The following is a 288,358-nucleotide window of genomic DNA, read 5'->3' as shown; positions in this document are numbered from 1 at the left end:
TTGGTGACAAATGCAGACTTTAAGTGGATAGAATGTGCTTGGCGCACAATACAGCGATCCTTCCTTGTGGGGGGGGGGGGGGGGGGTCAGAGGTGCTCAACCTTAACCTTGGAGACGCGTATGTCAACCCTCAGAAGCCCATGCAATGCAATATGTCACAGTTACATTTATGTTTAAGCAAGTCTACTTTATGACTGAATACTTTAATGACTGTAATTTATTAACAAAAAGCTATCACGCTTGCCTTCCCCGCCATTCCAACCCCACTCCTCTAGGCCGACTGGGCTATGTGGCATTATCCTATTGGCTTAATTCATATAATTTATGACCCAAGCAATGTCATCTGACACTTTAATATTACAGTGTACATGGTAAATTGGAAGAGGTGTTATGCTGTTGGCTGAGTTCTCTTAATTTACCATGCAGAAATGACTGCTGACACTTTGACACTTTGGTGGTAGTGTGAAATTGAAAATCAATAACCTCCTCTAGGCCACATACGTGATGGGGAATTATTCTTTTGATGGAATTACTATTATTTAATGACATCAGACACTTTGACATTATAGTGGATCTGTGAAATTCAAATTATGTAGCGTACATTTATCAGAAAGCACAACAACACAATCCTGATGCACAATGTTGGGAACTTGTTCTCGCATTAATAGTGTCTTAAAATATCTCACATTCCACTTATTGATGTGTTTCACTCCTATGGAACATATACTCTTGCTATTTACGGTTTTACAGCAATTTTTTTACAAATTTGTGGCACTTTGTTTTGCAATTTTTGTGACAAACCTTACAAATGTTCTTCCAGTATTGCAAATATCTACTTTCAACTTTTTTCATAATCATCCAAAAACAAATGTAGATTATCATAAATGCAAGATAACGTTTAAAATTTACGACAATTTGTTATTTTAACAGTCACACTGATATCCCATAGTTTAATATTTAACAATTATCTCATTACATTATGTACACAAATACACTATTGATGCACAAACCACTGATATTACACGTTTAAACAATTTCCACTATTTACTTGTGCTGTTACTGACCAGTGGGATAGGGCAGCATGACTAACAACAAATTTACTGTAAACAAACAAAATGCACGAAGGATTCTCTCACCATCCGGATAACATCATGTTGGAGGGCCACAGCCAACAGCTTCCACACAGTGCCAATGCCTGACACATAGCCATCACTTGTCACAGGGTCAGACCACCACTGCATGTAGCCAGTCGCGCCTGCTGCTGATTAGCACCTGAGGGATGAAGCCATCAGCCACCGCCTCTGATGTGTAGAGTGGGACAATGTTAACAGGGTGGGGCAAGACCAGCCAAGCTATACCAGCAGACATGCCCATAAACAAGAAGTGTCAGAAAGACAGGAACACAAAGGCCTCTGTTCTAGTCAAGGTACCAACTGAACAGAGAATAGTATTAAACGAATGCTAATACCAACGTTATCACTACGTTAGCGATCGCCGATACATTGTGTACCTTATAGTAGTCGTCAGATACATTTTCCCAGGTGTTTTGCTATGTATTTGCAACTTCGTTTATGCAATTTGTAGCTGGATTCAGCACAAACTAGGTTCACCACTGTTAATCTAAAACATTGCTTCATTTTCCGTCACGAACGAAATTATTTCCAAGCGGAATTTTACATTGTTATTTGATAGAAAGACCCCAATTACTCTAGTGTGGTATTCCTTTACTCGATATGTATTAACAGGGAAGTCAAAACATGAAGAATCAGGCATACTCAATAAAAAATGGCTCCGAGCACTATGGGACTTAACTTCTTAGGTCATTAGTCCCCTAGAACTTAGAACTACTTAAACCTAACGAACCTAAGGACATCACACACACCCATGCCCGAGGCAAGATTCGAGCCTGCGACCGTAGCGGTCGCGCGGTTCCGGACTGAAGCGCCTAGAACAGCTCGACAACCGCTGCCGGCCATCGGACGAGAATGTCAATGCAATCAAGGAGGAGCAACGGCAGTTTTTTTTTTCGACGATGTGGACGTTTCCGCAGCTGTCCTCGAATAGCACCATGATCAGAAAGCACATTTATAATTTCAAGAACTGAACGGATGGTGGAACATTCCAACAGTTGTACCGAGCGAGGTAGCGCAGTGGTTAGACACTGGACTCGTATTCGGGAGGACGACGGTTCAATCCCGCGTCCGGCCATCCTGATTTAGGTTTTCCGTGATTTCCCTAAATCGCTCGAGGCAAATGCCGGGATGGTTCCTCTGAAAGGGCACGGCCGACTTCCTTCCCCGTCCTTCCCTAATCCGATGAGACCGATGACCTCGCTGTCTGGTCTCCTTCCCCAAAACAACCCAACCCCAAGCCACAGTTGTTTGCAGAGACTTGGTGAGTAGTGTCATGTATCTGTGTCGCCTTGAAGTGTAGTGCGGGATTCAAAAAATGTTACTTGGCCTGGCACGACAATATGTAACTTACCTTGGGCGGTAACCGTCTTTTCGTACGTGCTTCTCTGTGCTGCCTACTTGTTTGGCTCTCATTCACTGGTATGGCACTGTGTTTTTAATCTTTATTTCTCCCGACACACACACACACACACACACACACACACACACACACACAGAGAGAGAGAGAGAGAGAGAGAGAGAGAGAGAGAGAGAGAGAAAGAGAGAGAGAGAGAGAACCAACGCATTCAGTAATGGGGGCGCTAATCGCTAGCATTATTCAGACCCACGCACATATTCCTTCTGGGTTATCAGGAGGGGTACAGGCTAATTTATTTGGCAACATTTAGTAAAGTAATAACGGCATTCTTACTCTTTTATAATTATGAATTTAAGCTTGATAATAATCAACTGACATACGAGAGGTAGTTGTCTGCAAATTCCAACATTGACATTACGTGACTGCAATTTTATTACAAATTAAGGTGGAGTAATTGAACAGTGTGGAATCATTGGTCTATATTATCATTGATGCTGACAAGTACTGTAGTCTCTAACTGGTCTCGTACCATTAACCTATTAACTGTCACGCTATAGGGAGGCCGAAGGGAATTCTTTAACACACTCTAGGGCACAACCTTTCTGTGCGGCGACACGGTGAGCGCGATCCCACAGACCTGGGAAGCTACCAACAGAGATGCCTGAGCACACAATATTCAAATACGCTCGTGAGATGAGCCAAAGAGTGGACGTTGGTTCGCTAACTGTATCTACGATGATGTACTGCACTTTACTACACCTTACCACTTTCCAGACGAAGCGCCTCCCCACTGCATCGTGCAGAAGCAACTCTACCCACCGGCCACCCCGGGTGTTATTCGAATTGTCACGTTCCTATTGACTGAAGGTCAACCTCCGCCCTCTACACTCATCAGAACTGATTTTTCTGAAGTCTCTCTAACAACTCTTGTGTGTAGGTTCCCTAGTTTCTCTTTTGAAAAGCCTGCTGCATCTACCGACAATCTTTGAAGTCACTCTTCACTTTTCTAAACCCAAGACATCCACAGAAAATGCATCTTACTTACAGGAAAGGTACCGAGAGGATGAGGAAGAGTGACACATTGAAAAAGTAATCGAAATAAAACACTAAGTTACCTTTCTCCATGTCCATCAGTCGGTTCACTGACATACCAAGTAAGGAAAGACTCATGTCAGCATCATATGGCAATGTAGTAATCAGGTAATTAACTTCTGATGTCCCTCAAATGAGATTTTTTCAACTGAGGCGTGATTTGCGTCCATGAAGCGTACTCACATCACCGCTTTAACTTTTTCAAGGCCTCTCGTCATTTTTATTTCAATGCATTCTTAGATGTTCAGGGAATTATTTAAAGCGGATGTTCTTTCAAGTGTGCGTCTGCAAAACCACAGTGTCAAATTCATTTCTGCGTTTCCTGCAGCAGTATCAGTGTTGCAATATTAAACTTAATGAAGTATTAACATACATTGTTAAAATGGTAGTATCTTGAGCATAATATAAGGTAGCATTCTTCTTATAGTTTCTGGAACAGTAAGATAGAAGTTCCTAAACCTCACACAATAAGGTGACTTTGGTGTCTGTTGGCATTTTCAACTGACCGCTACGTCCAGAGATTTGAAATCCTTATTTGAAACCTGTCTTGCTAACATCTGTTTCCGTAAGTTATTGAGTACCGCAGTCCACTGTTTACTGCTCAGTCATCTGCAGAAGGCGTGTGCGGAATTATTATTATTCTCGTGTCGGAAACATGCAGGTATGTACGTGCATTTTACACAGTCATGATTAAATTACTTTTGAACAAAACTTGTCCACTTCCAGAGCATTTTCTGTTGCTTGTTGAAGATTGACACACTGTTATGAGATATCCCACGACTTTTGTCACCACAGTATACAATATTCTCTCGAAATAGGTAACTTATTTCACTTTAGTACGACGCACCATCCCTGTTTTGTGCTCACAATAGATGACTGCACTATTCTTTTTTGTACAGGGTGTTTCAGAAGTTATGGTCAGTATTCAGGGATATGACAGGAATGATTATTCGAAACAAAAGAGTCAAGTAAACATAGGCTCAAACTCATACCTCATTCTTCATCTTCGATGCTCTGAAACAAATCTCTTTTACCTCAATGTCTTTCCTTCCCATATTTTTGGAAGGGGTAGTACGGACAAAACAAGAAAATATGTCCAGTAATCATGTGCTCTAAAATGCATAACTTAAGAGCTATGAGCACTTGTTCATCTTCGCTACTTTGAATTACAACTGCTCTAATGAACAAGTGCTCATAATTTTTAAGGTATGCATTTTAAAGCACATGTTTACTTGACATTTTTTTCTTTTTTGTTTTCGTGTCCGCCTGCTTAGCTGGGTGCTACCGTGATCACCTCCCATGCAAGTGGTCCCGGGTTCGATTTGCGGCCGGGTTGGAGATTTTCTCCGCTCGGGACTGAGTGTTGTGTTCTCCTCCTCATCATTTCATCCTCATCGCCCAATGTGGCGTCGAATGAATTAAGACTTACACTTGGTGGCGGAACTTCCCCGAATAGGGGCCTCCCGTCCAACGATGCCATACGTTTATTTCCATTTTTTTTTTTTACTTGGTTTGGTCCATAATACCACTTTCAAAAACAAGGAAAGCAAAGAGCTTGCTGTAGAAGAGATTTGTTTCACAGTATCGAAGATCAAGAATTGCTCATAGCTATTAAGGTATGCGTTTCAGAGTCCATGTTGACTTTTTTGTTTCGAATGATCATTCCTGTCAGACCCCTGAATACTGACCATCACTTCTGAAACACCCTGTTCAGTTACATTGACCTTTGAAATCGGTTACCTCCTGCTCACAAACTGACTCACACACACCGCACAGTATGTGTAATTGTAATCATACTGATATAGCTTGGAGATATCATATCTTCGTGAAGGACATGCGAAAGTTTCGCCAATCAGCCTCTTATGCCACGAGCAGCTGCATATTTGTTCGAGCGGTGTCAGCCCCCCCCCCCCCCCCCCCCCCCCCCCCCTCGTAAGATGTGGACTCTGAGTTTCCGACCAGCCCAAGTCTTGCCTACCTGAGCGATAAGAATTAAAACTTGAGCCGTGGCGCGCCTTCCTTTCTCGTCTTCCTTTTTGCGTTCCCCTCCCACCGGCCGCCTGCCACCGCTGTGGTTAAGTCGCGCGGCGATAAGCGGCCACATTCATTGCCGGCGTGCAGCGGGCCCATCTCGACCGCTCCTCCAGGGGCAGAACGCGAGACGCGCAAGACGCTTTTTTCCCCTTCCGTCCCCCTTTCTTCTTTCTCTCTCTCTCCCCACTCTGCTCCTTCCTCCCTGCGGCACCCTTATCTTAAGCAACGTGCGAAGCCCGCGACTCATAATTTTCGTCTTGTCTCTGCGTCGGGTACTGATATCGGGTCACGTGGAATACTAAATCGACATGTCGACCGCACGTGCAGTAGCTGCCTTAAGGAAGAGGCGCTAGTGGTCGCAGGTCGTCTCCATCGTTCTCTTCCTCAACGCACCGTAACTTGTTCAAATGGCTCTGAGCATTATGGGACTTAACATCTGGGGTCATCAGTCCCCTAGAACTTAGAACTACTTAAACCTAACTAACCTAAGGACATCACACACATCCGTGCCCGAGGCAGGATTCGAACCTGCGACCGTAGCGGCCACGCGGTTCCAGACTGAAGCGCGTAGAACCGCTCGGCCATTTTGGCCGGCTCGCCGTAAGTAATCTTGCAGAGTATCACTAAGATTCAAAAGCCGTAGTGAGTTTCACTCGACACACAGGCGGCGTAGGTTAACGTGAACTGTACCAATGGTACAAGGTGCCCCAAAGGTGCGGTGAAAACATGAAACTCCAGTTATTATAAGCCACTTTTCGGTTTTCTGAAGCTGTACTCAACTTTCTGAGTAAAATCTATGAGACTCAAGAAATTTTGTTAAGAATATCATCCAAGTAATCCTGATTAAGGGGAGGGGAGTATAAAGGCTGTAACTATGGTGAAATCAACTCAGACATTCATTTTGATTTTATCCATACTGGATGAGAGGTCGTGGTTGTGAGTGTCAATGTTAAAAAATATATCGGCTCAACCACTTATTTATAGTGTAAAAGACTAAGATTCACGTGTTTCGGAAGTCAAGATTCCGTCATCAGAATAATAAAAACTGATAGAATTCGTTCTGAAATATAATTATTTTTCTTTTAACAATAAATTTTATATGAAAAAAGATGGACTGGCTATGGGTTCCAGTATATCTGGAACCATAGCAGACACCTTTATAAATCATTTGGAAAAAAGACTCCTCGTTAACCCGCAACATCTCGTGGATAAAGTTGTATATTACAAACGCTATGCAGATGATAAGCTGCTTCTTATCGATGGACAAGAAAAAGAAGTTGCAGAAATAGTAATTAAATTTAACGAGTTACACGATAAAATTGAATTCACTGTGGAAGAAGAGAAAAATGGTGAACTGCAGTTCCTCGATCTAAGTATTAGGAAACAAAATGGTAGGCATGTTTTTAAAATATTTAGGAGACCAACCACAACTGATGTGTTGATATAAAATAATTCCTGCCATCCTAATAACTAGAAACTTTCCGCTTTTAGATCTTTGATAGATAGAGGCTATAGAGCCCCTATGGATGAAGAAGACAGAATGACTGAGCTGAACATCGTGAAACAATTGGCCAGAGCTGACGGATATCACCAAAACGTTGTCAATAAATTAATACGACAGAAACAGCGCGAATGAAAGGAAGAATTCCGCAAATAATATAATGAGAGTCACAATACAATACTTCGGTGATATTTCGCAGAAAGTGGCTAACATTTTCAAACCTTTTTAAGTTGATAACGCTTTTCAGACCAATAACACGCTGCGGTTTAAACTAAGAAATAATTTGCAGCAGGAAAGCGATAAATATGAGAGAGATGGGGCCTATAAAATTCAGTGTAACGCGTGCAAGGCAAGCTATGTAGGCCAAACTGGTAGGTCATTTAAAGTACGTTAGAAATAACATAGCGATGCTTTCCGGCTTAATAATTTGGAAAAGTCAGCTGTAGCCACGCATATCTGGGAAACGGGACACTCCATGTTGGCAATAGATCGGGATCTCGTTATTTTACATAGACAGGACAAAGGCAAAAAACTGGATCTACTAGAACAGCTGGAAATTATGATACATGGCGTGGATAATCAGAACACACTGAATGAACAGCTAACTGATGATACAAATAACTTTTTCAAACATTTCACTGGTTTCTTTTTGTAACTACATTTTTAGCAATTGGCAGTACACCATCATTTCATGAGGTCCTTGGAATATGTATACGTTATCTGTTTGTATAGACATCTCTGTGACTTCCTTGTTTACTTGAGCGTTAGCTCACTCGCGTGTCAGTGTCGTCTTTGGCTACGTGGTGTGTGGTCTCAAACGAAGACGCACGGGCGGTTTACGACGATAGAGGAGAGTGCCATGTGGTTAGATGTTGAATACCATAGGCGACACCATTTTAGAGTTCTTTTTATATTTTGACGACTATGTGCAGATGGACCTTGGAAGACACGACTGCAACATCGGAAGTAGCCACGATGTTTTAATTTTAGTATCAATTTTATTGTGCCTGGTGCATGTTCCATCTTAGCGAGTTTTAACAGGTTATTTTACTTTTTATTAGTCTGATGATGGAAGCTTGACTTCCGAAACGCGTCAATAAATAACTGGTTCAGCCGATATATTTTTTAACATCAGATATCCATTTTTTCTGAATAGTATACAGAAGAACGGACAAGAAAATCCCGGATCTGTCAGGTCATTAGTTTGGCTTTAGGAAACGTGAAGGTACCAGAGACGTAGTTCTGCTGTTATGCTTGATAATTAAGGCAAGACTTACGAAAAATTAAAATGGGTTCGTAGGACTGGTCGTGCTGTAAAGAGCATCAGTGTGAAGTGTTTGAAAATACTTCCCGCCTCCCCAAAAAAGAAAAGGGAGTACACTATAACGAAGACGGGGAATACACAGTATACGATAAAGAAGAAGGTGTACAAAGGTAAAAAGGAGAAAGAACAAGAGAGGTGTGATCTGTTTAAATATAGCGATGGGGGGGGGGGGGGGGGGCGGGGGGGGGGGGGGGGGGAAGGGGGTGTAGTCCTTCTGCTAAACTGCTGAACCTGCATATCGATGATGTAATGAGCGAAATAGAAGAAAAGTTCAGAAGTGGTATTAAAATGGAGTGAAAACAAGAGCATAGAATTGAACTGCGAATAATCAGAGAAAGTCTAAAGTATTCAGGTGCTCAAGAAATCAGATTAGCGATTGAATTAATATCCTAATTTCGTTCCACGTAGTAGATGAAGTGAATATGTTCTGCTTCATTGGTAGCAAAATAGTGCACGAGACAAGGAGGATATAAAGAGTAGACCAGCACAGGCGAAGAAAACATACTTCGCCAAATACAATCTGCTAGTATCAAACAAAGCCAATTTGAGAAACAAATTTCTTGTAATGTATAGCATTCTATGAAAGTGTCCGCAGCTCGTGCTCTTGCGGTAGCGTTCTCGCTTCCCTCGCACTGGATGCCGGGTTCGATTCCCGGCGGGGTCAGGGATTTTCTCTGCCTCGTGATGACTGGATGTTGTGTGTTCTTCATCATTTCATCATCATCGACTCGCAAATCGGCGAAGTGGCGTCAACTAAACAGGACTTGCAATACGGCGACCGAACTTCCCCGCGTGGGGCCTCTCGGCAAACAATGCCATACGAGCATTTCATTTCATTTGTATGAAAGTGAATTGTGGACTGTAGAATAATTAAAAAAACGGAGAAACGAAACGTTTGTAATGTGGGTTTTCGGCAGAATGCGGAGAACGAGGAGAACGAGCAGGTGATTCACAGAATCGGCGAGGGAAAGAGTAGAATGAATTGATAACATTAAATAGAAGATGGTATAAGTACAGCTGTGGACCTTGCCGTTGGTGATTTGGCTTGGCTTGCGTGCCTCAGCGATACAGATAACCGTACCGTAGGTACAAACACAATGAAGGGATGTCTGTTGAGAGGCCAGACAAACATGTGGTTCCTAAAGAGGAGAAGCAGGTTTGTCAGTAGGTACTGGGGCAACAGTCTGTATGGTTGACTAACCTGGCCTTGTAACATCAACCAAAGTGGCGTTACTGTGCTGGTTCTACGAGCGGATAACAGCTAGGGGAAACTACAGCCGTAATTTTTCCCGAGGGCATTCAGCTCTGTTGTACGGTTAAATGATGATGGCGTCCTCTTGGGTAAAATATTCCGCAGGTAAAACAGTCTCCCATTCGGATATCCGGGCGGGGACTACTCAGGAGAATGTTGTCATTATGAGAGACAAAACTTGCATTCTACGGATCGGAGCGTGGAATGTCAGTTTCTTTAATGTGGCAGGTAGGTTAGAAAATTTAAAACGGGAAGTGGATAGGTTAAAGTTAGATATAGAAGGAATTAGTGAAGTTCGGTGGCAGGAGGTACAGGACTTCTGGTCAGCTGAATACAGGGTTATAAATATGATATCAAATAGGAGTAATGCCGAAGTATGTTTATCAATGAATAAGAAAATCTCGTAGAAAGAATAGAGACGAAACCAACGCCTACCTCATTGGTGCGAGTTTACATACCAACTAGTTCAGCAGATGATGAAGAGGTTAAAGAAATGTATGATGAAAGAAAAGAAATTATTCATATAGTTAAAGGAGACGAAAAGAAGGAAAAATACTAGGTCAATATGAACTGGGGGCAAGGAATGAAAGACGAAACCACCTCGTAGAATTTTGTACAGAGCATAATTTAATCGTCGCTAACTATTGGTTTAAGAATCATAGAAAAATATATACTTGGAAGAGACTTAGAGACACCGGAAGTTTTCAGACTGATTATTTAATGGTAAGACAGATATTTTGGAACCAAATTTCAAATTGTAAGAAATTTCAGGTAAAGATATAAACCCACGTCGGAGGTTCGAGCCCTTCCTGGGCATGGCTGTGTGTGTTGTCCTTGGCGTAAGTTAGTTTAAGGTAGATTAAGTAGGGCGTAACCTCAAGGACCGATGACCTCATCAGTTTGGTCCGATAAGACCTTAGCACAAATCCAAAAATCCGAGGGTAATAGAGCGGTCAGTTCGTGCACAAAATACTGCGCCGCAACACCTTCGCAATTATGGACGGCTATAGAGGCAGCATGGCTCAATAATTTTGCAGGAGTTTTCTGACGACTTGTCCAGCCAACGCCACATCGAGTTGCCACTCTAAGCTGGGAAAAAGGAGGTCCGACATGATATTAGGAGGTCATGTCAGTGTATAATAAAGCGATAGAGGCATCGTCAAAAGATACACAAAAAGTCGGCATAGCATCGTCGCACATATTTAAAATATGATATATACCTACCCACAGTGTCGGCACTATCATCTTGTTAAAGCTACTGTTCGCATAACGAAGTGGCACTACAGTAGACACAAAACGTAAAAACGTTTGTGTGGTAAGCTCTTTAGATGTCGCTACTATAAGCCTCCACATATGCGTCAATCGTAAAACTGTGCGAACTACAATAAGAATACTGTGGCTAAAACCTATGGCTGGCTTCCAAGTCTGTCAGTTATTACACAGATAAAATACAATAAATTAAAAACACGACATAAGTTAAATTTAGAAATTTTTTTAGGGAATGGTGACGATACGCAATTCTTAAACGCTTTTATCAGGATTTTAGATAAAAATGTGATGACATACATAATATCAAGCGTACGGAGTTAACAGAACAATATAAAAACGAGGAAGTAATTAGGAAAATAAGCCAAATGTACGAAAGAGCAGACAGTAGTAAATAATCAGCACCCTCTGTTGGCGCTTGAGGCCAGAATGTCGCGTAGGCGAGAGTCAAAGGAGCTTAAACGCCACAGGACCGGTCGTACACTGCGACACGTCTTTCCAAGAAAGAATGTCAAAACACCGTACCAGTCAACTAATAAGATTGTCTAGTTAATGAAAAGCAAATTGGGCATTGGGTACAAACACGCTCTGCCCGTTGAGCAGTCTTTCTGGCTGTTGTTCTTCGCTTTGTAAATTTCAAGCTCTTCCAACAAGTTGAGAGCGCGGACTCTTTGCAGCCCTGTGGCGAATACAGATACTTTTGCAGATGCTCCCTGTAGTGTGACCATTTTCTGATGAACTCAACCCCAAATCAGTTTTGTTACTCGGCTGAGAATGCTCCTTACACTTTACGTCAAAAGAATGGCCAGTTTGGCCGGTACAGTATTTACGACGGCTATTACGCTCAGTCTTGTATAATCCAAAGCTATCAAATATGTCATATACACTTTTAAAATTATACTTTATTCGACGTTTTAGTATGCTGTTAACTTGAAACCCACATCTAACATTAGAATTTCTGAAATGTTTTTCTATTTGCAAGGAGATATTGCCGTGAAATTTCGTTGGTATGGTTTTCATTTTTTTGAACACGTGAGGCAATACTGACCCTAAGACTTATCTTAGAAGAAAGATTAAGGAAAGGCAAATCTACGTTTCTAGCATTTGTAGACTTAGAGTAAGCTTTTGACAATTTTGATTGGAATACTCTCTTTCAAATTCTGAAGGTGGCAGGGGTAAAATACAGGGAGCGAAAGGCTATTTACAATTTGTAAAGAAACCAAATGGCAGTCATACGAATCGAGGGGTATGAAAGGGAAGCAGTGGTTGAGAAGGGAGTGAGACAGAGTTGTAGTCCATCCCCGATGTTATTCAATCTGTATATTGACCAAGCAACAAAGGAAACAAAAAAAAAGTTCGGAGTAGGTATTAAAATCCATGGAGAAGAAATAAAAACTTTAAGGTTCGCCGATGACATTGTAATTCTGTGAGAGACAGCAAAGGACTTGGAAGAGCAGTTGAACGAAAGGGACAGTGTCTTAAAAGGAGGGTATAAGATGAACATCAACAAAAGCAAAACGAGGATAATGGTTCAAATGGCTCTGAGCACTATGGGACTGAACTGTTGTGGTCATCAGTCCCCTAGAACTCAGAACTACTGAAACCAAACTAACCTAAGGACATCACACACATCCATGCCCGAGGCAGGATTCGAACCTGCGACCGTAGCAGTCTAACGGTTTCGGACTGCACGCCTAGAACCGCGAGACCACCACGGCCGGCAACGAGAGTAATGGAAGTCGGGTGATGCTGAGGAAATTAGATCAGGAAATGAGACACTTAAAGTAGTAAAGGAGTTTTGCTATCTGGGGAGCAAAATAACTAATGATGGTCGAAGTAGAGAGGATATAAAATGTAGATTGGCAATGGCAAGGAAAGCGTTTCTAAAGAAGAAAAATTTGTTAACATCGAGTATAGATTTAAATGTAAGGAAGTCGTTTCTGAAAGTATTTGTATGGAGTGTAGCCATGTATGAAAGTGAAACGTAGACGATAAATAGTTTAGACAAGAAGAGAATAGAAGCTTTAGAAATGTGGTGCTACAGAAAAATGCTAAAGATTAAATGGGTAGATCACATAACTAATGAGGAGGTAAAGAATAGAATTGGGGAGAATAGGAGTTTGTGGCACAACTTGATTAGAAGAAAGGATTGGTCGGTAGGACATGTTCTGAGGCATCAACTGATCACCAATATAGTATTGGAGGGCAGCGTGGAGGGTAAAAATCGTAGAGGGAAACCAAGAGATGAATATACTAAGCAGATTCGCCGGCCGCGGTGGTCTAGCGGTTCTAGGCGTGCAGTTCGGAACCGCGAGACTACTACGGTCGCAGGTTCGAATCCTGCCTCGGGCATGGATGTTTGTGATGTTCTTAGGCTAGTTAGGTTTAAGTAGTTCTAAGTTCTAGAGGACTGATGATCACAGATGTTAAGTCCCATAGTGCTCAGAGCTATTTGAACCACTAAGCAGATTCAGAAGGATGTAGGCTGCAGTAGGTACTGGTAGATGAAGAAGCTTACACAGGATAGAGTAGCATGGAGAGATGCATCAAACCAGTTTTAGGACTGAAGACCACAACAACAACAACAACAACAACAACAATCTCTTGAGCGAGCCGCTTTTTTCTCCTGTTTCTTTTTCGTTACTTTACTCTATTGAAAGGGGGAATGACATAATTTACGGAAAAACCAGTAGGTGGTTCATTGAGCCCTCTGCCAAGCACTTTATTGTGAATAGCAGAGTAATCACGTAGATGTAGATATAGATGTAGATTATGCTAACCTGACATTGTGTTTAACTTTTGGCGATGACACTATGGCTTCATTATATTAGAACATGTTTTAAAACAAGCACGACTCGTCATACACTCATGGAAATTGAAATAAGAACACCGTGAATTCATTGTCCCAGGAAGGGGAAACTTTATTGACACATTCCTGGGGTCAGATACATCACATGATCACACTGACAGAACCACAGGCACATAGACACAGGCAACAGAGCATGCACAATGAAGGCACTAGTACAGTGTATATCCACCTTTCGCAGCAATGCTGGCTGCTATTGTCCCATGGAGACGATCGTAGAGATGCTGGGTGTAGTCCTGTGGAACGGCTTGCCATGCCATTTCCACCTGGCGCCTCAGTTGGACCAGCGTTCATGCTGCACGTGCAGACCGCGTGAGACGACGCTTCATCCAGTCCCAAACATGCTTAATGGGGGACAGATCCGGAGATCTTGCTGGCCAGGGTAGTTGACTTACACCTTCTAGAGCACGTTGGGTGGCACGGGATACTTGCGGACGTGCATTGTCCTGTTGGAACAGCAAGTTCCCTTGCCGGTCTAGGAATGGTAGAACGATGGGTTCGATGACGGTTTGGATGTACCGTGCACTATTCAGTGTCCCCTCGACGATCACCAGAGATGTACGGCCAGTGTAGGAGATCGCTCCCCACACCATGATGCCGGGTGTTGGCCCTGTGTGCCTCGGTCGTATGCAGTCCTGATTGTGGCGCTCACCTGCACGGCGCCAAACACGCATACGACCAATATTGGTACCAAGGCAGAAGCGACTCTTATCGCTGAAGACGACACGTCTCCATTCGTCCCTCCATTCACGCCTTTCGCGACACCACTGGAGGCGGGCTGCACGATGTTGGGGCGTGAGCGGAAGAAGGCCTAACGGTGTGCGTGACCGTAGCCCAGCTTCATGGAGACGGTTGCGAATGGTCCTCGCCGATACCCCAGGAGCAACAGTGTCCCTAATTTGCTGGGAAGTGGCGGTGCGGTCCATTACGGCACTGCGTAGGATCCTACGGTCTTGGCGTGCATCCGTGCGTTGCTGCGGTCCGGTCCCAGGTCGACGGGCACGTGCACCTTCCGCCGACCACTGGCGACAACATCGATGTACTGTGGAGACCTCACGCCCCACGTGTTGAGCAATTCGGCGGTACGTCCACCTAGCCTCCCGCATGCCCACTATACGCCCTCGCTCAAAGTCCGTCTACTGCACATACGATTCACGTCCACGCTGTCGCGGCATGCTACCAGTGTGAAAGACTGCGATGGAGCTCCGTATGCCACGGCAAACTGGCTGAGACTGACGGCGGCGGTGCACAAATGCTGCGCAGCTAGTGCCTTTCGACGGCCAACACCGCGGTTCCTGGTGTGTCCGCTGTGCCGTGCGTGTGATCATTGGTTGTACAGCCCTCTCGCAGTGTCCGTAGCAAGTATGGTGGGTCTGACACACCGGTGTCAGTGTGTTCTTTTTTCCATTTCCAGGAGTGTATTTTAAGCGCATGTTTTACACTCGCGTGTTGGCTATACTATGGTCACTCTGACCTCACGGCAATGGCGTCCAGCTTTCAGTGAGCGTTTGATAGGAGACCTGTGGCAATGCTGTCCCACAGTTTCAGTTGTTTCCGCCGTGTTATTAATACGTTGTGCTACTCGTCCGTAGGTTGTGCAGAGCATTATAAATCTGGTATGAAAGATATGACGAGGCACTGAGAAACAAGTTTACCTCTTTCGTTACTGTTATTATCCTAACATTGAGGTTTCCTGTCCGCAGACCGCACTGATGTGTTCCAGTCAGCAGCGAGAGAACTGGTTGTTTGCCACTCTTTGTGGTACACATTTCCGGGTGCAGGCCAAGTTCCACTTCGTACTCCTACTATCACTCAGCTCGTTCACGTCATTGAAATCTTCTCCATCGTCTTCCTGCCACAGTCGTAGGCTGTCTTTCATAAACAGTGACGTTTCCGTACAGTGGTAAGGACCAGTTTGAATTGGTTGCCACTTTGTAAGGCTTAGACCATAAGATAAATCACGCACAGGCTATCAGAGTCATGCCGAAGTCATGTTGAGGTTTGAAACCAACATGTAGGTAAAATTTAGAAACCTCCATTATCTTTTCCTGTGATCAAGAATCTGTTCAGTGCATATCTTTTAACTGTCAGAATGTTTCGTGACTGCGTAATACTCTGCAGAAAAACAGAAGCTCTATTTTCTAGTGTCAACTCACGGAGAATTTATGGCAACTAAACCTGATAAAAACTTTTTTTTTACTGTTAACAGAATCGTAAGATAATGAAATGTAATCGAAAGAAACATCGTTCAGTCACTCAGTTTATTAAATGTGAGAATAAAAATATAACGCTCGAGATGTGGTAACCTTACTGTTGTCTCAGACTGCTTCGAAATTTGGAAATTTGTGGTAAGGTCTTATGGGACCAAACTGCTGAGGTCATCGGTCCTTAAGCTTACACATTACTTAATCTAACTTAAACTAACTTACGCTAAGGACAATTCACATACCCATGCCCGAGGGAGGACACGAACCTCCAACGGGGAGAGCCCCGCGGACCGTGACAATGCGCCTTGGACCACTCAGCTACCCCGCGCGGCCAGACTTCTTCGAATACAGATATTTGTGAGAGAGAACAGAAAAGAGTTGTGAGAAACGTCATCCGGCTCTGATATCAGAGTATATCATCTGTACTAAATGTGTAAGACGCCAGAACAAAGACAATAACAAGACTTGGCTCAAATGGCTCTGAGCACTACGGGACTTAACATCTGACGTCATTAGTTCCCTATAACTTAGAACTACTTAAACCTAGCTAACCTAAGGACTTCACACACATCCATGCCCGAGGCAGGATTCGAACCTGTGACCGTAGCGGTCGTGCGGTTCCAGACTGTAGCGCCTAGAACCGCTCGGCCACTCAGGCCGGCAATAGCAAGACTATTATTACTTATTATAGTAATTATTGTTATAATAACATAGAGGTTGGTAACGCTAACGGTAAGCTTCATGCTGATCACCACGTATGGTAACAGCATTACAAGTAATATTCAGTAATAGCTTAGCTATTTTGTTTGATGGAAATGAATTTACAAATAACAGTCAGTGCTGTATGTAAATTACTGTACCGTTTGTGAATATCAATCTCTCATTTGCAAATATTGGAGTATAGTAATTATTCTCATAAAAATAAATTTTAGCCGTACAAAATAAATTCTGCATTCGTTATTTGCGAGCGCATTTTATCTTCTCTTAATGAGGTCGCTCTCTTTCATGTAGTATTTTCTGCTACGTACCTTTCCCACTTCTCAGTCCTAACTTGAAAAGCTGTGGCTTAAGCTTCTACATGATTTTCTACACAGGTGCTTCGTATCGATTTACTTCCTTTGTTTCTGATACTAGTAACGTGGAATTTGTTTTGCGTAAACGTTTACTTTTATGTTTCAACGTTGGTGTTGCGATTCTTAGCAGCACAGTTTTTAAGTGCAAAAGTAAGGCAGTAACTCTTCCAGTTTGTAGGCAGTACTATCATATGCAGTATGTATGGACATACTTTGTGGTAGCTCCACCCCTAAAAAGAAAGAAAATGTTGCGTAATCGCAGCACCAGAAACACCTCGCTCTTTGGTTAGCAATGGAAGGATATTTCACGTGGCGTTAACGGTAAAAATTGGCTTGATGAACACACCCATGTATTCTATAGATTGTGGTACTAGCAACAAGAGTAACTAATAGTTTATGCAACGTTTCATTACCAACCTTTAAAATCTTCCGACTGAGGCGTCTTTGGAAACGTGCAAAAGTTCGAAAATCAGATAATTCCACTGGCGTATAGAAGCATGAGTACGTCATTTTGATTAATGTCACTATTTTTTTTTTTTGAAATGACATTAAGAAATGAAAATTGCAAACAGATGATGTGCCCTTGTTCAAAACTGTTCGAATGACTCAAAATCAACACCTTGCCAAACATATGTTTACATGATTATTTTTGATACTTCCTATTTAACTATTAGTTTATAGCTGCTGCAGTAATTTAGAATAAATTGTACATAACTGATATAACAATTGTATAATGTATTCTCCCTTGTTTCTAGAGTGTCTCTGGCAGCACAAGTAGCGATACAATACCGCTACATGTTTGTAGACACGTATTGCACACAACCAACCCACCCACCCACCCACCCACCCACCCACACACACACACACACACACACACACACACACACACACACACACACACATCAGATGGTGCAGTTTTCAAGCAAGTCCGCTCTTGGTAAGAACGAGCATAGGAAAAATCACGTTACAGACGCCAAAAATGAAATGGGTAGATAAGGATGAGAAATGATCTTCTTTCTGAGCTACCTGGACATAACCCATGGGCAGATCTATAGGGTCAAGCAACCATTATCTCACTTCTTCGGACAATCTGGCCACAAAACATTGGCTATAGGTAACGGTGAAAGCTTTGGAAGTTTTTCTTGTCATGTCATTGTTCTTCAACTGAAAGCTTGGACTAGTTGCAGAGAACACGCTTTATTTAAAATTCAAGACGACTCAAATAATATTCTTCATGTAGTCCCTGGAAGCTGTTCCCTTTCATATTTACTCTTTACATGTCTTTCGAGCCTTCTTGGAAAAGAATGACGATAACTTGCAAACCTGACACACAGTTTACCGACAGGTTGAATTTCTTGAGTTTCTAGCTTTATCCTAGCCACAAGCTATTTTTAGGTTTTATGAATTATTGACTGTCAGTGGTTATTTCGTCAGTCTTAGCACATCTTCCCAGTTTTCTCAAATTTTGAAGATAATACTCAGTCATCTGTCGAAATGATCGATGTACTGATCCGTCCCAGTAATACAATGGTGTGCAAAACTTAATGACGAAAGTAACTATCACATCATGTGTCACTGTCAAGTACCATACGCCACTGGACCATACATAGAACTACTAGGCTACAGTACAGTATGTAATTGAAAGAAACGCAACTCTTATTCAAAAACAATAATTACATTGGAGTCACCACGATTTATGATGGTCCTCTTGGCACCAAAAAACGCGGGAAATAGTTCTTAATGGAATGTGAACGATCACGTTCGACAATGTTTCTTGGTGCAGCATGTGTTCCCATCTCTTGCCAAGTGAGGGTAGGTCCATCACAGGCGAACACGATCATTTTTATCGACCAGGTATCTTGGTGTGTGGAGCCATAACACTGCATGGGCGTACTGATCTCCAGATGTGTGAACACGATGCACTCACCAGTTAACGATATTGTGACACTTCAGTCCTTCCCTGTGTGCGTCTTTTCAGGGGTGCGTTCGACCATGACTTCATTCAAGGGATGATAATGAGTGACCGCATCGATCAGCGCAGGTGGAGGAGCTCTTGGAAGGGGAGGATATTCGGCGAATGCGCTGGCCTATCCGTTTCCTTGACATAAATTCCATTTAGCACGTGTATAATGCAATCAGATTACCTACACCACGGTGACTCTGTTATTCCGCTCCCTCGACAGCGTCTTCCGTGCTGTGTTATGTGATAACTGCTGGGAGCATCCCGACGGTACATCCGATATCAGCAGGTAGTCTCTGATGTAACTTCGCCTGGCCAACCCAAACTGATGTGCTTTAGCGGCCTTTTGCATTGGATGAGGAGCGTGTCTCAGTTTAACTCAGTCGTGTTGCAACGCAACCTTCCAGTACTGGCGGTGGTAAAAGTCTACCTAAGTAGGTAGGTTACCGTCGCTTTGACCTGTCCTACCGCTCCTGCAAGCTACCGTCTGTAGTACATGGTTTCAAAAACTCGTGTGGTTCACGAAATTACTGGCCCCTGCGAGTTATTGCTGGGTATTAATAATTTCTAGCGGAAGGTTTTAACGAACCGGTAGAAATTTGAACGCAACGGATAACGCAGGTTTTTCAACCCCTACAGAAGGCACCTATACAGGGCTTAATAGGCATTATATAGCTTTTATTTGCTTTCATGACCCAGAATTCGACTGTGGTACTGACTGCCATCTATTCTTTATAATGGAAGGAGTAAACAATCAGTCGAGGGTAGAGATTAATTAATATTTATTCAGTACCGATTGTGTATCCACAACTAGTCGTGTTTCTCTTGTAATGTACATTATCAGAACCGGTCTCTAGTTAACATGGTTCAGTTTCGCCACGTAATTATGGAATGGGACAGAGGAGCCCAGACCTGGCTTCAATGTAATTTTATACAACCGCACAATTATACCTAAACCCTCGGTTATTACATTCAGTTGCTATAGATTACTCAGAACAAGTTCCGCAAAGACACTACAAGACAAACTAGGTCAGGGTGGAAGAGTATTTCGCAGATCTTTATCAAATCAGTGGGCATTAAAATCCGATACTTTTCTTAGTGGCACGAGTATTTTACTTAACGCAAAACGCACAACATCGCCAACAAATCAAATCGTTATAGGGGTCCATAAGAAACATCACATGCTGTTCAACCCACATGGCCAAGTTTCAGCAGCCAACAGAAGCCCAGAAAAATATGGACACACACGATTATTCCTTCCCTATTTTACACTCGCTCACTGTCGTATGATTATTCATCGTATACAATATATTTTCAGATCGAAACTACAATTTATCAATGCGGCGGTTGCTCCAAACGACCACGTGGCGAGAAAGCAAGTTCACAAGGAAAACACATGGAAAATAAATAAAAATCCCCAAAATATTTCAGTAAAAGGAAGAGCACATTAAAATACATTGCATGAGTGAATTTCCGTTAAGCACAGAGCAATAACGTGACTGTGAGCTTAAGGCACATGGTGCGTTGCCTGAACAAGGCACTAGCGCAAGGTCTACAGAAATTCGAGTAAATTAATAAAATCAGTTCCCTTATGGGGTTCAGTGGTTAATTTCGCACCTGATTTCAACATCTGGACTTCATTACAGAGCAGATTTCAGACAATATAATACCTATGTTAAAATTAGCAAAACGAGAGCTGCGTCTCCATATCTGTCCAGCATCACGACCCAGGAACAAGTGCTCTTCCAACCGAATTCGCCTAACCGTTCCGCTTACAAACGTGGTGGGGGTGGCGCGCCAACCTGACAGAGTCAATACGCGCGCCTGCGTGTCATCTTTGCCCTGACCTGCAAACTTTGTCTCTGCTAAACTGGTTCACGCTTGGGGGGTTGGTACTACCCAACCCCAGAGCGACCATTCATGCAGTGTTACAATCTGCGCCCAAAGCCTTCTGCTAGTTCACACACTCACTCGTTCATACCGTCCAGGCCGCACAAGGGAAAGGAAAATGGGAAACGTGGCACACAACAGAAAAAATTCAATAAATAACACTGTTTAGTCCATTCTCTCCTTTTGGACACCAGCTGAGGTATTGCCTGCAAGAGAAGAATCTCTTGCTAATAATTTCTGCGTGCTAGCAATTTAATAAAACATTGGAACGGTACAACAAGTTCCGTTTCAGTGTACAGTAAATTATTTGCTGCCAGTTCAAGTATGATGAGAGTTATGTGAGGCGTGCAATGGAATATGTAAGATAACGGAGGTCCGTTATTTAATCACTGCTGTCCCGTGCGTGCTCCTGTCGATCTTGTTTCCCAACAGGAGTTTCGACAATGAGCTACGCCGGGAGAGATACAGAACATTTGTGGAGGGAGCGAGTGGTGTAAGCGAAAAGGTGTTCAGACCTAAAAGTTTTCTGAGTATCGTACACTGTCATCAAGTTAAATACAAAATAAAAATAAATCCTATACTGAAGAAAACAACATTTGGGCCAATGATACGATGGCCTTCTTCTAGGCCTGCCCATGTGCTTCAGCTGTGGGGAATAACTTACGTTTTGTCATTGCCGCTCGTTGAGTATGACGTTAGGTTATAATTCTGAAAGGTTGTAGTTGTGATTGGTCACTTGAGGAGGAAGAAAACGGGAACTTTGTTATAATAGGTTGCTACGGTGGACGGAGTGGGGATCCGCTGTTGTATACCGCTTCTTGTATAGGTGTTAACCAGTGCTGAGGAAGCTCGGTAGTTAGCTGTACCCCGCACGCTGCAGGCTCAAGAAAACGATCGCCGAAGGTATGATGCGAGCCACCGCCCTGTTGTCTACCAGCCTGGTGACCTCGTCTGGATCTCCACTCCTGTTCGGAAAGTTGGTCTCTCTGAGAAGCTTCTCAGGCGCTGATTTGGACCTTACAAAGTAGTAAGATAGTTGTCTGATGTTACTTAAGTAGTTGAAGATTTCGACCCCGACACAAGACGACGAAAGATCAGAGATACGGTCCACGTCCTTCAAATGAAGCCCTATAAGAATCCTGCAAACCAGGGTAAATTCAAAGCCCAAGCGATAGGCAAAAAGCGGAAAGGTACCGAAGGTCGTAGCGGCAAGGGAAGTTCTAAGAAGATCACCGCCAGGGCGAACATCAGTCATCTGGAGTCGGAGTGTGCAGGCCCGATGACTCGTTCCCGGACTAGGACAACGTAACACGGAGGCGCTGTCCTCTTAAGGAGGGAGCAATGTCCCAGCAGAAGTCCAGAGCGCAGTCGCCATAGTACAGTGGTTATCATGCGGGATTGTAGTAGGGAGGGTCGTGAGTTCAAAAGTCCCTGAAATGAAACATTTTAATGTCTATAGTCGGTTCCACATCCCACCATGAACCATAGACCCTGCAGTTGGTGGGGAGGCTTGCGTGCCTCAGCGATACAGATAGCCGTACCGTAGGTGCAACCACAACGGAGGGGTATTTGTTGAGAGGCCAGACAAACGTATGGTTCCTGAAGAGGGCAGCAGCCTTTCCAGTAGTTGCAGGGACAACAGTCTGGATGAGTGACTGACCTGGCCTTGTAACAATAACCAAAACGGCTTTGCTGTGCTGGTACTGCGAACGGCTGAAAGCAAGGGGAAACTACGGCCGTAATTTTTTCCCGAGGGAATGCAGCTTTACTGTATGTATAAATGATGATGCGCCCTCTTGGGTAAAATATTCCGCAGGTAAAACAGTCCCCCATTCGGATAATCGGGCGCGGACTAATCAGGAAGACGTCGTTATCAGGAGAAATAAAACTGGCGTTCTACGGATCGGAGCGTGGAATGTCAGATTCCTTAATCGGGCAGGTAGGTTAGAAAATTTAATAAGGGAACTGGATAGGTTAAAATTGGATATAGTGGGATTTAGTGAAGTTCTGTGGCAGCAGGAACAAGACTTTCGGTCAGGTGAATACAGGGTTATAAATACAAAATCAAATAGGGGTAATGCAGGAGTAGGTTTAATAATGAATAAAACAATAGGAATGCGGGTAAGATGCTACAAACAGCACAGCGAGTGCATTGTTGTGGCTAAGATAGACACGATGCCCACGCCTACGACAGTAGTACAAGTCTATATGACAACTAGCTCTGCAGATGACGAACAAATTGAAGAAATGTATGATGGAAAAAAAGATATTATGCAGATAGTGAAGAGAGACGAAAATTTAGTATCCCTGGGTGACTGGAATTCGATAGTAGGAAAAGGAAGAGAAGTATCGTAGTAGGTGATTATGGAGATTGGACGTGGATAAACTGTCTAAACCAGAGGTTGTACAGACTTTCAGGGAGAGCACAAGGGAACAATTGATAGGAATGGGGGAAAGAAATATATGAGAAGAAGAATGGCTAGCTTTGAGGGCTGAAGTAGTGAAGGCAGCAGAGGATCAAGTAGGTAAAAAGATGAGGGCTAGTAGAAATCCATGGGTGACAGAAGAAATATTGAATTTAATTGACTAAAGGAGAAGATAATGCAGTAAATGAAGCAGGCAGAAAGGAATACAAACGTCTCAAAAATGAGCTCGGCAGGAAGTGCAAATTGACTAAGCAGGCATGGCTTGAGGACAAATGTAAGGATGTAGAGGCTTATCTCACTAGGAGTAAGATAGATACTGCCTACAGGAAAATTATAGAGACCTTTGCAGAAAAGAGAACCACTTGTATGAATATCAAGAGCGCAGATGGAAACCCAGTTCTAAGCAAAGAAGGGAAAGCAGAAAGGTGGACGGAGTATATAGAGGGTCTATACAAGGGCGATGTACTTGAGGGCAATGTTACAGAAATGGAAGAGGATGTAGATGAAGATGAAATGGGAGATATGATACTGCCTGAAGAGTTTGATAGAGCATTGAAAGACCTAAGTCGAAACAAGGCCCCGGGAGTAGACAACATTCCATTAGAACTACTGACAGCCTTTGGAGAGTTAATCCTGACAAAAATCTACCATTTGGTGAGCAAAATGTATGAGACAGGCGAAATACCATCCGACTCGAAGAAGAATATAATAATTCATTTCCAAAGAAAGCAGGCGTTGACAGATGTGAAAATTACCGAACTATCAGTTTAATAAGTCACGGCTACAAAATACTAACGCGAATTCTTCGCAGACGAATGGAAAAACCGGCTGAAGCCGACCTCGGTGAAGATCAGTTTGGATTCCATAGAAATATGGAAACACGTGAGGCAATACTGACCCTATGACTTATTTTAGAAGCTAGATTAAGAAAAGGCAAACCTACGTTTCTAGAATTTGAAGACTTAGAGGAAGCTTTTGACAATGTTGACTGGAATAATCTCTTTCAATTTCTGTAGGTGGCAGGGGTAAAATACAGGGAGCGAAAGGATATTAACAATTTGTACAGAAACCAGGTGGCAGTTGTAAGAGTCGAGGGACATGAAAGGGAAGCAGAGGTTGGGAAGGGAGTGAGACGGGGCTATAGCCTATCCCCGATGTTATTCAATCTGTATACTGAGCAAGCAGTTAAGGAGACAAAAGTAAAATTCGGAGTGGGTATAAAAATCTATGGAGAAGAAATAAAAACTTTGAGGTTCGCCAATGGCATTGTAATTCTGTCACAAACAGCAAAGGACTTGGAAGAGCAGTTGAACGGAATGGACAGTCTCTTGAAAGAAGGATATAAGATGAACATCAATAAAAGCAAAACGATGATAATGGAATGTAGTCGAATTAAGTCGGGTAATGCCGAGGGAATTAGATTAGGAAATGAGACACTTAAAGTAGTAAAGGAGTTTTGTTATTTGGGGAGCAAAATAACTGATGGCGGTTTAAGTGGAGAGGATATAAAATGTAGACTGGCAATGGCAAGGAAAGCGTTTCTGAAGAAGAGAAATTTGTTAACATCGAGTATACATTTAAGTCTCAGGAAGTCGTTTCTGAAAGTATTTGTATGGAGTGTAGCCATGTATTGAAGTGAAACATGGATGAAACGTGGACGATAAATAGTTTAGACAAGAAGAGAATAGAAGCTTTCGAAAAGTGGTGCTACTGAAGAATGCTGAAGATTAGATGGATAGATCACATAACTAATGAGGAGGTAATGAACGGGATTGGGGAGAGTAGGATTTTGTGGCGCAACTTGACTGGAAGAAGGGGTCGGATCACCAGTTTAGTATTGGAGGGCAGCGTGGAGGGTAAAAATCGTAAAGGGAGACCAAGAGATGAATACACTAAGGACATTCAGAAGGATGTAGGCTGCATTAGGTACTGGGAGATGAAGAAGCTTGCACAGGATAGAGTAGCAAGGAGAGTCTCAGGACTGAAGACCACAACAACAACAGTCGGTTCGAGTATTTCTAGAAGTATCCATAAGTGGCAAGAACCATTGTTTTGGAATGTTCTGTAGCTGTATATATACCGTATGTGTTCTGGTCGAAGGCAGTTCGCTCCGTGCTCTTGTATGAACAAGTGCTGAATAAACCTTCGTTAAGTGAAGTTAGTGTTCGTCATTCATCTACGTACACCTCTCTCTACGTGACATTATTTATAAGAGAATCATAAAACTACTTCACAAAAGTAATCTAGTGCCCAAGAAATGGTTTTGTAAATGATTTTGTGAAATAAATTGTGAAAAATGAGAAATGTTACATCATGAAGCATCAGTTAACCATTTGTGAAACGCTATGGATATATTCACCACATAATGGATGGAAAATTATTAAAATTTCATTCCATTAGGAACTTATGCCCATGTGAACGTCAGTATGAGGGGTAACCTCAAGGAACACGATTACACTGTTGTATTCCTTGTGGCATGGAAGCAAACTGCCTCCTCACATAACTTTGAGGAATTTCTCAGGTATGAAAGAGTACGTATTACCGACTCATTCCTGGCGCGCTCATCAAGGTGACAAATCGATGAACTGAGATGGACAATCAAGGACCTGTACATTCCCAAGCCACTTGTGCTTCGAACTGCGAAGTGAACCCTTCTCTTATCCTGCTAGAATATGCCACTGCGTACCATGGTCATCAAGCATAAGGAAACAGGATTTATAATTTTTGACACATATTGCAAGCATCCAACCTTTCTTCTACTGTTACCACACCAGTCCTGTTGTCATAGCCAGTAGCTCCGTGCATTATGGTTTCAGGGCATGCAAGAATCGCTGATTCCCATGATTTTCCACCAGGTTGTCTACATACACGTTCACGTCAACCAGCCCGCCACAAACACGATCAAGCGTTGTCGCCGAACTCCACAGAACGGCACTCAGTGTTCAAGTTGACTCTGGCTCTGCACTGTGCAAAGCCCTGTTGTCTGTGGCACGGTGTCAGCGGTTAACCGTGTGAGACTACTCGAGATTCCGACGCAGCTTCCAGTAATCTGTTCCCTATGTCTCGTGGTTCAAAATGGTTCAAATGGCTCTGAGCACTATGGGACTTAACATCTGATGTCATCAGTCCCCTAGACTTAGAACTACTTAAAACTACCTAACCTAAGGACATCACACACATCCATGCCCGAGGCAGGATTCGAACCTGTCGCCTAGAACCACTCGGCCACTACGGTCGGCAATAACAGGACTAATATTGCTTATTATAGTAATGATTGTTATAATAACATAGGGTTGGTAACGCTAACGGTACGCTTCATACTGATCCCCACGTATGGTAACAGCATTACACATAATATTCAGTAATAGCTTAGCTATTTTGTTTTGTTTGCCTTTTAGTCAGGATGTCCGTGGTTTAACACTTTCCATTTCCGTCTATGTATATTTGACGACGATCTTGTACAGATACAGGTGTACATTTTTTTTCATTCTATCTTTGCTCGAAGCTATCGACTAATCCTGAGTAGATGACTCGTTAAACTGGAGGTTCTGTAAATCGTCTTTCCCAATATCTGAAAATCTTTTGCTGTTAAGTACAAATATTACGTAATTGCCCCTTTGGCTTACATCTGTATACTCTTCATTTTATAGTGTAATGAAGTAACTACTTAGTTATCTGATAATCTCCTTATTCTGAAGTATTCCTCCTGTCTTACGATTCTGTTCCTTTCTAGCTTTCTGTTTAGCTGTTCTCCGATTGTTACAAGTCTTTGATCACTTGGCATTCGAAAGTGTTGTAGAAGTGTAAAATGTTGCTCTTTTCCGTTTATTGTTCCATAAAAAGTAATCTGTTTCATTTCCATACAGTCCTCCTACAATATATTTTCTATTAATTATATTCTGAAAAATTTATCACAACGAAATGCCTCATCTACTAACGATCCCTGTGATTCCTTGTACTCTATCCGAAGTTTCCCGACGAAGAATCGTTCTTTAATTTTTGTGAGAAATTAAGTTAAAAATATTAATCATACAACACAATACTGACTACATAGTTCTAGCATCAAACATCCAAATACTGGTTTCTGTATCCCAACCCGATTATGAATTAATTCGTTTCCATATCTCGAGCAGTTTATGCATTACTGTTCGAGCTGCAAAAGGTGAGTATCGAGAACAGACGCGCTATTACTTATTACACCTTAGTGAGAATTCCCAGGAACCCTGTGTCCAATGCTGATGTACACACCACAAACCTATTACAACCAGTTAGGTAACAATCTCTATGGAGCCCAATATGGGGAATATACAGGGTGGTCCATTGACAGTGGACGGGCCAAATATCTCACGAAATAAGCATCAAACGAAAAAACTACAAAGAGCGAAACTCTTCTAGATTGAAGGGGGAAACCAGATGGAGCTATGGATGGCCCGCTAGATGGCGCTTCCATAGGTCAAACGGATATCAACTGCGTTTTTTTAAACAGGAACTCCCATATTTTATTGCATATTCATGTAGTACGTAAAGAAATATGAATCTTTTAGTTGGACCTTTTTTTTCGCTTTGTGATAGATGGCGCTGTAATAGTCACAAACGTATAAGTACGTGGTATCATGTAACATTCAGCAAGTGCGGACGGTATTTGCTTCGTGATACATTACCCGTGTTAAAAAGGACCGTTTACCAATTGCGGAAAAGGTCGATATCGTGTTGATGTACAGCTATTGTGATTAAAATGCCCAACAGGCGTGTGCTATGTAAACTGCTCGGTATCCTGGACGATATCATCCAAGTGTCCGGACCATTCGCCGGATAGTTACGTTATTTAAGAAAACAGGAAGTGTTGAACCACATGTGAAACGTCAACAACAACCTGCAACAAATGATGATGCCCAGGTAGGTATTTTAGCTGCTGTCGCGGCTAATCCGCACATCAGTAGCAGACAAATTGCGAGAAAATCGGGAATCTCAAAAACGTCGGCGTTGGGAATGCTACATCAACATCGATTGCACCCGTACCATATTTCTATGCACCAGGAACTGCATGGCGACGACTTTGAACGTCGTGTACAGTTGTGCCACTAGGAAAAAGAGAAATTACGGGACGTTGACAGATTTCTGCACGCGTTCTATTTAGCGACGAAGCATTAATCACCAACAGCGGTAACGTAAACCGGCATAATATGCATTATCGGGCAACGGAAAATCCACGATGGCTGCGAAAAGTGGTACATCAGCGACCTTGGCGGTTAATGTGTGGTGCGGCATTATGGGAGGAAGGATAATTGGCCCCCATTTTATCAATGGCAATCTAAATGGTGCAATATATGCTGATCTCCTACGTAATGTTCTACCGATGTTATTACAAGATGTTTCACTGCATGACAGAATGGCGATGTACTTCCAACATGATGGACGTCCGGCACATAGCTCGCGTGCCGTTGAAGCGGTATTGAATAGCATATTTCATGACAGGTGGATTGGACGTCGATGTACCTTACCGTGGCCCGCACGTTCACCGGATCTGACGTTCCCGGATTCCTTTCTGTGGGTAAAATTGAAGGATATTAGCTATCGCAATCCACCGACAACGCCTGACAACATGCGTCAGCGCATTGTCAATGCCTGCCCGAACATTACGGAAGGCGAACTACTCGCTGTTGAGAGGAATGTTGTTACACGTATTGCCAAATGCATTTAGGTTGACGGACATCATTTTGAGCATTTATTGCATTAATGTCGCATTTACAGGTAATCACGCTGTAACAGCATGCGTTCTCAGAAATGATAAGTTCACAAAGGTACATGTATCACATTGGAACAACCGAAATAAAATGTTCAAACGTACCTACGTTCTGTATTTTAATTTAAGAAACCTACCTATTACCAACTGTTCGTCTAAAATTGTGAGCCATATGTTTGCGACTATTACAGTGCCATCCATCGCAAAGCGAAAAAAGTGGTCCAACTAAAACATTCATATTTCTTTACGTAGTACACCAATATGTAACCAAAAATAAGGGGTTCCTATTTTAAAAGACGCAGTTGATATCCATTTGACCTATGTCAGAGCCATCTAGCGGGCCAACCATAGCTCCATCTGGTTTCCCCCTTCAAGCTAGACAAGTTTCGTTCTTTGTAGTTTTTCCGTTTGACGCTTATTTCGCGAGATATTTGGCCCGGTCACGATTAATAGACCACCCTGTATACGTGTTACAACTAAGCTCTCAAGGCTGTGTCAAAATCTGAAATCCACTCCACAAAATGTTTTATAGATGATACATCGACTGTGATTGAATGAGAATTCAGGATAAACTTTAAGACTATGATTGGAAGGACAGGAAGAGAAAAATACGGTATTGTAAAAATTAACTGAATTTTTTTTTTGGAAAATTATATAAGGCATTCCTAAATGTCAGAAAAGGAAAGTTCACAATCTGTGCATGTTAGAAGTTCTGACATACGTTTGCGAGACAAAGACATTTAATGCGGCCTGCATTCAAAAACTGAGGGTTAGGAAAGTATTCCTGAAGAAGATAAATTTGTTAACATAGAGTATAGATTTAAGTGTAAGTATTTGTATGGAGTGTAGCCGTGTATGGCAGTGAAACATGGACGATAAATAGTTTGAACAAGAAGAGAATAGAAGTTTTCGAAATGTGGTGCTACAGAAGAATGCTGATGATTAGATGGATAGATCACGTAACTAATGAGGAGGTATTGGATAAAATTGAGGAGGAGTTTGTGGCACAACTTGACTAGAAGAACGGGTCGGTTGGTAGGACATGTTCTGAGGCGTCAAGGGATCGCCAGTTTAGCTTTGTAGGGCAGCGTGGAGGGTAAAAACCGTAGAGGGAGGTCAAGAGATGTATTCACTAAGCAGATTCAGAAGGGTGTAGGTTGCAGTAGGTACTAGGAGATGAAGAAGCTTGCACAGGATAGAGTAGCATGGAGAGCTGCATCAAACCAGTCTTAGGACTGAAGACAACAACAGCAACAGTTCAGAGAGCAATGAAGATATGCATTTTGGGAATTACTTGCAGAGACGAGAAAACAAATATATCGAGGAATAGAATGCACTGCAAGATATAATTATAGTCGAGAGCAAAACGAAATGGAGATCAGCGGAACGTGCAGCCAGACGAATGGATGTTGTATCTACAATTCAGACAAATGCATTCCTCTACCGGAATAGTAGCTGAGTACTGCCTCCACTCTTTACCAAATTCACTCCTTCAAAAGTTCTGAAACTGTGCAGGTCAGCAAATGATAAAACGTGGAACATGATGGTAAGATGTTTGCTCCAGTCTTCATGGCAAACAACGTCGTGCGACCAAGTGCACACAGAGCTGGAAGTAGCGTGAGAAATTCCATATATGGCATCCGACGTCTTTATGGTTGGCTCTGTAAAATAATTAGATAAGCGTTTCGAAAATGCTGAAATTATTATTGGCATCAATGTATTGAGCAGCTGGTATTTAAAGTATGACCTGGGTTGAAGAATTCCAAGCAAAGAGAACACAGCATATCTTCCTCAAGACAGAGAAAATTTCAGACTTAAAAGTAACTTCAGTCGTGCCGCAAGTTAATATTACAAGACAATTACTTTTCACAATACATGCAAACGAGTGGATAATGTCGAAGGTTCATCGAGGCTCTTTGCAGATGATTCTGTTATGCAGTGTGACTCCGTCATCACATTACCAACTTTCAGGGATGATGGAGAAGTGGAAATGTACCACTTTGAAATAAGGGTCCTTGGTTCGGAAAGCCGGCCGCGGTGGCGAAGGGTTCTGGGCGCTATAGTCCAGAACCGAGCGACTGCTACAGTCGCAGGTTCGAATCCTGCCTCGGCCATCGATGTGTGTGATGTCCTTAGGTTCGTTAGGTTCAAGTAGTTCTAAATTCTAGGGAACTGATGACCATCGATGCTAAGTCCCGTAGTGCTCAGAGCCATTTGAACCATTTTTTGGATCTTAATCATGCAAATATATTTGACGAAATATTTGCTCACATCTTTGATCAAATCTGTGACATTTGGTAATGTAATACCGGCCTTAGGGGCACTCGTCATAGCGTTGCCGCCCTGCACTTCCCTGGAGGTGTGACTGCTGCCACGGAGCGCGAGACGCCGGCAGGCCGGGTGTAACTGAGACTGAATGGACCGGAGTGCTGCCACTATCGGACGCACCACGCCACCCCGGCGACGACACCTGATCAGAGGTGCGCCGCGTTTGCAGTGAGAGGCTTGTCGGCTGTGCTGTGCTTTGCGCGACGCGGTAAGCGATATGTTTGCAGAAGCGGCCGGCAGGAATCGATGCCACGCCTCCTACCCCCACCAAGCCCTCCCCCCGCCGTGCCCCGGTAAACGGTCCGGGACTCATCGGCGCCGCCGGCGTTCGCCACTAATCCCCGCTGGCCAAACAGTGCGTGTCCCACTCTGCATACGTGGGACACGGCGAGGCCAGTTCATTTCATTCGCCACAACCATGAAAACAGTCCCTCCCCCCCTCTCTCCTCACTCACTCCCTCTCTCTCTCTCTCTCTCTCTCTCTCTCTCCGGTTTGCAGAGCGGGGAGAGGCAGTAATTAGTACACTCGACCCCTATTTAGAAGGGCGCTGGATCGGGTCCGCGACAACAGTTCCAGCTTTTGGCTGCACGTGGTGTCAGTCCATCCTTTGAGGCAACCTCTGGGATGGCTCCAAGCAAAAAGACAGAACTGTCTGAAGCAAAGCAAGCGCTGTATCATGTATAAGATACAGAGGCGAGCGAGTGCACGGGACTTACCCTAGTTCACTGCTAGTAGCGTCACGTCATCGTAACGCGCCTGCATATAGTATTGCACCACATTTAACATAAAAGTAAAAATTAAGATTTGTGTGTAAAACTTTGTTAAAGTATAGTTCTATGTAATAATGTTTCAGGTAACAAATCTTAATGTTATAAAATTAGTAGTTTACGTAAAATTCACGTTTTGAAAGAAAAATAGGAGGCGCTAAATAATGACGCTAGGAAGCCAAAATTTGGTGAGAAGGTGCAGTAAGAAGTCATTAATGAGTGGTGCTGGTTTCCAAAACCATAAAACTAAAATTGACTCCAGAATCCGCGTTTTTCGGAAAAATCAGAGGCGCGAAATAATAGAGCTACAATATTGAAAATTGGTAGGATGCTTCAGTTCACCCTAATAATAATAATGGAAATACCACAATCAGTTACCTCTTCTAGTTTTTTAGTAATTTAGTAAAAACTACTTTTGTGAGTAAAATGTACATAAGCATTATAGATTAAGTACTTTAAATTTTAATGATAAAACAATTTCTTTAAGACCAATGATCAGATAGGACAATTAACAAAGCTACACCAAGTTTTAGTCTTGTAGCATAATTAAGAGCTGATACAAGTCTTGATAAAGCTATGGTTCAGAGGTAACAATCTACCGTTAGTTCCATTGTAAAAATTCTAGAGAGTAAAGTTTTAATTTTAGCGGGCTGAGATTTTCTACGTGCTTCTGTACTGCTCAGATGTATGTATACAAAAATTGAGAAGTTTGTAAAGCTATTATTAAATGTGATATTTAAGATTATGTGCCTGAGATAGCGATCATTTGGAGGCTGCAGGCAACTGCATAGGAATGGAAAGAACAGATGCTCTCTTGGCGGTACGCGCCGCAGCTATATAAAAAGAGCGGCAGAGGCAGTAGGAAGCTCACTCCGCATTAGACCAACGCCTAGTCCACGCGAGCTTAACGTCCGATCGCGCCTCGCCTCGGGTGACGTCATAGCGGGCTGTGACATGCGCGTACTTAGCAATATAAACGGACATTGAAAATCGCGAGGACTGTACACCGTCCTGGATCGTTTAGACTTCGGTAACAAACTGTTATTGTGCCGTCCGTGTGAAGTATAATTCCGCGTGGCAAGTGGTGACTAACTCCACTTTTAAGGCGAGCATTAATTTTTTTTTAACATTATTGCGAACTATTAATAGAGCACCGTTAGTTAGAGTAATGAACTATTCGGGAGGAACTTGCTGTAGAAGTCGCCTCTGAACTATTAAACGATTGGCTGAATTAACAATATTTAATGTCTTTAGCATTTTCAGAAGTTTCGAGTAATTTGTGTGAGCCTTTAAGATAATAAAATCTTGTTTGGAACTTTAAATTTTATTGAAGCAGCCCTAATCCCGTGAAGAACTATGGATATTTTTCGTTTAGCTGGGCTGTACAGGAATGTGGCCGTGCAGACTGGGAACTAAGGTCAGTAAGTTTCCCTTCGCTTTCTGACTGGCCACCAAATTAGTTGCCAGGCTCGCGTGATTTAAGGTGGCAATGTTCAACTTTCATTCAACATTAAACAACGACTTCTTCGCCGTCCCACATATGTTGCATCGGCAATAGTCTGTTACGTGAAGCGAACATTCAAACAACTCATACGACAACTTCTTCGCCGCCCCACATGTCCTATTCACCCAAATCGAGCTTAATCTCCAGTTTCAATGAGCGCTCCATATACAAGGTTGTTTCATCGTCTTTGCGATGTGTACGGGTTAAAGATCGCGTCATGAGGAACATGTCTTGTTAGAGATGCAATGTCTGCTGTCGCCGGCGACGCCAAGCTGGCTCTGAGAGCTATGGGACTTAACTGCTGAGGTCATCAGTGCCCTAGAACTTAGAACTACTTAAACCTAACCAACCTAAGGACATCACACACATCCATGGCCGAGACAGGATTCGAATCAGCGACCATAGCGCTGGCGCGGTTCCAGACTGTAGCCCGTAGAACCGCCCGGCCGCTCCGGCCGGCAAACGCCAGGTATCGTTTAAAACTGATTAAGCCCCTGAGAGGCGCCAGGATGCATCCACACGGTGGCGCTCGTATGCAGTCTGAATTGCCTATAATCCAGTCATTTGCTCTGAGACGGTAATATGTGCAAAATAGATCTTCATTCGTACGGAATGATTGTTTGATGATGTTGCGAACTTTCAAGGATCTTGCAGGAGGGTAAATGTATCACTTTCGTGTAAGGGATCTGGGGCTCTATTCTGTATCGTTCATACCGAACGGTGTCGTAGCTTAGCCTCAGTAGTGACGTCATTTTCAGTTCTTTATCCGAAGTTCCTATTCAGTAAGCTTTGAGACCTGTTACCGATAAGCCCACTTGCCGATTTTTCGAAAACTGTACCGAGAGGTTTTGAATTTCGGTATGGCCCTCTAGTTCAGCTAGGTGAGGTTTATTTACACCTAAAATTTGTTATTTTAAACATATTGAGCGGTTTTAGCTTCGGATATAGTGATTGGGTTACTGAAGAATCATCAGGACGCATCTGGGTAAAATTGAGTTCATAATAGACTATTTTCCTTTGTTAGATGTATGGTTTGTATTGCTGTTGCTGTGAATGATTACAAAATAAAAAAAAACTGTTTCAGTCAATATTCTCACAAAATACCCGTTACTTTTACGGAATTAAGAGTTTGTAAAATCATTAAACTTCAAAAGGTCGGCTCTGCTTACGTATATCACATGAGTGTTAGCTGAAATTACTAGTGACTTCGCATACTTGTTTACTTACTGATTATCGAAATGCGATTAATACTTGTATATAACAGTGCAAAGCAGTTTTGACCATCGGGCGCCGTAGCTCGGCGTGTTCGGTGAGAGGGTTTAGCTACCCTCTGTAATAAAAAGAACGGAGTAAACGGATCAACGAACAACCTGAACGAGTGTCATCTGACGTCCGCCACGAACCGATGCAACACACGCTATATTATAGAACAAAATTGAGATAAAACAAGATGGGTACCAATATTTTTCCCTCTTTGTGTTTGTAATACATTCTGAGACTTTGTTAATCGTCAAGGTCCACCATTTTTCTGATATATTCGATGTCATTTACACGCAAGAGCGCGCTTTCTCAGTAATGAGTATCGTCGATTTCGCGACTTTCATATGTTTAAGAAATGAATGATGAAACTGTTGTGCGTGAAACAACTGACAGTGACATTTATACTTTGTCTTGCCACAATTAATTCACCGTTTCTTTCTGAATACGTAGTGATTTCCGAGTGTGTGGTCAGACAGGAATCTAAGAGCACAACTTACATTACTGCGAATGAAACTAGGCGCAGTCGTCTGTACACTCTTGCTTATCTCATGTATTTATCTGAGATCGAATCCTTAACAACAGTAGACAGAGATGAAAGATTCCTACCACAATATTTTAGCTATAACACCATAAATCAAAAATTGTGATTCATCAGATACATGTCATAAACTACAACGAACTTCTGCTGCTGCACTCGCCACACGCTCTCGAAAATATGTTTTTTTTTTTAATTGTTTTTATGAAGAAAATCGTTGACGTATCATGTAGGGAAGTAGGCTACTTCATCATTTGAATCTCTAGGAGCGAGTTACACACCACGTTCTATGCATGTTCTTATTCTTTGGCACTCTCTTAAACAATTTTTCGGGTTCCTGGAGATGTGTTCCGTCTATGCAAGGCAGTTTGTTTATTGCCTTCAAATTAGCTGCTTAGAATGTACAGTTGCTTCAAAATTCATGGAGGTACATTCTAAGCAGTTAATTTGTACAATGTGGTAGTACACTCCACCCTAACTCATGTTCAGAAATGTAAAATCCAAAACAACAGATCGATGTGAATGAGAATAAAATGACGTAAAGTGACATTTATGACAGTTTCGCTAGAACCATTCGGCATCGCTTCCGATATGCTTACAGAATAATGTTGGGGCTCTCCTTTAAAAACAAGACGGCTTGGTGTGCTAGAATACCGAACCGATCGCCAAAATGGCGGAAGGATAGAGATAAGGGCCCCTGGCGTAGAAACGCCCCAGTCGAAAATCATAAACGAAAATCGTTCTGATACCTCTGACGATGGAATACAAGGGCTGGTGAATCCTAAGATTGTAGGGTAGGCAAATTTTAAAGGTTGTAGATCGCCCAAACCAAGAAAAAAGTCTAGTAAATGTGAATTTTAAAATGGATATCTTAACGGCTGTGAGCACTTATTCATCTACAATTCTGTGTAACACCTCTCTTCCACTGAACAAGTGACGAAAACACTTAAGGTATGCACTGTACAGCTCATGTTTACTGGGCAATTTTTTATTGTTTTAGTCCATACTACCACCACTGAAAGTTGCCTACCCTACACTCTTAACAAGAACAGTACTGCCATTACATGTATTCCAGTGTCAGAGGTATGAGAACCATTTCAACTTGTAAAGTTCGACTCGGTAGTTTCTGAACCAAAAAATGGTTCAAATGGCTCTGAGCGCTATGGGACTTAACATCATGCTAGAAGGGGTATTACACTGTCATATTTTTCGTCAAAGTTCAAGATGGCTGACAACAACAACTTGTTATTAACGGCAGCAGTTGAATGTACCCCAATTGCACTGTGTGCATATGCGGAAGAGAATCGGGGAAAGAAAAGGAAACATACCTGGGTGAAGCCGTGGGTTTTACGACGACACGATAAAAGTATTCAACAAAACTTGTTACGTGAGCTTATAGTGGAGGACGTCAAGTCGTACATCAATTATTTAAGAACTGATGGGCATACATTTCTGTATGTGCTCGTTGGAGTGTATCCTCATATCACAAAGCACAATATTCACTTAAGAACTGCTACATCTGCAGAGGACAGGCTCACTGTAACACTCCGATTCCTTGCTACAGGAGAGGGTTAGGTTAGGTCAGGTCAGGTCTCCAATCTTCGTAATCTATTGTTATATTCAGCGTGGCTCACGTTGTAAAGCGTCTCATCAGCTTCATACATCTCTATTAATTTTCTATTTGTCGGCACACACCAATTGTATCTACCCGCAATGTTTATAAAAACACTACAGAAGACAGAACGCAGCGATGCTAGCGCTCCATGTGTGAACATGTCACACTGCAGTGAACAGAAGACAAGCAACTTCTTTGATCAAATCTGCAGCGAGGCCTTAGATTTGATCAAATATTGGACGACATTTGATAAAGTTCCCTATTACACCATCAAATATCTTTGACAAAGATACTGGACAAAGATATTTGACAAAGAAATTTGATAGTGTAATACCGGCCTAACACACAAGTGTTGCACACTGAAGTGACAAAGCTCATGAGATGGCGATATCCACACATATGGCATAAAAGCGCAGGGTCTTGTCGGGATTCCATTTATACTAAGGTGACTGATGTGAAAATGTTTTCGACGCGTTATGGCCGCACGAGAATTAACAGATTTCATCACGGCTTGGAGCTAGACGCATGGGACATTCCATTTCGGAAATCGCTAGGGAATTCAATAGTCCGGTATCCACAGTGCCAAGATTTTACCGAGGATACCAAATTTCGGGCGTTACTTCTCACCACGAACAAAGCAAAGGCCAACGGCTCTCACGCAACGACCGAGAGCAGCAGCGTTTGTGTATAGTTGTCAGCTCTAACAGACAAGTAACATGAGCCGTGGCGGCTGGCGCTAGGGTGTTCTACTTGCATCGCTGATATCGCTATTCGGCTGTCTCGCTATCTTTGACTGCTCCTCCCGGCGGGTGTACCGGGTGAACGTGTGACAGAAGAGTCTCCGGTCGGCGTTCATCGAGCCAACTCGTGTTGAAAACAAGCCGGCGTCCCTAACCGTGGTGCATGGGCCTCGCCGTGCTCGATTTCCTTGTCTTTTGTCGCCGATCATTTGGCGTCTTGACGTGCAAAATTGTGGTGAGACCGTCGTCTCACGCTGAACAGGTTCCCAGATCGTAATCTGGAAGCTCAAAGTTATTCTGTGTTTAACTAAGAAGATTGTTGAAACTTATTGTGGCATGGGTAGGTGCCGGAGATGATTCTGAACTTGTTTCCACAGTGGCTATTTTAAGGAGGCTCATCATTTGTGGAGTGTGTGTTTTAAGTGGTTTTCATGCAAGTTTTAACTTGTTTTAGGACATATTGAGCGCTTGGGGACTGGTTGCCGTTGTGTACGCGCCCTGCAGCCGTAGAGTTAATCATTTGTCACGGCATTTGTCATGTTTATTTAATGTGAAAGTGCCTTAAGGCACCTGCAAGAGATCTCTAAGTTTCCTGGGAGACGGGTACTGTTAGAGTATTGCTCCATAAGAATTTGGGGGCATGGTTATTATAAATTCCAGTGTGGCCGTGATTTGACCTTGTTTTCATTGCAATCTATTTGTGCTGTGGGCCATTTGTTAAGTCTGCTCGTTTCCTGGCGTCGGTGCGGTTATGGATCCTTGTCAGGGCCACTCATTGTGAGGCCGGTCGGACTATATATAAATATATACCGCCTGCTTGTGAGCCTGTGCACAAGCCGTGGGGAGTGAAGGCTCGTACTGCCTGCCGGCCGTAGCGTTGTTGCTTCCAAATACTGCTGTGGCCCTTAACGCTGTTGTCTAAAGTTAAGTGAGGCCACTTTTTTAAACTACTGGTTATTACTGGTGATTCTAATTCAACACTTCTGTTAATTATTTGTGTATCTTCAACGAATGCGCAACTTATTATTTTTCGTGTGTGCCAGTTTTGCGACCTTGGTTGGCCCACATTTGTTTTTTAGTATAAGCATGTTTCACTACGTTTATGTGAGCAGTTCAGTTTTATTAAGCTTTAAGGTCATTGTTTCTTTTAATGCAGTTGTGGTATTATGTGGCTGTGTAACTTTGGGTTGGAAGTGTATAGTGTTAGTAGTCTTTTGTGATATGGTTAAACAAGAACCATTGTTTAAGATTGACTACTCACCGTGCCTACTATCTATGTTTTTGGTTGCGGATGCAAAATATGATCCTTATTCGTGTTTATGTAATTTAATTAAAGTGAAAATTTGTATGTAGCATCAGTAAGAGGGCAAATGTCCGAATTGAAGTTTACAATAAAGTCTGTTTTGAGCCAAATTAAAACTGTGAAACAACCCAAGCTTGTCCATCACCAGTGATCCCGGGTTTTCAATTTTCTTTATATAACTGTAGTGAGGTTGTAATTTTGATTTTTTTAAAGGACTGAGTAGTACCACGGCTCACAACACTGCATAAAATAACTGGAGACATCAATGTGCGACATACGGTGAACGTATCAGTTAGAACAGTGCGGGTAAATTTGGCGGTAACGGGTTATGTCAGCAGACGATGAAGCGAGTGCCTTTGCTAACAGCACTACACCGCCTGCAGCGTCTCTCCTGGGCTCATGACCGTATCTGTTGGACCCTTGACGACTGGAAAACCGTAGTCTGGTCAGATGAGTACCGATTTCAGTTGGCAAGAGCTGATGCTAAGGTCCGAATCTGATGCAGATCCCATGAAGCCAAAGACCTACGTCGTCAACAAGGCAATGTGCAAGCTGATGGTGGCTGCAAAACAGTGTGGGCTGTCTTTACATGGGACTCACTGGGTCCCATGATCCAATGGTCAACCGAATCGACCACTGAGTGTAAATGGCTATGTTCGTCTACTTGGAGACCATTTAAAGCCATTAACGGGCCTCGTGTTCCCAGACATGCCACCGGGCCTCAATCGTTCGCGGTTCGTCGGAGGAACATTCTGGACACACAGATCGCTCGAAATGAATCCCATCTAACATTTATGAGACGTAGTCAGTTGGTGCACAATTCCGCAATTACGGAAGACCATAGAGGCGGCACGGCTCAATATGTCTGCAGGAGACTTCCAACGACTTGTTGAATCCAATCCACGTCCAGATACTGCACTACGCCCTGCAAGAGGAGGTCAGGCACGACACTTGGAGATATCACAAGGCGTTCGTCGCCTCAGTGTAGCTTTGGTTCAAGAAGCTCAAAGTTTGGTTCATGTGTTTTATTTTGCGCACTGTGTATGATAATGATCACAGTTCTCAGAACAAAATAATATCTAGGGTACAGTGGAGAGACCTGCTTGCCTCTGGCGGGTGAGTGATATCGACGAAACGACTGCCACACTTCCTATTGCAGTCGTACTGGTTTCTTTCTGAACAGAACACGGCGATGTGCGGAGCGGCTGTATCATACACTCTTAATGAAAGTGTCGCCACAGGATCTTAATCGTCCGCAGCTCGTGGTCGTGCAGTAGCGTTCTCGCTTCCCGCGCCCGGGTTCCTGGGTTCTATTCTCGGCGGGGTCAGGGATTTTCTCTGCCTCGTGATCACTGGGTGTTGTGTGATGTCCTTAGGTTAGTTAGGTTTAAGTAGTTCTAAGTTCTAGGGGACTGATGACCATAGATGTTCAGTCCCATAGTGCTCGGAGCCATTTGAACTATTTTTTGGATGTTAATCATGCAGATTACACAACAAAAGTTGTTTAAAAGCTTACTGTTAATTTCGCACTTATCTGCTGTTTATTTCACTAACTATATATTTTTATGGCACTCATTTTGGGTATCATCCCATTAACATGATAAACGGTGACGTAATAACCCAAAACACAGGTTCCAAAAACAATTAATTGAAGCCATGACTTCCCGAACATTACAGTTCCACCTACTTCGCCTTTGAGAACACCACTTACTTTGTGTATCGCTTAAACTTTATTATACTATTACTTCCTGTGCAGCTATCTAGTACATTTATACATAACATTGTTTCTTATCAGTGAAATCCAATGAATGGTTTAAGTGTGAAAAAAGGGTTAAAAAATACTTGGTTTTCGGCTATTTGCGATATCATTATATTCCAGGCTGTGCAACACTAAAAGAGAACCCATATTAAGTTAACAAACAGTATTTATTTTGTCTTCCGTACGTCTATGGTCGCGTAAATAAATTCGCACTTCCAATCTGACTCCTAGTCTTCATTTTCTGAGACAGCATATGTCACCTTCTGCGATCAGAATTTCTGCATCAGTTCTTCAAATTATCGGTTATGATGGGGATCAGTGGATGCTATATATTTCCCAAAGTCCATTGCCTTAGAGGCAAAATCTCGGTCACAACGCAGGTACGACAGACCTACTTCCGGAACCTGTGCTCTTGTATTACTACCGCTATGAAAAAACCTACCTGAAACAGCTCTGACATCCGACAAGGAGGTCGGTGCCTCGCGATATCCGTTCTCAACGACTCCTCCACCAAACGGTAAAGGGCGCCAGCCACCGACGTCAAGCCGAAGAGAAAACCCCGTCGCTGGGCCGCTGCGAGACAGCTCGAACTGTGTTTTGCTGAAGTCTCTACCTCACATACAATGTACTTTCTTGATCTTTCTGTTCGCTGTATTTGAACTGTACCACGTTTTGGATTGCTGTTCTACGAATTCTTACGGCTTGGCTCTAGACTACCTGGATTTTCTTTTGGTGTGCTCTGCAGTTTACCACGCTCCAATCTGGACTGGAACTGTGAAGTTGTCACAGTGTATCCATATTTATGCATGGTAAGGAGTGGGTTGTGGCGCCAGAGCACTCGTTCCGTCGAACATTGGGTGTCAGAAACAGCTCCTCGCAATGCCGCCCCTCAGGCTAGACTTGCCCGCATGGCAGGTGACCGCAGAGCTGCGCCTTCAGAAGCACAAGCAGCCTTCTTGAAAAGGAGATCGACACGGTGCAACTTGTGTTCACAACTACGCAGCAGGTTTCACAGCTTATGTAAATGCATATCGACTATTGCACCCCTAATTGTCTTTAATAGTTCGAAACCGATACTCGCCAGGCTCACATAAGATGGCACATGGCAAATGAAACTATATGATTTTAGAGATCTTTTCAAGTCTCAAACATCTATGATGTATAGACACAGACTAAAGCGATGATTAAAAATTTTTACCAAGTTCGGGATTCGAACCCTGTTTTCTTGCTCACTAGACAGACGCACTAACCACTACGGCAGCCTCGCGCAGTGGACCTGCACAGCTACAAGGTCTAGCGTAGCACGCATCCCTGCTCTGTCCAAATTCCCATTCACGACTCAGCCCATCTGGTACGCACCCTGAGTCAAACAGCATTGCAGAGAGTCCTCAACTGCATTGGAACAGCACCTCAGCATCGAACGAAACGGTGGAGCCAACCTGGAGCCCAAGTGTAGGTGCTTCAATCATATGAAACTATATGCTACGCGATACCGTATGTAGCCAGCCGCGTTGGTCTAACGGTTCAGGCGCTCAGTCCGGAAGCGCTCGACTGCTACGGTCGGAAGTTCGAATCCTGCCTCGGGCATGGATGTGTGTGATGTCCTTAGGTTAGTTAGGTTTAAGTAGTTCTAAGTTCTAGGGGACTGGTGACCTTAGATGTGAAGTCCCATAGTGCTCAGAGCCATTTGAACCCATTTGAGCCATACCGTATGGAAAGCAGCTGAAAGGCAGTGAAACCACGAATAGGCGACAAACCGCTGAACATCCACACACCTAATCACATTCACAGGCTTGCCCACTCTGTGAAGCAGCATAGGCAGAGATCAGAAGCAAATCTGATAACTACAGTTCCGGTGCAGGCACAGGTGTTTCAGAGCACATTGTTCAGCTCACGTTGTTGAGCATGGGGGTCCCACAGTGGACGATCCTTTCATGTCCCCGTGTTGAATCTACAACACCGGCATTCCACTGCATTGTAGTGGTCACAGGATCATCGATACTGGATCGTGAACCAATGGAAAGGTGTCGCCTGGTGAGATGATACACATTTCTTCTTACACTAGGTCGATAGTCGTGTCTGCAGACCCATGTTCGAAACATGTATTGCGCCACGGACGCATGTCGCTGAGGGCAGTATTATAGTGTGGGGGTATCGGCCTGAGCAGCCGAGAATGATAGCAATCAAAGGCATCATGGCAGCGGTGGACTCCGTCAACACTACTGCGGACTAGAGTGCTGCAACGCCGGCTGTTCACGTGGGAACCGAGCCGCTAGTGTCTGGCCCCGTACGACTCGGTTCGGTCACGTACTCGCCCCATGTCTGTTGTCCGGATCCCGGACACGCGGATAACCGAGCATGAACGGTCACCGCTGACGTCTCACCTCGCCTCGCTGCATTGGACTGTACAAATCCAACGCCTCTCTCTCTCTCTCTCTCTCTCTCTCTCTCTCTCTCTCTCTCTCTCTCTCTCACACACACACACACACACACACACAATGTATTTATCTCTGTCTCTCTCTCTCTTTTAATACAAAAGTAATGTTTCCAAGAATGGCTACGTGACGCAGCTAAATTCATAAAGCACTTGGAATGTAAAATTATATTTCAGTACAGTCGCAGATAGAAGACGAGTCTCATTTCCAAACAGAAGATATATTTTTCTTTTCATTAATAGGAGACATTAAATAAGTGCTGTTCCTGTATTGTAGAAGACAACCATCTTCATAAAGAAAGCATAAAAAGAACATTAAACATTTACAGACGTAACTTGTCATACTTTTCACTTGTTTGCAACAGAAACAAAACTATAATTATTGTTGATGAGCAGTAAATCACTAACGCGTTCCGGATTTAATTGGCTACGGCAATTTGTTACTAACAAGCCGGCTTAACTAAAGCATCATTCACTAGGTGCGCTTGTTGCTGCGATACATGAAATAATTCTTGCAACTGCAGCCAGGCCTGGCAGATCTGTTTCTGCTCCACCACTCTAAGATGTCATCATCATCTCCCGGGTGAATTAAAATGTAGAGATATATTTCATCTGCTGCGGATTATCTGTTGTTCCTCCATTCCTTGAAACGATCTCTCTCTCTCTCTGGGTGGTGACATCACAGTACTTGGACGATCAAAAATAGCTCTGAGCACTATGCGATTTAACTTCTGAGGTCATCAGTCGCCTAGAACTTAGAACTAATTAAACCTAACTAACCTAAGGACATCACAAACATCCATGCCCGAGGTAGGATTCGAACCTGCGACCGTAGCGGTCGCTCCGCTACAGACTGTAGCGCCTAGAACCGCACGGCCACTTCGGCTGGCACTTGGAGGATCTATGATAATAAACAAAACAGACAAGTAATACAGAAGGGATGTGTAAACCATCGATACGTTCCAGTAAAAATGAGGTGTTTTACGTTAATGAAATATTATACGAATTATAACATTCCCGTTTCTCTATAACACACTATCCACTAACTATGCAAAACGATTATGTTAATGATTGCATGTTGTACCTGAGTAAGTAGCACACATCGATTTTTAATTCATTGTACCTCCTGTTAAAAAATACATACGTTAGTACACATCAGTTACGCTAGTTAATTATAAATCTATCGCGTATCATAATGAAACAGTGCATTTAACTGCAGTAATTACTCACCTGACAGTCAGTGTCATTGACACTGCAAATTTGTTGAAGTCTGTGAAACCAAAGAAGAACTAACTGGATTGTCGGTTCTTTTTCGCCTTCTAATTCATCTGTGGCCTCTTTAAATGGTCTTAGAAAATGCGCAATTTTTCCTGCAAGATCATTATCATATCATTGCAATCTGTAAGCGGAGTCCTTTTCCGTCAGCAAAGCAGCAGCTTCGTTACACTGAGTGTGTAAGGATTCCAGCAAAGTGTACAAGCTGTTCCAGCAGACCTCGTGTTTCAACGATGATTTCAAAGACTTTTCTTAATGTACCTTACAATGCATTTTGCAATATTTATTGCTGATGCGTTTTTTGGGGCATGATTTAACAAAAAGTTATCTTCATCGAAAGTATGGCTAAGTGCTGTGTTTATACAACGAGCAGCACAAGGAATCCTTTCGTGATTTTCCAAAGCCTTTATTACATTGGCACCCTGGTAGGAGACAAAAACAAAACTGTACAACGTGTCCGGTGAAATGTTCCAATCAGCCATCCGCTCTTCAATTTCATTCATAATATTTACTCCCGTCTTCTTAACGTCAGGGAATTTTGTTGTAAATAAACCACTGTTCACAAGAGACAAATTTGTGTTAATGTAATGTGTTGTAAAACTCATATAGTGCACCTGATTATGCGAATCAGTCCACATATCAACTGTCGCAGCACATGTTTTATTAATAACGTCCTCGGTAACAGAAGGCATTATGCTGTTTCGTATTGCATCAGCTTGTTCTTTGACATGTCTGCCTGTAGTAGAGGAATGTGGCACGACATCTACCACGTTAACTTCTCCATAATGCGCACCTAGATGCATTAATTATTGGCCTAGTTCTCTCAAACCTTAACCGTAAACAGCATTAAAAGGTCTCCTATCTTTAGTACACATTGCAACACACTTTGTTGTAATACTATTTTCTATTAATGCCGGTATCCCTGAAAGAGCTGTACTTTGTGAGGTTTCTTGCATCTGTGTTTCTTGAAATGAGTGGTTCCCGAGTGGAAGCAATAATGTGGAGCAGTTTATGCACGATACGTACCCAGTACACGCACTGTTTTCGTCTACAACCAACAGAAAAATACTCCATACATGGCTTTTTAGACCTTCCCCTTTCTTCAATGTGTAAACATTCGTTTCAATCTAACGTCTTACTGCATTGGCTTCCTCGCGCTGCATGATTACAGAGACAGACACACCTCACGCGGATAATGACACGTGAATGGATCTGAAGTTACGTGCTGGCCAGTGTGGCCGAGCGGTTCTAGGCGCTTCAGTCTGGGTCCGAGCGACCGCTACGGTCGCAGGTTCGAATCCTGCTTCGGGCATGGGTGTGTGTGATGTCCTTAGGTTAGTTAGGTTTAAGTAGTTCTACGTTTTAGGGGACTGATGACCTCCAATGTTAAGTCCCATACTGCTCAGAGCCATTTGAACCATTTTTTGAAGTTGCGTGCTACGTGTTCGGTCACGGCTTCTATGCTCGGTCACAAGAACTACTGCGGGTAGCCTATGCAGTTAGGGTGCGCTCGTACCATATAGTATTTTGTGCTCGCTTACTCGGTCATGCAGGACGCTACTACGGACCATTGCATCCTATCACGGATGACGTTTTCCCCCTCAGGTGATGACTTTTTTTTTTTTTGAGTCATTAGTCTTCTCACAAGTTTGATATGGCTCGTAACGAATTCCTTACATTATATGTTACAGAACAGCACCAGCCCGTTTCACAAGGAACGATAGTTTACACCACTTCCAGGTAACTTTCATTAGCTGTCTTTGTCACAGACAGTTTTTCATTACATTAGAAAGTTTAAGGAGGTGGGGCCATAATAAAAGATGAAAAGTACACTGTTACATACACGCTAATTACAACTGTTTTGTAGGTAATTCAGGCATATACACTACCCGAAGAAAAAGTAAAGATTCTAAAGAGGAGGAGAGAACTAAATAAAGTTTTATTGTGTGGGAGGGTATCTCGTGTAGTTTCAGTGGTTACAGTATCGAGTCATATTTACAAAGAACGTGGCAGTATGCAATATGTGCTCACTTATGAGTATGATGTTGCTCATCTTCTGGCTTGTATGTATGCACTTATTCTGTTGAGAAGGGTGCTATGAAGCCTTTGCATGCTCACCCCAGGAAAGGTAGCCGAGATTGTTGTAAATGCTCTGAGTTGACGTCCACGCTGGTCCCACATAATTTGTGTAGGGGCCAGATATGTGTGTCTTGCTGTCCACATCTATAGCTCTACATCACGTAGACAACTAGTAGGGACACATTCCACGTGTGCAGGAGCCCCTTTATCCCTCCTGGGAAAGTCAATGTCCTGAATGAGTAACTGACCCATCATCGCCCACGTCAAACCGCTAAGGATAGAAACTTGAAATCTGGAGGTGTGGAGCTTATACAATGCCGTTGTTTAAGAAGGGACTTTTCGAAAATCCAACTCTAAAGGGGGGAAACACATGCTGAAGGGTTTTTTGAAAACTGTCGCTATTAAGGCAATTTTGAAGCGAGACACACGAAAATTGGTATTTGGTTTCTGGGTCAGAAATGAAGAAATTCGTGTTTCTGCATTTTTTAACCCTACTGGGGTAAAATAATGGATGGAAGCTGTTTTTCTTTAAAATATATTATTATTAAAGAAGTATCAAAGTATTTTTAAAGTTATATCTATGAACACTGATATTTAACCTTAAATTTTCCCTGAGACATTTAAGTCTCTAATTTATCTGCGATAACGTTGGAAGCTGAAGAAGTGAATTAAAATTTGTGCTGCGGCCTGGACTCTAACCCAGATCTTCTTCATACTAGGCGGATATGCTGACCATTACACCACCACATAATTATGGTCAACATAGCTGCACTAGCTACCCACGTCGAATATCCTCCCCAACACAATCTTCAATTCACATCTCCCCTTATATTGACACTACTACCAGGGCTCTCTGCACCCGAGCATTGGACGTAATGGGGAAGTGCTGTACTACATGTGATCGTATAGACCTTAAATTAAATTTTCCCTGAGACATCTAAGTCTATAATTTATCTACGATAACGTTGGAATCTGAAGAAATGATTCAATATTTGTACTGCGGCAAACGCAGGTCTTCTTGCTTAGTAGTCAGATATGCTGACCATGACGTCACCACAGCATTATGGTCTACATAGCTGCACGAAGTACCAAAGTTGAATACCCTCCCCAACAAAAGCTCCAATTCACATCTCCCTTTTATTGTCACTACTACCGTATATAAATTAGAGACTGAAATGTCTCAGGGAAAATTTTATTTAAGATGTATACGATCACATTTAATACAGCACTTCCCCCTTACGTCCAATGCTGGGGTGCTATTCCAATGTCGAAGAGCCCTGATAGTAGTGACAAAAGAAGAGAAGATGTGGAGTTTGTGTTGGGGAGGGTATTAGACTTGTATAGTTCTTGCAGTTGTGTTAACCGTAATGATGTAGTGGTCAGCATACGTGCCTAGTAAGGAAAAGGCATGGGTTCGAGTCCCGCGCGCAGCAAAAATCTTAATTCACTACTTCAGCTTCCAACGTCATCACTGATATTTGAGTTCTCTGTTAAAAATAAAAATAAAAGTCCATAAATTTGGACGCCATAGTCTACGGAGAGCAGCGACCTGATTCTATATTTAAAAATTAACAGTCGAGATCGCAATAATATTTCTTTATTAACCGGTTTCGGCTTGTCTAGAAGCCATCTTCAGAATTTTTGGCCCCCTGTGGCTGGTGTTGGCGATTCCTCAGATTTTTCGTGATACTACGTTGGTGTACGATAATGGTATCAAGAAAATTCCGAGGAGCCGCCAGCACCAGCTATAGGGGTCCAAAAAATATTGAAGATGGCTTCTAGGCAAGACGAAACCGGTTAACAAAGGAATATTATTGCCATCTCGACTGTTCATTTTTAAATATAAACAAATCTGGGTTTCAGTGTTCTTGGAAATTGAAACCCTAAGGGAGTGCAATGGGAGATTACAACTTTCAAGAAAATATTTCGTTACATTAAAAAACATAAAAAGGTAATTTATGAAAATCGGCATTTCATTTCTGGGTTAGACGTAAAGAAATGTTTATTAGGGGATGAAAGGTATTATGGAAATATCTCCAAAAGAATGCAAAAAGCATAATTAACAAAAACTTTGGACTCCAGCTACTAGAATCGCTTTTTCCTCAGAAGTAGATTAGAAAAAGACCACGCTTATATGGCCTTATTTAGCGTGAAAATATTAGAAGGTGTTGCAAGTTGTGAACAAGATAAAAATTCGATTAAATAAACACAAAAAAACTCTGCAGGCCATACAGTCCACGCGAGCGAACCAGCTGGCGCTAAGTTTATATATATATATATATATATATATATATATATATATATATATATATATATATATATATATATATATATATATGCGCGTGGAAACAAGGCTGAACACGAGAGAGTGAAATACGTCTTTAAGAGTGGAATAAAAAAACAGATAATACTATAACTTCTATAAGTTATTAAAAATTAAAAAGAATTTCACGCGATGAGTACAAGACTTTTCCCAATTTCTAATTTCTTGTTCAATAGAAGAGACGTGTTTCACAGTACCGAAGACGAACAAGTGCTTATAGTTCTTAGGTATACACTTTAGAGCTGATTTGTGAGTTTGTGTGCCGTCCACGCTATACTGAGTATCGTCGTCCTGATGAGTGATCGGAGATACCTATAAAAGAATAATTTTATTAGCAAAACCAAAAGTCAGTTGTAATGTCCTTGGTCGAGTATCCAAACAATTTCACACAAGAGGAATGTGTCTCCCATGAGGTTGTCCATGATGTGTCTACACGAATTACCCTAGAGTCGTCGTAACGGCGGCATGGAGACCTGGAACGTCACTGGGCCAACACCGCCGTGCGGCGGCTGATGTGCTGCTGCTGCAGACCAGGACGAGACGGGCCGGGTCTACCTGCGTGGAGCCCTTAGCCGAAACTACTACTGGTACGGCCGACTGGTAGCACTGCTGTTACTGGCGACATGAGGCAGAGAGCGTAAGCGACTGCGCGAGGAGCACCAGGGGCCTAAAATGTAGGGAGCGGACGGATATCTGCGAGGCTTTGCGATCGCACGTCACCTGGCGTGGCAAAATATTGCCCTATCGCCAGTGCTCTATGCTGCGCCGGTCAGCGACGGTGTGGAGGTGACCCTTAATTCCGTGCGAAACAGCCCAGGTCATACAAGGAAAATATACCTGATTTCATGAGAGCTTGCCGGCCGCCGTGGTCTCGCGGTTCTAGGTGCGAAGTCCGGAACCGTGCGACTGCTACGGTCGCAGGTTCGAATCCTGCCTCGAGCATGGATGTGTGTGATGTCCTTAGGTTAGTTACGTTTAAGTTGTGCTACGTTCTAGGGGACTGATGAGAACAGCAGTTGAGTCCCATAGTGCTCAGAGCCATTTGAACAATTTTTTTTTCATGAGAGCTGTTTACGCACCTCATCCTGGCAAGACGGCTGCCCACACGACTTACGTGGTGTGAGGAGGAATCGACTAACAGGCGAATACATATATTGTGTGTGTGTGCCGTCCAGTGCTTTTCAGCGCTTTGTAAATTGAGTTCAAGCAAAGGCACTCCTCATTGTGAGACATTCTCCAAAACATAAAGGTGCTGTTTATAAATGTAGTGTTTCGGTATGAAAGGTGTGTCCATTTTAAATCCTGACTGGCAGCTGAGGGACGCTGCTAAGTTCCCGAGGACGAAACGTAAAACAATTGATTGCGGGGTTGGGGGGGGGGGGGGGCTCTTACGAAACACGGACCTGCTGTTAAGCTGCACTTTTCTTGGCTATTCAGGAATACAGAAAGAGGACGTGGGTGCAGTTACAGTAGTTTATTTCGGGGTATATTACGAGTAAACCGCAAGGGAATCAGCCACAGGCACTGGCTGGCACCACCACTTGAGGAAGTGTGAAGCTTACCTGGGAATGAGACCTGCGTTGACATGGTCTGCGCTAAGCAATGTCCAGGCATTTTTCAAAGCAAAATCGAAAATGTTGGCGGCCTGCGTCCAAGACAGACAACTTAGAGTTACCCGGCTTCCATCGTTCAATGAGGACATTGCAAACTGAACCCCCAAATTGAAAGGCAGTAAGATGGAAAATTCAGTGGTCTAAAGTTCAAGAGGGGGACAAGAACAACAGGAACCTTCATTGGAGGACTCGGAGGATGGATTCAGTTGACTGTAGGAGTGAACTTGTGAGAATCATTCTGGAGGGATTTTTTTTTTTTAGTTTCATATTGAGGGTCTACCTAAGTTAAAATTCAGTAAAACAATCAGAATCGCACCAGATGTTTATTTTGGTGGAAACCTCTTTAGGTCTATAATTTAGATCATCTGCAGGCCGGAAGTAGTTTGATGGCCATTGGTGGCGATGGACGGAACAGGCTCCATAAGACCGCAGACATCAACGGCCTTCTTAATGTTTAGCTCAATGGTTCACATGCTTCTTCGTGCAGAGTTTCTGTATTCACCCAAATGTATATACAGTCGTTTCGCGACATGCTCAGTTTCTATCCCGTGTCGCATAGTCTCCCCCTCGGTTCTATTTTCAGATCCACGAACATTCGACTGTGCTCTCGTTACCTGAGCTCTACCTCGAATTACAACTTGGATGCCACCACAGCAGTCTACTTACTGCAAACAAACGATGTCGAATGAGCAGCGCGAAAATGTGAGTGGCCAGCGCGGCTACGATATTTGTACTTCACCTGGAAAACGACTGAGGCAGCAAGCGGTGGACAGGACACGAGCTTAAGTCCTTGCTCTTAGCGTTGCCCATAACGCCGTGGTTAGTCGAATGTGGGAGGATAAAAGGTGCTAGTTTTCAATCTACAGCTACGGAACAAGACGCTGGTCGCCTGGAGATAGAGGCGTCGTTCTTACGTCATGCCATGCCATGCCAACTGCCATGTTCATGTCTGGGGAATTTGGTGACCAGCGAAAGTGTTTAAACTCAGAAGAGTGTTCCTGAAACCACTGTGTAGCAATTCTGGAAATATAGGGTGTCGCATTGTCATGCTGGAATTGTCCAAGACCGTCGGAATGAACAATGGACATGAATAGATGCAGGTGATCAGACAGGATTCTTGCTTACGTGTCACACACTGGAGGCGTATCTAGAGGTACCAAAGGTCTTGGTAGCATGTAGGGTCCATGGATTCATGAGGTTGTCTCTATATCCGTACACGTCCATCCACTCGATACACTCTGAAACGAGACTCGTTCGACCAGCCAATATGTTTCGAGTCAACAACAATCCAATGTCGCTGTTGACAGGCCCAGACAAGGCATAAAGCTTTGTGTCGTGCAGTCATCAAGGGTACGCGAGTGGACCTGCGGCACCGAAAGCCCATATCGATTACGTTTTCGTTGAATGGTTAGCACACTGACACTTGCTGTTGGGCCAGAATTGGAATCTGCAGCAATTTGAGGAATGGTTGTTCTTCTGTCTCGTTGAACGGCTCTTTTCACTCTTAGTTGGTCCCGTTTGTGCAAGACCTTTTTCCGGCCGCAGCAATGTGGGAGATTTGATGTTTTACCGGGTCTCTATGATCTTTTGTTCAAGTGACGTGATCTATAGCATAAAGTTTATCGTGAATATAGTATAATGCAACATGGAGGTAGCTAAAAACACTCTGTCTCTGTCTCTCTCGTACAGTGGACTACGTGGGTATTCCATCAGTAATAACAAAGTCGTGTTTCGGAAATGAAAAGGGAAATCATTTGTGATGCACTCTAGAAATATAATCTGTTAATCTCATGCTGATCATCTGGTTTCCGGTTATAGCGATATCGATAAGTGCAAGCACGATAAGGCACTTTATACTTCACCATCGTGGCACTCAACTGCTTTAACCACTTGGACAATAAGAAGCGATGTCTCAAAATTCCAAACGAGAATGCTCAAAAAATAGCTGGCCCGCCAGTTTCATACCTGAACCCACGAACGCGAATGCAGAAGGAAGAGGAGAGACGACGTGAGAGCGGCTTTATCGGCCAGCGTGGACCGACGCCGGGCACGCGACAGCTGGTACGTGTCCTCCAGCGGCAGGTGTCCGGGCCTTTCAGTGCGCAGGCGCACCAGCGGCTGCAATCTGAGTGGCGCGGAGCACGCCGGCCCGCGCTCAAAAGGCCGCGGTGGGCGCCGTGAAAGGAGGCCCTCCCGTCATTCAGTCCGCCGGCGCGCCGCCAATTTCCGGCGCCCGCGCACGCCCCCGCACTCTTCCGCTCATCTCAGCCAGCGGGCGCCTCCAGTGCGGTACACGGGCCTCTTATACTCTGCTCCGTTCACACGAGAATCCAGTAGGTCCTACTTTTTTCTCTACCTTTCTCCTGGAAACGAATCTGTTGGGGCAATCTGTCTCTTTCCTGTTGTTTCACATGAACAGTTATAAGGCCTAAAGGACTTCAGCTGTCAGTACTTCTTCTTTTTCTTCATCTACTTGTACATCTACAATACTACCACGCACAAAAAGCACTTACATGCAGTTAACAGCGACTCAATGAGCAAATAAACATTGGAAGCCACAACCTATACAAAATAGTAGGATATATTATATAAAAATTTCACTTTATGTCTCTGTCTCTGTCTCTCTCTCTCTCTCTCTCTCTCTCTCTCTCTCTCTCTCTCTCTCACCAGCCTTCCTTTGATTTCACTTCCCCTCTCCTTTTCTTCATCTCATTACAAATTCAACTCTCCCTAACAATAAGTTACTTTCATTGAGTACTACCTTTACTCACCTTTGTCCTCCGCTCCTCTACCCCTATCAACTATCCATTTAAATCTTTACCTCTCACTCAACTCTTTTATTCCTATCGCATATTCCATAAATGCACAAAAACATAATTAATACGATATGATACACAGATGACGTACCAAATATGAAGAGAACATTTTTAGATCAAGTAAAAACCGAAGGAAGTGGTTAAGTTTCCAATGTTACACACATAAAAATCTCACAGTGACATGTTACCAGGACCTTGAAAACAAACACTAATGGTACTATATTGTGTCGTGTTTCACGTCAGAAGATAGGCAGTAACGCATAGCAACGTAAAATTAGGTAAACATCATCCCTGCCAAACGAAGGACTACCTCAAAAATGTGCAAGCACATGACACTTGCTGATGTAAGAGAATATCGGAGCTGAAATGCTGTAAGTGAAACTCTCCCTTCAATATCTTCTGTAGTGAACTGTTTTTATACCAATGAAACAAACAAAATATGCAAATATTTTCACGTTTCAAACCAATGACGACGTTTTATAACAAGAAAATGAAAATCACATGTCGATACAAATACTTATTTTGTACACACATCAAAAAAAGTTTTGCAGCACCTCGGTTCCCAGAACTTCTGAAGAAAGACGCTGACTGTGGATATTGTATCACAGACACAGTCCCTTTGACTGTTCAGAGATGTCAGTAAACCCGCCCAAAGATGTGAACAACCATGCATGAGCAGCGCCTATTATACGAAGGAGATCTGACAGCCGATCAGTTGCAGTGATTCCACCAGGAAGGAGGTACACGGATCCTGTTCTGGGTAGTTTAACCATGCCTAGACGGTCAATACCGCATTGTTACTTTGTGCCAGGAAGGGCACTCAACAAGAGAAGTGAACAGGCGTCTCGGAGTGAAGCAAAGCGATATTGTTCGGACATACACAGAGACAGAAACTGTACATGACATGCCTCGCTCAGGACGCCAAAGTGCGTGGATGACCGCTTCCTACGGATTATGACTCGAAGAAACCCTGACAGCAACGCCACCATGTTTAAGAATACTTTTCTTGCAGCCACAGGACGTCGTATTATGATTCAAACTGTGCGCAATAGGCTGCATGATGCGCAAATTCAATTCCGACGTCCATGGCGAGGTCCATCCTTGCAACCACGACACCATGCCGAAGGGACGGCTCAGGATTAGCTTCACCGATGAGTGTCGCATATTCATTCAACCAGACAATCGTCAGAGACGTGTTTGGAGGCAACCCAGTTAGGCTGAACTCCTTAGACACACTGTACAGAGAGTGCAGCAAGGTGGAGGTTCCCTAGTGTTTTGTGGTGGCATCATGTGGGGCCGACGTACGCTACTGGTGGTCACGTAAGGCGCCGTAACGGCATTACAATACGTGAATGCCATCCTCCGACCGATAGCGCAACCATATCGGCAGCATATTGGCGAGGCCTTCGCCTTCATGGACGCCAATTCGCGACATCGTGCACACCTTGTGAATGACTTCCTTCAGGACAACGACATCGCTCGACAAGAGTGGCCAGCATGTTTTCCAGATATTAATTCTATCGCACATGCCTGGGATAGATTGAGAAGGGCTGTTTACGTTCAGACGGCCGTTGTGACCGAGTGGTTCTAGGCGCTGCAGTCCGGAACCACGCTGATGCTACGGTCGCAATTTCGAATCCTGCCTCGGGCATGGATGTGTGTGATGCCCTTAGGTTGGTTAGGTTTAAGTGGTTCTAAGTTCTAGGGGACTCATGACCTCCGATTTAAGTCCCATAGTGCTTAGAGCCGTTTGAATCTTTTATTTTTTATTTTTTTTATGGACGACGTGACCATCAACCACTCTGAGGGATCTACAACGAATCGCCGTTGAGGAGTGGGACAATTTGGACCAACAGTGCCTTAGTGAACTTGTGGATAGTATGCCACGACGAATACAGGCATGCATCAATGCGAGAGGACGTGCTACTGGGCATCAGAGGTACCGGTGTGTACAGCAATCTGGACTACTACATGTGAAGGTCTCGCTGTATCGTGGTGAAACATGAACTGTGTGGTTTTCATGAGTAATAAACAGAGCGGAAATGATGCTTATGTTGATCTCTATTCCAATTTTCTTTACAGGTTCCGGAACTCTCGGAACCGAGGTGATGCAAAACGGGTTTTTTTTTGTGTAATACATTTCGTAGACCTACGCTGGCATCTACATACGCGAAACAACCTTACCGTGCTTCTTTGAGGGTACTCGGCATGAGACGGAATTTCACCGATTTTCTCGTCTTCACTTTACGAGATGTCTGTGCGATCAAGTGATTACCTGTGTTACTTATCTTGAAACATTACAACGAAAACACAAAATAATGTTCCGTCGACATCGAAGTCATTAGAGACAGAGCACAAGCTTCGACTGTTTCAAGGATGGGGAAGGAAATCGGCCGTGGCCTTTCAAAGAAACCATCCCGGTATTTGCCTGGAGCGATTTAGACAAATCACGAAAACCTAAATTTGGATGGCCGGTAGCGGAATTGAACCGACGTCCTCCCCAGTACCAGTCGAGTGTAATAACCGCTTTGACAAACCACACTGTGGGGAAATAGCTTTGAAACAGTCCACATATTCATATTGGGTTGTTAGCAACGTCGTCATCGGGAAACATTAAATAATGAAAACATTCTGAAAACAGTCACTTTTATTATTGAGATACCCACTAAATAACCATCTTCTGCCTCAAAACAGGACAAGTAATTTTACAATGGAACATATGACACTTGCACGTCAACTGACTTTCTTTATACCGTAACAGTCTTACCAGTCGGGAAAATGGAAATTTGCGTTAGTTTCTAATGGCTTCAATTTCAAAATGTATTTAAATTGTAATTGGTTTTGATACTTCCGCTTAAACTCATTTCTCTGACTGGTTATTGATGTCTAATAGAGCAATAACGTAACCGACACGCAATTAATACACTATTCATAAGATTTTCTCGATTGCAACGCTTTTAAATTTCAATAGAATACTTGTTCCTAAGTGCGCGACCATGTTGTTCCACAGACCATGTTTTCACGCCTGGAAAAAATTTTCCAGAGTAAATTCCGTGATTTCAGAAAAAGACTGACTCCGTTCGAGCAGACTTCGGAAGGGCCAACGGTAGCGTCCGACCGCCGTGTCAACCTCAGCCGATAAGCGTCACTGGACGCGAGTACAGAGAGGCATGTGGTCAGCACACCATCCTCCGGAGCCGCTACTTCTCAGTCAAGTAGCTCCTCAATTGTTCTCACAAGATTTGAGTGCCAACAGCGCTCGGCAGACCCAGACGGTCACTCGTCTAAGTGTTAGCCAAGCCCAACATTGGCTAACCTCGGTGATCTGACGGTGTTATGACTGCAGCGAGACCGTTGTCTTCAGAAAAAGAATGCATCACATAAAAAGTGAATATCGTTGTTTTTACAAATAGACTAGTGAAATATACTCGATTTCTATTACAGGGCTGGCTAGAGGCGAAAGAAGCGAAAGTGTGAAAAGTGTTGCACGGTATAACAATCTTCCCTGCTTTGCGCCTTCGTCCTCAGGTTTGAAACTCTTCCTTTTCCATCCAGAGCAACGAGCGAAGTGACCGTTCCTGGCGTTCGAGAAGCTCCTTCTCTATCTCCCACGAAACGCGGCACCAACTGGCCAGTCACGAGGCCTCATTCCCCTCACCATGCTACCTTCCCATCCTTAATTTCTTAATTATTCCAAATGTTACGATTAAATCGACATACTTGCGGTAACTTACGACTTCAAAATGTAGGGTAACTACTCTACGTCTTCTCCCAATCACATTTAGTCGGTTTAATTAATCCGGCATAACTTTTAGTCGTATGCACACCTTAGTGACAGTGTACCGAGGCCACTGGTATCTTAAGCAGTTGGGTAACATTGCTGGAACAGGAGGGCACACCTTCGTCAAGCTTTTCTTACAAATGTGAATGCGAGCACCGACCTCGCCCCAACTTCTGTGACAGCAGCTGTCGCTTCCTCTGTGAAATCTACCAAATTCGTCCTCCACCACGACAGAAGGAACTCTCCAATGCTTTGAATATGCCTTATTTTATTCTTATTTGTGATACGTCAAAACACCAACTCTCCTAATTTTTAGAGTAATACTTTTCATAAACTCCTCGCTTCTCTTGTACTCTGTGCCACTGGGGTTGGGTGAGCGCCTGCTTATCGCTCTCGCGCCTGCAATACGAACTCCGTCTCTAATGACCTCCTTGTCGACGGGACGTTAAACACTAATCTCCTCCTCCTCCTCCTGCAATACGAACTTATGAAACTCGCTCCTCTTTAGATTTTCTCAATCTCCCCTATGGCAAGAGTCCCAGGCCGATGAACAGTACTCAACAGATGACCGGATAAGTATCTTGTAGCCCTCTTCTTTCGTGGATGAATTAAATTCCCTTAGCACCAGAGAGGCAATTCTGACGTAGCGGTTGATAATGGAAGCAAGACCATAGAAAAATCGAGGCACGTTCATCGGATTTATCGACTTCGAAAAAGCGTTCGACAATGTAAAGTGGTGCGAAATGTTCTAAATTCTGAGAAAAACAGGAGTAAGCTGTAGCGAAAGACGTGTAATATGCAATATGTACGAGAGTCAAGAGGGAATAATAAGAGTGGACGACCAAGAACGATGTGGAAAGCAATGACAAATAACACAAATAAGTGCAGCGAGAAACTTAACAATAGGACTGATGGTCACGTAGTAGATGAAGTTAAAGGAATACTACTGCTTAGGCAGCGGAATAACCAGTGACAGACGGAGCAATGAGAACATAAAAAGCAGACTAAACTGCCACCAGAACAATCCATGGAGGCTCACGGGGTACTGCAGACTAGCACCGCAAAAAGGGCATTCCTGCCCAAAATAAATCTACTAGTCTGTAAAGTACGCCTTGATTGGAGAAAGAAATTTCTGAGAATGTTCGTCTGGAATACAGCATTGTACGGTAGTGAAACATGGACTATGGGAAAACCGGAACAGAAGAGAATCGAAGCATTTGAGATGTGGTGCCACAGACGAATGCTGAAAATTAGGTGGACTGTTAAGGTAATAAATGAGGAGGCTCCTCGCAGAATCGGAGAGGAAAGGAATATGTCGAAAACACTGACAAGGAGAAGGGACAGGATGATAGGACATAAGACATCAGGGAGTGGCTTCTATGGTACTAGAGGAAGCTATAGAGGGCAAAAACTGTAGAGGAAGGTAGAGACTGGAATACATCTCGCAAGTAATTGAGAACGTAGGTTGCAAGTGCTACTCTGAGATGAAGAGGTTGGCACAGGAGAGACATTCGTGGCGGGCTGCACCAAACAAGTCAGAAGACTGACGACTCAAAAAAAAAAAAAAAAAAAAAAAAAAAAAAAAAAAAAAAAAAAAAACACTCTTTCATGAATCTCGAACTTACATCACGTGACCGTTACATTTTTGGCCACGACAGACACATTCTCCTACGTATTTCAAGGTTTTAACTGTTTCCAGTTGCTTATTACCAATAGCGTAATCGAACAATAATGGATATTCGCCTATTTATGTGTAATGCGTTACATTTATAGGTGTTGAACAAAACTATGAAAACATCAGCTGCGTGAGATTAGCCGAGCGGTCTAGGGCGCTGAAGTCGTGGACTGTGCGGCAGGTCCCGACGGAGGTTCGAGTCCTCCCTCGGGCATGGGTGTGTGTGTTTGTCCTTAGGATAATGTAGGTTAAGTAGTGTGTAAGCTTAGGGACTGATGACCTTAGCAGCTAAGTCCCATAAGACTTCACACAAAAAAACATCAAAAACAAAACACATTATCATACCTAATATTATGTAGAATAGCCATTGGCATACGAAACAGCTTCCAGCCGTCTCGGAATGGATAAAATACAGGTCTGTATGGTTTTCAAGGGAACCTTATACCTTTATCCCTGTACCTAGTTGACGTAACAACGATTGAGGTAGATTACAAAGGCCGATCTGCTGACTGTGGTGACCAAGAGACATGCGATAATTCGTCTTCACGCTCACAAAACCAGTTCTACACGACACGGTCTGTGCGAACAGAAGCTCTGTCGTTTTGGAAAACAGCACCACCATTGGTGAGAAAGCATTGTACCAAGAGATGGACCTGATCAGCCAAAACTCTCACATAATCCTTGGAAATAATGAGAACCTGCAGAGTAACAATGAGGAACATGGAACATCATGATATTGCTGCCGAAATCATCACCGAACCCACACCATGATTCGCCCTTGAGACGCAGACTCTGCCAGAAGTGAAAATAGTGTGAACCAAGACACTTGCGACCAGACGGCTCCCTTCTATTGCTCCACTGTGTAGGTTTTATAGCTACGGCACCACGTTTTCCTATTACAGGAGTTTGAATCACAGATGAGAGTTGATGAAATCCAGCTCGCCCCGTAGTTTCCTGCATCGGGGCTCCCATCGTGCCAACAGGGTTCGCTAGTATGCCATTCAGTTCTGCAATGACTTTTTTAATGGTTTTCGTTTTATTTTTCCTCAAAATCCTGTTCAATGACCGTCTGCCACGATCACTCAACACACACTTTCGTCCACGTTGTGACTTATTGGATGATGTTATTCCGCTTTCGCTGTGTGCTGTATAAATCTTCGATACGTTGCTGTTGAAACATTAAACACTTGGGGTTCCTTTGGCTACAGAAGCATCCAACATATGAGCACCAACAATTTTCTCACATTCGAATTGATTTAGCTACGACATAATCGGCCTAAAACTGCACAGAACACTGTTCTGACCAATACTGTCACTTTCCGGGCCCCGTTCGTGATCATATACAACAGCGTAACCTGCAGACATGGCTAGCATCTGTATTAAAGTTCAATCATGCATTTCTGCTCTTATGTTGACAGTCAAATGCCTGTTCCTGCACTAATAGTCGACCTTTTCACTGTAATTTTCTACTATTGCAACTTTCCTATCTACCAAAGCATCAACAGCAAACAGTCTCACTAAGCATCCTACGTTATCCAGTAGATCATTTGGTAAATGTCAGACAAAAGAAGATACTGTTGCATTCAAGGTAACTTTGTACACGTGTACACCGTCGGCAGATACCTTAGTGGTTCGACCTGAAACGCTTTGTGACAGGTAGAACGGCAAGCAGCGTACATTAGTGTCGTTCTTGTTTATTGACATTTTCAGGTCTGACAGGGTATATGAAGAGCGTGAACACCGTTAGATGCTGAATGGTCACTGTGATGGCCCCGTACTCATTTCAGACTGCGTCATCAGCACCTGACAGACATTGTAACGGGCTTCGCTGTGAGTCTCCATTTGGCCGGGTGGTCTAATCGTGCAACATCCAGATTTGTTCAGGGATTCGGATGTGACAGTCGCCCTGTGTTGGACTGCATTCCGAGGTAAGAGTAGTCATACCTGTCATTAAGTTTCACCACACATCTGCACTACACATCCGAGATCCCCTGCACAGTCTGTGTTCTCCCGCACTGTGGTTAGAGGCAAGCAACAGATGGAGTAGAAAATTACAGTCCTGTGTGTGGGCCACCACAACACAGACGGCTACTTTAGAGTAGTTTCGTGACCACATATCATGGACTCTTTATGAATGGCGTCTCACTGAGTACCGCAACGAACTGCGGCTCTTTCCTATCCCAGACGACCATCATTGGCGAGAACGGCAGCGCCTTGGGGAGAGGTGTCGTTTCTCAAGCGTTTTAGAGAGGCAAGGCGGTGTTAGTCCTGGTATCACGATCTCGGGGAAGACAGTGTACTATTTCAGGTCACCGCTGATAGTAACTGAGGGAAGGCTGATGGCACGACGGTACGTCATGGACATGCTATGCCCTCTTGTGTTTTGCCTCACGAGACGGTATCGATATGCCATTATTCAACAGGACAATGATCGTCTGCACATGGCATGATGCTCAGTTACTCGTGTGACCAGCAAGATCTCCAGAACTGTACCCGACAGAACACGTCAACTCCTTCCCAGTGTCAGTATCCAGGATATTAAAATGCATTTTCACAGCTGTGTGCCAGCTTGCTTAGGGAGAGGCCACAACGATCTTATAACACCATTCCCAACTCAGTCAGCGCATGGATCCAGGTCAGGAGAAGGTGCAACGTCATACTGATATGTAACAGCATACTGCCGAATTATCTGTAATTTTCCCTCAAATTTGTAATCAGTGCCTCTTAACCCATGAAGTTTCATTTCGTTGATGATCCTGTCAAAGTACTTTCACACTAAACAATTTCGCTACGTTGACAGAGCTGTAATAAGTTCTGGCTGCTCTAACGTTCTGAATACGGTCACGAAGCCGTCCTGATATTCCGTAACCTCGCCTTATGTTCACTAAGCGAATGCGCGGGATTGTATCGAATGTCTTTCGGTAGTGAAGCATCACTGCATCGGTCTGGGCATCCTTTTTAGGGCCTTCTGTAATCCATGAACGAATAAAGGGAGCATGTTGATTCCTATAGAGGAGTTTTCGAAAAACATTAAACACGAGATCAAAAAACCTCATGTTACCAATACAAGCCTAATAACGTGGTGGCCTGTCATGAAAACGAGTACGACGCTTAGTTTCTTTTCCAAAGAAATGGGACTCTTTTGTTCCTACAGCTATCTACGTTGAACTGCTGCCACAAATGCATCAAGTTCTTTGGCGTATGTCTACAATCTTCTTCAGTTCAGGTTCAAAATGGTTCAAATGGCTCTGACCACTATGGGGCTTAACTTCTGAGGTCATCAGTCCCGTAGAACTTAGAACTACTTAAACCTAACTAACCTAAGGACAGCACACACATCCATGCCCGAGGCAGGATTCGAACCTGCGACCGCAGCGGTCGCGCGGGTCCTGACTGTAGCGCCTAGAACCGCTCGGTCACCCAGGCCGGCTCTTAACTTCAGGGATTAGTTGACTGCCTCTACCGGGTTCAGACTTCGATCCATCTGTCTCTTGTTATCTTTATGTTCTTTGTGTTCACAGGACGGGGTTGATCATTTGTTTACTTAGCCAGTGGTTACCCATTGGCTCCAAATAATTTTACATTTCCTGTTTACACTGCTACAGCTCACCATTTAAGACCCGGATACCTACTTCTTGTATTTTTCCACTTCATTCCACTATCTTTATCAATGTATAACTTTTCACTTTACGCACGAGCTTCATTTCAACGGCCATCTTATTTGACGTTTCTTTTGCGAGGGGACCGACCCTTCACAACCCAGCATTGTTGTGTATTGTAGTTTCATAGTTTTCTTATGTAGTTCCTTCCTAGCACTATTCTGTAGTATTATCTATATAGTATCACAAATATATTGAGACGTATGTATGTTATTTTGATGTTATACTCCCAGTAATAAAATTACGCCATTATTGGTGTGAGACAACTATAAATTTTTGTTCTGATAACACACACTCATGTATCACACAGTTCATTCAATTAATGAGGTGCCTTTCGGTGCTCGTAATGCATGCGAAACGGATAGAGAGAAAAAGAGAGAGAGAGATGTCAGTAAGGTAAGAAAACGATGAGTTTAAATGCACTGGTGAGCAAAACTTAAGGACGAAAGTAACTTTTGCTTGAGGTGTCACTGTCAAGCGAAATAGTTCGATGGAACTTAGATGATTAAACGTAAGATCCGAAAACTAAAGTAAACGTATTAACGTATGAGAAACAAATTGAAAGTCCTGCTGAATGCTGGATAAAGTGCAGATAAATAGCAGGAGAATGTCGAAGAACATCATAATGGAGAAGAAATCTCCAAAACTGCGACAGGAGGAAGTTGACTTGGAACAAACATATGGTACCCTAAGACAGTCAATGTGTGACATACTGCTAAATGACCTATCTCCAGCAAGTCAGTAGTAGTCGATGACACACTTTCAGACACAGTGAAACTTATATGTGGTTTGGCAAATGGGTTATCTGAGCTGGTGTAAGAAATCTATGAAATTATTATCTCCCCATCTGCTTGCCAGAACATTATCATCAACACATTATCGAAAGCTGAACAGCATGATAAATTAATAACCCATCAATCTGGCATGTGATGTCTGCAGACTTCTGACCGAAGTAACACTCTCAAGGATAGAATGACAGTTTGAAGAAGAAGAAGAAGGAAGGAATATTACCAATTAACGTCCCGTCCATGCCGAGATCATTACAGGCAGTTTACAAATTCGAAGTGGAGTAGAATGGTGAAGGGAATCTGTCGTGTCCTTCCAATGCAACCACTGCAGCAGTTGACTTAAATGGCTCAGGGACAGATGGTCGGAAGAGGATCTGAACCACCGCTCTCCCGTGCACGACTCCAGTATCTGTCTTACCGCTACACTACCTCGCTCAGTAGGTTAAGGGGGTGCAGTGGAAAGATAAGTATAATCACAGTAGAGAAAAATGTCCGAGAGAATCAGTTATGAGTTTGAGTTTAGTAGAAAGAAGGATTACTAAAATAAGGAGCGCTTCGTAGCATTTGTGTGTTTTCGGACGAGGAAAAAATCTTAAGAGGCTGTGAGGTAGAGTAAGACGTTCGCAATGTTGGAACATGTACAGAGAAAGCATATAAAAGTTACATTTGATCATGCGTCAGCAGTAAGGTCATTTAACAAGGAGCTCAATGTCAGAGAGAATAAAGACACAAAGGAAATTGAATGCGTTCCTTTCAGTAGAACTAACCCGGCATTCGCCGCAATCTATTTATAAAAATTTAAATTTGGAGGGCAATATAGTAGTACAACGTACCATTACGCCCTCTTCCTCAGTTAATATGCAATGACTGATGTGTGTGTGTGTGTGTGTGTGTGTGTGTGTGTGTGTGTGCACTCATGCGCGCACGTGCGCGAAAAGATGAATCCGCGCAGCTGTATAGCTTCGAAAGAAGCTCCCACCACCGAACTTCCTACTCAGACCATGCCTAGCGCATCGAATTATTCTATAACTGCAGGTGTTACTCGCCATTGTAATCAGAATCACAGTGAGTAGATCACAAATAAGAATGTAAGGGGATGAAACAAGTATACTGAAGTAAGAATCGACCACAGACTCTGTGGAATATGTATATTTCCATAAAGACTCACAACGATACTGACAACGAATCTTATAGATCTGAAACGGTAAACAAAGATATTAACACAATCTCGTAGATCTGAAAGGGTAAAAATGCACTTGTGTTCAGTCCGATGATTGATTTGGTGCAGCTCTCTATGCTACACTACCCTACTAGCTACTGCAACCTACATCCTTCTGAATCTGCTTACTGTATTCATCTCTCGGTCTCCGATTTTTACCCTCCACATCTCCCTCCAACACTACATTGCTGATCCCTTGATGTCTCAGAATGTGTTCTGTCTACCGATCCCTTCTTCTAACCAGACTGTGACATACATTTCTTCTCTCCCCAACTCTATTCAGTACTTCCTCATTACTTACGCTATTCACACACAAAAAGTTCAGCTTTCTTCTGTAGCACCACACTTCAAAACCTTCTTTTCTCTTCCTGTCTAAACTGTTTATCGTCCGTGTTTCACTTTCATACGTGGCTACACTCTATACCAATATGTTCAGAAAATACTTCCTAACACTTACATCTACATTCGATTTAAACAAATTTCTCTTTTTCAGAAACGCTTTTATTGTCATTGCCAATTTACACTTTATATCCTCTCTACCCCGGCTATCATCAGTTACTGGCCGGCCAGAGTGGCCGAGCAGTTCTAGACGCTACAGTCTAGAACCACAAGACCGCTACGGTCGCAGGTTCGAATCCTGCCTCGGTCATGGATGTGTGTGATGTCCTTAGGTTAGTTAGGTTTAAGTAGTTCTAAGTTCTAGTGGACTGATGACTTCAGATGTTGAGTCCCACAGGGCTCAGAGCTATTTGAACCATGTTTTTGACACAAAATGAAGAAAGGAAACAATCATGACGGTGAGCGAGAGAGAAATACCAATGACGCCACATGGGATTAGGACGTGGCAGATTACCTTAGCCGCGACATTCAGCAGTCGGTGGTCGGAGGGTTGTGATCGTAATTACGAGCTACTTTCATGATCTCGGATGATATGGCGTCGCAATTAGCGAACGATCAGATCATTAGTTGTTTCTCCTACCTACTGGCACTCTTTTATGGACTCTTCTGTGGCAGTGAAACTGCGTCAGCTTGGCGCCTAGATGCCTACGGACTAACTGCTACAGCTACGCCTCCTGACGACATAAAACTCAGGTCCCAATGCTGTGGGGTTAATACAACGCTACGGGTTTCGCACCAAAGCGAGCGATTGTGTAGGGGGCGCTCCTTCTCATAGCTAACGTATCGGTGCTCTCTGGAACAGTTTTCGGCAGGCTGTCTGATTGCGTTAGTTTCGAACTTATAAAAATCGGCCCCCTAATCCAAAAAAAACATATGGCTGAAAATTATTGATTTTTTAATTAACTACAATTACGACCAGGCGGGGACTACTCAGGAGGACGTCGTTATCAGGAGAAATAAAACTGGTGTTCTACGGATCTGAGCGTGGAATGTCAAATCCCTTAATCAAGCAGGTAGGTTAGAAAATTTAAAAAGAGAAATGGATAGGTTAAAGTTAGATATAGTAGGAATTAGTGAAGTTCAGTGGCAGGAGGAACAAGACTTTTGGTCAGGCGAATACAGGGTTATAAATACAAAATCAAATACAGGTAATGCAGGAGTCGGTTTAATAATGAATAGGAAAATAGGAGTGCGAGTAAGCTACTATAAACAGCATAGTGAACGCCTTATTGTGGCCAAGATAGACACGAAACCCACGCCTACTACAGTAGTACAAGTTTCTATGCCAACTAGCTCTGCAGATGACGAAGAAATTGAAGAAATGTACGATGAAATAACAGAAATTATTCACGTAGTGAAGGGAGGCGAAAATCTAATAGTTATGGGTGACTGGAATTCGGTAGTAGGAAAAGGGAGAGAAGGAAACGTAGTAGGTGAATATGGATTGGGACTAAGAAATGAACAAGGAAGCCGCCTGGTAGAATTTTGCACAGAACACAACTTAATCATAGCTAACACTTGTTTCAGGACTCATTAAAGAAGGTTTTATACATAGAAGAAGCCTGAAGATAGAGACAGGTTTCAGATAGATTATATAATGGTAAGACAGAGATTTAGGAACCCGGTTTTAAATTGTAAGACATTTCCAGAGACAGATGTGGACTCTGACCACAATCTATTGGTTAAATTAAAACTGAAGAAACTGCAAAAAGGTGAGAATTTAAGGAGATGGGACCTGGATAAACTGACTAAACCAGAGGTTGTACAGAGTTTCAGGGACAGCATAAGGGAACAATTGATAGGAATGGGGGAAAGAAATACAGTAGAAGAAGAATGGGTAGCTTAGAGAGATGAAGTAGTGAAGGCAGCAGAGGATCAAGTAGGTAAAAAGACGAAGGCTAGTAGAAATCCTTGGGTAACAGAAGAAATATTGAATTTAATTGATGAAAGGAGAAAATATAAAAATACAGTAAATGAAGCAGGCAAAAAGGAATACAAACGTCTCAAAAATGAGATCGACAGGAAGTGCAAAATGGCTAAGCAGGAATGGCTAGAGGACAAATGTAAGGATGTAGAGGCTTATCAAACTAGGGGTAAGATAGATACTGCCTAAAGAAAAATTACAGAGACCTTTGGGGAAAAGAGAACCACTTGTGTGAATATCAAGAGCTCAAATGGAAACCCAGTTCTCGGCAAAGGAGGGATAGCAGAAAGGTGGAGGGAGTATATAGAGGGTCCATACAAGGGCGATGTACTTGAGGACAATATTACGGAAGTGGAAGAGGGTGTAGATAAAAATGAAATGAGAGATACGATACTGCTTGAGGAGTTTGACAGAGCACTGAAAGACCTGAGTCGGGCCCTGGGAGTAGATATCATTCCATTAGAACTACTGACGGCCTTGGGAGAGCTAGTCCTGACAAAACTCTACCATCTGATGAGCAAGATGTATGAAACAGGCGAAATACCCCCAGACTTCAAGAAGAATATAATAATTCCAATCCCAAAGAAAGCAGGTGTTGACTGATGTGAAAATTACCGAACAATCAGTTTAATAAGCCACAGCTGCAAAATACTAACACGAATACTTTACAGACGAATAGAAAAACTAGTAGAGGCCGACCTGGGGGAAGATCAGTTTGGATTCCGTAGAAATACTTGAACAAGTGAGGCAGTACTGACCTTACGACTTATCTTAGAAGCTAGATTAAGGAAAGGTAAACTAACCTTTCTAGCATTTGTAGACTTAGAGTAAGCTTTTGACAATGTTGACTGGAATACTCTCTATCAAATTCTGAAGGTGGCAGGGGTAAAATACAGGGAGCGAAAGGCTATTTACAATTTGTACAGAAACCAGATGGCAGTTACAAGACTCGAGAGGCATGAAAGGAAAGTAATGGTTGGGAAGGGAGTGAGACAGGGTTGTAGCCTCTCTCCAATGTTATTCAATCTGTATATTCAGCAAGCACTAAAGGAAACAAAACAACAATTAGGAGTAGGTATTAAAATCCATGGAGAAGAAATAAAAACTTTGAGGTTCGCCGATGACATTGTAATTCTGTCAGCGACTTGGAAGAGCAGTTGAACGGTATGGACAGTGTCTTGAAAGGAGGGTATAAGATGAACATCAACAAAAGCGAAACGAGGATAATGGAATGTAGTCGAATTGAGTCGGGTGATGCTGTGGGAATTAGATTAGGAAATGAGTCACTTAAAGTAGTAAAGGAGTTTTGCTATTTTGGGAGCAAAATAACTGATTATGGTCGAAGTAGAAAGGATATAAAATTTAGACTGGCAATGGCAAGGAAAGGGTTTCTGACGAAGAGAGATTTGTTAACATCTAGTATAGATTTAAGTGTCAGGAAGTCGTTTCTGAAAGTATTTGTATTGAGTGCAGCCATGTATGGAAGTGAAACGTGGACGATAACTAGTTTGGGCAAGAAGAGAATAGAAGCTTTCGAAATGTGGTGCTACAGAAGAATTCTGAAGATTAGATGGGTAGATCATATAACTAATGAGGAGGTATTGAATAGGATTGGGGAGAAGAGAATTTTGTGGCACGACTAGAAGTAGGGATCGGTTGGTAGGACATGTTCTGAGGCATCAAGGGATCACCAATTTAGTATTGGAGGGCAGCGTGGAGGGAGACCAAGAGCTAACTAACCTAAACATATACAGAAGGATGTAGGTTGCAGTAGGTTCTGGGATATGAAGAAGCTTGCACAGGATAGAGTAGCATAGAGAGCTGCATCAAACCAGTCTCTGGACTGACGACCACAACAACAACAACAACGACGACCAGAGAAACGTACGAGACACATAATACAACGGATAAGAGTACAGAAAAAATTAATTAATGTCAATGCTAGCCTCAAAGCCTTGTTAACTGTGATGTAGCGATAAATAGAGTGTCATCGCTCGATAATGTGCGATTGCAAGTCATCAAAAAAAATTTACAAAAATAAAATATGATTCCTGAAGAGAAAGATCAAGGAAAAGAGGGTTGTAAGGATGCATTGCAGCTTAACCATCACTGTTGTTTAACTCTCGCATGGAAGACGCAATGAAGGAAAGGGAAGAAATTTTCAAAAGGCTAAAAAAACACTTTAATGGACTCATCCTCATACTTTGCGCTTAATACGGTTTCAAAGGAAACTAATCTCAGACGAAAATGATGCTGTGCAATGAAAACAGACCAATAAGTCATACTTACACAGGGAATCTGAAGAAAGAAATACATAACTAATGAGACAGATAAACAAAAAAAAGGCTCTCTGGTGGAAAATACAGAAAACGAAGTGAGAAATAGATTCATGAAAGAGAATGTATAGAGTGTATCTGAAATGAAGGTAGAAAATATTTCACATGGCAGCCCATGTGCGCATCCCTTAGCGTACGGCGCTAGGCGTCGTTGAACAACGTCGCGGGTAGGCACACAGCATGCCATCCGAGCCGTCACGATAGCAGACCTGCAGGGCAACGATTTCAATGTACTTGTGGCATCAAGATAAATGACAAGTCGGGGTGAAGCTTTATAACTTTTATTTGGAAACAGTTACAAAAAGTGCTCGAAATTACGCCCTACTGCTTGAATGCAGACCATCCAATGACGCTGGAGTGACTGTTGCATTCTTTCAAACAGTCCTGGTAAAGTGGAAATTGGATCGGAGGTTGCCATAATGCCCGCTATCCGCTCTTCATCAGTCTCGATGGGTGTTTCGTAGACAACAGACTTCAGGTGGACCCAGAAGAAAAGATCAATGGGCCTCATTCGGGGGTGGGTGGAGGGGGGGGGGGGAGTGTAAGTACAAGTACAGGCCATGTCACGGACCCTCCGTGCTCTGTCCAGTTCTCACCAATAGTTTCACCCAAATCCATCCGCACTGTGTGTGTGAAGTGCACAGGTACACCACTGTGTTGGCACCACATTTGCTGTCGAACATTGAGTGGAACATTTTCCAACAACTCTGGCAGAGTTTCACGAAAAAGATTAAGTATCTGTTCGCATACAGTGGCCAAATGAACAAGTATGGAGAGACTAAATTATCGCCTACCAAGCCGGCCCAGATGTTGACAGCGAAGCAATCTTGGTGACCACGAACAAAGACGCCGCGCCCAATTTCCAGTCCCCACAAGTGTTGACTGTTGCTGTTGAACATACCCTTTCGTGAATGGATACCTCATCCGTAAAAAGTAACTGGTTCGGAAACCCCAGCTGAATGGCACATCCTTCCAAAAATCACTGGCAGAGTTCAATTCGACATGGAAAATCGCCTGGGCTGAGGCCGTGTACCTTCTCAAGGCCGTAAAGGTGCAAATCATCTTCATGCCACACAAATTCTTCAAATTGTCGAACGGCTTAACAACCATTTCGCGTGCAACAAGCATCGAGCTTGTTGCTAGCGCTTCCTCTTCAAGCCCTGGTGTACGCACGGTACGTTGACGACCGCGTCCGTCAGGCCTTCGCATCGCTAACACAAAATGAATACACAGGGCTTCGAAGTAGGTCTGAAATGCATATTTGCCAACGGAAAACGCGCCTCAAATGAATCTGTCTCTCGTAGGGACCTGTGGATGGCAGTAAATGTCAGTGGATCTGGCACTCGACTATTCGAAAACCTTCCAACGTCAAACGTTGGGCAGCGTGAGGATTCAGTCCGCCGCTCCTTAAGCTTAAGCACATTGCATGTCTGCCCTTTTCTCCTGAGAATAGTGCTCCATTTCCTGTCCGCTCCACACAGTAACAAATACTGCCCGCGTTTGATGACAAACTGACATAGGGCGGGCCAGACTCGGCAGTGTGCACACGAGCTGCCTTCTATGCAACACCTATCAAACAGGCATTTTCACTGGCAAAAGCAATACGTTCACGGAATATCCGCAACTATGTGGACTACAGCGTTTGCAAATAAAGGTCACAAACCTTCAACCAAACGTCTCCCTTATCTTGATGCCCTGCAGACCTGTCACCTTGCTGACTGCCGGCCGCGATGGTCTCGCGGTTCTAGGCGCGCAGTCAGGAACCGTGCGACTGCTACGGTCGCAGGTTCGAATCCTGCCTCGGGCATGGATGTGTGTGATGTCCTTAGGTTAGTTAGGTTTAAGTAGTTCTAAGTTCTAGGGGACTAATGACCACAGCAGTTGAGTCCCATAGTGCTCAGAGCCATTTGAACCATTTGAACCTTGCTGACTCGGGTGGCATGTTGTGTGCCTACCGTCTTGATGGCGCTCGACGCTGTGCAACGACGCCTATCGCCGTACGCCAAGGGATGCGGACATGGCTTACTATGTGAAATACGCTTGTTGTGATCCACCCTACCAGCCATCTCATTTTCTACATTCATTTCAGTTACACCCTGTACATAAAGAACAATTACATGAATGTCAAATTGTAGAAAACGGTACATGAAGAGAAGAAGAACTTCACGCAAGTGGAACCTGGTTCTATTAAATTAAGTGTGCAGACAAAGTATGAAACAAAGAGATACTAAAAAAGGGGAAAGGAGATGAAACACGGCGATTGAAATGTCATACCGCAAGAAGAGACAAACTCGTGGACCGTACGTGGCGGCAGCCACCAAAATGAGAAGCAGATAAGATAAGACGTAGGCTACAAGATAATGTTGGAGTATGTTGTTTTGAGTAAAGTAGACACTAATATCTTAGCAGAAGACATGAAGAAGCTATAAAAGGCACAACAACCAACCAATGGAAAGGTGCATGACTTCAGTAGAATGAATGAATTGGTGCGAGCACATACCTCGGTTCTAAAGTAAGCAGATGGAAGACTGCGATTTATTTGGAGAATCTGGACATTCATAGCGGTTCTGTAGAAATTACCATGCGTAGCACAATTATAAGACTCATTCTTGGATAATCCTGGAGATTTTTGTGTTTTGGGCAAGCCAAAAACACGTCAAGAGACGAATGAAATTAAGAAGAGCCTTACAACATTCACAACTAACTCGCCAGTCTGTCTGGGTGTGTCCCACAGATTCTCAGATATATCGCGCGACTGTCTTTGATAGAAACGCGACGTTCTTTACCCGATTCACAGTTGACGAAATTACGATAACCAAATTCGATACATTGTGCTGTCTCTCGCGGATTATATGAGAAATTATTGCAAACACCCTGTAATTCCACCGACTCCGTACACGTGAGCGGGTGAAACCAGGGAGTGACCAATAACGGAACTGTGGTTCCTCTACCGTGCCCTCCACTATGACATCTAAGTAAACACATGTCATCCAGCGTTATCAGAACATTCATGACGTATTCGTTGAGTCTTCATACACCTGATAGCCCTCACTACAATCGAATACGAAGGGCCCATCACAAAACGAAGAAAGAGTTCCCCTCGCTTTAGCTGCTGTACTCTCACATCACCCTCTGTATCGGTTTTCAATGCTGGTTCTTAGACGCTTCCAGGTAAATTTTTCGTGAAACCGCAGATAACAACTCGCTCTCGGAAAACATACTTTACGTGCAAACCAGCGAAACAGAGAGAAACTCCATGCTACAGCATTCGTAGTTTCATTTCCCTTAATTAATATTAACGGACGATATCAGTTTCCTACGTTACTCATTTATAGATTTGGCTTTCTAGATGGATTGTTAAATAATGTCAGGAAGAAGTTGTCACAAAAGTTAAGGCGCTACGCTTGTTTATTGCGCTGATAAAACCGTCCTTCAATTGTACGGACATATTTCAACATAATACTAAACAATTTTGAGTCCAGAATTAGCTCATTATGGATTATTTAATAGGTTCTTTATTGGCACTCGGAATGTTAATCATACTGTCATGTTCGGCATACTTATATACATAAAACCCTATAGAGCATAACGTATTATTATTGTTATTCACAAAAATTACGTGAATGACAAGGAAGCCACCTTTACATTGTCAAATAAAAACGTAATGCGCACTTTAGGTTATTCTAGTCCTCCCATCAGTATTACATTAAAAGCAAAATATTTGTGTTATCTGAATTAAACGTCTTGTACAAAATGTATTTCTGTACTAATAAATGTATTAAACAAATCAGTTAGCATCAACGAGTATTTCAAATGAGTTCTTAAGTTGGAAAGAGGACTTACAACCGACATTCCTAGCAAACAACTTGCATGCATAACTTTTGCAAAGAAATTTTTATACTTTGTATTCTCATTTAATACTTCGTCTATTTTCAAATACCGGTATTTGATAAGGAACTCCCCTAAAAAAATAAATTATTTTTGTTAAAATATTTTGTTGCTAGGTTATAATGGCATTTCAGGATGCTAAGAGATAACCAGTGGACACGATGTTTTATTCTTGTAGTACATTCTTAATTACGTTTTCTTGTTGAATTCCTAATACAGGACAAGTTAAGAATGAGTGTTTCAAATCGGCAACTGCTGTATTTTCACACTCATATTAAGATGTCTCACAAAGCCGTTGCCCTTGCATATTACTTAGAAAAGAATCGCGGTTTAATGCCGTCCTTTTAAAATTTTGGAATTTTTTTCTCTTGTACTAAATTTTGAAGGACCAAGTAGTCGATGGCATTGAATTGCTACGAATTAATTGTCTTTTGACAGTCTACTTGTAGCCACACAGACTTGTGGTCACTGACGCTTTAGTGCTGTCTGAATGACTTAAATATAGCAATATCAGAAGCCGTTTCATCATATCTATGCAGCTTCCCCGGACGTGGTACAATTTGTCTTTTCCTTGTCAGAACGTGACAGTTTTAGCGTATTATCAGGGTAGCGAAGTATCCCTCTTATTTTTAAGTAAGCAGCAAGTCACAATCCCCCGAACTATCCTTCTAGCCTCTGTGATCCAACACATTCTCCTTGAAGATAACTTTAGTAGTGCCCTTTGGATTATTTACGTTTTGTAAAGCGCGTGGGAGTTGTTATCTGTGAAGTCTTGCAAAATTAACGTCACTGGAGTACATTCGTTATGTTTTCCAGAATAATGTGTAAAGCAGGAACGAACCAACAGATACTAAGTAATGCAACTAAATCGATCTCATAATTTGAATAATTCTGGCTACATTCAGTACTTACATGCTTTTTTTATCATCTTGCTACAGCTACACGACCCCCCACTATTCTGCAAACACGCAATAAATGCGTACCAACAGGAGAAGAATCTCTAGGCAATTAGAAACCGGTATCGGAAAACACAAATTGAAGAATAAGGCGAAAGACGAGTAGTTGCAGTAAATTCTGGAAACCTTTTTAATAGTTCATTTGAACATTGACAAAGATGATAATTTTGCGTTATTCATGGCTGAATATGACTGTGTAGGTGAATGTGAGTGAAACAGGAGAGAATAATTGTCATTTTAAGTGGAACCGTATTCTACGCATTTTAAACGACGTTCCTCTTGGACTGTTTTATCAAAAGCGTAAATATGCTATTGAGGGCCCTATATCCGCAAACATACACATACACACAATTCGTACAATTGGTGCAGCAATTGTTATTAGGGAGTTCTTGAGACACGGGCAAATAAAGCAACCAAGCATTTTCCTTAGTGTCCCTATTCGGGAAAGTTACACCCTGGGAAGGTATTTAGAAATTACTAAAACAGTTATGACTCAACTTTGACGTGCTATACAGGGTGTTAAACAACAACCTGATAATACTGTCAGACCAGAGTAGGAGGTGTCGAATCCAACGACACTTCCCAAATGACCATAGGTCAGACGTGCACTGTTGAGGAGTTTCGGCGATAAAAAGACAGCCAACCAGCGGTAAATTCAGGGTAGCGTGTGGATTTAAACTAACTTGTTGCAACTTGTTTCTACTGTAGTAAAGAGCACAGTCAGTAATTATCTGAGTGCAGTGGTTTGAGGCGAACAGCTAAACCAAGGAAACTTTTAAATTGCTATCCATGGCTGGATCCTTTACAGGAGAATTTTACGTGACGCTTTGGGCACGACTTCTTAACCACCTACGCAGAATGTACCGTAATGACACTGATATGCAGAGCGCCACAGTAGAGCAGCAGCTTAGGTGGACAAAACTGTTGTGCTACACGCATGCAAAAACGTTCGATTAGGGGATAAAGTTCCGTGCTCCCGTCGCTGTTTAGCTATAATTTTACGACCGTAGCTCCGACGTGCAGGTATTTGGAAAAGCTTGCTCGATCCGACATTCTCTTCCATACTTTGACACAATTAGCAGGCTATTCTATACCACCCCCTACGTAGGTGAAGGAGCAAGTTCTCACAAGACATTCACCATCACCAACGGCAGCATCCTCAGGTTAAGCCTACGCTATAGTCCGATCCACGAACGATGGAAGTCCGCTCGTGTCAAGGCACGGATGCGGATTGCATTGTAGACGATTCCAAGGGACACTTGCTGTGTGCGCATGCGCGTGCTTTCCGTTCGAAGAAAGCATATATCCTGAAAATTATGTCTCTCGCTTGTTTATGCAGAATTTTTCACGTACCACCACAATCGGCGATGACAGTTTGCAACAAATGGAATCGAAATTCACTAAAAAAAACTCACTACCATCGCGTTTAATGCTCATGTTAGCTACGGAATTCACAGCAGAGCCCTCAGAATATGCCGAACGCTCATTGCCTGTCGGAGAATGCGTGGCGTAGCTGCACAGAACAAGCTTAAACTCGACCGACATCGTTTTTGAGTCGAACTATAGTTACAGCTTGAAATCTTCGGAGCTCCTAGCACCCCTGTTCAATGGAAGTTGTCTCGCATGATCGTTTTAGCAGGTGTGGGCAGAGTAATGTACTACTGAAAGAGTAAAGATACAAACAAATGCAGAGGAATAAGCGTGATCGTGAAGTCATAGCGGCTCTTTCTGTAGTTCGCTCCTTGCTTTGTAGACGAAACTAATATATATATTTTTTTTTTTCCTTGAGGTTATAACACTTCTGTCCGCTACTGTTATACCATAACCTTAAGTTGGAGTCGGGTCGTGAAATAAAACTATCTTGTTAAAGCAATTATGGTATAAAGTAACAGAGCAGTGTTACCCTCTGAGAGGAATTTTGTTATGTTGACCGTGTTGTACCTAACGGAGAAGGCTTATCGGAAGTGAAAGTAAGAATTACGTAATTATTTAAACAGTAACAAACAATATTTTACCTGTCTAAACTGTTCAAAGAATAAAGAAAACGGTCGCCAGCCTAATCAGGCACGAGAGTTATTGACATTCTTGTTCAAGAAAATAGGTATGAGTAACTTTAATGGACAGACACAGCTTATACTTTGCACACGCGAGTGCAATGAACTCTGGCGCCTGAATACAGTATGTATACGTTAAGGTTGGAGCTACCAGGTCAGAACAAACTATTTGCATAAATATAACAGATAACAAAACACACTATTACTTTGAGGACTTAGTCAAACTGAATGGTCTCAATAACGTTACTGTTAATATTCACAGTAGAATCGTAAATTGGACATAGGTTTAGTATTACTTTTCAAACAAATTCCTATCTGACATGAAGTATGGATATGGTTCACAGCAAATTTAGTTACTGCACATAAATTAATTCTCTCACTACCAAACACCTTTCTACTTAGAATGAAAATTAAATGGAGTTCACTAACAAATTACTTTTCACTGTCCTTTTAATAAAGAAGTTACTGTTTTCATAGATAGTGGTTTTTCTGTTACTTGTTACCTAGCATAAGCACAATAGGCAAACTGTTGGCCCTGTTACAACATTAATATGCACTTTTAATACACAAGAGGAACCCAATATTGAACAGAATTTGACTTGAATAGGAAGAGTAATTGAAACTTTCTATAATTAAGTAACTTTGTGCATTTGAACTACTTTCAATGGAGGGGGGCCCTTAATCTCGACCACTGTAGCAGAGCAAATTAAACACACTTTCAATACACTAGAGAAACAAGTACTTAGCAAGCATGAACATATAACTCTCAACAGTTGCAGCTCTGAACTTTTACTGTAATGAAACACAAAATTGAGATATTTGTAAGATCCTTTCCACAAACAATATTAATTTTAGCACACTCTTTCCCCATATTAATTTTAATATGCCTTCAATAAAGGTCACTCGGCAAACATTTTAACGTGGGAAGGGCCCTAACTGGATATGTGACTAAGGATAAATCACGGTAGGTACAAGAGTTCAGTCAAATTTTACCTTATATTTGGGTACACTGTAACATCCTATGAGCTGATCCTTTACTGTACATTACTATAGTTCTTCTGTTCCATTACAGTGAATGCGCAATGTGGTGGCGATTGCATGTTGGTAGGTGGATTTACACGTAGAGTTGCTGGACTCCGTCATTTCTTGGTGGTGATGATAGATACCAATTCCAGAATAGTTCCAGCTCTTTATCCATCCATCCGAGACATTGGAAAGCGTCAGGAAAAGCCTCTCACGGAACCAGCACAATACACCACTTTTACATGAGCAGTTGATAGTTTGGTAGTGTAATTTTTCCACCTATCTATGTAATTATGTAGTTCTCAATTCGTCCGAGCAATCAATCATTCATAATAGAAAACACTGTCATAGCTCAGTCACTGAAAATGATTCAGAAATTTTACTTGTTAGAACGAAATCAGGCGATGATTCTTCTTGTCTGCAGGCTCGTGCTTTGCGGCAGTCTGGTATTCTGTACAAATAAAATGCCTCGTAATTTTGGGAGCGTTGTATATCAGTCTGGGAACCTCAGATCAAGCGGATATTTGGCTTTGATAAAGTTTAACCTTCCGAAGAAATAATGGAGCTCTTGGATTATTAAATGCAGGTTCGTATCCAGTCTTTCGGCAGTTCCCTTCTGATTAACAACTACGCAATATATCGATGAATATCATTAACTCTCAAATGTCAAATACACACCTATTGTATGAAGGATATATATATATATATATATATATATATATATATATATATATATATATATATATATATATTTCCTTTTTAATCGTACAATTTTCGTATCAGTTATCTTTTGTCATAAATCTCAATATTCAGATTACAATTCTTCAAACAAAGCTCAGGCTAATCGGCACGAAGACAATCTCGGAACCTTTTTTTTATTTTTTTTAACAACCACTAGAGAGAGTACTACAAAGAATAATTATGCGCTCATGGCATAGCTATTGTATGAAACTGCTTTGCGCATGGATTCTGCGAGTAAGAAGATAGAAAATTAGTAAACGTCATTCAAGGGTAGAATTGTATCAGAATAATTCATCGAATATAAAGAGACATTACAGTAGCTTGCCCCCAACTGACTATTGGTTCCGCCTTTCTATCCATACCAACCACATTTTGCGCGCCCTACAAAGTTCCGTTCCGGAGGGGAACCACAAAATTTTTTACATACAAAATAACTAAGAATCCTAAGTGAAGACCAGCAGTTTACATAACAGCAACCAAACATATTAAATAAAACTGAACATTTGTGCATAGTGGTAGTTCTACACAAAATTATTTAAATAAAATTGTTTAATTTTAAAGATAACTAAAGAGATTATATGACAAAGACAAAACATATAGTTCGCTCATATTGTACATATTACAGAGATTACACTTCCTACACTCTAAAAGACATCAAAGTTTTTACAAAGAAAGGAGTATGCAATTTTGTGTTATCGATTCAATCAAACACATTTACAGAAGCTCAAAACAAAAGGGCAAAATAAATCACTAAAGCATTAGAGCTTTTGGAAGTATACACACGAGTTACTTTGCATTTTCTCTGTGTCTAACTGTCCTGGACTCTAATATAAGCCGAATCACGTTCCTGAAGATCTCCACGAGCTTTTCGAGTGACCGCATCGGCTGCGAGCAAACACGCTGGCGCCAGTGGACGCCGCCGCGTCCCCTGTTTGCGTACGCCGGCCCTCGAATGGGCTCCCGTCGGCTGCTGACAGTCACAAAATTCCGATTCGTCCTTCAATTTCCGGCGGCGGCTCCTCTGTCGCGCCCGGCTGTGGCAGGAGACAGCCGGTGGCAGCCCGCCAACGTGTCGCCCGCGCTGGAGAAGAAGGTAGTCGCGCGGCCGAGCGGAAGGGCTGAAGGGATTGGGCGTGACGAAGGCGAGGGCGGCCGCGCAGAAGGCCCAGACGTAGACGCCGCGCTTCCGGCGAGGTGCGACGTGTTCGTGAAGGCCTGCCGCCGCAATCAGCACTGCAGAGAGCGCGCGGGGGGGAGGGGGTGCGCTGTGGCTCCCAGACGCTGCAGGATCACCGCGGCGGCCCCCGTGTTGACGTCACCACCCAGGTCCCGCCAGGGCAGGTGGAGCACTGAGTGGGCGCTACGGCTGGCTGGTGACGGCGTAGCCAGACAACGCTGAAACATGACACAGGCATTGGGCAGTAAGACGAATGGCCACCTAGAAAGCGACATCCGAGTTACATTTTAATGTCTTCTTACGTTGATACATACACTACTGGCCATTAAAATTTCTACACCAAGAAGAAATGCAGTTGATAAGCGGGTATTCATTGGACAAATATATTATACTAGAAGTGACATGTGATTACAGTTTCACGCAATTTGGGTACATAGATCCTGAGAAATCAGTGCCCAGAACAACCACCTCTAGCTGTAATAACGGCCTTGATACGCCTGGGCATTGAGTCAAACTGAGCTTGGCTGGTGTGTACAGGTACAGCTGTCCATGCAGCTTAAACACGATACCACAGTTCATCAAGAGTAGTGACTGGCGTATTGTGACGAGCCAGTTGCTTGACCAGACGTTTTCAGTTGGTGAGAGATCTGGAGAATGTGCTGGCCAGGACATCTGGAGAACATTTTCTGCATCCAGAAAGGCGCGTACAGGACCTGCAACATGTGGTCGTGCATTATTCTGCTGAAATATAGTGTTTCGCAGGGATCGAATGAAGGATAGATGGCTCTGAGCACTATGTGACTTAACATCTATGGCCGTCAGTCCCCTAGAACTTAGAACTACTTAAACCTTACTAATTTAAGGACATCACACAACACCCAGCCATCACGAGACAGAAAAATCCCTGACCCCGCAGGGAATCGAACAAGGGAACCCGGGCGTGGGAAGCAAGAACGCTACCGCACGACCACGAGATGCGGGCAATGAAGGATAGAGCCACGGGTTATAACACATCTGAAATGTAATGTAAACTGTTCAAAGTGCCGTCACTGCGAACAAGAGGTGACCGAGACGTGTAACCAATGGCACCCCATGCCATCACGCCGGGTGATACGCCAGTATGGCAATGATGAATACGCGCTTCCAATGTGCGTTCACCGCGATTTCGCCAAACACGGGTGCCACCATCATGATGCTGTAAACAGAACCTGGATTCATCCGAAAAAAATGACGTTTTGCCATTCGTGCACCCAGGTTAGTCGTTGAGTACCCCATCGCAGGCGCTCCTGTCTGTGATGCAGCGTCAAGGGTAACCGCAGCGATGGTCTCGGAGCTGATAGTCCTTGCTGCTACAAACGTTGTGGAACTGTTCGTGCTGATGGTTGTTGTCTTGCAAACGTCCCCATCTGTTGACTCAGGGATCAAGATGTGGCTGCACGATCCCTTACAGCCAGATAAGATGCCTGTCATCTCGACTGCTAGTGATACGAGGCCGTTGGGATTCAGCACGGCGTTCCGTATTACCCCCGTGAACGTACCGATCCCATATTCTGCTAACAGTCATTGGATCTCGACCAACGCGAGCAGCAATGTCGCGATACGATTAACCGCAATCGCGATAGGCTACAATCAGACCTCTAAAAGTCGGAAACGTGATGGTACGCATTTCTCCCCCTTACACGAGGCATCACAGCAATGTTTAGCCAGGCAACGCCGGTCAACCGCTGTTTGTGTATGAGAAATCGGTTAGAAACTTTCCTCATGTCAGCACGTCGTAGGTTTCGCCACCGGCGTCAAACTTGTGGGAATGCTCTGAAAAGCTAATCATTTGCATATCACAGCATCTTCTTCCTGTCGGTTAAATTTCGCGTCTGTAGCACGTCATCTTCGTGGTGTAGCAATCTTAATGGCCAGTAGTGTGTTTCTTCCGGTCACCATAATCCCACAAGGCCTTTCATTAGAAATTCTGATGATACATAGACACCACATATAGGGGAAAGGCAAAATAATGTGACCATCTGTACTTACTTGGGAATGGTTTATTAATAAGGGGTTGGACCCCATTTGCCGTAATACAGCTATGATTCTTCTTGGAATACTGGCATATAATGATTGTGGAATGTCATGACACTTATCGATCAGAACCTCTTCTAAGTCCTGTAGTGGCGAGTGAAGCTGAAATGTACTCCGGAGTCTGCGCTCCAATACCGCCCACAAGGGTTCGATAATGTTCCAGTCCGGAGACAGTGGTGGCCAGAGAAGACGCTGCAGTTGCATGCTCCCAATACCACGATTGTACTGTCCTGGCTGTGTGAATGGCTGCATTATCGTTCTGATATGTGGCATCATTGTTGGGGAACAACATTTGAATAATGGGGTGCACCTGATCACCTAAAATGTTTACATAATCGTTGGCTGTAACACGGCTTTTGAGAGTAATGATAGGACCAGAGAATACCATGATATTGTTGCCCACACCATCACATTTCCAACTCCATGCGTAACCGTTGGAATCAAGCAATCATGATTGTAGGCTTCCGTGGTCCTTCTCCATACGTAAACCCGGCCCGAAGTTGGAAATAACGAAATCGTTGGCTAGTTGGACCAAATGAAGTGTTTCTACTGATCAGCCGTACAGGATTTATGCTCCTGACATCATGTTTTCGCTTCTTTGCGTTGGTCGTCGGCACTGATTGTTTCGGTACAGCAGCTCGTCCACGAATATTGGCTTTATGGAGTTCTCGGCGGTCAGTGTCGATACATACTCTCTCCAGTCACTTTAGCCGCCGTAGTTTTGTGTTGTTGCGACACAATTCTTGTTAGTGTACGATGAACTCTTGTCATTTAGATATGATTTGCACCCACTGTTACGTTTACACGATGATGTCTTTCCATATTTTGTGTGGGCTGTCATGACTGTTGAAACAGCTGCTCCTAAAACGTTCAGTATATTGGCTATTTTGGTTACTGATGCTCCAGATAATCTGAACTCTTTGGAACTCTGTTAGATCTCACGTCGACCTCGGCCTCTGAATGCAAACACGAAATGTGCACTGCTCGAAAACAACCTGCACTGATGCCTAGTCCGTGCTGAACACGCACAGTCCAAAGCAGCCCGAGCCTTACCTCCGTTGTCGACCGTCAAACACAACCATTCCATTACTACCACTGTTCACATTATTTTGCCTACCCCCTGACACTGCTGGCCATCCAAAATGGAGGGCCAAGAAGGACTGGAGATATCACTGCCAAGTTGATTTGGGAGGTAACACGCTTTACAACTATCATATGATTGCAAATACAGCCCCACGCGAAGTGAGGAAGGTGATGAAATCAGCACTGAGTGTAGCCGCCATTACTGGCTATAGCAGCTGCTGCACGGTTCGGATTGCATCAAAGAAGCTCAGGATGTATTGTTGAGGTACAGCAGTCCATGCTGCTTCCCCAAATTGCCAAAGCTGACCTGATATAATGGTAGGTGCTGTAACCTGGGCCAGTTGTTCCGCAATTATCGACCAGAGGTTTTCGACAGGCGAGAGATCAGGAGAAAAGGGAGGCGAGGGCAGCAGTGCAATCCAATGGGCGACGCAGAAGTCTTGAACGCTGCGTACCATCGTGTAGTCGCAGTCGCGCTTTATCCTTTTGCAATATGGCTTTCGGAAAATCCAAAGGTATCAGAGGACAACAGGCTAAAACAGTACTGAGGTGTAACACTACCTGGTTAGTGGACCAGCAATGCGTACCACAAGAGTGGAACCCAGTACCACCCCAAATCATACTACCGGCTGCAGCACCAACAGACCAATATGGCGATGTATAAGGCAGCAGTTCAACAGTGTCTTCATACACTAATCCAACCATCGTGGTGGTGCAGGTACAATCGGGATTCTCAGGTAAAAACAATGTGGTTCCATTCGCCTGTCCAGTTCCGTCGTTCATCGTACCACTGTCGTGGCTAACGTCTGTGAGTGACGTTGACTAAGTGGTAAACGAAACAAGGGACGCCTTGCGGCCAGTCCACTCTTGCTGCAGACGACGTTGAATGGTACGCGCGGACACTGCTTGTTGCGCAAAAAACCGAAATTTTTGCGATGTGGTTCGTTATGTATAAGAGCGATAGATCGCTGCCACGATCACAGCATGCCTGTCATTACCTGTAGTGGTGCAACGAGGTGGGTGCAATCGCTCATGTCGGAAGATCGTTCCCTACTATTACAGATCCGAATCACAGCTGCTTAGTTCCATCCGACACGGTCATCACTTTCTCTAAAGGATAGTCCGCAGTCCTTGTATAAAGGTAGCTATTCTTCCTCGGTCGAAGTCCGTTACCTCATCAAAAGACGCTCGCTGTCTTCTGCGAGGCATACTGAATCCGTAAAATAATCACACGAAAGAACAGTTCTAAAACGTCCACACGTCCGTCTGTCCCGGTTTTTTTTAGCGCTTGCGGGAGGTGCTACTGGCACGCATAGTGAGCGCATGCGCCGATATTCTAAGCATGCGCTGCTCTCGTCGCCGCAAACACATGCTGTAAATTTAACCTGATCTGGTGGCTTCCTTCAGAGCGTGGCTATCAGTGTATATTCTTGTGTGTTACACCTGCAACACGGGTCTTCATAGACCCACCTAGGTTGCTTGGTTGGTTCGGGAGAGGGGACCAGACAAGGAGGTCATCCGATTAGGGAAGGATGTGGTAGGAAGTCGGCCGTGTCCTGTCAAACGAACCCTCCTGATATTTGCCTGAAGTGATTTAGGGAAATCACGGAAAACCTAAATCAGAATGGCCAGATGCGGATTTGAACTGTCGTCCTCTCGAATGCGAGTCCAGTGTGATAACCACTGCGCCACCTCGCTCAGTATAGACCCATCTAGGATAGATGCGGCCTGACAACCTACGTGACTACCATGTGGCATGTTTATTTCATCGACTCGTGTACTTGTACCCCCAATACTCTGCACCGCAGATTAACGATCTGTCATCCCATCATAATCAAAACACAAGGTCTCGTTCATCTAGTACTATAGCTGCGCCCACTCAGACAAACTCATTGTTTGCCGCTGCCATCCGTCATGTAACAAACTACCCCGCACTCGGCGCTTTTACGAAGAACTCAAATTATGCCCTTCTCCTACATTCATAATATTTCACCTAAAAATTAACGTATGCGGCTAGTATTCCCTCCGTCAAACAGTAAAGCAGATACATCCATCTTCTCCAATTTATGTTTATTTCTCTTTTCATCTCTGACTCACTCACGTCACTTTCATCCCTCTTAGCTTCATTAACTGCATTTTATCGCAATCCTCTCTGTCTCCCTCTACCTGCTACCCGTTGTACTTGTTTGAAATCAAACTCAAGTTGTCTTTGAACCTTTCACTAACTATAGCATCTGAACTGGGAGCTTGGTAAAAGAATCCATATATTATTTTATTCCGGTTGCCAACAATGACCTCTGCCTATACTAGCTCACAGTACGTATCTACTTCAATTTCGCGACAAGTTAAACTACTTTTAACAACAACAAAAACGCCACCGCCAACCGAGTTTAACCTATCCTTTCGGAACACCGTTAGAAAACACTAATGATCAAATCGTAATAGGCATTGAAAGATGGCTAAAGCTGGAGATAACCTCAGCCTAAATTTTTGCAAAGAACCTATTAGCGCTTGTAGCTCTGGTACTTTCCGAACACAGCTACGACAATTTACAACTGTTATACCAATGATTCCTGTATCTACATTCTTCCTGTGTTCGGCTGCGACTGAAGCCCTTTTTGAGCTTTCCCGGGGCCCTCTAACCTAAAAAATCGTCCAGTACACGCCACACAGACCCATCTACCAGTGTAGCCGTCCCCTGCGTATAGTGGTCACCTGGTCTAATCAGCGGAACCAGAAACCTAACCACCCTTTCGCGCAAGTCGCGGAATCTGTAGCCTACACGGTCGCAGAACCGTCTGGGCCTCTTATTCAGAACCTCCACTTGGCTCTGTATCAGAGGTCCGCAATCGGTCCTGTCGACTGTGCTGCAAATGGTCAGCTCTGCTTTCGTCTTGCAAGCAAGACTGGCAGCCTTTACCACTTCTGTAGCCGGCCGCGGTGGTCTCGCGTTTCTAGGTGCGCAGTCCGGAACCGTGCGACTGGTACGGTCGCAGGTTCGAATCCTGCCTCGGACATGGATGTGTGTGATGTCCATAGGTTAGTTAGGTTTAAGTAGTTCTAAGTTCTAGGGGACTGATGACCACAGCAATTGAGTCCCATAGTGCTCAGAGCCATTTGAACCATTTTGAACCACTTCTGTTAGCCGCTCGAAACCAGAGAGAATCTCTTGTGATCCAAAGTGACACACATCATTGGTACCGACGTGAGCCACCACCTGCAGTTGCCTGCACCCTGTGCTCTTCAGGGCAACCCAGAGGATCCATTCCACGTCTGGAATGACCATGTCCCTAAGGGGTCCCATAACGGGCCTAACGTTGGAGCTCCCTACTGTAAATAATCACACCTTCTGTGATTGTCCGGATCTTGCGCGCTGAGAGGTTTCCTCTGAAACAGGACAGGCAGCGGCATCTGGCTGAGCGGCAGTGTCAGCCACAGATAGCACCTGGAACCTGTTTGTCAGACAAACTGGGGAGACCTCACGTGTTGCCGCGTGGGAAGTCTTTCGCCGCCTTCAAAGCCGCGGGGCGACCTCCCATTCGACCACAGATGAGGGGTCAGTCTTAGTGGGAGCAGTAACTGGACTAGCCACCGGTGAGGACCGATCGGAGGACTCTGACGTGCTCGACTTCCGTTGGATCCCCACAGCCAGCCCACAACAGTGGTGCCCATCCACTGCAGCCTCAAGCTGTAGAACCGACGTCATCACAGTCTGGAGCTGAAAGCAAAATGTCACCGACTCGACTCGCATCCGCACAGAGCAATCGCAGTCACTGTTTATACTAAAGACCGTGGAACACTAAACTATACAGATAAACGGACTATCGGCTCGTACTGCGCAACTCTACTGAGGACCCTGGCGAAAACGCAGGAACTGTGTCTAATAAATTAGATTAACATGCAGAGATTCAAAAACTTAACTATTGGAGCACACAGTAGAAACTAAATAATTCGCCCCTGATTAGGAACTTGGAAAGGAAGGAACTGGGTAAGGGTAAGGAAGTCGGCGGTGTCCTTTCCAAAGAAACACCCCAGCGTTTGCCTGAAGCGATTTAGGGAAATCTCGGAAGACCTAAATCATGATGGCTGGACGCGGGTTTGAACTGTCGTCCTCCCGAATGCGAGTCCAGTGTGTTAAGTATTGCGTCAACTCGCTCGGTATTAATAGGTGTACGGATACTATTGATGAAGCAGAGTACTTACTACCAGTGGCATGGTTTTCGAATAATCTGAGAAACCTGGTTTATGTACGAAGTCTGTTCAAAAACCGTTCGACCTTTTTTATTTTTGAAACCAGTAATGGTATTGGTCATATTTGTAGGTACACATATTGTGCATCCGTGATGTTTTTCACAACTGTGAAAACACCAGTCGCTGACCAGCAGTTGGCAAGTGAATGGCCAGCAGTTGGCAAGTGAACACATGTAAGTGGTAGGATGACGGAAGAAGTGGAATACGTTGTTGCATCAAATTTTGTTTTAAGCTTGGCGAGTCTCAATTTGAAACAATCTACAAGATACGACAAGTGTTTAGGGACGAACAATAGGTGCGACACTGACAAAGAAGTTGTCAAGGTGCTTGAGAGATGGTCGCTCAGAGAGTGAAGCCCGCTCAGATTGGCCCTCAGCATGCACAAATGAGGTGGTTATCGATCACTTAAGTACCCTGGTGAGGTATGATAACGCTATCACGATTAGAGAAGTTGCAGGCGAGGTTAAAATTATTATTGATTCCATTTTTATGAAACATTTGGACTTCAGGATGATCTCAGCCAAATTTCCATCGAAGTTGCCAAAAACGGAGCAGAAGCAACTTCGTTCAGAGATCACACCGGACGTAAAGTAATGCCAACTTTTTTAACACAGTGATCACTGGCGATGAGGCCTCGGTCTAGAGTACAAAGTACAAAGTTCCAGTCATTTCAATAGCAACATTAACCATCCCTGAGACACGAAAAAGGGAGGCAGGTCTGAAGCAATGTGAATGTCAAACTGACGGCCGTTTTGACTCCAATGGTGTTGTGAGACGCAAACGGCGGACTTGTGGGCGGCGGGCAGTTGGCATCTTTACCGACATAACGCACCCGCCCATCGTTCTCAGTTAATTCAGTGTTTTTTGGCAAACCATAACACGGCTGTGGTCTGTCACCCTCCGAATTACCCTGACCAAGCACCGAGTGACTGTCTTCTCTGTAAACTGTAAAAGACTCTGAAAGGGACCAAATTTAACAATAGGGAAGATATTACGCAGAATACCGAAGGAGGCTTTCCAGTGATGTTTCCAGCTGTGGCAATGCCGCTGCGAGAGATGTGTAGTAGGCGAGGAGGTATATTTCGAAGCTGACTAGTGTCAAACAATTGCATCTGAATAAGGACTTTTTTTATAACTAGGGATACTTTTTGAACAGCCCTCGCGTAGTGAGAATACTAAAAGCACTCCTTCTTCAGGCCACAAGTAGCCCATCGGGACCATCCGACCGCCGTGTCATCCTCAGCTAAGGATGCGGACAGGAGGGGCGTGAGGTCAGCTCACCGCTCTCCCGGACGTTGCGATGGGTTTCTTCAACCGGAGCCGCTGCTATTCGGTCGAGTAAGTCCTCAACTGCCATCACGAGATAACAGCGCATGGCGGCCTGGATGGTCACCCAGCCAAGTGCCGGCAACGCCAGACAGCGCTTAACTTCGGTGATCTGACGGGAATCGGTGTATCCCCTGCGGCAAGGCCGTTGCCTTAGTGAGAATACTAAGTGTCCTGTTTAATATCCCTGTCATCGATTAGATATTTAGCCGTAACATTGCAAATCAACACGAAATGGGATGAGCATGTAAGGATTGTAGTAGGGAAGATGAATGGTCGACTGCAGCTTATTGGGAGATTTCTTGGAAAGTGTGGTTCATCTGTAAACGAAACAGCATATAGGACACTATTGCGGCCCATTGCTGTTTGTGATCTGCACCAGGTGGGACTTCAGGAGGCCGTCGAAGCAGTTCAGAGGCGCGCTGTTGGATTTGTTAACGGTAAGTTCGAACCAAACGCAAGTATTACGAAGATGATTCGAGAATTCAGATGGGAATCATTGGAGGGAAGGTGACGTTCTTTTAATGGAACTCTATTGAGAATTTGGAAACCAACATTTGAGATTGATTGCACAACGATCCTACTGCCGCCCTTGTACATTTCGCTTAAGGACCACGAATATTTGAGCCAGGAAACTTGGACTCATACGGAGGCATACAGACAATCGTTTATCGTTCTCTCTATTTACGAGTGGGACAGGAAAGCAAATGGCTCGTAGTGGTACAGGGTAGATGTACAGTAAATGTACATGTAGATTTACAAGGATCGTTCCGAAAGTAATGCCTCAAAAACTTTTTGTGGTGACTTTGGATGTCCGCACCACATGTCGCTGATGCAGTGCTAATGCGTTAACCTTTCTCTTTCATTTGCAGGCGATTCCGTTGTTCTGCGGCAGTTGGCACCAGCAGAGGAGTGTTCCAAAATAGAGTCTGATAATGGACGCATGTATAAAACAGCGACGGGTGATTGAATTCCTCACTGCTTAAGAAACTGCAAAGGTGTATGGAGACGATAAAATAGATGTGAGCAGTGTGACGGATGGGCACGGCAGTTTCAAGGTGGCGAAAAGAGTGTGCATGACAGGCCACGGTCGACCCTGCACAGCTATTATCCCTCGCAGTGAAGAGCGTCTTGACCAACTCATCCCTACTGATCGGCGGATAACGACCAGAGAATTGTGTGCAAAGCTGAATGTCGGCTGTCATGCCTTGGAAACAATGTTAGAACATCATCTGTCTGTGCGAGATGGGTCCCGCGAATGCTTACAGAAGAACAAAAAACTCATCAAATGGAAATTTGTCGGCACCTGCTGCACCAATATGAACCTGAAGTGAAAATTTTCTGAGTAACATGGTCACCGGAGATGAGACATAGTGTCACAACTACTAGCTATAAAAAAGGAGAAAAAAAGTCCGTGGAATGGCAACATGTGAATTCTCTGCCAAAGACGTCTTGTCCGAAAACTACCTTGAGCAGGTAGTTACAAAACCAACTCAGTTAGAGAACCAACAAACAGAGGACGGTATCAGTGATCATAAGGCTGTGACAGCATCTATGACGACGGGTCCTACAACGAATGTTACGAAAGGTAGGAAGATACATTTTCTTAGCAAGAGTGACAGAATACAAATTTCAGAATATGTCAGCAGTCAGCATCAAATATTCGGTGATGATGAGAAGTGGAGAACAAATGGAAAAAATTCCAAGGCATCGTTCAATATGCCCTAGACAAGTACGTTCCCAGTAAGATTTTAAGGGATGGGAAAGATCCATCATGGTTTAATAGCCATGTTAGAAAAGCGCTACATAAACAAAGAGCATTTCATCTCAGACTGAAGAGAAGTAAAAACATAGCTGACAAACAAAAGCTGAACGAATCGAAGATGAGTGTAAGGAGAGCAATGAGAGAAGCGTTCAATGATTTCGAAAGTGAGACGTTGTCAGCCGACCTGAGTAAAAACCTTAAGAGAGTTTGGTCGCATGTAAAATCAGTAAGTGGCTCAAAATCATATATTCATTCTCTCAGCGACCACACCACCGGCACCGAAACGGAAGATAACAGAGACCAGGCCGAAATACATAATTCGGTCTTCCAAAGTTGTTGGAAGATCATAACACTGTCCCTCCTTTCAATCGTCGTGCGAACGTCAAAATGGCAGATATTGAGATAACCGATCGCGGAATTGAAAAGCAGATACAGTCGCTTAGTAATGGAAAGGCTTCAGGACCAGATGAGATATTTAGAAGATTCTGTAAATAAACTCCTGGAAATGGAAAAAAGAACACATTGACACCGGTGTGTCAGACCCACCATACTTCCTCCGGACACTGCGAGAGGGCTGTACAAGCAATGATCACACGCACGGCACAGCGGACACACCAGGAACTGCGGTGTTGGCCGTCGAATGGCGCTAGCTGCGCAGCATTTGTGCACCGCCGCCGTCAGTGTCAGCCAGTTTGCCGTGGCATACGGAGCTCCATCGCAGTCTTTAAACACTGGTAGCATGCCGCGACAGCGTGGACGTGAACCGTGTGTGCAGTTGACGGACTTTGAGCGAGGGCGTATAGTGGGCATGCGGGAGGCCGGGTGGAGAATTGCTTAACACGTGGGGCGTGATGTCTCCACAGTACATCGATGTTGTCGCCAGTGGTCGGCGGAAGGTGCACGTGCCCGTCGACTTGGGACCGGACCGCAGCGACGCACGGATGCACACCAAGACCGTAGGATCCTACGCAGTGCCGTAGGGGACCGCACCGCCACTTCCCAGCAAATTAGGGACACTGTTGCTCCTGGGGTATCGGCGAGGACCATTCGCAACCGCCTCCATGAAGCTGGGCTACGGTCCCACACACTGTTAGGCCGTCTTCCGCTCACGCCCCAACATCGTGCAGCCCGCCTCCAGTGGTGTCGCGACAGGCGTGAATGGAGGGACGAATGGAGACGTGTCGTCTTCAGCGATGAGAGTCGCTTCTGCCTTGGTGCCAATGATGGTCGTATGCGTGTATGGCGCCGTGCAGGTGAGCGCCACAATCAGGACTGCATACGACCGAGGCACACAGGGCCAACACCCGGCATCATGGTGTGGGGAGCGATCTCGTACACTGGCCGTACACCTCTGGTGATAGTCGAGGGGACACTGAATAGTGCACGGTACATCCAAACCGTCATCGAACCCATCGTTCTACCATTCCTAGACCGGCAAGGGAACTTGCTGTTCCAACAGGACAATGCACGTCCGCATGTATCCCGTACCACCCAACGTGCTCTATAAGGTGTAAGTCAACTACCCTGGCCAGCAAGATCTCCGGATCTGTCCCCCATTGAGCATGTTTGGGACTGGATGAAGCGTCGTCTCACGCGGTCTGCACGTCCAGCACGAACGCTGGTCCAACGGAGGCGCCAGGTGGAAATGGCATGGCAAGCCGTTCCACAAGACTACATCCAGCATCTCTACGATCGTCTCCATGGGAGAATAGCAGCCTGCATTGCTGCGAAAGGTGGATATACACTGTACTAGTGCCGACATCGTGCATTCTCTGTTGCCTGTGTCTATGTGCCTGTGGTTCTGTCAGTGTGATCATGTGATGTATCTGACCCGAGGAATGTGTCAATAAAGTTTCCCCTTCCTGGGACAATGAATTCACGGTGTTCTTATTTCAATTTCCAGGAGTGTATTATGCGAATGAATTCTAACAGTAATCTTTCGTAGATCGCTTGAGCAACGAAAGGTACCTAACGACTGGAACAAAGTGCAGGTCATAACCGTTTTTAAGAAAGACCGTAAGACAGATCCACACAATTATATACCTATATCGTTGACGTCAATCTGTTGTAGAATTATGGAACATGTTTTATGCTCAATAATTATGACGTCCTTGGAAAATGAACAGCTGCTCTATAAAAATCAACATGGATTCCGCAAACATAGATTCTGTGAGACTCAGCTCGCTCTGTTCCTGCGTGACATCCACAGCGCAGTAGACAACGGCGTTCAGGCTGATGCCGCGTTCCGTGATTTCAGTAAGGCATTTGACACCGTCCCGCATTTCCGTTTAATGAAAAAATACGAGCTTACGGAGTATCGCAGCAGACCTGGGATTGAATTCAAGACTTTCGTGGAGATAGAACTCCAAACGTCGCTCTTAACGGAACTAAAACGACAGAGGTAAAGTAATATCCGGAGTACCACAGGGAAGTGTGATAGGTCCATTGCTGTTCACAATATACATAGATGACCAAGTGGAAAGCGTCGGCTGCTCTTTAAGGCTATTCGTCGATGATGCAGTTGCTTATACCAAAGTAGCAACGCCATAAGATAGTAAGAATTGGCAGAACGACCTGCAGAGAATTGATGAATGGTGCAGACTATGGCAGTTGACCCGGAACGTAAATAAATGTAACATATTGCGCATACATATGAAAAGAAATCGACTATTGTACACTTACACTTTTGATGAGAAACAGCTGGAGCCAGCGTCTGCCGTAAAATATCTTGGCGTAACTATCCAGAGCGACCTTAAGTGGAATGACCACATAAAACAGATACTGGGAAAAGCAGACACCAGACAGATTCGTCGGAAGAATCTTAAGGAAATGTAGCTCATCCACTAAAGAAGTGGCTTATAAGGTGCTTGTTCGCCCGATTCTTGAGTATTGTTTATCTATCTGGGATCCCCGTCAGATACGACTGATAGAGGACATAGATAAGATCCAACTAAGAGTAGCGCGTTTCGTCACGGGATCGTTTAGCTTGCGAAAGAGCGTTACTGAGATGTTAAACAAACTGTACTGGCTGGCGTTAGAAGAGACACGTTGTGGATCACGGACAGACGTACTACTGAAATTTTGGGACCGTACTTTTCAGGAGGAGTCAGACAATATATTACTTCCCCCACATTCATCTCGTGTATTGACCACGAGAAGAAAATTCGAGAAATTATAGCCAATGCAGTGGCTTACCGCCAATAATTCTTCCCACGGACCACTGGCGAGTGGAACAGGGTTGGAGGGATCATATAGTAGTACCGAAAGTACCGTCCGCCACACACCATCAGGTGGCTTGCAGAGTATGACGTATATTCCGATGAAAGACGAAATTCAAGACGCACCCGTCTGCAGGCAAAGTGGTGTAGACAGTCTTCTGGGAAAGCCAAGGTGTGGTTCTTTTGGATGTCCTGGAGCATGGAGAAACTGTCAGTTCAGCACACTACAAGGCCACACTGACTCAGCTGAAAGCCCGGATTTCCAGTCCAAGGCCAGAGCAGAAGACCAACTTTCACCTTCAACACGATAACGCCAGGATCCAAACCAGTTTTGCGACCATACAATTCATTGTGAAATTCCACTGGACTGTCTTACCAGATCCACTGTACATTCCCGATTCAGCGCCTTCAGACTACCATCTCTTTGGGCCTCTGAAAGATGGACTACATGGAGAACATTTTCAAGACTCGGATGCTGTTGTCGGAACTGCAAGGACGTTGTTAGCCTCAGCTCGTTCCGATTTTTAGAAGCGTGTCGTGCACGCTCTGGTACATCGTTGACAAAAGTGCATAACGAATGGTGATGACTACGTGCAAAAATGACGGTCTGTAGATGAAATGTTGCTCTATTCAGTTTTCCTGTTGTGATTTATATATTCCCAGTAGTTTCCACGAATAAAAATAGGAGGTATTTGCTTTCGGAACGACCCTCTTAGATGTACAAGCGATGTTACTTTCTCTTCACCATGTGTCGTACAGTTTATCGTACTCAGGTCAGTCAATCAAAATATCTTTGAGCCAATAAAATATTATTTCAGGCGATCCTCCGTATGATCTTATCTCGGTTAAGATTTCGCAGCGTATCTTATTGTGGTCATAATTCAGGTTGTTCGGAGTCGCGTGGTAAGAAGGCAGGGGCTGGTCTGGGTGATCTGCCATGCCGCTGCAGCCACGCCTCTGGAACTCGCCATCAGTCTCCGGAGGGCAGGGTGGGGCAGGGCAGACGGCTGGAGACTGGAGACTGGAGACGCGCGGCTCCTTGCGGGCGCCGCGGCGCTAATATCGCTGATTTATGCCGGCGAGTCTCTTGTTCTGGGCCGCAGTGGGTCCCGCGACGCGCCGATACAGAGCGCTGCCTGCCTGGCAGCCTAGCTGGTGGCTGCCGGCCGCGAAATAATTAATTTCAGGAGGCGCGTCGCGAGTTATTGTATTAATTAGTGGCAGCGCGAGGCGAGCGTCTGATTTATGGGGGCGGAGCCGGGAGGCGGGTGGCGGGTGGCGGTGGCGGGTGGCCGCTTCGCTACGACTCAGCCGCGGCGGCGCTCTGCCCGCCCCCGTCTATCTGGCTAAGTGGGCGATCGCCGGCCCGAAGCCGGCTGCACAGTGGACAGGCAGTGGTGGCCGCGTGGTGAGTACGCGTGAGTGGCGCTCGCCTACGTCACTCGATACGCACGCGGAAGACAGTTCACTCACTCACTCGGTATCACGCGGCGCTCACTCACGGAGTGACGGGCAACAGCAGCGTGGCCTTCCCACGTGAGGAAGGAAACGTAACACACTTCCTCTGCCAGCAAGGACACAACGTAGCGTCACTAATGGAATCAGCATGCGTTCGATTGCATTTAGAATTAGAAAATATTTTAAACTGTCGATTTCCCATATGTTTCCTATTCAGAAGGTGTGTGTTGTATACCTAAACTTCACCAATTGTTACCACAGAATAAAGAAAATTAAAGTGATAACCGATGATTGATTGTTACTGAAGGTAATTGTTTCAGATGTGGAACGGTATATTTACGCTACATACGAGGGCGAGTCAAATGAAGACCTTAAATTTGTAATGACAAATCGAAATTTCGATCCGTTATCCTGTAAGTTGGTAAGCGTGCTGCAAACAGCGTGCAGAATGGCCTGTAGGTGGCAGCATAGTGCAGATGCGCCCATACCGTGGGTGTATCAGTATAAAGATGGCCGCCCCACTTGCGACTTGCCCCAGGGAAGAATAGCGTTCTGTTATTTGGTTTTTTAGTAGTGAAGGTGTAAAGCCTATTGAAATTCATCGACGAATGAAGGTTCAGTGCGGTGATGCATGTTTGTCACAGCAGTTAATCTACGAATGGAGTACGACGTTCGCAAATGGTATCACTTCAGCGGAAGATGCTTCCTCGTCCAGGTCAGGCACAACGAGTTGTGACTCCACAGAACATAGCAGCAGTTGAAGCCATAGTGAAGTAAAACCACCAAGTGATACTGAATGACATGGCAGCATGTTTACAGAATAGTCATGGGTCAGGACACCACATTGTACATGATGTGCTCCAGTTTCACAAAGTGTCTGTAAGATGGGTGCCACGGCAGCTAACTCCTGAAATGAGAGAACGACGTGTTGAGGCTTGTGAAGGACTTCTTCGGGGCTTTGAACGAGAAGGTGATGGCTTCCGTGCAAGAATCGTTACTGGGGACGAAACTCGGGTTCACTTCCGCCAATCGGAAACGAAGAGAGTGAGCAAGGAATGGCGCCATTCATCATCACCAAAACCAAAGAAGTTTCTAACAGAACCATCAGCAGGGAAGGTTATGATGACTGTCATTCCGGACGAAATAGGAGTAATTTTGGAGCATTACATGCCTAGATGGACCACTATCAGCAGTGCATCATACACAGATCTCTTAAAAAAAGCATCTGCGGCCTGCAATCAAATCAAAGCGACGTGGATTGCTGTCAGCAAGTGTCCTTTTGCAACATGGCAATTCAAGGCCCCACACTGCCCGTACAACAGTTGCAATAATCACAGACCTGCATTTTTAGTGTCTTTCTCATCCACCATGCTCACCAGACCTTGGCCCAAGTGATTTCCAGATGTTGGGACCACTCAAAGACGCAATGGGAGGAAAGAAATTCCGTTCTGATGAAGAGGTACACCATGTGGTGCATGAGTGGTTGCGCGGACTACCAAAAGAATTTCTCTCTAAAGGAATTTATGCACTTCGCAAGAGCTGGAGGACTTGCATTGAGCATGGGGGAATTGTGTTGAAAAGTGATACAGCTTTGTACCACTTCTGCACAATTAATAATATTTTTAAAAATATTTAAGGTTTTCATTTGACTCACCCTCGTAATAGCTAACGGACTAACACTCGCTTTCAGTCACCTGCTAAAGTCACACTAACATTTAGACCTATTTTGAAGAGAACAAATTAAAAGGATTCACGTTGAGGAATAAGACAACACACGATAACTGAAAAATTTTCTTCATTATTAACAACAACAAAAATCCAATCCAGCTACACTGTAGGATTGTATGATTAAAAAAACATATCAAACAAAGGAGTTCTGATACCATGCTTCAATGTTGGAGACGAGACAGTTGGTATATTTGTAAATTATAGTGTAAATTAGGGAGGAAGGAGTTTCACAAACAATAAAAGAAGATTTAAATTCTGACTGCCTCGGACTAGGTAGTTTCTAGAAAGCGCTTTTGGTACTCTGGCTAATATATCTACATTTACATCTACATACACTACTGGCCATTAAAATTGCTACACCAAAAAGAAATGCAGATGATAAACAGGTATCCATTGGACGAATATATTATAGTAGAACTGACATGTGATTACATTTTCACGCAATTTGGGTGCATAGATTCTGAGAAATCAGTAACCAGAACAACCACCTCTGGCCGTAATAACGGCCTTGATACGCCTGGCCATTGAGTCAAACAGAGCTTGGATGGCGTGTACAGGTACAGCTACCCATGCAGCTTCAACACGATACCACAGTTCATCAAGAGTAGTGACTGCCGTATTGTGACGAGCCAGTTGCTTGACCAGACGTTTTCAGTTGGTGAGAGATCTGGAGAATGTGCTGGCCAGGGCAGCAGTCGAACATTTTCTGTATCCATAAAGGCCCGTACAGGAACTGCAACATGCGGTCGTGCATTATCCTGCTGAAATGTAGGGATTCGCTGGGATCGAATGAAGGCTAGAGCCACGGGTCGTAACACATCTGAAATATAACGTCCACTGTTCAAAATGCCGTCAATGCCAACAAGAGGTGACTGAGACGTGTAACCCATGGCACCCCATACCATCACGCCAGGGGATACGCCAGTATGGCGATGACGAATACACGCTTCCAATGTGCGTTCACCGCAATGTCGCCAAACACGGATACGACCATCATGATGCTGTAAACAGAACCTGGATTCATCCGAAAATATGACGTTTTGCCATTCGTGCACCCAGGTTCGTCGGTGAGTACACCATCGCAGGCGCTCTTGTCTGTGATGCAGCGTCAAGGGTAACCGCAGTCATGGTATCCGAGCTGATAGTCCATGCTGCTTCAAATGCCATCGAGCTGTTCGTGCAGATGATGTTGTCTTGCAAACATCCCCATCTGTTGACGGAGGGATCGAGACGTGGCTACATGATCCGTTACAGCCATGCGGATAAGATGCCTGTCATCTCGACTGCTAGTGATACGAGGCCGTTGGGATCCAGCGCGGCACTGAAATAGTTATAATACCTTTCACAGCTACATTCGGACGAATACTTTGTGGAGTCACTGTATGTTCTCCAAGAGACAGGCTGCTCACAATTGACAGTGTAGAGCCAGCTAACTGTCGCGTCGGCCCAGTATGCAGGCTGCAATGCATGTCTTTTTTTATTGGCTGGAACAGTACTCATAAGCGTTCCGGGATAAGCAGGCCTTCTACGAATCCAGGTGGGAGGGGAAGGTCAGGGTTCAGGGTTCATCAGTTCTTTGTAAATCGCAGTCCAGAGTGAGCCCGCGATGTCGTGGAATGTGCGGTAAAACTCCAGCGGAAACCCGTCAGGCCCTGTGGCTTTGTTCGCCGCACCCTTATGAAGAGCATGAGTGACGTCATCAGCCGTAATTGAAGCTGAGAGCTTCCGTGCAGCAGTCCCGTAGGGGGTACCTGACAGGGAACGGACTTGAGTCGTTACCGCCGTGTTCTGGTCTTCCGCTGCATAGAACTAGTTATAGTGTCCACAAACGCTTTTACGATGTCATTCTGGGACGGCAATCGACGACCATCTGGCATGTCGAGGGCGTTGACCAGCTTTCTTCGACACCGCGGCTTCTCTCGGATAATATGATACATGGACTGTGGCTCTCCTAGTACACAATCGTGGCATCTTGCACGTACTATTGTGCCTTCAAGGACGTGACGCACAAGAGAAATTATCTTCGCCTTAATCCGTTGATTTTCAACCTGTCGTTCAACAGAGGGGGCATGGTTTGGGAGTTCCCGGAGAATTGTGAAGTAGTATTGGCTCTGAGCACTATGGGACTTAACATCTGAGGTCATCAGTCCCTTAGAACTTAGAACTACTTGAACCTAACTAACCTAAGGACATCACACACATCCATGCCCGAGGCAGGATTCAGACGTGCGACCTAGCGGTCGCGCGGTTCCAGACTGTAGCGCCTAGAACCGCTCGGCCACTCCGGCCTGCTGTGAAGCAGTATTCAATGGTATGTCGCTGCCACGGCATTTTGTCTCGACCGTAATTCATCATCGAAGACGTAAAGCAGGATTGGTGCAGTCGATCCACCACCGGAGTGTTGAAGGATACGCTGGACGGCGTCTCACACAGTTGTTCCACGTCGTTTCTACGATCTGCCTGCACTCTGCATCCTTGAGATGGGTGACATTCAGCTTCCGCAGGCCTCAGCCGTGCCACACCTTGTGCCTCTGGAGCGAAACAGTGCAAATGTAGGCGATATGGTCGGAGATGGCGGTAGACCATAACTCAGCCTCAAGCGTGGCAGTTACGATTCCTTGGGGAACGTAGACACGGTCAAGACGATTTGCTGAATGGTTGGCTTGCGGAATGGTGGATCCAGGTCGGTCACCACGCATGTGGGCCCAAGTATCGGTGAGATTCAGTTCATGCATGAGCACCTTGAGGTGAAATCTAGATGTTGGTCCGTCTGGGATAACAAACAATTGAAGTCGCCGCCAAGAATAATATGGTCGTAGCGGCCTACAAACAAGGGGGTGACCTGTTCTGAATAGAATCGCAACCGTTGCCGCCGCTTGGCCGTGCCTAAGAGATCATAAACATTGATGAATTGGACACCGTGAAAAGTCACAGCAAGACTGATGGTAGGTATATCACGTCGTCTACGTCAATGCCTTCCTTTAAAAGAATGGCTGTCCGACTGCCTCCGTCAGCACACGGCGAGACGTAGGACACATAGCCATAGACATTAGGAAACGTCGCCAGGTGAACTTCCAGCAGAAGGGCAACATCGAGGTCCGACGCCCTCAGCATTTCACGGAGCAATTGAAGTTTGACAGGGGTGGCAATGGTGTTGACATTGATGGAGCCAATCCGGTAAACTTGTCGTGGAATTGGGACTACTGGGACGCTCATGGAGGCAGGAAGAGCAGCAGCGAACAGGAACGTTGTCCCAGCAGGCTCCACATCACCATCCAGTAACCCTGTCGATTAGCAGTAGTTAGTTGGAGCAGCAGCATTGGTTGCTGTCTCAACGGTGGGTGTTTCGTCGTCTACATCGTCAGACAACGCAAAGGTGCGTGGACGGTGTGCGTCCGATGGAGTGCCTGTGGAGTCTGAAGGCGGCGTCACGTCCATTGCGGTAGAGTGGTGCTGGCTCAGCTGCTGTTCAACGTCCATAGGTACAGCGTCTGGTGCATGCAAAGTCGGTTGTACCTCCGATGGGGTGCTGACCGGTGCTTCCATCACGGAATCGTCCATCGGGGCAACATCTTGATAGGTCTGATCCTCATCGTCTTGAGAGTGCGTCCTGCAGGTGTCAGACGGGGCGATCCGCCGTTTCCGACGTCTCTTCGGCCACCGTTGCTTGCGCAATTGATCTTCGGTGTCCTAAGACGCCTGGGGATCCGGATGTTCGGGCACAAAAGCATCGGTAGGCACAACCATGGAGTCAAGGGCCATTCCCTGCCCTGAAAATTGCTCACCACTCCACATGTCGGTAGGAGGGGACGAGGGCGTTGGTCCGTCCACAACAGCCTGAGGCATTACCAGAAACGAAGATGAGGCAGTAGTAGGAGCCAGTGGCGATCGCAGTCGGGGTTCGTTAATGGAGAACTTCGTTAAACGTCAGCGCTAGCGTCGTCGGAGCGGTCGTGGCCGGCAGCTCCCCAGGCAGTAACTGTGTGATTCTGAGTTGCAGACAGCTGGAACGAAGGTGTCCTTCTTTGCTACATCCCGAGCATGTCTTCGGCTGGGTGTCATAAATTATAATTGCACGACAGCCATCAATATATAAGTAGGACGGCATATGTTTGGTTAGCTTTGTGCGGATCTGTCGTACCTCATTGAGAACCGGGTATGTAGTGAACTGAACTCACTTTTCAGTTGTATGACTAATCACCTTTCCATATGGGCGGAATGCAGATACCACTAACTCCGAAGGCACCTCGAAAGGGAGTTCAAATACACGTATCGTCCGCAGTCCCGCATTTTCCTCAGTTAGGTCACCGATGTGTTCGTCACAGTGACGGAACTTATGACTAATTCGAGTTGCACTTAGAATATTGTTAAATATTCCTTCGTTAACCAATTTTACGTATACCAGTCTACTCACTATAGACAGGTGGATGCCAACAAGAACGTTGCAATCAGTCTTGACTTCATCTCTGATAAACTGTTCGATATCAAGTGCTTTTGGTCGGGCATATTCAGGTGCAGAGCTAATCTTTAGTGTCGATTTTCTGTGGGCATAAACCATTCTCTTCCAAGGGATAGATACCGCAGTAAGACGGCAGAATCACGTAAACAAACCCGCGAGCGAGCTCGGCGGCGAGGACTCAAAGAAGACGTCAGCGCCGCTAGTGTGCCGAAAGGCGACTGCGACCTCGGCTATGGAGACGAGATGAACGGCAAAACAGGTAGACGTTGCCTGCATTACGTAGTGTTGTAACGTTCTTTATAATTTATTGAAATAGTTAAATGAATGTCTGAACTGGGAATGCATACAAAACTGGAGTTATCGTGTAGCGTGTTGTAATTGCAAGTGGTGTGCTTACTCTGTGTTACTGTTAGCAAAACTCCATGCGAACTGACTGGCCAATGCAACTCACAATACCAATAAAGAAATACAGTCACTGTTGTGATTTGGGTGAATTACTGACACTGACTTTTTTAGTAGTGAAGTTGCATTCGAAGTTAACTTTGTCTTTTCAAAACATCTAAAAATCAAAATTACATTACTAAGAAAATCACTTCCTTTATACTAAAGGAAAATCTTTGGTTCAAATTGCTCTGAGCACTATGGGACTTAACTACTGAGGTCATCAGTCCCCTAGAACTTGGAATTACGTGAACCTAACTAACCTAAGGACATCACACACATCCATGCCCGAGGCAGGATTCGAACCTGCGACCGTAGCGGTCGCGCGGTTCCAGGCTGTAGCGCCTAGAACCGCTCGGCCACTTAGGCCGCCAGGAAAATCTTTCTTTGCTGACGTAGTCACAAACAGTGAGAATTTCACAGAAGGTATTATCTAACATGACTAAAAATCATAAAGACAAATATTAAACTTACGCATACCTGTGTTAACAAATCTTAGAAACATTACGAAAGAGAAATATCTAACTAGCCTATACATAGAATAAGGGGTTACTCAACATAGAGCTCACTATTGGCAGTTACCAGCCAACTCATTTACACTAACACCCTGGGAAAAGGAAAGTAATAAAAAATTAACTTCTTCACCTTACCTGCGAGAACACTTCTGCTTCCACATCTATGTTTCCAGTAATACATGTACTCGTAAAGCTTCTTTGTAATCTCATTCCAGTATCCTTTTAGGTCACAACTGTATTTACATTTCATCATTTCACTTTACATTCCATTATAAAATCACTCATCATTTTTAATTACCTATTTTACGTGCGGCATAACAAACAATATTGGTATGAGAAAATTTCTACACTATAATCTAATACTTGCTGGCTTTAGGAGCAAACCACAAAAACTGCCTACTGCACCTTCTTTCGCTCACAGGCAGATACATACTCAATGTTGTGCGCCAATCACTCTCTTAATCCAACAGTTCGAGCTAAGGTACGCTAAACACTGTTGGCGGTGGCGTGTTTGTTGCTGTTAGAAGTAGCATAACTTGTCGCGAAATTGAAGTAGATACTTTTTGTGAGTTAGGATGGGCAGAGGTTATTGTTGGCAACCAGAATAACATAATAATTGGATCCTTTTACCGACCTCCCAGTTCAGATGATACAATTGCTGAAAGGTTCAAAGAAAACTTGAATTTGATTTCAAACAAGTATCCGACTCATACGATAATAGTTGGTGGTGACTTTAATTTACCCTCGATATGTTGGCGATAGTACATGTTTAATTCCGGAGGTACGCATAAAATATCATCCGAAATTGTGCTAAACTCATTCTCTGAAAATTATTTCTAGTAGTTACTTCACGAGCCCACGCGTATAGTAAACAGTTGTGAAAGCACACTTGACTTCATACCAAGAAATAATCCTGAGTAAATAACGAGCATCAAAACCGATTCAGTGATTAGTGAACACAGGGTTGTAGTAGCGAGATTGAGTACTGTAATCCCCAAATCCTCGAAAAATAAGCGAAAAATATACCTATTCAAAAAAGCAGATAAAAATTCACTTGACGCCTTCCTGAGAGACAATCTCCACTCACTCCAAATGAATGATATAAGTGTATACCAGATGTGGCTTAAATTCAAAGAAATAGAACATCTACATCTACATTTATACTCCGCAAGCCACCCAACGGTGTGTGGCGGAGGGCACTTTACATGACACTGTCATTACCTCTCTTTCCTGTTCCAGTCTCGTATGGTTCGCGGGTAGAACGAATGTCTGAGAGCCTCCGTGTGCACTCGAATCTCTCTAATTTTACATTCGTGATCTCCTCGGGAGGTATAAGTAGGGGGAAGCAATATATTCGATATCTCATCCAGAAACGCACCCTCTCGAAACCTGGCGAGCAAGCTACACCGCGATGCAGAGTGCCTCTCTTGCAGAGTTTGCCACTTGAGTTTGTTAAACATCTCCGTAACGCTATCAAGGATACCAAATAACCCTGTGACAAAACGCGCCGCTCTTCTTTGGATCTTCTCTATCTCCTCCGTCAACCCGATCTGGTACGGATCCCACACTGATGAGCGATACTCAAGTATAGGTCGAACGAGTGTTTTGTAAGCCACCTCCTTTGTTGATGGACTACATTTTCTAAGGACTCTCCCAATGAATCTCAACCTGGTACCTGCCCTACCAACAATTAATTTTATTTGATCATTCAACTTCAAATCGTTCCGTACGCATACTCCCAGATATTTTACAGAAGTAACTGCTACCAGTGTTTGTTCCGCTATCATATTATCATACAATAAAGGATCCTTCTTTCTATGTATTCGCAATACATTACATTTGTCTATGTTAAGGGTCAGTTGCCACTCCCTGCACCAAGTGCCTATCCGCTGCAGATCTTCCTGCATTTCGCTACAATTTTCTAATGCTGCAACTTCTCTGTATACTACAGCATCATCCGCGAAAAGCCGCATGGAACTTCCGACACTATCTACTAGGTCATTTATATATATTGTGAAAAGAAATGGTCCCATAACACTCCCCTGTGGCACACCACAGGTTACTTTAACGTCTGTAGACGTCACTCCATTGATAACAACATAATGTGTTCTGTTTGCTACAAACTCTTCAATCCAGCCACACATTTGGTCTGATATTCCGTAGGCTCTTACTTTGTTTATCACGCGACAGTGCGGAACTGTATCGAACGCCTTCCGGAAGTCAAGCAAAATAGCATCTACCTGGGAGCCTGTATCTAATATTTTCTGGGTCTCATGCACAAATAAAGCGAGTTGGGTCTCACACGCTCACTGTTTCCGGAATTCATGTTGATTCCTACAGAGTAGATTCTGGGTTTCCAAAAACGACATGATACTCGAGCAAAAAACATGTTCTAAAATTCTACAACAGATCGACGTCAGAGATATGGGTCTATAGTTTTGCGCATCTGCTCGACGACCCTTCTTGAAGACTGGGACTACCTGTGCTCTTTTCCAATCATTTGGAACCTTCCGTTCCTCTAGATACTTGCGGTACACGGCTGTTAGAAGGGGGGCCAGTTCTTTCACGTACTCTGTGTAGTATCGGCAGCAATTGAGAGATTTATACCAAATAAACTCACAAATGACGGAGCTGATCCTCCTTGGTACACAAAACGGGTTAGCACACTGTTGCAGAAACAACGAAACAAACATGCCAAATTTTAGACGCGAAACCCCAAGAATGGCGATCCTTTACAGAAGCTCGAAACTTAGCACGGAGTTCAGTGCGAGACGCCTATAACAGTTTCCACAACGAAACTTTGTCTTGAAACCTGGTAGAAAATCCAAATTGATTCTTTTCGTATGGGAAGTATGTTAGCGGCAAGAAACAATCAATGCCTTCTCTGCGCGATAACAATGGAGATACCATCGAAGACAGTGCTACCAAAGCAGAGCTACTAAACACAGCACCTCAAATCACTTAATAAAAGCAAGTCTTCTGGCCCAGACTGTATACCAATTAGGTTCAAGTGGTTCAAATGGCTCTGAGCACTATGGGACTTAACATCTCAGGTCATCAGTCTTCTAGAACTTAGAACTACTTAAACCTAACTAACCTAAGGACATCACATACATCCATGCCCGAGGCAGGATTTGAACCTGCGCCATAGCAGTCGCGCTGTTCCGGACTGAAGAGCCTAGAGCCGCTCGGCCAGCTCGGCCGGCACCAATTAGGTTGCTTTCGGAGTATGCCGATGCATTAGCTAAATACTTGACAATCATATACAACCGTTCGCTCGACGAAAGCTCCGTAACCAAAGATTGGAAAGTTGCACAGGTCACACCAATATTCAAGAAAGGTAGTAGGAGTGATCCACTAAATTACTTGCCCATATCGTTAACGTCGATATGCAGCAGCATTTTGGAACATACGAGTATATTGTGTTCGAACATTATGCATTACCGTGAAGGAAACGGTTTATTGACACACAGTCAACATTGGATTATAAACATCGTCCCTGTGAAACACAACTAGTCTTTATTCACATGAAGTGCTAAGTGCTATTGACAAGGGATTTCACATCGATTCCATATTCCTGGATTTTCGGAAGGCTTTTGACACTGTACCACACAAGCAGCTCGTAGTGAAATTGCGTGCTTATGGAATATCGTCTCAGTTATGTGACTGGATTTGCGATTTCATGTCAGAGATGTCACAGTTCTTAGTAATTGACGGAGAGTCATCGAGTAAAACAGAAGTGATTTCTGGCGTCCCCCATGGTAGTGTTACAGGCTCTTTGCTGATCCTTATCTGTATAAACGATTTGGGAGACAATCTGAGCTTCCGTCTTCGGTTGTTTGCATATGACGCTGTCGTTTATCGACTAATAAAGTCATCACAAGATCAAAACAAATTGCAAAACGATTTATAAGAAATATCTGAATCGTGAAAAAAGTGGCAGTTGACCCTAAATAACGAAAAGTGTGAGGTCATCCACATGAGTGCTAAAAGGAAGTCGTTTAACTTCGGTTACACGATAAATCAGTGTAATCTAAAGCCGTAAATTCAACTAAATACCTAGGTAGTACAATTACGAACAACTTAAATTGGAAAGAAAACATATAAAATGTTGTGAGGGACGCCAATCAAAGACTGCGTTTTATTGGCAGGACACATAGAAAATGTAACAGACCTACTAAAGAGACTGCCCACACTACGCTTGTCCGTCCTCTTCTAGAATACTGCTGCGCGATGTGGGATCCTCACCAGATAGCACTGACGGAGTTCATCGAAAAAGTTCAGAGAAATGCAGCACGTTTTGTATTATCGCGAAATATGGTAGAGACTGTCACAGAAATGATACAGGATTTGGGCTGGAAATCATTAAATGAAAGGCGTTTTTCATTGCGACGGAATCTTGTCACGAAATTCCAATCACCAACTTTCTCCTCCGAATGCGAAAAATATTTTGTAGACACCGACCTACATAGGGAGAAACCATCACCACGATAAAATAAGGGAAATCAGAGCTCGTACGGAAAGATATAGGTGTTCATTCTTCCCGTGCGCGTTACGAAATTGGAATAACAGAGAATTGTAAGGTGGTTCATTGAACCCTCTGCAAGGCACTTACATCTACATCTACATCCATACTCCGCAAGCCACCTGACGGTGTGTGGCGGAGGGTACCATGAGTACCTCTATCGGTTCTCCCTTCTATTCCAGTCTCGTATTGTACGTGGAAAGAAGGATTGTCGGTATGCTTCTGTGTGGGCTCTAATCTCTCTGATTTTATCCTCATGGTCTCTTCGCGAGATATACGTAGGAGGGAGCAATATACTGCTTGACTCTTCGGTGAAGGTATGTTCTCGAAACTTTAACAAAAGCCCGTACCGAGCTACTGAGCGTCTCTCCTGCAGAGTCTTCCACTTGAGTTTATCTATCATCTCCGTAACGCTTTCGCAATTACTAAATGATCCTGTAACGAAGCGCGCTGCTCTCCGTTGGATCTTCTCTATCTCTTCTATCAACCCTACCTGGTGCGGATCCCACACTGCTGAGCAGTATTCAAGCATTGGACGAACAAGCGTACTGTAACCTACTTCCTTTGTTGTCGGATGGCATTTCCTTAGGATTCTTCCAATGAATCTCAGTCTGGCATCTGCTTTACCGACGATCAACTTTATATGATCATTCCATTTTAAATCACTCCTAATGAGTACTCCCAGATAATTTATGGAATTAACTGCTTCCAGTTGCTGACCTGCTATTTTGTAGCTAAATGATAAGGGACCTATCTTTCTATGTATTCGCATCACATTACACTTGTCTACATTGAGATTCAATTGCCATTCCGTGCACCATGCGTCAATTCGCTGCAGATCCTCCTGCATTTCAGTACAATTTTCCATTGTTGCAACCTCTCGATACACCACAGCATCATCTGCAAAAAGCCTCAGTGAACTTCCGATGTGCCCCAGTAGACTCCTTTCAGTGTCCTTACCCTTCTTCTGGCGGCTCCTGGCACTTGCCAGCGCTCCGCATTCTTTCCAGTAAGTTACTTACGATGCCACGGGATGAGGTAGCTCTACGAGCACAGTTAGGAACCTGGGCAGGGCAGTTCACAATCATCCTCGTGATTCATGCCGGCAGACCATTTTGTTAGTGCGATGCTCTCTGTACTGTTCCCCTCTGTAGTAAATGGTTGCTTATCTCGGATGTGCCACTGGACACCACGTCCAATTTGTTAAGATACCAGAAGAGCACGTGAGGGCTGTTCTGTTCCAGACCTGAGTTTATTGGCAGTTCCAAATCTGCTGTATACATCAGTGTGCACTCACAGGATGTTTAAGGATGTAGGAAGAGCATGAGATGCCATTCGATGTAACATACAACGTTAATCTTACATCTGTTTTGTTAATTTAGGAAAAATCATATTACAAAGTTGTCTGATGTATTCTCTTGAATCTATTTGAAGGACATTGCTGAAGTCTGCAAGAACAGAAATCTCACAAAGAAACTTTACAAACACCAAAGATAGCAATAAGGATTCGCGAGAGGGACACAGATGAGACGAGTAGTGAATAAGGTATTAGAGAAGGCAGCTCATTGTCGCCAAAGCTTTTCTGTATTTACGATGAGAAGCACAATAGACTGCGCGGCCTCTCCCGCCGGAGGTACGCGTTTTCCCTCGGGTATGGGTGTGTGTGTTGTTCTTAGCATAAATTAGTTTAAGTAGTGTGCAAGTCTAGGAACCGATGACCTTAGCAGTTCGGTCCCTTAGGAATGCACACACACACACACACACACACACACACACACACACACACACATATATATATATATATATATATATATATATATATATATATATATATATATATATTACAACTATTGATCAAGTATTGCTGACATTATTGTAAGAATAACCACAATCGTATATAGATGGAACTGTAATATTCGAAAGGGGATGAAGATACATTCTAAAATGACCCTCTTTCCAAAATTGCGTGAAAAACAGCTTTTGCTGTTTTTGCATCGAGATTATATGCTCTTTAAACATCACGAACTGTCAGTGCAGCACACTTTTAAAGTTCAAGAAAGGAGAAATCATTTACTAAAAAGTTCGATGAATAATACTGTAGAGAAAGATGTATTGATGTTCCTCTTCGTCCTTCAAACAGTGCTCCTCGTTTTGTTAGGAGATGAATTCATGCTTCCGGTTTTTGCTGACGAAGTTAAGAGACATTTTCACGATATCACAGCACATGTTTTACTTCCGAATTTAATTTGTCACAGCAGTAAAAATACGCCATTCAGCTTTTTTAGGATTAAACAGAGCTTTTTACTCCCACCTTTATGCGACAAAAGACGTGTACGAGCCGCGATAAACAAACAGTAATGGACATACTGACTGCCATCTACTGTGTTATTAAAACATGAGCTTCTACTATGTTCTAGAAGTTTGTCAGGTGTCAGGCAAATCCAACACCTTCCATGAAAACCCTGACATGATAAGCAAATCCAGTAGTATGTCACATAGCTCCGAATAAATCGTGACATTAAATTAACCAAAGTAATTCGAGTAACGAGTGAGCAAATGGAATACCACAGACTAACACAAGAATGACTAAATGCATGTCGTACCTTACCACCGTGAGACCGACGCAGTTCAGAGGGGAGAAACGAGAACTGAAGCCGAGAGCAGAACCGTGTTAAGCTAGAAGGCCCTATGATAAGGGACGGACTGGACACCCACGTCGGCAGCCTACCGCTAAGACTACCAACCGCACGTTTTAGCGTGAGACTTTTTCGCGTCTCTGTTACGTCAAGAACCACCCCCCACCCCATGTTAAAAGCTAGAGCCCTTCAGAAAAACAGTATAGATCTTACGATAACACAAAAAGGGCCACTACCACCCGCAAATTTTAGCGTGAGCCTTTTCGCGTGTCTGTTACATTAGGACCACTCCCCAGCCCATGTTAAAAGATAGAGCCCTGCAGAAGAACAGTATAGATCTTACGATAACGCTAAAAGGACCACATCAGCTGCAGATTTTAGCGTGAGAGTTTTTCGCGTCTCTGTTACGTTGCAAAACTTTAAAAACATTGCCCCCCCACGAAAAGTATAACGTTTCTCATTGGATAGACAGAATGTTTGTAGGCCGAGCTTAAGGTTAACACTGAGACCCTGATTGGTCAGATGAAGACACAGACAGATAGGTTTTTTAAAACCAACTTCGGTAAATTGTAGTAAGGAGAGAGTTGCTGCCGAGATGGTGAGGTGAGCGGAGCTGTGCTGCCCGCCGCTGCCCTGACGCTGCCTAAACACCGACAAGGTAATGAACACACGCGATGCCGCATCTTTGAGCGCATAAGGCTTCACTCAGAACTGCAGAAATGTCATCTGTTACACCCCCTTTTTGCGTAATACTAGTGTCGATCATTAATTAAAACTCATAGTGTTCACATTTGCCACTTGAAGAACAGATCTGAAACGCGATGATTTTTCTTTTATATAGTTATTGAGAAGCCACACCAGCCACTGTAATTTACGACAAGTTAGATAAGTAATTAAAGATAATTGAGGGTCACTGTAGACCATTTTGATAGTTTCCTCTTTTGTGAAACTTAAATTAAACCTAGATTATAGATGTGATATAGCATAGGTCATCCTTCGATCGATTGTAGAACTTGGAAACCCATTCAGGGAATATTCGTTCACATTTTTTTGAACGCAGTTGGTTTTTACCATCCTGTATTAAAACATTTCCTTTTATCAATAGTGCAATTTATAAACGATGTTTTGTGAGTAGAATAAAATTTCCAATGGTAAACTTAACTGCTTTTTAGACATTATTTTACCAGCTAACTAAAAATAGGAAAGCCTTGAACCCTTTCCACTATATTTAGTTAGAATTAAGATTCTTTTAAGGGAGTGCAGTGGAGCTAACGCTGAGATCATTTAGTATTTGGTTATATCATCGCTAGTCTCACTGAACTCTTGTGAATTCTATATGTCATGTGTGGTCTGGCGTCTCCTTACCAGCAACAGGTCCCAAGTTCAAACTAGTCAATTCCGTAAAAAACACACTCAGAGCGTCGTTGCGCGATAGTGGTAGGGAGACATGATGTAGAACAATAGACACCACCATGAATGTTTAGAAAATGGCGACCCTGCCAGGATAGTAAAATACCATGATTGAAGGTCGACCACATGCCTAACTAGGTCAGAAAAATACCTGCAGAAAAATTTTCGTAGTAAAAATTTATTTCTTGAAGTTATACATAGTCGTAAACAGTAGGTGTGGCGATAGATAGTAAAAGTATTCAACAAATAGTGAGACAGTGTAACAGAGGCAATATCATAATTAAGTTATGAATTTTAATATTGTTAGAATTAAGTTTTCCCTCCAATGCAAGCGCGCAGGTGGTGGATACATCGTTGACAAGTTGGTTCTGACCCAGCAAGTAAGGGAATGGATTGTCAGTCTTGATAGTGTCAAGTCGTGTGAACAAAAAGTTTATGAAACGCGTGAGATCGTATGAGCGCATGTTGACGCGAAGTAGGGCGCGTGAATTACTTTTAAAAACAGAAAATAAGGGATCTGGAAAGATTACCAATGGCAGATCGAGACCTTGACCGAATTGAGGTAGAGACCCAGTATGAAAATGGACAGAGAATACAGGTCAGTACAACAGACGATGCAGTATCGCGAGAAATAGGACAGATAACGCACCATAACGAGGATAATGTACGCGAAGGCACAGAAAACCAAAGTCAGCGTACGACAGAGGAGCAGGAAAGTAGAGAGACAGGCGATGAGGACTCTAACTTGCGTCTTGAATACGTAGAACCCATAGTACAAGTAATCAGAGCTCCCTCACCACAGAGTACAAGGAATGCGAGCAGAAACGTGTCACAGCAGAGGTCAATGCAATCGGTTGCGAACCAACACTTGGCCGAAAACACAGAGCGTAGGACGTCGGAAGAAAACGCAATAGAACCCACCAATCTGTCAGAATTATTACAACAAATTAGGGAAACCATGACAAGGCAAAATAATGACATAGCGGATCAAATTCAAATTCACAATGCACAAACTACGAGACAAAGGCATGAGATTAAAGAAAAAAACAAAAAAAATCAGTTACACCTAAGTCGTATTGAAGACGAGGCAAAAGAATCTCGAAAAGTGATAGGACACTTAATAACAGGTCACAATCAATTGAGAACAGACATTGACAAGGTACAAGCGGACGTACAAACATTGCGTAATGACACTCAGGACGAGATCAAAACATTACGTAACAACACCCAGGGAGAAGTCAAGAAACTAAAGAAACAGATAAACGAAATTACTAGACAAGCAGCAGGAACAGCGCGTGAAATTGTTGAAAACAGTGTGTTACACAAACGTATCACAAAAGCAGCACTGAAAAGATATGATAACCGCATAGTCAAAATAGAAGCGCAAACGAAGTGACAATTTCAGAAATTGCGAACAGAGCTGTTGCAAACCATTGAAGAGCGTAGTGAACAGGATCGAACAAGCACAGAGTCTGCAACCACATCCGTATCTGTAACAGCACCGGAAAAACAAGCAATTAACGAAGATATTACGCATTTGCGATTCCAATCACAGGCGGAAAATAGCATATGTGAAATCAGACAGCCTGCACCGCGGGTACGCGAAAGTTGCAGTGGACAATATCCAATGGATCTACCACAACCGGAAAGAACGACGGGAGAAATGATCAGAAACAAAAGTGGCGAAGAATCGCGAAATTCATATGGAACTATGACGAAGTACGACAACGATCATTTCCTCACAGTCAGAAAATTTCAACACTTTCGAGAAGAAAACTCACTACATCCACGAACTTTTATTGATCAATTCCGAGTAGGATTACCAGAACACTGGACGCTAGCACACAAATTAGATGTTATATGTGCATACATGTCAGGAACAGTCGCAGAAACCATGCAGAATGTTGCAGCGACATTCCGATCGTACGAAGATTTCAGAGAGAAGTTTCTCTCACGATATTGGTCCAGCGAAGCACAGAATAGAGTGAAGTACGAATTATTACAGAACCCATATTTTCAAAATTCAGGAGAGAAGAGTCCCGTGAAATTTTTCGAAGTAATGGCAAACAAAAATCAATGCTTAGATGTACCATACAGTGACGGAGAGTTGATTAAATTATGGGCGATGAAGCTACCATTGAAATACCAGCAATCATTACTAGGTCGCGGAGGCAATGACGTTGAAGCACTTAAAGGTATTCTAAGGGAACTAGAGTTCATATTTTCGGAAGATGGCTCAAGAAAAAGACGAAGCGCACGTGAAAACAAAAGCAAAAAGCAGTGGAATCCATAGGACACAGTACAAAGAAACAATAATTACGAACCATGTGATAACTTCGCAGCAAGAAACGACAATAGATTTCAACAAAGAACCGGTTATGGATTTAGAAGAGAATATGGCAATAACTATAATTCACGCAGGAACGGCAACAACTATTACAGAGGGAATAACGACAACCGGAACGGGTACTGGAGAACCAATAGACCGACAAATAATGAACAAAGAAACCACTATCAACAAGCTGAACAAGAAAAGCGAATACAGATAGAAAAGGTTGAGGTAAGACCACCAAAACCCGATAAACGTTCGAATTGACAACTTAGCGCCCTTGCCAAAGAGAATGACGCACCGACCCAGGACAATTGCAGCACCTTGAACAGAGAAGCAAAAATCTTATCACGAGAAGAGAAGAAGGAAGAAACAAATCCGCAGGGACCAGATGAAAACGAAGACAGGAAAATAACAATATCGTGTTGGGACGAAATTAATTGGGAGAATACTGACGATGAAGATGAATTACCAGAGGCATGCACAACTAATGTAGGAGGAAAGGACGAAGTAATGAGTGTTGTAAAGCTATTTGAGATGGAAACCAGAGAAAGCGAATTCAGTGAGGATAATGGGTAGTCGACAGAAGTTGAAAATAAGTTACGAGTGGGCACACAACCCAACGTATATAATGAAGGAAGTTACGAAGCGATAATTAGAGCATTAAGATGCGATTATGTGGAAGTAGCGACGAAGAAGGAGAAGATAGACGAGGATGAGGAAAAAGTAGAGAATGTAGAAGGAAGCGTAAATGAAGGAAGAAATAGGGAAGAGGAAATAAAAGAGAGAGAAGTAGCAGCCGAAGCTTATCCTACAGAAAGTTCGAATTCACAAGGGAAATTCCTAAAAAGACTCATGCATAATTCAGTGGAGGATTCGTTGATGCAAGAAGAAGAAGAATGGAACCAACCCTTTCAAATTCAACCAATTGTGAAGGCCATGGTAAACCATATCCCAGTCAAAATTGTAATTGATAGCGGAAGTGAACTGACTGCGATCTCAGAAAATTTATTTTATGCAGTGTAATGCCAATGAGGAATTGCCAGTTCTGAAAACACGTAAGATTAAAGTAAGAGGTCCTATTAGAAACAATTCTGCGGAAGTTACGAGACAAACAAGGTTAACTCTTTCGTGCCAAGGTCAAAAGATCGAAGCCAACTTCGTTATTATACCTAAACTAACTGTAGATTTGATTATAGGTGCAGATTTTTTAAAATGAGAGACGAGCGATAATAGATATGGGGACAGGAAGCGTAACATTCGGGAATGTCATACTTCTCTTTGAGCAAAAGCTAAAATTAGAAGAAATACCAGTTATAAACAAACAATTAAGAATGACGCGAGATAAAGAGGATCAAGAATTAGAATGGTATGCACAAAAGAGGGAACCGCCTCAACTCATGTCAGAAGTCCATAAAGAAATCGACGAAAAATTGCAAGAAGTTCAAGGTATTTCGGAACACAGTAAAAGAGAATTAGAGGGTATTTTACGAGATAAAGCAGAAGAATTTTTACCTAAGACTGGCAGCATTAAACACTTTCAGTACAAGTTTGAAGTAAAACAGCACAAATCATTTAGAGTGCCACCCTCTACAATCCCATTAAGCTACAGGAATAAAGTACTCCAGGAGATATCTAAAATGTTAGATGACGATATTATTGAACCAGCTACCTCCACATATAACAGCCCGCTCCATATTGTACAAAAACGAGATGGGAGCATCAGGTTAGTGCTTGTTCCAGACAGATCAACACAATCATAATCACTGAGACAGATCGCCCAGAAAAATTAGAGGAATTGATACAAAACTTCCACGGTGCTAAGATATTTTCATCAATTGATTTACGGAGTAGCTTCTGGCAAACAGAATTGGCCCCAGAATGTAGAAAATTTACAGCATTTATCGTATTTGGTAGATGTTACCAGTTTAAAAGATTGCCATTTGGTTTAAACATATCATCAGCAGCGTTTATTAGGGGATTTAATACTATACTCAGTCCTGAAATTTTACAAAAAATTACTTCTTATGTTGATGATGTGATTATAGCAGAACCCTCTTGGGAACATCAGAACGACACATTAAATCAGTTTTTACAGATCATGAAAGAGCATGGGGTTGAAGTAAAAATAACAAAATCCAAATTTGGAAGGCGAGAGGTCAGATTTCTAGGACACATAATTTCCGAGAAAGGGGTAATGCCCGACCCAGAAAAACTAACGGCAATCAAAGAATTCTGTACGCCATATAATAAGAAAACTCTCAGAGGATTTCTAGATCTCACCGGATTCTATAAAAAATTTGTTTGGATCGACTCTCTTGCAACACCACGCCTATGTGCATTGACTGGAAAAAACACGCCATGGGTATGGGATCAACAAGCTAATGAAGAATTCTTAAAAGTGAAAAACGCACTAACAACAGCACCGATTTTAGCACATCCTGATCTAACACAAAATTTTTGTATGGACACTGACAGCGCGAAAACAGGTTTAGGACTTGTGTTATTCCAAGAATAAGAACAGGCAGGGCTAAGATTATATAGAACAATTGCCTTTGCCAGTCGGGTACTCACAAAAAGGGAGAAAAATTATTCAGTCACGGAGCTGGAAGCATTGGCCATTGAATGGGGCTTCCAACGTTTTCGATACTTCCCATTCGGAAGAAAAACAAAAGTATATACTGACCACAAAGCATTAGAATTTCTGTTATCCGCCAAACTAACTCATAGGAGGTTAGCCAGATGGATGTTAATACTACAAGAATTTGACTTCACTATTACACACATACCAGGACTAGCGAATGTATTAGCAGATGCTTTATCACGATGTCCACAGGGTGCATCCAATAACATTGGTTTGGAAGCAGCGAAAGACCTGTTTACCATGTACTATATGAACAAGTACCTTTCGAAAACTACATTACGACAGCATTGAAAAACATAGGCAAAGAACAGGACAAGAATCCCGAAATACTAGGAATCAAACACAAGTGGAGAAGTAAGGATTTTCCAGACATTCGACAGCACTATCTCGTAAAAAACAATGTTTTATTTTTTAGACGAAATGTTGCAACGAATGAATGGTTGATTTATATCCCAGATGAACTAATTAATAAGTACATATGGTATACACATTTAAGTAATGGCCACTTTGGACCAAAGAAATGCTTTTTAAAAATAAAACAAAAAAGCCATTTACCTAATATAGAAAGACGAATTAGAACAGTATTAGTCAAATGCAAAAAATGTATGAGGGCTAAACACGTCACTTTCCAAACCAAACCACCTATGTTTCCAATAATACCTAAAAATTTAAAACAAATAGCTGCAACAGATTTGATGGGGCCCCTCCCACACACAAAAATGGGTAAATTTTCATGTTTGTCATTTTGGAACTTACTTCTAAATATGTTACCTTGACACCATTAAAACGAGCAACAGGACTTGCTATAAGTAAAGCATTTAGACAAGATTTTCTCAGACATGTAGGTCAAGTGGAACGAATAATTTCTGATAATGGCCCACAATACAAATCAGTGCAACGGTAGAACACGTTAAAACAACACAAAATAAAACCCATCTACATATCTAAGTACAAACCTAGCGTAAATCCAGCAGAACGATCTATGAAGGACATAGGCACTTTATGCCGATTATATCCAGGCAAAAGACACAACACTTGGGATATATACCTTAAAGATTTTCAAGACGTAATTAATGAAATGCCACATAGCACTATACTACTACCTCCAGTTACTGTACTTAAAAATATTGAACCGCCAAACATAACCAGAGAGAATGTTAGATTTCCTATTGTACCACGTAGACAGCACAAACAAATCATAGCAACAGCACTCTCCAACATCAGAAAGGCAGCCATTAAAAGAAAAGAAAGAGGAGATAGAACAGCAATTAAAAGAACATTCTCAGTAGGCCAGAAAGTATTTGTAAAGACACACCATCTCTCCAGCAAACAGAAACACAAAATACATAAGTTTTATGCTGCATACAAAGGACCTGTCATAATTAGCCAAATTGCTCATGATATTGCTGTGGGTGATGCTGAGGGAATTAGATTAGGAAATGAGACACTTAAAGTAGTAAAGGAGTTTTGCTATTTAGGAAGTAAAATAACTGATGATGGTCGAAGTAGAGAGGATATAAAATGTAGACTGGCAATGGCAAGGAAAGCGTTTCTGAAGAAGAGAAATTTGTTAACATCGAATATAGATCTATGTATCAGGAAGTCGTTTCTGAAAGTATTTGTTTGGAGTGTAGCCATGTATGGAAGTGAAACATGGACGATAACTAGTTTGGACAAGAAGAGAATAGAAGCTTTCGAAATGTGGTGCTACAGAAGAATACTGAAGATAAGGTGGATAGATCACGTAACTAATGAGGAGGTATTGAATAGGATTGGGGAGAAGAGAAGTTTGTGGCACAACTTGACTAGAAGAAGGGATCGGTTGGTAGGACATGTTTTGAGGCATCAAGGGATCACAAATTTAGCATTGGAGGGCAGCGTGGAGGGTAAAAATCGTAGAGGGAGACCGAGAGATGAGTACACTAAGCAGATTCAGAAGGATGTAGGTTGCAGTAGGTACTGGGAGATGAAGCAGCTTGCACAGGATAGAGTAGCATGGAGAGCTGCATCAAACCAGTCTCAGGACTGAAGACAACAACAACAACAACATTGCTGTGGAACTAATGAAGCCAAAAACAGGCAAAACCTTAGGACTTCACCATGTGAGCCACATCAAAAAGTTTGAAGATTAATTTTATTACTGGTAAATAATCAGCACAATATTTGAAGATTATGTTGCAGATAAGATCGTCAGGAGAAAGAAGAATGAGAAGAGAGGAAGGTGGGAAAAAGAAAGTAGTTTCAATAATAACACCATTAGTACCATAGATTAAGGTGAAGGGATAAAGTGTAGATAGTCTAACAGCATGAAATACTAAAATGCTATACACCACGACACTACACAAAAATAAAAAAAACGAATTTGAGGATTCTTGAGTAGACGTTAAGACTCCAAATATCTTAGAATTGTACCATGGAAAGGGCGCCGAAATTTGTAAAGCTTTTTAAGAAGGCATAAAACAAGTAGATACTAGACATATGTTAGATGATTATAAGTAAAACTTTTTGTAAGAACCATTGTAAAAACTCCAACAAAGACCAGATGCAACGACCCACAAGTTTACAACGTGAGAAGTATCAAGAAAAAAAAGGACGTAATTAGCAAGACACGATTCCTACATAGCAGGAGCGTCGAGAGATGGGAAAGGACAGTGAAACCAACAGAAGGCCCTTGTATAGAAAGTGAGCAATAAATTTGCCCGCTAGGTGGAACCCTGCTGTGATGGACAGTGACAGAGCCCTGCAGAGATGCGACGGGATAGGGGGATAGGGGCTGGTTGCACGGACAGGCGTGCAGACACCGGATTTTCACCGCTCGTAAACCCCCGAGCGCCCACATTCAGCGGACCGAGCAAAAAAACGGCCGGACGAGAAGACCGCTTGGGCAAGCCACAACTGGCAAAAAATATGCGTAAAAGTCACACTACTGCTATTAAACAGCACACTGATGCACGAAACTGAAGAAGAACTTCCACAAAGTAAAAATGACGAGCCCAAACAATTTATCAAACTGTTACTAGGAGGAGAACTTCAAAGCGACTAGTTGTCAATAAATATTTCCATATCCTGCCCAGAGAAGAACCAAGAAGCAAGTAAGAAGCAGAGAAAAAGCAGGAAGAACAGAAGTTGAAGATTCGCAAATTGAGACCAAGAAAGAAGATGGGTGAAGAATAGACGACATACCTTCCCAAATCCCTATCCTATTGTAAACTAGTCGTCTGCGAAGTATTACAACGAAAAACGACTGCATTCAGCGACACATAACGATGACTTTCATGCATACAAACCCAGTAAATCACGAGATTCAGCACTCACAGCTCCATTCCATTATGGGACCTCCACAACAGCAACACACACTTGCAAAGCCAACAAAGAATGACGAACGAAGCTGTGCATCAAATACTTGCCCACATCCATCTCGCTCAAGTCCATCACCTTCGTGCAAAAACATTCGCCAACCTCATGCTTAAACATTCATAGGATTGTGTGAATGTGTGAAATCAAATTATGTGATGTAGGAATTGTGCAAAAGAAATGTGTGAAAAACTAAATAAGTTAAGCACACCAGACAGCTAATAAACTACAAAATAACAGTCATTGACTATGGACTTAGGTAAAAAAATAGACTATCGATAAAAATTAGTCATTAGTTCTGAAATACACAGTATATAAAGAATCTATATACCACTTACTTTCTCCTCATAAAAATAAAAGAATAACTATATTTTACTTATTTTCTCCTTATAAAAACAAATAATAAAAAATTATCTTGTTGGATGTTTTCTGTTTTTTTTTAAACATTTGTACCATTTGTTAGGATATATCTAAATACTTGTGTATGAATATTTCTTTGTCAAAGCAATTCTTGGAAATAATTCTTATTTGTTAGTGTAACAATGTTGAAATGAGTGTCTAAGACAAAAACATTTTACTTGCACATGACATTTAGAAAATGTGTTAGGAATAGATTTTACTTAATTACTTCATTTATAAAAACAATATTTCTAAGAAAATCAATGTGATAGACTCCTCACTATCGATAACAAACGTCTTAAAAAACAAACTACACACTTAAATAAAGAAAGAAAAAAATTAAAAATTAATAATAGTATAAAAATATTCTTCTCTTGTCATTTTTAATTATAATGTGGAAGAATATAAAAACATAAATTAGTAATACAAACTAGCATAGAAGAGAATAACGTGGCTGAACAGTACACAACAAAATTTAGATAAATTAGAAAATTTTTGCTGACTTAGACAACGATTCAATCGTTGAATAAATTCAGTGCAAAAATTAAGTTCGAAGGGTTGTGATATGTAAGGTGTCAGGCAAATCCAACACCTTCCATGAAAACCCTGACATGATAAGCAAATCCAGTAGTACGTCACATAGCTCCGAATAAATCGTGACATTAAATTAACCAAAGTAATAAGAGTAACGAGTGAGCAAATGGAATGCCATAGACTAACACAAGAATGACTAAATGCATGTCGTACCTTCCCACCGTGAGACAGACGCAGTTCAGAGGGGAGAAACGAGAACAGAAGCCGAGAGCAGAACCGTGTTAAGCTAGAAGGCCCTACGATAAGGGACGGACTCGACACCTACGTCGGCAGCCTACCGCTAAGACTACCAACCGCACGTTTTAGCATGAGACTTTTTCGCGTCTCTGTTACGTCAAGAACCACCCCCCACCCCATGTTAAAAGCTAGAGCCCTTCAGAAAAACAGTATAGATCTTACGATAACACAAAAAGGGCCACTACCACCCGCAAGCTTTAGCGTGAGCCTTTTCGAGTGTCTGTTACATTAGGACCACTCCCCAGCCCATGTTAAAAGATAGAGCCCTGCAGAAGAACAGTATAGATCTTACGATAACGCTAAAAGGACCACATCAGCTGCAGGTTCTAGCGTGAGAGTTTTTCGCGTCTCTGTTACGTTGCAAAACTTTAAAAACATTGCCCCCCCCCACGAAAAGTATAAGGTTTCTCATTGGATAGACAGAATGTTTGTAGGCGGAGCTTAAGGTTAACATTGAGACCCTGATTGGTCAGATGAAAACAGAGACAGATAGGTTTTTTTAAACCAACTTCGGTAATTTGTAGTAAGGAGAAGTATGGAGAGAGTTGCTTCCGAGATGGCGAGGTGAGCGGAGCTGTGCTGCTCGCCGCTGCCCTGACGCTGCCTAAACACCGACAAGGTAATGAACACACGCGATGCCAAATCTTTGAGTGCATAAGGCTTCACTCAGAACTGCAGAAATGTCATCTGTTACACCCCCTTTTTGCGTAATACTAGTGTCGATCGTTAATTAAAACTCATGGTGTTCACATTTGTCACTTGAAGAACAGATCTGAAACGCGATGATTTTTCTTTTATATAGTTATTGAGAAGCCACATCAGCCACTGTAATTTACGACAAATTAGATAAGTAATTAAAGATAATTGAGGGTCACTGTAGACCATTTTGATAGTTTTCTCTTTTGTGAAACTTAAATTAAATCTAGATTATACAGGTAGATTTGATATGGCATAGGTCATCCTTCGATCGATTGCAGAACTTGGAAACCCATTCAGGGAATATTCGTTCACATTTTTTTGAACGCAGTTGGTTTTTACCATCCTGTATTAAAACATTTCCTTTTATCAATAGTGCAACTTATAAACGATGTTTTGTGAGTAGAATAAAATTTCCAATGGTAAACTTAACTGCTTTTTTGACGTTATTTTACCAGCTAACTAAAAATTGGAAAGCCTTGAACCCTTTCCACTATATTTAGTTAGTATTAAGATTCTTTTAAGGGAGTGCAGTGGAGCTAACGCTGAGATCATTTAGTATTTGGTTATATCATCGCTAGTCTCACTGAACTCTTGTGAATTCTACATGTCATGTGTGGTCTGGCGTCTCCTTACCAGCAACAGGTCCCAGGTTCAAAGTAGTCAATTCCCTAAAAAACACGTTCAGAGCGTTGTTGCGCGAAAATGGTAGGGAGATATGATATAGAACAATAGACACCACAATGAATGTTTAGAAGTTATATTGTTCCGATTAATGATTATAATCGCATACATTTTTTTATTATTAACAATTTTATGTAAACTTATCCCTTCTTGTTCTTCCAAAATTCAAAGAAATAAAATAATGGTTAAAGTTATTTCTTGAAGTTCCAAACATAAATTTTGGGATAGTGTGTAAAGGATAGTTTTACTTTAGTCTTTACGAAAGGTTAAATTTTTTTTACGATAAAGTTAAATGTACTCTTATAACGTAATAAGAGTTTACTGTTTAGTGAAGAACTAATTTCCTTGAAATATTACGTAAATTACATTCGGAAAAATATTCGAAGTATGTGGCATTTATTTCATATAAAGAGAAATCTAGAGGATAACTAATTTTTGACCAAAAACTTTTACAGCGAAATAATGTTAAAACAAGTTGCGATAAAATTCGGAAAAGTATACAATCGCCTTAAATACTCTAGTGTGATGTGTTAATCCAACAGACATAAATCTTGTACTTTGTAACTGTAATTACTCTGGACATTGTCGAAAAAAGAGACAGGGTTGCATTTTTCGATAAACTGACGGCAGTGTCGCTAACTATTTTTGACGTGAGTCCCATAATAATTGTAAGAATTAACGAAGTTGAAATTTCTGTCGAGAGACTATTGGCACAATGGCCTTGAATTAAATAAGTTTTCCTGGGTACCTTGGATATTTCACCATCATCTTTTTTCTCTTCTTGTAGCTTTGACTACTCTTCTCTATTTTGTGCTGTCCTCATTTCTTCACAATTCTGACACTTTCTTATCTCCAATAGATTGAATATTTCCTTTCTTGATGTCTCCTTTGTTTCCTTTTGCAGAAATTTTCTTTCTAGTTGTCCGTTAAAGAGTTACTTGTAAGTAAGAAAGTTAGTTCGTGTGTTGCACTTTTTTTCCATTTTCCATGGTGTACTGTTTTCTCCTCTAACTGAGGCACATAAGTAGAAAACACATAAGTTTGTTCCTATTTTATTTCCTTCGATTCTGATGTTAGATTCCTACTTAATTATTTATTTGCTTACTATCATAAACTTAGATTTCTTAGCCTTACTCTCAAGTTCCAACTTTTCATAATTAGTGAACATTTGGAAACTACATTCTGCAGATGTTTTTCACTATCAGGTATTGAGACAACATCACTGCAAACTTGAAGCAGTGAAAGAGAATCCTGTTCACTTTAAATTTAGATTATTTTCCTGTAGGTGCTTCTCATGGCTGTTTTAATGAAAAATTTAAGCAAATGGAGTTGCGATGAGCACACTTGTCTTAACTCTATTCTGATTGTAGGTTTAGGTTGTTCTTTGTTAATATTTATCCTCGCCCTTTGGTTTCTGTAAGTGTTTATTATTGTTCGTCTATTTCTCCAGGCTCTGAAGAGTTATTTCCAGTAAAAGATGTTCAATGCATTTTCTAGAACAATAAAGGCTATGCAAGTAACCCTACCTAAGGCCAGCCTTCTCTCGCAAGCCCTTGAGTTCTATGATTATTTCTCTAGTACTTACATTAAAAAAAACTCTACAGGTTCTAGTACAATTTTGCCTTTTATTCTACTTTTATTGTGAGCACTATTTTGCAAGTAAAGTTAAGTTTATCGCTCTGTTATTGTAGTAGTGTGTTGTATCTTTCTGTTAATGTATGATTAATGTCTTACTTTACACAACATCATCTGGAAGAGACCCAAAATCATAAAATCAGGCTAAAGCTTTGAAATATACACGGTTGTGACAGAACTGAGCCGGCAGCTCGTCTGTACTTGGAACTGTCTTTGGTCTCAGTTCTTTCAGTGTTGTTCGGATCTTTTCCGGAGACGCGGACAGATGTACTATTCCAATATTAGTATGAAGAGACACGTGCAATAGAGACTGACCAATAGAAAGTGTGCTCATAATTAGTTCTCATGAAATCTATAAACTGTTTCACCGTTCACCGCGAAACATCTACATCTACATGACTACTCTGCAATTCACATTTAAGTGCTTGGCAGAGGGTTCATCGAACCACAATCATACTATCTCTCTACTATTCCACTCCCGAACAGCGAGCGGGAAAAACGAACACCTAAACCTTTCTGTTCGAGCTCTGATTTCTCTTATTTTATTTTGATGATCATTCCTACCTATGTAGGTTGGGCTCAAGAAAATATTTTCGCATTCGGAAGAGAAAGTTGGTGACTGAAATTTCGTAAAAAGCTCTCGCCGCGACGAAAAACGTCTATGCTGTAATGACTTCCATCCCAACTCGTGTATCATATCTGCCACACTCTCTCCTCTATAACGTGATAATACAAAACGAGCTGCCCTTCTTTGCACCCTCTCGATGTCCTCCGTCAATCCCACCTGGTAAGGATCCCATACCGCGCAGCAATATTCTAACAGAGGACGAACGAGTGTAGTGTAAGCTGTCTCTTTAGTGGACTTGTTGCATCTTCTAAGTGTCCTGCCAATGAAACGCAACCTTTGGCTCGCCTTCCCGACAATATTATCTATGTGGTCCTTCCAACTGAAGTTGTTCATAATTTTAACACCCAGGTACTTAGTTGAATTGACAGCCTTGAGAATTGTACTATTTATCGAGTAATCGAATTCCAACGGAATTCTTTTGGAACTCATGTGGATCATCTCACACTTTTCGTTATTTAGCGTCAACTGCCACCTGACACACCATACAGCAATCTTTTCTAAATCGCTTTGCAGCTGATACTGGTCTTCGGATGACCTTACTAGACGGTAAATTACAGCATCATCTGCGAACAGTCTAAGAGAACTGCTCAGATTGTCACCCATGTCATTTATATAGATCAGGAACAGTAGAGGCCCCAGGACGCTTCCCTGGGGAACACCTGATATCACTTCAGTTTTACTCGATGATTTGCCGTCTATTACTACGAACTGCGACCTTCCTGACAGGAAATCACGAATCCAGTCGCACAACTGAGACGATACCCCATAGCTCCGCAGCTTGATTAGAAGTCGCTTGTGAGGAACGGTGTCAAAAGCTTTCTGGAAATCTAGAAATACGGAATCAACTTGAGATCCCCCGTCGATAGCGGCCATTACTTCGTGCGAATAAAGAGCTAGCTGCGTTGCACAAGAGCGATGTTTTCTGAAGCCATGCTGATTACGTGTCAATAGATCGTTCTCTTCGAGGTGATTCATAATGTTTGAATACAGTATATGCTCCAAAACCCTACTGCAAACCGACGTCAATGATATAGGTCTGTAGTTAAATGGATTACTCCTACTACCCTTCTTGAACACTGGTGCGACCTGCGCAATTTTCCAATCTGTAGGTACAGATCTATCCGTGAGCGAGCGGTTGTATATGAGTGCTAAGTAGGGAGCTATAGTATCAGCGTAATCTGAAAGGAACCTAATCGGTATACAATCTGGACCTGAAGACTTGCCCGTATCAAGCGATTTGAGTTGCTTCGCAACCCCTAAGGTATCTACTTCTAAGAAACTCATGCTAGCAGATGTTCGTGTTTCAAATTCTGGAATATTCCATTCGTCTTCCCTGGTGAAGGAATTTCGGAAAACTGCGTTCAATAACTCCGCTTTAGCGGCACAGTCGTCGATAACAGTACCATCGGCACTGCGCAGCGAAGGTATTGACTGCGTCTTGCCGCTTGTGTACTTTACATACGACCAGAATTTCTTCGGATTTTCTACCAAATTTCGAGACAATGTTTCGTTGTGGAACCTATTAAAGGCATCTCGCATCGAAGTACGTGCCAAATTTCGCGCGTCTGTAAATTTTAGCCCATCTTCAGGATTTCGCGTTCTTCTGAACTTCGCATGCTTTTTCCGTTGCCTCTGCAACAGCGTTCGGACCTTTTTTGTGTACCACGGGGGATCCGTTCCATCTCTTACCAATTTATGAGGTATGAATATCTCAATTGCTGTTGCTACTATATCTTTGAATTTGAGCCACATCTCGTCTACATTCGCATAGTCAGTTCGGAAGGAAACAAACACGCGTTCCTTCCCCCACACTTAGTTGAGATCGTGGGTACGTCCTTGCATAAAGAAAATATTCTTCTCTCTTATTTATTGCGAGAAGAAACGCTGCTGGAAGCTGCTGTTTAACTGTGTGTTTCTCATTACGATGCAGTGGACATTGATAACTAAATAGAAAATACGCCATTAAATTAAGTACTGCAGAGACAGCCCCCCGTGAAGGAAAGATGGAAAATATCCCCGCCCGTGGAGGGCTTTCAAAGTGTGACGCCACCGATATTATCAGCATCGGCGATTTCACTGATGCGAGAAAAAACTTGGCCGCACTAATACTAATAAACAAGCGCGGCTATCGGAAAAGCCGCTACCGCCAGCCTACGCTTTGCGCTCGTCATTAAACGTCAGCCGCCTCTGGCGCGCGACGCCTGCCTGCATCAGCACCACCTGGCGGCGGACGCGCCAACTAAATGCGGCGGCCGCTTGCGCGAGCACGTCCGACTATAACTTATTCAGTTTGCTTTTAATTCCACAGCGAAAGCTATTCTGTAATCGTGATATTTTGCGGCCTCCGAGCGCGCAAGGCAGCCGACGCAACCGCGTGAACGGTTTTATGCGGTTGCCCGTGCGGTATCTGGCTTGCGCCGCTTGGCGGCAGTAGGGGGAAAGAGTAAAAAAGCAAAAAAAAAAAAAAAGAAGGTGCAAACTCTACCCACGTCCGCGTGAGTGCACGCTGGCGCTGTTATGTCTGTTTAGCAACTAAATGAGTTAAGTTCCTTCGCACGGCCGTGATGTTACGTGTTGAGCACGCCGCAGGAAGGGAAACCGAAAAAAAAGAATGCAGAGGAGCTGCGACTGCATAACCGTAAGTTACAAAGTAACGCGTTTTCCGAAAGGGTAAACTTTTATAGGTAGACATTTAAATTACAGCCTGGGCGTATACTCAGGTGCTCATCAGCTTACATACACACACACACACACACACACACACATACACGCTACTTAGGCTTTTTTACGATTTCACTGGCGTTCTGGTATAAAATCTCGCTTGGATGTCGTTCATGGTACTACCTAAAAAGGTGACGGAAATACTAAAGCGAACATTTGCCGGTGCTTCTATGTGGAATTCTTTCTCAGGCAGAAAGACTGCCACAACACGGATGTTACTTTCAACGGCTGCCGATGTAGGAAATACTGTACTACGGACCAACACTAGACGTTCGTGAAGGAAAACATTTTATTTTTCCCTCTGATCTCACTTTAAACTTCGCTACGCTTGACATTTGGTTAAAAATTTTTACGTTCATAATTTCAGGTTTTATAGATATAATTCAGCTTTTAAAGATATAACCCTGTCAGAAGATGCTAAAGATTCCTCATGCATTCAGATTTGTGAACGATGCTTATCAGTAGACTTCCCATCGGACGATGCGACTGCTGAACAACGGCTTTTTACATCTCACACTCCTGGTCTGGAGTTTGAATAGGACTAGAGCGGGTCATACAGAGACGACACGGTAGTCTATTGGAGAGCACATTAGAAGTTTCTGTAGATGTTCAGACTGTAAGAGACCTTAAACGAAAGACCCTGACCAAATTAATGAAGGATTGGTTTATCGCACATACATCGAGTAGAAAAAAATGGTGCAGATGGTGCAGTATAGAAGAGAATGAGAAAGAAAACATTGCTGTAATCAACTGAAAGCTAGGGATGAAGTAACATGAACAGAATAATCACCATATAACAAACCATAAGCCCGGGGAAACTGGATCAATGAAGCGCACGATACCAGTCTTACTAGATTTCTAATAACGAACTCGATCAAAGGAGAACTATCAAATTACGTAAGTTCCAGGTTTGTTTATCAAGTCCGACAATCAAACATAAAGTCACAAGATAAGAACAATGCTATTAATCATACGCTCAAACAAACCGAAAACATAGTTTTAAACAACATTAGCAAGTCAAAAACAGGTAATTTATTTCTAAATCATAATGTTTAGTTTCAAATAAAACAAGTAAACTTACGAAATGTCAAAATCTATTCCATTTCCAGGGGCAGATGTGGACTATGACCACAATCTATTGGTTATGACCTGCAGATTAAAACTGAAGAAACTGCAAAAAGGTGGGAATTTAAGGAGATGGGACCTGGATAAACTGAAAGAACCAGAGGTTGTATAGAGTTTCAGGGAGAGCATAAGGGAACAATTGACAGGAATGGGGGAAAGAAATACAGCAGAAGAAGAATGGGTAGCTTTGAGGGATGAAGTAGTGAAGGCAGCAGAGGATCAAGTAGGCAAAAAGACAAGGGCTAGTAGAAATCCTTGGGTAAGAAAAGAAATATTGAATTTAATTGATGAAAGGAGAAAATATAAAAATGCAGTAAATGAAGCAGGCAAAAAGGAATACAAACGTCTCAAAAATGGGATCGACAGGAAGTGCAAAATGGCTAAGCAGGGATGGCTAGAGGACAAATGTAGGGATGTAGATGCTTATCTCATTAGGGGTAAGATAGATACTGCCTACAGAATAATTAAAGAGACCTTTGGAGATAAGAGAACCACTTGTATGAACATTAAGAGCTCAGATGGAAACCCAGTTCTAAGCAAAGAAGGAAAAGCAGAAAGGTGGAAGGAGTATATAGAGGGTCTATACAAGGGTGATGTACTTGAGGACAATATTATGGAAACGGAAGAGGATGTAGATGAAGATGAAATGGGAGATACGATACTGCGTGAAGAGTTTGACAGAGCACTCAAAGACCTGAGTCGAAACAAGGCCCCCGGAGTAGACAACATTCCATTGGAACTACTGACGGCCTTGGGAGAGCCAGTCCGGGCAAAACTCTACCATCTGGTGAGCAAGATGTATGAGACAGGCGAAATACCCTCAGACTTCAAGAAGAATATAATAATTCCAATCCCAAAGAAAGCAGGTGTTGACAGGTGTGAAAATTATCGAACAATCAGTTTAATAAGCCACAGCTGCAAAATACTAACACGAATATTTTACAGACGAGAGGCCGACCTCGGGGAAGATCAGTTTGGATTCCGTAGAAATACTTGAACTAGTGAGGCAATACTGTCCTTACGACTTATCTTAGAAGAAAGATTAGAGTAAGCTTTTGACAATGTTGACTGGAATACTCTCTTTCAAATTCTAAAGGTGGCAGGGGTAAAATACAGGGAGCGAAAGGTTATTTACAATTTGTACAGAAACCAGATGGCAGTTATAAGAGTCGAGGGGCATGAAAGGGAAGCTGTGGTTGGGAAGGGAGTGAGACAGGGTTGTAGCCTCTCTCCGATGTTATTCAATCTGTATATTGAGCAAGCACTAAAGGAAACAAAACAAAAATTAGGAGTAGGTATTAAAATCCATGGAGAAGAAATAAAAACTTTGAGGTTCGCCGATGACATTGTAATTCTGTCAGAGACAGCAAAGGACTTGGAAGAGCAGTTGAATGGAATGGACAGTGTCTTGAAAGGAGGATATAAGATGAACATCAACAAAAGCAAAACGAGGATAATGGAATGTAGTCGAATTAAGTCTGGTGATGCTGAGGGAATTAGATTAGGAAATGAGACTCTTAAAGTAGTAAAGGAGTTTTGCTATTTGAGGAGCAAAATAACTGATGATGATCGAAGTAGAGAGGATATAAAATGTAGACTGGCAATGGGAAGGAAAGCGTTTCTGAAGAAGAGAAATTTGTTAACATCGAGTATAGATTTAAGTGTCAGGAAGTCGTTTCTCAAAGTATTTGTATGGAGTGTAACCATGTATGGAAGTGAAACATGGACGATAAATAGTTTGGACAAGAAGAGAATAGAAGCTTTCTAAATGTGGTGCTACAGAAGAATGCTGAAGATTAGATGGGTAGATCACATAACTAATGAGGAAGTATTGAATAGGATTGGGGAGAAGAGACGTTTGTGGCACAACTTGACAAGAAGAAGGGATCGGTTGATAGGACATGTTCTGAGGCATCAAGGGATCACCAATTTAGTATTGGAGGGCAGCGTGGAGGGTAAAAAGCGTAGAGGGAGATCAAGAGATGACTACACTAAACATATACAGAAGGATGTAGGTTGCAGTAGGCACTGGGAGATGAAGAAGCTTGCACAGGATAGAGTAGCATTAAGAGCTGCATCAAACCAGTCTCAGGAATGAAGACCACAATAACAACAACAATGTCTCCAGCTATATTTCATTATTCAGTTGTTAACATTTGATCCCCTGATTGTAAAAATATATACAGGGTGTCACAAAAAGGTACGGCCAAACTTTCAGGAAACATTCCTCACGCACATATAAAGAAAAGATGTTATGTGGACATTTGTCCGGAAACGCTTAATTTCCGTGTTAGAGCTCATTTTAGTTTCGTCAGTATGTACTGTACCTTCTCGATTTAACTTGATCAAATTGTAAATTTTCACAATAAAACATGTGTGGGCTGACGAGAATCCGCACGCAGTTGTGCAATCACGTCATCAACACAGATTTTCTGTGAACGTTTGGGCAGGCATTGTTGGTGATGTCTTGATTGGGCCCCATGTTCTTCCACCTACGCTCAATGCAGCACGTTATCATTATTTCATACTGGATACTCTACCTGTGCTGCTAGAACATGTGCCTTTACAAGTACGACACAACATGTGATTCATGCACGATGGAGATCCTGCACATTCCAGTCAAAGTGTTCGTACGCTTCTCAACAACAGATTCGGTGACCGATGGATCGGTAGAGGCGGACCAATTCCATGGCCTCCACGCTCTCCTGACCTCAACGCTCTTGACTTTCATTTATGGGGGCATTTGAAAGCTCTTGTCTACGCAAACCCGGAACCAAATGTAGAGACTCTTCGTGCTCGTATTGTGGACGGCTGTGATACAATACGCCATTCTCCAGGGCTGCATCAGCGCATCAGGGATTCCAAGTAACAGAGGGTGGATGCATGTATCCTCACTAACGGAGGACATTTTGAACATTTCCCGTAACAAAGTGAAGTCACGCTGGTACGTTCTGTTGCTGTGTGTTTCCATTCCATGATTAATGTGATTTGAAGAGAAGTAATAAAATGAGATTTTCACTCTGCAGCGGAGTGTGCGCTGATATGAAACTTCCTGGCAGATTAAAACTGTGTGCCCGACCGAGACTCGAACTCGGGACCTTTGCCTTTCGCGGGCAAGTGCTCTACCAACTGAGCTACCGAAGCACGACTCACGTCCGGTACTCTCGGTCGGGCACACAGTTTTAATCTGCCAGGAAGTTTCATATCAGTGCACACTCCGCTGCAGAGTGAAAATCTCATTCTGGAAACATCCCCCAGGCTGTGGCTAAGCCATGTCTCCGCAGTATCCTTTCTTTCAGGAGTGCTAGTTCTGCAAGGTTCGCAGAAGAGCTTCTGTAAAGTTTGGAAGGTAGGAGACGGATACTGGCAGAAGTACAGCTGTAAGTACCAGACGTGAGTCGTGCTTCGGTAGCTCAGTTGGTAGAGCACTTGCCTGCGAAAGGCAAAGGTCTCGAGTTCGAGTCTCGGTCGGGCACACAGTTTTAATCTGCCAGGAAGTTTCAATAAAATGAGCTCTAACATGGGAAGTAAGCGTTTCCGGACACATGCTCACGTAACATATTTTCTTTCTTTGGGTGTGAGGAGTGTTTCCTGAAAGTTTGGCCATACCTTTTTGTAACACCCTGTGTAACTTCACTCAAAACATTGCCATGTGCATAAAATCTGAAATTTTGCAACATGTGAACAAAACTTCCGAGTCAAACACTTTAAATCTTTTATTGTTATTCCGGCGTTACATAAATTCTCTCTTTGTTCACTTATTATTCACTGTTTGTAAATTCCGGACATTAAATATGTAGATTAACTTGACAGCATTATTCGACAGTGTTCTAGAATAACTCAGTTTATGATATATACTCTGGCGCTAAAAAAGGCAGTTCACTTTCAGTTGTAATCATAGACACTCATGACGCAGATCTGTGGTATACTGACTTGGTGTACGCTCTTTGTCAGACAATTTTTTGTGCATCGAAAGGCTGTGGAAGTGCTTTGGAAATGAGGTTATGTAAAACGGCGGGAGGTATACTGTTGGCACTACGTTTACATTTCCATTTGTGAATAAATTCTCAAATCGGCCAACTGTTAGTTTACTCAGTATTGCTATCTGTACCACCCGAGGACTTCATGAATCACCCTGAAGACAATAATAGCCACAAACGGATTCTAACAAGATGAGTATTTAATTTTCTAAATTTGAATGGTACTCTTTACCTTATTAATAGAGGTACAAGATCATACTTCACGTACTGAGGACCTGCCTGAAAAACACCGAATTGAAAAGTGAATTTTCCGTATATAAGCAACAGGTAAACCACCTCACCCACCACACACGGTGAGCACTTTTTACTTCTTCATGGTTTTCGTAGTTACTATAATTGCTGTTACTATATTGAGATACACTATGTGATCAAAAGTATCCGGACACCTGGCTGAAAATGACTTACAACTTCGTGGCGGCTTCCATCGGTAACGTTGGAATTCAATATGGTGTTAGCCCACCCTTAGCCTTCATGACAGCTTCCACTCTCGCAGGCATACGTTCAATGAGGTGATGGAAAGTTTCTTGAGGAATGGCACCCCATTCTTCACGGAGTGCTACACTGGCGAAAGGTATCGATGTCGGTCGGTGAAGCTAGGCACGAAGCCGGCGTTCCAAACCATCCAAAAGGTATTCAATAGGATTCAGGTCAGGACTCCGTGCAGGCCAGTCCATTACAGCAATGTTATTGTCGTGTAACCACTCCGCCACAGGCCGTGCATTATGAACAGATGCTCGATCGTGTTGAAAGAAGCAATCGCCATCCTCGAATTGGTCTTCAACAGCGGGGAGCAAGAACGTGCCTAAAAGATCAATGTAGGCCTGTATTGTGATAGTACCACTCTAAACAACGAGGGGTGCAACAACCCTCCTTGAAAAACACGACCGATATCATAACACCACCGCCGCCGAATTTTGGCTCTGAGCACTGTGGGACTTTCTGAAGTTATCAGTCCCCTAGAACTTAGAACTACTTAAACTTAACTAACCTAAGGTCATCACATACATCCATGCCCTAGGGAGGATTCTAACCTGCGCCAAATTTTGGCTCTGAGCACTGTGGGACTTTCTGAAGTTATCAGTCCCCTAGAACTTAGAACTACTTAAACTTAACTAACCTAAGGTCATCACATACATCCATGCCCTAGGGAGGATTCTAACCTGCGACCGTAGCGGTCGCACGGTTCCAGACTGAAGCGCCTAGAACCGTTAGGCCACTCCGGCCGGCCCTCCCAATTTTACTTCGCACCCTGCAGCTGACGCTTATCGGGCATTCACCAAACCCACACCCTGCCATCTGATCGCCACATTGTGTACCGTGATTCGTCACTCCACACAACGTTTTTCCCCTGTTCAATCGTCCAATGTTTAAGCTCCTTACACCAAGCGAGGCGTCGTTTGGCATTTACCGGCGTGATGTGTGGCTATGAGCAGCCGCTCGACGATGAAATCCAAGTTTTATCACCTCCCGCCTAACTTTCATAGTGCTTGCAGTGGATCCTGATGAAGTTTGGAATTCCTGTGTCATGGTCTGTATAGATATCTGCGTATTACACATTACGACCCTCTTCTACGTTCTTAGATCTCTGTCAGTCAACAGACGAGGTCGGCCTGTACGTGTCCCTTCACATTTCGACTTCACTATCACATCGGATACAGTGGACCTAGGGATGTTTAGGAGTGCTGAAATCTCGCGTACATGCATATGACACAAGTGACACCGAATCACCTGACCACGTTCGAAGTGCGTGAGTTCCACGGAGCGCCCCAGTCAGCTCTCTCACGATGTCTAATGACTACTGAAGTCGCTGATATGGATTACCTGGCAGTAGTTGGCAGCACAATGGGCTTTATATGAAAAATTTATGTTTTTGGAGGTGTGCGGATACGTTTGATCTCATAGTGTATGTTGCAGAACAGTCATACCTCATTTTACGATGTGTGAGACGAAGAAACAGATACCTCTGAGATGGTAAGGGAACAGTTCGAGAGAGGTGGTAACAAGGTTGTATGTCCATTTTCTGTCTACGGCTTATGTTGCGTAAGTGTCCGCAGGAATTCGAATAAAAATCAGGACAGATAGCTTGCTGATGTTCCAGTAGGTACAATAGTAGCCGAATCAGCCCACTATTACAAAAATCCCACAATAGAGGGCATCCAAACTAGGGGATCGCCAGGGCGTAAGTCAAGGCTGATGTCTTCAAAGATTTGCAAACAACGAGGACACTAATCCAGTCATAGGAGATTCGCCGTCATCACACCATCATCGTCATCCAGTCTCATGAGATTCGCCGTCATCACCATCATCAACGTCATCAGTGGTGCGTACAGGCCTATTCCAAACTTTCTAAGACAACCACTCTTTTTGTCTATTGTTCTGAGTGCTTATGTTTCAGAACGAAAAGAATTATTGGCATCAATGAATACCTAAGTGAATTTTATGATCACACCTTAATTCCAGTGATTCCATAACCTTATTTCAAGTGCTTATATACACTGCCGAAAACAAAAATAGTACAACTGAAAAGAAGACGTCGATCTTCATCTGATGAAGGCGTACACCACCTGGAGGATAGTAGATGTACTGATAATAGTCTCAATGCAATCCGCCTAGAGATAGCGTAGTTGCATAGGTACCAGAGCCCCATCTGCGTCTACATCTACATCACATGGTTACTATGCGATTCACACCTGAGTGCCAGGCAGATGGTTCATCGAACCATTTTCATACTACTTCTCTACCATTCCATTCTCGAATGGTGCGTGGGAAAAAGGAACAACTAAATCATTCCGTTCGAGCTCTGATTTCTCTTATTTTATTGTGATGGTCATTTCTCCCTACGTATGTGGATGTCAACAAAATATTTTCGCATTCGGAAGAGAAAGTTGGTGATTGAGATTTCATAAACAGATCTCGCCTCATAGAAAACCGCCTTTGTTTCAGTGACTGCCTCCCAAACTCGCGTACAATATCAGTGACACTCTCACCCTTGTTGCGCGATAACACGAAACTAGCTGCCCTTCTTTGCACTTTTTCGATGTCCTCCGTCAATCCTACCTGGTAAGGATCCCATACCGCGCAGCAGTATTCCAGCAGGGGACGGACAAGTGTAATGTAGGCTGTGTCTTTAGACGGTTTGCCGCATCTTCTAAGTGTTCTGCCAACAAAGCGCAGTCTTTGTTTCGCCTTCCCCACGATATTGTCTATGTGGTCTATCCAGTTTAAGTTTCTCGTAATTGTAATTCCTAGGTATTTAGTCGAATTGACAGGACTTAGATTGGTGCGACTTATCGTATACCCAAAATTTATCGGATTTCTTTTAGTACCATGTGGATGACCTCGCACTTTTCTTTGTTTAGTGTTCGTTACCTCTTTTCGCACCATACAGAAATTCTCTCTATACCATTTTGTAATTGGAATTGATCGTCTGATGATATTACTAGACGGCAAATTACAGCGTCATCTGCAAACATTCCAAGGGGACTGCTCAGATTATCACGTAGATCATTTATATAAATCGGGAACAGCAGAGGCCCTATGACACTACCTTGAGGAATGCCAGATATCACTTCCTTTCTACTCGATGATTTACCGTCTATCACTACGAACTGTGGCCTCTCTGAGAGGAAATCACGAATCCAGTTACACAACTGAGACGATACTCCATATGCACACAATTTGATTAATAGTCGCTTGTCTAGAACGGTAGCAAAAGCCTTCTGGAAATCTAGGAATATGGAACCGATCTGAGATCCCTTGCCGCCAGCACTAATTACTTCATGGGAATGAAGAGCTAGCTGTGTTGCACAAGAACGATATTTTCTAAATCAGTGTTGGTTATGTATCACTAAGTCATTTTGTGCAAGGTGATTCATAATGTTCGAATATAGTATATGCTCCAAAATCCTACTGCAAATTGAGGTCAGTGAAAAGGGTCTGTAATTCAATGGGTTACTGCTATTTCCTTTCTTGAATATTGGTGTGACCTGGCTACTTTCCAGTCTTTAGGAACAGACCTTTCGTCAACTGAGCGGTTGTATATGACTGGTAAAAAAGGCGCTATTGTGTCTGCCTACTCTGAAAGGAACCTGATTGGTATACCATCTAGACCGGAAGACTTGCCTTTCTTAAGTGATTTGAGTTGTTTCGCAACACCTAAGATATCTACTTTCATATCACTCATGCTAAAAGCTGTTCTGGTTTCGAATTCTGGAATATTTTCTTTGTCTTCTTTCATGAAGGAATTACGGTGGCATCATCATCGGTAACATATCCATTGCTATCGCGCAGTGACGGTATTGACTGTTTTTGCCACTGGTGTACTTTACATACGACCAGAATCTCTTTGGGTTTTGTTCCATATTTTGAGACAATATTTCATTGTGGAAACAATTAAGAGCATCTCGCATTGACGTCTGCACTAAATTTCGAGCTTCCGTGAAACTTAGCCAGTCTTGGGGATTTTGCGTTCTTCTGAATTTGGCATGCTTTTTTCGTTGCGTCTGCAAAAGTGTTCTGAGGTGTTTTGTGTACCCTTTTTTTAGGAATTTCTTACAGCCGAAGGCTTGGTGATGCAAACGTGTAAAGCATGGAGGCAATCATGCCATAGAAAAACACTCGTGCTTCCTGCAGTCAACTGAGTGAGCTTGAAAAGGGTCAAATTCTGGCCCTCCGAGTGTAGGGATGCTCCTTTCGGAGTATTGCCACATAAGTTGGATGAGCTGCGTCAGTTGTGCAACAGTGCTGGTATTAGTGGTCACGTGAACGTTCTCACACACGAAGTGTCGGAAGTTCCATGAGGCTTTTCGCGGATGATGCTGTAGTACACAGAGAAGTTGCAGCATTAGAAAATTGCAGCGAAATGAAGGAAGATCTGCAGCGGATAGGCACTTGGTGCAGGGAGTGGCAACTGACCCTTAACATAGACAAATGTAATGTATTGCGAATACATAGAAAGAAGGATCCTTTATTGTATGATTATATGATAGCAAAACAAACACTGGTAACAGTAACTTCTGTAAAATATATGGGAGTATGCGTGCAGAACGAATTGAAGTGGAATGATCATATAAAATTAATTGTTGGTAAGGTGGGTAGCAGGTTGAGATTCATTGGGAGAGTCCTTAGTAAATATAGTCCATCAACAAAGAAGGTGGCTTGCAAGACACTCGCTCGATCTATACTTGAGTATTGCTCATTAGTGTGGGATCTGCACCAGGTCGGGTTGACAGAGGAGATAGAAAAGATCCAAAGAAGAGCGGCGCGTTTCGTCACAGGGTTATTTGGTAAGCGTGATAGCGTTAAGGAGATGTTTGGCAAACTCAAGTGGCAGACTCTGCAAGAGAGGCGCTCTGCATCGCGGTGTAGCTTGCTCGCCAGGTTTCGAGAGGGTGCGTTTCTGGATGAGGTATCGAATATATTGCTTCCCCCTAATTATACCTCCCGAGGAGATCACGAATGTAAAATTAGAGAGATTCGAGCGCGCAAGGAGGCTTTCCGGCAGTCGTTCTTCCCGCGAACCATATGCGACTGGAACAGGAAAAGGAGGTAATGACAGTGGCACGTCAAGTGCACTCCGCCACACGCCGTTGGATGGCTTGTGGAGAATAAATGTAGATGTAGATGAGTTTCTGGACGTACACGCAATACTGGTGCTAGCCAGGATCGCCGTACTGCGAAGGCAGCAGTAGCAGATCGCACAGATGCCACAGCACAGGCAAGAGGACTTGTGATCCTAGACGTATCAAAGCGATTGTTTGCGAACCGGTTATTAGCAGTGAGACTACGGGCACGCACACCTCCAGCCCGTCTTCCACTCATGCCGCAGCATCAACGTGCATGGCTGGTGCCGTCAGAGGATCACTTGGGAGATGGAATGGTGGGCCACGCTCTTAGCGATGACAACAGATTCTGCCTGCACGCAAGTAATGGTCGTCTGCAACGATTTAGACCTGCTGAGCACTGCCTCTTAGAGAGCATTCGTCCAAGACACACTGGCGGCACCTCAGGCCGTATGGTCTGGGGTGCGATAAGTCACAACTCTCGTTCACTTTAGGTGTTTGTGGAGGGAACGCTAACCAGCGCTCGGTACGTGCAGAATATTGTTAGACCCGTTTATTTGCCGTCTTCGCAACAGGCAGATGATGTGTTGTTCCAACAGGATGATGCTCGTCCACACATTGCTCGTGAAACTCAACGTGGTCTGTAATGCATACAGTAACTTCCGATCTCCGGACGTCTACATCTACATCTTCATCTACATCTACATGGATACTCTGCAAATCACATTTAAATGCCTGGTAGGGGGTTCACTGAACCACCTTCATAATTCTCTATTGTTCCAATCTCGTATAGCGCGCGGAAAGAATGAAGACCTGTATCTTTCCATACGAGCTCTGATTTCCCTTATATTATCGTGGTGATCGTCCCGTCCTATGTAGGTCGGTGTCAACAAAATATTTTCGCATTCGAAGGAGAAAGTTGGTGATTGAAATTTCGTGAGAATATTCCGAAAAACGCCTTTCTTTTAATGATTTCCAGCCCAAATCCTGTATCATTTCTGTGACACTATCTCCCACATTTCGCGATAATACAAAACGTGTTGCCTTTCTTTGAACTTTTTCTACGTACTCCGTCAGTCCTATCTGGTAAGGATCCCACACCGCGCAGCAGTATTCTAAAAGAGGACGGACAAGCGTAGTGTAGGCAGTCTCCTTAGTAGGTCTGTTATCTTCTGTAAATGTCCTGCGAATAAAACGCAGCCTTTGGTTTGCCTTCCCCACAACATTTTCTATGTGTTCTTTCCAATTTAAGTTGTTCGTAATTGTACTACCTACGCATTTAGTTGAATTTACGTCTTTTAGATTAGACTGATTTATCGTGTAACCGAAGTTTAACGACTTCCTTTTAGCACTCATGTGGATGACCTCACACTTTTCGTTATTTAGGGTCAACTGCCACTTTTCGCACAATTCACATATTTTTTCTAAATTGTTTTACAGTTTGTTTTGATCTTCTGGTGACTTTATTAGTCGATAAACAACAGCGTCATCTGCAAATAACCGAAGACGGCTGCTCAGATTGTCTCCTAAATCGTTTATATAGATAAGGAACAGCAAAGGTCCTGTAACACTACCTTTGGGGCACGCCTGAAAACACTTCTGTTTTACTCGATGACTTTCCGTCAGTTACTACGAACTGTGACCTCTCTGACAGGAAATCGCACATCCAGTCACATAACTGAGACGATATTCCATAAGCACGCAATTTCACTACGAGCCGCTTGTGTGGCACAGTGTCAAAAGCCTTCCGGAAATCCAGGAATATGGAATCGATGTGAAATCCCTTGTCAATAGCACTCAGCACTTCATGTGAATAAAGACTAGGTGTGTTTCATAGGAACGATCTTTTCTAAACCCATGCTGACTGTGTGTCAAAGACCGTTTCCTTCAAGGTAATTCATAATGTTAGAACACAATATATGTTCTAAAATCAATTAAAATCAACTTGTCTACAACTGAGCGCCTGTGGGATATCATGGGACAACAAATGACTCATGCGATTAGTCAGACAACAGCACTTACAGAACCATGTTAACAGGTACAGTAAGCGTTGCATCACGTATCTCAGGGCAGCATTCCCCATCTGAACGATCGTACGATCGCCTGGATGCTGATGTCAGCGCCAGCATAGCCACCTGTGGAGGCTACCTCATGTGTCAATATGGCTGTTTCAGCACGGGTCGATACCTGGTACCTCACAACCGCTTGTGCTATTGATCTGTAAATGCCATCATTTTATTTGGTACTCCATCTGCACTGCTGCAACAATAACTCTTGAGTGGTTTGGATAACTCTAAAATAGTGTACTTTTTTCGGCACTGTATGATACATCTTGTAAGTAAAACATGTGCAGTGAGCATGCTTGGGACCGACTAACAACCTAACTTCTTTCCGCCCAAAACCTTAAACATTAAGATCTAATCATGTCTTATAGAGTCCTGCCTCGGGCATGGGCGTGTGTGATGTCCTTAGGTTAGTTAGGTTTAAGTAGTTCTAAGTTCCAGGGAACTGATGACCTGAGATGTTAAGTCCCATGGTTCTCAGAGCCATTTAAACCATTTTTTTCTAAATCTCCTTGCCGTCACTTACAGTCCAAACTGAAAAACATATAAAGAGTAGCCACAGGTTTCTTCTGATAGAAATTCTAACAAAAGGCTGTACTGTTTGCAGTAGTCTCTCGTAGTGAGTATCCTTCCTGCTTAAGGCAGAAGAACAATGAATGTTCATACTCAAAGTTAAGAACAGAGTGCAAAATGCATGCAATGCCACGTATAAGTGTATCTTTAAACTTGAATTTAAACGTGGCATGGGAATGTAAATCAGTGAAGCTTAAGTTCAGTGTATAATTACTACAGATCAAAATATAAATACGAGGGCTGACTGAAAAGTAAATGCTTCGACCTTCGTAACTCTTCAACAGTTGGCAGCGTTGGTCTGCGGCAGGTACTGGCTTGTTCCGTAGCCTCTTCTTTACAGCTCCAGTTGGCGGGAAGCCTTAGCATTGAACGGTTGTGTTATTACAGTGTAAAGTTTTGACCCCCTGCGCAGACGGTCGGTCAATGCTATTTAAGCAACGTGCAATCACTGAATTCTTGACAGCACAAGGTGTCACCCGAAAGTAGATTCAAAACAGAATGAAAACAGTTTGTGGTGATAGTGTTTATGTAACGCGAGAGGAGTTCCTGGCAAATTTCAAGTCTGTGCGCTTTCACTTCAGGAGTCAGATTCCGGGGTACCCATCGTGCACACACCTTCCGATAGCCAAGCAAAGAAATAATGTGGCACACACTTTCTTGTGAAATGCCGATTGTGCTTGCAGTTTCTCTCTGAGTGATACGACGATCGTCCTGAATCAATCTGTCAACATTTTGCCTGTGAAACTCAGTGGTTGCTGTTACAGAACGTCCATCTCTTTGTCACACAGGCCAGATGTTCCCGCCTCAACATCTTTAAACTTCCTCGCCCAACGAAGCACAGTACTCACATCAACACAATCACCATAAACTGCATCCATTCTCTGATGAATCTCCTTTGGGGTGACACCTTCTGCTGTCAGGAATTCAATGATTGAACGTTGCTTAAAAAACACTGACCGACCGTACTCGCAGCGTTCCATACTTTACACTGTAACTAGACAACCCTTCAATGCTAAGGTTTCCTGCCAACTGTAGCTGTAGAGAATAGGCTACGGAACAATTCAGGACCTGCCACATACCAGTGCTGCCAACTGTTCGAGAGTTACTAAGGTCGAGGCATTACTTTTCAGTCAACCCTCGTATAAATAAAGGAAAGGGAAGAGTTGTCCACACAATTTCAGCTTGACATACAAGGCCACCGCATAAGAACGAAATTGAAGGAAGGAGAATTCTAGACACATTAAAAATGACGGAAATGATGTATTCAACACGCCTACTATTCGGTTGGATTAATGAATACCCGATTCTGTTCCATACTCATCGAAAATTGACTACCTCACTGAACAAAGTACGTTATGTTTGGACATAAGTAAAAGCTTATTAAAGATGCCAAAATGCAATCTCACCATCCAACGTGTTGCATGAGAATAACCGCCATAAAGATAGTTCAAAGCAAGTTACTACATCAGTCGTCCGTATCAAAAACGTGTGACAGCCAGAGCCACTCACGGAAGACCGCCCAGAAACGCAATCAGGAACGGACTCTACTGCTTTCATTGAGACCACGCCACCGCGCTGGCTTGCTATTAGCTCCCGGAAGATGTGCCTTTACACAGCTAGTCAAAGACTGTGATACCTTGAGTAATCGATCACTTGGTACAGAACGTCTTTGCAACATGCTTGTGACTCAGAATATGTGGAAGACAGGATAATTTTGAAAGCTGATATTGTGGCAAGGAACTTCCAGTCTCCTAATACATTACGATATTCAGCTTTTCGCATCCCAGTCCGTCATGCGTATTTCTTCTGTTCGGCAACCGAACTTCCACTACTTAGACTTCTTGGTGTTTTCTTGTCAAGAGAAACCAAAAATAGAATATCACTAAATGTTTCTTGAAATTAGTCTATGTCCCAGCATTTCGTCTCGCTATACGTCCAGCCAATATCCATCCCAGTTTCGAATAGTCACTACCAAGTCCTCAGTTACTGTGCTTTTTTATCCATTTTTTGCCTCTCTGTCCCTTCTCGTTATGCCCAGTATGCAGCTTTCCGTTGCTTGAGCATCCTGACGGAGATGGTAACGATGTCTGCCTGATCGATTTTTTGGGTTCTTCGGGTGTATCACTTATAACCCTAATCTTATACCTTATAATCTTGTCATTATGTTTTCTGAGAATTTCTCGTAAACATTTTACTGTTTTGGCACAGGTAGTTCTTTCTAACTTTGTTTATCCCTTTTTTCACTTTTTTCCCCTTCATCAGCTGTATTGTACCTTCTTAAATCTTGTTTCTTTTCTTTCATTCCTGCGACATCTTAAGCCGTTTATAGTCTAAATTTGTGAAAGTATCATTACTTACATTTAAATCTGCAGTTCCTTCAATCTACAGAGCCTTACTTTCAGTGTCCACTCCCATTCTACACTATCCAGCAATATTAATGTGACCACCTGTCAAAAACCTGAGCAACCACCTATTGCAGTTTATAGCGCTGCTATACGTGCAGAAACAGAGTCGATGAGGTTCTGAAATATACCGATAGGGTTGTGGGGCAATACCGACATCAGCTCCGTGGCCAGGTGAGATAGTATTTTCGGTTATGGCGCGAACGTCTCGATCGAGGTGGTCTCACAGATTCTCGACCTGGTTTAAACCAGGGGAGGGGGGGGGAGATTTGTGGCCAGGGGAGTACGGTAAATTCATCCTGGTGCTCTACAGATCACACACACACGTACACTGCGAGCTGTATGACACGTTGCGTTGTCCTGATGATAGATGCCATTCTGCCGAAGAAAAACAAAAGCCATGTAGGGGTCGACGTGGCACCCAAGGATGGACGTATACTTGTGCCTTCCAGCATGACGAGCTCATTCAGGGAACGAAATGAAATCGTTCCCTAGACTAAACACATGCAGAGTGTTTCCTTTCACACGTTTCACACCGTACATGCCAATGGCCATCTTTCCAATGATGCATAACATGTGATTCATCTGTAAAGGCCACCTGTTGCCACTCAGTGGAAGTACAAGTGGGTACTGGCGTGTGAATTCTAGCCTTCGTCGCTTATGGATTAGATTACATTAGATTAGTTTTTCGTTGCACAGATCCGTGCTGAGGAGATCCTCGTGGATGTGGAACATGTAAATTTTTTTAAAGCTGAAATAACAATACTAATAGTATGAATACATACAGTACATCATTTGTTTCTATTAAAAAATTCGTCAATGGAGTAGAAGGAGTTGGCCACTAGTAAGTCTTTCAGGCTCCTTTTAAACTGATCTTTATTTGTAACTAAATTTTTTATGTTTGCTGGCAAATTATTGAAGATGAGTGTTCCTGAGTAGTGGACCCCTTTTTCAACTAAAGTAAGTGCTTTTAAATCCTTCTGCAGATCATTTTTGTTCCTGGTATTGAATGTATGAACTGAGCTGTTTGTTGGAAAAAGAGATATATTATTTAGGACAAATTTGATTAAGGAGTAAATATACTGAGAGGCAGTAGTTAGTATACCCAGTTCTTTGAAGAGGTTTCTACAGAACGTCCGTGAATTTATTCCACAAATAACATCTATTACACGCTTTTGCACTCTGAAAACTTTTGTTTGACTTGAACAGTTACCCCAAAATATTATACTATATGACATTATGGAATGAAAGTAGGCAAAGTATGCAAGCTTTTTCATTTTTATGACGCCTATGTCTGCTAACACTCGAATTGCAAATACAGATTTGTTAAGGCATTTCTGCAGTTCTGTGGTGTGCTCCTCCCAACTGAATTTATTATCAAGTTGTAATCCCAGGAACTTAAGACTTTCAACCTCTTCTATCTGTTCTTCTTCATACTTTATGCATATGCTGGGTGGAAACCTCTTACAGGTTCTGAACTGTATATAGTGAGTCTTTTCTAAGTTTAATGTCAGTGAGTTGGCTTTAAACCATTTATTAATACCTATGAAAATATCATTAGCAGATCTTACTAGAACTGCACTTGACATACTATTTATTGCAATACTTGTGTCATCTGCAAACAAAACGAACTCTGCTTCTGGCAGCGTAATTGATGAGAGATCATTAATGTACACCAGAAAAAGCAATGGCCCTAAGATGGATCTTTGTGGGACACTACATGTAATTTCTTCCCATTCTGATGATGACTGATGACTTAATTCAATAGTCCCTTGCACTGACACCCTTTGTTTCCTGTTGGCGAGGTGTGACTTGAACTATTTTGCAGCACTGCCTGTGACACCATAGAAATCTAATTTATTTAAAAGGATGTTCTGGTTCACACTATCAAATGCCTTTGACAAATCACAGAAAATACCTGCTGCTTGTAATTTGTTATTTAAGGAATTAAGTAAATTTTCACTGTAGTACAAATAGCCTTCTCGATATCAGAAACCTTCAGAACTCCAAACTATGTTCTTGATAATATATTATTTGTGGTCAGATGGTTGAGAAGCTGCCTGTAAATTACTTTTTCTATAATTTTTTAGAATGCTGGCAAAAGTGATGTTTGATGGTATCACTTTATCCCCTTTCTTGAATAGAGGCTTAATATCTGAATATTATAGCCAGTCAGGAAATGTCCCAGTTATAAATGACTGGTTACACAAGTAACTTAGAATTGTACTAAAGTCACAAGAACATGCCTTAATTAACTTTGTTGATATTTCATTGTAACCACTAGAATGCTTCGTTTTTAAAGATTTTATTATGGAAGTTATTTTGGTGAAGTGAGTGACATATTCATGTACTTGAAGCTATTTGTAAAGGCTAGTTTCAGATATTCAGGGGTATTATTTACTGATCCTGACAATCCCATTCTATCAGTAACGAATATAAAGTACTTGTTAAATAGATTTGCCACACTATGCCCATCGTTTACTGATGTGTCACCTATCCTTAATGCTATTTGCTCCTGTTCCTTTCTAGTTCTACCAGTCTCCTCTTTCACTACATCCCATATTGTTTTTATTTTGTTCCCTGACATTGCTATCTTCTTCTTGTAATGCATTTGTTTAGATGTCTGAATTACTTTTTTTCAATATTTTACAGTGTTCCTTGTATTTAGCTAAATCATCAGCACGTGAGCTATTCTTGGTCAACAGATACATTTTCCTTTTGGTCTTACAGGAAATCTTTATTCCTTGTGTAATCCATGGTTTATTACCGACTTCTGTTTAATTTGAGTACCTTTTAGAGGAAAAAGGTTTTCAATCATGCTACTGACATTGTTCATGAATGTGATATATTTTTCATTCATGTCATGAGCACTATAAACATCTTTCCAGTTCATATCATTGAGCAGTTTTCTAAAACCCTCAATTTTTGGTTGATTGTCAACTCTCTTGTACTCAAAGTTAGCAGTCTTGATAATCTGCTTAGAATTTACATCTAAAACAAAGAGCTGCATGCCATGATGTGATAGTCCATTTATTACAGGTTTTATGATATGATTTTGTTCCTTTGATTTGTCTATAAAAATGTTATCAATAGCTATCCTTGAGAATTTAGTGAGCCTAGTTAGAAAGTTGACAGTGACAGTTAGATAGAAGGACAACATTACTAACTGCAGTAAATGTTTACTGGAAGATAGCATTAGAAAATCTGTATTAAAGTCACCAGCGATCAAAATTTCTTTGTTTCTTCCTGTTAAATAACCCAAAAGAGCTTCTAGATGATTTATGAATAGATTATAATTTCCTGCAGGTGCTCGGTAAATAGTAACTATTATTTGGGATCCGTTATGGAACTCTGCTTCTGTTGCATATGCTTCTAGGTGCTGCTCTAAACAGATTTTATTAATGTCAGTGTTCTTGAAATTATGGAAGTTTTTAACAAATGTGGCAACTCCTCCATCCATATCTACTCTGCAGAAGTAGGAAGCTAGCTTAAATCCAGAAATGTCTTACATATATATACCAGGGGTCACTTGATGTTCAGAGAGGGACATTATGTCAATTAGGTTAGATGAATTCATTTCATCAATACAAATGAGTAGTTCATCAACTTTATTTCTGCGTCCCGGAATCGTCTGGTGTAATGAAGACAACTGGTACTGCATACTAATGGGATTATAACTGCTTTGGCGAAGATGAACTGGCGGTTTCTGATTACTTTCTGTTAAACATTGTTTAAATGGAAGCTGTATGCTAAAATCTGACTCCTGTTCATCTGTTTTCTCAAACTGAGTGTGTCTGCCAATCTCTCTAAAAACTCGTTTTCTTTCCCCCCTTCCCTATCCTAAAAAAGGCATCCCTCTGACACCTGTGACCACTGGTATTTTACCACTTGTGACAGTGTCCCTCCTTAAGTTTTCTGCAATCAACCCAGAGTTTTCCCTTCCCTTTCCTATTGAGGTGAAGGTCAAGCCACTGTAGCCGCACCTATCGATAGCATCCACAGGAATTGAACCAATATGGGACTCTATATCCATCCTAAGCAGCCACTCCAAGTTCACCCTCCCAAAAGAAGAGTTCAAAGGAGGCCGATCATGGCGTCTGAACACAGGCAAAAATCGCTCATTCGTATGCATCGTTGCTGATGCTATCTTCACCAGGTCACTCTCCATGGAATATTCAGAGGCTCTGTCAATGCTATTTCTCGGACCACCCACTATAACCAAGGCATCCTCCTTTGTGAAATCCTTGCATAAAGAACCTGTATCCTCTGTTACCTGACCCAGATCTGCACTAGGCTTGAAAAAGTTTGTGGCCTGGTACTCTGGACCTTGATTTTTCTGCAGTAGTTGGCCAACACCTCTACCATGGGAACTATCTAACAACAGAACTTTCTTTCTCTTTGCAAATTTCTATACTTTTTTCAAGTCCTTGAAAGCTTGTTGTGCCCTTTCTACAGCTTCAGCTACATGAGGCTCATCCAATTCTGACTGAGGCAATAGGTCAAATCTATTTTCAAGATTTATGACCAAGCTGTCTCATGCTCTCCTTTGCCTGTTCCCCCTATTACCTGTTGGCACTTCCCACCTCTGTTCACCCTTCTCCCTCTTTAACCTGTCCAGATCCTCCCTGCCTTGTCTAAGTCAGCTTGAAGAGCTACTAGTTTCCCTTCCTGTTCCAGTATTTTACTGTCTCTACTGTAGATCCTACAATACCACTGGTGAGCCTCATTTATGTCCCCATTTCCCACACCACTACATTCGCCTCACCCCGGAACTAACGATCCTACGGCATGTCACACGCTTCTCACTCATGGTAAAAACAGAAATCGTATAAACTGCTTTAATTACTGACTAAAACGTAAAAAAAGGGACTCTAGAAACTATTGAGGCAGATGTAAATAAACTGAAAGACTACTGAATAAAAAAACTGGTGATTACATATAAGTTCAAGTCACTGTTTACTTACGATACTCGCGCGTGAAATTAAGCCTAAAATCTGTGCTATAGGCGCGAGATGGAAATAAACTTCTTATCCCGTTTAATCTTCTTTAACACTTCACTAACACTTCCACTAATGTAACAACACGTATACTATATTTATAGCAACTGGAAACGTTTACCTATAAGTTTAATTTACTGCTTAGTTACGATTCGCACACGTGAAATTAGATCTAGGATTCGAGCTACAGGCGCGAGAAGAAAAATACGCTTCTTACCCCGTTTAATCTTATTGTATACTTCACTAACACTTCCACTAATTTAACAACACTTAGATTATATTTGTAACAACTGTAAACGTTTGAAAACAGCTTAATAACAACGCTTTTTATAATTATTTATTGCAGGAAATACTCGAAGAGTACGCGTCGGCGCAGTGTGGGTGCATGAACCAACCTGCTGCGGACTGGCTGACTGTGTACACCCAGAAGAAGGCCACAGTATCAGTATTCTAAACGTTTTTCTTCAATATGCAGTGTTTCAAAACGGACTTTAAAATTTTAAAAATTCATATAAATTTACTGAAAGAAGATATAGAGCTGGGTTTAGTCTTATTTTGTACGGAAACACTTCATGTTTTTTTACTTTAAGCGAAAGATGTTGTATGTGGCTTGCGTTGGTTATCCTGCGTACATCCCACCGAAAGTCAATTTCTTCCCAAACTCACTGTAGCGTTGCAGGTGTAACTTGCTCAGTGGCAGGGTAAATTCTTTCTCTAAGTTCAGGCAGAGAAGACGGCAGAGGAAGTACAAACACGATATCCTTGATGAGTATCCGTAAAAATATCTTGTGGTGTCAAGTTTGGGGAACTTGGGGGTCATGCAATTGGCACATCACGGACAATCCATTGACCTGGAAAGCGGTCACTGAGAAAATCCCGGACGTCAGCCAGGTAGTGGCGTGGTGCACCATCTTACATGAAGTAAACATTTCATTCTAGGTCATCCACATCGATCTGTAGTATCAAAAATTGTTGTAACATATCCTCACAGAAAAAGGTGCTGTAGACTTTGTTCTTGCCCATTGCACAAAAAAGTTCAGTTTAGGGCTATCACGAAAATGGTTCAAATGGCTCTGAGCACTATGGGACTCAACTGCTGTGGTCATTAGTCCCCTAGAACTTAGAACTACTTAAACCTAACTAACCTAAGGACATCACACACATCCATGCCCGAGGCAGGATTCGAACCTGCGACCGTAGCAGTCGCACGGTTCCGGACTGCGCGCCTAGAACCGCGCGACCACCGCGGCCGGCCAGCTATCACGAGCATGTATGAATGCTTGATATGAATTTTCACTGCCTCTTAAGTGCAAAGTCGACTTGTCAGAAAGATGATTTTCTCCAAGAAATGTACATCCTCATGCAAACGATTTAACAATACTGAACAACTTCATCAGTGTCTTTTATTCCTTGTACGATCATCAATCTGTTCGGTTTCAAATGCAAACTGTTTCTTAACACATGCCAAAGAATAGTATGTGGGATTTGCAGTTCGTGAGATGCACGCCGGTCCCATTTCGTAGGGCTGTTAACAAAATGTTTTCTCATTCGCTCGACGTCGTCGTCAGATGCGCTTGGACGACGCGACGATTTCCCATGTTTTACCGAGCACCCTGTTTCCACAAAAATGGTTCAAATAGCTCTGAGCACTACGGGATTTAACATGTGAGGTCATCAGTCCCCTAGACTTAGAACTACTTAAACCTAACTAACCTAAGGACATCAAACACATCCATGCCCGAGGCAGGATTCGAACCTGCGACCGTAGCAGCAGCGCGGTTCCGGACTGAAGCGCCTAGAACCGCTCGGCCACAGCGGCCGGCTTCCATGTTTCTACAAAACATTAAATGCCACCCATGAATTGTACGCCTACTAGGAAGCTCTTTAGCGTACTTGGTATGGAAATTAGGCTGAATTGTTGTCGCCAACTTCGATTCTTCAAACCAAAACACACAGCTAGTACGCTCGGGTACACTGAAGGCAGCCATCTTTAACGGAACTGCCACTAGCACTCCTTAGGGCGCGATTCGGCACTACCGAACTACGCGAGACAAAACTTGATGTATTTCCCTAGAAATTGACTCTAAAATCACCTCCGTAGGTACTATGATTTAATTTATATGAATTTTCAAAGTTTAAAGTCCTTTTTGACACAGCGGTAGATAATCTGAAAACTTTTGTGTCAGTTGCACGCCTTTTCGCCCTACACATCTGCGCAGCCGTTGTTTGCTCCTCTCATATATGGCTCTTGGTGCACTGAAGTCGCCTCGGCGTCAGTTTTAGACTGCGCCATTTTGCCATGCACGGTGTGCCTTAACCACGGCGGCACACGAATAGGTTACGAACTGAGCTGTTTTCGAAAAGTTTCTACCTTTGGCCCGAGAGTCAATAATCATGCCCCTTCGAACGTCAGTTAAATCGCTCCGTTTCCGCATTGCCAAGTCTGATGAAATCATTAAGTCGTTATATTGAATTGATCTGGGGACCTAGAAACCATGGAGAGGCTTCGTCTCTACCATACTCCTCAATTGTTCACCCCCCACAACAGGCTGCAGCAGTCCACTCACCCCACCGCCAACCCACACAGAACCCAGGGTTATTGAGTGGTTCGGCTCCCAGTGCGCCCCCCCCCCCCCCCTCCCCGGGGCGAACGTCTCACACCAGCCGAGCGTAACCCCAATTATTGGATGGTAGAATAATTATGGTGTACGCGTACGTGGAGATAATAGTGTTTGCGCAGCAATCGCCGTCATAGCGTAACTGAGGCGGAATAAGGGGAACCACCCCGCATTCGCGAGGCAGATGGAAATCCGCCTTAACAAACATCCCCAGACGGGCCGACACACCGGACCTCGACACTAATCCACGGGGCGCATTCGTGCCGCTAACCGGCACGCCTTCCCGCCCGGGAAGCAGTGCGTTAGACCGAACGGCTAACCGAGCGGGTGAGGTGTTATAACTGATCTTACCATTGAATTGTTTTAAATTCTAAGATGAGATACAATCACAACCAGATGGTATTGCAGTGGGCAGTTGTATTGGTAGCACTCAGGCAGATGTTTTCATAAATCATCTAGAGAGACAATTCTTTGAAAACTTCACCAAGTTTTACTAGTAATATTTATATTACAAGAGATTTGTGGATGATACTGGCGGAAGTAAAGCTGTGAGAACCGGGCGTGAGTCGTGCTTTGGTAGCTCAGATAGTAGAGCACTTGCCCACGAAAGGCAAAGGTCCCGAGTTCGAGTCTCGGTCGGGCACACAGTTTTAACCTGCCAGGAAGTTTCGATGATACTCTTGTTTTCTTCCATGGCGAAACTGCTGATGTCTAAGACATGCTTACACAATTTAACGATCTACACCCACAAATTGTTTTTACTGTGAATCTAGAAAAGCAACAGTCCATTAACTTTTTAAATCTGATTATAAAGAATGGCACCCACAAATTCGGAATATTTGGGAAATCGACCTATAGACTGTACTGATAACACAGACCACAGTAGTTCGTACCACGTAGGAAATACATCAGAAAGTCTGTTTCACCGCATCGCCAACAGAATCACTAACTTCCCATTAGAAAGGCAAAAATTACCAAAGTTCTGTATAGTAAAACATATAGCAATGAACAACGGCTACAATACTGATATCGTACGCGAAATGTATACTGCAAAATTACCCAAAAAAGCAACAATACAAAATAAGAAATCACAGTACCAAGGAAGGAAAATTAGAAAAAAAACTAACTACATTTTTTACCTTATTATGGTGCCATATCAGACAGAACAGCCGACAATTTTCGTAAAAAAAAGTGTACGAATCGGATTCCACACAAACAATGGTCGGACACAACACCCACAAAACAAAACGATTTACACAACGAGGGGTTTATAAAATCGGATGTGATGAATTCGAAAGTTTTTATGTGGGGCAAACAGGTGATGTTTCTCCACCACATTCAGGGAGGACACAGACAGAGCGTGAACTTTCATTCTTCAATTATTGCACATCTACAAAACTACAATCACAATGCAAGGGGCGTAGAGGAATCTTTAACGGTACTTCGTCGGACAGAAAAAGGAAGATTAATGAACGCTCTAGAAGAAATAGAAACTTATAGTGACTTCAAAGAAGAAACATAAAACATACTCAATGAACAAATAGTCCAAGAAATAAAAATGTTCTCGATTGTTTTAGACATTTACTCTAAGATATTGTAAGTGCGAACTATTAGTGCCAATCTTTGATGATATGTACAAATCGCTGAAGTACATAAAATGAAATATTGACTAGTATCGCTGACTACTTGTTATTTGATACGCATATTGAGGTGTTATTTTTGCCTAACGTAAAACTGTATGTCAAAATCTTGTAAATATATGAATGTCAACAAACTGCAGAACTGTTACTACATACTTGACTGGGCAAAAAGTTCTGAGGTATTCTCGTACAGGAATAGATGTAATAATAAGGAAAGGAATAGCAGACTGTAGTCAAAATAGCTGAGATTCCTATAATAGGCAGGAGAAGCCTACGTTTTCACTCAATCCTGGCTATACCAAGGCATTTTCCATAACGCGCGTTATCAAGGGAGGAGGCATATGCACACCCTAAAAAAGTTTTTTTAAATTCATTAATTCTTGTGGAACTATATCAACAACATAAATTATGAGGAGTTTCTGATGTGTAAGTAGGTTCTACCTTCCAGCACACTCTTAGTAGTATCATCTCACTTTCAATAACGTCTACTAGCGACTTTATGACCATCACAAAAAAATCTTGATTTCGTTCACTGTCATCGACTGTTACTCTAAATATACTTTTTAAAGAGATTTTGGTTGTTGAGAAGCTGAACATGGGTAAATCAATAAAAAATTCAACGGGAAAAGTAAACTACACTTAATTTTTTTAATAAGTTTAATTCAGAAATTTTAGAAGTAATTGGAATCTAGCAGAAGAATTAATTAAAAGCAGAAAATATTTATTTCAAAATCTTAAAATATAAAGAAACCGACTAGATTACAATATTTTTAAAAGTTGGGCATAAAACACCCTGCCCTTAGTGCTGAGAGTGTTAAATACGATTCCAGTGTTGAGGCAGTGTTCTTAAGATGGCAAAATCTTGTAAAGTTGAGCTGTCCTCCACCCGAAGTTTGGTTTTGACATGGCATTGCTTTACCTGGCGTGGTCCTACGGTATGTGGTTTTGCCCTTGTCTTCCTCCCACCAAGCAATTGGATTATTCAGACAATTATAGGCAGACGTACAGTTTAACGTAGACTCCGAATCACAGTGCGCTTGGTACTGCGGAAGGGCAAGGGCGGATTCGAGTCCTGGTCTAACACGAAGTTTTAATACGACAAGAAGTTATGTTACAGCGTACACAAAACGTAGAGTGAAAGTTTCATTAAAGAAAGTCACTAGCCTGTGGGAAAGTCGTCATTTAAATACGCATGCCTATACCAGCTTCTTTGGCGCTTTAGTGTATGTTTTTCGTTATCATCCAGTTTCACTTTTAAGGAGTAAAGCACACCCCGAAAAGTAATTTGGCTTATTAGGTTTAGAGGGAATGTCTACCAACCAATCATATATAAAAAATTTGCTTCATAAGGAAGTTAAGATGTAATTAACGTTCTTGAAAGTTGTAGACTCAAATTTGGAATTTTTCAAATTATACGACCACCATCATTATTTAATTTTGAAAAAAGAAAACTTGTTTGTACATAAATGAAATACGACAAGAAGTTATGCTGCAGCGTACACAAAACGCAGAGGGAAAGTCGTTACTTGCAGTACCCTCTCTCAGAAGAGAGCTGGTGCGAAAAAGTATGCCACAGAGCTACAGAGAATTTTGGAGGGTGAGGATTTGTCTTTTCTATGTTTAATTTTGTCTTGCGAACTGAACCTGGACTGGACTGGACTGCTATTCTTTATAACTCGTGTATTTGTGTTGTTATGCAGGTGGTGTGGTTATCTGATAAATGAGTAGTCAAAACTGACTCTGTACAACTTGTAACATTACAGGACATATTGGGACATATTGAAGTATTCGATACTGTAGACTTTTAGGGGATGTCGATATAGATATGCAAAATGTAAAGGGAAGCTTTGGTGATGTTTAAATATTGTACTGTGTCAATATTAGGACATTTTGCGCAGAAGGAACAAAGGTAGAATTAATGTAAATATATATAAGTGTTAGTGGCCTATTTTCATTCAATTTTGTAATTATGTTTCGTTTTGTAAAAGAAAGACTCACTGTTTGCTGTAGCTCTGATTGATTGTGTGAATTATCAGTTTTGAGCTAAATTATTTCGTATAATATGGACAAGATACTTTTGAGGACTCACCAGCTAAAGAGAAAGTCTGCGAATGAGCGTTTGATGCACACTTCTGGAGCTTTCTATGGAGAAATTCTATATTATGATCGCAAAAATACGAAAATTTGTGAAAACTGTTTCATAACCTAATTTCGAAAGACGATTTGTATCAAGAAATTTTGCTAAAAAGATTTATTTACGTTTTGAAACACGATTTAAATCATTTTACATATAGATAGTTGTTCTAAATCACTCAAGAAATATCCAGAATCAAATGTCAAGATATTTCTGGAAACATCGGTACAAATCTGGTGAAGGTTATCCAGAAGCTGGTAGAAAAATGTTATAAAATCTATTTGGAAATTATGCTTGTAAGAATTTATATGTACTGATCCTTTTACTTACTCTAATCTGTACTAAAATTCTGTAATGTCTAATTTAGTTTTAAGTCGTGAATTGCTATCGTATTGTAAACAAAACATTGTCAAAGACTCTCATTGTTTGGAAAGATATTAATACACCTAGGAGTTGTCAGTGGTCAGTTCAGTTCGGATATGCAGTGCGGTTAGCTCTGAGAGTCAGTTGTTGAGTCTGTGAAGTCTGTCAGTTCTGTTTGTAAATAAACGTCTGTAATGAAGAATTACTTGTTGTCGTCAATATGAACTCAAGACCTTTTGCACGAAGCAGACACCTCCTAATGCAACGTTTTAATTTGGTGTTGAGGAGCTGAAATGTTATAATTTGGTGCAGAAAGTCCTGGGACGTTATAATTTGGTTGAGGAAGCTGGGATGTTATAATTTGGTGGAGGCGCCGGAGCTGGGATGTTATAAACTGTATTTTAGTTCATTAGAATGCCAACCTGCAAAGTAAATAAGTTGTGTTGTGAGGTAATGTGAACAGTGCTGCAATGCGTGACGTCACAGGTGACTTGCAGTTCCAACACAAAACCTTGCTGAACAAAACTTCCCTATAAAATTACCAATCAAATTTTGTAGGAATAAATCACCAAAATGTGTCTATAAAAATGCCCTGTGAATTTACCTACACGACATGACTAAATGATTAAATTCCAAACACTCAGCAATACACACCCAAATGTAACAGTGCACTGTGAAAATAAAACTGGTTGCGTAATAAATTAAATCTGAATAGAACTTCGCTTGAACTGACCAGCTAATGAATTTTGAGAAGCCACACCTATCCCTGAATGGTCCTATTACGTTCTGACTGTACTGTAACCGGGCCTAACAAATTGTTGTGGAGTACCTGTGGCAACGGGAACTTGGTCCTCCTCGTCATGGTGAACATAAAATACCCAACACAGCAGCAAGCAGGGTGAAAAGGAAATAAAAAGCCTTGCACACTGCTATGCAGGGACACGCAGCTGTTCTAAGCATCTCATGTCAATCACTGTGTTGCACAAATGATCAGAAACTATGAAATTCTTTCCCGGGAGGACGGTGGTGAAATCTGAACTTGCAACATGATTGAAGGAACATTGACCTTTTCAGAAACTGTATTGCAAAAACTGAGTCTCATTAGCAAATTATTACAATCAAGCTTACAAAATTATCTTTTATAACAAATATTTCTCTGCCACGTGACTAATTACTGAAAATGATAAAGGGGTGGTAAAATCTGTAACTTCTGAAAGCATGCCATGAGGACAGAAAACTGTACTTATTCTCGTCTGAACAGTGAAGTGAACTAACTCAAAGTGATGAAAAAACAATTCTGCTAAAACCTTTCGTTATTCAAACATGTGTTAAACTACGCGCAAGCAAGCAATGCAGTAACAACAGTACTGGGAGCCTTCATTTTTTAAACTAATCTTTACCAAATCGTATTTCATAGTTCAACTTGTACTCTACACTTCTCCCTGTACTCTGCAAGATATTTAAATCCGCAAAGTAAAATTTCCAACACCCGATTCTCTCACTAGCTCAGTTTATAATGCCTGCTGCAACTGCAATGGTACTGAGAACCAAAGATCACCGTACTTGTACGCAAAACCTCTGCGGCGTCACATACCGACTATCGAAAGCTACTGTTGGGATATTGTTTAGCGTGCAAATAAGAAATATGACACAACCAACAAAAATATAAAGCTCTTATCACTTTCCATGAATAGCAAAAACGAACTAGAAACCTTACAAGAGGTGCAGGAAAATCGAATTTCTAAGTTGGATCCAGAGGCGTAACTAGATACTTCACGTAGTGAGAGCATTTTTTCCGAGAACAAAAGGTAGAAGTTCGGTAACTGGCACAGGACTTTAATTTGTCAGGAAGTTTCATCTGTGGAACATTTCGACTTTATTCGCGCGATACAGCAGGAAATATCCACGATGGATAGACACGAAATAATAGTAATACAAGCACTCACAATCGTAGCAGCTGGGTGGAGACCTTTGCTTTCAAACAAACATTTACATAGTACCACCGGGAACAGCATTCAGATATCAGTTCGAAAACCTCTATTTCAACATTATAGTTTTACGAAAATTTGCTTCGGTACAAGCAATGCAGATTTCATTGTTTACGTTAAACTTATTGGCCGTACTTTGTACATTTGTAGTCCGCCTGCTTAGCTGAGTTGTAACGTGCTTGCATTCCACGCATCGCGCCCGGACGGGTTGGAGATTTTCTCCGCTCATGGACTCGTTGTTGTGTTGTTCTCATCATCATTTCATCACCGACCCGTCGACACGTGAGTCGCCCACTGTGGCGTCGACTGAAATTAGTCTCGCACTCGGCGGACGAACTTCTCTGGATGGGGCCTCCCGGCCAGCAATGCCACACGTTCATTCCTTTTTGTACATTCGTGTACCGATTACTCCTCGATACCGAGATACTTCAGCAGTAAGATGTGCATTTCTCTTTCCCAAGCTGAAATATTTCAAGTCATTTCGTCTGTTCTCATAGTGATCACTTTTTGTCGAGGAAGCGATAGTGACTAGGAAGGTTCTCAACTTTGATCGCTCAGCCGCGGTTCTAGAACCTACCGATAGTGGCAGTCTCAGAAAGCGTATTGCAATCTATTGAAAACACATCACTGTAAAATACACGTAGAGGTATGAGAATCTCATTTCTGTGCGCCTTCACACATCATCGATTGGTTTGCAATGACGAGATCGATCAGTTGTCGAAGGGGGCCAGTGTTTCTGCCCTGTCAGTCTACCAACTCCCGATTGCACGTTATGTATGCGGAAACTGGCCGAAGAACAATGGACAGAGGACTGGCGCCTTTGAATCTGCCGTAAATGGCTATACTGCGCTGCTATCCACCCACTAACTAGAAACCATCCCTAGTTTCGGAAAATTCAGGACTACAGAAAGCTCATAACTGCCTTGGTACCTATGTGTACCAATCATGGTTCAACTCTTTCCCACTTACGTCAGGCATATATCAGGGGTAAATCTTTCTACGACTGTCAGAAGAAAGAAGAGGGAGGTCTAAAATTACAATGAAATGAACACCCTGAGCTGCTTATAGGCGTTGACATACGTCAACGGGGACAGATGAAAGTGTGTGCCCCGACCGGGACTCGAAGTATGGATCTCCTGCTTACATGGCAGACGCTCTGTCCATCTTTTTTTTTTTTTTTTCGTTGTTGATCGTTGTGTTTGATCGTTGCGGACGTCACATGACATCCGGTCAAGTGCGTTTGTTGATCTTTCCACTCAGTTTTTTTTTTTTTTTATTACATAGGCCCATCAGCTCTCTGACCGAACACGCTGAGTTACCGTGTCGGCTGTCCATCTGAGCCACCGAGGACACAGAGGATAGCGCGACTGCAGGGATTTATCTCTGGCACGCCTCCTGCGAAACCCACATTCTTAACGTATTGTCCCGCACTACATTCATAGTGCCCCAGCCCATTATACTCATTACTCTCGGCGCGTTGCCAATTCCCGTAAGAGTTCAGGCCACGTTTGTGCATTCGCACAGAAGAAGAAGATGGTCAAGTGGCCGGTGAGCCTTAACTATATATATAATAAGATGGTATCTGTTCTTTCGCACATGTCCGAAAGAACAGATACCATATTAGTATACATAGGGAGGTCTAAGCCACTTGCTGTTATCTTACCGTTTCTTCGAAGGGCAGTAAAACCGTTTACTGCAAAATCTTGTGAAACCAAATATGCAGGTCTGCTGAGGTCAGAACACTTGAAGAAAGTGATACGGACCTGCGAATAGGCAAACCATGCCACTCACGCCATGTCCTTATTCTCCACAACCTCGGCATTGGTATCTATTCTGTGGGCACGAGTAGTGTCGTCCATGGAAATAATATCAAAATCAATCAACTCACGGAAATGCAGCGGGCACTGCTTTACTAATTCCACACATCTGGGAAATATCCATGTAATTGATGCTGCTGCAAGAGATGCAGCGTCTTTCATTGCGAATGCATGTCATCCACTTTCGACTCGTTGACGCGTTTTCTGCTGCGTAAACCCATCTCTCGCACTCTTCACCTATTGTGGCAGCCACAACGTTCCTCACACGGAACTGTGATTCGCCCTCCCTCATAGCCACTGCACCCAACGCCAGAGACCAATACACGGTTAATATCTTGCATGGCGATGGACGGGGCCCACGAGGGAACATTTTTATGTGTAACTAAACGATTTTGATGAAACGCTGTGGATGTGAAGAGGGGACCAAATAACACAACACGCACACTGGCATGCCTGCCTAACATCGTGCAGGGGCCCCGCGATCACGGAGAAGTGCCGCAACGCGTCGTGGTATGGACTCGACTAATGTCTGAAGTAGTGCGGAAGGGAATTGATACCACGAATCCTGAAGGGACGTCCAAAAATTCGTAAGAGTGCGAGGGGGTGGAGATCTCTTCTGAACAGCACGTTGCAAGGCATCTCAGATATGCTCAATAATGTTCATTTCTGGGGAGTTTGGTGGCCAGCGGAAGTGTTTAAATTGAGAAGAGTGTTCCTGGAGCCACTTGTAGCAATTCTGGACGTGTGGGGTGTCGCATGTCGCATTGTCCTGCTGGAATTGCCCAAGTTAGTCGGAATGCGCAATGGACTTTGTAACGCCGGAAAGGCATATCTTCCTATTTCCATCTATTGTACTATAAACTTTTTCCTTATTTGTTACCTGAAGATATGACATGTCCGTGCCTTTATATATTGTAATTGTTTTACAATATATACACACACATTTATGTCGATGTGTAATTGGTTTGTTTTGTAAATACTATTTGTATTTTTACGCTAGGTTTTGCCTAGGGAAAACTATGCTATCGAACGATTACATCGAAAGGTCGTGTGGAGAACCAAAGTGTTTAGGATCTTGGGTATTGTTAACTCTGCAGCGCAGAGCGCGGGCAGAGAGAGTCTGGCTGGAGTAGGGCGGTGGAGTGACGCTCCCGCAAGTTTCCACGCTTTCAGGGTTTGGCACCATGTAATTGCTCTCGACTTGCTATAATAGTTTCTGGCAAGGTGTCGCGGATGGGAAACATTAGCTGGCACACATCAAGAGCCCGTTTCGCCTGGTGACTGTCGAGAAGAAGGCGCGCCAACATCCAGCTTCTGCAACAGCGACGGCCGACGATAAGTGATTGTCGCCACTTCCTCGATCGACGACTTCAAACCTTCAATCAACCAACAAGGAAGACTGAAAGCACTTAAAGTGTTAGAACTAAGTGGCAGATGTCAGCTTTTCACACTGTTCCATTTGCATCACTAAAATATAGCAACTTAGCATGAACCTTTTTTGCTTTTTTTCCTAATTGCATTACCAAGCATGGTCCCTTCGTTTTCCAAAATGAAATCGAGTGTCATTGAAATTCAAAAGCCAGCATTAAAGTAATATCATTCCATTTCACTGCTTTAATTTCAAAGTTTAGTTAAAGTATTCATAGCTGCCTACAATATTTAGATTACACATGCACAAATTAAGAGTGCGAGTTTTGTTACCATATTTTAGCTTACCTGTGACTGCAGCTCAGCTTGGTACGTACTAAATTTTACTATTGTTAATTGTTTAAAATCATTTAATTCAAGTTCAAAGTTAAATCTCTTATTTCTAAATTGCGTAGGTTCAAGTAGCTTTTGGGATAATTGTTGAGGTAGCCCAAGATTAACCTTATTTTATTTAATTTCGTAGTGCTTCAGAAGCAAAGTTAACTATTAATTTCAGTCACTAAATTAACTTTCAATTTTACGGTTTAATTATTTCTGTTGCTAAATTAAGTCAGTGTAGCGAAATTTATTACTTCTGCCAAACATTCAGTTTTCACACAACATGTGTCAACCTTCAGTTTCCACGCCTTTAGTGCTAATTATATGTGCATTAACCTTTCTTTTTCAGTTGTTTATAGTAGTTGTCCATAGGACTGGCGACCGTAAATTTCCCCAAATCTCAAATATCTAATTAACGCCTGTTAATTGTTAACGTAACGACCGCACATTTACTTTCTTCGTTAACTTTACCCTTTTTCAAAGTTGATTTCCATCAGTTTCATTTGCATTTTTCCTTTCATTTAGATGTAACCCTTTCCTCCCTCTTTACCAACAGATTAACCTCGGTGACGATTGCTTTTCCCAAATTTCCATTAGGTACACGCGGTTTAATTTTTCACTGTCTTTAAGGTCGCTAAGCGAGGGAGAGATTACAACATGAATGGATTCAGGTTATCAGACAGAATGCCTACGTACGTGTCACCTGTCAACAGCCGTATTTGGCCTATCAGGGGTCCCATATCACTCCAACTGCACACTCCCCACATCATTATAGAGCCTCCACCAGCTTGAACCGTCAGCTGTTGACATGCAGATCTATGGATTCATGAGGTTGTCTCCATTCCCGTACGCGTCAATTCGCCTTATACAATTTGAAACGAGACTCGTCCGACCAGTCAACATGTTTCCAGTCATCAACAGTCCAATGTCAGTGTTGACGGGCCCAGGATAGGCGTAAAGCTTTGTGTCGTGCAGTCATCAAGGGTACAGGAGTGGGCCTTCGGCTCCGAAAGACCATATCGATGATATTTCGTAGAATGGTTCGCACGCTGACACTTGTTGATGGCCCAGTATTAAAATCTGCAGCAGTTTGCGGAAGGGTTGCACTTCCGTCACGTTGTACGATTCTCTTCAGTTGCTTTGGTCCTGTTCTTACAGGGTCATTTTCCGGCTGCTGCGATGTCGAAGATTTCATGTTTTACAGGATTCCTAATATTCACAGTACACACGTAAAATGGTCGTACGCGAAAATCCTCACTTCATCGATACCTCGGAGATGCTGTGTCTCATCACTCGTGCGCCAACTGCAACAGCACATTCAACCCCACTTATATCTTGATAAGCTGCCGTTGTAGCAGCCGTTACTAATCTAACAGCTGCGCCATACATACATGGTGTAAGCGAAACGTTATGTTTTAAGCATTTATTTACGGATTGTCATTATTGTAATGATTTGTGTCATAATAATACGCCACTTATTATTTTCATTGAAAAAATACACATAAGTGAATCGGTAAACCAAAAAACAAAAGAAAAAAGGAGATTAATTCGAAACGTATAATAACTTAAAATTTAAAACTAAAACAAGTAAAATAAATAATTATAATAATAATGAATCCTCAGATATTTTAATTAGGTGCACACTTCAAAAAAAGTTTCGCATCACTCCGATTCCCAGAGCTCCTGAAGATATTCTGTCACAGACACAGTCCTTTGACTGTACAGAGATGTCACTGAACCCGCCCAAAGATGTAAAAAAAAAACATGCATGAGCAGTGCCTATTACACGAAGGGGGTCCGACAACCGATCAGTTCCAGTCATTCAACAGGAAGGTGGTACACAGCTCATGTTGTCTGTAGTTCAACCATGCTTAGACGGTCAATACTGCGGTTCGATGGCGCCCGCATTGTTCCTTTGTGTCAGGAAGGACTCTCAACAAGGGAAGTGTCCAGGCGTCTCTAAGTGAACATAAGCGATGTTGTTCGGATATGGAGGAGATACAGAGAGACAGGAACTGTCGATGATATGTCTCGCTCAGGCCGCCCAAGGGCTACTACTTCAGTGTATGACCAGTACCTACGGATATTGCTCGGAGGAACCCTGACAGCAACGCACCATATTGAAGAATGCTTTTCGTGCAACCACAGGACGTCTTGTTATGACTCAAACTGTGCTTAATAGGCTGCAAGATGCACAACTTCACTCCCGACGTCCATGGTGAGATCCACCTTTGCAATCACGACATCATGCAGCGCGGTACAGATGGGTGCAACAACATGCTGAATGGCCTCTCAGGAATGGAGTCACGTTCTCTTCACCGATGAGTGTCGCATATGCCTTCAACCAGACAATCGTCAGAGACGTGTTTGGAGGCAAGCCGGTCAGGTTGAGCGCCTTAGACAAACTGTCCATCGAGTGCAGCAAGGTGGAGGTCCCTGCTGTTTCGGGTTGGTATTATTTGGGGCCGACGTACGCCGCTGCTGGTCATGGAAGGCGCCATAACGGCAGTACGATACGTGAATGCCATCCTCCGACCGATAGTGCAACCACATCGGCAGCATATCGGCGAGGCATTCGTCTTCATGGACGACAATTTGTGCTTCCGTCGTGCACGTCTTGTGAATGACTTCCTTCACGATAATGACATCGCTCGAGTAGAGTGGTCAGTATATTCTCCAGACACGAACCCTATCGGACATGCCTGTGATAGATTGAAAAGGGCTGTTTATGGACAACGTTACCCACCAATCACTCTGAGGGATCTACACCGAATCGCCATTGAGGAGTGCGACAATTTGAACTTACAGTGCCTTGATGAACTTGTGGATAGTATGGCACGACGAATACAGGCATGCATCAATGCAAGAGAACGTGCTACTGGGTATTAGAGGTACCGGTGTGTACAGCAATCTGGACCACCACCTCTGACAGTCTCGCTGTATGGTGGTACAATGTGCTGTGTGTGGTTTTCACGAGCAATAAGAAGGGCGGAAATGACGTTTACGTCGATCTCTATTCCAATTTTCTGTATAGGTTCTGGAACTCTCGGAACCGAGGTGATCCAAAACTTTTTTTGATGTCTTTTCAGAATACTCCAACAGCACATTGCATACAGGCTACTTTCCAAAAATGGTATTTCATAAACTAGCTAATTGCACAAGGAAGCATGTAGCTTGAAAGGTTGTTTATTTATGTTGTAAAAAAAGTTATTTTTTTCTAAACTACTTAAAAGTGGTGGGATATTTTGCAAAATTTTGAAATTATTAAAAAACTTGATTACACCGTTTTCAGGAACGCTAATTACATTTAGATTGTTATATGAAACACGTTTTTTAAGTTCTATGGTTTAGAACATGTTCCCTCTAAACCTAAAATGCGAAATTATCTTTTTTGTTGTTTTAAACCCCGTAATAGTGAAATTGGGTGAAAGCGAAACAATACGGATTGCATTACTTTGACCCCTCTACACACCTACAAATTTTCATCAAGATCTGTTATGTTCACCTGGGAATGTCCTCTTGTCAGTTAATTGCTTTGCACGGACCGCCGATCGAACAGACCAACACTGTTCAGTCGTCTTCAAATGCATTTTTCACAGCAGGAACTACAGACATATGAAGTACACTATCGTATACGGTGACAGAGGACGACAATCTGGCGGCCGTAAATTTGGTTGCGTCTAAGTTCTAATGAATCGATATTCCAGACAGTTGATAGGTAAGTTTTTAGTAATAATGAATGGTTTATAGATGAGAATAACAGTATTACTAATTTTTCTCAGTGCTTCGCTCATCTGCCTCGTAGGATTCTTTGAGTTTAACGTAATTACGGTGTATATAAGTGGGAACAACGCAACAAAATTGAAATTAAAATTGAACGCGAGCTCTGTAAACCTCCGCGCGGGCGACTTGTTCCACGAGCCCCCCTCCTCCTCCGCCGTACTAATGTTAGCCTATTAAAAACTCCGGTTAAAAGTTCGGCGTAAATCAGTTTACAGTCTGTCACGACCGCTACTGCGTCAAGTAACGCTACGTTTTCTCTCAGTTAATTAAGCGCAAATTTGCATATTTTTATGGGAGTTCCTAAAATGTCCGCTAACTCTGAGAGCCCTTCAAAATCGCCTAGTCAATATATTAACTCCAATTTGCATTAGTTAACTGATCCGGACAACTTAGTAGCTGTCCGATGCCGGGAAAATGCAAATTTCCATACTGCGCGCTCCGAGAAGTGACGTAAACTGTAAACAAACGATAATTGTGCTCACTTGTGCTGGAGAAAGGATAAGCAAAACTCGACATAGAACATGAAGTACTCCCATGGCAGAATCAAATTTCTGCTTCACAGATTATCGTGGATAAATATTCTGCTCTGCAACCCAGTGCAGCGCATAATCACGTAATAAGCAGCTATACTATAGGAAACGGCTTGTAACACTCAGTCAGTTACATAACTTTCCATTTAGAAGCATCCCGGTGGTATGCGTGTCAAGTTCAGTACTTAGGTCAATACGAAGCTTTGCATTTGGTATTTCGAGACTGTGTGAACCCTTTTTTCAAACCATTCGATCACAGAAATACCACCGAGGGTCTAAACCGGAACATCGGAGTTGGTAGACACGCTAGGTGATAGAAGCGAGTTAATGTTCGAATGGTTCGAATGGCTGTGAACTTCTTAAACCTATCTAACCTAAGGACATCACACACATCCATACCCGAGGCAGGACTCGATCCTGCGACCGTAGCGGTCGCTTTGTTCTAGAATGAAGCACCTAGAATCGCTTGGCCACAATGGCCGGTGAAGGGAGTTAAGGAATCGAAAGAAATTTAATGGGCCAAAGTAAAAAATAACCATTCTAACAATTGAGCTCCTGATGAGCTAGAAAAACGAGATCGAAATTCTCAGAGGCTATTGTCAGCGACGAAGCATTACCACGAAAGGCAGTTAAAAATACAAAAAAATAAGCACAATTGAAAAGGAAATGAACGTATCACAATATGTAGAAGGAAAACAGAAGCAATATATGCATGAACAAGAGTAAAAATACCTTAGTAACATCAATTAAAAATGGAAATGCAGCAGTGGGCAAGTTTGCGAAGGAGCGGCATTATTTTTCATAAGGAGGTGTACTTCTGCTTTCAGCAACCGCAGTTGCTCTTGTTTTAATACCCAAACATCCGCAGAAGTTTCTCCATCTTCAGTGGGTTCATTTATTCTCTGTTAAATAACACGTAAAGAATTTATGCATTATGCATTTATGCATTAGCATCCACATTAACAAAAGTACTGGCACAAATATGAACAGAAAAAAATTATCTTAGTATTACATATTGATGCTCACGTGGGTATCTGATTTTGCAGCATAGCTATAAATAATGCCTTTCAGTGTGTCATTTGTTGTTAATAAGCTATTACCAATGTTTCCTTACGTAATTTGCCTACGTTTAGGGTAAATATGAAATTATCGACTATTCCCTAGCACCAACGTCATTATGTTGTGCTGTAAACAAAGTTGGTAACTCTGCACTTTGACTAGCTTTTTTAGGTTATAGTACTAGTTTTCGACAAATGTGTTGTAATAGATGCAGACTGTGAATAGGTCTTGTAAAATGATGAGTGGAGAGGTGGGCAGCGTATTTCGTATGTAAATTTATGTACGAATTTTTCTAAATCTCGCGTTTTTGTGCTGCTACAAGTTGGCTGGATAGAGCTTCTTAACACACGCTGTGTCATTATTCGTGTGGTGTTCACTTGTTTCATCAGTTTCTTCTGTCTGTTCTAGGAGGGAGTTCTGAATTTTGCAATGACACTGAGAATTGAGACTACGTGCCTTTGTTTGCTTGCCTTTGTGTGTGTGTGTGTGTGTGTGTGTGTGTGTGTGTGTGTGTGTGTGTGTGTGTGTATGTTACGTGTCTTTATCTACTGATAACTCTTTTAGAGATGAGAACAGGGTTCCATTGCATAGAGATGTGTATTCATTCATTACTTCTTCTCCTACTACTACGGTTTTTTGTATATGGTCATTTCCTTTTATTACAAGTTTCTGTGGAGGGCTGTATTTAAGAATTTTGAAGTCTGTGTTTATGTCAGTTCCAATGGTTGAAATGGCTCTGAGCACTATGGCACTTAACATCTGAGGTCATCAGTCCCCTAGAACTCAGAACTACTTGACCTGACTAACGTAAGGACAACACACACATCCACGCCCGAGGCAGGATTCGAACCTGCGACCGTAGCGGTCGAGCGTTTCCAGACTGAAGCGCCTAGAACCGCTCGCCCACACCGGCCGGCTTTATGTCAGTTGGTCTGTGTTTCTTCCCCAGGTGATGATCTGCAAATGTGAAATGACTACTGTTACTCTTTACTGCCCTAGCGAGTACATTGTATCTGATGCTGAAGGTTCTGCTTGCTTGTCCAATATAAATCGTTTCTCCTTTCCTGGTTATAAGGGTAAGTTTCTCTGTGGGTGAACTTGTTTATACCATTGTGGAGTTGCTGTACAGATTCAGGTGTTTCATCTACTAGGCATATGGTGTCATCAACATAGCCATACCAATATATTATTTTGTATTGTTTGAGCATCATTATGGCTTCAAATATTTTGAGCTCAGTACTAAATTTGTTAGACATCACAACAGACAGACGCAATAACCACCAACAAGTTTCCATATTCAGAAAACCTACAAGCACCAGCTCAACCTTACATAAAATATCTAACCATTCCCTTTCCGACAAGGAAACTGCTTTCACAGATTAAATAGAACTTGCCTCATTGAGATCAACTTCAAAAATAGTTAATAATAATCAAACAATCAGCTGTTGCAAATGCATACAAAACAATTATGATGAACGAACTAAACCAAAAAATAAAAACAAAAATGAAAATCGCACCCAACAAGCAGCAACAAACAGATCAACACGATCACACAAACACAGGAACGCAGATCATAAAAACACAGAACACAAGCACACACAACACATATGGGATGTATCAACTCATGCGTCACTACTGCAACTCAATTTATTTTGGGCAAACAAGCAAAAATTTGAACATCAAATACAATGTACTCAGAACGGCATTTAAGAGTAACAGTAGTCATTTCACATTTGCTGATCATCTCATGGAGAGAAACCAAAGACCAACAGACGTAAACACTGACTTCAAAATTCTTAACTGCAGTAACAGTCCTCCATAGAAACTTGTAATAAAAGAAAATGACCATATACAAAAAGCCATAGTGAGAGGAAAAGAAGTAATGAATGAACACACACACCCCTATGCATTGCGCTGTTCCCTCTCTAAAAGAATGATCAGTAGATTAAGAGGCATAATACACACACGAGCGCACGCGCTCAGGCAAGGAAACAAACAAACAAAGCAAACAATCAAATGAGAACGACGTTCCCATCTCTGAAAGAACTATCACTAGATCAGGACACACAAACACACACACACACACACACAATTCCGCAAAGCACAGTGTCACTGCAAAATTCAGATCTCCCGCCCAGAACTGACAGAACAAGCTATGTTACATTTTTCATTGACACCAAGTGTGTTACGTACAACTGTCTCGTCAGTATCCAGAAAATACTTCTTCAAGTCCTTAATTGTTCTGTTTAGTAATCTGTTCGTTTAACTACAAGTATTTACGTAGTCGTTTTGAAATCTCGGTGTGTATATAGAGATATTATCAAATTCGGCTCTGCAGGCTTCCAAAACTCTTGTTGCAAGTTGTGTGGAGAATCCTTAGGTTATACGAGGGCTGGAACTTTAATAACGGTGGCTACTATTTATTAAAAGCTTGTACAAAACAGATATGTGTTTCAAAGTTTTACTGACCTTAAAAGTAGTCACCAGCATTATGTATAACCCGTTGCCAGCGATGTGGAAGTTTTAGCAGTGCCAGGTGTGTTGACAGTTCGAGCGGCGCGGTCTATGGTCCAACGAATTTGTAGCAGTTCTGAACCTGGTCGTAGGTTGTGTTCCAAAAATGAACAGCATAGAGCAGAGGTGATGACACTTTCTGCAGGACTTGACCATCATTTTGCAGGACAATGCTCAAGTACGTACAGTGCAAGCTGTTACTGATTTATTTGACTGGTGGGGCTGCTAAGTGCTGCACCTCCTACTGCACGCCCCTGACTTAAGCCTCCGTGAGTTCAGCTCGATTTCTAAACTGAAGCAAACACTTCACGGCATTCGCTTGAGAACTATTACAAAGTCGTCGGGCAATAGACCGCGCCGCTCGAACTGTCAACACAACTGGCACTGCTAAGACAATCCTGCGACTTCCACATCGCTGACAACGGGTTATACACAATGTCGGTGACTACTCTGGATGTCAGTAAAACTTTGAAATAGGTGTCTATTTTGTACGACTTGTAAATAAATAGTTTTCATTATTGAAGTTCCAACCCTCGTATGTAGGCAATGAACTTAAATATCAGCAGCTGTAGAATTGCTTTGCCCTAAGCATTTCAATTAAGTCGTGCACTTCCGATTACTTCATTCTATTTAGGAGTTAAAAACTTTAATAAAGCCTGTAATTTCATAAGTAACTCAAAATCTTCTGTATGTAGTGGCTATTGTTATGAACTTCTCATAAATTTCTATCTCTAGAACTCATGCTTCAAAATGTTCATCACGGGCAGTGATTTCATATTTTTATTAATATAAGTGAAAAGTAACTTTTCAACTACAGTTTTCAGATCGGTTCCTGTTCTCTGAAGGAGTATAGATTCTAACCTAAGGTTCCTCCTCCACGCGGACGCAGTGAAATCAAACCGAAACTTTACATGACCCTTAATATCCAGACAAACGACTCAGAGCGAGGAAGCCGTGTATTTCCACACGTCGCTTGCGATTCATAAGACTGCATGAGCATTCCGAGCGATCTGAGATCGATCAACCGCTGTGATCTGAGATTTGCCCACACAAGTGCGACCTGCGGACAGATCGCGTGGCCTGGCGACGAATTGTCGCAACCCGTCGCTTGTGTTGGGGTCTTTGGAGACACACAGCGAAGCCAGCATAGCTGTTGCGCTGACGACCTCGAATTCAGTTTATCTAAATTTACCCATCAGGATTCTGCGCGTACAAAGTCGCCATCGTTGGGTACATTCTCAAACAGGTGATATCAGCGTCTACGATACAAATTCTTGTGAGCTATGCATATGTGTAGTCACTAGTGCTCGGATGTTGGATTATTACGTCTCTATAAAATGAATTTTAGACTTTATATTCTGTCATACCTGTCTTTAATATTTAAACAAACTGTTTTAGCATTTTGGAGTCTTTACACTATGTGATCAAAAGTATCCGGACACCTGGCTGAAAATTACTTACAAGTTCGTTTCGCTCGCCATCGGCAATGCTGGAACTCAATATCGTGCTGGCCAACCCTAAGCCTTGATGACAGCTTCCACTCTCCAGGGCACACGTTCAATCAGGTGTTGGAAGGTTTCTTGGGGAATGGCAGCCCATTCTTCACTGAGTGCTGCACTGAGGAGAGGTATTGATGTCGGTCGGTAATGCCTGGCACAAAGTCGGCTTTCCAAAATTTCCCAAAGGTGTTTTATAGGATTCAGGTTGGGATTCTGTGCAGGCCAGTCCATTACAGGGATGTTATTGTAGTGTAACCACAGGCCGTAAATTATGAACAGGTGCTCGATCGTGTTGAAAGATACAATCGCCATCCCCGAATTGCTCTTCAACAGTGGGAAGAAGAACATGCTTAAAACATCAGTGTAGGCCTGTGCTGTGACGGTGTCACCCAAAACAATAAGGGGTGTAAGCCCCCTCCATGAAAAACACGACCCACATCATAACACCACCTCCTCCGAATTTTACTGTAGGCACTACACACATTAGCAGATGACGTTCACCGGACATTCGCCTTATTCACATGCGCCATACTCACACCATGCCATTGGATCGCCACATTTTCTATCGTGAATCCTCGCTCCAATCAACGTGCTTCCACTGTTCAATCGTCCAATGTATAAGCTGCTAACACCAAGCGAGGCGTCGTTTGCCATTTACCGGCGTGACGTGTGGCTTACGAGCAGCCACTCGACCATGAAATTCAAAATTTCTCACCTCCCACCTAACTATCATAGTGCTTGCAGTGGACCCTGTTGCAGTTTGGAATTTGTGAATGATGGCGTGGATAGATGTCTGCCTATTACACATTACAAACGTCTTCTACTGTCGGCGGTCTCTGTCAGTCAGCAGACGATGTCGGCCTGTACGCTTTTGTGCTATACGTGTCCTTTCACGTTTCCACTTTACTATCACATCGGAAACAGTGGACCTAGGGATGTTTAGGAGTGTGGAACTCTCGCGTACAGACGTATGAGAGAAGTGACACCCAATCATGTGACCACTTGCGATGTCCTTGAGTTCCTCCGAGGGCCCCAGTCTGCTCTCTCAGAATGTCTACTGAATACTGAGGTCGCTGACTTCGAGTACCTGGCAGTAGGTGGCAGCACAATGTTCCTGATATGAAAAAAGTATGTTTCTGGGGATATGCGGATAGTTTCGTTCACATAGTGTAAAAATTCAGCATGCACATGTTTGTGCTCGCAAAACTCGAAAAGTTGCTGGCCAATTAACTTGAAATTTTCACACAACGTTGCGTTCGATTACGCGCTTGTTTTTATAAATCTACTGGAGCGTCATATGGTATTTAAATTTCTATATAATATGTAAATAATGATACTGGTAATGACTAATAATGAATAAAAAATAGATGCATGGGTAAACAACTACAAACAGGGTAGTGAACTCATTATTGTAGCAAAGATAGACACGAAGCCCACGTCTACAACAGTAGTACAAGATTATACGCCAACTAGCTCCGCAGATGACGAAGAGATTGATGAAATGTATGATGAGATAAAAGAAATTATTCAGATAGTGAAGGGAGACGAATATTTAATAGTCATGGGTGACTGGAATTATATAATAGGAAAAGGAAGAGAAGGAAAAGTAGTAGGTGAATATGGACTGAGGGTAAGGAATGAAAGAGGAAGCCGCCTGGTAGAATTTTGCACAGAGCATAACTTAATCATAGCTAACACTTGGTTTAAGAATCATGAAAGAAGGTTGTATATGTGGAAGAGGCCTGGAGACACTAGAACGTTTCAGATGGATTATATAATGGTAAGACAGAGATTTAGGAACCAAGGCTTAAATTGTAAGACATTTCCAGGGGCAGATGTGGACTCTGACCACAATCTGTTGGTTATGAACTGTGTATTAAAACTGAATAAACTAAAAAAAAGGTGGGAACTTAAGGAGATGGGACTTGGATTAAATGAAAGGCCCAGAGGTAGTAGAAAGTTTTAGAGAGAAGGCTAGGGAACGACTGACAAGAACGAGGGAAATAAATACAGTAGAAGAAGAATGGGTAGTTTTAAGGGACGAAATAGTGAAGACAGCAGAGGTTCAAGTAGGTTAAAAAGGCGAGGGCTAGTAGAAATCCTTGGGTAACAGAAGATACATTGATAATTTGCAGTTGTTTCAAAGAAAATGCCTTTTTTGCATGATGCGCATCAACATTTTTATTTTTGTTTATGCACCCAGCCGCGTTTCGCCTTTTTTACAAGGCATCTTCAGTGCAGCAGGCAAAAAAGGCATTTTCTTTCAAACAACTAATTTATATACAGCTTCTGCGAAAATGGCCACTACAAAAAACCTGTCAAGATACACTGAATTTAACTGATGAAAAGAGAAAATATAAAAATGCAGTAAATGAAGCAGACGAAAAGGAATACAAACGTCTGAAAAGTGAGATTGACTGGAAGCGCAAAATTGCAAAGAAGGGAAGGCTAGAAAACAAATGTAAGTATGTAGAGTCATATATCACTAGCGGTAAGATAGATACTGCATACAGGATAATTAAAGAGACATTTGGAGAAAAGAGAACCACTTGTTTGAATATCAAAAGCTTCTAAGCAAAGAAGGGAAAGCAAAAAGGTGGGAGGAGTGTATAGAGGACCTATACAAGGACGATGTTCGTGAAAACAGTATTATGGAAATAGAAGAGGATGTAGATGATTTGAAATGGGAGATATGATACTGCGCGAAGAGTTTGACAGAGGCCTTTTATTTCGACTCAGGTCTTTCAATGCTCTGTCCTTGAAGTAACCGATTTTTAACAGTTCGTTGTGTCACTGCTGTACCAACTGCTGCTCACATTGCTGCTGTAAATGCAGTACGATGCGCCATAGACGCCATTAGCAATACCTCACTGAGTTTGAACTAGGTCGTGTAATAGGGCTACGGGAAGCAGGATTTCCCTTACATGATATTGCAGATGGCGCTATGGTTGATCCGCTAGAAGGCGCTGCCATAGGTCAAACGGATATCAACTGCTTTTTTTTTGCCATAGGAATCCCCATTTTTATTACATATTCGTGTAGTACGTAAAGAAATATGAATGTTTTAGTTGGACCGCTTTTTTCGCTTTGTGATAGATGGCGCTGTAATAGAGACAAACGTATAAGGACGTGGTCTCACGTAACATTCCGCCAGTGCGGACGGTATTTGCTTAATGTTACATTACGCGTGTTAAAGTGGACCATTTACCAATTGCGGAAGAGGTCGATATCGTGTTGATGTATGGCTATTGTGATCAAAATGCCCAACGGGCGTGTGCTATGTATGCTGCTCGGTATTCTGGACGACATCATCCAAGTGTCCGGACCGTTCGCCCGATAGTTACGTTCTCTAAGGAAACAGGAAGTGTTCAGCCACATGTTAAACGTCATCACGACCTGCAACAAATGATCTGGAATCTCAAAAACGTTGGTGTTGAGAATGCTACATCAACATCGATTGCACCCGTACCGTATTTCTATGCACCAGGAATTTCATGGTGACGGCTTTGAACGTAGTGTACAGTTGTGCCACTGGCCACAAGATAAATTAAGGGACAATGACAGATTGTCTGCACTCGTTCTATTTAGCGACGAAGCGTCATTCACTAACAGCAGTAACGTAAACCGGCATCATATGCACTGCTCGCCAACGTAAAATCCACGATGGCTGCGACAATTGGAATATCAGCGACCTTGGGAGTTAATGTATGGTGCGGCATTATGGGAGGAAGGATAATTCGCCCACATTTTATCGATGGCAGTCTAAATGGTGCAATGTATGCTGATTTCCTACGTAATGTTCTACCGATGTTACTACAAGATGTTTCACTGCATGACAGAATGCGATTTACTTCCAACATGATCCATGTCCGACACGTAGCTCGCGTGCGGTTGAAGCAGTATTGAATAACATATTTCTAGACAGGTGGATTGGTCGTCGAACCAGCATACCATAGCCCGCACGTTCACCGAATCTGACGTCCCCGGATTTCTTTCTGTGGGGAAAGTTGAAGGATATTTGCTGTCGTGATCCACCGAAAACGCCTGACAACATGCGTCAGCGCATTGTCAATGCATATGCGAAAACTACGAAGGCGAGCCACTCTCTGTTGAGAGGAATGTCGATACACGTATTGCCAAATGCATTGAGGTTGACGGACATCATTTTGAGCAATTATTGCATTAATGTGGTATTTACAGGAAATCACGCTTCACAAAGGTACATGTATCACAGTTGGAACAACCGAAATAAAATGTTCAAACGTACCTACGTTCTGTATTTTAATTTAAAAAAACCTACCTGTTACCAATTGTTTGTCTAAAATTACGAGCCATACATTTGTGACTATTACAGCGCCATCTATCACAAAGCGAAAAAAGTGGTCCAAATAAAACATTCACATTTATTTAGGTACTACACCAATATGTAATAAAAAAAATGGGGCTCATATTTAAAAAACGCTTCTGATATCCGTTTGACCTATGGCAGCGCCATCTAGCGGGCCAACCATAGCGCCATCTGGTTTCCCCCTTTAAGCTAGACAAGTTTCGTTCTTTGTAGTTTAGTCGTTTGACACTTATTCCTGAGATATGTGGCCCGGTCATGATCAATGGACCACTATATATATATAAGTGTGAGATACATTAGTAGAGCGTTGTTTGCAAAACTCTCTAACAGTACTTGACCGATTAACTTCAGATTTTAAACGATACGCCATTAAACATTCAGTCTACGAAAACTGAGTTTCAAATAACAATAATCAAGGCTCAAGGTCGGAGAGATGGGGCAACAACAATAGGCAGAGGGGTGGAAGGAAATTGACGCAGAGAGCGGAAAGGCGAAGAATGACAAAGAGAGGGGCAAAGCGGAGGAGAAGATGGACAGATAGAGATTATGTAGAGAGAGGGTGGGAAGGGGGGGGGAGTAGATGAACAAAGAGAGTGGGAAAAGTAGGTGAGCAGATGCAGGAGGGTAGAAGATTAGGATGTATATGCAGTTCCCATTGATACTATCTTGTAAAAACGTGTGCTCTCTCTTTTCTTCCCTTTCCGTTTAAGCAGACTCAGCTACAGCCACACGTGTCCAGGTGCAGCTAGTATTAACATAGAAAACTTTATTACAATTTTGACACCTGTTTTTATAGCTCTTTGTGAAAAATAAACAGTTAACTATTCCTTATAGCAACAGTCGAAAGAAAGCGTAAAAATCTGAGATTTTTACCCGTGTTACAATTATTTTCTCTTTTGGCGGTATTTTAACAAAAAGTCTTTTACTGAGAAATTCCTTTCATGTGTCACTCACATGAAAACACGCGCTACTGGAAGTGAGGACTTGCATGTGACAATTCGTGGCCAAATGCTACAACTAACAAGAAATGTATTATTACGTATTCAGTTCACAATTAACAACATTTCTAAGTTTTTCAGACTGATACCTTCTCTGTTGCCTCTCAGTGCATTTTTGTAGGCTAAGAATTATATCTCTATAGCACAAATTGTTACTGGAGCATATTTCATAGACGCAATTGCACGTGGTCCGAAATAAATCCACCTTAGAACTTCTGCTCTTGAATAATGGCGAACACTTTCTGCATATCTTTATATCCGGGATACCTCAGAAAAATATTCCATAGTTTAGTGAAGCGTCTGTACCCACTGAACCAGGTCTTTCCTTCAACATATAGCTGCACATCGGTTATCACATCTACAGCATCTTTCGGTGGTAAAGATCGGAGCTGCAGGTGCTAAATTGCAACAGTTAGACTTTGGAAGTGAGCTCTTAAAAATACCTAGGATGGAACATCCCCATTACTCCGTTTTGGCTTTTTCAATAGAAGCTTGTTTCACTAAAGCCGAATATGTCCACCACCTCTTTGACTTTTTGGTAGTGTTCGGCAGAAAATAAAACTGCCAAGAGCCAGGTGCAGCAACGTGTATGTATGTGTTCAGGTGGGAGGGGAATGCTTAGAGCTATTTCTTTAAAAGGCTGAAAGCAGGTAAGAGCTTTGAAAAACACATTCTTAACAGATGAAATGAAACACCAGGAAAATTATTTCTGACTTTCTTTGCTAGACGGTGTAGGCCAGTTGCAATCGATCATACTAAGATTTCAGGGTTGCTCCAGAGTTTAATATATAGGCATCTTGGTCTGTCACCAACAACAAACATTTCTTATCCCTATCTTATCCTGCCCTAGTAAGCCATTACTGGCAATGCGGGCTAGAGTGTTGTGATTTTTCTCCAATTGTTTACACATGAATATGTGGGGCTTTGCTGATGCCAAGGAATCTAATTGCCCCACGCGACATTAGCTACATACCTGCCCCAACTGTCCGTGGTCTCGTAGACCGATGTCTGTTTTATTAACTGCAGTAGCCTTTTCATACACGTACTTCAAATAATTTTTGAGTCATGTCCAATCATCTCATATATTGTGGTCGCTGATGTTCTCCCGGTAGATCTTATAAGCAGGGTTTTTCAGAGCGTTCCATGGCACTTATGCCGATACTAAAATCACGCAAAAGTCTTCATTAAAGCAGTCCACTGCTGTTCTTGTCATAGAGGAAATTAATGGAAGAAGTTATTGTTTGTCCTTCTTCCTTGTGACCCTCGGAATGTGAGTTGCGGAATTTTTGTGTTGAAGGAAATCTGACTTCCTATCGTGACGCGGCCAAAATCATAAACTACACTAATGGCAAAAACAAACTTTAGAAGGTGGTCATGTAAAATGTCAACTTCGACTGAAACGCACAGGAATATCAGTAAACTAATTTTAAACTTCGGTTTGAAAAATTGGGGGAAGAAGTTTAGCATGAACTTCTGGTAGATAAAACGAATGATAAAACTAACCTGTGATCACTTATTTCTTTTTGACAGGCTTTGCAGATAATTACTCTGCCGAAAGTCGTGAAATTGGAGTCTTCCACAATTCACTGCCGGAAATGACCAATTTTTGACGATTTCTGTTTAGACATGATAAAATTACACTTAACCCGATCAGGGGAAATTTTCACAAATTCCTTGGCGGTAATGTGACCTTGCAGAGTAACCATGGCTACCAAGGGATACCATGATATGGCTGACCGAATCATCACCGAACACCCGCCGTGTTTCACTCTTGATCATGTTTGGTTTGTGGGGCGCTTAACTGCGCGGTCATCAACACCCGTACAGGTTCCCGATATAAACACAGTCTAGTGTAGGAATGATGATGGAATGTTGAAGACAACACAGACACCCAGCTCCCGGGCAGAGAAAATCCCCAACCCGACCGGGAATCGAAGCCGGGACCCCGTGATAGAGAGGTAGCAACGCTAGCCACTAGACCAGGAGCTGCGGACTTCAGTCTTGAGACGTAAACTCTGCCGTAAGTTGGAAAAAGCGTGAAAGAAGACTCTTCAGACGAAATGAGTTTCTTCCATTGCCCCACAGTCCAGTTTTATGGCTTCAGGGCATTTGCATGACTGATGAGAGGTCCTGGAATTACAGCTCACCCTGTAACGCCCAACGTGTGGAGCTCCCTTCGTGTTGTTTTGGTGCTGACAGGATTCGCAAGTGCGACACTCATTTCTGTAGTGACTTTTGCAGGCATGGGCCTCTTACATTTCGTCACAGTCACCTTCAATTACCATCTGGCACGAACAATGAACACACACTTTCGTCCGCCTTGTGACTTTGGGATGATCCTCTTCCGCGTTCCATGTATGCGGTACAAATCTTCGATACGGTGCTTACCACATTCGTTACGGAGTCACCCACCGTATGACCACCAGCAATTTCTTCACGTTCCAATTCACTCAGCTCCCACGTAATGCACTGACACTACACAAAACACTTTTCTGACCACCATTGACACTGTACAGATGCCGTTCGTATTGAAATACAACAGCACAACCTGCAACCTTGCCCAGCAACTGCATTTATGTTCGCCGCGCAGGGTAACCGCGCGGTCTTAAGTTGAGTGGTGATTTAATTACCGAAGCCACGTCTGTTCACGTTGTCCCCTTGGTTGGTGGTTCGCTGTTGGCGGTATTCCTGGAAGCAACAGCGAGTGTTCGAGTTGGTGAAGATTTAGCCGCCGTGTGGTGGAATTAACTATATTTGTCTGTTTGAAATTCAAGTGCACCAGCGGAATTTTCTGCCTTGTGGCCGTTAGTGTTCCGGTTACCTGCCCTGGTCACTGACGTAAATTCAGACAGTGGCCTTTCCTCACCTGTTGTCGCTGTCCAACATGGTGTGTAGTTATGACAGATGTGTTTTTGGTTGTGGGCGGCTATGTCTGTAACGTTTTGGCTTTGGAATTCTCGTGTACTGGTGGGTGGTTAGCAAGTCGTCTTGTCGGTGGGTCCCTGACGTCTCTTGGTTGTGCTGCCGGCGGTTCGAGTATAGTTGGGCCGACTTGTTTCACCTAAGCGAACGTTAAGATTTCAAGGGCGACCGAGCCCCCTGGAAACTTCTGAGCGCCGTTGCCTATACTGCCTTTTTTGTTGGCGTTTAATTGTGTATTTTTAATGGCTCCTAGCCGATGGTTGGAACTTGTATGCTTGTAATTGTGTTTTGAAAATCAAAGGCCTTGAGCCATTTTAAAAGTAAGTTTTTCTAAATTGGGCAAGTCTCACATTGTCTTAAATAATGCTTGGGCCTCCTGCCTGTTGAAAACTTACTGTATTGTTTTAAAGCATCGGCCTTCAGCCGCTTTGAGTTTTAAGGATCTTAATTATCAAGTATTACCTTTTGGGAGATAAAGCTGTGGACGGGCTTTCTGGCTGTTGAAAATTTGTTATAGTGTATTGTTTTTAAAAGCATCGGCCTGCAGCTGCTTTAAGTTTTAAGGATCCTATTTATCAAATATTACCTTTTGGAAGATAAAGCTGTGGGCTTTCTACCTGTTGAAGATTTATTGTAGTTGTATTGTTCCTAAAATGATGGGCCTTCAGCCGCTTTAAAATTTTGGATTCTTACTTATCTAGTCTTACATCACTTGGGCTAAAATACTTTTTAAGGTTAATAGCTTTGGGCCTTCGGCCTTGGAAAATTGGTTGCAATTTTTTTTTAAATGAGGGCCTCAGCCGTTTTGGAGTAAGGTTTCTTATTGGTCATAAAGCTTGGGCCCTCTGCCTACTGAAATGTTATCGTAGTTACGTTGTTTTAAATTTATCGGCCTTGAGTCGTTTTTTTAAAAAACGTAATCTATCTAAGTAGTCAAGTCTTACATCGCTTGCCCTTAACCATTATTTAGGTTAAAGCCTAGAGCCTTCTGTCTACGTTTTCTGCGGATAGTCAAGCTTAGAAGTTGCGCTTTAATGTTTGGACAACTAAATAAAGTGTTATGTTTGTAGTGTAACTGACAGCCGCTCATTCTGGCTCCCTTCCACAATTCCTAGTACTTGTCATGTCCTGCGAGTTTAGAAGGGCATCTCAGTGAGTAAGCTTAGGGACCGATGACCTCAGAATTTTGGTCCTGTAAGATCTTACCACAAATTTACATATTTTGCATTTATGTTCATGCATACATCTCTCGCTGTGTTTCCATCTTTTTGTCCAACCCCTGTATTGTGTTTTCAGTACAGAAGTAGAAGCAGTAGAATGTGTCTGTCAGGAGAGCTGCGTGACTTCGAACTTGGACCTAAAAAAAGAATCCACTCCATCTAATGCTACTCACGTAGACCGTTGGTAATGTGATTGTGGAAGTGGATTAGCGAAGAAACAACCAGAAGTAAACCAAGACCAAGAAAATCTGGTGAACTGACGGGCATGGATCGTTGAGTATTGGGGAGGTGGTTGTAGAAAAATCGAATGAAATTAGCAGAAGGAATCACTCATGGGTCGCGAAGTGCTTTCATCGCTCCAGCCAGCAGAATCTTGACAGCTCTGACAGCTCCTCATAAGCCCTTCGCTTTTGTACTCAGTCCTAAATGATGCTTTAAATAGTGTAAATAGCGATGCCAGTGATCGGAGGATAACTGGAAAGTAGCGACTTGAAATGGAGAATCACGATATACCCTGCGGAAACCGATGGAAGGGTTTGGGTTTGAAGAACACCTGGAGAACGTTACCTGCCATAACGTGTAGTAGCAACAATGAAGTACTTGTACTAAGGAGATGGTGTAACGGCAAGGGTATGTTTCTCTTGGTCAGCGTGCGAAAGGATGTGGCCAAATTTTACAGCTTTGTCTAATACGTGCAGTAGAGGAACAGTTCGGAAAAAACAATGGAAATGACCGTATGACCCCTATTCGGGGTAGTTCGGCCGCCAAGTGCAAGTCTTATTTCATTCGATGTCACATTGGGCGACATGTGCGTCTATTATGAGGATGAAATCAGGACGAGGACAATACAACATCCAGTCCCAGAGCGGAGAAAATCTCCAGACGGGAATTGAACCCGGGCCCGCTTGCGTGGGAGGGGAACACGTTACCACTCAGCTAAGCAGGCGGACAACAGTTCGGAGACAATAATTCTTTGTGTGAGCATGAGAACTCACTCTGTCATAAAGCAGCATCAGTGAGGCAATGGTTCGTGCACAATAATATCCCTGAAACCAAGTGGTCTAGCCAGAGTCCCGGCGTGAAACCACACCCCAGCGTCCAACGTGACCTTCTCATGTTTCGGCTTTTTAGGATGACGGCCTGTCATTCCACCACAGACATTTTCACGCCCCACTCAAAGTGTTCCCAGCCGAAGGAAGAAATGTTAGGCTTCAGCGAACCGTCGACATCCGGGTCATTAGAGACGGGTCCCTGGCTGAGTACACGTCATCGCCTAGGCGGCAGGAAGGTGCCACATTAATCTCCACTAACAGGTGTTAGGATACTTTTGATCAGGTAGTGTATGCACCAGATGTTGAAGCATGAAACCGAATGGTCGAAGCCGTCAGAGTAGGCCCCGTGAGACTGCGTCTGCAATGCCATCTGCTTCCTGTCACGGTTGACGACGAATGTCAGCCCACAGAAACCCAAGTTCCATACATCGGTATCTGTTTAAAAACCGTACACATGTCGAGTTTCGAGCCTACGAACTACTATTTGACCTGCAGAAGTGGTCGAGCGGTTCTAGGCGCTACAGTCTGGAACCGCGTGGCCGCTATGGTCGCAGGTTCGAATCCTGCCTCGGGCATGGATATGTGTGCTGTCTTTAGGTTGGTTAGGTTTAAGTAGTTCTAAGTTCTAGGGGACTGATGACCTCAGCAGTTAAGTCCCATAGTGCTCAGAGCCATTTGAACTATTTTTTGAACTACTGTTTGTGGACAGCGCTGATTTTCTGTTATCATCTGAAGAAAACTGCTGCACAATCGCATCGAATGCTTGCCGAAGCTTTCCGAAAAGCACACTGTTCCGAATGGATCAAAGAATTCAATAGTGGTGTTTTTGACGCGGGGAACGACGAGCTCGGGAAACCACCGAAAAAGTTCGAAGACAACGAATTGCTGGCCTTACTGGATGAAGATGACACTCAGACTCAACTGGAACTCGAGGAACAATTGAATGCGACACAGAAAGCTGTTTCTCTTCGGTTGAAAGCTTTGGGAAAAGTGCATACAGTGGGAAGCTAGGTTCCGCATGAACTCAATGAAAGGCAGCAAGCAAATCCAAACACCACTTGTGTAAAGCTGCTCGCCAGATACGAAAAAAGTCATGTCTGCATCTAATAGTGACAGCTGATGAAAAATCGAAATACTCTGAGAATCCAAGCGTTGTTAATCATGAGTGAATCCAGGCAAACCATCGACATCGACTGCAAGACCTTATCGCTTTGGAAAGGACACAATGATCTGTGTTTGATGGGATCAGAAGGGTGTCATCAACTCATCAACTGTGAGCTGCTAAATCCTGGTGAAACCGTTAACACTGATCACTGATAAAAACAAATGATCGATTTAAATTGAACATCACGTGTAAAACGACCGGAGTATGGAAAAAGGCAACACAAAGCAATATTGCTTGGTGATAACGCCCCATCACACACAGCAAAACGGGTCAGAGGAAAGACTGAGGCCTTCCGTTGGGAAATACTAGGCCATGCGGCTTTTTATCCATACTTCGCTCCTTCGGCTCATCATCCACTTGCATCACTGGGACATGATCATGCTGAACAACGCTTCAATTCACATGAAAATGTACGAAAATGGCTCGCTGACTGGTTCGCTTCAAACGAAGAACTGTTTCTTTGACGTGGCATTCATAGAGTGCAGTGGAGGTGGGAGACATGTATAAATAGCAATGGATATTATTTTGAGTAAAATATTGTTTATCCTTTCAAAACAACAGACGTGTAATTATTGCATCCAGATTCCGGTTTCATGCTTCTACACCTGGTAGACTTGGACACAATCCTCGCCTGATTTAATGAATGGCAGCTGTCTTAAAACGCGTATACATGCAAGATGATGCCAATAACAAGGAGAAGGTTCTCTATAGTATTTGATCACATGATTAATCGTGAATATAAGGAGCACATCACATCTTGTAAAATAAGTGTTTGGAATAAAAACGCGACATTAAATGGAAATGTCACTCGAAATCTATAGTAGCACAAGATTAGACGAATTACAGCGCTCACAGAGGAATGAAATGCATTCGCAGTTGCGAATACGGACATCTGTTAGCAGTATAAGGGAATGACGAGAGTGAACATTTGTGCTGCCTGATATCGGCGGATAAATACGATAGTGCAGTGCCTGTGTTAAGAAAAACGATGCAATATTCCTTCGGACATGCATAAATCTTCATCCCACGCCTCATGCGCGAATGGTACGTGAATAAGCCCTAGCTAGTGGTATAGTGGGAGTCCCCCGACCATGCCCTCTGCAGTGGTTTTCTCGATATAGATGTAGATTCATTATAAGAGTTCTGGGTAAATGCATTATCCTTGTAAAACAAACTGCGTACAAGACGCCAGCGCGACCGAATCTAAAAGCACTGCACCAGTGTGGAGTACTCATCAAGTGGGAATGGCAACAGGTGCCTGACGAATTTGCAAACTACCTGCTAAGGCTAGCACATACGAAAGTTTTACAGAGATGCTCAGCAAGTTCAAGTGGGAATCCTTGGCATAAAAAACGACTCTGCTCTTGAGAAACCCTACTGGGTAATTTTAAGAAATCGATGCTGGATGATGTCCGCGTCAGGTCTGCTGCAACCACTTCATGTATTGCGTATGGATCATTAGAGCAAGAAAGAATAGACTGAGGAGCATACAGCGGCACTATACGCCAGCAGAATAGGACAAAAAATGTGTAACATTGCTGTGAAGTACTCTCGCGCAAGTAGCCACTGGCTTGCGTAGTATGTATGTATGTATACGCTGAACGAAATGCATCTGACGTGCAATTTTTCTGCTCACTGGCGGAGAGCACACAGCCGTGAGAATTTTTTGCAGTTTAAATTTTATGAACCGAAAAGGGAAAGGAACCAGAATCCCAGCCTTTTGCAGGCACTGTATACAGTATGTGTTGCTTTCCATGGATGAAGTTTACCGATTAACGAATTTTTAACAGATCTGAAGATGTCCTTTGCGATTATCAGAAGTTCATCTTCTGTTGTGCCTTTTCCGTGATTGTGTTGGATACTAAGAAAAAGTATTCAAACAGAACCCAGTCGCGATGTACCTGTCCTCAACGTTATGCCGCGTTTTAATAAATGTAAGATCTTTCTCTAATCTACTAAGGTTCGCGCACCCCGTATAATAGCGGTTCACAAATCTGTTCACTTCAGAACAATATCTATTTATTATGTGAGAAATCAGAATGTGCGAAACATGGTTAATGCACTGAATGAAAGAGAACATGTTTGATTACTGTTTTACTTAACAGCAAAAAAATTGTAGGAAGGGATATGGAGCACACATTACTTTTATATATTGGTACTTTAGCAATGACAGTGTTGTCGGCCGAGCGGTTCTTGGCGCTTCAGTCTGGAACCGAGCTGTTGCTACGGTCCTGCCTCGGCATGGATGTATGTGATGTCCTTAGGTTAGTTACGTTTGAGTAGTTCTAAGTCTAGGGGATTGGTGACCTCAGTTGTTAAGTCCCATAGTGCTTATAGCCATTTAAACCATTTTGAACACTGTTGTCGTAGATTGGCAAATTAGCATTTAAAGTACTGAAATGGTTTTTTTATGAAGTCACCAAGGGAAGCAAATCATAAATCTCTAAAATGAAACAAAAATTGCATAAATAAGACACAAATGAAGTCAAAAGAAAGGGAAGAAGGAGTAATGGACAGCCACAGAAAATGAACCAGAAAAAGAGCTGACGATCACATGATTTAAATAATACGATCGGAAGAGAACATAGATACTAGCAGACTATTGAGAAGGAAGGCATGAGACACAGTTGTGTAAAATGAACATTAACGAATACTACGTAGTTGAATTTTAGTCTTTGTGAGATTTAACCCTTCAGTCTCTAATAGTCTATGCCCATCGCCCATTAAACAGACAAATGAGCAACATTTTTCTAGCAATTTGATTTTGAATAATGTTGCTAACAATAATTCAATGACGATGACATGGGGTACCAGAAGATACATATCAAGGATTACACACAAGATTTCTTTCAATTGAATTACGATGAGGAATAATCTTATTTATTGGCCCTTGTTTTTTTTTTTTTTTTTTTTTTTTTGTCTTTCTTCTGAGCTCTTCTTAGAAGAAGATTGGCACCATTTGTTCAACTAGAAATGCCATGACTAACAAAAGAAATTCAATCTTCTAAACCTAGACCAACTCAGAATTAATACAACTATTTTTCTTGCATATAGATTAACCGTGATATGAGCCCATCATAGACTTGTAGACTCTAATGGCGCACAAACAGTGCAAGGATTTTCACAGTATTACTAGTACTACATTTTACTGTATTAGAAACATATAAATATTGAGAAGCACCTTCCACTACCATAGAAACAGTTTGTGGGTCAACAGTTTTCGTTATCACAGGATTCTGTAGACTAAAAGTTTATTGGAATAATTTTTTTTGTGAACCTGTTTTGCGTTATTACACTAACATTTCCAACATTAACTGGCTGCTGTCGGGAATGGTTTCTACAAACGCTGCGTCCTCATATACTTCCTTCTACGTCCATTATGTACACCGCAATAAAAAATTAGCACACCTGGAAAGACGACGTCGATTTTGATTCTACGACGCCATGTGCCACCCGGGGAATAGTAGATGTACTGATAATGATTTCAGCATCGTCCGCCAACAGAGAGCGCAGTGACATAGCTACCAGAGCGACATCTGTGTCTACCTTTTAATAGGGAATGCTCATGGTTAGAAGCTCAGTGTGGTGCAAACTTGCGAAGCAAGCAAGCAACCGTGCCCCGGGAACGCATTCGTGCTTCCTATAGTCAACTGACCGAGTCAAGTTGTATCTTTCGAGGGGCGGGATGGTCCTTTCGGAGAATTGCGACACAAGTGGACGTGCTGTGCCCGTTGTCCAACGATGCTGTCACAGCTGTAGATGAGGTTCTGGACGTCCTCGCAGCACGGATGCCCACCAGCATCATAGTATTCTAACGGTAGCACTGGCAGATCGTAAAACTACCACAGCGCAGATGAGAGAGCTTGTCAGCCAATGCGTGTCAACAAGAAGTGTTGCGAACGTGTCATTAGCAGTGGGACTATAGAAACGAACACCCACAGCCTGTCTTCCACTCGCGCCACACCACCGACGTGCATGGCTTGGAAGGCGCCGTTAGGGGACCACATAGAAGGTGGAATGGGCCCTGCATGCGGGTGATGGTTGTATGCACCTACAACATAGACCTGGTGAGCACTGTCTGGTACAGTGCATTTATCCAAAACTCACTGGTCCCACGCCAAGCCTTGTGGTCTCGGATAAAATAAGCTACAACTCTCACCTTTGGTGTTTCTGGAGGGGACACCAACCAGCGTTTGTTGAGTGCAGAATGTTGTTTAACCCTTCCTTTGCCATTGTTGCAACAGGAAGGTGATGTGCTTTTCCCACACGATAATGCCCAACCACTCACTGCCCATGGAAATCCAAGTACTCAGCAAGAAGTGTAGCAACTTCCGTGGCCAGCATGGTCTCTAGACTTGTCTCCAACCGTGCATGTGTGAGATATGATGGGACGAGAAGTGATTCGTCAGCCTACAATTCTTACAGAACTACGTGGACAGGTCGATCAGTCGTGGCACAACGTACTCCAGGACAGCATTCGCCATCTGTACCATCGACTGGATTACAGAGTCAGCACCCCCGGAGCCTACACCACGAAGTATTACGGGTGTTTCAGCATCGATCGGTATCTTGTATCTCAGAATCGCTTGCGCTACTGATCTGTCAAAGTAATCATTTAATGTACTCCATATGCATTGTAGCACCAATAAATCTTGAGTGAATTGGAAACCTATAAAAGAGTGTACTAATTTTTTTCGGCAATATACACTACTGGCCATTAAAATTGCTATACCAAGAAGACATGCAGATGATAAAGGGTATTCACTGGACAAATATATTACACTAGAATTGGCATGTGAATACATTTTCACGCAATTTGTGCGCATAGATCCTGAGAAATCAGTACGCAGAACAACATCCTCTGGCCATAATAACGGCCTTGATACGCTTCGGCATTGAGTCAAACAGAGCTCGGGTGGCGTGTACAGGTACAGCTGCCCATACAGCTTCAACACGATACCACAGTTCATCAAGAGTAGTGACTGGCGTATTGTGACGAGCCAGTTGCTCGCCGCCATTGGCCAGACGTTTTCAATTGGTGAGAGATCTGGAGATTGTGCTGGCCAGGGCAGCATTGGAACAATTTCTGTATCCAGAAAGGCCCGTACTGCACCTGCTGAAATATAGGGTTTCGCAGGGATCGAATGAAGGGTAGATCCACGGGTCGTAACACATCTGAAATGTGACGTCCACTGTTCAAAGTGCCGTCAATGCGAGCAAGAGGTGACCGAGACGTGTAACTAATGGCACCCCATACCATCACGCCGGGTGATACGCCAGTATGGCCATGACGAATACACGCTTCCAATGTGCATTCACCGCGATGTCGCCAAACATGGCTGCGACCATCACGATGTTGTAAACAGAACCTGGATTCATCCGAAAAAATGACATTTTGCCATTCGTGCACACAGGTTCGTCGTTGAGTACACCATCGCAGGCACTCCAGTCTGTGATGCAGCGTCAACGGAAACCGCAGCCAAGATCTCCGAGCTGATAGTCCATGCTGCTGCAAACGTCGTCGAACTGTTCGTGCAGATGGTTATTGTCTTGCAAAAGTCCTCATGTGTTGACTCAGGGATCGAGACGTGGCTCCACGATCGGTTACAGCCATCCATTAAGATGCTTGTCACCTCGACTGCTAGTGATACGAGGCCGTTGGGATCCAGCACAGCGTTCCGTATTACCCTCCTCAACCCACCGACTCCATATTCTGCTAGCAGTCATTGGATCTCGACCAATGCGAGCAGCAATGTCGTGATACGATAAACCGCAATCGTGATAGGCTACAATCCGACCTTTATCAAAGTAGGAAACGTGATGGTACGCATTTCTCCTCCTTACACGAGGCATCACAACAACGTTTCACCAGCCAAAGCCGGTCAACTGCTGTTTGTGTATGAGAAATCGGTTGGAAACTTTCCTCATGTCTGCACGTTGTAGGTGTCGCTACTGGCGGCAACCGTGTGTGAATGCTCTGAAAAGCTAATCATGTGCATATCACAGCATCTTCTTCCCGTCGGTTAAATTTCGCGTCTGTAGCACGTCATCTTCGTAGTGTAGCATTTTTAATGGCCAGTAGTGTATATTGCCATTGTGAAGTGACTACATTTTATTCCACTTCGTCACAGGAAAGCAGTTATCTAACGTTGATGTATCATATATGCGGCCTAAGAGACTCAGAGTGGTAGAAGCTTTAATTCGTTATTCCACATAAGGGCAATTTAATCATGAGCAGTCAGGAAGGTCGCAAGTATATGAAAAGCTTTCAGAAGCCACAGGAAACAGGGGGCGCTCCAGGTCTGCTGTTTGCTGTTTGTTTATAAGCCGCGTAAATTCACCGCTGCCCGACGGCCACGTTAGAGGCTGCCAACTGGTCGTGGGGGCGGCCTGGCGGTCGGGCGACCTCTTTGTTGGCGCGCGGGACCGGCTAAAACGGCAGCGGTATTTGCGAAGGCGAACTCCAGGAGCACGACTGACAACAGACGTTCTCAATTAGAGTAATGAATAATTAGCAAATGCCATTCGCTTGCCCCTGTTTACAGTTCACGTGAAGCTAAGTGCCCTGGCGAATGGCAAAAGGGCGGTCGGTGGGACGGAGGTACAGCACGGGCAAGACGTATCTGCAGCGCGCTCGGACGCCTGCGTTCTCTGTATGCGGCAGATACGATGCCCCTGTCTGTGCCCGTGACGTACGTAGAAGCTGGCGAGGTAGACCCCCCCCCCCCCCCCCCCACACACCGAAGGCGCAGGCCCCGAGTAGACTAAAAACTGTAAGAAAAGAAAAACAAAGCAAAGGTACGCCTAAAGCGGAAGAAGTATGTGGGTTCCCGCACTCCATCACGCAGATTTGTCGGTCACGAAACTACATTTTCTTCTAAAAAGGCATTACTGTAATCACTGTTTTGTAGGACTGTAGAACTGATTACATAACTTAACAATAACGATATTTCTTTTATTCCAAATACTGACACTAACGCGTGATACATCTACAGGGATACTCTGCAGATCACACTTAAGTGCCTGGCACAGGGTTCATCGAACCACCTTGACACTAATTCTCTGCTATTCCACTCTCTTACAGCGCTCTGGAAAAACGAACACGTATTTTCCGAGTGAGCTCGGATTTCCCTTATTTTATTATGATGAACGTTTCTCTCTATATAGGTCGGTTTCACAAAATATTTTCCATTCGGAGGACAAAGTTGGTGACTGAAATTTCGTGAGAAGATGCCGCTGCAACGACAAAGCGCCTTTGTTTCAATTATATCCACAACAAATCCTGTATCATGTGACACTTCCTCCCCTACTTCTCGATAATACAAAACATACTGCGCCGGCCGAGATGGCCGAGCGGTTCTAGGCGCTACAGTCTGGAACCACGCGACCGCTACGGTCGCAGGTTCGAATCCTGCCTCGGGCATGGATGTGTGTGATGTCCTTAGGTTAGTTAGGTTTAAGTAGTCCTAAGTTCTAGGGGACTGATGACCACAGATGTTAAGTCCCATAGTGCTCAGAGCCATTTGAAACTTTTTTTTTTTTTTTTTTTTTTTTTTTTTTTTTTTTTTTTTTTTTTTTTTTGAGACCGTAACAGCAGCGCCGTTCCGGACTGAAGCGCCTAGAACCACTCGCCTACAGTGGCCGGCAGCCGACTGTATATCAATCGACCTTTCTATTCGAAGTAGTTTATAATGTTCGAATACAATATATGTTTCAAAATCCTGCTGCATATCGACGTTAATGGTATGGTCCCGTAATTTAGTGGATTACTCCTTTTGTTTTTCTTAAATATTAGTGTGACCTGTGCAGCTTTCCAGTCTTTTGGTTCGGGTCTTGCGTAGTGCGAGCAGTTGTATATTATTGTTAAGTATGGAGCTATTACATCAGTATATTCTGAAAGGAACCTAATTGGTATACAGTGTGGGCTGGAAGACTTGCTTTTATTAGGTGATTCTAGTCGCTTCACTACTCCGATGATATCTACTCTTAAATTATGTTGTCAGCTGTGCATGGTTCGAATTGTGGAATATTTACTTCGTCTTCTTTTGTGAAGGCATTTCGGAAGGCTGTGTTTAGTAACTCTGCTTTGGCAGCATTGTCTTCGATATTACCTCCATTGCTATTGCGTAGAGAAGACATTGATTGTTTCTTGCCGTTAACATACTTCACATACGATAAGAATCTATTGGGGTTTTCTGCCAGGTTTTGAGACAAAGTTTCGTTGTAGAAATTGTTATAAGCATTTCGCATTGAAATCCCCGCTAAATTTTGAGCTTCTGTAAAAGATAGCCAATCTTGGGGATTTTGCGTCTGTTTGAATTTGGCAAGTTGGTTTCGTTCTTTCTGAAACAGTGTTCTGACCCGTTTTGGGTACCAAGTAGGATCTGCTCCATCGTGTGTTAATTCATTTGGCATAAATCTCTCAACTGCTATCGATACTATTTTTTTTTCAATTCAAGCCACATCCTGTCTACACTTTCATTGTTAATTTCAAAGGAGTGTAGATTGTCTCTCACGAAAGCAGCGAGCAATATTTATCTGTTTTCCCAATTGATACACTTTTCATTTATTTTTGTAAGACTTGGGAGTTATTGTATTCAATCTCGCTGCGACAGCACTTTGTTCACTAATCCTTGTATCCGTTTTGACGCTCGGTATTAGCTCAGTATTATATGTTGCTAAGACGTCAAGCGTATTTTCACAACCATTTGCTTTTCGAGTTGGCTCGTGAACTAGTTGCTCGAAATAATTTTCAGAGAATGCGTTTAACCCAATTTCGGATGATTTTTCATGCGTACCTACGGATTTAAACATGTATCTTCGCCAATATATCGACGATAAATTGAAGTCACCACCAAATATAATTGTATGAAACGGGTACATGTTTGAAATTAGACTCCAGTTTTCTTTTAACCTTTCAGCAATTGCATCATCTGAGTTATTAGGTCGGCAAAAGGATCCAGTTATTATTTTATTCCGGATGTCAAGAATAACTTCAACACATTCTAACTCGCAGCGCATTATCTACTTCTTTTTCGCTACAAGAGCCGAACAGGATTAGCCGAGCGATCTAAGGCGCTGCAACCATGGTCTGTGAGGCTGATCCCGGCGGAGGTTCGAGTCCTCCCTCGGGCATGGGTGTGTGTTGGTCCTTATGATAATTTAGGTTAACTAGTGTGTAAGCTTAGGGACTGATGACCTTAGCAGATAAGTCCCATAAGATTTCACACACATTTGAACATTTTTCGCTACAAGATAAACTACATTTGACAGCAACAAACACGCGACCGGCAACTGTATTTAGTCTGTCCTTTCTAAACACCATTAGGTTCCTCGCAAAAATTTCTGCTAAATTTATCTCGGGCTTTAACCAGCTTTCAGTGCCTATAACGATTTGAGCGTCAGTGCTTTCTATTAGCGCTTGGAGCTCTGGCAATTTCCCAACACAGCTATGAAAATTTACAGGTGTTATACCGATGGTGCATGTATCTACGTTCTGCCTGTGTTTGGCCTGTCCCCTTTGTGACTGCAGCCCTTTTTGTGTTTTCCCGAGACACCCTAAACTAAAAAAACTGATCAGTCCACACCATATTGCCTCTGCCAAACGTTCAGCCGCCTCCTGAGTGAAGTGTTCTCTTGACCTATTCAGCGGAAACCGAAACACCATCACCCCATGTCGCAAGCGGAGGAACCTACAGCCTACACGGTCGCAGAACCGTCGAGCCTCAGATTCAGACCCTCCACTCGGATCTGTACCAGAAGTTCACAATCGGTCCTGTCGACTATGCTGCAAACGGTGATCTCTGCTTTCACCTCGCAAGCAAGAGACTTTACCGCTTCTGATAGCTTCTAGGAACCAGAGAGTATCTCTTCCGATGGAAAGCGACACACATCATTGGTACCGACATGAGCCACACCTGCAGTTTGCTACACCCTGTGCTCTTCATGGCATCGGGAAAGACCCGTTCCACGACTGGAATAACTCCACCCAGTGTGCACACGGTGTGTGCATTGACTTTCTTCCCCTTCTTGCCAGGCATGTCCCTAAGGGGCCCCATAATGCGCCTAACACTGTAGGGTCCAACTATCAATAATACCACCCTCTGTGACTACCTGGGTCTTACAGGCTGAATGGTTTACTCTGAAACAGGACAGGCGACGGCATCCGGCTCAGCGGCAGTGTCAGCCACAGACCTGGAAGCTATTTGGCAGACTAACTGGGGAGGCCCCAGTTCGGCCTCATGGGAAGTCTTTCGCCTCCTGCCAAGACCCGAGGCGACCTCCCGCTGGACCTCAGTGCGAGGAGTAACTTGGCTGCCCACCGGTGCAGAACAGTCGGCGGACTCGTGCTCAGCATCCATTGGATCCGAACGGCCAGCCCGCAGTATTGATGACCATCCACTGCAGTCTCAGGGTGGTGGGCGTAGTAGCTTGTGAGATGAATGTATGAACATCTTGCATAGTCCACCCACTACTTCGTATCTTGCATTTAACACAGTAAAACATATTCCGGGTATCATTGTTATGAGCCGGCAGTCGCATTTTACCTGGTGTTTCCATAGATATTTGCAATTTAGTTTGTCCTATGTGTAGCTGGAGTCAGCCTAAACAAATCCTTGTTATTGCATCATTCATACGACACCCATTTTCGATGGAATGTGTCGTTTTATTTTCCATCACAAGGAAAATGATTATTGAAGTCAAATTTTGCATTCCCCTTCAGCAGACCAGGCCTAAAGTAGTCCACTGCGTTACTCGTTTTATCGATATCTATTAGCAAGAACAATGAAACATGAGAAGTAACCAGAAACCTAGCAGCGACTGAGGAACACTTCTTCATGGCGGTAGCAGTCAGATCGATTAGGGCCGTGAAATATCTACCGAAACAACAGGGAATGGCACCTGATGATAGTCTGGAGGGACACTCTGCATATAAGGTGTTCCAAAAAGCGATAGCAAAAATTTGGGAATGAATTCCTCTCATAAAAAAAAGTCCAAATAAACATGGGCTCTAAAGCCATACTTTAAGAGTAATGAGCATTTCTTCATCTTCAGTATAGTGACACAAATCTCTTTAACTGCAAGCTCTTTGCTTCCCATATTTTGGGAGGAAGTAGTATGGGCCAAAACAAGAAAAAAAGTCCAGTAAATATGGGCTCTAAAATGAATACCTTAAAAGCTGCGAGTGCTTTCTTTTCTAGTGAACAGGCGCTCATAACGCTTAACATCTGCGTTTTACACGCCATGTTTACTGGTCTTTTTTTCTGTGTTTGTCCGTACTACCTTCTCCCAAAATATAGATAACAAAGGGCTTTCAGTGAAAAGGATTTGAATCGCAGTGTTGAAGATCAAATTGGGCTGACAGTTCTTATGCATTTTAGAGCCGATGTTTACTAGATTTTTTTTTTCCTTCTCGTTAGACGAGGAATCTATTCCTGAAGTTTTCCTTTAGATTTTAGAAACAGGCTGTACAACATATGCTTAAATCGTTCTCAGAGTTGTAGGTAGTCCGTGATAGACCAGAATTTTCTTCATTATTCACTTCTCAATAATAAACGAACTGCTTGACTACACAACGCAATGGGTAATATGTAGTGGCTACTGCACTGTTGTAGGGCCTACACAGTATTTTATTAGTGTTGTTATTACTTTTATTGATGACAGAGGCCAGACACAGACCGTTGGCAGCCTGAAGTCTTCCAATTTTTGCAGTGTCAGAAGTAGTTAAGTCCAGTAATCAAGATTTAAAACAGCAAGTGTAGTGCACACAGTTGGGATGCAGGGTGTCGGTGAAGCAAAAGGCGCTAGGGAGACAAGCATTGCACGGGAAGTGCCTACCCCTAATGTGGATATTTAGCTGTGTACCACCTGCGATGCGATGAGAATTGCTTCATCATTCCATAAAACGGATTGTTAAAAATAAGCAGTGTCATTTTTTATTGACTTATTAGTTCACCATTTAATAAAACACACACAAAAACTAAATACCATTTACAGGGTGACACACGGGAGACGGACGGGTTTAATGAAATAATACTCAGCCAACTTTAAAATTAATGCACGTTTATTCACACAATATCAATGCTCGTTATTTGCCATTTTAGTTAACAAATTTATTTATGAAAAATAATGTGGTCAAAGTGATGTCCATCATTTTAAATGCAGGACTCAAGTCTCTTCTCAAAAACCTCCATCACACGGGCTAAAATCTCTGCAGGGATGGCAGCAATTTCTTGAATGATTGCGTTCTTCAACTCATCCAAATTTCGTGGTTTGTGGTTATAGACACAGTTCTTAAGGTACCCCCGCAGAAAAAAGTCACATACTGACAAGTCAGGAGACCTGGGAGGCCAAGGAACATTGCCAAAACGTGAGATAATCCGGCCAGGAAACATGCGTCTAAGAATTATCATTGAAGTGTTTGTCGTGTGCGATGTTGCCCCATCCTGCTGGAACCAAAAGCGTTTTAAAGGGATTCGTCGTCTTCTTAGTTCTGGTTTCAAGAATGTTTCAAGCATACGAATATAACGAACCGAATTAACAGTAACTGTGGCCCCGTTCTCTTCAAAAAAATAAGGTCCGATAATGCCAACAGAGCCAAGAGCACACCAGACTGTTAATTTTTCTGAGTGCAGAGGACGCTGGTGGATAAGGTGTGGATGCTCTGGAGCCGAGTAACGTAGGTTTTGCTTATTCACGGTCCCGTTTAAATGAAAATGAGCTTCATCGCTCATCAATAAAATTTCATTTTTATTCGATCTCAAAATCGCTTGCATTCTGTGAGCTTCTGACTGTCGATTGCCTTACCCTTTCAACATTTTCTGGTGTCGTTACTCTGCGTCTAGGGCCAGGATGCTTCTTATCCAGTTGTTTCCAGTTGATCTGAAGTTTTCCACCCATCTGAGGATTGTGTTACGTCTAGGAACAGTTCCATGTCGACCGACATTAAATCGCGCACAAAACAATCGCTGCGTAACAATAATAGGTTCGCCACTTTTCACGAAATTGTAGTAGACAAACACTCGACGTCGCAAGTCCCACTGCTCCATAGTGACTGAGTAAATGTAATGGCGTCTTGTGTGGATCAGAAAAATCCCCACCACGACCACCTCCCACCACCGCGCCCTCAGCACTACGCAGTTCAAAACCGTGCGTCTCCCGTGTGTCACCCTGTACCTTTCAAAGTTTTATAAAGAAAAGTCTTTAAAGAAAATTCTTTTTCTTTGTAAAGCTTAGTTAGGTGTTAATGTTGCTGACGGTAGGGAAAGGGGGGAGCCGAGAGAAGGGGTACTAGCTATAATCTGATTACACCAGGGGTAATAGTCCAACTGGCCTACAAGAAGAAGTCTTTTCTCGGGTCTGCAACTGTAAACACACTATATAGTTGAAGCGCAATTTGTAAAGCGTCATTTCGTCCACGTAGTATCATGAAGAAACGGCTACTACTGAACAGACTTTTGTATTGCTAGCACTGTTTACGTCGCAAGAATGGGCTGGGTTCATAAAGCTGCTACCTGCACTGCTCGCTAATGTTCTACGGTGGAGCACGTGCTCCTACTACGATGCGGTACTGAAGAATCTCGAAGGTCGGCCAGCGATTGACTCTTTTAAAATTATAAAATTCGTCAAATTCGCGTTGAAAAAACTGCAGAAAGGTACTTTTTACTGAAGTAAGACAGAGCCTTTCCAGTTCCCCAGGGTGCACAGGACACCCTGGTAGGGTTCTGATTTGTAGCACAGCAGTTGATTGTCGAAGCTAACGGCTGTGTGGCGCCTTTGTACTTGGAATTGTGTTAATTTTTCCTGTCTTACTGAGCGGTGTAGGCACGTGCAGACACCGTTTTCGTATTCTGTGAGAACCGCATTAAATTTCTCAAAGCAATGACCCTGGTTTCCATTCTCCATACTTTTCTTAAATCACTTTACGGAATATCGCAATGGTTCACTCACATTAAGTTACGGCCTAGTTCTCACCTTAAATTTGTTGTGTTCTTTTGATCCTCGTACCGGACTAGAGGATACAGCGTAAACGTCAATCTTTCGTTCTTTTCTTCCTTTTCACCCAGTTTGGAATCGTATATTTGTGTACCTATAACAGTTCGAATTCTCGTAATTCGAACTGGAGGTAGGATCAGAGAGTCTTGTGGCATTGTACTAAATAAACACAATCTGTCAAAAAAAGGTAAGCACTCGGAAAGGGTGGAGGAAAGGAAATGAAACTTCAGTGGTTTAGAACGTAAGCGATGTCATTCCAGATACACAACGGGTTACAAATTTGTGTCAAATTTACAAATAATTTTACAGGATGAGCCCACTCATCATTTTAACATTGCACCCACCTCCGGCCTAGATGCGTGCACTGACATCGTTGAGAAGGGTCTCATAAATGTGTTGTAGCCTCTCCTGAGCCAATATAGGCCACTACTGTTGCAATGAGTGCTTGATATCCTGAATACTGCCGCAGTGGCGGAGTGGACTTGCTGTCTGGTCCGGCACATGTTCCGTCGGGGTAGTGTGGGGAGGCCTTGCTCGCCACGGGGGTACCTCAACGTCTGCGTCCATATGATTCCTCTGAAGTTCACAATTATGTTCCTCGCACTGCGTTCATCGAACCACCTCTAACTCATTACTCTATCGGTCCACTCTCAACAGCGCGCACGAAAAATGAACACTGCCGTGTGAGCTCTGATTTCTGTTATTTTGTTGTAATAACCATTCTCCGTATGTAGGTGGGCGCCAACAAAATGTATTCGCATTCGAAGGAGAAAGCTGGTGATCGAAATTTCCTGCTACAATGAAAATTTCGGCATTTTCCAGAATCCTGCAAATATTGGAGTCTTTGTTACCATTCCATTTCACATCCGAACCAAATTATTTCATCCATGTGTTTGTATCATTTGACTTGTTGCAATTGTGAGTCACTACTATTGTAGACATAGGATACCAAATTATCTACGTTTTTAATTGCTGTTTTAAAAGTCTGCAATTTTACATTTCTCTACATTTAAAACAAGTTACCAATCTTCACACCACTTTGAAATCTTATCAGTATCTGATTGAATATTTGTGCAGCTGTTTGTGTTCAACAAAAAGGTAATGGAGGTAGAGAGAGGTTTAGACAGATATTACTAAAGAAACTTCTTAGGAACTACCTGAGCAGCAAATAGGGAAATTAACCACCAAGAAGTAAATGTGGACGGTCTATGCCATGATATCTGAAATACTGCTGTCCGCATGCTAGAAGAAGGGATGAAAAAAGAAAAATTTAAGTTCGAAGTTTGGTCGATGATTTCGTCATAAGACACGAAACACGCTACATACGTTCGAAGGCAGGTAGTGAGGGATGGTAAGAAGCGACCGTGGTTGAACAAGAACATTATCGAGCTAAAATGGTTCCAATGGCTCTGAGCACTATGGGATTTAACATCGGAGGTAATCAGTCCCCTAGAACTTAGAATTACTTAAACCTAACTAACCTAAGGGTATCACACACAATCATGCCCGAGGCAGGATTCGAACCTGCGACCGTAGCGGTCGCGCGGTTCCAGACTGAAAAGCCTCGAATCGCTCGGCCACATCGAGCTACAACGGAAATGTAGAGAGATGTGCAGCAAATACAATCGAAACCAAAAGCTTGTGTCAATGCACAGACTAAAGATACAACAGCATCTTAAAACAAATGACATCTAAATCATTGGCTGATCTCATCTTATAGCTGCACGCTGGGCCTTCATTACTACTTGGGTGAGGTGCCGTAGCCAGTTCAACTGTTAACACTTGACCGCCGCACACGATGAAGCTGTCGTCACACTTTAAAAAGGTAAACCAGGTGCCTCATCCCTACAGCACTAACCTCTGTAATATCCAAGCGAACTTCCGCCACTTTCCGCTAAATACCAATGCAGTTCTTTTTACATCTGAGCATCTCGTGGCAGACCACGCAGACTTGCCACCGTCTTGGAGTATGTCTGCTTGAAAGATCTTCAATGGAGTGTGTTGACTCGAATTAGTTCTTATTACAGAAACTTTCCGGGCAGTTGCTACGGTTGAGCGCAGTTATTTCATATTTTTCTATGTAAAAAGATAGCTGTCCGAATTTATCTTAAATTACATAGACTTTAGGTTGTTTTGGAAATCAGACTCATGCAAACACAATTAATTGTGTTCACTTAAGGAAGACGTTCTTCAAATACACGACTGGAAATGGAAAAAAAGAACACATTGACACCGGTGTGTCAGACCCACCATACTTGCTCCGGACACTGCGAGAGGGCTGTACAAGCAATGATCACACGCACGGCACAGCGGACACACCAGGAACCGCGGTGTTGGCCGTCGAATGGCGCTAGCTGCGCAGCATTTGTGCACCGCCGCCGTCAGTGTCAGCCAGTTTGCCGTGGCATACGGAGCTCCATCGCAGTCTTTAACACTGGTAGCATGCCGCGACAGCGTGGACGTGAACCGTATATGCAGTTGACGGACTTTGAGCGAGGGCGTATAGTGGGCATGCGGGAGGCCGGGTGGACGTACCGCCGAATTGCTCAACACGTGGGGCGTGAGGTCTCCACAGTACATCGATGTTGTCGCCAGTGGTCGGCGGAAGGTGCACGTGCCCGTCGACCTGGGACCGGACCGCAGCGACGCACGGATGCACGCCAAGACCGTAGGATCCTACGCAGTGCCATAGGGGACCGCACCGCCACTTCCCAGCAAATTAGGGACACTGTTGCTCCTGGGGTATCGGCGAGGACCATTCGCAAGCGTCTCCATGAAGCTGGGCTACGGTCCCGCACACCGTTAGGCCGTCTTCCGCTCACGCCCCAACATCGTGCAGCCCGCCTCCAGTGGTGTCGCGACAGGCGTGAATGGAGGGACGAATGGAGACGTGTCGTCTTCAGCGATGAGAGTCGTTTCTGCCTTGGTGCCAATGATGGTCGTATGCGTGTTTGGCGCCGTGCAGGTGAGCGCCACAGTCAGGACTGCATACGACCGAGGCACACAGGGCCAACACCCGGCATCATGGTGTGGGGAGCGATCTCCTACACTGGCCATACACCTCTGGTGATCGTCGAGGGGACACTGAATAGTGCACGGTACATCGAAACCGTCATCGAACACATCGTTCTACCATTCCTAGACCGGCAAGGGAACTTCCTGTTCCAACAGGACAATGCACGTCCGCATGTATCCCGTGCCACCCAACGTGCTCTACAAGGTGTAAGTCAACTACCCTGGCCAGCAAGATCTCCGGATCTGTCCCCCATTGAGCATGTTTGGGACTGGATGAAGCGTCGTCTCACGCGGTCTGCACGTCCAGCACGAACGCTGGTCCAACTGAGGCGCCAGGTGGAAATGGCATGGCAAGCCGTTCCAAAGGACTACATCCAGCATCTCTACAATCGTCTCCATGGGAGAATAGCAGCCTGCATTGCTGCGAAAGGTGGATATACACTGTACTAGTGCCGACATTGTGCATGCTCTGTTGCCTGTGTCTATGTGCCTGTGGTTCTGTCAGTGTGATCATGTGATGTATCTGACCCCAGGGATGTGTCAATAAAGTTTCCCCTTCCTGGGACAATGAATTCACGGTGTTCTTATTTCAATTTCCAGGAGTGTAGTTTGTGAGCAATTTTCTTTCTTGAATAAATCAATAAAAAACTAAATACTTATTAATTTAAAAAAGCACGAGTGAAAGATTGCTGCAAACAGGACACAACATATTTTTCGAAAAAGAGAATAATCGTCAGTGGTAAGGCTGACGAAATATCGCACATTTGCTATCATAGAAAAGTTGAAGATGAAACACTGGCGTAAGATAAACTGCACAAGAAATGTTATGTTGTAAGGTGACAGAATAAATGAAGGTCAATTTCGCACCTTACATAAGATTTTTATACATCGTAACGGGAAGGTGAATATGACACCTAACGTACTTCGGCGGTAATGAGCGGATTTGACTATAAGTAAGTAATGCAAAAGGAATAACACTCAATCGACGGTATTAACACACTCCCCCTGTATAATGCATGTCAATGAGCAGAAGGTGAAACAGTGGGAGGAAACGTTTTGTGTGGAAGCCAGCGCAGGCAGAAGCAGAGGCCGCATCACGAGAGACACAACGGAAAGCTCTTAGATTGAGTCTCGCAACGGGAGTCAGCGACTGGACAGATGACACATACTGGAGAACAAGCAACGGGCCACCAGAAATAAGACAGAAACAAGCCGTATAAAACTGCGTTTCAGAATTCGAAATGGATACGAACAAAAAATCAGTCATAAAGTTGACCACGTGAACAGCGAATGGTACATATGTGATTCACGCATGTAACTTTTAGGCTTTTGGGGCGGGCACAAAACGTCCACTTGGTGGAAACGAACTAGGAAGGAGTAAAGTGCCGAGGTTTCAACGCAGTTTAATGGCAGGGCCCTTGTGATTGGCTGAGGGAGATTCCACAAAAATTAGAGGAGCGCTCCTACTGGTCGAAAAAAGCCATGCCGTGGAGAACGAAAGAACCCAGGTGGGGAGGCAGTTCCGCTACGAGAAAGACAGGAGCGAAATTTTAGGAGACTCTTCTCTGAACTGGCGTCGAGTGCAGAATGGGGCGCATAACGCTCTGTACGACGCAGAGGAGAAGTTTGTGCGATCACTGCATTCACTGCGGCTGACATTCAGCTAGATATTTGTTAGCTGTAGCGTCGTTGAGCTCCAACTGTGGGGAAACGAACCAGCCAGTTAGCTAACTGCTCTTGCGAGGACTGAGAGGGCATCTTAATATGCTGCTACTCCAGCCATCCGCGTGCATATCGCCATTTCCAAGACTAGGGATTAGGACATGTTCTCTCGCATAATGAGAAACATAGGGAGAGTTTCTGCTGGAAAAATCAGTAAAGGCTTAATTAGTTTTTATAGGAATTTCAGAGGAAGAGAGTAGCCATGTAGACTACAGCTCATTGCAGCTAAGGTAAATACTGCAAGCAGAGGCATAAACTTTTTAGTTCACCAGCTTGTGTCCACTGTAAACTAGAGCGACCTTGGGTAATCTTTTGCTCAACTTGTCACAAAACTACACTCCTGGATATTGAAATAAGAACACCGTGAATTCATTGTCCCAGGAAGGGGAAACTTTATTGACACATTCCTGGGGTCAGATACATCACGTGATCACACTGACAGAACCACAGGCACATAGACACAGGCAACAGAGCATGCACAATGTCGGCACTAGTACAGTGTATATCCACCTTTCGCAGCAATGCAGGCTGCTATTCTCCCATGGAGACGATCGTAGAGATGCTGGATGTAGTCCTGTGGAACGGCTTGCCATGCCATTTCCACCTGGCGCCTCAGTTGGACCAGCGTTCGTGCTGGACGTGCAGACCGCGTGAGACGACGCTTCATCCAGTCCCAAACATGCTCAATGGGGGACAGATCCGGAGATCTTGCTGGCCAGGGTAGTTGACTTACACCTTCTAGAGCACGTTGGGTGGCACGGGATACATGCGGACGTGCATTGTCCTGTTGGAACAGGAAGTTCCCTTGCCGGTCTAGGAATGGTAGAACGATGGGTTCGATGACGGTTTCGATGTACCGTGCACTATTCAGTGTCCCATCGACGATCACCAGAGGTGTACGGCCAGTGTAGGAGATCGCTCCCCACACCATGATGCCAGGTGTTGGCCCTGTGTGCCTCGGTCGTATGCAGTCCTGATTGTGGCGCTCACCTGCACGGCGCCAAACACGCATACGACCATCATTGGCACCAAGGCAGAAGCGACTCTCATCGCTGAAGACGACACGTCTCCATTCGTCCCTCCATTCACGCCTGTCGCGACACCACTGGAGGCGGGCTGCACGATGTTGGGGCGTGAGCGGAAGACGGCCTAACGGTGTGCGGGACCGTAGCGCAGCTTCATGCAGACGGTTGCGAATGGTCCTCGCCGATACCCCAGGAGCAACAGTGTCCCTAATTTGCTGGGAAGTGGCGGTGCAGTCCCCTACGGCGCTGCATAGGATCCTACGGTCTTGACGTGCATCCGTGCGTCGCTGCGGTCCGGTCCAAGGTTGACGGGCACGTGCACCTTTCGCCGACCACTGGCGACAACATCGATGTACTGTGGAGACCTCACGCCCCACGTGTTGAGCAATTCGGCGGTACGTCCACCCGGCCTCCCGCATGCCCACTATACGCCCTCGCTCAAAGTCCGTCAACTGCACATACGGTTCACGTCCACGCTGTCGCGGCATGCTATCAGTGTTAAAGACTGCGATGGAGCTCCGTATGCCACGGCAAAATGGCTGACACTGACGGCGGCGGTGCACAAATGCTGCGCAGCTAGTGCCATTCGGCGGCCAACACCGCGGTTCCTGGTGTGTCCGCTGTGCCGTGCGTGTGATCATTGCTTGTACAGCCCTCTCGCAGTGTCCGGAGCAAGTATGGTTGGTCTGACACACCGGTGTCAATGTGTTCTTTTTTCCATTTCCAGGAGTGTATTATCCTCCATAGACTTGATTGTCATCCTAATTTGTACCCAACTTTGAACCGGAATCGGATGATTTATCGTAGTACTGCACAACATCATGACGTAGTCGTAAGAATAATTTTGTAAAGAAACTTCTAGTTAAAAATTACCATTGTTGTGTTTAGGATTATTTCTCTTTTTGAGGACGAGATGCGTTCGTTTGACAACTGTCGTAACACTGTCACATTGTAAACTGTGTAAATGCTTGTATTTCTGTGATAAAACTGCAACATTAAACCAAAAATATTTGCAGCTTACACGGTTGTTCTGACCTCGAAACCTTACACTGTGACTTCTAATGCAAGTTCATACCTTTAAAGTTGTCAAGAAGCATTAAAACGTGTTGGTTCCTCATAAAATTGGTTAACAGATCGAATTCGTCCATCCACTCGGGGCAGACCTAAAAGTGAACAGCCCCACTTGTGAAATTGGCTATAGGTAGGGACAAGGACGGTACAGCTCTAGGGCAAAAACAGATAGGCGAAGATGGCAACCATCCACGCAGCTGCCTCACTGCGATGTGAAAAGCAAAGAGAAACTACCAGGAGAAGCTACAGCAAACCATTTGCGCTAGGGGCGCTGAATAATTAATGCAATATTGTTTTTATGGCCAATTCCGGTTTTAAAAATTTAGAATTTGTTGTGGGATAGCGTGGAATGTTACCGCTTCAACTCCTATAGTTTGATGAAGTTCCCATAGGTGGCGGCGCTATACGTTGCCTTCAAAATGACGTCTGTAACCGAAGTGCATTCCAAGCAGACAGCTGTCATTGAGTTTCTTTTGGCAGAAAACCTGTCTGACCTCACTCGTGACGGCCGGCCAGTCACACCTGTGGCTCCTACAGTCTTGGCACATGCGGACACTTTCATTAGACGGATCACAATTAAACACTTCGTTGCGAAGCTGGCAGTTTGTGGTAGTGCTGACAACGTCCACCAGATGGGCTACCAGCCGGCCGCGGTGGCCGAGCGGTTCTAGACGCTTCAGTCCAGTACCGCGAGACTGCTACGGTCGCAGGTTCGAATTATGCCTTGGGCATGGATGTGTGTGATGTCCTTAGGTTAGTTAGGTTTAAGTAGTCTAGGGGAATGATGACCTCCGATGTTAAGTCACATAGTGCTCAGAGCCATTTGAACCATTTTTGGCTACTCAAAGGTGTCTGACTGCTGGTTTCCTCCTCGTCTAACAGAAGACCAACGAAGGACCGTCTGCACGGAACTGCTTGCCCGTCACGAGGCTGATCGTGACAATTTTTGTCCAACTTCCTCACGGGCGGTGAAACATGGGTTCGTCGCTTCGAACCGGAAACAAAGCAGCAATCCACCACCTCTCCTCCGAAGAAAAAGTCAAAGCCACGTCCTCAGCCGGTAAACTCACTGCGACGATCTCCTGAGACTCTGAGTGGGTTACTCTGTTCGACGTCTCCAGCATAACGCAACTATCAACTCTCATGTGTACTGTGCTGCCCTCGGAAAACTGAAGAAACGACTTCAGTGTGTTCATCGCCACAAAGATGCATACGAACTTCTCCTACTTCATGACAGTGTAGGACCTCACACAAATCTGCTCTCTCTAGAGGAGCTCACAATACTTTATTGGGCTGTTCTTCTTCATCCACCCTACAACCTGGGTCTCGCACCTGCTGACTTCCAAGTGTTTGAACCAATGAAGGATGAGCGCCGTTGGATTCAGTGCGTGGATGATGGGGAGTTTACTGATGTAGCAACACGTTGGCTCCGACCTTGACCAGTAGAGTGGTACCACGTTGGCATATAGGCCCTCCTAGCAAGCTTGCCTAAGGCCGTCGCATCGAACGAAGATTATTTCGAAAAATACGGTTTTTTAGCCAAAAGATGGGGAAATAATATGGTGAATTGGAATCCTGAAAAAAGCCAACCTCATTTCAGAAAACAAATATGTCACATTACTCATTGAAATCCTCTGGTACTTACATGACCTGACGGGCAGCGATTAAAGCTTGCAAAGTCTGTTCACAGACGTTGCCATGTGCACAGGAAAGTCCTCTCTTCACACAGAACATTCATTAAATTACAATTACTCATAATCAAATGGTTCAAATGCCTCTGAGCCCTATGGGACTTAACATCTGCGGTCATCAGTCCCCTAGAACGTAGAACTACTTAAACCTAACTAACCTAAGGACATCACACACATCCATGCGCGAGGTAGGATTCGAACCTGCGACTGTAGCGGTCGCGCGATTCCAGACTGAAGTGCCTAGGACCGCTCGGCCACAGCGGTCGGCTACTCATAGTCAAGACTAGATATTAAGCCAAAAATACTTTCCGTCCTTGGAATGTTATTACACGTTGTTGGTAACCAATTGCAAATTCAATTAAAACTACGACAACCATTAATGTCGCTAAAAATAAAGCTCTATCTGAATACCAGTGACTATTAATTTGAAAGGGCAATCAGTTATAATAACAAATTAACTTGTACCTCTTGGGCTTCTTACTCCAAGGGTAAAATTAGTTGAATCTTCACCTGTAATAAAGTCGTAACGAATGAAAGACAAGTTTAACATTACCAATCACTCTTTAATTTAGTTCCACGAAGTATTTTAATAGTTTGAACCTTCATAATCAGGTGGGTTTATATATAATAATATGAAGCGCCGCTGTGTTACGACTTTAGGGTAAGATGTGGCAATGTCTAGTAGACAAACGAAATACATGGCTCTGTGGAAGTCTTTCACTAAAACCTAAACGTAAATGTAACTCCAGTGGTCAGAGATTCCTTTCTCTGTCGTAATATCACATGTTGAAAATATTAAGTGAAATCATTGTGTTACCACCAGTGGCAAAAATTATACCTAGTAACAATTTAGGTTCGAAGTCACAGGCAGATGATATAAGGAGTGACAGAAGAAGAGCAAAGTTTTGGTTATGTCGCAGCTGTGAGTTTCTTGGGGTTACATCTACTACATGTTATAATTAATTAAACTGTGTTGGCATACTGGTCGTCGCATGAGGTGCTGACGCCATGCTGTTCCAAAGCTGTGCTCTGAGTTTTTGTTCTGCTCAACAGTGAACATTCGACGCATTTCACCTAGGAGTATATCTTCCTACAGTTCAGTGAAATTATCTTTTATTGGTGCTGGTAATACTGAACTTACTGTGCCTCTGGAGGGGACAAAACGATGATATTGTTCTATCTGAGAATGTAAGTTACCAGAATGTCAGTGTAACGTGGGCTTAGGAAAAACTGTAACAGAAGAGAATCGAAGCATTTGAGATGTGGTGCTACAGACGAATGATGAAAATTAGGTGTACTGATAAGGTAAGAAATGAGGAAGTTCTCCGTAGAATCGATGGAGAAAGGAATATAAGGGAAAAGGTGAGAAGAAAAAGGGACAGGATGACAAAACATCTGCTAAGACATCAGGGAATACCTTCCATGGTACTAGAAGGAGCTGTAAAAGGTGAAAACTCTTTAGGAAGACAGAGATTGGAATACGTACAGCAACTAACTGAGGACTTAGGTTGCAAGTACTCCTCTGAGATGAAACATTTGGCACAGGAGAGGAATTCATGGTGGGACGCATCAAATTAGTCAGAAGACTAATCACACACAAAAAACTCTGTTTTACTGTAAAAGTGTAAAAGGCTCACTGCTGTAAAATCTGGTTTGATGCTCTTGAAATTATGTTTTCTGAACGCTGAGAGGTTTAAGAACCTTAATTGTTTAAAGCTAAAATGGAATAGGGCCCTCGCAAAAGTAATATAAATTATAGATCAATGTCTCTATTATTGAAAGAGCAGAAACTCGTGACTTTGTTTAAAGTAAATTTTCTCCGATTAAAGCCTGCTAGAACCCACGCAAAAGTAACGTATATTACAGACTAAGTCCTCAGTTGTTCTAGGTGCAGAAACCCGTCAACTTTTCTTAAAATCGTTTTTGTGGGCCAAGGTCCGGTTGTTTTGTATGTCTTTTTCGTTAAATGTTAAGTGGGTTAGAAGCCTGTTTACGTCTATTTTACGGGCAGAAGCACGCTGAACGTGTATAACTGTTTGGGCTGAATTCTACTGCATTTCTAAATTCAGTTATTACTTCTTATTTGCGTTGTGATTAATTGTGTTATGAACCAGAGTATCTGCTCCAAGTATCAATGTACTCAAAAACTGTATTGTAGTTACCTGCTCTGCAAATAATTTTTGTGAATGAAGTTTTAGTGGCTTCCTCTTAACAACTTTTGTATAAAAGCAAACCATGTCCTTAGTTAAAACTTTATCAGCACCATATCTTAAACGTTGAAGTAGTAACAATACATAAGATAAACATATCCTCATACATACACTCTTAATAATAAATGTAATATGTGGCAGACATGGGGTAAAAACAGTTGGTTTTTGGCTGGATCTATTGGACCATGGACATTGCCGTTGGTGGGGAAACTTTAATGCTTCAGCGATGCAGACAGTCGTACCCTAGGTGCAAACACAATGGAGGGGTATCTGTTGAGATGCCAGATAAACGATTGGTTCCTCAAGAGGGGCAGCAGCCTTTTCAGTAGTTGCAGGGGCAACAGTCTGGATGATTGACTGATCTGGCCTTATAACATTAACCAAAACGGTGTTGCTGTGCTAGTACTGTGAACGGCTGAAAGCAAGGGGAAACGACAGCCATAATTTTTCCCGAGGGCATGCAGCTTTACTGTATGGTTAAATGATGATTGCGTCCTCTTGGGTAAAATATTGCGGAGGTAAAATACTCCCCCATTCGAATCTCCGGGCGAGGACTACTGAGGAGGACGTGGTTATCGGGAGAAAGAAAACTGGCGTTTAACGGATCGCAGCATGGAATGTCAGACCTCTTAATCGGGCAGGTACGCTAGAACATTTAAAAAGGGAAATGGATAGGTTAAAGTTAGATATAGCGGAAATTAGTGAAATTCGGTGGCAGGAGGAACAAGACATCTGGTCAGGTGAATACAGGATTATAAATACGACATCAAATAACGGTAATGCAGGAGTAGGTTTGATAATGAATCTAAAATAGGAACGCGGGTAAGCTACTACGAACAGCATAGTGAACGCATTATTGTAGTCAATTTAGACACGAATCCCATGCCTACCGCTGATGCCAATGAGATTAAAGATGTTTATGATAAGATAAGAGAAATTATTCAGATAGTGGAGGGACACGAAAATTTATTAGTCATGGGGAACTGGAATTCGATGATAGGAAAAGGAAGAGAAGGAGAAGTAGTAGCTGAATATGGAATCGGGGTAAGGAATAAAAGAGGAGGCCCCCTGGTAGAATTTTGCACAAACAGTAACTTCATCATAGCTAACACTTGGTTCAAGAACCATGAAAGAAAGTTGTATACATGGAAGAGGCCTGGAGACACTGGAAGGTTTCAGATAGATTATATAGTGGTAAGACAGAGATTTAGGAACCAGGTTACAAATTGTAAGACATTTCCAGCGGCAGATGTGGACCCTGACCACAATCTGATGGTTATGAACTGTATATTAAAACTGGTGAAACTGCTAAAAGGTAGGAATTTAAGGAGATGGGACCCGGATAACATGAAAGAGCCAGGGGTAGTAGAGAGTTTCAGAGAGAACGTTAGGGAACGGTTTTCAAGAACGAGGGAAACGAATACAGCAGAAGAAGAACAGGTACGTTTGAGAGACGAAATAGTGACTCGAGTAGGTAAAAAGACGAGGGCTAGTAGAAGTCCTTGGGTAACAGAAGAGATATTGAATTTAGTTGAAGAAAGGAGGAAATATAAAAATGCAGTAAATGAAGCAGGCGAAAAGGAATACAAACATCTCAAAAATGAGATCGACAGGAAGTGCAAAATAGCTAAGCAAGGAAAGCTAGAGGACAAGTATAAGGATGTAGAGGCATGTATCACTATGGGTAAGATAGATACTGCCTACACGAAAATTAAAGAGACCTTTGGATAAAAGAGAACCACTTGCATGAATATCAAAATCTCAGATGGAAAAGGAAGGCAGAAAGGTCGAAGGAGTACATAGAGGGCCTATACAAGGGCGATTTTCTTGAAGGAAATATTATGGAAATGGAAGAGGAGGTGGATGAAGATGAAGTGGGAGTTACGATACTGCGTGAAGAGTTTGACAGAGTACTGAAAGACCTAAGTCGAAACAAGGCCCCGGGAGTAGATAATATTCCATTAGAACTACTGATAGCCTTGGGAGAGCCAGCCCTGACAAAACACTACCTTCTGGTGAGCAAGATGTATGGGACAGGCGAAATACCCTCAGACTTCAAGAAGAATATAATAATTCCAATCCCAAAGAAAGCAAGTGTTGACAGATGTGAAAATTACCGAACTATCAGTTTAATAAGTCACAGCTGCGAAACACTAACGCGAATTCTTTACAGACGAATGGAAAACTGGTAGAAGCCGACCTCGGGGAAGATCAGTTTGGATTCCGTAGAAATGTTGGAACACGTGAGGCAATACTGACGCTACGGCTTATCTTAGAATCTAGATTAAGGAAAGACAAACCTAGGTTTCTAGCGTTTGTAGACTTAGAGAAAGCTTTTTACAGTGTTGACCGGAATTCTCTCTCTCAAATTCTGTTCTGAAGGTGGCAGGGGTCAAATACAGGGAGCGGAAGGCTATTTACAATTTGTACAGAAACCATTTGGCAGTTATAAGAGTCGAGGGACATGAAAGGGAAGCAGTGGTTGGGAAGGGCGTGAGACAGGGTTGTAGCCTATCCCCTATGTTATTCAGTATGTGTGTTGAGCAAGTAGTAAAGGAAACAAAAGAAAAATTTGGAGTAGGAATTAAAATCCATGGAGAAGAAATAAAACTTCGAGCTTTGCCGGTGACATTGTAATTCTGTCAGAGACAGCAAAGGACCTGGAAGAGCAGTAGAACGGAATGGACATTGTCTTGAAAGGGTGATATAAGATAAATATCAACAAAAGCAAAACGAGGATAATGGAATGTAGTCGAATTAAACCGAGTGATGCTGAGGGAATTAGATTAGGATATGAGACACTTAAAGTAGTAAAGGAGTTTTGCTATTTGGGGGGGCAAAATAACTGATGATGGTCGAAGTAGAGAGAATATAAAATTTAGAGTGACAATGGCAAGGAAAGCGTTTCTGAAGAAGAAAAATTTGTTAACATCGAGTATTGATTTAAATGCCAGGAATTTGTTCCTGAAAGTATTTGTATGGAGTGTAGCCATGTATGGAAGTGAAACATGGACGATAAATAGTTTAGACAAGAAGAGAATAGAAGCTTTCGAAATGTGGTGCTACAGAAGAGTGCTGAAGATAAGACGGGTAGATCACATAACTAATGAGGAGGTATTGAATAGAACTGGGGAGAAGAGGAATTTGTGGCACAACTTGACTAGAAGAAGTGATCGGTTGGTAGGACACGTTATGAGGCATCAAGGTATCAGCAGCTTAGTACTGGAGGGACGTGTGGACGGTAAAAATCGTAGAAGGAGACCAAGAGATGAATACACTAAGCAGATTCAGAAGGATGTAGGCTGCAGAAGTTATTCGGAGAGGAAGAGGCTTGCACAGGATAGAGAAGCATGATGAGCTGCATCAAACCAGTCTCAGGACTGAAGAACACATCAACAACAAGTACGTAATTCATGGTAAAAATGGAGGGGAGGATGGAGGTACTGTGTGAGTGTGTGTCTGTGTGTGTGTGATACCGTAAAAGTCATACGATAAAGTAATAGTTGCTAAAATTGCTGAAGTTATTTTATTTGAAACACATTGTGATTATGTATAATCGTAAACGAAATATTAATACAGTAGTATTTTCTGCCTTACATGTTAAATTTCATCAAGTGATACTGGCAGCTAAATTTACATTTAAAATTAAGGAATTTTTGCAGTGTAAATATCCTTCCTATGAACATAAACCATTTATCAAGTTTAATTGTAAAAGTTGCACTTCAATAATTTTTTTACGTTTTTTATGAAGGATGCCGCTCTATGGTAGATGTCAATTTCATAGTGAATAGAATGATTGGAAAATGAAGGGAATTCAGTTTGGAAACTGACATTGCCTTCATCAGTATTCAAAAGGCATTTGACAGCTCGAATAGAGATGAGCTGCGGGACGTTTTTATCAGAAATGGTTTACCAGATAATCTAGTAAAAGCAATCAGAAGTGTACATCAAAACACTACCGTGTTTATTGACACAAGCAAATAACGAACCGCATCAGTAAAAACATACAAAGGAGTTCAACAAGACTGCTGTCTCTATCCAACATTCTTTCATATCTCTGTGGAGGAGCTAAGAGTAAGATGGAAATAAATATGAAATGTAGTAATGTTCTCGCCACAGTATAATTTAAGTAATATTTTATACTCAGCGAGATGATTGTTGTGCAGCAGGCAGATGATAATTAATTAAGGTGGCTATACGTCTTAAGGAATATAGCAGAAGAATATGGACTGATAGTATCTCCACATAAATCAAAAGTAATGGAATATCTGGGGAAAAACATGGTAAGACCCAAACCTGAGGTAAATGGTAAAATATTGGAGGAAGTATTCACCTTTAACTATGTCGGATGTGAAATACTCCCAACAACAGATGGCGACATAGAAGATAAAACATTCCAAATTTGAACATACAGCTGTCAAGTATAAATAAATGCATCTGAAACTTTATTTAAAAAACCACAGTATCGGTAATATTATATGGAAGCGAGATGTGAGTATTCTGGAATTATGCCAGCAGAGATGAAATTTCTCATGGATGCTCTTTGGTGTACAAAGCATGAAACACACAAATGATACAAGAGATATACATTTTCCATTTGAAAAGCAAAACTAAAAAGAAAATAAAGTGAGCTGGTATAAGCATTTTAAAAAATTGTGGCAACGTTTTCTGCCTTAGATCGCCATGAATTACAGCCCAATGGGCAGTTTAGTGTTGGGCGACAGAAGACAAGATGATTCCGATAACTGGCTGTGCAGCCTGCCACGTGATGTGATGATGATGATGATGATGATGACATTGCTCTCCACTGTTGCATGAGTGCGTGTGTGTTTGTGTGTGACCACCTTCAATTTCACTCATCTGCACTCCGTAAAAGACTTAATCTGATCTTATGATATGTAGGTTTGACAACTTGTCACATATATGAGAAATGGTATTGTGTTGTATATGCATTGATATCATGTAATTTTTGGAAAGTTTTACTGTTTGTACAGGTTCATCTGAATGTGGGGCTGGTAATCGTGAAATCGGTTATGCGTGAAGGAATTTATAAACCACCTTTCAAACAGCAGCTATTTTATTTATAATTGCCAACTGATTATAGTAACAGGAATACACGTACTTTGAAAACAGACGTATAATATGAGAGCATTATCGTATTAGGTAATCAAAATTACGTCCTGGTACCAAAATCCTTAATGTTTCCGTTTCAGAAAAGGGCAGCAACAATTTTCAAAAGGGGACAACTCCGAAAGATTACTCGAGGGGTAGTTATAATAATTCATTTATCACCTAGCAGAAATAAAATTATGTAATTAAATTTTCGTTTCATATTTAATGTTGTGTCAGTATATTCGCATTGTGAAGGGATAGATCAAGATAAGATGGATAGTTTTTATGAGGAACTCAGTGATGTAGTTGTTAGAGTAAAGAACAAGGACAGTGTTCTGCTCATGGGTGATTTTAACGCCAGGATTGGAGATCGAACAGAAGGGTACGAAAAGGTTATGGGTAAATTTGGAGAGGATATGGAGGCCAACAGGAACGGGAAACAACTCTTGGATTTCTGTGTCAGTATGGGCTTAGTAATCACAAACTCCTTTTTTAAACATAAGAACATTCACCGGTATACTTGGGAAGGCAGGGGAACCAGATCTGTCATTGACTATATAACAGATCAGGAATTCAGGAAGGCTGCGAGGGACACACGTGTATTCAGGGGATTCTTTGATGACACTGATCATTATTTAATCTGCAGTGAAAATGGGATTATGAGGCCGAAAGTGCAGGAGGTCAGGTCCATATTTAGGAGGATAAGAGTGGAGAAACTTCAGGATAAGGAAATCAGGCACAAGGACATAACAGCGATCTCAGAAAGGTACCGGTTAGTTGAATGTAGTCAATTACAGTCATTGGAAAAGGAATGGACAAGGTACAGGGGCACAGTACTAGAAGTGGCTAAAGATTGTCTTGGAACAGTAGTGTGTAAAAGTAGGATGAAGCAAATAGCTTGGTGGAATCACACAGTCAAGGTAGCCTGTAAAAGGAAAAAGAAGGCGTATCAAAAATGGCTACATACTAGAACTCAGGTAGACAGAGAAAGTTATGTTGAAGAAAGAAACAAAGCCAAACAGATAATTGCAGCATCCAAGAAGAAATCTTGGGAAGACTTTGGAAACAGGTTGGAGGCTATGGGTCAAGCTGCTGGAAAACCATTCTGGAGTGTAATTAGCAGTCTTCGAGAGGGAGGTAAGAAGGAAATGACAAGTATTTTGGACAGGTCAGGAAAACTGCTGGTGAATCCTGTGGATGCCTTGGGCAGATGGAGGGAATATTTTGAAGAGTTGCTCAATGTAGGTGAAAATACGATCAGTAATGTTTCAGATTTCGAGGTAGAATGGGACAGGAATGATGATGGAAATAAGATCACATTTGAGGAAGTGGAGAAAATGGTCAATAGATTGCAGTGCAATAAAGCAGCTGGGATGGATGAAATTAAGTCGGAACTCATCAAATACAGTGGAATGTCAGGTCTTAAATGGCTACACAGGATAATTGAAATGGCCTGGGAGTCGGGACAGGTTCCATCAGACTGGACAAAAGCAGTAATCACACCAATCTTTAAACATGGAAACAGAAAAGATTGTAACAACTAGAGAGGTATTACTTTAATCAGCGTTGTGGATAAAATCTTCTCAGGTATTGTTGAAAGGAATGTGCGAGTATTAGTTGAAGACCAATTGGATGAAAATCGGTGTGGGTTTAGGCCTCTTAGAGGTTGTCAGTACCAGATCTTTAGCTTACGGCAAACAATGGAGAAGTGTTATGAGTGGAATAGGGAATTGTATCTATGCTTTATAGATCTAGAAAAGGCATATGACCGGGTTCCTAGGAGGAAGTTATTGTCCTACGAGATTATGGAATAGGAGGCAAACTTTTGCAAGCAATTAAAGGTCTTTACGTGGATAGTCAGGCAGCAGAGTTGACGGTAAATAGAGTTCATGGTTCAGAGTAGTTTCAGGGGTAAGACAAGGCTGCAACCTGCCTCCACTGTTGTTCATATTATTTATGGATCATATGTTGAAAACAATAGACTGGCTGGGTGAGATTAAGACATGTGAACACAAAATAAGCCGTCTTGCATATGCGGATGACTTAGTTGTGATGGCAGATTCGATTGAAAGTTTGCAAAGTAATATTTCAGAGCTAGATCAGAAATGTAAGGACTATGGTATGAAGATTAGCATCTCCAAAACGAAAGTAATGTCAGTGGGAAAGAAATATAAACGGATTGAGTGCCAAATAGGAGGAACAAAGTTAGAACAAGTGGACGGTTTCAAGTACTTAGGATGCATATTCTCACAGCATGGCAACATAGTGAAAGAACTGGAAGCGAAGTGTAGCAAAGCTAATGCAGTGAGCGCTCAGCCACGATCTACTCTCTTCTGCAAGAAGGAAGTCAGTACCAAGACTAAGTTATCTGTGCACCGTTCAATCTTTCGACCAACTTTGATATATGGGAGCGAAAGTTGGGTGGATTCAGGTTACCTTATCAACAAGGTTGAGGTTACGGATATGAAAGTAGCTAGGATGATTGCAGTTACTAGTAGATGGGAACAATGGCAGGAGGATGTCCACAATGAGGAAATCAAAGGAAAAATGGGAATGAACTCTATAGATGTAGCAGTCAGGGCGAACAGGCTTAGATGGTGGGGTCATTTACACGCATGGGAGAAGTAAGGTTACCCAAGAGACTCATGGGTTCAGCAGTAGAGGGTAGGAGCAGTTGGGGCAGACCAAGGAGAAGGTACCTGGATTCGGTTAAAATGATTTTGAAGTAAAAGGTTTAACATCAGAAGAGGCACCAATGTTAGCACTGAATAGGGGATCATGGAGGAATTTTATAAGGGGGCTATGCTCCAGACTGAACGCTGAAAGGCATAATCAGTCTTAAATGTTGACGATGATTTAATGTTGTTTATCTGTCAAACACCATTATATTAATGAATTGAAGGTACCGATATGCAACTGAATCAAGACTAGATTGTTTTTAAAAAAGCAAATATTACATCCATTCAGTTGGCTATAGACACCCTGTAACGGGACATCCTCCTCTAGCATTTTCTTTCCTCAACAGTAGTTGTTGATATCAGTATTATTTTTGATGTTTTGGAGAGGTCAATACTATTTCAGGTCTTTTCTGAAAACATTAATATAATTTTATACACAGTATGCTATATTTCAACCTAAGATTTATGAAAAGGAATTACTTAATAAAATATTTTACTTCCGATGTCATTATCGATAAGTATTAGTTCTGAATGTACAGTTAAAGTTATTTTTTTAGGTTCATTTGAAATTACGAAAAAATTTTTCACATTTAAAATTTCTATTATTAATTGAGCAGTTTTGTGTTGTTCACTATGTTTATTTAAGTAATAATAATGGAAATTATTTATTTATGAAAAGGAATTATTTAATAAAATATTTTAATTCCGATGTTATTATCGAGAAGTACTACTTCTGAATGTTCAGTTAAAATTATTGCTTTAGAAACATCTGAAATTACGAAAAAAATTTAATATTTAAAATTTATTATATTAATTGAGCAGTCTTGTGCTGTTCACTATGTTTATTTATGAAATAATAATTGAAATTAATTATTTAACAGAAGCTAGTAGAAATTAATTTTTGAAGAAAAGTTGTAAGCCCTTTGGAATATGGTTATTTGGGCAGAGTATCAGAGAGTCGTAAGCATGTGCTCGGACTTATTTTTGTATTTTCGTGCCAACAGTGTAGTTTCGGCTTTGTTAATACGAAAATTCAAAATACTGTATGATATACTAAAATGTGAGGAAATATATTTAAGTAAAAAAATGCCGCAACAACAATCTTCAAATTTATTTAGCTCAGTCCAACAGTCAGGACCTAAATGTGATATTTTAATGTAGACCCCGAGAAAAGACGGACTGAAGTCATCTCAGCATGACAAGCTAAGTAAACTTGAAAGTTTATTGTAATCTTCAGTCCTCTCAAATCTTCATAAACATGGACAATGGATGGAGTTAGGAAGGAGGGGGTAGATTACAAACCCTGACCAAAAAAGCGGTAGTATAATTTGCTGCTGTGTGTCGCTGCCTGTCTGCAGACAAAAACGTCGATAAGTTGAAATTTTACGACTACTGCTGGTAGTGTGTTAAACATACGCTCACGTCACGGTTTTCAGTTATTTTCGCTTACGATGCCAACTCACCATTCAGGACAAGTAGCAAAAAGAACACAGTGCAGGATATGAAGTTTTGTACTAACGAATGGAAGGCGAGGAAGTATTAATAGGCATTCTGAAACGAAGAAGAACTACACGAAATTTCATTGCTGAACAAACAGCAGCAGAACGCAAATATTTATGACCATAATTAGTCAGTCCACTGTTGCACCGTTTTTTGTGGTACTGCGTTCATCAGAGGTTCGCCTTACTGCGCTGTCGACGTGTAGCTCTTTCTCTTGTCACCTCCTTGTCGCCCCCCGCGCACCCCAGCCAAACAGGCCTGCTGCGTGGGGGAGTTACGTCGATACTTTGTACGGCCGATCCGGCGTCGCCGTCACATCAATCCAAAGTTTACTCCGAAAGGCCCCACGGCCGGCGGGTGGCAGCAGAACGAGGAAATGGTCCGGCGAGTGTGAAATCGTGATTTCCTCACCTCAACTTCCCGAACTCCATTACGCAGCAGAAATAGTGGTCGGAGTTGCGGGGGGCGGAGTCGGTGGGATCAGTAAGGGTGAGGTGTTGGAAGAGGTTGGGGGGGGGGGGGGGTGAGATGTGAAGACGGAGGCCTGAAGGCCAGGAAACTTGCTCGTGCCAGCCCCATACCTGGACGCCGATGATCCAGACGTCCAGTTGACGTTCTCCTTATTGGCAGCCTGTCTTCTCAGCGATTGGTTCGTCATCTTGCGAATGGATGATCTGCTAGTGGGGAGGGAGGTATGTGGAACGCACGATTGTGAATCCGCTTCGTCTCATGAAAGATAAAAGTGCGACGTAGAAGAATAGAAAAAAGCTTTGGTTACACTATTTGATGCACTGCAGAACAGTACAGAAATGAGGTGATGTAATGTCAGCCTAGGCGATTAGGTGATACTCAGCACCAAACAAGGCACAGACTGCAGGTTTTCCAACGTCTATTCTCTACCGCACTTTACTTCCGCTTCCCTGAGACACAATAGTTAATAAAAAGATGAACTCGGTTTTGTGGGACTGGGGCTTTAACTAGTCTTAGGAGTATCCAGATTCTTGTATACCGCGTCCTTAAATCACTGTAGACGTAGGTAGATACAGTACTGGTATAAATGACACTGTTGTTTAGCAGTAGTTATAGAAACTGTGATTAAGCTGGTTTGAATGTCAAAATGGAACTGTAGAGAGCAAATATGGATTCCGCGATGATCCCTTCATGAGATTCACACTCGATGTCCACGCTCACCCTTATACAATTGTGTTCTATCTATAATTACAACAGTATCGACTTAACTTTAAAATCTCGTCTTCTCTCTCTCTCTCTTCTCTCTCTCTCTCTCTCTCTCTCTCTCTCTCTCTCTCTCTCTCTCTCTCTCTATTTTTCTTTCTCATTCACACGCAGTCAGAAGAGGAGATAAAAATAACAGAGAGAGAGAGAAGGCGGAGAGAGCGAGAGAGCTAGAGAGAGAGAGGGAAAGAGAGAGAGAGAGAGAGAGAGAGAGAGGCAAACAGACAGAAAGAGAGAGAAGAGAGAGGTACAGAGAAATAACTACCAATATTTCAGAAGTAAGATACCATTAGTAATATGGAGGTTATGCTGTCTCGTGAGACTTTAAAATGTCTTATCTGGATCAGACGATGTATGCCAAATCTACAAGAAGCGACACAATATTTATAATGCCGCCATCTAAGTCGAGTCTGTAGGTTAATCGTCATGGTTACTAAACATTACCGTTTCCAAATTCAGTTTATAAGTGCAAAAAAATTCAGAATAGCAAGTAAAAAACACAATCTAGTCCAATGGAGAAAAAATGAAAAATTAAACTGGTTCCACCTTCATCATCTCCGTAAGAAGGCGACGAGTGACATGCACCGAAACTTCTCTTTCTTCAGATGTGCTCTCCCGACATGAAACCTGATCATTTGTGTTACACATCTTAACCATTTCAGTTTTAATTAGAGATATTAATGATATTGGCCTGCCTGTATTATTACACATCGTATCAATATGGCTACCGAGTCTTGTAATATTATCAGAAATTTTCACGCGTTCGTTTGACAGTATGTCGAAATTATCACGATTTAGAGTTTATGTCCTTTCTGTGTGATGTAAAAGTATACAAAATATGTAATGGCTGATAAAACGGAGGCAGTGTGTTGCGCAGATCCTATTGCTGTAAACAGAAATTTTGTGTCAAACGGGGTCGTACTGATGTTTTGTCTACCGGATCCACTAGAATTATCACTATTTCCATATTCGCTCTAAAGTTTTATACGCAAATGACGACGATTCATTTCGGGGAGAACATTTTGTCCACTTCTCTACCTTCAACAAAAATTCTGGATTCCAGTATAATGAACACTACTGTACTGACATAAGAACAACAAATACAATAGTGTACCATTCGAAGATGGAGATTTTTCTCCGATATGCATCTTGAAATTAATAAACACGTATACGCGAAGATGCCTTAGGCCCATTCCAATCGAAGGACTTTTGTCTGGAAGGCAGTAAGAGGACCGATATACGAGGGTGGGGAATGTGATCAACTTGTCGCCACTCAAATGTTCAAATGTGTGTGATATCTTATGGGACTTAACTGCTAAGGTCATCAGTCCTAAGCTTACACATTACTTAACCTAAATTATCCTAAGGACAAACACACACACCCATGCTCGAGGGAGGACTCGAACCTCCACCGGGACCAGCCGCACAGTACATGACTGCAGCCCCCCCGGCCGCTCGGCTAATCCCGCGCGGATTGTCACCACTCCATCCGTTGTTGCCAGTAGACGTATCCTGACGGTGCTGCATCTTTTTTATTCGAGCAACTCTTTATTTGGCTGGGTGGACACAGCGCCAACCTCGATGCCTCAAAAAAAGAATGCACAAAGTTATTGGGAATCAAGCCCAGCGGTCCCTGAAAATTAATATCAACTTTAAAAGGGACTGGTTTAGCCTGCGTGAACAATAAAAGTTAAGTCACGAACCAGCACAGTCTGTCATGCTTATCTTTAAATCGCTCTGTCTAATGTATTGAACGTGCCTTAGAGTATTATAAACGGCTCTGAGCAATATGGGACTTAACATCCATGGTCATCAGTCCCGTAGAACTTAGAATTACTTAAACCTAACTAACCTAAGGACAGTACACAACACCCAGTCATCACGAGGCAGAGAAAATCCCTGACCCCGCCAGGAATCGAACCCGGGAACCCGGGCGTTGGAAGCGAGAACGCTACCGCACGACCACGAGCTGCGGACTATTGTAAACGATTCATAATCTGACCAAATGGGTATTTCGTTAATTACCTCCCTTCTTCTTCCCCTAATAACCATAAGCGTGCTCGTGCTACATTTAATGAAGAAAGCGCTTGATAAGTGGTTTAATTACAACACATTCATTTGAAAAAGAGAAGGCATTACAAGGTATGGTTCTATTTGACCTTTCAAACGGCTGACCTACCCAGTGGTAGGTAGCCATCGTAACTTGGATTTTTTGATATAGGAGCGGCATCTATAATCTCACACCCAATGTCAAATGGATGATGAAGAGGAGTAATTGTTCAAATTAAGAGTTTAAAACGTCATCGTCATATTCACAGGCTGGTGCACCTGGTCTATTCCAGTGTAACAGTCCACATCTTCGTGGGATGTCCAGTATTGCGCCTTCCAAAGGGCATTGAAATTCTGGGTAATTTCGGTTTTTTATTCGCACCCAGTCTCTGCCCATGACTGAATCAGTCTTTACTTTATTAATTAATTCTCTTACAGAATAAATGTCTAGTTTCTATCCGATAGCTAAATATCTATTGTCCAGTAGTTAAAATAATACGGAAATAAATGGTTCAAACATTTTCTGAGAATTAGTGACAATCGCGTTCCAGCTGTATGTTACATCCTCTTTGGAAGATGCCTGCTGAGCTTTAGAAGTTTAACTTTATTTTGTGGTTGATAACCAGTAAAGTCTTTATTCCTACATCATTTGTTGGAAAAAAGTTTATTCCGTACATATACAATCAATACTGTTACATAGTTCAACGATTTTTCGCCAATGTTCTCACACATATGTTGTGGAATTTTGCCAACGAGGAAAGCAAAAAGGATACATCAGTTGGAGACTGTCCAGTCACATTAATGCGTCAAACTGTAGGAAGCCCGAATAACCACCTTTAGCAGGGCGATCCCTGCGAGATGAGCAGCCAGATACTCAGTTTGGTTCTGGAAGGTTCCGACTGGAATCTGGAGCCATGCCGGCACACTACGCTAGGTTTCCCGGTTGAGGATCCATGGTGGGAACAGCCCGATTGATGTGGTCCCACGGATTCTCGACTGGGTCTAAATCTGGGCAGTTTTGTGGCCAGGGAAGTAGGGTAAACTCATCCTGGTGCTATTCAAACCATGTACGTTCAGGGTGAAAAGTAGCCGACAAACTCTAGGAGCTTGTAGGGGACATCAAAACAAATATTTTTCCCTAATATCATTTTTTCCTGCGAGGACTATTTAAACCGGTGGAGACCTTATTACGCTTTTCAGTTGTTAGAGGTCGTATTACGATCTTCAGTTGTAAGCAACTGCTGTCCAACTGCGTAGTAGTGCATTGTCTCTGTTTACTAATGAAGTGATACACTTGGAGTAAGTACACTGATATGGTTGGTGCGTACTACGTAGCGCACCACAACGGACGAGCTGCACAGCGGGTTTATCAACAACAATATCCTAATCGCCGTATTCCGCATCATACGACCTTTACTGCTGTGTACCAACGTCTGCGTGAAACCGGGTCATTTAGCAGATTACCGGGACAGGGACGCCGTCGCACGGTAAGAACGCTGTCTTGCAGCATGTGGAGCGGGATCCTACAATCAGCACTCGGGCAATTGCGCGCAACATGGGGACGAATGCAAGAAGAGTCCTTCGAGAGGAATTGTTACGTCCCTTTCACTTACAGCGTGTCCACAACCTGGAACCAGTTTATTATCCACCCAGAGCACAGTTTTCGCAGTGGTACCTGGAACAGTGTGAAATGCATTCTTCATTTCCATCCTCTGTGTTGTTTACTGATGAAGCGACGTTCGGTCGTGATGGAGTCTTCAACATGCACAATTCGCATGTTTGGAGTGAGGATAACCCACATGGCATAGTTACTAGCGCTCATCGAGTGCAGTTCTTCGTTAAAGTGTCGGTCGGTGTTGTTTGGGACTGTTTAATTGGGCCGTATCTGCTACCTAGGCCATTAAATGGCAGGCAGTATCACAATTTTCTCACCAGAGCATTGCCAGAATTGCTGGAAGACGTTCCGATTCCTACAAGACAACGCATGTGGTTCCAACATGACGGAGTGCCGGCACATTTCAGTCGTCGTGTGCGTCGATTCCTAGAGACCGACGGTTTCCATAAACGTGGATTGGCAGAAGTGGTCCTGTACCATGGCCTGCTCGATCCCCAGATATGCCCCCGCTGGACTTTTTTGTGTGGGGAGAGATGCGCAACCTTGTTTACGCAACTCCTCTTGCATCAAAAATGGCTCTGAGCACTATGGGACTAGTTATCAGTCCCCTAGAACTTAGAACTACTTAAAGCTAACTAACCTAAGGACATCACACACATCCATGCCCGAGGCAGGATTCGAACCTGCGACCGTAGCGGTCGCGCGGTTGCAGACTGTAGCGCCTAGAACCGCTCTGCCACCACGGCCGGCCTCTTGCATCAGAAGAGGATCTGGTTGCCCGGAGAGTAGTAGCAGCAGGAACAATTCTCCTTGGGTTTTTGCCCGTGTCAGACAGAACATGATCCGATGGTGTAACCTTTGTTTACATGTCAATGGAGACATTTTTGAAAATATACTGTTACTCAAATTGGTTTATGTTAATGTGTTGTCTCTTGGTCATAAAAAAATTAAAACTGTTTGTTGGTTTAATTAATTTGCCGCCAGATAAATCTTCCTCTACTGGTTTAAATACTCCTCATAGGAAAAAATGACACTAGGAAAAAATATTTGTTTTGATGTCTCCTACAACCTCCCAGAGTTTGTCGGTTTAAATACTTTTCACACTGTATACTGCAAGCTGTATGGCACGTTGCATTGTCGTGCTGGTAGATGCCATCGTGCAGCGAAGATACAAATTGCGTGTAGGGTTGGACGTGGTCCCCAAGGATAGATGCATACTTGTGTTGATCCACTGCACCAGAATGATGAGATCATCCAGGGAATGCCACGATGACATTACCCAGACCATAACGATTTCTCCTCCGGCCTGGACTCTTTCGACGATTATTGCAGGGTGTCTGCTTTCAAACGTTTCACGCCTACAGGCCAACGGCCATCCGTCCAGTGGAGCTTGAGACATGGTTCACCTGAAGAGCCACCTGTCGCCACACAGTGGACGTCCAGCTGCCGTACTGGATAGTAACTTCCAGCCTTCATCGCCGATGAACAGCAGTCAGCATGGGTGCGTGAACCAGACACCTGCTGTGGAGGTACGGACAAAGGGCCGCGTGGAGTAAGCGCGCCGCGCCTTGCCACGGTTCACCCAACTCCCCCCATCGGAGGATCGAGTCAAGCGTAGGGACCGGTGAGCTCAGCAGTTTGGTCCCATAGGAACTTTCCACCACCACCACCACATTCAAAGAACCGTTCGCTGAATTGTAGTTGAGAAGACTGTGTTGGTAACCCCTTGGTTCATCTGAGCGGTCAGTTGCTCTGCAGTTGGACCTGCATTTTCTCGTACAAATCTCTGCAGCCATGTTTTACACATATCATCTATGACCCGTGGTGCGCCAAAGCTGCCTCAGAGCCGCTTTTTGATAGCGCCATTTAGCCATGCACGGTGTGCTTAAACCACGCTGGTGTGCGAACAGTTTACAAACTTAGCTGCTCGGGAAATACTTCCACCCTCGGCCCAAACATCAACGATCAAGTCGTTAGATAAATCGCTCCTTTTCCACATTACAAGTACGACTGCACTGTTTACTGCGTCCGCCCGACATGCTTTATGCACCCTTTACTGCTGCTGGTGCTACTTGCCATATGTTGAATGGTTACTCCACGTTAGCGTCGGACATTGCGGGTGATCACTTGAATGTGACTCGACCATGTGAGACGAATAGGGAACAAGCTAGTCTTAGCCAAACAGTCTTTGGCTCAATAGGTAACGGTGTATGTTAGAGGAGTGGCCATTTAATCAGATTACAGGCCACCAGAAAAAAGAACATTTCGTAAATGGAAGTGCTATAGGGAGACCAAAAGTAAGTTGGCTGTGAGCAATAGAGCAAAAGTTAAGAGAAGACACCAGGAGTGGGAGAATAGTGTAGCAGCAACAGATCTGCGCAGACGGCAAGAGATAGGGACTATTTGTGCATGACACCGACGTAAAAGGAGCTCTAAAAATGATGGTGATGAGTGGTTAATTTGCAATGTGACTAGAATAGTACAGTAGAACATGAAACAGTTCAAAAAATGGTTCAAATGGCTCTGAGCACTATGGGACTTAACATCTATGGTCATCAGTCCCCTAGAGCTAGTTAAACCTAACTCACCCAAGGACGGCACACAACACCCAGTCATGACGAGCCAGAGAAAATCCCTGACCACGAGGGGAATCGAACCCGGGAACCCGGGCGTGGGAAGCGAGAACACTACCGCACGACCATGAACTGCGGACATGAAACAGTTCTTTTTAATACTGTTTGTATAAGCTGCCAAATGCAGTTGATGTACTGTGTAGAATACTCCCTTCATATTGGTAATGCTCGTAACAGTTTAGTTGGCAATACTCATTAGCGTCTACTTCATCGTGCAGTGCTTCAATCCGCTTATACAACTCATAATATTCCAGAATGAGATTTTCACTCTGCAGTGGAGGTGCGCTGATATGAAACTTCCTGGCAGATTAAAACTGTGCGCCCGACCGAGACTCGAACTCGGGACCTTTGCCTTTCCCGGGCAAGTGTTCAACCACTGAGCTACCGAAGCACGACTCACCGCCGCTACTCATAGCTTTACTTCTGCCAGTATCCGTCTCCTATCTTCCAAACTTTACAGAAGCTCTCCTGCGAACCTTGCAGAACTAGCACTCCTGAAAGAAAGGATATTGCGGAGACATGGCTTAGCCACAGCCTGGGGGATGTTTCCAGAATGAGATTTTCACTCTGCAGCGGAGTGTGCGCTGATATGAAACTTCCTGGCAGATTAAAACTGTGTGCCCGACCGAGACTCGAACTCGGGACCTTTGCCTTTTGCGGGCAAGTGCTCTACCAAGTGGTAGTACCGGGCGTGAGTCGTGCTTCGGTAGCTCAGTTGGTAGAGCACTTGCCCGCGAAAGGCAAAGGTCCCTATTTCGAGTCTCGGTCGGGCACACAGTTTTAATCTGCCAGGAAGTTTCAACTCATAATATTGTAGCAATAAGCCAGAGCGCTGTCGCGAATAGCAGAAAAAGCAGGCTAAATTCAGTAGCCTAGTGTCACTTAAATTCTTAGCCAGAGCAGCAGAGGCGAGTACGTGAGCGGACGCTGCCACTATTTACTATTTGTTCCTCCAACAAGGACGGACTCTGTAGCATCACGAGGCTCGGAGTAAGCGAGGAAAAGTGACCTTTGAACACAGCCAGTGCGGAAATATGCGGAGTGTACACCATGCGGGTGTCACGAGCGTGATCAGCCCCTCCCATACACGTAAGGCTAGAAACTTCCAGAATGATGGGGCCGTGGGCAAAGACGCCTATAAAAAGACTACCCACCTTACTGGAAGGGTCTTTTTGCATAGTCGTCGGGAAGAGGTTAGCGAGTGTCACTGTGTGGCAGGGGCTGGACTTAGGAAGAATCCAATGTAGTCGACACTTAGGCCGCTCGCCTCTGCACCACAAGACTTAGGGAAGAATAGGAAGTCTTACAACCAAATGAAGTCACTTTGTAGATAGACTAGTACATAGGGAATTTGCCAGGGGGTGTTTCCAGTAATAGTAATCGTATCTCCCGCTTTATGATATCCTCCTCGGATCCCCGAGTTTCCTGCCGAGTACCGTACTCTGACCCACTCAATAGCCTACTTTTCAGGGAAGCAAATGAAGAGCAGGCGGACCACTAGCAGAAGTTGTTCCCGACGTACCTTGTCGGTGATTTCCATGACGAGCATTCGTTCAGTCCTTCCTTCTCCCTCTCAGGACTCGTCAGTGGGACACGACAGCCGTACCGAGGGTGAAACCACACAGGTGCGTAATATCTGTCTGAAACAAGGAAGAAGAAGAAACGGCTGGAGAATCAACAATGAGAGGTACGTGATTTCTTTCAATCCTCGTGCCCCTAAAGGACGATAGTCATTGAACTATATGAAAAAAACTTTAATTAGTTACAAACTACGGAATGCACACAATTCATTCAACATGTAAACGTCACTACCGATATTCGGATTTTGTTTATGACATGTTCGATATGCCTGCCATCATTGGTGAAGATGTGGCGATGACGATTAGTGAAATTTTGCATGACCCGCTGAAATGTCAGAATGTTGATACTGTCGATGATCTAATGGATGGCTGTTTCCAGCTCAGCAATGGTTTTCGGGTTATTGCTGCACACCCTTACTTTAATATAGCCCCACAAAAAGAAGTCGCATGTATTCAGATCAGGAGAATATGGCGGTCAATCGAGACACATGCCAGTGGCCTTTGGATTCCCCTGAGACGGCATGCGGTCCCCAAAGTGCTCCTCCAGGACATAAAACGTCTCCTGCTTTGATGGGGCCGAGCTCCGTCTTGTCGAAATCAGGGTCACTTTGGATAATGGGGATGAAATCGCCTTCCCAACCGTTCATGTACAGTTCGGTAGTCACCGTGTAATCAAGGAATGCCGCACCGATTATTCCGTGACTGGAGTTGCACACCAAACAGTCACGTGTTGAGAGTGAAGAGACTTCTCGATCGCGAAATGCGGATTCTTAGTCCACCAGATGCGCCACTTTTGCTTATTGACGAACCCACCCAAAAGAGACTGGGCTTCGTTACTAAACCAAATAGTACATACCATACTAATTCCCATCATGCTCTGAGGCCAACTGTGCATTTTGACCGTCCTAATGCAAACCGTTCAGAAGTTACGACAATTTTATTTCATATAGTCCAATAATAGTCACCCTACACATTTTGCCTATGAGAAGAAGTCTCTTCCACAGCTCGTGACTGTAAACTAACACTGTCGCTGCAGTGTCGTTTCTACGGTGTATGGGTAGAATAATAAAGAAACAACTACTAACGAAAAGACGTCTATCGCCAACACAGTGTGGAGAGCCTGTGCTCCTTGATTTTCAAAAATGGAGTTTTTAGTGCTATTTCACCACTGTATCAAGGAACGGTCAAAAATGGTGATCGAATGCTTTTACAGACCACCTGGATCAGGTTGTAGAGTGCTTCAGACAGAACTTTGTAGAATCATTAGTAATTTTCCTGATCATGCCGTTGTAATAAGGGGTGACTTCAACTTGTCATGCATCGATTGGAAGTGCTATTCCATAAAAACTGGTGCCAGAGACAGTGAACCGTTTGGCATTGTTCTGGACGTCTAATCTGAAAATTACTTTGAGCAGATAGAGAACCAACTCGAGAGGGTAAATCCTTAGACCTCCTAGCAACAAACAGACCTAAACTTATCGAATCAGTTAATCTAGATGAAGGTATCAGTGATCATAAGGTTGTGGCAGCATCTATGACGACGGGTCCTACAAGGAATGCTAAGAAAGGTAGGAAGATATATTTGCTCAGCAAGGGTGACAGGATACAAATTTTAGAATATCTCTGCTGTCAGCATCAAATATTCGGTGATGAGGACGAAGATGTGGAGAGCAAATGGAAGAAATTCAAAGGCATCGTTCAATATATCCTAGACAAGTATGTTTCGAGTAAGGTTTTAAGGAATGGGAAAGATTCACCATGGTTTAATAGCCGTGTTAGGAAGGCGCTAGGTAAACAGAGAGCACTTCGTCTCAAATTCAAGAGAAGTAAACACCTAGCTGACAAACAAAAGCCGAACGAAGCGAAAATGAGAGTGAGGAGAGCAATGAGAGAAGCGTTCAATGATTTTGAAAGTAAGACGTTGTCAACCCACCTGAGTAAAAACCCTGAGAGATTTTGGTCGCACGTAAAATCAGTAACTGGATCAAAGATATCTGTTCACTCTCTCAGCGACCACACCGGCACCGAAATGGAAGGTAACAGAGAGAAGACCGAAATACTGAATTCGGTCTTCCGAAGTTGTTTCACAGCGGAAGATCGTAACACTGTCCCTCCATTTAGTCGTCGTACGAACATCGAAATGGTAGATATTGAGATAACCGATCGCGGAACTGAAAAGCAACTACAATCGCTTAGTAGTGGAAAGGCTCCAGGACCAGATGAGATACCTGTAAGACTCTATAAAGATTATGCGAAAGAACTTGCTCCCCTTTCAGCAGTAATACATCGCAGATCGCTTGAACGACGAAAGTAAGAGCCAACGGAGTATCAGACCAGCTGTGTGGATGGATTGAAGAGATTTTAGCAAACAGAACACAGCATGTTGTTCTGAATGGAGAGACGTCTACAGATGATAAAGTAACCTCTGGCGTGCCACTGGGGAGTGTTATGGGACCATTGCTTTTAACAACATACATAAATGACCTAGTAGATAATGTCGGAAGTTCCATGCGGCTTTTCGCGGATGATGCTGTAGTACACAGAGAATTTGCAGCATTAGAAAATTGTAGCGAAATGCAGGAAGATCTGCAGCGGATAGGCACTTGGTGCAGGGAGTGGCAACTGACCCTTAACATAGACAAACGTAATGTATTGCGAATACATAGAAAGAAGAATCCTTTATTGTATGATAATATGATAGCGGAACAAACACTGGTAGCAGTTACCTCTGTAAAATATCTGGGAGCATGCGGACGGAACGATTTGAAGTGGAATGATCATATAAAATTAATTGTTGGTAAGGGGGGGTGCCAGGTTGATTTATTGGGAGAGTCCTTAGAAAATGTAGTCAATCAACAAAGGAGGTGGCTTACAAAACACTCGTTTGACCTATACCTGAGTATTGCTCATCAGTGTGGGATCCATACCAAATCGGGTTGACAGAGGAGATAGTGAAGATCCAAAGAAGAGCGGCGCTTTTCGTCACAGGGTTATTTGGTAAGCTTGATAGCGTTACAGATGTTTAGCAAACTCAAGTGGCAGACTCTGCAAGAGTGGCAGACTCTGCAAGAGAGGCGCTCTGCATCGTGGTGTAGCTTGCTGTCCAGATTTCAAGAGGGTGCGTTTCTGGCTGAGGTATCGAATATATTGCTTCCCTCTACTTATACCTTCCGAGGAGATCGCGAAAGTAAAATTAGAGAGATTCGAGCGCGCACGGAGGTTTTCCGGCAGTCGTTCTTCCCGCGAACCATACGCGACTGGAACAGGAAAGGGAGGTAATGACAGTGGTACGTAAAGTGCCCTCCGCCACACACCGTTGGGTGGCTTGCGGAGTATAAATGTAGATGTAGATGTAGAAAGGCCGTAAGACACATACACACAATTACAGACCTATATCGTTGACGTCAATCAGTTGTAGAATTATGGAACATGTTTTATGCTCAAGAATTATGACGTTTTTGGAAAAGGAACATCTTCTCCATAAAAATCAACCTGGATTCCGCAAACAGAGATCCTGCGAAATTCAGCTCACTCTGTTCCTCCATGAGATCCACAGCGCAGTGGACAACGGCGCTCAGGTTGATGCTGTGTACTTTGATTTCAGTATTGTATTTGACACCGTCACGCAATGCCGTTTAATGAAAAAAAATACGAGCTTACGGAGTATCGGAGCAGTCCTGCGATTGGATTCAAGACTTTCTTGCAAATAGAACTCAATACGAAGCTCTTAACGGATTAAAATCAATAGATGTAAGGATAATATCCGAAGTACCACAGGGAAGTGTGATAGGACCGTTGCTGTTTACAACATATATAAATAATCTAGGAAAAAGGGTCGGATGCTACACTCCTGGAAATTGAAATAAGAACACCGTGAATTCATTGTCCCAGGAAGGAGAAACTTTATTGACACATTCCTGGGGTCAGATACATCACATGATCACACTGACAGAACCACAGGCACATAGACACAGGCAACAGAGCATGCACAATGTCGGCACTAGTACAGTGTATATGCACCTTTCGCAGCAATGCAGGCTGCTATTCTCCCATGGAGACGATCGTAGAGATGCTGGATGTAGTCCTGTGGAACCGCTTGCCATGCCATTTCTACCTGGCGCCTCAGTTGGACCAGCGTTCGTGCTGGACGTGCAGACCGCGTGAGACGACGCTTCATCCAGTCCCAAACATGCTCAATGGGGGACAGATCCGGAGATCTTGCTGGCCAGGGTAGTTGACATACACCTTCTAGAACACGTTGGGTGGCACGGGATACATGCGGACGTGCATTGTCCTGTTGGAACAGCAAGTTCCCTTGCCGGTCTAGGAATGGTAGAACGATGGGTTCGATGACGGTTTGGATGTACCGTGCACTATTCAGTGTCCCCTCGACGATCACCAGAGGTGTACGGCCAGTGTAGGAGATCGCTCCCCACACCATGATGCCGGGTGTTGGCCCTGTGTGCCTTGGTCGTATGCACTCCTGATTGTGGCGCTCACCTGCACGGCGCCAAACACGCATACGACCATCATTGGCACCAAGGCAGAAGCGACTCTCATCGCTGAAGACGACACGTCTCCATTCGTCCCTCCATTCACGCCTGTCGCAACACCACTGTAGGTGGGCTGCACGATGTTGGGGCGTGAGCGGAAGACGGCTTAACGGGGTGCGGGACCGTAGCCCAGCTTCATGGAGACGGTTGCGAATGGTCCTCGCCGATACCCCAGGAGCAACAGTGTCCCTAATTTGCTGGGAAGTGGCGGTGCGGTCCCCTACGGCACTGCGTAGGATCCTACGGTCTTAGCGTGCATCCGTGCGTCGCTGCGCTGCGGTCCGGTCTCAGGTCGACGGGCACGTGCACCTTCCGCCGACCACTGGCGACAACATCGATGTACTGTGGAGACCTCACGCCCCACGTGTTGAGCAATTCGGCGGTACGTCCACCCGGCCTCTCGCATGCCCACTATACGCCCTCGCTCAAAGTCCGTCAACTGCACATACGGTTCACGTCCACGCTGTCGCGGCATGCTACCAGTGTTAAAGACTGCGATGGAGCTCCGTATGCCACGGCAAACTGGCTGACACTGACGGCGGCGGTGCACAAATGCTGCGCAGCTAGCGCCATTCGACGGCCAACACCGCGGTTCCTGGTGTGTCCGCTGTGCCGTGCGTGTGATCATTGTGTGTACAGCCCTCTCGCAGTGTCCGGAGCAATTATGGTGGGTCTGACACACCGGTGTCAATGTGTTCTTTTTTCCATTTCCAGGAGTGTATTTAAGGCAATTCGCAGATGATACAGTTGTCTGTACCAAAGTAGACAGTAAGACAGTAAGAATTTGAAGAACGACCTGCAGAGAATTTGAAAGGTGGATTTTATTTGTGACATTCATTTCGCAAATTATTCTGCGTGTTTGAAATAAATAAACCCATATAATGGTTAATTAGTCTCATTAGATGGATTAGAAAGAGAGATACGTGATGAATAGACACATGTCTGAAATAATACGGGCTTTGGTAATGATAATACTTAGTTGCATGCTGTAGGTGTAAGCAAAGTGGATTTGCCAGTGGAGGATGGGAGGCGAAGGCCGGTGAGCTCCGGAAGAGCATTGTCCAGGGGCCGGGGGTCCCAGGGGAAGCGGCTACTGACATGCAAGCATCAAAAGGAACGCCGCCGGGTGCCGGGTAAAGAGAGAGGGGAAATGTCGAGCAGGCAGAGAGCGTCCAACGTATGCGCTGGCGCCGCCCGGTCGCGCGCTGTTTTAGCTGCAAATTGGCTGAGCTCTGGTTAGGCAGTTCATAAGAAAGTGCGGGAAACGCTGAGGGTCAACGTCCGCTGTTTGAATAGAGAAATTTTAGGATAGGTGGAGAAATTGTATCACTCCGCGAGGGAGATGTGGGAGGCCTCTGCAGCGTCAGGATTGACTGATTAGAGTTTGGCGAGAAGATTGTCGCAAGAGTGTCGGGGAGAGCGAGGCAGGATGAGAGCGTCTTGTGCCGTGAAAGCGGACAGTCGCAAAGTTTGGTAGCTCAGAGATGGGGACTTACATTCTGAAGACTGTGCTGTGTATGATCTAGATTCTTCACCTACAGTAAGACATCAGCGTCCACGATAGGCATTGCATTGACTACTAGTATAACTGCAGCTGATTCCGCCTTATAGGCTGGCAATCAGCATTGAACGTAGTCAACCAGTGCACAGAGCTATCATACTGGTATTGCACGTTAGTACACGACACACTGGGCTGCACCTTAAAGGTTGTTGAGCCAGTCTTGCAAGCGTTGTATACCATTTAGAGCAAATATAGGGCTTGTGATATTAGCAGTTTCTGAGTAGTTTATTCTGCTCAAGATATTTGAGAGACTTATCTTAATTCAGCTGCAGTCGTCGCCCCAGCAGTATTGACGAAGCCAGCACGCTGGCAGACGGTATTGTAAAGCTTGCAGCAGCGGCAGTAAAATTCAGAAATAGTTGTTGGATTGTGTTCTTGTCATCCACTGAGCATCCGTGCAGTTTTGCTTACGATTCGTTATTGGTTATTTGTCTTTTTGCATGTTGTTTGGTTTGTTTCTTGGTGGTGGCGTCCGAAGTGCGTATTATTTCAGACACAAAAGAGATTATAGGAACGCAGTCAGATCGCATTAACCATTTGCTTATCCAGGGGCATAATTAAATCTAACTTCGCATCAACTTAACATTAAGAGCCAAGAGCCAATCTTACCAGTGTAGTATATCTAAAAATAGTGTATAATTTGTTTAATTTGTTTTCATTCAGGATTTGTTCAATTTGATCTAATTTCTATAGTGAGATAATTTACAATAAATACAAGTTATTTACAATATCGCTTTTGATTCAGTAGTAAGTCGTAGTTAGCCTCACTGTCACATTAATACATTTTATTTATGTTTAAATGCGGCCACTGCCCCAATAGAAGCAGTGCAAATTGATGAATGGTGCAGAATCTGGCAATTGACCCTGAACGAAAATAAGTGTTACATACTGCGCATACATAGGAAATGAAATCCACTACTGTACAGACAAACTGCTGGAGACAGCGTCTGCCGTAAAATATCTAGGCGCAACTATCCAGAGCGACCTTAAGTGGAATGACCACACAAAACAGATAGTGGGAAAAGCAGACACCAGACTCAGATACATCGGAAGAATCTTAAGGAAATGTACCTCATCCGCGAAAGAAGTGGCTTATAAAGGGCTTATTCGCCCGATTCTTGAGTATTGTTCATCTATATTGGAAGCTTTCAGGGCCACGGCTGCGCCATATCCGCTGCTGCTATGAGTGACAGTGCATATGAAAGCGCTATGATCGGAGAAGACAAACGTTCGGCGTCCAAAACTCCCAGCGCTAGAGCTCATGATACATAAATGCGGTCTAGGCGACTGGCTGTGTGTGGGCCCGGGAAGGTAACCACGCATTTTCTCCCAAGTATCGGTAAGAAGCAGATCTCGAACCATTATCCGAAGATCTTGACAGGCCGAGAAATATGGAACTGGGTCTTTGGGGTGCAGCACATAGTTAAAGTCGCTGCCGAAGATCTATTGATCGAAGCGACTAATATCCTCCGAGTAGAACTATGACCGCTCGCGGCGTTGGTCAGTTCCTGATGGAGCGTAAATGTTAATGATGCGCGTGCCCAGTGCTGTGATCGCCAGCCCCCTGCCTGACGAAAGGTAAGTCACTTCTTCGATGGAAATTCCGTCGCGCACTAGTATTGCCGTACCGCTGCCATTTCGGTCCGCCGGTGACACATATGTCACATAACCGTAGAAGACGGGGAGGGCCGCTATATACACTTCTTGGAACAGAGCAATGTCAGCATCCGAAGAACGAAGCACCTCACACAGTAACTGGATCTTCACTGCCGTTCTTGTCGTATTGAGGTTAATCGTGGCGATACGACATGCTTGTTGTCGAGCCGCAGGTGCTAAATTATCCATTGAGATTGAAATTGTCTATGGAGCTTCCGATTGTATTGGCTTCCCCGCATCCTCTCAAACCTCACCTGCAGTGAGAGCCGGCGCCAATGGCGTGGGCCACGTTGGCGTAACTTGCGTGGTGCCGTCGTCGTCGTGGTCGCCCACGCCGGGGAACTCAGAGCAAAATCGGCTACCCTAGCTTTCTCAGGACACGGCATGGGTGCCTGCACTCCATAATGTGATGGGCAGCTTCTATCCTATCCTGCATATCGGCATCCGATTGCGGCCCTGGGTGTGATTTTCCTCAGTTCTGTTTGGTGGTGCCACACTGCAGCAAATGGCGGCTTCCTCTGTGGTAGCGTCGTCATTGAAGGTGGAGTCGTCGTCCTCTGGAGGCTGTGTCGCATCTCGTTCGGAAGTTGCTCTACGCCTCCGCTTCTGTCGCTTCGGAGAGCTTTGCTTTCTGGTGTGTCCTTCTGTGTCTGACGATGGCAACGACTCACGACTTTGCGGCAGAAAGGCCGCCGTTGGCACAAAAAGCGAGTCTACTGCCATGCTATCGTCATGTATCGCGTCATCCGCCGACGGTGGCAGCGCCATCGGAGTTGAATCCGTAACATGTAGAACGGATGTGTCGTCATCGCCCTGTATTGGAGGATGCAGCTGCAACTCAACAGGGGACATCGGCTGTCGTGGTGAAGTGGTAGCGGTTGTGAGGGCTGCTGCATAAGTCACAGGAAGCAGCATCTGCTGCGATGGCGGGTCCGCGTCAGCCGGTGGCAGTTGAGTCGTTCGACGTTGGATACATTCAGATCTGAGATGTCCCTCTTTCCCACAATCAGAGGAGGTCTTCCGTAGCCCATCGTAGATGACGGTGGCATGGTTCAAATGGCTCTGAGCACTATGGGACTCAACTACTGTGGTCATTAGTCCCCTTGACGATGGCATGGCAACTACAGATATTCAGATATGAAGGTACATGTCTTTTAAGTTCTATTCGGACCTGGCAGACTAAGTTCAGTACACGATATGTCTGGAATTGCGTCCATTTTTCCGCCCGCAATATGATTATGCACCTTGCCGTAGGGGCGCAGCGCTGCCACGATGCCCTCCCCCGGTAGTTCGAAAGGAACATCACATGGTTCAAATGGCCCTGAGCACTATGAGACATCTTAGGTCATCAGTCCCATAGAACTTAGAACTACTTAAACCTAACTAACCTAAAGACATCACACACATCCATTCCCGAGGCAGGATTCGAACCTGCAACCGTAGCGATGGCGCGATTCCAGACTGAAGCGCCTAGAACCGTTCGGTCACTTAGGCCGGCAATGGAAGGTCGAAAAGTCTGATGGTGCGGAGTCCCATGCCAGAATGATCGACGTGCACAGTCCCCACATTGCCATCAGCATGGCAGAAACGGAGGCCCTGTTTCGTTTCCCGAAGGATCCGTTCACATGTTGCGTCGTTGATGATCTCGACGTATACGATGCTACTCACAATGGACAAGTGAATACCAAGAATGTCGGTCGCCGGGATTTTTGGCTCTTCTCGTAGTAATCGTTCGACCTCAAGTGCTTTGGGTCGTGCAAATTCGTTGCGGAACGTAAATTTGAGCCTCGTTTTTCTGTACTGGTGCGCCATGGTGACCTATATGCACGCGTGAAACGGCCGAGTACGATGTAAACAACACGAGCGCTCGCTCCGTGGCAGGAACACAAACAGCGCGTCCTCGCGGCAGCACTGCCAAAGGCCAACATGTACCATCAGGCTATCTGAACACGGCTCACGACTGAACTCATACTTCCATATGCTGTCAACCATGTTTCCACAACCTGTAGTCGTATGTTCATTATGTACATTCCCGGGGAAAAATTTTAATTGAAAGTCGCTTCTCCGACGTCTGCGGATAAATGCGATACTGAAATGCCCGTATTATTCATAAGTACGATGCAAAGTCCCTTCGGACATACATTCACAATTTTTTATGAAGTATAGAATAATAACCGCTACCGGTCATAATAGGAGGTCATTTTACTTAACACACGACTGATTTCGGGCTTGTGCCCGTATTCAGGTGGGTTAAATTCAGGTACAACAGTACTCAGTGTTGATGATCAATAAAGCTCATGTACATATATCTACACGGATATACAAGGTTTATTGGTCAACAATGACCATGATTGTGGAATGGAGACACCAGCTTTTTTGATCTCCACCAATGGATATGGAAACATGTATCTGAATGTAAACCACCTGAAGATGGACACAACCACGAAACCGGTCGCGTATTAAATAAAATTACCTTCTCTCGTGTCTGGTAGAAGGAATTATTCTACCCCCTGTTAAGGAACAGTCGCAGGATTGACCTGAATCCATTGTGGTTAAATACAAATTTTCTTTATCGTCACTCCATTCTACAGCTGATGGCTGTCCATACTCGCAACTTGCTATACATTTAATGCCACGTTATGATGTCTATTCTATGTACCACTGTTGGTAGTCTACAGTGAGATGATATTTTCCCCAATATTGTCACACGTGACAGAAATGAGAACTTTGGTGTGCCCTGTAAAGATCTGAAGGGCAATAATATTTACAGACCTTGGGCCTCTTCAGTGTCTCGTTAAATATCTGTTTTCTTTGTTGTGAACAATAAGGAGGAAGGATCAGGCTTCACTTCCCGTCGACATCGAGGTCATTACAGCTCGGATTGTGCCTAGCATGGGGAAGGAAATACGCCACGCTCTTTCAAAGGGACTATCCCGGCATTTGCCTGGAGCAATTTAGGGAAACCACAGAAAACCTAAATCTGGGTGGCCGGAGGCGGGTTAGAACTGTCGACCTCCCGAATCCGAGCCCAATGTGCTATGGACAATAATTTCAGGTGAAATGTAACAACGACTGTTGTGTATAGAAGCAGGTGTTCTTCGGAATCTTTCTATTCATTTATGAGTCACCTTGCATTAAATCAGCCGCGCGGGATTAGCCGAGCGGTCTGGGGCTCTGTAGTCATGGACTGTGCGGCTGGTCCCGGCTGGTTCGACTCCTCCCTCGGGCTTGGGTGTGTGTGTTTGTCCTTCGGATGATTTAGGTTAGATAGTGTTGTGTACATAGTTCCGAGCAGTCAGCGGGTACACAACTTTCCCACTAGAGCGCGCCCCGCCAAGCACAACAGCGCAGGCGCAGCGTTCGGCCGTCCCCGCACTACGAGATGGCGCTGTCTTAGAGACGGACGAAATTCTACTTTCGCCGATCCGCGTATTAATGTAACGCAGCCAATGAGATTGCTGCTAACGTAGAACCTTTTCTCCTCGCGGGTCACACTCGCGCAGAGATACCTGAACGCGCGAGATATTATAACGAGTGTACAGACCTCCGTTTAGTCAGTCTGCATTTGTCTGCAGCAGTCTGTACCAGTCTGCATTTGTCTGTACCAGTCTATAGTCAAGTTTCAGTCTGTGCATAATAAGATTATCATATTCCTGTACATAGCCACGAAGAGAAATGTATAGACACTTTGTTAAGTATCAGAGATATGTGAGAATAAGATTAACGTACCAAGACCAAAGGAACTCCGGATTGTCAATTTTAAATAGCATCCAGAACCAAGTTAAGTTAGTTTTATGCTTGTTATTATTTTAATAAATGTGTGTGAAAATTAATCAAGTTCTGTTTAAATTCGGTCACTGTCAATCAGTTACTCTAAGCGTGCAAGTGGCATTTCTATCGTCTGACCTAATGGCAGAAGATAAATAAACCACGATAAGACCACGAGACATATTGCTTACACTCGCCTACTTCGTTAGAGCAACAAGTCAAATAATCTGATGGTGTGTGTACTGAAGGTCTTACAGTACGCACGCCACAGGTAGTGTGTAAGCTTAGGAACTGATGACCTTAGCAGTTAAGTCCCGTACGATTTCACACACATTTGAACATTTTTGCATTAAATCAGAGGTGTTCCACCTCATACACTGCTTAAACTTTTCTCAAATCACTGCCTCAGCACTTTGTATGTGGAATCGCTGGCCGGAGCACGTAATTCAAGGAAACATGTATACGAGTATTTTATATAGAAGTGCTTAACACATACTCCTGAATCGCTCGTTCTTTATCGTTCTCCTGCAACTGCTTGTACACAGTTCATTTGTAGTGGTCGAAGAAGAGCCGAGGGCACGAGCGGGCCCCGCCGCTGACAGCTGGCGGCTGGCGGCTGCCCAGAGCTTAGCGGCTTGAGGATCCCGTGCACGTCATGCCAACCGTTCCTCGCGCCGCTCCATATAACTAGCCCTGTTTTAAATGTATAATTAAATCGCGGTTGAAAACTTAAACAAGAGCGCCCGTCTTTTCTCGTCTACTTTGCATCTAATTCCGCGCCCGGAACGGCTAATTCAACGTGTGTTTTACATTCGTACAAATAATACAGCAGGAAACTCTTGGACCAAACGGAGAGAAGAGGGTACGGGGGGAGCGGAGGAGGGGGTTGTGGAGGGCGTAAGGGGGAGGAATAGGAAGGTGCCGGCAGCTTAACCCGTGTAGCGACTAAAAGCTGCGGGAAAGAGAAGAGGCGAGGCGAGTGCCGCGACGAGTGGAACCGAGAGAGGGAACGGCTGCGGGACTTGTCTGACTCGCGGAAACTTCTGCGGCTGATGAGCAGAAAGGTAACGCTATTGTCGTAAAAGTTGCGAAAATCCCAGACCCGAGCTCGTCATTCCGGAGTTGTCTCCAGGGAGAGGGCTGGTGGGGGACGGCGTACTGGCGGCGTCATCGTGGGGGCTGGAAAGAGGGGGGGGGGGGGGGGGGGGAACTGAACCCCGCAGAGCCCAGTGCGAAACTTTGTTAAGGCAGTTGAAGAATTATGTAAAACCAGATAGTGGGCTCAGGAGGGGAGCCGCACCGCTGTCTATATGCTTTATTACGAGAGAGCCTCATCTTGTCTCCACTCCCCCCCCCTCCCCCCCCCCCCCCCCTCTGTCCCTGCTCACTCCTCCCCTCCCACTATTGCCACCTCAGACTCCGAAGGCGCCGCTGTCTTATTCAACCAGGAATTACGTATTCATCCCCCTTATTCAAAAACTTTCTCATACGTCATCTGTAATTTCCTTTTCCCGGCACGTCGCGACAGCGCCATCCATCTCGGCGGAACCAGGAGGGCGTGGCGGCAGGGCGGCGGCTTCTGCGGTGCCGCCGATGGAGGGTCTGGAGCTGGAGAAGGGGCGGAGTGAGGTACGGCGGCGCGGAGAGGGGAGGGGCGAGGGGGAAGCCAGGTGGAGGGACGGGCAGGGCTGGCAGCACTGGCAGGTGCTGCCGAATTAGTGCCGCAGACGTTGGCACCACTGCGCCGGCACCCGCCGCCGCTGACGAGATCGCAGTCGACAGAACGGGCTCACAAACGACGTTACGATAGCGTTTAAAATTCAGTGTGAGAGTCCGCCACTGCGTCCCCTCCCCTTCCACCCAACTCCAGCCCCCCCTCAACCTCACACCCTCTCGACAAAACTCGTTCCTCTCAAAGCACCGCCAAATCTGCATGCTGGATCGCGTCACGCGGCTACCCACGAAGCCACATCGCCGCAATTGCGTCCATCTAGTAGCCAGGGAGCTTGTGTAGATTTTAACACCCTCTCCGTAGTGGTAAACATTACACTATTTCCAACATCAATAATGTGTACCATATAAATCTACCTTTCTTTCACGAAGTTTCCAAACAATTATATGGACCCCAAAGCGAAAGTCCATACTGTTACAACTACGTCCAGATGAACTGTCTCACCAGCATGCAACCTTACGTTACGCTAATTTAATGATAGAAATACATACCGTAATGGTATGAAACATACGATGAATTCCTAACAATTTTCCATCTTTAGGTGTAGCAGCATAATATTTCTGATATGGAAGCTGCAACAATGTAGGCCGAGCGGTTCTAGGTGCTACAGTGTGGAACCGCGCGACCGCTACGGTCGCAGGTTCGAATCCTGCCTCGGGCATGGATGTGTATGATGTCCTTAGATTAGTTATGTTTAAGTAGTTCTAAGTTCTAGCGGACTGATGACCTGAGAAGTTAAGTCCCATAGTCCTCAGAGCCATTTTTGATGCAAGAGGAATTGAGTAAACAAGGTTGCGCATCTCTCCCCAGCGGGGACATATCTGGGGATCGAGCAGGTCATGGTACAGGACCAAGTCTGCCAATCCACGTTTATGGAAACCGTCGGTTTCTAGGAGTCGACCATTTGCAACAATGTAGACGTACTTGGCAATGGTGATACGGGGCGAAACAGTCAGTCATGAATAAAGATTAGTTACTACAACCAGCTATTTGGTGCATATATTCTATGACTTCGTAACAATTTGACCACATCTCGTTTGGCCAGATATGTATTGCAAGCAATAACTGAGGTTAGACGCAGCAGCAAGTTAAGGAAATCCATTATGAATGTTATAGAAAAACGAAACTCTGTATGGGTTGGTAGCAGATACAGATAACTGAGACCACTCGAATTTTAAATATTTGTTTCTGTCCATGAACTAGTTTTAGAACCGTTTCAAACTGTTCTTCAGATGGTGCATACAAAAGTTCACGCATTCATGTTTTTACTCAAATGTACCGCCTCATAGTTTAGTCATATAGCAAGTCGATGGTTCAAATGGCTCTGAGCACTATGGGACTAAACTGCTGTGGTCATCAGTCCCCTAGAACTTAGAACTACTTAAACCTAACTAACCTAAGGACATCACACACATCCATGCCCGAGGCAGCATTCGAACCTGCGACCGTAGCAGTCGCACGGTTCCGGACTGCGCGCCTAGAACCGCGAGACCACCGCGGCCGGCTACAGCAAGTCGTCTCGAAAGGGTGATAGTAATGACCATGTAAGCGTAGTGTCATATCGCTGGATTAGTTGCGTAGTATCTTTGCGGGCAGCGCGTTTGTAGAGTCGAGCGCGGGACACGGAACTATTATGTTGTGTAGAGTGTGAGAGGCATTGTTAGTATGGACGTTGAAGTGTTGCTGTTACAGTAAAGTGATGAAATATGGAAGTGATTCAGAGGAAAGCGCGTCAAGATGTAATTAAAAATGAGCAGTGCCGCCGATAACGTTTTTGTGCATCCTCTCGTTGCGTGTCGTACCGTACACTATCAATCATCCGCGCCATGTTCGGTCTCGCAGAATGAACTAATGTAGTCTGTAAACATTAGTTACCACAAAAGAGTGCAATCATGTGCCAGTGTCTTGTAGCGAGCGTGAGAAAGTGCGTTCGGTCAGAGTTTCCTCATCATCAACAATCAGCTCCGTCGCGACAGTTATGCACACGCTCGTACAGTGGAGAACTGTGAACTGTAAATCAACTTTATGAGCAGTGTTATATTATCACTACTGTCAAGGAGGACTGGCACCAGATATCCGGATGTGTGACGAGCGTAAGAACTTTCGTTCGATCATTCGTCTTCCGCATCATCAACAATCATCCGCGCCGTGTTCGGTTACGCGTAATTTAGTCCAAGTGATATTGTGGACAGATAATCACTAGAAGTTGGCATCAAAACGCATGACTTAGAATGTAAGCAGTGCAACCCGTGATTTCTTATCGTCTCAGAATATAGATGTTCATACCAAACGTAGGACAGTGTTGTGCTTGATGTTGAGTGACTCGCGGGATTATCAGACATGTGGTGTCGTCAGGGCGCACGGTCAAGAAGCAGCAACCCTTAGACCAGTTTAAGGGTCCCCCGCCATTTGTATTCCCGGGCGTGTTACAACCATACAATGTAAGCTTTCACAGTTGGTACTGACATTATTTAAAATTTCCGTGCTATTAGGCCGTGGTCGATGTACAAAACTTTCTCGGTAAGAATGACGATCGATTACTTTCAATCGAGAATGTTGGCAGTACTAACGGTAATCTAGTAGCCGACGTCACGTGATAGACTGCGGCGTCCTCTACTCTGCCCATGTAATCGGCATTCCGTCAAGTTCTGCTTGCAGTCAGCCATTTTAACGTTGAAGATGTCCCCCACAGTTAGAGAGGACACGTTAGGAGAAAGTTTTACACATCGACACGGCCTAATAGCCCGGAAGTTTTAAGTGATGAATAGCGATGACGTTCGTTTTTCGACACAGTTTCGACGGTGGTACTCGAGGTCACCATTTCCAACCTTTCAGTGACCCTAAAATACAGCCGACGTTCATTACGTTCTGTATAATGAAAAGTTTTGGTACGGTTATCCAAACGTAAAATAAATATACTACATACATATCAGCTGTAAAATTCGGGCAGGCCGGTGTGACCGAGCGGTTCTAGGAGCTTCCGTCCGGAACCGCGCTACCACTACGGTCGCAGGTTCTAATCCTGCTTCGGGCATGGATGTGTGTGATGTCTTTACGTTAGTTAGATTTAAGTAGTTCTAAGTTCTAGGGGACTGATGACCTCAGATGTTAAGTCCCATAGTGCTCAGAGCCATTTGAACCATTTTTGTAAAATTTGGAGACGATATGAAATGCCGTCGTTTTATCATTGAATAGTGCTAAACTTAAAACAGAATAAGTGGGATTTTTGCTGCGAAATGAAGTCTAAATTTTAAAAAAAGATAATGTACTACTGTTTGAGGTTTATATAAAAAATGATTGCTGTTGCGTAATTCCTGACAGTAGCACAAGAAGTGAAAATAAAACCAAATATTAAGTAAATTCGAAGAAATTTTTTCACAAAGGAATTTGGTAGCGAAATGAAGAATTGTAAGAAAACAAGGAACGTACAGCGTTAACAAATACGCAGTTATGTAAATTGGAGTTGGATTGGGTAGAAAGGAAGCGAAAGAGAAGTAACTAATTGTATCAGCTGCGTCAGGACTTTATGTTTAATCGACGGTAACGAGTGAAGATTTGTGCTGGACAGGGACTCGAAACCGCGTTCGCCTGCTTACTAACCACTCGTGTCAACTACTACGCCTCCTGGATACGGTATTTACCGCGAATGCACGGACTATCTCGGAGTGCTCGCTGGCCGACCCACACTCCCACGTGGCGCCACCTGTCCCCAGTGCCTGTCCATGTCCTCCAGCCTCGCTAATTTCAGAATATCGCCAGTAGTCGAACAATACTGTGCATTCGCACTGAAGGTGGTGGATTTACTGCCCATCGAGGCGAATCAATTATACAGGGCGTTACAAAAAGGTACGGCCAAACTTTCAGGAAACATTCCTCACACACAAATTAAGAAAGGATGTTATGTGGACATGTGTCCGGAAACGCTTAATTTCCATGTTAGAGCTCATTTTAGTTTCGTCAGTATGTACTGTACTTCCTCGATTCACCGCCAGTTGGCCCAATTGAAGGAATGTAATGTTGACTTCGGTGCTTGTGTTAACATGCGACTCATTGCTCTGCAGTACTAGCATCAAGCACATCAGTACGTAGCATCGACGGGTTAGTGTTCATCACGTGGTTTTGCAGTCAGTGCAATGTTTACAAATGCGGAGTTGGCAGATGCCCATTAGCACGGGGCAATAGCCGTGGCGCGGTACGTTTGTATCGAGACAGATTTCCAGAACGAAGGTGTCCCGACAGGAAGACGTTCGAAGCAATTCGGTGTCTTAGGGAGCACGGAACATTCCAGCCTATGACTCGCAACTGGGGAAGACCTAGAACGACGAGGACACCTGCAATGGACGAGGCAATTCTTCGTGCAGTTGACGATAACCCTAATGTCAGCGTCAGAGAAGTTGCTGCTCTACAAGGTAACGTTAACCACGTCACTGTATGGAGAGTGCTACGGGAGAACCAGTTGTTTCGGTACCATGTACAGCGTGTGCAGGCACTATCAGCAACTGATTGGCCTCCACGGTTACACTTCTGCGAATGGTTCATCCAACAATGTCTCAATCATTTCAGTGCAAATGTTCTCTTTACGGATGAGGCTTCATTCCAACGTGATCAAATTGTAAATTTTCAAAATCACCATGTGTGGGCTGACGAGAATCCGCACGCAATTGCGCAATCACGTCATCAACACAGATTTTCTCTGAACATTACGGCAGGCATTGTTGGCGATGTCTTGATTGGGCCCCATGTTCTTCCACCTACGCTCAATGGAGCACGTTATCATGATTTCATACGGGATACTCTATCTGTGCTGCTAGAACATGTGCCTTTACAAGTACGACGCAACATGTGGTTCATGCACGATGGAGCTCCTGCACATTTCAGTCGAAGTGTTCGTACGTTTCTCAACAACCGATTCGGTGACCTATGGATTGATAGAGGCGGACCAATTCCATGGCCTCCACGCTCTCCTGACCTCAACCCTCTTGACTTTCATTTATGGGGACATTTGAAAGCTCTTGTCTACGCGACCCCGGTACCAAATGTAGAGACTCTTCGTGCTCGTATTGTAGACGATTGTGATACAATATGCCATTCTCCAGGGCTGCATCAGCGCATCAGGGATTCCATGCGACGGAGGGTGGATGCATGTATCCTCGCTAACGGAGGACATTTTGAACATTTCCTGTAACAAAGTGTTTGAAGTCACGCTAGTACGTTCTCTTGCTGTGTGTTTCCATGCCATGATTCATGTGATTTGAAGAGAAGTAATAAAACGAGCTCTAACATGGAAAGTAAACGCTTCCGGACACATGTCCACATAACATATTTTCTTTCTTTGTGTGTGAGGAATGTTTCCTGAAAGTTTGGCCGTACCTTTTTGTAACACCCTGTATGAACGCCCGGTGTCTGTTCTTTCGGACATATTCGAAAGAAAGGGCACAACGTTTTCATATACGCAGTTGTTCCTCAGACACTTACAAAAATACGTAAAGATCGAAACAAATATTTTACCCAAAGTACTGAAGGTTGTACAGTTATTTCGCTGCTTCCCATAGTTTGACATACACCACTGCGTGTCTCCTGCAATACAGACAGATCTTTGCCTGTAAGTCAGCAGGTAGAGATGACGGAAGAGGAAGTGGCATCAGTAGTAACAATAACAGTAATATCAATGTTTCCATTAGTTATCCCGTCAACCACGGTAATACATGAGCATAAGCGTCCGAGGTAAACAAATGAAATGATCGGGTGACATCATTGGCCGTGAATTCCTGTCTATGACTACCTGATCCAAGTGTTACTATGGGTCGGCACTTCGACGAGTTAAGCATCGTCGATAATAAGATCGAATGACCAGGAGAACACAATCACCCAGTCTCCGGGCGAAGAAAATCCCGTCCGGGAATCGAACATGGGACGCCGAAATCTAGAGGCATCACGTGCTCCGAACATCTGCTATGCCAAACCGTTTTAATATGATTCAGAAATTGGTAGGCCAATTGTTTCTACATCTCTGTGTGATTCCAGTCGTCTAGCTTTTTAATAAAAAGCTAATCAAGTTTCTTCTTAATGAAATACCGTTGACATAGCCACGCTACACTGTGCAAACATTTCCTCGAATGTATGTATTTGCTGTAATAATCACGTGCATTTGAAAGGCGAACTGTCCAGCTAACGTAGTATTTAGTTTTCGAAGAGCCTACAGTTATGTAGAATAACCAGAGATTTTTCCACTCGTATCGATACTGAATTCACGAAGCAATAAAAAAAATATCATTATAGACGGTCTTTCATGTAATGTCGTGCTATGCAGCAAGATAATTAATTATTTCGGGATGAAATGAAAATTATTTTTCAACCGTTGATGCAGCGCAGTCTGTCTCTGATTTAGAGTAACTGAACATTTACATTTATTTGACGATATATGACAGAAAATAAGCGCACGGATCGTAAATAAGAGTCTACGATTTAAAAAAAAAAGTGAGCGAGTAAAAGCTTAGAATAGAAAATGCTCTGGGAAACACCGCTTCGTAAATTTACAGATGCAAAATACTCATTTCCGTGCAGTTTATCTCATCATCGCTGGATGTTATGGAAATGAAATTCCAGAGGCTACTTTCCGTCGTTGAAATTTCAGTTGTTGAAATTTCAGTTATATAAAGGGAATCGATGTATCTCTTAAACTGTTGTCATTGCTTAACGTTTTCGTGTCACAACGAGTTTTCAGCCACGGTCTCTGATCCTTGTTATCGCTTTTAAAATTTTCGGACCAGTACTGTGCGATATCAATAGTCCCTTTGTCTCTCAGCTGTAGATATTCGAGGGTGCACCTGTAAGGACTGATACGACAGCTGAATGTGTGTGCGTTTCCTGCACATTACCAGAATCAAAGAAAATAACTCTGGCATGTTGTATCCCCTCCCACCTTTAAAGGAATGTTTTTCCTGGAGAAACATCTGTTCGAATTCTGTTGAGCTTCCTTCAAGTTTCCCACTCCAGTTGTCTACCTGTTGACCCATTTTCTTGCGGTTAGTGCAATTCGGGAAGATCTAAGTACACACTGTACATGAAGCTTCTTACTGCAGACTGACTCTCTGAGCAGTTCATTACATGTTCTTCATCGAAGGTCTGCTTGAACTTTTCCGTGTATTCCATTGCTGACCTTCGAATATACGGCGGAGAGAAACCGGCTACTCTACACAGTTTATCCAGAGGTGTAGTTTTCATACAGCCAGATATTAAAGGGCGTGTTTCATTCAGGATGATGCCCACTTTTTTCCCTGCATGGGAAGATCCAGCCCAGACTGTAGTGGAAAAGCATAGGATCTTGTTACATATTCTGAGGACAATAGGATTTACTCCCCACTTACTGCAAGTAAGTTTCTTCAAAATGTTGTTTGCGTTGCAATTTTCTTAGCAGTTGGTTGCAATGACTTTTATGTGTCACAGACAAGGAAGAGTCCCAGTTATTTAGGAGTGTCTCGTTGTTGCAGCTGCTGTTCCCTTAAAATGGAGTTCTGCGAAGTGAACAATTACCGAAAAACTTCTAAAACCATTAGGTGACTACTGTTTGTTTATTGTACCCACCGTTCCTCGAACATTATTTTTAATAACAGGAGCTATCGCCACATTGCTGACAACATTACCATCAAAATGCAGCGAGTTTGTAAAGTTGATACTTTAATTTGTTATGTGAAAGCGGTGCTGATAGACAATAAAAGAGGGTTAAAAGCTGTGAGTTATCTGAGGAAGTTAACATTGCATTACTGAGCAACTGTTTCACCAGGTATCCTATCTAGCTTACCAAATTTCCATCCAGACTAACATTAATTATAATCTTTTAATAGTCATACGAAAACCCGTGATACATATATAAAAAAGAGAATTTAAATAAAAATAAATAAATCAGTTTATATTTGGAAATTTATTTTAACATTGATCATTGAAATTTCAGCGTATTAAACTTGAGTCATAACTAAGCTGGTGCCTTATTTTGGATTGTGAAAATCTGTGTTTGTAATCTTACGGAACACATCAAATAGGGAGCCAAGATTGGGAGACTGCATACAACACTACATTCATAAAATAACACACGAAGAACATTGAAACATATGTAAGAGGAAATTAACCACGACCAACCGATTCAATTTTCACCCAAAGAAGTTACGTTTGTAGCGCAATCCTGCCCGTCATGTAATTACCACACACTGGTATACTAAATTCATACTAACTCTCTGAGAAATCTTCCCGAAAAGAATAGCTGAGAGCTACTTTGATGATTACACCACATGCTTCACGTGGTTAACTTGGTTTACACAAAGAGTGTAACTACACAATAATTTTGATAATTAAAATGAATTAGATCGAAAAGCAATTTACAAAAGAAAAACCTCGAACTGGTTACTATCGTCTTACTATTAACCTGATGGGTCAAACAATTGTATAAGCACGTGGTACTGGTCTCACGAAGTACACCCCACGTGGGTTGAACATAAAGAAAAGTTGCTATATTGAAAAATGTTGTTAAGGCGAGACGTTATAATCTCACGCACATTCGCATTTAAGATTGATGATCTTAGTTAGAGTTACTGATCAACACGTGATTCCACTTTACTCACAAAGTAGTGACAAAGCAACTACTGTTAAATTTTCTGAAGTTCACACTCGAAATACACTGCGTTGCAATTTAAGATAACATTAGATATTTTAGAGGTAAACCTGAAATAAAGTTGATTAAATTTTCAGTTAGGGTGAACTTAAGAAATCCATTGTCCTGCGGACTTAGCAGACACGCGCTTAGCCGGAGATCTTACCACTTCAGACGCTCGCCGCGGACAGACTGACCTGCGCTTCTACCAAGGGTGCTTCCGTATACAAAACGGAAGTGACCAGAGGGGCAGCTTCCTATACCAACATGACAAGGGACGGACAGGACAGTACTAAGGATAGAAACCTCTTTGCTTCTAGAAAGCGTAGCTACCTGTTCCGACGTTGGTCCTACTGCTCTCTAGCAGACAGGCTTGTCTGCTACCCTCAAGCATGCAACTAGAAATACATTTGCTCATTCATCCTCTCACACAGAAGGGAAGGGGGATGACAGTATCTTATCATATACAGTACATAAAAGAAAGCGGATGTAAGTTCCGTATGAGACTGTGTGACATGAATTGCATATAAACTGTGTTTTAAAGTGTAGTAGTGTGTCAGATCGTTCTTGTTTATGTGGAAAAGTAACACGTTCCACTACTCAGTCTCCTCGCAGATAGTCAGAAACGCCACAGTAAATTTAGAAGAGGAATTTATGCCGTAAATGACAACAGATTTAAGAAATTAACATGAAAGTAATCTAACAGAGGAGACCTTTCATAACCCCAACGCTCCGGGAAAAGACTGTGCAGGGAATTTTCTGGCCATGCTAGGACATTTCCAAGCAGGCTTCTCACACCCAACTTAAACCAAAAATGTAAAGAAAAGGCAAAAGGTCATCAGCTACTTGCTAAAACACAACAATTTCAACACATCTTTAGAATCTACTAATTTCAAAGAGAAAAATAAACAATCTGTGACACCTGTTTAAAAGATAGTGTGGACCTAATTCGGTCAGCAAGTAAAAACAATGGTTTCTGTGTCATTAATATGAAAACAATTTCTGGTTGTTACCCTTATGGAGTTCACCAGTATTTGCTCATTGCAAGAGCCAACTGATCACAGGAAATTTTATGACTTTATTAACAAGTAAAATTTATGAAAATGGCAAAGGTGCCACAGCAATTTAAAAAAACATGAAAATAACATCAGTATTATAAAGCAGAGCATTAAAATGCACAATCCACAAAAGCAAAATAAAAGATAAGAGAAAAAACATGTTTTACAAAGTGGTTATCGCAAAAAATTCTATATCTCATAAAACTAATAATTTGTAGAATTAAAATAACTTTGTGGCACTAATTTAATCACTCTACTTTATTTCAGTTAGTTATCAAACAGTGATCACTATGTCACTATACTGAAACTACAATTAATTACGTGAGTGTTACCCTTAAGGGGTTCCTCACTATAAATATGCCCCATGCAAAGGCTAATCGATCACTGTCCAATGAGCATGAATAGCTGTCTGACTGATAAACGAACCAATGCCACAGGAATGAATTTACGAAACAAAATATCACAAACCTAACGCAACACACAAAACAAACATTGAGAAATAAAACAGCTCTGAAAGTACAGTAGTCAACGTCTAAAAAAAACACCAATAAATAAAACACCTGCAAAATACAAGAGTCAATCTAAGAAATCGAACCCCTGCAAAACACATGAGTCAAAGTTTCTCTGACAGAACACACGTATATGCATTGGACTAAGAACCGTATCATCACTGTTCACTGACACACTCAGTAGTTCCACTGTTCCGAGGCACAATATAAGGGAAGGGGGGGTTCGTTGCCGCAGCTGTCAGTAGGGACTTTTGTCCATCTGTTGCGTGCAATCCCGCCTTCTCTGCCCTCTCATGAAGTTTCTCTTGGTGGCCCGTGCCACCTACATCTCGATTTGGTTCCATGTTTGTGTTGTCAAATTCGTGCGGTATCCTCGTTTGACACGCCAGGTTGATATTCCTGGGCAAGGATGGCACTTAATGGCTCTTCTTTGTGCCACCCTTAGCTACCAGAAAACATCGAACTATGATTTACTGTCGCTTGACAGTGGGCATCCACCAGGAAATGTTGATAAGCGTCGTTGAAGTCTGCCAGTTTCTCTGGACAGTATGTGTCAAAAGGCTCCACGCCCCTTGTGTTTTACATTCTTGAGTTTATCCTCAACTGGCTCGCCGGTTTGATATTCCTGGGCAAGGATGACACTTAATGGCTCTTCTTTGTGCCACCCTTAGCGACCAGAGAACATCGAACCATGATTAACTGTCACTTGACAGTGGGCATCCGTCAGGAAATGTTGATAGGCGTCGTTGAAGTCTGCCATTTTCTCTGGACACTACCTGTCAAAAGGCTCCACGCCCCTTTATCCCCTGTCTTCTGTCGTTTCACCCCGCCCGTCTCGCCACGGTCGCGTGCGTGTGGTGCGTTGCCAGCAGATGGATTTCCGCGCGGTGGACCGCTCGCCCATCTCAGGTCAAGGCTACTAACAGCTGGGGACCTGGGTTTGCCAGACCCATAATACCCACAGATCGGATATTCCCCTGAGTTTTGCATTAATTCAACACAGATCTTGCTTCTCTCAGGAGCGACTCTTGTCAATTTACACCAAAAAACCATAAACAGCATTTCACTCGTTCACAAAGAAACCTTTTATCTTCACCTTTGGACCAACCTAATCCTAATTGCACAAGGAAAGAAAAAAACTAAAAACATGACTTTAATCAATGACATAGAAATATCTTTATCATTATTTTTACCAACATGTTATTCAAAATGCATATGTCACAAATGTAAACCAATCAATTCATTCTCCTCTCTATACACTCTATGTACTCATTTGCCATGTCACTCATTTGTTACGATTGGGAGCCTTCTGTGCTGATCGTTTGTCATTGCTGGTTTTGTTCATTTCCATTTGCTACGTTTTGTCTTGGGTTAGCCGGCCGAATTTCAACATCATCAGGTGCTCCGCCTACAGGCCTGTTCCCACCGTGTTCAGCGTAGTATCGATACTGGTTGCCGTACCTGTTGTGTTCACGATCCTGTCCACGTCCTCGATCATTTCCGTTGTTCCACCTGTGTTCGCAACTGTTACCCCAGTTTCTATACGGCCGGTTCCGATTATTGTTCCGTTCGCGTCGCGACGACCAGTGACGCCGTTGATTAGTACTACGGCTACGACTTCGGTCGCGCTGCTATGCCCCGTAATAACTTTGTGCCTGATTAGGCGGGCATTCCCCTGTATTGTATTCCTACTCTTGGAGAAGTGTCTTAAACGTTCCCACGTCCTCTTTGCATCGGCCCGCAAGTATGATGTGGCGCAAGTGCATCGGCAATTTCGTGATGCATATCCTAATTAGTTCCGCAGGCCCGTATGGATCGTATAGAAATTGATTCGCCTGCAGCATGTGGTCGAATAGGCGTGCTGGGCTGCCAAAACCAGACTGGTTCAAATTTGGCAGCATAATTATGCCATGCTTGACCCTATCTTGTGCCGCTTCCGACCAATAGGCGGACAGAAAGGCTTGTCGAAACTCCCGAGTGGAGTTGCAGTGACGCGCTGCCGACCTCATGCGAATCGCCGGTTCGCCTTCCAAATAGCCACACATATATTCTATCTTATGTGAACTTGCCCAGTCAGGGGGAAGACAGAATTCAAATTGCTCGAGCCATGCTCGTGGATGTATTCCTTTTTGAGAATTTTGATGTGCCTCAAACTTTCTCACCGTAAGGAAATGTTTGAAATCAAATCCCCGCATTTCCTCCCGGCGAGACCCTTGAATGTTTCTATTTTTCTCATGTCTGTCCCTCAACATACATTCTTCCCTGTCGTCAAAATCTCCCTCGTGGCCGGAGTCCCTCACTGCACTGTTCGTACGGCTGTTTTTGATGCTATTGGCGAGTTCGGAATCACACCCAATGCGGCTTTCCAGACGCGCCACGCGTTCTTGTAATTCACCTGTTACAGCTTTGTGCCGCCTGTTCACTTCCAACTGTCCCTTCTGAAATCTAAGAAGCGAACGCACTTCTTCAGTCTCTGCGACCGCTACCGTTGTAGTATTGTTATCGCTCTCTTTCACCTTCATCATGCCTACGATGTCCGCTAAAGCCACAATCTTACCATGTATTTGTCTGTTGTCCTCCGCCCCTGTCTGCTTCAATTGTTCTACTTGCTGTTCGAGTGCGTGAATCGATTGACTGTTGTCCGCTACTGTGTTGCTAATCGACACGGTACAATGCGTTTCCGCCTCCTGGACCCTCGAGAGTACCTGCTGGTGTTCTCTTTGACATTGTTCTCTCAGCGCTTGGAAATTCCTAAGTAGCTGTTCTTCGCTCTCTTTCGATTCCGCATCGCGACTCCGCTTGCCCTGTTCTAAGGCTTGCAGACGGTCATCGATTTGTTCAAATGTACGGCCTAATCCTTTCATGATATCACTTTTTATTTCACTTGCCAGATTGTTTATTCTTTGTGAGATATCCTCGCACACTCTCTGCATCGACTTGTCAACTTTATTTGTCTGCTGGATTAGTTTTTTGTCTATTTGCTCACCTAGCTCCCGGATCGATTTTTCCGATTTTTGAGTCATTTGTTCGCCTAGCTCACGGATCGATTTTTCAGATTTCTCTGTCATTTGTTCGCATAGCTCACGGATCGATTTTTCAGATTTCTCTGTCATTTGTTCGCCTAGCTCACGAATCGATTTTTCAGATGATTCTTTCTGTTCTCGAAACGAGTTTTCAGATTTCTCTGCGTTTTCTTTATTTTGTTACAATAAGGCTTTCATGAGTTCTGCCAAATCAATTTGGTTAGTTGGAGGCAAATTAATTTTTGGCTCTGATGTGAGCCCGTTCGTCCTGTTTTGCATTTCCTGTGAAGTATTTCCCATTGCTTTTTCGGAACCGTCCGATGCGTTAATATTCGAAATCAGATTATCCCTTTGGTCCATGTTGCGTAAGTTGATGGACTGCCTACTGTTAGCTTGGCTACGTCTCAGCATTAGTTCAATTTATTATACCCGGTACGCAACACACTAATCAGAATAAATGTATCCCCCAAAAATCACGACAGTCACACGAAAGGTACCCAACCTAGTACGCACTTTTTCACACTCAAAACAAATTTATATCTTTGATCGAAACAGAACAATTTACAAGACAGAAAAAAAACACACACATATAAAACACACAAATATAGAAAACAAAACAAGACAAACAACACAATGCCGCTCAACAACGCCGTGAATCTATTGAAAGTATGCTCCAAAACAACGCAGAAGTTGTTTGAGCGCTACAGGGGGAAAAAAATTAAGATTATACAACGCTCGCAATCTAACGTTTCAGAGATTCCAGAGTCTAGCGGAATCACAGAACAGGGTCGCCATGTGTAAAGTTGATACTTTAATTTGTTATGTGAAAGCGGTGCTGATAGACAATAAAAGAGGGTTAAAAGCTGTGAGTTATCTGAGGAAGTTAACATTGCATTACTGAGCAACTGTTTCACCAGGTATCCAATCTAGCTTACCAAATTTCCATCCAGACTAACATTAATTATAATCTTTTAATAGTCATACGAAAACCTGTGATACATATATAAAAAGAGAATTTAAATAAAAATAAATAAATCAGTTTATATTTGGAAATTTATTTTAACATTGATCATTGAAATTTCAACATATTAAACTTGACTCATAACTAAGCTGGTGCCTTATTGTGGATTGTGAAAATGTGAGTTTGTAATCTTACGGAACACATCAAATAGGGAGCAAAGATTGGGAGACTGCATACAACACGTGGTACTGGTCTCACGAAGTACACCCCACGTGGGTTGAACATAAAGAAAAGTTGCTATATTGAAAAATGTTGTTAAGGCGAGACGTTATAATCTCACGCACATTCGCATTTAAGATTGATGATCTTAGTTAGAGTTACTGATCAACACGTGGTTCCACTTTACTCACAAAGTAGTGACAAAGCAACTACTGTTAAATTTTCTGAAGTTCACACTCGAAATACACTGCGTTGCAATTTAAGATAACATTAGATATTTTAGAGGTAAACCTGAAATAAAGTTGATTAAATTTTCAGTTAGGGTGAACTTAAGAAATCCATTGTCCTGCGGACTTAGCAGACACGCGCTTAGCCGGAGATCTTACCACTTCAGACGCTCGCCGCGGACAGACTGACCTGCGCTTCTACCAAGGGTGCTTCCGTATACAAAACGGAAGTGACCAGAGGGGCAGCTTCCTATACCAACATGACAAGGGACGGACAGGACAGTACTAAGGATAGAAACCTCTTTGCTTCTAGAAAGCGTAGCAACCTGTTCCGACGTTGATCCTACTGCTCTCTAGCAGACAGGCTTGTCTGCTACCCTCAAGCATGCAACTAGAAATACATTTGCTCATTCATCCTCTCACACAGAAGGGAAGGGGGATGACAGTATCTTATCATATACAGTACATAAAAGAAAGCGGATGTAGGTTCCGTATGAGACTGTGTGACATGAATTGCATATAAACTGTGTTTTAAAGTGTAGTAGTGTGTCAGATCGTTCTTGTTTATGTGGAAAAGTAACACGTTCCACTACTCAGTCTCCTCGCAGATAGTCAGAAACGCCACAGTAAATTTAGAAGAGGAATTTATGCCGTAAATGACAACAGATTTAAGAAATTAACATGAAAGTAATCTAACAGAGACCTTTCAAGTTTTATTTGAAATATGGTGAATTACTACTGCAAAACTGTAGTACGTAGTTAGTCAAACTGCTTTACATTTAGTTCAGAAAAATTCTCAAATAATTATGGCAAAATAAAAGTAGTTTATTCATTTAGTTGTAGAGATGACTGTAACTTCACATTTTTTACCTCACAAAATATTAAAATACGAAATAAAACTACCATCTTTTTCCGATGCCTGCTCACAATTGCTACACAAGCAACATAAAAGTGGGGCGTGGCTGCAGAAGGAGTTGAGAAATGTGGAGGAAGGAGTTGATAGCTGTGACTGGGCTGCATACGTGTGTTGGCTTGAAAGCTGTTTGACCGTCTTGTTCCCAAGAAATGTGATCAGGGGCTTAAGAAGGACTTATGCAATGTAGCTGAACAGGAAAACACTGAGCTACTTTTGGGAAAGCTTACCTATTCCGAGTAAGAGGATGGAGGGGCTTAAAGTAGAGCTGATAAATGTGATTGGACAGTAAAGTACTGAGCCGTCGTTGGGAGAGGTATATACGCATGTACTGCCTTAGAAGATCTCTAGTTGGTCAGTTTCCAAAAACGTGTGTGACTTAGTAAAGAACTGAGGAGAAAGGATGTTGGGTTAGGTTAGGCCTAGGAATGGGCAGAAGGTGTATGGAGGAGATCGTGTGGGGGAGGGGTGGAGGGGTGTGGCTTAGGAAGAGCACATGACTTAGGGGTGGGGCATGATGACTTCATGAATTTGCCCCTGCCTGACATGTAGGCTACCTTTCGGCTGTTAAAGGAAAATGGTAACTTACCTTGGTGAATCAGTATTATTTCCTTCAGCCCAAGATCCTAGGTAAAATTTGCTCTGCTCCATAAGGAACATTCTGTGATTTTACTGCTTCCTGCTAATCCAATCTTCCAATTACGTTTCTTGTTGCTTGAAAGTGCTGGAATCCTTTTCCGCCGTTCTCTTAGTTATTGAAGTTATGTGTGCCCAATTTTTTCAATAAAAGTTTGTGTACAGCTGGAGCTTACATCCATACCCTAACATTTTATAAGACACGTGAATTGTTCGTGTACTCTTACAGAGCCTCAGGTTCCCACAAAAGGCAGTATTCAGAATTTTAAAACAAAATGTAAGCGTAACCTTCAACTCGACAATTACTCCTACATGGAAAGTTTATATTCCCTAAGAGGCAGATCTTAAACGATGCTTGACACTTTTGGATGGTGAATTTCAACAGCCGACAAGTAATGCATAAAACACATGTTTGACCATCAGCTGCTTTTATTTAAAACCCAAATATCAACCGGTTTCAGTCATGGACCGTCTTCACGGATAATGGTTAAAATGGCTTTAGCCATCACATTACATTTGTGTTGAGCGTATCTTACGGTATGGGTGTGTTTCTCTTGGTTAGTGTATGATCCCCTTATTGCGCCTAAGAAGACGATAAACAAGGGGATCAACACATTTACAGGGCTGTGTACTGCGTACAGAAAAGCAACAGTTCGGAGACGATGACTGTTTTAGGGTGACAAAACACCCTGCCATAAAATAGCATCTGTGAATCAATGATTTGCAGACAGTAACATTCCTAAAGTGGACTGACCTGCCCTACCTGAACCCAGCAGAACATATTTGGGATATATTGGAACTTTGACTTCTCTCCAGGCTCGGGCGTCCAGCACTCTGCCTCTTCTCGTTTCGGTTCTTGTGGTAGAGTAGACTACCATTCCTCCACATACATTCAGGCGCCCCACTGAATGTGTCTCCTGCAACGCCGTCATAAATGCCAAGGGTGGGCACATCCCATATTAATGCCCACCAATTAATGTCCAGGTACTTCTGATCATGTAGTGAATACCAAGTCATTACGAATCGCGTTGCACGTGACTGGCGTTACTTACAGGTAAAGTTGCGCTCTACAAAAACTACGGTTCGGTGGCAGTTTTGATGGACTACACAAATGGCCTATTAAATGGTAGGATTACCGGCACTATTGGTATCATTGGTAGGGGAAGAAAGAAATGAATTTGTGAGAGAGGAACTGTGAGCCCACGACTTCTCTTTGTTTGTTTGACACAAAATTTGAACAGCATATTCCACTGTGTATTTTCTATCCTTACAAAACATAAGTTGCAGTTTGTAAGTAAAAAAATTAGCTGCTCCCTTATGTGTTACCAAAGCAGTTATGTATATAAGCAAAGCAAGAACTGTATACATGCACAAACACAAAACAGTCTATATAATTATTATTACTTGAAACACATCATGATCAAATGCAAGAGTTTCTTCTTATTTTTGACAAGAGCGGAAGTTGTTTAGTAATAACATAAACATGTTTCACATAAGCTCGGCGATGTTTGATATGTTTTTGTTTTGCGTTTCTTCTTATTTTACCTTGAGCTGTCTAGTGCCACATGATAAACCTGTTTTTTTTTATTTTTACTACCAGTGGCCTCTGTTTCACATTACAAAAATGGTGCAAATGCCTCTGAGCACTATGGGACTTAACATCTGAAGTCATCAGTCCCCTATACTTAAACCTAACTAACCTGACATCACACACATCCATGCCCTAGGCAGGATTCGAACCTGCGACCGCAGCAGCCGCGTGGTTCCGGTCTGAAGCGCCTAGAACCGCACAACAACAGCGGCAGGCCTCACATTACAAGTCAACAATTTTCGAATAAAACCTCAATTAAAAGTTGACAATTTGAATTTTGCTATAAAGGCTGCTTATTTTTCAGTAACATACCGATGGATAACTATGCCGAACAAAAAGGTTCTGTAAGTTAAGTGGCCCTTTATACATTCTCACGCAGTTCCGGAACAGTTCACTGCTTCTAGTTTGTAGGAGAATCTAGTCAGACATTGATCGTATATGCAAACAAACCGATCGAAAAGAGGTAACGCCCGATAGGTATGCAACACACCTAATTTTACAACACTACTTACAGTTAGTAAGGAAAACGGGTTTAACTATTGTATAAGATTGCTTAAAGAGTGTGTGGATGATGAACTGGACCCAACACTATATTTTATGAGTGGCGATGTGAGCAGAGGTAAGAGGACTATTCGCAACGTAAGGTCCGACCGCTCACGAAATGGAAACAACAGTGAAAATCAAAAGCGTTTTATTTGCAACATTTGCCACACCTTCCACTTACTTCTTTACATAAATACCCCTCCGACTTAGACATTTGTCGTAGAGTTGTATGGAAAGCAGCCTCCTGTTCTTTCCACCGATTGTCTACGCAGTTCTACAACTCGTTGTCTGTACCATAATGTTGTCTTCATAGCCAGCGGTTCATGGGAGCAGAGATGAAACTCAAGGGGAGCCATTTACGCGCTCTATTGTGGGTGATCAGACACTTCTCGCCTAAAACGCTGCAGAAACATCTTCATCACTCCTGCAGTCTGCAGCCGAGAAATTGTCATGGAGAAGGAAACACATGACCGTTATGTTATGTGGGCTGGTTGAAATCGGGCGAAATCTCTCACCAGGCCCTCGTGCCCTTATGTGCTAACTATGCGCTCAGAACTGAAAAGAGGGACATGACGCGATCGACAGGCATACTACAGGCACTGCCCAGCACATCTGTGCAAAAATTCCTCAGATTTTCAATGTGGTTCTCATTTCGCGCTCGAGTAAAATAAGACAATCAAAGAAAGGGCGCACCTCACAGCTAATAACACTTCACATTAACTGAAATGATTTAATATAATCTGTCTCTGATGACCTCTACGTCGACGGGACGTCGAACAAGAACCTAACTACTTTCTTTCCCAAGTGCAAATATAAGGGAGGTGGGCACCATTTCGCCTTAATCACACTGCGAATTTTTAACTAACGTAGGAATCCGGCGCACAGAATTCAGGATTTGAGCACCGCATCGTATAAAGCGTGAGCTCACAAAACATTGTTTATAAATTGAATTATTGATAAAAGGAAATGTTTCAATACAGGATGGTTAAAACCAACTGCGTTCAACAAAAATGTGAACGAATATTCCCTGAGGGTTTCCAAGTTCTACAATGTATCGAAGGATGACCTATGCCATATCACATCTACACTCCTGGAAATTGAAATAAGAACACGGTGAATTCATTGTCCCAGGAAGGGGAAACTTTATTGACACATTCCTGGGGTCAGATACATCACATGATCACACTGACAGAACCACAGGCACATAGACACAGGCAACAGAGCATGCACAATGTCGGCACTAGTACAGTGTATATCCACCTTTCGCAGCAATGCAGTCTGCTATTCTCCCATGGAGACGATCGTAGAGATGCTGGATGTAGTCCTGTGGAACGGCTTGCCATGCCATTTCCACCTGGCGCCTCAGTTGGACCAGCGTTCGTGCTGGACGTGCAGACCGCGTGAGACGATGCTTCATCCAGTCCCAAACATGCTCAATGGGGGACAGATCCGGAGATCTTGCTGGCCAGGGTAGTTGACTTACACCTTCTACAGCACGTTGGGTGGCACGGGATACATGCGGACGTGCATTGCCCTGTTGGAACAGCAAGTTCCCTTGCCGGTCGAGGAATGGTAGAACGATGGGTTCAATGACGGTTTGGATGTACCGTGCACTATTCAGTGTCACCTCGACGATCACCAGAGGTGTACGGCCAGTGTAGTAGATCGCTCCCCACACCATGATGCCGGGAGTTGGCCCTGTGTGCCTCGGTCGTTTGCAGTCCTGATTGTGGCGCTCACCTGCACGGCGCCAAACACGCATACGACCATCATTGGCACCAAGGCAGAAGCGACTCTCATCGCTGAAGACGACACGTCTCCATTCGTCCCTCCATTCACGCCTGTCGCGACACCACTGGAGGCGGGCTGCACGATGTTGGGTCGTGAGCGGAAGACGGCCTAACGGTGTGCGGGACCGTAGCCCAGCTTCATGGAGACGGTTGCGAATGGTCCTCGCCGATACCCCAGGAGCAACAGTGTCCCTAATTTGCTGGGAAGTGGAGGTGCGGTCCCCTACGGCACTGCGTAGGATCCTACGGTCTCGGCGTGCATCCGTGCGTCGCTGCGGTCCGGTCCCAGGTCGACGGGCACGTGCACCTTCCGCCGACCACTGGCGACAACATCGATGTACTGTGGAGACCTCACGCCCACGTGTTGAGCAATTCGGCGGTACGTCCACCCGGCCTCCCGCATGCCCACTATACGCCCTCGCTCAAAGTCCGTCAACTGCACATACGGTTCACGTCCACGCTGTCGCGGCATGCTACCAGTGTTAAAGACTGCGATGGAGCTCCGTATGCCACGGCAAACTGGCTGATACTGACAGCGGCGGTGCACAAATGCTGCGCAGCTAGCGCCATTCGACGGCCAACACCGCGGTTCCTGGTGTGTCCGCTGTGCCGTGCGTGTGATCATTACTTGTACAGCCCTCTCGCAGTGTCCGGAGCAAGTATGGTGGGTCTGACATACCGGTGTCAATGTGTTCTTTTTTCCATTTCCAGGAGTGTATAATCTAGGTTTAAATTAAATTTCACAAGAGAGAAATCTATCAAAATGGTCGACAGTGACCCTCAGTTATCTTTAATTACTTATCTAACTTGTCGTAAATTACAGTGGCTGATGTGGCTTCTCAATAATTATATAACAGAGAAATCATCGCGTTTCAGATTTTTATTTCAAGTGGCAAATGTGAACACCATGAGCTTTAATTTACTATCGACACTAGTATTACGCAAAAAGGGGGTGTAACAGATGAGACTTCTGCAGTTCTGAGTGAAGTCTTACGCGCTCAAAAATGCGGCATCGCGTGCGTTCATTACCTTGTCGGCATTTAGACAGCGTCAGGGCGGCGGCGGGCAGCACAGCTCCGCTCACCTCGGCGTCTCCGAAGTAACTCCTCACCTAACGTCTCCCTACTACCATTTACCGAAGTTGGTTTAAAAAAGAACTATCTGGCTGTATTTTCATCTGACCACCAGGGTCTCAATGTTAACCTTAAGCTCCGCCTATAAAAATTCTGTCTATCCAGTGAGAAACGTTATACTTTTCGTGGTGGGGCAATGTTTTTAAAGTTTACAACGTAACAGTGACGCGAAAAAGTCTCACGCTAAAACTTGCAGCTGGTGTGGTCCTTTTAGCGTTATCGTAAGGTCTATACTGTTCTTCTGGAGGGCTCTATCTTTTAACATGGGCTGGGGGGGGGGGGGGGTGGTCCTAACGTAACAGAAACGCGAAAAAGTCTCACGCTAAAACTTGTGGGTGGTTTGGCCCTTTTTTGTGTTATCGTAAGATCTATACTGTTTTTCTGGAGGGCTCTAGCTTTTAACATGGACTGGGGGGTGGTCCTTGACGTAACAGAGAGGCGAAAAAGCCTCACACTAAAACTTGCGGGTTGTGTGGCCCTAGTGGTTAGCTGGCTACGTGGGTGTCCAGTCCGTCCCTTATCGAAGGGTCTTCTAGCTTAACACGGTTCTGCTCTCGGCTTCTGTTCTCGTTTCTCCCCCCGGAACTGCGTCTGTCTCTCGGTGGGAAGGTATGACATGCCTTTAGGCATTCTTGTGTTAGTCTGTGATATTCCATTTGCTCACTCGTTACTCGTATTACTTTGGTTAATTTAATGTCACGATTTATTCGGCGCTATGTGGCATACTACTGGATTTGCTTATCATGTCAGGGTTTTCATGGAAGGTGTTGGATTTGTCTGACACCTTACAAGTAGAGCTACGAGAGGCTGTATGTTCTGTCTGCAAATACTGCAAAAAGGTTTGACAGGAATATAGCCACTGTACATTACTGCTGGCAGTGGTGGTCGCAAGAAGATCATGTTCCGCACGATCACGCGGCACTATCTAGAGAGGACACTATCACATTTGGCGTATGGATATGACGCATGGTACTGCATCTACAACAGTAATCTGAGCATCAGTCATTACCACAGTCACACAACGAACTGTCACAAATCGGTTTCTTCAAGAACAGCTCCAAGCCTGACGCCCTGTAGCGTGCATCCCATTGGGTCCAACCCACCGCCATTTGCGATTTCAGTGGTGTGGAGCAGGAGCTCGTTGGAGGGCAGGGTGGAGGTCTGTTGTGTTTTCTGATAAAAGCTGATTCTGTCTCGGCGCCAGTGATGGCCGTGTGTTGATTAGAAGGAGGCCAGAGGAAGGCCTGCAATCAACCTGTCTGTGTCCTAGACGGACTGGACCTACACCTGGAGTTGTGGACTGCGGTGCGATTTCGCATGGCAGCAGGAGCACTCTTGTGGTTATCCCCAGCAGCCTGACTGCAAAATTGTACGTCAGTCTGATGATTCGACCTGTTGTGCTGTCATTCGTGAACAGCAAAAAATATGCAAATGTGTGTGAATTCCTAAGAAACCAAACTGCTGAGGTCATCGGCCCCTAGACTTACACACTACTTAAACTAACTTATGCTAAGAACAACACACATACCCATGCCCGAGGGAGGATTCGAACTTCCCGCGGGAGAGGCAGCGCAATCCGTGTGACAGGGGGCCTCAAACCGCGCGGCCACCCCGCTCGGCTAGTGAACAGCAGTCTTGGGGGCGTTTCCTAACAGCAGAAGTGAATGTGGAGCACTAAATTTCGTTTGCAGGAAAAAAAATCTCTAGAAAGGTTAGGGCGCATCGGAGGCTCCTCCACAAATGATTTTTGTAGAGAGAACACAATCGGGCACACCTTGGAAACGCTGAACCAGTGTCTGTCAACACCTACTCCTTCTAGCAAAGGTCAATATGAGAGGTGAACGCGGAAAGTAGATTGAAGAGCGATTATAAAATTCTCAGGTTACGTGAAGTAAGCAGTTATTCAGGATTTAGAGGCATCTTCTACTAAAGTATTGCACAGTCGTTCTGATCTGATAGTTCTCCGCTTCAGTGACTCACATTGTCCACGACATAAGTTTTCACAATAAGGAATGTGTAAATTCTCCTTAGTCAAGTACAGATCGATCGAAACATTTCGGAAAACTTCAACATGGCTGTCGAGACAGACGACTGAAATCTGTAGGGACGTTCCAATTTTTCTCTCAAAGATCAGGCGGATTGTGAGAGCAGTGTCTTCCAGCTGGCGCTGTGACAATGTGCAGTGGTTATCACACTGGACTCGCGTTCGGGAGGACAACAGTTTAAATTCAGCAATCGAAATAGCTCCTAATAAATGGCCCCAGGTAAATGCCAGCACGTTCTGGGCAGGCAACTGAATGACAACTGCCAGTTAGAGCGCAATTCCAATTTGCGTGAATGTTGACTTATCGCCTAACACTTTAGATATTCAAACGACATCCGAGGATTGGAAGCTCTCTTCCCATTGCGAAACCAGCTGCCTCGATAGGGGAACGTCGCTGTCTTCGCCATCACCTTATACGCCAGTCATCGCTGCCGGTCATCATCCTCGCAGCCAGTCATCAGCCTCGCCGCCAGTCATCACCTTCGCTGCTAGCGACCACCAGTCTCGTCTTCTCTGCCAGTGATCACCTTCGCCACCGGTTCGTCGTCTTGATTGTCACCATTGTCGCCACAGGTTATTCCGTCTGCGAACTTCTGTCTCGCTACCTTCAGCCTACGACACGGCTACATCGTTCAAAATCGTAAACTTGCACCTCGACTTACTCCTTTACTCCCTATTCATTATCCTCACCAGTTCTCCTCATTTTTCCACCTTCGCCACAACTCGAATGGCTCCATCTGCTTCCCACTTACAAACACTGCATCCCAAACTTATCGATTCCTCATTTGCAGATAATATCAGTCCACGATGCGCTGTAACTTTATTGCAGCTGCCATCGCCGCCGCCACCATCACCACCATCGTCTTCACCATTTGAACTGCACGTGTCAGAAGTGTCACCAGCCTTCACCGCTGACCTATTGGAATTATCATCATCACTACATTTGGATCCAGAAAAAGAAACACCAGTCACAGCTTCTCCAGCTCTAACCAAACCTTCACCACCATACGCAACAGCTATGAGTGCACGGGCCACAGCTTCATCGGCTTGAAGTCTACCAGCTCCAGATAAGGAATAAATCTATGCAAAAACCATTCCACTCTCCTGTCAATATCATCACACAACTCATCCCCAGAAGATTCCTGCAAACGACTTAGCACAGTAATCACACCCATCACTGAAATGCAAAAACTCTCACATCAGCACCACACCCTATGGACTCCGGTCCAATTCCATACCAAGAATCTCCTGTTACATATTCCTTCACTGTATCACGTCCAGATATGAAATTCCTCAGACCTTAAAGGTCATCACTCAAAGAAAATTAGCTTTCCTTCCAACCTCCACGTGTCGCAACTCTATTCCGCAAAGACTCTGCAAACATCAAGTCCTCTGATCCTGATTTCCACACTCAGATTGTTCACAGACTTCCTGCAACAACTTTGCCTGCCTGCTCCCCCTCAGCTCTCCACGTACCAGACAAGACGAATCCCTCCACCTCCTGTCGAATGTCACTTCTGTCATAAGCCCGAGATCACAGGGGGGAAGTCGGACTGGAGCTCAATCTCTAGTCTTACCTCCGGAAAACCCTTCGTATTCACCACCAGTATGGCCCTACATTCCTCATCCGTGTCTTCCTTGAAGACACATCTACCACACATCTTCTTCAGAATGGAGCCGTATACCAGATCCTTCCCAATCCTAAGCTTAAGCCTACCATTGCCACAGTCTCTATCGGCAACGATCATTTAACTCCTGATTGCAAAGATCCGCCCTTATACTCCCTACCACTTCTACTAACACAGTCTCACCATTTAGTCCCCTCCTCTGTAATATCTACAACCAATCTCATCTCAACTGCTCCTGTAAATGTACAGCTAAACCCCTTCAGCTAAATTAGAACTGATGCTTCCAATCTGTCCTAGCGACACAACTTCATATAAACAACTCCCTACACATATCCTCCAACACTGTAGACATTATCTACTTCAGTACGAGTATCCTTCAAAATATACCCCCACATCACTGTGCGGCTACATCTTTCCTTCCACCACAGCTCTTACAAACAGCACCAAACAACCTTTTCTCCTCCCTATCCTTATCCTCCCTCCACTCTTCACCCTGATCTCTTCTGACCTACGCATTATCTGGAGTTGGTCATCAAGCGCAGAATACATCAGCGTTATCCACTGAAAGTTATGGTTTCCGAGCAGCTCCCCATACGTCAAATTCACAGCACCAGAATCTTCCGTGGTCGTGCGGTAGCGTTCTCGCTTCCCACTCTCGGGTTCGATTCCCGGCGGGGTCAGGGATTTTCTCTGCCTCGTGATGGCTGGGTGTTGTGTGATGCCCTTGGGTTAGTTAGGTTTAAGTAGTTCTAAGTTCTAGGGGACTGATGACCATAGATGTTAAGTCCCATAGTGCTCAGAGCCATTTGAATCAGAATCTTCCTATATTTTAATTCATTTTTTTCAAATCATCTTTTACTCCCTTTCATTTGTTTTAATACCACAATATATTTCACAAACTGTAGGCTGAAGAGTGACTACAGCGCTACTGCCAGCCCATCCCCACGTGGCAGAGTGGAAAAAAATACACCACCGATCCCTTTGAAAGCGAACTATATCGTTTTTCACATTTATTTTACATATAATGTTTTCTTCTGCTAATAATCTATCGCCTCACCAACATGAAATGTTTAAAACTGTTTAAGTGCAAGTTTACATTTCATTTAGTTGTGTCAAATGTAAACTCATTTCGTGAGATTAGATTCTGGAACGTGGCTAATTTATTTTCGTTCACATTACGTGCTTTGCTCTGGCTGAGGAGATAGGGAAAGAACATCCTTGTGCTGCCCCGTGGGAATTTCCAGTAGAAGCAGAGAGGACAGTGTGTTATCGAGGACTGAAAGGGAGCATAGGAATTAATATCATAACTAAAAAGAATACACACAGTTAGATTGAATGATGTATTTAGAAGAAATTCATGTATGAAGTTGAATAAAAAGCAATATGATTCTACCTGACCGACAGTTAGAGCGATCACCACTAGTCGCCACTGCAGTTGAGGCGCAAGTCAGTGGCGGTGGTGGGAAATGCAAAAATCCAAGATGGCGGATGGTGGGATAACAATGGCAGGAAATTTAAAAATGCAAGATGATGCTGGCGGGAAATTCAGAGATGAATGATGGTAGAAAATATTTAAAAAAAATACTTTTTTAATGTCCATGAGTATGTATCTATCTCACTTGTGACAGTGGTCATTATGGTTTCATTTTGAAAAATACCCTAATTATCTGAAATTCTTACCATGTTCGTAAGTATCCAAACGATCTAAGTTTCTGCACCGTTCAAAAGTGTAGATAAGATTTGTGCTTTTTGCGCCATAATTCAAAAGTATCTCAACAATATGAAATTAACACTGCGGAGTACGGAAACGATCTGAAATTGGTCCCACGCTCAACAGTCCCCAAATTAAGTGAATTTTTGGTACTACTTTCAAAAGTGTCTCAACTATCTCCATTTTGCACACGTTCAAACATATCTCAATGACTGTCATTTTTATGCCATGTCCAAAAGCATTTATCCAACAAATTGCATAAAGAGTGTAACTCGCAGTATTTAGACATCTAAAATATGTAAACTTCATTGTCAGCAGAACACACGCACTCTCACGTAGACGTACACACACAGACACACACACACACAGACACACACACACACACACACACACACACACACACACACACACACACACACACACACATACACAAGCTTCATTTTCAGCTAAACAAAAAATGGTTCGAATGGCTCTGAGCACTATGGGACTTAACATCTGAGGTCATCAGTCCCCTAGAACTTAGAACTACTTAAACCTAACTAACCTAAGGACTTCACACACATCCATGCCCGAGGCAGGATTCGAACCTGCGACCATAGCGGTCGCGCGGTTCCAGACTAAAGCGCCTAGAACCGCTCGGCCACAACGGCCGGCTCAGCAAAAAACACACACACACACACACACACACAAACGCACGCGCGCGCGCACGCACTGTATATGGTAATCTCCGGCAAGCCAGTTGGGAACGACAGGGAAGAGGAGGGAATGAGAAGAAGTGAGCCAATCGTTCGCTGACCGACCTCCCTTCCAGCACGACAACGCGACAACAACGACCACTTGGTGAAGAGGGCATAACCGCCGCGCCCGACTGGTGGCGCCCACTTTGACAGCAGCTTCAACGTTAGCCACTTGGTTAGATAACTCTACGTACCACAGACTTGTTTGTCTATTCTGAAGAAGTCTGATTATTTTGTATGTCGCCCTTTGCTTGCGACACATCTTTCAAAGTTAAGTATTGTGATTTTCTAGTTGTAATAAAACTCATTAATTCGAGTTGTTTGGCTGGTGAACCGAGTATGTGGGATTCCTAGACAGAACAACATTCCAACATTTATACACAGTGGCTCACGCAAGGAAGATGGTTTGAGATATCTCCCTTAATGTAAAATGAGACAAATAACTTTTAATAACAGTTTTCAATGACTTAACATACATGTATTATTTATTGCCCAATTGTACATAAATATTGGCTTAGTCCTTTTCGCCATAATCCTGTTTATTCAAACCTGCAAACCTGGGATTTATCTTATGTACTGATAATTTTCCAAAATTAACTGCAGAAATCACACACACTTATAATTAAGTAATTTCAGGCATAGAAATAACAATTTCAAATCGTAATTGTGGCTTAAACAATTTATATACTTTAAGGTGTAAGTGGTTGCAGATGACAAACTGTGGAACAAAACAGTCACTGTAGAAACACCACACTATGTGGTAAAAAGGTACGAATTCATAATTTATGGCTTTTTTCAAATATTTGTAATTAGAATTTAAAAACTAATAGTTACATGTACACAAACATTCTTTATCTTTAACAGATGAGAAATAAAAGCCCACTCAAGATGCTGCAACTGCAGTGAAACATGTTTGGGTTAAAAAACAAAATTGTGTTTTGCTAAATACGAACCCTAGCCAAAACCATAGGTATTGTTAAAGCAAACACAAAAAAAACTTTATCCCTAAGATGATTAAAACATTTCATATTTAATCATCCAAATTATTTATTTGAAACTTTTCATTGTAATTTTATAAATTTTGTTCATCCAAAAACAAAGTTTATTTTTATTGTTAATAACGTCTAATCCAAAATCTTGAGTTGAATTACACCATAGTCTGTGTTAACTTTAATATTTGTGGGGTTACTAAACTATTAACAAGCCCCCCCCCCCCCATTTTATGTATTTACCTCAGCTAATCACTCATTTGCTCCTTGCAAGTAAAGTTCCTTTTGTGCTACTAGAATGTAAATCCTAGTAACTCTGAAGAAATTATGAAGAAGTTAGTTAACTTTGATGTGGTATCACCTTTTACAAAGTTCCCTCCCGTAGATTCCTTGGCACTAATTGACAATAGGTTTCATACAGATATTATCGCTGCATTGTTTCGGAACAGTTTATCTCAACCAAGAACATTTTGAACATACTAATGACATTCCCATGGACAGCCTTCTGTCTCCCTTGGTGACAAATCTATTTATGGACGATTTCGAGGAAAGAGTTTATAAAATCGGCTGCTTTTAAACTAACTGTATATTGGGAGTATGTAAACTATACTTTCATAGTGTGACCTCCTGAAGAATACAGGTTCATGGAGTTTTCCACCACCTGAACTCCAGCCATAACAGCGTTCGGTGCAATAGGAAAGTAGAGAAATATGGTTGTTTGACTTTCTTGAATGTCTTGGTTAGACGAAAAAATGATGGATCTCTGAGGCATTCAGTTTATTGTATGTCCAATGTGAGGGTGCGTAAAACACTCGTACTCTGACCTCACGCTGTATAGAAGTAGACAATTTGCCCAAAGAGTTCACCCACCTAAAGACAGTGTTAAAAAATAATGGATATTCAGATTGTGAGAACACTAGTAATTAAAAGCCAGAATCAGGAAGAGGATAAACAGGAAAATCTGCTGGTAAAATATTTATCTTTTCTTCCTTTTGTGAGCAACATTTTGTTTAAAATAGCAGGAATCCTCCGCAAATTCCAGGAAAAATTTTGAAAGTGATTTTCAGTCCACAATCTAAGATTGAAGACCTATTGGGATCAGTGAAGAGCGAACTATTGTTGCGTAAGGCCGGAATTTATAAAATACCTTGGCAATGCAATGTGGCTTAAATACGACGGACCAAACGCACTGTGAAAAACGATGCACTGGACATCAACGTTGCACTCACTTTTCGCAACGAAGCATGTGCACTGTTTCTGTACACTGTATTTCCATTGAGCATTCAACGGAGTATGATAAAAGTATGATTCTGACCACAGCGACGGCTTTTTGGACTCCATTATTAAAGAATCCGTGAAAATACGCCTGGCAGAAAAGCTGATGAATAGTCATAGCGGCTAGCAGTAGGTCAGTGCACGGAATCCCATCCGTCTCCACGATTCGTTCTAATCGAAGACGACAGAGTGCGCCAACGGCCGCGGCGAGGGGTAATCCAGAGCACAGCTGAGTTTCGCGGCTCCACCAGCGAGGGCGCTGCCGCAAGGAAGTGTTCCGTCTGTCAACTTGATTTTGACGCATGCGCGGAACACTCCCAGCGCGCTATATATGGCGGAACGCAGCAAGTTGTCGTCAGTCTTCGATGGCTCCCCTGAAGATAACTGAAAAGTGCTTTATTGATATATCGTGAGCTGTGCTAAACTATGACGGGGCACAAGCCAGAAATTTGTTTCAACGTGGCTCAGACCCGGCTGAACGTCGAATCGAACTCAGGCAGGATGACAAATACAGATGAATTACGCCATCAGTGATGTTTCACCTCTGTGCCAAACTCCCTCAGTCGTAGTGGCTGGGCTACTGCTAGTGTCTCAACAGTTCGTGACCGAGTTTTTCCAGTGGGTGACAGGTCTGAAGAAAGTGCCGGCCAGTAGGTGGGACTATAGGTGAAGCGTAGTGGCTGGGCTAGTGCTAGTGTCTTAGTGTCTCAACAGTTCGTGACCGAGTTTTTCCAGTGGGTGACAGGTCTGAAGAAAGTGCCGGCCAGTAGGTGGGACTATAGGTGAAGTTTCGCACCCTGTTCGACTGCGTCCTAGTATTGCTGTTAATCCTATGAGTGTTGTGCTTATTGCTTTCATGGTGTCGATTTTGCTTAGCCTCCTCTCGCATGTGTTGAGTAGAGGCAATTCTCCACGAACCTGAATGTGCCTCTCCCTGTTCTTGGAGTTCCTTCCATCTGTTTGGTTGGTATCACTCTTCTACTGCTCTTGTAAGTCTCATGAACATTTTGTAGGTACGGACTAGTGATTTACTGTACTGCAACCATAATAGAAATAATTCCATCGTAATTCTTGAGTACTTTACGCTGCTGCCATGCGTTAAAATGGATTCCCAGAGGTTTACTTACGTTACTTCAGTAGCATGTGATCTATTTCATATTATACCTCACTGTTTAAAAATTACTAGTTGGTAACTTACATCAATTTGGTGGACCGTGCTGTAGACTACATCAACGATATGTTCTATCCGAATTCGCCATTCAAGTTGGTCATATCAGCCGCAGTAGTAGTGTTGCACCAACATACAGTGTCGTCTGCATACGAGGATAGGTTTTGGTTTGTTCCTAATTGGGTTTCATGTGGTCTCCCTAAATAACTTCAGCAGAACATCGCTGCGGTTATATGAAATAGGGTCATGGTGGATTCTGTCCTCCATCCTTGCCGAAGTTGTTTGTTAGTCCATCTCTGATGGCGTCTGGATTGACATAACGTTAGACATTAAGCTGTCTTCGAAAGAGTAACAGCAGTGGCTGTTATTTTGATATTACCCTTGTAAAGAGCCAGCTTCAGTCTACATAAATAAAATCGTATCTGTATGAGACCAATAAAGTATCTGAAATTTTGTCATTTCATTTGTATAGGCATCTGTACCTGGGTTTCAGGCTTGATTCTCTATTTTTATTAGAGTCTGAGGTGCTATTCCAGAAGATGGAGACACTCGGCAATTCTGTTCATGTATAAGGGAATTTAAATGAGACTGAGGTATCAGTGAGAATCTGGACCGAGAAGGGGCGCACGGGAGGGTAATCCATGCAGTTGAGTGAACCGGTGCGCCAAGGAGACGTAGTGCCAAGAGCACCTACCTAGTTAGTAGGAGACCTGGGTTCGATGCTCGGCTTTGGTACAAATTTTAACTCACCACTTCGGTCTGTATATATAAAATCATATCCATACGAGACCAGCTGAGTCTCTGAAACTGTGTCATTTAATTCATTAATAACAAATTGCATGAAAAATGGATTCACTACTATCAAATCAAAAACTTGGCCTAAGTTAACCTAGTTTTTATTATAAAATTCTCAGTGGGCAGAAACTTTTAAGGTGATTACTCAGAATTTTGAGGAGCAATCGACAAAGAACATCTAATTGAAACATTAAATTAAACTATAATAAACGCTGATAAGTTTTGGGAAGTTATGTGGAATGAAAAAAGGGACAGTCGTAATCAACTTCCTAACATAACAATTCAGCACAAGATAGCTTTGGGTGGATAATAGCGATTGTGTAATCATGCACGAAAGAGAAATGAAATTACGTGCAATTATAAAGCCCGCCTAGTCATGGATGAGCCTACGTAAATTTACCAGAATTTGGAAAATCCTTAACTTCATTCCATCCTAATCATCGGATGCCGCTATATATTCTCACCATAATTGTTGTCTTGATGTGTAGACTGCGAATGGTGCAGATGGGTGCCAACAGAACTCTTCTGCCAATGCACACTGCCTCATTAACAGCACGTAGTCTAAGTAGAAGTATCATCTTCGAATCTCCAGCCGGAAGTGTGTCTTCTTCGTCTGCCTGTAGCTAAGTAACCATAGAACGCGTCTGCTGTGCGTGTTCTGTTCAGATTAGCGTCTAAAAATCGTGTTTTTTTTTGTCATCAGTCTACTGACTGGTTTGATGCGGCCCGCCACGAATTCCTTTCCTGTGCTAACCTCTTCATCTCAGAGTAGCACTTGCAACCTACGTCCTCAATTATTTGTTTGACGTATTCCAATCTCTGTCTTCCTCTACAGTTTTTGCCTCTACAGCTCCCTCTAGTACCATGGAAGTCATTCCCTCATGTCTTAGCAGATGTCCTATCATCCTGTCCCTTCTCCTTATCAGTGTTTTCCACATATTCCTTTCCTCTCCGATTCTGCGTAGAACCTCCTCATTCCTTACCTTATCAGTCCACCTAATTTTCAACATTCGTCTATAGCACCACATCTCACCACATCTCAAATGCTTCCATTCTCTTCTGTTCCGGTTTTCCCACAGTCCATGTTTCACTACCATACAATGCTGTACTCCAGACGTACATCCTCAGAAATTTCTTCCTCAAATTAAGGCCGCTATTTGATATTAGTAGATTTCTCTTGGCCAGAAATGCCTTTTTTGCCATAGCGAGTCTGCTTTTGATGTCCTCCTTGCTCCGTCCGTCATTGGTTATTTTACTGCCTAGGTAGCAGAATTCCTTAACTTCATTGACTTCGTGACCATCAATCCTGATGTTAAGTTTCCCGCTGTTCTCATTTCTACTACTTCTCATTAACTTTGTCTTTCTCCGATTTACTCTCAAACCATACTGTGTACTCAGTAGACTGTTTATTCCGTTCAGAAGATCATTTAATTCTTCTTCACTTTCACTCAGGATAGCAATGTCATCAGCGAATCGTATCATTGATATCCTTTCAACTTGTATTTTAATTCCACTCCTGAACCTTTCTTTTATTTCTCTCATTGCTTCCTCGATATACAGATTGAAGAGTAGGGGCGAAAGGCTACAGCCTTGTCTTACACCCTTCTTAATATGAGCACTTCATTCTTGATGGTCCACTCTTATTATTCGCTCTTGGTTGTTGTACATATTGTATATGACCCGTCTCTCCCTATAGCTTACCCCTACTTTTTTCAGAATCTCGAACAGCTTGGACCATTTTATATTGTCAAACGCTTTTTCCAGGTCGACAAATCATATGAATGTGTCTTGATTTTTCTTCAGCCTTGCTTCCATTATTAGCCGTAACGTCAGAATTGCCTCTCTCGTGCCTTTACTTTTCCTAAAGCCAAACCGATCGTCACCTAGCGCATTATCAATTTTCTTTTCCATTCTTCTGTATATTATTCTTGTAAGCAGCTTCGATGCATGAGCTGTTAAGCTGATTGTGCGATAATTCTCGCACTTGTCAGCTCTTGCCGTCTTCGGAATTGTGTGGATGATACTTTTCCGAAAGTCAGATGGTATGTCGCCAGACTCATATATTCTATACACCAACGTGAATATTCGTTTTGTTGCCACTTCCCCTAATGATTTTAGAAATTCTGATGGAATGTTATCTATCCCTTCTGCCTTATTTGACCGTAAGTCCTCCAAAGCTCTTTTAAATTCCGATTCTAATACTAGATACCCTATCTCTTCTAAATCGACTCCTGTTTCTTCTTCTATCACAGCAAACAAATATTCACCCTTATAGAGGCTTTCAATGTATTATTTCCACCTATCTGCTCTCTCCTCTGCATTTAACAGTGGAATTCCCGTTGCACTCTTAATGTTACCACCGTTGCTTTTAATGTCACCAAAGTTTGTTTTGGCTTTCACATATTTTCGATGTCTTCACATTTTTCCTGCAGCCATTTCGTCTTAGCTTCCCTGCACTTCCTATTTATTTCATTCCTCAGCGACTAGAATTTCTGTATTCGTGATTTTTCCGGAACATGTTTCTACTTCCTCCTTTCATCAATCAACTGAAGTATTTTTTCTGTTACCCATGGTTTCTTCGCAGCTACCTTCTTTGTACCTATGTTGTCCTTCCCAACTTCTGTGATGGCCCTTTTTAGAGACGTCCATTCCTCTTCAACTGTGTTGCCTACTGCGCTATTCCTTATTGCTGTATCTATAGCGTTAGAGAATTTCAGACGTATCTCGTCATTCTTTAGAACTTCCGTATCCCACTTCTTAGCAAATTGATTCGTCCTGACTAATGTCTTGAACTTCAGCCTACTCTTCATCACTACTATATTGTGATCTGAGTCTATATCTGCTCCTGGGTACGCCTTACAATCCAGTATCTGATTTCGGAATCTCTGTCTGACCATGATGTAATCTAATTGAAATCTTCCCGTATTTCCCGGCCCGTGTACGAATGAGAAACAGTTCGCCCAGCTCTAACCAACGGCTTAGTTCTTATGTTACAGCTTCTCCCCCACCAAATACTATGGAAAAATCGTTCTCAGACAGGTCAGCTTTACGCCTGTGCTGTTCCGCGGATTTAGGATGCTTCGTGCGTCTTATCGTTTCATTTCTGTACTCCATGAATGAATGGAAACTTCACGAACAAAAACTCAGAAAACTACTCTTAACTGTTCTCAGGAACAAGCACCGCGCTTCTTTGCTGTCCGTGAATAGAAAAAGTTATCCCGTCCCACTGGGTCTTGCAATATTTTATGCTCTGAGGAGAAAGCGCTTTGACAGAAAGGCCTAGCTGTAAAACGGCCGTTTATTTACTGGTGCGAGACTCCACCTATCACCTGTTTTGGCGTTCAGCTGGACTTCCACACTGTGCACTGTTCCCTGAAGCAGAAGGAAGAAGTTTGCCAAAACAACATGGGCCAGCGGCTTACCCGGCCTGTCAGACTCGGGACGACAACTCATCCTACCGGTCGGCGAGTTCTTGAGTTCTTCACAGTCATCCGTGGCCCCTAGAGAGTAACGCAGAGGCTCGTGTCCCCTGGTCTATGTAACTGCTGGGCTTCCAAAACCTCAGCTCGCTCAGGAGAAAGATCTGCCATTACGTGCACACAAACTCAATTACAATATCGAGAAGAAGATCAAAAGACGGCCTGAATTTTACAATAACTGCTGTTAATCTTGTAACCAGAATTAAAAATAAGTTCATTTAATCGGCAAATAATTTGGTTTGCTTATTAGAAATGAGAAGTGTCATACTGGGAACAGTTCCCGCTTCCCACGCTGCTGTGATGTCTGGGGCGAATAAATGTATTTAATTTAGTGTTTAATAATTCGTACACTCTCCGTATAATTACTACTCAAATGATTATTTTAAAATGCGTCAACTGACACCACTAGCATGGACTGTCGATGATCAATATAGTCAGATGGAATTTAATTTTAACTGTCTCTTCTTATTGCTGTTATTATTGTCTTTTGGTGCAAAGACGGAGCTCTTTACAATAGCCTAATTTGCGCAATTTTCTTCTTGAGTTCATAACTGCAGCATTTGTATATAATTGTACCTGTCCACAGTTTTCAAATCTTGTCCTGTCTTCTTAGTTTTCATCTCCCATAATTAACTCCATTAACAAATGAATTGTTCTTCGTTGGTTGAGTAAGTGTTCTATAAAACACGTTTCTTTTAGTTTATCTTTAAGAGTTATTTATTAGAGATAGATTTCTCAATATGTAACTTTGCGAGAAACTTTCGCATCCCTTAGGAGAAATTTGCTATAGAATCGTTTCAACTTTCCTATCGCCATTTTTGAGACTCAATGTGAAAAAATCATTGCAGTTGTCCCACGATCTGACTCAATATTATTGATCACTTATATTTTACTGAACTTTCGTGGAACTATTCGTTTCATATAGTCTTTTAAATGAATCATGAAGTATACTCGTAGTACCTCTTCGAAATATTCGATAGCCCTTTGTCTTTTACGAGGATCGTTCAATAATTAATGCAACACTTTTTTCTCTAGACCAGCAGAATTTGTTGTGGGATGTCGTGGAATAGTCTTCCTTCAGTCACTACAGTTTCATGAAGTTCCAATAGGTGGCGTAGCGCCGGCCGATGTGGCCGAGCGGTTCTAGGCGCTACAGTCTGGAACCGCGCGACCGCTCCGGTTGCAAGTTCGAATCCTGCCTCGGGCATGGACGTCTGTGATGTCCTTAGGTTAGTTAGGTTTAAGTAGTTCTAAGTTCTAGGGGACTGATGACCTTAGGCGTTAAGTCCCATAGTGCTCAGAGCCATTTAAACCATTTTGGTGGTGTCGCTATAAATAGCCTTCAAAATGGCGACTGTAACCGAGGTGCTTTCCAAGCAGAAAGCTGTGACTGAGTTTCTGTTGGCGAAAAACCAGAGCGTCGCAGATATTCGTAGGCGCTTGCGTAACGTCTACAGAGACCTTGCACTGAACAAAGCACGAGGGCCGCTGAGTCAGGTTGCTGTCATCATCGCAACGAAGTCAAGCAAACCTGTCTCATCTCCAACGTGTTTGCCGGCCGCGTCCTGCCGTGGCTGCTGCAATATTGGAAGGTGCGGACACTCTCATTCGAGTTGATCGGCCCAATGAAGAAGAATGCGCACCACTGGAAGCAGTACATGGATGATGTGGAATTTATTGATACAGCAAGACGTTGCCTCCAACATCGACCAGTAGAACGGCACCATTCATGCATACAGGATATAACACCAAAAATGCAGGATACATGCCATCTGCTACCTGTATATAATTTTTTTAATTATATGTAAATATTCGTAATTTCAATGCTTTCTTTTAATAAGTAAGGACATTGCTTCACTGTATGTGTACATTTAGGCAGAAGTCTGTTGACATTTCATTGTACACTCCTGGAAATGGAAAAAAGAACACATTGACACCGGTATGTCAGACCCACCATACTTGCTCCGGACACTGCGAGAGGGCTGTACAAGCAATGATCACACGCACGGCACAGCGGACACACCAGGAACCGCGGTGTTGGCCGTCGAATGGCGCTAGCTGCGCAGCATTTGTGCACCGCCGCCGTCAGTGTCAGCCAGTTTGCCGTGGCATACGGAGCTCCATCGCAGTCTTTAACACTGGTAGCATGCCGCGACAGCGTCGACGTGAACCGTATGTGCAGTTGACGGACTTTGAGCGAGGGCGTATAGTGGGCATGCGGGAGGCCGGGTGGACGTACCGCCGAATTGCTCCACACGTGGGGCGTGAGGTCTCCACAGTACATCGATGTTGTCGCCAGTGGTCGGCGGAAGGTGCACGTGACCGTCGACCTGGGACCGGACCGCAGCGACGCACGGATGCACGCCAAGACCGTAGGATCCTACGCAGTGCCGTTGGGGACCGCACCGCCATTTCCCAGCAAATTAGGGACACTGTTGCTCCTGGGGTATCGGCGAGGACCATTCGCAACCGTCTCCATGAAGCTGGGCTACGGTCCCGCACACCTTTAGGCCATCTTCCGCTCACGCCCCAACATCGTGCAGCCCGCCTCCAGTGGTGTCGCGACAGGCGTGAATGGAGGGACGAATGGAGATGTGTCGTCTTCAGCGATGAGAGTCGCTTCTGCTTGGTGCCAATGATGGTCGTATGCGTGTTTGGCGCCGTGCAGGTGAGCGCCACAATCAGGACTGCATACGACCGAGGCACACAGGGCCAACACCCGGCATCATAGTGTGGGGAGCGATCTCCTACACAGGCCGTACACCTCTGGTGATCGTCGAGGGGACACTGAATAGTGCACCGTACATCCAAACCGTCATCGAACCCATCGTTCTACCATTCCTAGACCGGCAAGGGAACTTGCTGTTCCAACAGGACAATGCACGTCCGCATGTATCCCGTGCCACCCAACGTGCTCTAGAAGGTGTAAGTCAACTACCCTGGCCAGCAAGATCTCCGGATCTGTCCCCCACTGAGCATGTTTGGGACTGGATGAAGCATCGTCTCACGCGGTCTGCACGTACAGCACGAACGCTGGTCCAACTGAGGCGCCAGATGGAAGTGGCATGGCAAGCCGTTCCACAGGACTACATCCAGCATCTCTACGATCGTCTCCATGGGAGAATAGCAGCCTGCATTGCTGCGAAAGGTGGATATACACTGTACTAGTGCCGACATTGTGCATGCTCTGTTGCCTGTGTCTATGTGCCTGTGGTTCTGTCAGTGTGATCATGTGATGTATCTGACCCCAGGAATGTGTCAATAAAGTTTCCCCTTCCTGGGACAATGAATTCACGGTGTTCTTATTTCAATTTCCAGGAGTGTATTTATCTGTGTTTTACTGTGAAACTTACAAGCTCTGGGAAAAGCCAAAGGAATTGTTATTTGCATCGACTAGCAATGATAGTAGCAGCACTTGTGCGTTGCAAAATCTTTGGGTAGCGGGTTGCTACGCAGAGCGCACGGAAAGAGAGAGAGCAGGCTTCCAGCGCTTGTAGTGTGCAGAAGTGTGGTGTTAACGCTCTCGCAGTGGAGAGTACCATTTCGGCGGCATCATGTACGCGTGTCGACCAGATCTAGTAGCAGAAGGAAGGACAGTGGACGGGCGGAAGAGGCTGTGTTAATTACAATTGCCCGTTCCTGTAATTAGCCGTCGCCCCACTAGATGCTATAGTTTCCAACAACAGTTGCAGTTCCAGCAACACTGATTCGTCGTCGGCTCCGTGTTTCGTCGCACGCACAGCACTGAAGTAAGACTGTTTATTGGTAGAAAGTGTTAACGGCTAACCCGGCAGCACAACCGAATGTGATTTGATTAATGAACTTTATTTAAATAATAATCAGTTAAATTCAGGGCGATTGTGTCCTCATTGGTCCCAGAGATTGTTACGAAGCAGGGCCCTTGTTCCCTTTTTTCCTTATATGCTAACCTAAGTTTGAGAATCTATCACTGGAAAAAATCCAAATCTAAACAAAATGCAGAAAGTGAGGAAGTTTTATTTATTTTACATATAGCTTGGAGCACATGGCTGTTTGGTTTGGTACTTATTCTAGTATTTAATTCTGTTGAAGTCAGTAAAAGCGGCTCAGTTGTTCAGACAATAATACGAAATCAAATTTGAAAATTAAGTAACTGCAAAGTAAAAAGTGCTTGCCTTTCTCTAAATTTCTTTGATGACATTATGCTGAGGTCTCTGAAAGTCGTTGTTAACGTAACGAAGTTCAATACTAACATACAGTATAAGTGCATATTTTCAAATCATTACTCGGTTGCCTTTTTCAGAATTTAATGACATACTTAACGTAAAAGTGACTTCTCAGTTTTCTTTATCATTACGTACTCAATTAAAATTAGTGTCAAAAAAAAAAAGACTTGACAACCTTCAATTGCCAAGTCAGTGTTTAATAGTAAATGTTTTTTCTTTCCCATCATCTTGTACAAGATTTTGGATGTAAATCGCCCTAGTGGGCTGGAGACGGTAATTATTTCCTTTTCGTTAATTAGTGTAACTTTTGGATTCATGGTCAGTGGTACCCCTTTTCTGTCCAGTGTTGTTCGTGAGTGATTGCACAAAATACCTTTCATTTTTCCAAATTGTAGCCCTGTTCGGTTTAACTATTTTTTTATTTTTAGTAGACTTTTCTATCAGAAAACTTATCGGTATTACTTCTTCGGGAAAGATAGCCTTATCCAATAGAAGAATTCCGTTAGGTATACACGCGATCCACGGTCATATTTTATATCACAAGCAGGATAGGTCGATTAGTAAGGGGGAGGTTACAGGGGCCTCCCAGTAAGATGGCATATGGCCATCGCATAAAATGGAGATTATGTTGGAAAAACAGAGTTTTGAAGCCAAAAGAGTTGGGAATAATGTGGTGTATTGGAATCCTGAGTGAAATCAACCCGCTTCCAAAAAACAACAGTTTTTCATTACATATTGAATGCCCCTCGTATTTCTGATATTCGTTCAGTCGCTACGGAATCTCAGCGAAACTTTTTCATCATGCCGCTTGAACCTAATCTAACTGTAAACACTCAAAAAAATAACGAGAAAAAAGGATTCAAAAGAAATCTTTCCGGTTATGACGGACATCGAAAACACATACAACCGACGTCGCCGGAATCGAGGTGTTACCTTATACGCAACTGCTTCTGCTGTGACGTGGATTAAAATGGACAACGTACTCCAGCGGCGGAACTGTTTCCAGAGAAACGCGGTCCGCTGGTGCTGCAGGGTTCGAAGAGCAAACAGCGCGCCGTAAAATATTGCGACTGCTGCCCTGGACTGGAAACGCGCCCGTGAATCGACAACTAATCCATTACCAGCGGTGTTCCCAATACACTTCTGACGGCTCTAAAACTGTATTGGCATTTCAGTCCATTTTGGGGCCAGAACTGGAACTGTCGTACTGCGATTCACTAACACACACCGCTTCTGTCCATTGAATAACGTGAACTTACTCCGCGGTATTGTGGCGTTTCGGAACAAAGAGGCAATATAAGAATGTCCCGCGTTCGTTATTTAACCCGAAAGTTCATCGGAGTGTAGCCTCCTGGTGAAAGTACTATTTCCCGTCCACCTCACTTTGTTGTTCATGTATAAGTAGCGTGTGTTGTGTACTTGACGCTGTTGGAGGAATACAATTTGTGTACCCGTCGCACCATGAGTAGTTGCCGCCTGACGTGAAGCGACGGCTTTACCAGCCTCGACACACAGGCTGAGAATGGGTCTCCACCCAAATGCGCCACTGACCAGCGTAATTCCCTCATTCTAGAAACCATTCGCTGTTTTTAAATTCGATTCTCCAGCGGATCTTACACTACAGATCTGTAGTCAAGCCAGGAACGTACAAAGGTTCGCTAAAACTGGAGCAGACAAAGTTCGGTCTGCTCCTCAAGTCCTGTGATTAACGCAACTCTTCGAGTGTACTAATAATAAATATGTAACACCGTGATTCCCGTCTGTTTGTCTTTGAACTTGCTAATCTCCAAAACTACTAGACGTATTTTCATGGGGGGGGGGGGGGGTTTCGTAGGTAAGTTGAGCATGGTTCGGGGCACTGTATACGCTTTAGTTCACCAAAATCTGATGGCAGAAAAAATATATTCATACGTATTATAAAAATGTATGTATGATTGTATGTACAGTAGATATGTGTGTTGCACATCTCCATCGAAACCAGAGATCAGATTTCAACCAATCTTGAGAGAGATAACACTTATTGTCCGGGAAGGCTCGCTGTAATGGTAACAACCACATATCTATCAAACAGGTAGAAGTGAGAGTGTGACGCGCGAATACCCAGATTTTATTCATCCAGTATATGAGAATGAGAGTACTTACAGACATGCAACAAACTTTTTTCACGCTGACAGACACGACATAACGATGAAAGTAAAAAAAAAAATTATTGCTTACTGCACTTTTCGCTGTTCATTTTCGCACCAGTCATAACGTTTTAATTTATTGCTTCTTTCCTACGAACTGTGTTCGAGACACATTTTGTAGATAGTATTCACATTGTAATGCTGGAAATCCATATTCTCCTATTTCCATCTATTGTACTATAAATTTTTTGCTTATTTTGTTACCTCAAAATTCTACATTTCGGTGTCTTTATATATTGTAATTGTTTTACAATTTGTGTGTTTATATATATACATCGATCGACAATTGGTTTGTTTTGTAAATATTATTTGTATTTTTACGCTGGGTCTTGCCGAGGGAAAAATATGCTATCGAACGATTACATCGATAGGTCATGTGGAGAACCAAAGTGTTTAGGATCTTGGGTAGTGTTAACTCTGCCGCGTGGAGTGCGGGCAGAGTGGAGTCTGGCTGGAGTAGGGCGGTGGAGCAGGTGTGCTGAGTGACGCTCCCGCGAGTTTCCGCGCTTTCGGGGTTTGGCAGCATGTAATTGCGCTCGACTTGCTATGACAGTTTCTGGCATGGTGTCGCGGACGGGAACATTAGCTGGCACACATCAAGAGCCCGTTTTGTCTGTTGACCGTGTCGAGGAGAAGGCGAGCCAATGTCCAGCTTCTGCAACAGCGACAACAGACAATAAGTGATCGCCACCACCTCAGTCGACGACTTCAAACCTTCAATCAACCAACAAGGAAGACTGGAAGCACGTTCAGTTTTAGAACTGTGTAGCAGACCTCAGCTTTTCAAACTGTTCCATTTGCATCACTAAAATAAAGCAACTTAATATGAACCTTTGTTGCTCATTGTCCCAATTGCATTACCAAGGAGGGTCCATTCCTTTTCCGAAATGAACCCGAGTGTCGTTGAAATTCAAACTCCAGCATTAAAGTAATATCATTCCACTTCACTGCTTTAATTTCAAAGTTCAGTTAAAGTATTCATAGCTGGCTACAATAAACAAACAGAACTATATTTAGATTACACAAGCACAAATTAAGAGTGCGAGTTTTGTTATCATACTTTAGCTTACCTGTGACTGCAGCTCAGCTTGGTATGTACTAAATTTTACTGTTGTTAATTAATTCAAGTTCAAAGTTGAATCTCTTATTTCTAAATTGCATAGATTCAAGTTGCTTTTGAGATGATTGTTGAGGTTGCCCAAGACTAAACTTATTTTAATTAATTTCGTTGTGCTTCAGAAACAAAGTTCACTATTAATTTCAGTCACTAAATTAATTTTAAATTTTCCAGTTTTCTTAATTCTTTTGCTAAATTAAGTCAGAATGTAGCGACATTTATTACTTCTGACAAATATTCAGTTTTCACATAACATGTGTCAACCTTCAGTTGCCACACTTTTAGTGCTAATTATATGTGCATTAACCTTTCTTTTTCAGTTATTATAGTAGTTGTCCATAGGACTGGCGACCGCAATTTTCCCCAAATCTCAATTATCTAATCAACGCCAGTTAACTGTTAATGTAATGACCGCACATTTACTTTTTTTTATTAACTTTACCATTTTTCAAAATTAATTTCCACAAATTTCATTTGCATTTTTGCTTTCATTTAGATGTAAGCCTTCCTCCCTCATTACCGACAGATTAAATTCGCTGACGATTGCTTTTCCCAAATTTCCATAAGGTACACGCGGTTTAATTTTTCACTGTCACTAGGGTCGATAAGTGGGGGGATGTTATAACATATAGCACTGATTGTACCTGCAAAATTATGCCATTGTGCTACACATATTCAGGACATATGATGTAAACACTGAGATGCGTGAAAAACTGCCTGATCTTCCATGACGTTTGCATTTATTATTATTAACCCGCTGACCCAATTTTGATTAAATTTGATAAGGAGATATCTTGAACTCTGAAGAAGAACATAGGCTACCTTAAGAAATATATAGTACAAGATAGTTATTAATATGAAGAGTATTATGCGAATTAGAGAAAGAATTCTTAGAAGAAGCTATTCACTCTTTAACTTTTCTACTTTAGCATACTTGTGGAAAACCTTTCATGATTCATATGAGCTACGTGATAAGGTTCAAAGTAATGAATACAATGCTTATATAATTTTCATTGAGTTTAATCCATACTTTCACCCCATTTGTTGCACAATGTCCACATCGTATAATGTATAGCAACTATGCAGGCTATCTTGTACTTGATAACGAGAGCACTTGGTGACTAGCAACGAACTTGACACATCATTTTCTACTTTTACCAAAATTTTTCTCGCTTACAACCGCGCAAACTGATGAAAGGAAAGAAGTTTACTTCTTACTAAATTTTCACTGTTCACGCAGTAAAACTGTCGCTACAGTCATGACGTTTTGATTTATTACTTCTTTACTACAGACTGCATTCACGATACATTTTTCAGACAGTGTTCACATATAGCACTGAATATACGTGCAAAATTATATCATTGTACGGCTCATATTTCAGGAGATTTGACGTCATAATCACTGAGATGCGTGAAAAACCGTCGCACCGAGCATAACATTTGTATTTATTACTTCTATGGCACTAACTCTGTTCGCAACACATTTGACAGTATCTACAAACACTAATCAGTCATAAACTTATCACCACCTACCTAACAGCCGGTATATCCACCTTTGGCACAAATAACAGCGGCGATGCGTCGTGGCATGGAAGCATGGGGCCTTTATAAGTCTCTGGAGAGTGTTTGCATCACATCTGCACACCTAATATCCCTAAATTTCCGTAGAGAGGGCCGGTGAGCTCTGACGCCAGGTTCAGTCACATCCCAGATGGGTTCCATCAGGTTCACATCTGGCGAGCTGGGGGTCCAGCACATCAACTGGAACTCTGCACCGTGTTCCTCGAACTACTACATCACACTCCTGCCCTTGTGGTATGGCACAGCATCACGTTGAAAAATGCCACTGCTGTCGGCAAATCTGATCGTCGTGAGGAGGTGTATGTGATCTGGAAACAGTGAAGATCCTACTTGGTCGTCATAGTGTCTTGCACGAGCTCCATTGGACCCATGGATGCCCACGTGAATGTTCCTAGAGCATGATGGAGCCGCCGCCAGCTTGTCTCCATCCCGCAGTACAGGCGTCAAGGAGCCGTTCCCCTGGAAGACGACGGATTCGCGCTCTCCCATCGGCATGATGAAGAAGGTATCGGGATTCATCCGCCCACGAAACCCTCTGACACTGCGTCAACGTCCAGTGCCGATGACCACGTAGCTATTTTAGTCGTAGTTGCCGATGTTGTGGTGATATCATTGGCATACACATGGGTCGTCGGCTCGGGAGGCCCTTCGTTAAGAGTGTTCGGTACACCATGTGTTCAGACACACTTGAACTCTGCCCGGGATTAAAGTCTAGTGTCAGTTCGTACACACTTCGTCGCCCGTTCTGTTTTATCAGTGTGCCCAGCCTGTGACCTCCGACGTCTGAAATGAGTGGTGACCGTCCAACCCCAAGCCGCCTGGACATGGTTTCACCAAGTGTTGAAGAGACTCACCACAGTACTACTCCCACAACTCCTGCAGTTACCGAAGTTCTCGTGCGGAGCTCCCGGGCCATCACAATCTGCCCTCAGTCAAACTCGGGCGCCTTTCCCATTCTACATGGACAGCATGCTCACTACATGCAGCGTACGTGCGTGCCCCGGGCTAGCAGTCATTCCTCTCCAGGTGACGCTGCTATCGCCTGGGCGGGTTTAAATCGATAGTACGCCAGTTGTCGTAATGTTCTGGCTGATCATTGTATGCCACCGAATGTACCTGTAAAATTATATCATTGCACAGCAAAGAGAGAGGTGGGGGAGTGCATGAATAGAGTAAATGAAGAGGACAGATGGATATGGAGAGGAGGAGTAGCAGGTGGACAGAGAGAAGAGTAGGAGGAGATGGACAGAGAGATACGTGTGAAGGGGGTAGACAGAGAGAAGGAGGAGAAGGACATGGACAGACAGGGGATATGCAGAAGAGATGGACAGAGAGAGGGGAACAAGGAGACTGACTAATAGAACTGAATTAAATACATACCAGGGCAACACTGGATGCTTAACTTGTTTTAAAACACACTCCTGGAAATTGAAATAAGAACACCGTGAATTAATTGTCCCAGGAAGGGGAAACTTTATTGACACATTCCTGGGGTCAGATACATCACATGATCACACTGACAGAACCACAGGCACATAGACACAGGCAACAGAGCATGCACAATGTCGGCACTAGTACAGTGTATATCCACCTTTCGCAGCAATGCAGGCTGCTATTCTCCCATGGAGACGATCGTAGAGATGCTGGATGTAGTCCTGTGGAACGGCTTGCCATGCCATTTCCACCTGGCGCCTCAATTGGACCAGCGTTCGTGCTGTACGTGCAGACCGCGTGAGACGACGCTTCATCCAGTCCCAAACATGCTCAGTGGGGGACAGATCCGGAGATCTTGCGGGCCAGGGTAGTTGACTTACACCTTCTAGAGCACGTTGGGTGGCACGGGATACATGCGGACGTGCATTGTCCTGTTGGAACAGCAAGTTCCCTTGCCGAGCTAGGAATGGTAGAACGATGGGTTCGATGACGGTTTGGATGTACCGTGCACTATTCAGTGTCCCCTCGACGATCACCAGAGGTGTACGGCCAGTGTAGGAGATCGCTCCCCATACCCTGATGCCGGGTGTTGGCACTGTGTGCCTCGGTCGTATGCAGTCCTGATTGTGGCGCTCACCTGCACGGCGCCAAACACGCATACGGCCATCATTGGCACCAAGGCAGAAGCGACTCTCATCGCTGAAGACGACACGTCTCCATTCGCCCCTCCATTCACGCCTGTCGCGACACCACTGGAGGCGGGCTGCACGATGTTGGGGCGTGAGCGGAAGACGGCCTAACGGTGTGCGGGACCGTAGCCCAGCTTCATGGAGACGGTTGCGAATGGTTCTCGCCGATACCCCAGGAGCAACAGTGTCCCTAATTTGCTGGGAAGTGGCGGTGCGGTCCCCTACGGCACTGCGTAGGATCCTACGGTCTTGGCGTGCATCTGTGGGTCGCTGCGGTCCGGTCCCAGGTCGACGGGCACGTGCACCTTCCGCAGACCACTGGCGACAACATCGATGTACTGTGGAGACCTCACGCGCCAGGTGTTGAGCAATTCGGCGGTACGTCCACCCAGCCTCCCGCATGCCCACTATACGCCCTCGCTCAAAGTCCGTCAACTGCACATACGGTTCACGTCCACGCTGTCGCGGCATGCTACCAGTGTTAAAGACTGCGATGGAGCTCCGTATGCCACGGCAAACTGGCTGACACTGACGGCGGCGGTGCACAAATGCTGCGCAGCTAGCGCCATTCGACGACCAACACCGCGGTTCCTGGTGTGTCCGCTGTGCCGTGCGTGTGATCATTGCTTGTACAGCCCTCTCGCAGTGTCCGGAGCAAGTATGGTGGGTCTGATACACCGGTGTCAATGTGTTCTTTTTTCCATTTCCAGGAGTGTATATAGTGCTGTGAGGCATCTTGCCTTCATGTCTTTAGGGTGAATCAGACAAGTAAGTTTTTCATCAAAAGTGAGATACTGTAAAATTTAAAACAGGGACCTCTATTTTCAACTCACGAAAATGGAAAACAGAGTACGATCGCTTAAAAAGAATGGTTCCAGATTTCTCAGTCGGAAATCAGTCCCGTTTTGTTTTCTCTGCCCATTCCTCCAGCCTCGTAAATTTCAGCTGTGGCTACGTAATGACCCTACACACATCCAACTTCATCCTTAAATACCATGTAGTCTTATCGTCTCTTCTTGCTAGCAGCTGGTCACAACTGCTGAACTGTTGGCCTCGCTACAGCCATGAGTAACGATCGTAGCATCTGACTATCGACTTCCAAAGATGATAAAATTTACACTTAGAGAACTGTCTCTACTTTAATTCAATTCTGTTACAAATATTAACTGTGATTAAACCAGTTCGATTATTGTTAAGGCCACCATAATTACTGTGGAATGTTTACTGGCAATTCGGGGGCCTCGTTCTCTCTAGAAACAACATTTAACATTTCACTGCACTCTTACCTTAATTATCGTTTTGATAATTAAATTTTCCCATAAACACAGTGCATGTATTTACATCTGAACCAGGAACCAATCACTCACTGTTAGTGTTTCCCTTCTGAAAATAAGTAATTCTGCCCTCTAAATTCGGTCGCCCATCCTGAAAGGACAATTTTTGAAAATAGTTTTGTTCATCGAACTTGAAATAGTTAATGAATCTATCTTAGAATAAACTTTATTTTTAGCACCAAATAAAACCGCAGTTAGTTGTTATCTGATTGAATTTACTTTGGTCTTGAGAACGAAGGTAAAATTAATTTAAAGTGAAGAATTATTTATTTTCAAAAGGGAAACACTCAAAATGAGTTTATATTGGTTCTAGCTCAGTTGTAAAGACAGGCAATTCACCTAATTATCAAAACTATAGCTAAAGTAAAAGTGAAGTGTTAAATGTTGTTTCTAGAGAGAAAACGAGCACCATAAATTTCCACAAAATTTTATTGAAGAATTATTACTGTATTATTCGCAAAAAGGCAATCATGGCACTTTTAGTTTTAAAAAGGTGTTTCTCTCCTGTTACTTTACGAAGTATGAAATAAGTAGTCAGAAATTTATCTTTTCAGTTGCACTGCAGTTGAGAATACGGTGCAAATGAGCTTTCACAGTACCTTCATGTCTCATTATTTAGATAGACCAAACAAGCCATATTGTTTACCTTTTGGAGCTATTTTTGATGAAATGATGGCGCAGTTCTTGCGACATCATTACTTTGTCTGTAAATATCTTTCATCCATAGCTACAATTTACATGACAAGCCTGATAAGTATTACTTCAAAGGTGCTAATTAATGCTTCGTTCCAAAAACTGCACCATTATTAGTACAAAATAAATAAATAAATAAATAGAACCAATTCCAAGTGCATCTGCTTCAGCTGCTCCAGCTGTCACTAGAACAGGAGCACCATAAATGAATATATTTTAGAATAACAACTGGACCATTTATAACAATAAATAAGTGTTTGTGGTAATTGACACAGCAAATAACTTTGGTTAAAAGTTAAGTATGTGGCTGAAATTTTATAATTTAAGAATCTGGGAAGAACAATTTTATATCATGACAGAGAAAAATACAGAAAAATATGCAAAGATATAGGGAATGGCAATTAGCTACCCCTTCCAAACACACAGACACACACTATATTTGTTAATGCAGCAGATTTAAATACTTTAATTATGAAATCAAAAATGACTTTAGGTAAACAGTTTCAATATTAGGTTCATAAACTAGTTTTATGGTCCATTACAAAACTTATACCATAAAACGTATAGCGTTCTACAGATCGAAGCGTGGAATGTCAGATGCCTTAATTGGGCAGGTAGGTTAGAAAATTAAAAAAGGGAAATGGATAGATTAAAGTTAGATATAGTGGGAATTAGTGAAGTTTGGTGGACGGGGAACAACACTTTTTGTCAGGTGAATAAAGGGATATAAATACAAAATCAGATAGGGGTAATGCAGGAGTAGGTTTAATAATGAATAAAAAAATAGGAGTTCATGTAAGCTACTACAAACAACATAGTGAACGCATTATTGTGGCCAAGATAGACACAAAGGCCACACCTACGACAGTAGTACAAGACTATATGCCAACTAGGTCTGCATATGACGAATAAATTGAATAAATGTACGATGAAATAAAAGAAATTATTCAGGTAGTGAAAGGAGACGAAAATTTAATAGTCATAGGTGACTGGAATTCGACAGTAGAAAAAGGAAGAGAAGGAAACATAGTAGGTGAATATGGATTGGGGCTAAGAAATGCAAGAGGAAGCCGCCTGGTAGAATTTTGCACAGAGCATAACTTAATCAAAGCTGACACTTGGTTCAAGAATCATAAAAGAATGTTATATACATGGACGAATCCTGGAGATACTGAAAGGTATCAGATAGATTATATAATGGTAAGACAGAGATGTAGGAACCAGGTTTTGAATTGTAGGACATTTCCAGGGCAGATGTGGACTCTGACCACAATCTATTGGTTATGAACTGTAGACTAAAACTGAAGAAATTGCAAAAAAAGGTGGGAATTTAAGAAGATGGGACCTGGATAAACTGACTAAACCAGAGGTTGTACAGAGTTTCAGAGAGAGCATAAGGGAACAATTGACAGGAATGGGGGAAAGAAATACAGTAGAAGAGGAATATACTGAAGGCAGCATAGGATCAAGTAGGTAAAAAGACGAGGGCTAGTAGAAATCCTTGGGTAACAGTAGAGATACAGAGTTTAATTGATGTAAGGAGAAAATATAAAAATGCAGTAAATGAAGCCAGCAAAAAGGAATACAAACGTCTCAAAAATGAGATCGACAGGAAGTGCAAAATGGCTAAGCAGGCATGGCTTGAGGACAAATGTAAGGATGTAGAGGCTTATCTCACTAGGGGTAAGATAGACACAGCCTACAGGAAAATTAAAGATACCTTTGGACAAAAGAGACCCAATTGTATGAGTATCAAGAGCTCAGATGGAAACCCAGTTCTAAGCAAAGAGAGGAATGCAGAAAGGTTGAAGGAGTAAATAGAGGGTCTATACCTGGGCGATGTAGGTGAGGACAATGTTATGGAAATGGAAGGGATGGAGATGGAGATGAAATGGGAGATATGATACTGCGTGAAGAGTTTGACAGAGCACTGAAAGACCTGAGTGGAAACAAGGCCCCGGGAGTAGACAACATTCCATTAGAACTACTGACGGTCTTGGGAGAGCCAGTCCTGACAGAACTCTACCATCTGGTGAGCAAGATGTACGAGACAGGCGAAATACTCTCAGACTTCAAGAAGAATATAATAATTCCAATCCCAAACAAAGCAGCTGTTGACAGATGTGAAAATTACCGGACTATCAGTTTAATAGATCACAGCTGCAAAATACTAACACGAATTCTTTACAGACGAATGGAAAAACTAGTAGAAGCCAACCTCGGGGAAGATCAGTTTGGATTCCGTAGAGATGTTGGAACATGTGAGGCAATACTGACCCTATGACTTATCTTAGAAGCTAGATTAAGGAAAGGCAAACCTACGTTTCTAGCCTTTGTAGACTTAGAGAAAGCTTTTGACAATGTTGACTGGAATACTCTCTTTCAAATTCTAAAGGTGGCAGGGGTAAAATACAGAGAGCGAAAGGCTATTTACAATTTGTACAGAAACCAGATGGCAGTTATAAGAGTCGAGGGGCATGAAAGGGAAACAGTGGTTGGGAAGGGAGTTGTACAGGGTTGTAGCCTCTGCCTAATGTTATTCAATCTGTATATTGAGCAAGCAGTGAAGAAACAAAAGAAAAATTCGGAGTAGGTATTAAAATCCAGTGAGCAGAAATAAAAACTTTGAGGTTCGCCGATGACATTGCAATTCTGTCAGAGACAGCAAAGGAATTGGAAGAGCAGTAGAACGGAATGGACAGTGTCTTGAAATGAGGATATAAGGTGAACATCAACAAAAGTAAAACGAGGATAATGGAACGTAGTCGAATTAAGTCGGGTGATGCTGAGGGAATTAGATTAGGAAATGAGACACTTAAAGTAGTAAAGGAGTTTTGCTATTTGGGGAGCAAAACAACTGATGACAGTCGAAGTAGAGAGGATATAAAACGTAGACTGGCAATGGCAAGGAAAGCGTTTCTGAAGAAGAGAAATTTGTTAACATCAAGTATAGATTTAAGTGTCAGGAAGTCGTTCCTGAAAGTATTTGTATGGAGTGTAGCCATGTATGGAAGTGAAACATGGACGATAAATAGTTTAGACAAGAAAAGAATAGAAGCTTTCGAAATGTGGTGCTACAGAAGAATGCTGAAGATTAGATGGATAGATCACATAACTAATGAGGAGGTATTGAATAGAATTGGGGAGAAGAAGAGTTTGGGGCTCAACTTGACTAGAAAAAGGGATCGGTTGGTAGGACATGTTCTGAGACATCAAGGGATCACACATTTAGCATTGAAGGGTAGCGTGGAGGGTAAAAATCGTAGAGGGAGACCAAGAGATGAATACACTAAGGAGATTCAGAAGGATGTAGGTTGCAGTAGATACTGGGAGATGATGGAGAGTGCACACGATAGATTAGCATGGAGAGCTGCATCAAACCAGTCTCAGGACTGAAGACCACAAGAACAACAACATACCAATGTCACCCAAAATCCTGTACAGTCCACCAGCCCACTTTACATGTTGTAGGTTTTACAGTCCTCTGCTATTTTCCCTTATATTGCTCCTTCAAGCGTCAGCTTAATGTCATTCTGGGTGCCATAGGCGTATCAGATGTCCCTTTAACCACTCCTTTTTCCCGTA

Source organism: Schistocerca gregaria, chromosome 5 (genome assembly GCF_023897955.1).
Source record: "Schistocerca gregaria isolate iqSchGreg1 chromosome 5, iqSchGreg1.2, whole genome shotgun sequence".
In the NCBI taxonomy this organism is placed as follows: Eukaryota; Metazoa; Arthropoda; class Insecta; order Orthoptera; family Acrididae; genus Schistocerca; species Schistocerca gregaria.
Note: the sequence above shows the minus strand (reverse complement) of the source record.